Consider the following 288,358-nt stretch of genomic DNA (forward strand, 5'->3'; position numbering starts at 1 on the left):
TTAAGGCCTTCAGATCTTAAATACAAATTGTAACATTTAATATATATATAACACAAACTGTAAAATCTCATTATTTGTTTCCACATTACTCCCTATAACAACAAAGGATGATTAGAAATATCAATGTGCTATTTCACACATTGCAGGTCTTGTGTATGTATATAAGTATAGGTTTGTTTTTTTGAGAATCAAACAGAGAAAAAGAGGATAGATAGATGAGATGAAAGAAATTACGTTTATTAACTTGTGGGTTTTTTATCCATAATTGCCCATTCTTATTCCCAAAATAATCCACAAGCACGGTGTACATCAAATGCAGTGATGAATAAACAAAATTCCTCAGGAGTGTCCTGGTTTGAGCCAGGATGAAGCCAATTTTATTTTTACTGATTTTTTTTTTTTTCCTTCAGTAGTATCTCTTTTAACTAGCAGCAAGTCTTCCAGCTAGTGGACTGATAACACTGGAATGTATATGTTACTGCTGAGACACCAAGGTCACTTTGTTGAACCTGTTGAATCTGTGGCCTCAGATGCTAAAGGAGCAGAAGAGTTGTACCTGCAGCCCTCCTGTAGGGAGGAGTGGACTAGACAGACAGCAACATTGGCCAAAGTATTCCAGTCCAGGACATTTCAGAACTGCTCACAGCTCAGGAGATGCCCTGGGAGTTGCTGGTGGGGGAGGGAGGCAATAGGGATTTTGCACATTCCTGAACACATGTATCTATGATTGTACATATTTTCTTCTATCATTAGTATTTAATTGCAGCTGTCTAGTTTAGTTTTCAAACCGGCAAGTCTCTCTCCTTCATTCTCTCTCTCTTTTCCCTTCCTGGGTGGGAGAGGGAGGGGATTGAGAGCATTGTTGTCTCTGGTTTAGTTGCTGATCCTGAGTCAAGCCATGACAAATAGCAAGCATAAAGCTGCAGTGACTGAACCCCACTCATAATTTTGTTCCCAATGAAAAGATATGCTATACATGCAAAATGATGTGTATCATTACTCCAGGCAAGAATAAAAGTATACCACAAGCATCATCCATCCACCCATCCCAGTGCACCTTCTATCTAGCCTGATAGCTAAACCAGTCAACTAAATGCTTTTTCACAGGGATTCAAATGTTTTCAGGAAAATGAGGGAACTGAATGTGAATCTCCCACAGCCTCAGTGATCATATTGACCACAGGGCTGCTGTACAAAGAAACAATTCTGGCTGTTTCAGTTCTGATAGATGAGATTACCTCTTTGCCTTTCACAAGTAAAAGTTGACAAGTGGAAGTTCCCAAGATTCAGATGTTAGGGAAATGTCAAAACATTTTTCGGTGTGTGCATATTGAATTGTGTCATCCTTTGAGATAAAGCTAAAATCCTGTTCAGCACACCAAGATCTCATTCATATGTCTTCTTAGCCTATGAAAAATCTATATATTTGCCTAGTCATTAGTAAGGGGAAAAATAATCTTTCTTGACTGTGCAGGTGAATATTTTAGAAGCATTTTGTTAGCTTTCTGTTGTACCTAAGTAATTCTTCAACTAAGTGAGGCTGCTTGATTTTGACCAGCCAGGTTTTGGGATCTGTACAAGAAGCACAGGACAAGATTTTGTTTGTTTGGACCTTATGATTCAAGCAGAGCTGCAAAGGCTAGTCCAGTTCCTCCTTAATGATGCTGTGAGAGGTCACACTTTTCCTTTTTAACCTTGATTATTTAGACCTAGATCACAAAAATTCATTTATCAAGCCTTTTTTAGAAAATTTGTGCTTCTTACAAGCAGAAAAAACATTTCATTTGAAGAACAGATGTCTTTTTATGTTACAGTTTAGGGTTTTTTTACTACTTGTAGTCTTCAGTTGGTCTATATTTATAGTGTTTCATCTGGAAAATGTAGAATTAGAAAGGAAAAATAGCTTTCAAGGGTATGTGGTGCAATGCTTATTAAAAAAAAAAAAATGATAGTAATCTCAATAGTGTGTTGTGATTCTGTGGGTTTCAGTCACAAGAAGAGCATTTAAACATCCCTTAGAACACTGAGCTGCTCCCATGTATGCTTCCCTGACATATTTATCTTGGTTTTTTTCCTCTAGTAGAAATAGCACCCAATCTCAAGTCAAATTTAATGACAAAATGTCATACATGAAGCTGTAAAAACTTAGCCAAAGGGACCTTTTTTCCTTGAAAAATGTCACAAATGAAAGACTGTAGCCTCAAATCTGATTCTGCATTCACACCACCTGTCTCATTGTACTGACAAAAAGTTTCCTGGCTAACAGAAACACCATGAAACTTTTCTGTGTGTGCTTTGGGAATAAAAGACTGATAAAGACAGCTAGAAAGAGTAATATTATCAACATTTTATTCAGGACACCAAGGAATAGTTTCTGAACCCCTTGCTGTTTTGTTTGTTGGAGACAAATATACTAAGGTACAAAATGTTACCTGCTACAAACCCTTGGCTGCAGATCTCCCCAGGCATCAGAGAACTTGTGCTGAAAAGTGCAAACCTGAAGCTTTGCTGTTTGCCACTAGACAGCACAGTGCTGTAAATTACAGTCTCACTGTTTCCTTTCTCTGCACTGACCACATACCTCAAAGAAGAAATCTGAAAAAGATTTGGAAGGTTTGGTTTGAAGAGATATACCCTAAGAAATAGTCTGTACAAGGAAACATTAAGTCCCCCAAAATTCAGAAGCAGTAAATGAACACATTAGAAGTGAGGGCTGTTTGAAGTGAACATCTGATAGGTTCATAAAAGCTGCACCTCTACAGGAGGAGCTTCACCAGCCAAGACTCCAGAGAGAACAGAACAGAAGACCCTGAGAGCTTCAGCAATCGTTGAAAAACAATTCAGGGAAGAAAGAAAATAAGGACACGCTGGTGTCATAAAGGCTAACAAAATTACAAGATGTAGGTTGCAGGAAGGTAATAGTCTCATGTAGACAGAGATAATTTTATCTGAGTACATTACATATCGGTTTTACAGGAAAAGTGAGATAAATCATGGAACATCTGCTATTCTATCTGTTCACTGCATTTATATTGTAACTGCAGTTTGTACATCTGTTTTTTGGGGTTTTTTGCTTTGTTTGGGCCACTCACGCCTTAGCCTTGTGTCATATTTTCAGTTCCTACTGCTCTGTTGTTATGACTTCATAATTGCATGTGCTGAGACAGAATAACATCTCCCAGTCTTTGTGTCCTTACCAATACTACTTCTTTCTCAATACTAGTATTTCATTGGGCTTTCTGGTTTTCCATACTTCTGTCTCTTCAGAAAATATAGTATGAACATTTTTCTAGATTTGATATTATTTCTGTTCTACTATATATTTTACTCTTGAGGAAAATAGAAAATGGTCTGAACTTAACAGCTTCACAAAATCAACTGAAAATTTTAAAAAAGTAATAATAAAAATTCTACATCCTTCCTTCAAGAACAGTTTTCAAAGGCATATCTGTCAGTTGAGGTTTTTTTAAAGAGACATCATAAGGTCTACAGATACAACTCATGAGATTGGTAGCCAAAATATTATGATTTACTCTTTGCAAAAGTCCATTAAAGTCAAATCAGGAAACAATTTAGTACTACCTTTCAGTGGTCCTCAATGGCATTTTTCCACTGATCTTTAGGAAGGCATTCATCTCACTTAAATGTAGTTATCTTAAGTTAATTGTTAAGCATTTGTACAACCAAGAAGGAAAGGTGGGGAAAAAAAAGGCAAACATTTTAAGTAGAATTGTTCTTATCCTTAATTTTTTTTTTTTTTTAAGTGTTATGAATCACCCTCTGATGACTCTTTTCTCTTTTTATTCTTTGTGAACTAGCTGTGGACAATTTTCATTTCCTACTGATCTTTGATACTATCAGCCAGCCAGAAAGAAGAATTGCTCAGAGAAAAACAGAAACAGGGACTTTCTGATAGCCTACTTTGCTATGAATACTGATAAGTTGTAATGGGTAGGCTATGACACAGCATGGCCATGCAAGTCAGAGAGCATGCATGGCTGAGCAGAGCTTTCTCAGTCATAGTGAAATGCAACACGGTGGTGTTGGTAGGTTTGCTGTTTGGGTGTGGATAGATCTCTAAAGATTACTTTAAAATTAATTCTAATTATCTGTCCAGTGCTGAAATATCTCAAGAGAGCTAAGAGAGAGTGACATACAGGTGTTAACTGCACAGAGTTGCAGCGCAATAGCAGTATAATCTGTGTTACATTCATTTTCCCTTTCTCAACAAATGAGAAGACAGGAAAATGGGAAAACAGGGGAAATAAACAAGTTTGCTTTTGAAGATTAAAATGAACTTTAATGCTTCACAGTGTGATAACAAAAAATATCACTAACAACTTACCCCTATAGTACATGTGTATCTTGATTCACTAAGACACATTAAATTGCAAAGTTCTATTTTATCAGATCTTGATTTGGGTAACAAAACAGTATTATTTGTGTAGCTTGTTGCTCTTTGTGTTCCACTGCTCGTTGCTTCCTCTGTTATTTAGAACTCAAGCAGTAAAGCTAAAAATGATGTATTTGCAAAAATTGAATCTCTGAGTCACTCAAGATACCAAAGAAAATTAAATGAAAATTGGAAAAGCTAGAATTTTTTTCACATGAGTGAATAGTTTTTTACAGAATAAATACAAGGCTGTTTGAGTGGAAAAAGCACTGATTGCCAAAAGACAGGAGAAAAGCTGTTCTATTTTACATATAAATGAAACAGTGCAAGTTTGAAAAAAAAAACACCCTGTATTTAAGTCACAGAGACAGATTGAAGTCTGGTTTAAAAAATACAAACAAAACCAACAAAAAACTCAAAAGCAAGTTTTGATCTAATTAACCTGTCTCCTGTTCAGTTTGTTACAGTGAAGGATTCAGTAAGAAGACAATTTACTGTGGTTTCAATTCATCCTTCTCTGAAATCAATGGAAAGATTCCCAGATTCACTTGTTTTTGTCCAAGGCCAAGGCTTTCTTTTACTAAGGCCTTATTCAAACTCTGCTAGAGAGCAAGAATCTGCTTTACATTGCAGCTTTATAGATCACATTTTCTAAAATACTGAGTTGGTCTAAAACAGAAAGAGGAAAAATTATTCTAAATGCCATCTCATATGTGTTTTACCTGTGATATACATTTCAGTCATACCAGAATGTTTTGGTTTTTTCCTTTGACATTGATTGAGATCTTATCTCTACACTGTTTTAAAGGTTTCATGCTTTGAGCCCCCAACCTTATCAAACATCTATAGCTGATCAGTTACAACACGCTGCCATTTTCCCGAGACCAGTGCATTTGTCTCAGAGTTCCTTTGCTAAAGTTACATGTTTCTTTTGATCCATAACAGTAATGTTAGGAACATTCAAGTATGTGATTGTATTTGTGCAGAGCTGGTTGGGAAACTCATGCAGAGCTATGTGCTCCTCTTTTACATTCTTTGCTCTTTTTGTGTTGAGGATGATGTCCTGCTGAGGTTTTGTGATTATCGTTATGCGATTAGTATGCTGTAATACTGCAGGGATTTTAAAAGTTAGCAATGAAGTAACTGGTTTAGAAAGAAGAATTAAGGAGGTGGTCCATTTTCCCCAGGCAGAGCAGTTCTTCCTGTGTCTTTTTTTTTTTGTCTTTTTTTTTTTTTTTTCCCCGACTTTCATCATGCCACATCCTTTTACATCATGTTTTGCTGAATTATGCTAACATATATCAAGTCATATCATATAAAATGCAGACTAATGTGACAAGACATGGAATTGTAGGATGAAATTTGTCAGAGTTCTGAATTATTTTTTTACTTTTACTTTTTGTCTGCTTCCCCAAAACAAAGACTGGTTGGAACCATCTTACAATAGTCTGGGTCTGATATACATTTAAACTTTTGGTGAAAATTGCAAAGTTGCCTTTGTCAACTCTTGTGAGCTTCCCTGTTAGAATTTTATTCCTTCTCAGGTGCTGAGAAACTTCTAAGATATTTACATTTCAATCAAAACTACAAATTGAAGATTTAATCTCCCCATTTTAAAGCTGCACTGCAGTAATAGTTTGCTCATTTTGCCTCTTAGAGCTGTCTTCCAGAACTTGTATTTTGATTCAATAGTCAGTGAAATTAATCCAGAGCCTGATTTCAGAGATTCAGAGCACACTCAACATCTCCAAATGGCATTTCCTGTTGCTAATAAGGCGTCTGCCTTTTGTAGAACCACTTTTGTTTGTTTCATCTGCACTTTGTTTTGGAAGTATCTTTGGCTTTAACCAGTTAATGATTTGATAGAGGTTCTGCTGTATGAGATTCATTCATGTTTTCATAACTGGCACAGAGAATATTTGCATTTTAGTGAGCCTATAGCCATCAGTATGAGTGTATAGTGGAAGGGATCATTTAATCTACTTTTAACAGGGTAGTGTACAGCAATGTAGGGCCTTAAGTTCATGCAATGACAGAAAGCCACCAAATTTGAAAGCCCTTTGTTTGGACTTTCCATCTTGAAAATAAAACTGTACAACACCATGTAACTTATTGTAGCCAGCTAGGTAAACCTAACTGGTTTGTCACAAGTCACAAGTGGATTTTGTTCAGGGATACTAAAATAATGGAATCATAGAATAGTTTGGGTTGGTTACAAGCAATAGGACAAGAGGAAATGGGCTAAAGTTGTTAGAAAAAAATTCTTCACAGCCTATTTCAGTGTTTCATTACCCTTTCAGTGAAGAAGTTTCCTCTAATATCTAATCTCCCCTGGTGCAACTTGAGACCACTTCCTCTTGTCCGGTTGCTTGTTACTAGGGAGAAGAGACCAACCCCCACCTCTCTACAACCTCCTTTCAGGTAGTTGTAGAGACTAGTAAAGTCTCTACTAGACTAAACAACCCCAATCCCTTCAGACTCTCCTCATAAGGCACAGAAAAAATTCTGTGTCTGTCTGAAGTGGTTTGATAGACTCTAGAAATGGATAGAAAAAAGGGAGGCTGGGTGAGGGGATAAAGATGACTACCTCAGTTTAGGTTAAGCACTGAGGTTACAAAGCTTGAAGGAATGCAATTTTTCAGTTCACTTGTTCCCCATTATTCAAAGGTCTCCAAACTCTGCAATCTCTGGTTCATACTCCAGTGAAACCGTGTTAAACTAAAAAATGCACGGGCCAGAACTGAAGACAGGAGTTTAAGAAAAGGTTTATGAAAGAGCTTAAAAGCACCCTGTGTTTTCAGACATTGGCTTGGGCTGCACTGCTCTCCAGTAGTTTTAGTCTGTAATCTGCAGTGACATATTACGTGTTCCCATGGAAGTGAGACTGTGAAAATACTATGTTGAAATGCATCATGTACATTCCTATGCTTCTAAAGCCTAGCCATTAGAAACACATAAATTAAGTTTCTTCCTTGTATTTACCAGACATCAAGGTAGAACCACACAATAAAGTGATGTTAAGAAAACTCAGGGATGTTAATGTAAATCAACAGGTGCCACAACTTTAGACATTGATATTGCCCATTGATATTGTTGGGGTTTGTTTATTATTTTATTGTTTTATTTTTATATTTCTGTATTCCACTCTCATGCAGCAGTGGTAAGGCTGCTTCATAGTCATTCAACTTGCTACATATCAGCCTGTAAATTTGAACAACAGGACTAGTGATGCTGTTGGAAGTAATTAAATAAGTTCTTTCTGTGAAAGGAAATATTTTCTATACAGATTTAATTAAATGCCTGCTTTGAACTGGGATTTCCTGCTTTGAACTGGGATTTGCAAGGGCTATGTAAAAGGCTTGAGAAGCCTTCATCTTAGCACTGTTATGTTTGCTAGGCTTGTAGGTGACTTGCCCCTGAGCGTGTGTGTAGCTTTAAGTGTACAAGTGTAATTTAGGAGGGAAAGAATTTTAAAATGTGAGTGCTTATCAACCGGGCTGGCAGAGCTCCTCCATTAGCACATCTGGTAGAGCTGCTGCTTTGAGATGTGATGTGGAGATGGATGAGCTCCAGAGTAACCACACTTCCCACAGGCTGCAGGAGCCAGCAGGACTGCCTGCCAAGCCCACTAGGTTCATTAAGCTCAGTAGAACCCTGCAGGAAAAATCAATTTTTAAAATAGCTTTTGAAGGCTCCCTGGGTTTAAAATTTCTGGATACTTTTCCATCTCACCATGCAGAGATATCTTTGCTTCTAAAGCACAATTTAAGTAAACTGACTAAAGAGAGAAAAAAAATTTTTTTGGGTCTTTTGGATGCAAGTGTCGTGGTTCTTTGTCTCTCTTTTTCCTGCCTGGTTTACCATTAATATCGTGGTTTGGGCCCATGACGACAACAAAGAACCGGCCCCGTGGCTGATCAGTCAGCTCCCTCCACGCACACACACTCTGGGATGAGGAGGACAAAGCTCATGGGTTCAGACAAAGGACAAGGAGGGTTCTTCACCGATTAAGGTCCTGGGCAAAACAGACTCAACTTGGGGAAAAAATAATAATTTAGTTTCACATTAATCAAACACACACAGGACACAGACAACACAAAGAGCAGTGCTTACCTATGTTACCCCACCCCTCCCTTCTTCCCGGGCCCAAATTACTTTGTTCCCAGTTTCTCTCCCACCTTCCCCCCAGTCACAGGCTGGTGGTTCTTGCCACTCCTTCCTCCTCAGGAAGGATTCCTTACAATCCTTCCCTGCTTCCCCAAGGGGTCCCTCCCATGGGAGAGAGTCCTCCACGAACCTCTCCTTCATGAGTCCTTCCCATGAGGTCCAGAGCTGCTCCAGCCTGGGTTTCCCACAGAGTCACTGGCTCCTTTGGGAACAGCCAAACCCGCGGGTGCTGGGGTCTTCCAAAGCTGCACAATCAAGAGTCCACAGGCAGCAAATCCTCTGGCCACAAAATCCAAGTCCAGTGGCCAAGTTCACCCATCTGGTGCCTTCAGGGAATGTTCCACCACATTCCTCCATGAGTGCAGGGGGACAGCTGCCATCTCGCCATGGGTTGCAGGGAAACTTCTGCTAAGGCACCTTCTTCCCCTTCTTCCTCACCAACCACCAGTACCGCTCTGCTTCTCTAGTACAGTTCTTTTCCCCCAAGTGCTTCTCTGTTCAGGTGTTATCATAGAATCATAGAACTATTCAGGTTGGAAAAGACCCTTTGGATCACCGAGTCCAACCATCATCCCTAATCTATAAAGTTCTCCCCTAAACCCTAAACCGTATCTACCAACACCTCATCCAAATGACCCTTAAACACATCCAGGTATGGTGACTCAACCACCTCCCTGGGCAGCCTATTCCAGTGTCTAACCACTCTCTCTGTGAAGAAATTTGTCCTAATGTGCAATCTATACCTACCCTGTTGCAGCTTGAAACCATTCCCTCTTGTTCTGTCACTGATTACCAACACTGGGCCAATACTGGTCTCTCTACAACCTCCCTTCAGGTAGTTGTGGAGACCAGTAAGATCTCCCATATCTTACTTGGCTTTGTTTTACTTTTCTTGTAGAAGAAATAGATGACATGCATTAAACCCTCCAATTAAGTAATGGAAAAGTCAAATTGAGATGACTTACTATACAGCTGTTGTATTAAATCACAATTTCTGGTAATCCTGAGGGGATTAATTAAAAAAAAAGTCCTGTATGGCAATACTAAACGTTGTCACCAGATAGAAAACCTTGGGTTTATTGGCCTCAAGAGAAGCAAAAAGAGTCGTTGACCAGAAGTACCAGATGCAGAGTTAAGAAAATGAGACATATCTTACTAGCAGCCCTTTACAGAAACCGTAAATTTCCATAAACTGTGAGTGAGGAGCCTGGGTCCCTTACAGTTAATTCAGTTTTCAGACAGAGAAAGAAGGGGGAAGAAAAGGACAAAAAAAAGCAAAAAAAAAAAAAAAAAAAAAGGCAAAAAAAAAAAAAGGCAACAAAAAAAAAAGCAGAATGAGCTACTTTTAGGCACGTAAAACTCCATTGAAAACCTTAAATTATAAAGAAACAAATAAGTAAAAGAGCAAGTCAACAAGTCACTCATGGAAAATGTGACTCTCACAGCTTAAAGCACTACTGGAAGATGCTGTGATGTTACAATGATGACAGTGGCACAAGAAACTGTATAGCACAGAACAGGATGGATGTTCAAAGCCATGCAAGGGAAATGAGTCACATGATGCCCATTAGCGTCACTGAGAATCTTTCAGTGAAAACCCTATGCATTTTTGAAAGTGTACTTTTAAATGTTTAATGCAACACTTACAAGCAAAATTTAGCACAGGCTCAGGGAATCTATGCTAATTCTCTTTATCTTCACTGTCCTTATTGTGCTTTTAATTGTAAGACTTAAGGCTCCAGTTCCAGGCCAGACCTTTTGTCTCATCATGCTTGTTTAAGTCTGATGGATTTGTCTGAGCTTTGGATACTTTAATATAGCATGCATGGATTGAAAGACAGAACAAATGTGTGCTAGCAGAGATATAATTTAAGCTTCTGCTTAAATATCATTTCTTTAAGAACTGTTCCTGCCTTACGAAAGAGCTTGACAGCTGTCAGGTCAGACTGAGAGTGCAAGAAGCAAAATCAAAGCTATCTTCTGGCTCTTCCTTTTTCCACAGGTTTTGTCTGAGTAAATGCTTCTAACCAGATACACATGTAGTACATATAAGAACCCATTCTTTCAGCACAAATTTTTAGCCAATCTGAGTGAAAATCCTCATTTTTACGCTGTAAGTAAAACCCCACTTAGCTCAGTGTGATGTGTGGGATAATGTCATCTTAGCTAAGTGTATACAGCACAAGCACAAAGCTCTCTGCAAGATGATGTTTATGTTTGGGAGACATAAACCCCACTGGAATTAACTGGGCTTCTTAAGGATGACTTGATTTACTGCCATTCTGCAACTTGCATGATCAGGGTCAATTTATAGGTAAAAGATACAAGATAAGATACTTTTCTCTTTATTGACAAGAAAGCAAGTGTTTAAGCAGACTGGTAGGACTAGCAGGTATGTCTCTATCAAGGCTTGAATTGTTTGCCCTACCTGGAAATAAAAAAGGAGGAAAAAATAAACACAAACATCAGAAAGAAATGACAACAGCCATGACAGCAAGGGCTGTCTCACAGGTTTCGAACATGGGGATGATCCAAGAAGAGAAGAGATCAGAAAGGACTTACCACCAAATAGTCAAACACAACATTGACTCACCTGTAAAAGCCAAGGAAGATAAAAGACTGAAGGACTGAGGTCCTGTTAAAGGAACGTATAATTATGATTTATTGTGCGGGATTCCTTGGGGCCACCAGCAATATGACCGGGATAAGGTATTGGTGACAAGCTGTTCACTGTATGCCAAGGCAGAGAGAGGCAAGCAGAAATACTTCTGCTAGTGGAACTGTAGAGGAAATTTGGGTATTTATGGTCCATTGTGAATCAGCTCCAGTGGGAGCTAGTAATGAACAGCTGGATATTAGAGAATATTTCTATCAGATTCCTGGGCTTTGCGCAAAAGATTAGAGGGATTAAAATCTCTACTTAAATATTCAATAAAAAAACAGTTACTTTGCACCAGCCAGGGAGGAATGCCAGAAAGAAAGAAAGAAAATAAAAAGGTGTATTCAAGTCAGGCAGAAAGGGTAAATATCAAACACAATCGTTACTATAAGCTGAACAAATTGTTGTGACAATAAGTAGAAAGTTTATTGATGACCAGAAAAGTTTCCTTAGCCTTTAAAGGTGTAAAAGTAGTCTTAAAATCTTGAAAGATTAAGGATAACAAAAAAAGAGGCCCTATAATCATTGTGATCCCAGACTACATCTCACAGGAAGTTGGAAAGAGACAGACTTAAGAATTAATAGAATATCTTCAATTTATTGAGCAAAAAAACCCACCCGTTTTCTACCTGCCCAGTTATAAGCAGAAGAATTAAGGAAAACAGGAAATAGTCTTATTCTAGGGATGCAACTGATAACAGAAAGGAACTGAAACAGACAGGCAAGTGGATCTCAGAATCTGAACTAACACCAGACACCATATAAATTCCTATGCTGTGTCCATCCCTAAAAGATAAGTGGATGCCTGACATTGTGAAAAAAAATGAAGTGAAGGCTGCAAGAAGCTCCACTAAGTGTCCGACTGAACAGGAGTTTTCACATGCCAGAAGAGTGTGTGTAATATGAAGAAAGGGTTGATAACAGTATGATTAGTACATAGAAATTTTTCATAGTATCAGTGGAAAGCCTTGCAGCAGAAAATGAATGGACTACTCTGGATTTCAGAGGACTAGGCTGAATGCTTGAGGGATTGGGAGCTCAGGTGATCTTTTCCTCACTTCCTTCAATGGCAGGAAAAGCTGAAAGGACTAGGAAAACACATCTGATTAATGACTGGCTTAGAGGCTGGTGCCATCGGATGAACTTTGGGTTTTTCGATCATGGAGATGTTTACAGGGCACCAGATATGTTAGCGAATAATGGCATAGAGCTATCAACAAGGGGGAAAAGGATTCTTGGCCAGGAGTTGGCAGGACTCATTGAGAGAGCTTTAAACTAGACTTGAAGGGGGTAGGGGACAAAAATCCTGAATGGCTTGATGTACAGGACACCGAGCCTGCTGGCATTGAATGGGAAAACCCTGTCCTGCAGGGGAAAAAGGGTACTAGGGCAAGAGTTAGCAGGGCTCATTCACAGAGCTTTAAACTAGATTCAAAGTGGGAGGGGGTTGTAGCTGGGTTTGAGACAGTGGGGCATTGTTCTAGTGTTAATGAAGACCAGAAGGCCTCCCACCTCCCAAGGCTGCCACCAGTGTGCTCAGCTCCGTCCCTGAAATGCCTGTCCACCAATGCATGCAGCATGGGGAATAAACAGGAGGAGTTAGAGGTCTGTGTGTGCTCTAAGGGTTATGATCTGGTGGCAATTACAGAGACATGGTGGGACAGCTCACATGACTGGAATGTGGTCATGGATGGCTATGTCCTTTTTAGGAAAGACAGGTCAGTGTTTTAGAGTTGCTCTTTATGTGGAAGAGCAGCTAGAATGTAATGTACTGAGTTCTGTCCAGGGGCCGATGAGGAGCAGGTGGAAAGTCTTTGGGTATGAATTAAGGGGCAGGGTGGCATGTGTGATACAGCTGTGGGGGTCTATTACAGACCTCCTGATCAGAACAAGGGGGTTGATGAGGCTTTCTGCAGGCAGCTAAAAGCAGCCTCGCAACTACAGGCCTTGGTCCTCATGAGGGAATTTAACTACCCAGATATTTGCTGGAAGGCCTACACAGCCAGCCATTCACAGTCTAGGAGGTTTCTCCAGTGCATTGTTGATAACTTCTTGATTCAAATGGTGAACAAACCAACTAGGAGAGGAGCCTGCTGGATCTTGTACTCACTAACAAGGAGGGTCTGGTTGAAGTGGTGACGGTCAATGGCAGCCTTGGCTGCAGTGATCATGAGATGGTGGAGTGCAGGATCCTGTGTGGGAGGAACAGAATACCTAGCAGGACCACAACCTTGGACTTCCATAGGGCCAACTTTGGCCTCTTCAAACAATTGTTAAGGGAAGTCTTATGGGAAAGTGTACTAGGTGGTAAAGGGGCTCAAGATAGTTGGTCAGTATTCAAGAACCACTTCTTGCAAGCTCAGGATCAGAGCATCCCAATGGATAGGAAATCAAGTAAGGGAGCCAGGAGACCAGCATGGTTAAACAAGGAACTGCTGGGCAAACTCAAGAGGAAAAAGAGAACCTATGGATCATGGAAGGAGGGGCTGGCCACTTGGGAGGAATATAGGATTGTTGTCAGAGGATGTAGGGAGGCAATTAGGAAAGCTAAAGCCTCCTTGGAACTTAATCTTTCAAGTGAAGTCAAAGACAATAGAAAGGGCTTCTTCAAATATATTGCAGATAGAACTAACACCAGAGGAAATATAGGCCCACTGCTGAATGAGGTGGGTGCCCTGGTGACAGAGGATATAAAGAAGGCAGAGGTACTGATGCCTTCTTTGCCTCTTTCTTTACTGCTGCAGACTCTCCCCAGGAGCCTCAGATCCCTATAACCCCAGAAGAAGTCAGGATGAAGGAAGAGTTTGCTTTGGTAGATGAGGATTGGGTTAGGGATCAGTTAAGCCATCTGGACATCCATAAATCAATGGGTCCGGATGGAATACACTTGAAGGTGCTGAGAGAGCTGGTGGAGGTCATTGCTAGGCCACTCTCCATTATCTTTGGTAAGTCGTGGCCAACAGGAGAGGTGCCTGAGGACTGGAGGATAGCAAATGTCACTCCAGTCTACAAGAAGGGCAAGAAGGAGGACCCGGGTAACTATAGACTGGTCAGCCTCACCTCCATCCCTGGAAAGGTGATGGAACAACTTGTTCTTGGCACTATCTCTAGGCATATCAAGGATGAGGGGTCCATTAAGAGCAGTCAACATGGTTTTACCAAGGGAAAGTAATGTTTGACCAACCTTATAGCCTTCTATGAGGAAGTAACTAGGTGGGTAGATGATGGTAGAAAGGTAGATGTGGTTTATCAGTAAAGCATTTGACACTGTCTCCCACAGCCTCCTCGTAGATAAACTGAGAAAGTGTGGTCTTGGTGATCAGGTGGTGAGATGAATCATGAACTGGTTGAAAAGAAGTCAGAGAATTGTGGTCAATGGGACAGAATCTTGTTGGAGGTCTGTGACTAGTGGAGTCCCTCAGGGGTCAGTACTGGGACTGGTATTATTCAGTATTTTCATCGACAACCTGGATGAGGGAACAGAGTGTGGCCTCAGCAAGTCTGCTGATGACACCAAGCTGGGAGGAGTGGCTGACACACCAGAAGGCTGTGCTGCTGTCCTGGTTTGAGCCAGGATGAAGCCAGTTTTTCTTTTGCTGATTCTTTTTTTCATTTCAGTGGGCTTTCTTCAACTAGCAACTGCATGTTCTGCTAGGTTGATAAGACACTGGAATGTTTTTGTAATTGCTGGGCCCTCAAGGTCGTGCCTTTGCTCTGCCAGCTCAGACACTGCGGCGGGATTTGTGGCCCCCCCGTGGGAGGCTGGGTTAGATGAACAGCAAAACTGGCCAGAGATATTCCATTCCATATATCTACGTAGGCTCGGGGGAAGGTCAGAGATGACAGAAGAAAACTTCCTTCCTGCCTGCTTCGCTCTCTCGCCGCTTCGCTTTGCCTCTCTGTCTGCCTTCTTTCTTCTCTCTTTTTCTCTTTCTTTCGTTCGTGGCCGGCGTCTGGGAAAACACCATCTGCCCATCATCGTCGACCCATCGACCTCAAGCCCTCCTGACCCTCGTAACTCTCTGCCTTTCTCCAGGAGCAGCTTCGGGATTCCTCGGAATTGTCTCGTCTGAGGGAAGTGCTGTGGGAGTTGCTGGGGGTGGGGGGAGGCGAGAGGCTTCTACCACACCTTTGTATAATCACTATATATATATATACACACTCTTATATCATGTATTAGTATTATAAATAAAGTTGCACGGTTCAGTTTTCAATCTAGCCAAGTCTCTCTCTCTTTTTTCTCTCTCTTCTTCCCTACCTGGGTGGGAGGGGGAGGGGATCGAGAGCATTGTTGTCAAACTGAGTTAAACGTTGACAGCTGCCATTCAGCGAGACCTGAACAGGCTGGAGAGTTGGGAAGGGAGAAACTTGATGAAATTCAACACGGACAAGTGTAGAGTCTTGCATCTGGGGAAGAACAACCCCGTGTACCAGAACAGGTTGGGGGCTGACCTGCTGGAGAGCAGTGTAGGAGAAAGGGAGCTGGGGGTCCTGGTGGACAGGAGGATGACCATGAGCCAGCAATGTGCTCTTGTGGCCAAGAAAGCCAATGGCATCCTGCGGTGCAGTAGAAAGGGTGTGGTTGGTAGGTCAAGAGAGGTTCTCATCTTCCTCTATTCTGCCTTGGTGAGGCTGCATCTGGAATATTGTGTCCAGTTCTGGGCCCCTCAGTTAAGGAAGGACAGGGAACTGCTTGAAAGAGTCCAGCACAGAGCCACAAAGATGATTAAGGGAGTGGAACATCTCCCTTATGAGGAAAAGCTGAGGGAGCTGGAGAGACAGCCTCATCAAAGTTTACAAATATGTTAAGGGCGAGTGTCAGGACGATGGAGCCAAGCTTTTTTCAGTGACATCCAGTGATAGGACAAGGGACAACGGGTGCAAACTGGAACATAGGAAGTTCCATGTAAATATCAGAAAAAACTTCTTTACTGTGAGAGTGACAGAGCTCTGGAACAGGCTGCCCAGAGAGGTTGTGGAGTCCCTTTCTCTGGAGACATTCAAAACCCGCCTGGACGCATTCCTGTGTGATGTACTCTAGGTGACCCTGCTCTGGCAGGGGGGTTGGACTGGATGATCTTTTGAGGTTTCTTCCAGCCCCTAAGATTCTGTGATTCATCTGGGTTGTTTCTAAGCACCTCAGCTATTACATTACTTCTGATGTGACAATATCTTCCATTTAACACATTAGCTATCAAATTCAGATTAAAATTCATAATTTAGTACTGTGCAGTTTATATTTTTAAAAATGTCTATCCAGGATGGCCCTTAAGATGTGTTGGCAAGCACCTTCTGAAAAGAAAAAATTGTGGAAAATTGCTTTCTAAAAAGTGTGTATGTATATTTGTAAATATGCATAATTATTCAAGTTGTATAGAAGAAGTGCTGCATTTGCAGTCAGCTCAGAGTGTAAATTGGGTAGAGTGTATGATGTTTACAACCAGCAAAATCTGAAGAAGCAAGGCACATTATGTCATAATACTGAATTTAAAACTATCATATGAAATGAATGTTTAAACATATGCTATTTCAGCACATATGTTCCTAAGATGATTTTTGTTTCATATTTTTTCAGTATTAAACCCTTTGATGGAGGAGTTACAATGAAAAAAAATTTCCAATGACTCAATGAATAGAAATTTATTAAAATTATAATATAATATAAAATGTGGATATGAATGTGATTTTTGTTGTCAAAATCATCCACCCAGTGTCTTTAGGCTAGGGTCAATACATTTTTCTGACAATTTGCAATGCTGAATTAGTGTTCCAACAAGAGGGAATAACTATGAATGTGTTAACATTTAATATAGCTCTGAGCATGTCCATTGTGAGACTAGATGCTTCCATAAGCCTCAGCAAACTCAAACAATTTACTTTCTCTGTTTATGTAGTCAACAGAGAGCTATATTCCCTTCCCTCCTGCCAAACTTGACTACTAATTGCTTTCTGAACATTTACACATTGTCAGAAGTTGTATCAGACCAAAGATAGAGCAATTATTTTCTGCAGGTTATTTTCAAGGAAACCTTACAGAGAAATGTCATCCATTAAAGCAGCATGGAAATTTTTCTTAGCGCCACAGGGACTGCTGAAAAAACACCTGAAGTGCACACAGTGGTGTTTCTCCACGTCAGGCCCAGAAACACTCAAGGCTTTGGATAATATTGAAGATGAAAGAAAGAAAGAAGAAAAATAAAAAGCTTTTGGCACATTTAGCATGCACAATCGAGAGATACAGTGACCACAGAAATTGCTATTTGCATAGATTCTTTCACAGATCTATTATAAAAGTATTTGCCGTCTCCTGAATGAGCTGAGAAAACGGTGCTAAGTTGCAGTAATGCCATGTGATATGTGACACTGAAATTACATTAAAAAGCCATTTACTCTTTTAACTCCCTAATTCATTGTGAGCCCATAATCCATCCTTAATCCATTCTGAGCTCAATAAAATGAGTACCAGAGCTTGAACACAAGAGCATCAGTAGGCATCTATGAGTCAGGCATCTTGAGCCTACAGAAGTGACTGCAGTCCTGCACTGGGAGCAGCCGTGGGGAGAGTTCATAGCAGACTTTGAGACATATTGTCTAGAAAAAAAAAACTAAGCCCACTGAGTTGAATGAAAACACACCTTCATAACCGTTCTTTAAGAAAAAAAAAAAACATTTACCCACATAAAAAAGTATATATACAAATAACTCTCCTGTTCCAGGGAACATAGGAAAATTCTCTCTATAGAAAAACCCTGACTTAGTCTAAAAGTAGAAGTGGTCATTTTGAACTGAGCATGATTTATTTTATGTTATTCATTTATTTATCAGATAAAAATCAAATTGCTACTGACATCTAAAAAGAAGACCTGGCACTTGCTTCGATTGTTTTCTAAGAATCTCTGCATATGTGGTATCCAGCATGCATTTACATTTGAGTCACAACTGTAAAATAAAAGACCATTCGTGTGCATTTTGTGCATGTATTTTCAAAGGCAATTTCAGTGTCTTATGTGGAAAAGAAGTCCTGCTTTTTCATTGGTTTCTTACATTATGAGCAGAGCAATATATATAAAAAAGAGATGTGATTCATAACTCCCTGGTGATTGATATTCAAAAACCAGCACCGTTTATGAGATGATGACTCTAAGTTTCAATACCTTTCTGACCACAGGAAAATGGCCTTTATCATTTTTATAACTGTGTACTACATCCTTACCATTAATAATTCGCAGAGAGGGATTTTTCACTCAAATGTATTTATTCTCATTTTAAAGGAAGATGAGTGTTGACAATTTCAGACAGTGAAATGAAGCTTAAAATATTTTATAAATTGATCACAAACATTCATTTTGCTTTATTTACAGAATTCAGTGAAAGGAAAGTGAATTCATCAGAAAGGAAATGGATGACCTTTCCTAGTGATAATGTTTTCCATAGATGAAAATATCATTCATCTTCACTTACATGGTAATTGAAAAAATTAAGGGTTCAAGTACAGATGGTCTTGGAAAAGGGGAGCTCAAGATATGAATGAAGAGCATTTATGTATGGAATTACAATGAATGGAAAACAACAGAATGGGACTTTATGTTTTGCATTTACATACTGAATACATGAAGGTAATAAGTGAAGGAAAATATTTAAAATATTCAATAATGCCTTTTTCAGTCAGTTTACAAACTGATTTAGAAGTCAGGCTGCAAGTTTCATAGGTGTGAAACACATATATGTCCAATGTTCTTGATAAAATGCCAATCAAAAAAACAACCATAACCAAAACCCAAAATGTGGCAGAAACTGGGGTTACTGTAAGTGGAATGAAATCTTTTATTGAATCATCAAGTATCAACAGTCCTGGTAAACTGGGGAGCTACCAGCTGATTGGAAATCAGCCAGTGTAACCTCTCTATATAAGAGGGGACAGAAGGATAATTTGGGAAATTACAAGCCTCTTAGTTTGACTTCAGTACCAGGGAAGCTGATGGAACAGATCATCCTGAGGACTGTTATGTGGTACATGCAGAACAACCAGGTGATCAGGCCCAGGCAACATGGGTTCATGAAGGGCAGGTTCTGTCTGACTAACCTCATCTTCGTCTGTGACTGGGTGACCTGCTTATTGGACAAGGGAAGACCTGTGGATGTTTGACTTTAGTAAAGCCTTTGACAAGGTTTCCCACAGCATTCTCCTAGAGAAGCTGGCTGCTTGTGATTTCGATGTGCACACGCCTTGCTGGATAAAAAACTAGTTAGATGGCTGGGTTCAAATAGTTGTATTGAATGGAACTAAATCCAGTTGGCGACTGGCTCCCCAGGGTCAGTGCTGGGGTCACTCCTGTTTAACATCTGTATTGATGACTTGGATGAGGGGATAGAGTACACCCTCAGTAAGTGGGTGTGACTGTCGATCTGCCTGAGGGCAGGAAGGCTCTGCAGAGGGATCTGGACAAGCTTGACCAATGAGCCAAGGTGAATAGCATAAATTTCAATAAGGCCAAATGTTGGGTCCTGCACTTTGGCCACAATAACCCCCGGCAGACTTGGGGAGGAGTGTCTGGAGAGCTGCCCAGCAGAGAGACACCTGGGGGATTTGATTGACAGATGGCTGAACATGAGCCAGCAGTGTGCCCAGGTGGCCAAGAAGGCCAACACCATCCTGGCCTGCATCAGAAATAGTGACCAGTAGGACCAAGGAGGTGATCCTACCCCCTACCTGGTCTTGGTGAGGCCACACCTCAAGAACTGTGTGCAGTTTTGGGCACCACAGTATAGGAAGGACATTGAGGTTCTGGAGAGGAGGGCAACTAGGCTGATTAGGGGTGTGGAGAAAAGGTTTTATGAGGAGAGGCTGAGGGAGCTGGGGCTGTTCAGCCTGGAGAAGAGGAGGCTGAGGGGGAGACCTCATTGCCGTCTACAACTGCCTGAAAGGAGGTTGTAGTGAGGCAGGTGTTGGCCTCTTCTCTCTAGTGACTAGTGATAGGACAAGAGGAAATGGGATCAAGTTGCACCAGGGGAGGTTCAGATTGGAGATTCAGGAAAATTTCTTCACAGAAAAAGTGGTGAGGCATTGGAACAGGCTGCCCAGGGAGATGGTGGAGGCACTGTCCCTGGAAGGTGTTAAAAAAACTAGTAAACATGGTGTTTTGGGAGATGGTTCAGTGCTCAAGGGGGTGTAGGGCCAATGGTTAGACTTGATGATCTTGAAGGTCTTTTCCAACCTTGACGATTCTATGATTCTAAATTACTTGGCAGCACAAATCAACTTTACTGGTGGTTCCACTCTCTTTCCTTTGGGGATTACCTGTAGCCTGCATAAATAAAGAGCATGCACAAATTAGTACTGCCCTGGAAAGTCTTGGCCAAGAGTTGCAGACAAAAAAGATCATTTTTTTCAGTTCATAAGGATGAAGTATCATAACCTATCTCTGGAAGAAAATCAAGAGGTTTGGTGGTGATGCTGGCAAGTGGCCTAGTACTCTGCATCTTTCTTCTTGCCCTTGGAAAGGTCATCAAGCTTAGCATTGTAGTGACCTTTAACCAGCCACAACTTCACCCTGAAAGCTTTGGGGTGGACTGTCTTATGTACAAATCACTTTAAACTTAAAAAGCTGGTAGGGTATTAAGATAATTTTGACCCTGAATGGGAGTTAGATAACTATCAATGGTTTTGTTTCCAAAGCCTGTCAGTAGACTTTCTTGAAGCATTCCCTTTCCCTAGATGCTATTGAAGCTACAGTGGGATAAATAAAGGTGTAAGAGACAAGAGTTGGTTCATTTCATTATAGATTATAGTGCAGTCCTGCAAGATAATGAAAATGTTATTGTTTCATCAAGAACAACCAAATATATGTGATTTAAGGGATGGGGACTGTTGGGGAAAAGCAGCTTTTTATAATATTAAGCTCATGAGAGGTTTTTTTCTTGTAAAAGTCATTTCTTCATTAAAACTCTAATTGAAAAGGGACATGCTGTGCAACAAGTTCAGTGTTTTATATATGCCATGGAAATCCCACTACGTGTCTAAAAATGAAATTCATATTAATCACTGACGTCCTAATCCTCCTGATATAAGATCTATATTCAGGGATATGTTCTCTTCTGAAACACCAAAATCAACTCTGAAAATGAGATTTTAGATTAGCTCTTTAGATAGTCTTCTCATAGGCTCATCCATATGAAATTTGCTATGTGCTTTCACAGCATCTGGGGATAAAGAGCTTCTCACAGTGCTCGCATTTGTCATACATGGTTAGAAAGCTAAGGTACCATTCATACACTTCACTTTGTAGTTCTTCTGAAAACATCAATCACAATCTGTCACTCTTCCCTCCAGTGATTGGACAAGCCACTGTTCTGAACACAGCATAAACCTCAAGGTCAGTTTTCCCTAATTATTTTGGTCTACTCTAGAAACTTCATAAAAAGTTGATGGAAAGGCTTGTGAAAAACGCAGGCTTTTAGAAAGAGACATTTTACTATCTGACATCTTTGTTTCCCACACATTGCTCTTTATTTGTTCTTTTGACTATGTTTTACAGAGAGCTGTGGATACCAGTAATAAATCTGCATTAAAATTCCATCAAAACTGCCATGTATATATGTTTCACTATAAGTAGTAAAGTTACCAGAGCCTACTTTATTTTCTCTTTCACTCTACATTACTTTGAAAGGAATTTTTGATTCAGAATTTCTCCTAATATTTCACAGTGACAATACAGGTAATAATGTGTAACACATGAAAGGGTATTTCACTAAGTAATCTGTGATGCTGGGGGAACATTTCAAATATATGCAAGAGCCAGTCAAAACAAGGGATTTGGTTTCTTTTCCAAGGAACAAGTTGGGCTTGCAAAATACAAATTTTTCAATCCATAAAAAGGTATGAGGCATACTGTATTGGAAAGAAAACTCCTAACTTTAAAACTTCTTAAAGTCATGTCAAAATAATTCTATCCAAGCTTTAAAAAGCAAAAATAGATTTAACATCAATTGGCACTTTGTTATTTCCGTAGTAAGTAAATACTTCTGCACTCTTTGCAGGCAGAGCAGAAATATGGATAATATAATGCAAATGTACTTCCAAGATGTTTTAACACCTTCAATATTGCATTTCTAAAATCTGTATTGTCTTAATCACTTTCTCGGCAGGCTTGCAGAAAGTACAAAGCTCCATGATTTCTGCAATTGTAAAAAAATAATTAAATACCAAATCAAACTGTGCACTGTATGGATCCTATCTTGTTTGTAGTTTAAAGGATCCACTTGAATAAATTTCAACCTCCCTTTGGCAGGTCTTATAAACCAACTCGCTCATACACCTTCTTAGAAACTTAGTAGCATGTTGCTCTACAGATGTTCAAGGTAAACTGCCAACACGCGAGAACAAACAGATTTTTCTTCATTAAATATAATAGAGATTATGTACAAGTGTAGACCATTTGCATCCCTCCAGAGACAGAAATGAGAAGAAATTCACCTACTGCATAAGATTGAGGTTAATCTAGTAAATTACAAATACTTGTTATTTTTCAGCGGCCTTGATTTTATTACAAAATTAAAATTTATTTCTATGAGGTCTTTACCTGAATGGGATGAATTTTTGAACCAGATCTAGGTAGGTAGATAGAACTAGAACCTCACATGCTTTGCACTGCCGAGAAACCCCAAAACCAAGCAACGAAAAAAACCCTTACCCTTTGTTTTTATTTTCTTTTTTTTTCCTTTTCCTTTACTGAAAATGATAAACACAGTCCCCCTCTCCTGCATAATTTCTCAGAAACTATGACCTTACTGACCATAATCTCCAGACTGAGTAATTGTGTTAAACTGCCCAAATTCCCAAAGACCATAAAACATACAGGCAAAAACAGTATCAGGTTCCCTCCAGTGACCCTAACAGTCTCAGAGATCTTTTGGTCTTTTCCTCAGTCCTTTCAGAGGCCCATTCTTGTCATCCTTCCAACTCTCTTTTTGTTGTGCCATGGAAGACAGACCAGAGGTGTGTAGCTTGAGGGATCATTCCTCTCTGTATTTCACTTTGGAAACCAGTTTTGAAAGTCAGCCCTAACCCCCAGCTGCTTAGTTCACTTCTTCTGCCATGAGTTTTCCTCTACAGACACCCTAGCCAAGAAAGGTGATTTTCTATCGGCTGTAGCTTATTTTTTTCCCATGATGGCCCCATCGCATAGGAAAATTCCCAAGATAACATCCCTTTGTTTGTCATCCCTAGGATATATATGACACAAGCTCTAAATGGCTGATTCTATATACCCACGTACAGATAGATTCAGTTTCCTCTGAGAAGGACTGGTGAAAGAGGATCAAAAAGGTACAGTCAGAGTTTAAATTTGTGTATGCTAAAAGCAACCATTTAAAATTTTAAAGTTCCTTGCAAAGAGACCAGAAATTTCCAGGAGATACATTTGTATGCATAATAGGTAGTACTCACTAAACTGTCTCATTCATATTCCTACCACCAAGGAAATTTTTCCTTTGTGTTTGCACAGTCATATATTATTATTCCTGGGTGGGTTTTCTAAAATGAGAACTGGAAAACACGCAGTACAAAAATGAAATGAACTCTTGATCTCCAGAGTGAACTCAGAGGACCATGGTGGACATTTAAGGTCAAAACTCTCATACCAGCAAAAAGCCGTCTTTTGACCCATGCTGGTTGATTTAAAGAACAATGCAGCAATTTCAATGTATCCTAGGCCACAATAACCCAAGGTAACAGATCATTAAACAGTGAATTTCCTCCCCTCCACACAGCCAAGATAATGTATCTCCAGTTTTTGAGAATGTATACTCTTTCAAGATTCCTCCTTTCTTTACCTCACTTAGCAGCTCCACTGTGGGGGGTCACAGGTTATGAGAGCAGAGGAATATAAGCATAGCAAAGAACAAAGGAACTGAGTTAAACAGAAGCACAGACCTTGATCAAGGGACAAGCAGTCCATCTGTATTTGCAGACCACAGCCTGGGGTAGATATTTTTCTTTTGGAATGACACGTGCATGTGTTTGAAATAACTCTTTTGAAAGCTGTTTCCCCTGAACTAATCTCAATTGGAAAAGGGCATTGTTCAGCCTGCTGCAGCTCAAAACACATCAACAAAATCCCTCTTGATTCAGGATGATCACTGCCTTTGACATTTCTTGGCCTAAGATTGCTATATTTCAGATTTTTTCTACTGAAGGATCTTCATACAATAAACTCATTCAAGCGCATACTTAAGTATTCACACACTCTTAAACGATAATGGGGAAGCTTAAAATTAAGTTCTAAAGGTCACATTTTAAAAGGAATCAATATGAGTTAGGCATCTTACCTTATTAAGCATTATTTGAAAATTACATCTGCGCATTTTGGCAGCTAATTTTTTATCCGTAAGGATCTAGACCTAATTACTTTCCTGCTCATGAATGACCTCAAAAAGTCTAGTGGTTAATTGTTTTGCTGATTTAGGGCATGAACATTGTGACCTCTGCATGATACTGAAACATTCTGGCAAAGTTAAGAACACTTCTGTGGATTTATGATGTTTAAAATGTAAATGTCAATTTTATTACAAGGGTCTGGGGCCTGAAAGGAGGTAAATAGCTCCTTAAATTGCAGTAGAAATGCATTGATTTTCATGAGTTGAAAGTCTGACTCAGATCTTTTAAAGCTGAATTAATTATCAATGTATTTGCTAGATGTGAGAATGTCACACAACTGGCAATACAACTGCAGCACATCTCGACATTTAGCTTTTGCCAGAAGTGTTACTGTTAGAAAATACGCATGCATGGTAGACCTGCTTCTTTGCTGACTGGCTTACGTGAAATAAGATATTCTGAAGGGAGGGGGAAGAACAGAAGGGAAATCAGCAATCATAGTTTCACAAGGAAAGGAAGCAATTGATTTAAAATATCCTCCAATCAAACATTTTTACAATGTTATTAATTATTATAAATTGGAGGAATGGAATATGAATTTGATTCCTTTTAATCTAGCTGTTACACTTCCCACACAAGAAACATTGTGTGACAGCTTTGCACTGACATGGAAATGTACAGAAGTCCCCAGACTTCTGTCTGCAGCTCTGAATTGTCAGAAGTGTTTTGTTTTTAAGGTGTGACTCTGTCCTCTCTTCACACTTGCCCTCTTGGGAAGAAACAGTCTGGGTTTCCATGGTGCTAATACACCTGCACAGCTTGCGTGGGACCTCATTCTTCAAACAGATGAGCATGTGAGGAGCTGAGGGGATCCAGTAACTTATGCAGTAGTCAGGAGGCCTTTAAAAAATAAAAGAAAATGTGTTATTCTACCTGGTGTAAATCAATGTACATCCCTGGGAATCTATGAAGTACACACTCGCTGGGCTAAGAGCCTTTCTGGAGAGAAAAAAAAAATATATATAAAAAATGCAGGTCTTAGTTATATATCACCTGGTCCTCAGCAAATTTAGTAGAAGATCATACGAATAGAATAGGACTCTCAGGAGTAGCCCCTCCTGGCAGAGACCTGGCCTAATGATGTAGAACCAGTCCTCAAAAATCACCTCCTGTTCTTAGACAGGCCCTGAGAAACACCTACAGAACCCTGTCTTCTGCTGCAATTCTCCATCTAGACTGGTTCAAACCCAGACATCTCCATCCTAGAAGGGACAATGAGTTCATAGGTGATACCCTTTGGCGCTATGCCCCTTCACAGAAACTAGGAATTTGCAAGTGTAAATGATGCTGACAATTGATTCTTACCTGCCTCAGAAAGTCATACATGAGCACTCAGAATAGTTACTTTTAAAAGACCTGTCAAGCTTTGGAGTGAGTTCTCTAACCTTCTATAAGAAAAGAAAAATTTAAAGGAGCAAAATAACTTATTTTTCTCTTCCTGTTAAACAGCAGTGACTATAACACAATTAAACACTTCTCTAGTGGGTTCCAGATTTTAATTGTGAGAAGACGTGTGACAACTAACAACAATAAAAGAACACTTGTACATTAATACATTTATGGACAAACAATAACACAGAAGCCTTAAATGTAGCAGTAATTTAGCCAAATATGCTGAAGAAAGGCTTTACACATCAAACGGAATTATCTAAGTGTGCAAGATCCTCTCCACAGACAGTACAAAAGAAACAAAAAAAAATCCCTGATAGCATACTCTGGCTCAGGTAATAGAAATGTCATCAGGCACATGAGCCTTGTTGGGAAGATACAAAATTAACCACAAGAAATCATTAGATAAAGCATATTGAAATTCTCAGTAATTTCTACCTTCTGGTTATAAACTTCTTATAGCTTTGTCACCTCTCCAGCTCCTTTGGAATGAAAATTACTCAAATACTCAGCTTTTTTTTTTTAAAAAATACTGTCACAAAAATCTTCAAAGCATGACTTATAAATCAGAAGTCAAATGAAGCTTCTCCAAACGTATTGCTACACAGAGAAAGCCCTTGAGACTTCCATAAGCTCCCTTTTCCAACCAGGTTGGAAAGAAGAGATCATTTATTCATGATTTTTACAGGGTTTGTAGCTAGTAGTGCTGCTAAAGCCAGCAAAGCAGTGAAGGAAATAGTGTCCAGCGTTGCAGGCCTTTAACAGAGGTACTTGTACCTCCTCCTGATCTTTGCTTAGAAAGATCATATAAGTGAGAGTAGCAGGAAAAATATTTGGGCAGCTGAGCCATTCTCCATGCTGGACTAATCCCATGGCTCACTCTCAGCCCTTAAGTGCACAGCCATTCATCATGAATTACAGCAGCCATCCTGGCAGCCTCAAGGCTACTTACACCCAGAGCAGAGAAACAGATCTGGAGCAGGTCAAGTCTGATGAAAGGAACAGTGTGCTGAGCTTTAAAGCTTGAGCTCATTCTTGTGTTGTTCAACCTGGCTAGAGTTCCCTGCATATCGATATATTTTAATATAAATTCAAGGATTTAAAGCACTGCTGGAAAAGTAAATAGAAGTGATAAATTAAAATAATGGGTGGAGAGAGGTATTTTCTCCCCCATTACTAGCATATGGGTCTACTTGATCTGAAGAGAAGGTGTTCTGCCTCAGAAAGCTGCTCTGCCTTAAGCCAGAAGGTCTCATGGTACTTATCCAAACACTTTCAAGTGCAGTCTCTAGTAACATCCATTTGAACTGAAGAAAGAACACTGTATCTTTCCTTTCCAGCTGCATAAAAAAAAAAATCCTTTATCCTAGCTTATTAGCACAATTATTTTTTTTTATTATAAACTGCAAGAGTAAAAAAACTCAAGAAAATTCAGGTATGGAGGAGGTAAGGACTTTGTTATTGCTTGTTTCCTGTTAGCTGTTTTGCATGTGAACATTGTTGCTCCCTGATTCACATCAAGGATATATGTTAAGAAATGTGCAATTTAATATTTTGTCTTCAACATTGTTCCTTCTTAAATCAACCCAGGATCCTTATGTGTGGTGAAAATTATGTTTTCTTTATGTCATTCTCACTAGTACTGGTAAAGATCCAGACACAAAGGCTACACAAAAATATATATAGTCTGGATTTCTGACGTGTTTACTGCCCTTTCCTGGTTTTTTCTTTTCAACTATCTGGCAGAAAAATGGGGAGATAACCTGAAGTCTTTAGTAAATTTTGGCTTAGTCTTCAAAGTACTCTCCTAACACTAAGTAGTTAGCTACTATATTTCTTTGAATTAATCTTTAAGGCCCAAAAGGTTAAATAGATCAAAGTTTTTATATCTCTGAAATTTTTTATATGCTTAAGAAAAGTTGTAAGACTAAATATTAATTAATTATTACTCTGTAGAACTTTTTACTGTTAAAATAACTAAATATTGCCATAGCAATAGCATTATAATAGCAGTGATCCAGTGGCAATAACACTACGGTAACAGAAAGGAGAAAAGTCATCTTGTGGTTCCGCTGGCATTATGGATCAAATGAGTTTCATGACACTGCTTTATGATGTAAAAAAAAGCCACAGAAAAATGTCTTCAGCGTATCAGAAGACAACTTAATACTGATAATTTTTCACTGATATTTTGTTTTATTTTGGGGGGTTTTGTTGTTGTTTTTGCTTGCTCAGGTTTTTGTTGTTGTTTGTTTTGGGGTTTATGTTGACCAACAGGCCCATTAAAACTCTTTGCCTCAAATTCTGGCCCAATTCAAGTTAAAAGGAATGTTAACACTGGCTTCCAAGAGGCCAGGATTTTACATGAAAGAATATTGATAAAAGCATTCTGATCTGAATGCTAAATATGTTTATGGTTATTCTAGTCATTAACATTTTAACGTTGTTTTTCCTAGCAAAGTATTAGTTAATTACTACCCTGACAAGTATTTTGATGATCAGATAATAGTGATATGTCTGGTTACAACTGATGCAGTAAGACATTGTTAGTCTCCGTGTGAAAGGCTGGGCTTTATGTTGGGTTTTTTTCCCCATTTCCCTTTCTCAGTGTGCAGCCAGGTGACAGAACATACTTAGCTGGTGAAAGTGTGCCTTTTACTGGGTTGTCTAAGCAGCATTGCTATTAGCATAATGGGGCTGATGCAGTGCTTTGGAATAAAAATGAGCTATGTTTCATTTTTGAAAGCATGCAAGAAAAGTACTAATAATGCCCTACAGAAACACCTAATGTGATTTTTATGAATCACACCTACCAACTTACTGTGAGTTTGTGCCAGATGGATTTCTGATTAGGTTTCAGCTAAATTAGGAGCCTCTCTACACTATGAAATGTCCATTTAAATCCTGATGAAAAATACATGGGATGATCAAGTGCCAGGTGATACCAACAACACTTGTAATTTGTTGAGCATTTCAGAAGTCTCAGGAGCAAGACCTTTACAGCAAGTAGATCTCTTTTGCTCAAGGAATTTTGCTCTACCTTTCTGTTTTACAAGCTTCCCTGCTGGTTGTACAGGTAATCACTGATAAGTTCCTAAAATGTTCCCTTAGAGTTGTATGCTGTCCTCCTGACAGAAAAATAAAATCTCTTCAGTCAAAGGACTCAGTATAGAGTTGCAGATGGATAGATAAGCAGCACTGTGCTTATTCCAAGACATATTGGTGACGTATGACAAAATCAAATATACCATCCTTTTCAGGTTACTGGAGTCCTTTCAAAGCACATGGTCGCAACCAGCTTTACAGCATTTAAAGATTACTGCATGCTCACAGGTTTTACACACTGTGTTTTCAAGAGCATTTACAAGTTTTCAATTATAGCCAATTTAGCAGCTTTTATGTATTATTCCCTCACACCATAAAAAATAACTTCCATTTTTAACTCTGGCTAATTTCTTTTCTAGTCTGATATTTCACATGCACTCCTATTTTAATCTTGTTACTCTGATACTTTCTAAATTACTATTAAATCCCAATATGCAATTCATATACTTCTAAGTAAATTACTTGCTTCAAAAATACAAATTTCCCTTGGTGTTTCAGCACAGAAGCATCTCAAATATATAAAGATGACAAAGAACTCCAGTGCCAAAATTACCAGACTACAGGTGATATGCACAGTATTAAAAGCATAGCATTTGTAGTTAAATTTTATTTTGAATAGAGTAATAAAAAGTGGCTGGCATCATCAAGCCAGAGAGTTATTGTGAGCACGAAGTGAGTTTTCAAACTTTGCAGCAGAGGATAGCCACAATTCCATTAAAGTAGGGAACTGAGTTAAAGATGTTTCCATTACTACTGCACTGATACAACAAAATGAAATACGGAGCTATTTTCACACATCTCTGCCATGATGAATGACAATATAAACAGATGTACCCAGAAAAACACGAAATATTTGAGTTTTATACTAGATAGAACTTATGGGAAAACTCGTATTCTTTTAGACCAAAAGTTTAAACAATAAGAAATGAGGAAATAAATATTCATCAATGTGTTCTTAGTAGACTCCAAGGAATGGCAAACTGAAGTTGAAGATGTACATTGTTCTACAAAGACTCAGAATACAGATACAGAAGTCTGGCAGAAATTGCTGTCATTTACTTACCTACATCATGAGTTGGTGGCTTTACTTAACCATTTTGCTTTCCAGTTGGAATTGGTTCAATATACAAAATAATGCCCTACTTAGATATTACAGTTGTTCAAGGAAATATTTATTCAGATTAATGTTGATTGGTCTAAGAACAGGAAAAATTGTCCAAAACCTTGAGTTAATTTCATGTTAAAACTGCAAAAAAATAAAGCTTTCTGAGAAAAATTAACATTTAAAGAAAGAGGCTTCTCCTCAGGCATTAGCATAGCCATATTACAAAAAACATTATATGTTTAGATTGCATTTACGCCATTAAAAAAATCAAATACAATTTGAATTTAATTGGAAACATAAGGAAGAAAGCCCGTCACATTACTATTCATTGATTCATTGATTGCAATGCTTGAAGAAACCATTGCAATCATTTGTACTAGTACCACAGGACACAGAGCTGTGCTCAATAATTTCTGCCTCAAGTTCGCCGTTTGTAATAGAGTATTATAGGTATTATTCTCCATAAATCTATGCTATTCTATGTCTTCTAAAAGGACCTAAATGGATCTCTTCTGATGAAGCTATTTTCCAAATTATTAATGTGATCCTATTATTGTAATTCATCTAGCATTCAGATGCCTGGGCTGAACTCATGGCTTGACTGTGCTTGACACAGTGCAAGCATGCTACAAAAAAACAATCTCTTTTTCAAAGAGAAGATTAGCATCAAGTGGCGGACAAAATAGAAGCATAAGAATTGCCTGAAAGTCAGAGGCAGAACTGAAAATAGGGTTTTCTGCTCTTTGGTCCTGGCTGCAGAATTACACTTCCACGAAGAAGAGTCACCTTTTCTTAAATGTTACCCAGATATTTGGTTTTTTTTCAATTTATTGACCCTTCAGTGCTTTTTCTATGCACTAAATGTTTTTTAATGTTAGGTTTCCCTCTCCCCAGAATTAAGCTGTTGTTACTCTGTTTTAAAAAAGAACAACAAAGCCACCAAAATCTGCACATTATGGGTAGTCTTGGCAATCAGAAAGGACAGATTGGGTACATGTTAACCTTGGAGACACATTTACTGAAGGGCCAACCTCTGCTGATAATATTGTTCACTGAGCTCTGTATCACCGATGACAGAGAAGTGCAGTGTGACAGCTTTTGCCTCCATCGGATTTGTGGCTGCATCAGGACCTGGACATTGTTGACAAATAAGCTATGCTGGTTCTCTTCCAACTCCCGGTGTCATCACTGTGACTAGTCCATACTATCTTTCCATTAGATGTTCAAAAACTTGCAAATCATACCTCCACTTCATGTTATCAGTCACACTGAGCCAGTCTGTAACAGTTCTCTCAACATTAAACAGTTCAGCCTAATGTGTATTTTTATAACAACAACAAAAAAATCATTAATAAGTCATTATATACCCTGTGCAAAAAAGAAAGGCAAAGAAGAATAATCATATTTGTTTCAATTATTCATATTTCCATGACATGAAAAGATTGTGCACTGCTGAGACATAAAAAGGCCTGACAAAAGGCAGCCTAGTGCACAGGCAGCAGGTTTCTAGTATGGAAGGTACATCCAAGTCTCCCTCTTGGACAGTTCTTGCTGGTGTATCTATATAACAACTGCCACTATGTGCAGTACATGTATGTCTGTGTTGCTCCTCCTGGAGCCGTGTGTTTGGGGACACATAAGAACTCAAAATCAGCAACTCTACACACATCCTTGGGGGTAGGAGGGCAGAAAATGGGCTTTCATTGTAACCCAGCTGACACTAAATGACCATTTATATATATATATATAATATATATATATTTTAATACTTTTTTTTTTTTAAAGAGATTTGTAGTTCTGCAGACTGAGGTGGGTTTTTTATGGTTGGTTAATTTTTTTTTTGTTTGGCTTGGTTTTGTTCTTTGTTTGTTTTTAATTTTATTTGGTTTGCTCCTGTTGAAAACATTGATCACATATTTTTGCAAAAAAGAACCCAAAAAGATGGGCACTGTAGCTTGTCGCACTGGAATAAAGGTGAAAAAAATTAGCCTAAAATTGCAGCAGAAGTTTGTATCGTGACATTTCTAAGAGGCAGCACGTTAAGAGGCTATTGCAATGCACTGAAATAATTATTTTTTATGAAGACTTGAATTAATAATCACAAATGAATACAGAATGAACTTTTTAAAGTTTCAGATTCTTAAATATGTCACCATGGCAGAATAAAACTCAGCAATATGTCACAATGAACTAGGAGAACATAAGATAAATATATTATTACCTAGAATAAGATTCAATGGATAATTAAGGCATATATAAATTGATTTTAGAAGCCTAGAGACTAGTAAGTAATTAAAAGAATTTGCAGTAATTGTGTATTTTGTCAAAACCAGACCGCAAAAAACACTATGAAAAATTCAGGGCAAATCAATCATGTGGTTCAGAATTAAGGAGTCTCGAGGTGTAGGAGTACTTAGTGCAGTATATTTGTATGTGTATATCTATACTCACACATATCTCTGTGCATGTGTGTGGGCATGTTTTATAGACGAGTGAAGTCAGTTTTCTTCTCAGTACACACGCCATGTGTGCAGTGAGTGGTCAATTCAAACACAAGAATTTTCATTTCTCAGTAGTACTTACCAAAAATATGGTAATTTCTTCAGCTTCTAATATAGTGAAATTCTGAGCCTGGAACTTCCATAATACCTAAATTCAGATGGAAAATGTATGTTCAGTTTTGGGGTAAAGTTAAGGCTGTTGTATTTAGTGGGCCCAAGACTTAATAACCTGTTTTCTGGTCTATCTCAGGCTGGTATTTTATAGTAATTAATATCTGAGTTGATTGAATTGAAAAGAAATTCTACTTGAACACATAATTAATGTGGAATATTATACACATACATTTTTCATAATAATAAACCAATAATTTAATTTATTATTATTTTGTAAAGTGTAGCATGTATTAGTAGAGGAGCTAAACAGATTTTCAGTACTTCAGATGGAAAAAAGTATGACTATTAGCAAGAGATTTCAGAACTTTCCCATTACTTCCTGTTATAATCCAGTTAAACAAAGTCAAAATCATACTGCATCTAATGGGAGACACCTCTCTCAAAGGGGGAAGAAAGTCTTTGCCCAGGAGATTGGTGGCTGATTGACTGGGCTTTAAACTAGATGTGAAGGGGGAGGGAGATAAAAATATCAAGATTGTTTGTGGCAAGTGGCAGGAAGACACAACAGGGTTGGAAGGATGGGGTGATAGTGAGGTTCTTAAACCTGTTGCCCTGAAGCATGCTGTGGATACTGTAGCACAGGCAGTCATACAGAGATGAGCCAGGGTCTCCTGAGGTAATAGCAGACAGCAGGGCAACAGCTGTGAAATACCTTGGGGGAATAAAGGAGTGTTCCTCAAAGTTGACACAGTTGGCAGCCCAGGTGGAGTGCCTCTACACCAATGCATGCAGTGTGTGCAACAAACAGGAGGAGTTGGAAGCTACCATGTTACAGGAAAGCTACAAGCTGTTCAGAAGGGACGGGAGAGGAAGGAAGGGTGGAGGTGTCGCTCTCTATGTAAAGAAGTGGATAGAGTGTGAAGAGTTGCCCCTAAAGAATAGCCATGAGAGGTTGAAAGCTTATGAGTAGGAGTAAGGGATCAGGATAACAAAGGGAGTTGTTACAGGCCACCCAATCAAGTGGAGCGTATCGATGAAGCCTTCTTACTCCAGCTCAAGAAGACATCACGATCACAGGATCTCATCCTGCTGGGGGATTTCAACCACCCCAACATCTGCTGGAAAAGTAGAATGGCAAGCTGTAGGCAAGTTCAATGACAACTTCTTATGACAAGAAATTGACAGCCCTACCTGAGGGAATGTGTTATTGGACCTGATGGCCATAAATGCAAATGAGCTCATCAGGGATGTCAAAGGTGAAGGCAGCCTGGGCTTCAGTGATCATGCACTAGTGCAGTTCACTATCCAAAGGAGTATGAGGCATATGAAAAGCGTAGTCATGACTCTACATTTTATGATAGTGAGCTTCCAGCTCTTCAAGGAGTAAGTAAGTAGGACCCCGTGGGAAACGACTCTCAGGGACAAGGGAGCAGAACAGAGCTGGCAGATCTTTAAGGATGCTTTCAATCCCCAGGTGTAGGAAATCTGGCAAGGAAGTCAAGAGACCAGCATGGCTGAGTCAAGACCTGCTGGTCAAACTAAAAAGAAAGACGGAACTACACAGGCAGCAGAAGAGGGGACATGTACCATGGGAAGAGTATAGGGACATTGCCTGGTTGTGTAGGGATGAGGTCAGGAAGGCCAAGGTGCAGCTGGAACTGAAATTGGCAAGGGATGTAAAGGAGAAACATGGAAGGGCTTCTGCAGGTACATAAACCAGAAAAGGAAGGTTGAAGAAAGTGTACACCCCTGGTGAGCAACAGTGGTGAGCTATTAACAACAGATGAGGAGAAGGCTGAGATTCTCAACAACTTTTTGCCTCAGTCTTCACTGGCAACTCCCTCTTCTCATGGCTCTCAAGTTGATGGCCCACAGGATGGAGACCAGGGACCTCCCACTGTAAGTGAAGACAAGGTTTGTGACCATCTGAGGAACCTGATGAGATGCATCCCAGAGTCCTAAAGGAATTGGCTGATGTGATTGCCAAACCACTCTCCCTGATATTTGTAAAGTCATGGCAGTCAGGTGAAGTCCCTGGTGACTGGAAGAAAGGAAACATTACATTTTTTAAAAGGATAGAAAGGAGGACCCTGGGAACTACCAACCTGTCAGCCTCACCTCTGTACCTGGGAAGATAATGCAACAGATCCTCCTAGAAGACATGCTAAGGCACAGGGAGGACAGGGAGGTGATTCAGGACAGCCAGTACAGCTTTATGAGGGGCTCTGAGCAATCTGTTCTGCTGTGAGATGCCTCTGCTTATTGTAGGGGGGTTGGACTAGATGACCTTTAGAGGTCCCTTCCAACTCAAGACATTCTATGATTCTGTGAAACAATCAAACTGGCCTTTACAGCAACTGACCATGAACAGCATATGTTCCATAACTCTTTAGAGTATTGATGGTTTTTACTTTTGATTTTCCTTCCAATTAAATGTAGGAAACATACATTCATTCCATTTCTGTTTTTTGTCTCCACCTCCCCATGACACAATGAATGTAATGAAAACTTGTGTGGTCCCCTTGCTTTCCTCTAGGGAAAGTGAATGTGTATTGATCAGTGACAGCAGCTGCAGAGGAAATGCACTGGGTGTAAATCAATTTAAGTCAATAAAGCTAGGGCAATCTATAACAGTTCAAAAGCATTACTGTATTTTTTTAAATTATTTCAAAGAAATTGGAATTTATTTATCCAAAACTGGATAAATAATAATTACAGTGTGCTCAAAATACAATTAATGGCAAAATTTGACTTGCAAATTAACTTAATTGATGGCTTTATTTTATATTGTGGTGTTTTGGTATATACTAGCTTCTTTCCTGTTTATGCAGGCTACAAGAGAACCTCTGAATGTAATGACTCAAGAGTACATATATATATATATGTTTTTCCTAATTAATCTATTTTATATAGAAAATGCAATTTTATGCAATTTAGCATATTTAAAATGTTCTCTAGAACACAGTCTAATTTTCCTGATATGACAAAATAGAGAGGAATATGAAAATAATATTAAGGGAAAGTTTGAGGATATAATCTGAAAATTATGTTAACATCATATCCCCCATTAATATAAAGACAAAAACATTGCTTTCTACTGAAATGCTACTTTTAAAATTAATTATTAATGTAGTACCAAATAAAATGGGGATTTTCCCCTTTCCTTTTTCTAGCTTTAGAGACTGGAGCCTCTTCCAGGTAATCACAACTACTTTAGCAATGATGGTCTTTATTCTCTATCGCTATGAATCAATAACACTTTTCATAATGAGCAGTGCATTTCAGATCAGTTGTTCATTAGAAAACTGATGAAAGTACATGTTACTGAGAAAGTGAGAACATAATAAAATATTTGTCAAATGTAAAAACCTACAAATTCTCTTCCAGGCAAGCATGTAAAGGATTTTCAGAATGTCAGAAGTCTTAGCTGTAGGCAAAACAAGTAGCTTGTTCTGTTTTAATGGCAGTGGTATACACTGCCTAGGCAATCAATTATAATTGACATTTTGTTAGGAGCATCCATATATTAGAAGATGAGCACTTTCCATTGTCAGTTGTTAATCCATTTTATCTGTAAATCTAACTCAGAGATTGTATTTCTCTTCTAATTTCCTTTTAGGTGCAAACAGCTGACTACAATTAGAATAAAGTAGCAATTCTAATTGTCGTTTATCCATTTTTAATGCAGTAGAGTTACTTGGTTCACTTTCATGTCAGTGCCGTGCTCTCAGTTGTGTGATGAAAGTGTAGGCTTTTACAAGTATATTAAAACTTTCAAAATTTGACTAAGTAATGACACAAGGCAGATTCTATAAAATGACAAAAAATCAAGGTTTTTCACCTGTGCTTCAGATCAGTAACGTCAGCTGGAACAAGCCATACAAATATTCTGACTTAAATGTCAATGAAGTAATTCTGGCCATTGCTTTGACTTTCTATTAGGTATTTTGTTGCCTGCATTTAGACATTCAAGTTTGAAAATGTTGTCTTTAACCTCAAGCTATCGTAAATTCACATCAACTGAGTTTGGCTCCACAGAAGTAAATAGGAATGGCTCTGTTGACATGAGGACAATAAGAGCAGTTCATGTATAAGACAGAGTTCATAATAGTTTTTTGGGGTTTTTTGCTTCAGTTTCTCTAATTAAGAATAATACTAGCATAGGGAGAGTAACACTGTTGCTGCCCTTAAAAACAAGATATAAGCTGATAGAGAAAACTGAAAGCATAACAGACTTGTTAATAATACAACTTTGGCGCTTCGAATCTCGATTGTGGTTTTAATGAACTTAATAAAGCTCTGCCTTAAAACAAACAACAGATTTTCTCCACATCATTTTGGTGAGTATCCTAATGGAATGCAGTTCCAGCATGTTACACCATCTTTGTTAGCTGGTTTCTTCAAGATTGCAGAAAATTGTTTTATCTATTTGTTCACCATAGAATAGCCTCTTCTCCCTCACTGGTGTCAATCTTCATTATGCCTGCTCAGATTTCATTTTGCTCCTTTCTTTTCCTCCCGTGAGATCAGTTATCCTTCTTTTATTATTATCATAACCATTTTCTGAAACTCTTTTGAGTTTCCTTTTCTTGAATATAGGTCTTCAAGATCTTAAAAATATAGATCTTCAAATTGCCAATGATGTCTTAGCAGATCTTTGCACAAGGCAGGATGCTGGTGGCATTAGAAATATGAAGAGAGTGGATCACAGGACTCCAATTGTCTGTTTCACTTTGGATTGTATGGATGCTTTTGCTTCACCATATGAAATTAAGCACTTCAACCATAGAAAAAAAAAATTTCAGGAGGAAAACAAAAATAAAAGTATTTGTTGATGCAGAAATAGTCCAGTAAATTATTTTCATTGACTAAAATTATATTTTTGAGGAAAAATAAATAGTATTTTTAGGCTGTTCTATTCAGAACTATCACACACGCTACACCATTACCTCTTCAAGTCACAGAATAGCACTTTTCATTAAGCTCCCTCTAAAAACTGCAAATCCTTTTCAATGATGGATTTCTCATAATAACCAGCCAAAAAATAGAGCTTAAAAAGAAAAAACAAAACAAAACACCAAACACAACAGGTTTTCTACAAGTCACCATTTCTGTCATCAAAATCCAGAAACAATTGAGTCCCACAGATTGATGCTGTATTATAGCTGGAAGGTGAGTATACTTCAGTGAACAAAGCCAAAGAAAGGAACTCTTTCTCGTACCAGTTTGTTAGTTGCCCTTCTGTTCCATGAAGAGGCAGAACTACCCCAGAAAGCTGCAGAACTGCAAAGTCCCTGGTGTAGTTTGATATGAGATAGAGCCTAAACCATTTGCCCATGAGGAAGTTGCTTTGGTCATTTAAAACTGAAAACAAATTAAAAAGAGGAAGACAGTAATAACACAAACTCTTCCTAGTAATAAACAAGTTTAATGCAACATAGAGAGATAAACTCCACATGCCTACCTTTGACTCTTGTTAAATCTTTTGAACAGATTGTGGTCAATGCATTGTAATAGCTAAATCGCAAAGACTGAGAAGGCATAGGTCAAGTAGTGAAATCCTTCAGGAAAGTCTGCAATTTCTTGCATTGCCTGCCAGACATTTCACTTGAAACAACTGAAAGTTTTATTTGAAATTCATCTTACTTACAAACATTGTTATGTGCAAGTAAGAGAGTTGTGAAAGACTTGGAAAAATCTTTTTTTCCCCAGATCTAACATATCCAGTATACTTATTTCTATTCTTCTCAAGATAAACTGTCAGCCAGCTCACTCATATATATTTGGTCTGTGTAAAATGAGGCACCATGATGTGCATTTGACTGTTGAAACATAAAGCTGTGTGTCATCAGCACACTAAAATCCTTTCAACCCACTGGCAGTAACACTCCTAGTTGCGTTATATACCTCCCTGAAGAAGATGTCTGGTGGATCAGATTCTCAGCATGCACCAGAAACACACCCGTGAGGACAGAACACTGTTTGGTGTTGCTTTCTCCATCTTCTAGAAAACAGTGAGCCTGGATTTGAGATGGAAGTCTGTGTAGAATGAAGGTGTTTGGAGGTATTAAGTAAAAAATGCTGCATGATGAAAATATTCAATGTGTTTATTTTTAGTCCTGGACACTTAGGTTGTGACTAGAGTAGTAAATTAAACATGCTTGGAATTGTTTCCTGGCACTGAAGCCATCTGGCATGGGATGGCTTCTGTCTGTGCTATTAAATTCTCTTTTCCTCACCATAACTGCCTTTTAAACCTACTCTCATTTCTCAGCCATGCTCAGGATCTGTCTGCAGAGTGTTAGCTGTCCCAGGACAGCACCGTGCATGAGATTTTTCCAACAGTATAGACAATCAAGTTCCAAAGTCCCAGAACTGTTCACTTTCTTAGCACATTAACACATTAATTTGATTTTACTGCTTATGATTAGTCTAAAGGGTCAATTTCTCTGTTTTGTTCCTTCTCTGCATAGGAGCTGAGAACAGGAGTTAACTTTTTGTTTGTTTGTTTTCAGGTCAGGAAGCATATTTGGTTTGTTTTTCCAGGTTTTTGTTAAACTGACTAAGGTATGGTGACAGAAATTTAGGGACTTAACCTCCTTCCTTCAGACTCAAGTGAAAAGAAGGACACAAATAACTCATTGGTCAGACCAGAAGTTAATATAGCTCAGAATTCTCCCTCTGATAGTGACTAATAGCAACTAATAGCTGATACCTATGGAACAGTATGAGAAGAAATAGTGATGACTATTTGTGATACACATTGTCATATTCTGCTATTAAAAAGTCAGATACGGTGTGGGGAGTAAAAAGGTTGTTCCCTGAAAAGTACAATGAAGAAAACTTTTTGTTGTTTTTTTTTAATTAATGTTGTACAATATGCCCCTATTTGCAATATCTCAACCTATGGAAGACCTAAGAACCTCTCATACAGAAGCAATATATATTTCACAGATGCCCCAAAACATTCTCCTGTGATGTTCTTTGTCTCTCTCTACGCTATGTGTTTATAAGCTGATCAGTACATGTCAGAAAGCCTTTCAGTGACACAGTCTGTCTTCTGTTAATGAATATACTAATTTTGTCTTTTCAGTATTGATTTTTACTAAAATTCTAATTTTCTTGACACCTCTGATAAATTATGTTGTGATTTAACCCTAAATTCAAAAGGTCCTTGAAGGAGATTGACTGGCAGAGGAACAGATGGTCTGTAAATCAGACAAAAATGATCATATTAAAGTTAATTAAACAGTACCAGAAAGTTAAATATTTAAATATAGCCATCATCCTTTCACTTTGTACACAAATATCTAGAAGTATTGTTTTATAGGTGCTTCTGTTTACATACAGTCCACTAGGTTTACTATGTCAAATGAGGATTCTTCATCGATTTAAAAATATATGTGACTTCAAGACAGCAATCACTTTAACACAAACCTAAAATAGAAAGAAGACACAGCTATTATTTTCACTGTGCCTGACAGATTGAAAGCTGGGTTAGTAGGATGCCATGCTTGGTATTTGGGAGAGGCAGTAACAGGGTCACATATGTCCTGTCAAGTGAATTTTCTTGTGGTTGAAATGGATATTTCAAGCAATCTCAGTATATGAAAGCAACTGTCATCCCCCTGATATCCACTCCAATATTGCTGAAGAAAATGGGAATACTCCTACCAGCTTTAAAACCCTCTGAGATTTGGTGTATTTTCAAAGCTGTTGTTTTTCATCAAGTAACAAAGTTATAGGATCAAGCAAGCTCTTACCTCTACTCAGGAATTATCCCTCAAGTCCTGCTCCCTCAGTGGGTTTCCTGGTCACAACCTGACCAGTGTGGGAATGAGACCACAGTGGAAACCCTCCTTCCACATACCTCTGTTGGAAGAAAATGCAAATGTAGAGGATAGGAGGATGCTGTGGTGTGCTCAAACAAGTCTGGATGACCAGAGGATAAAGACTAGTAGATACACAGCAGAAAACAGAGAAGTGCTGCCAGCTGCTGTAGATACACCCTGGGCACACACACCTTATTTACTCTTTGAAACACATTCTTAACTGTTGCACTGAGAAAGACTCCAAACAATCAACTCATTAAAAATACCATTTACATTACCTGTTTCTGGACTTTCAAAGCAATTCTACATCAGTATGCAGCTAATACATTAAAGCATCTAATTTTAACACACCACACCAAAGCTGACCCATTAAAATGCATATCCAATCAACAGCTGCACTTACTCTTTTATTTCTAAAACAAACATAAACAAAATACCTGATGCACAATCAGCAAATTTAAGCCTAATGAGCTATTATATTTTTTCGCAGCTAATAAAACAATCTTACAGTATCTATTGGTTTACCATACAAAAATGTGGAATCTTTGACTCTACTATTGACTTAGTAGCAGTTAATTTCGAGGCACATTTCTCAGGCCTAATTTTTCCCTACTTGCATTTCTGCAGAGCTAAACACCTTCATTTAGTCAACACAATGGATTTTTAGGTGTGGGGGATTACACTAAGAAAATAAACTATTCATGCTCACATGGAAAAGCACTACAAAATGCAGCCAACTTTATATTCCTTCAGAGAAATATGTTTTGTATGTAATCACAAAAGGTAAGGCTTCATAAGACAAGGCATTACAAGCATAAACACATGAGCCTGAAAACACTTAGTAGGAATGCTTTGCACACTACAAATATTTTACATTAGCTGCACAATGATTTTTTTTTTTCCATTCTAACAAACTTACTTCAATAGACTGCATAGTTTCCACCTCATTTACTTAACCACTCAACTGAAGTGAATAAGAAAAATAATTTAAAGGCCAGTAAACTTTGGAAATATGTTTTATTTAATTTATTGTTGTTTTAAATAGGAAGAAATTAAAGAAGCAGCATTTGTCCTGGCTTGATTTCTATTCACCATTACAGCATATATACAGGTACAGGCAGAACTTTTCATGTCAGAGATTTTGTCATGAGGACAGTAGATTTTTCACTCAGAATCAGGTACCACTACTTTACTGTCCAGTGTGTCCTGAGAAGTGGATGCAGTAAATTCTACTCGTGTGACCTTTTCAGTATTCTGTGTTTTGACTGAGTGTCCATTCTAGTCACAGGTTGCTGAGGTTACAAACAGAAAAAGATAGGAATGGCAAGTGAACCAAATTACAGAATACTAAAAAGGTCAGAGTAGTACCTTTTATATTACCTTTCACAGAACAGATGAGGCAGAAAAAGTTACACTTCTGTCTCACGACAAAACTTGTAATGATTTGGTAAACAGCACCACTGACAAATTAACGTTTGCGCCAAATAGTTGCATTATAAAGAAATAGCTATCATGTCCAATGTTCACGTCTGAAACTGTGATCCTGTTAAACTTAAAAATTAAGTTTCTTGGAAGTTTTTATAATAGCATAATTAATTTCCAAATAACAGCATAATTAATTTACAAACAAAATTTGATTAAATTACTCTGAAATAAATTACAGAATTATGTTAAGCTAAAACCATTAAATTGCCATTTCTGTACTCATTATTTTTTCCAAAATTATTTTATCTGCATTGCAGTCATATGAACTATTTTTCATAAAATATTGCTCCTTTTTTGGTTGGAATTCTCAGGTGGCCAATGGTTCCCCTTAGAATTTAAAAAAATCATTGTGAAACCTAAACATTTCTAGTGTACTGTTAATGTCTATCAGTACATGTAATTAGGCTTTAGTACCCAGTTGGTGAGTCCATAATCTGACTTGCACTCCTCTACTTCAACGTAATTTTGGAACCATTTTCCAAAATATTTCTATCATCTAATATTATTTTAAAAAAATAAAAAATAAAAAATTTGGGTAACTTTTTTTTTATTATTTTTACAATACCTAATATCATAGAAGCAAAACCCATCTTCCCAAATTTTTTTGTTTCCAGGACAAAATTATAACCATTTAATCAAGTAGAGTAGCTGCTCACACTAAATTCTTCATAATCTAATAAAAATGTTGACCAAAAAGCTGTGGAACAAGTCTGTTGTGACTGATAACAAACAAATTTTCAGCAGCACAGATCTAGTAATCATGTTGAAAGCAGACTTTTCACTCAGAGCATATAGTTCATAGTAAGGCAGAACATTCTCTTTGTATTTGGTACAATTTTTTCTCTATTATTCAAAGACCTTCCAGGTCATTCTATCTAATTCTTCAGAAAAGCTAGATACATATCTCTGACCCATCATCTTATTTCCTATAGCTGCATTCTTGTTGGCATTTGATACTACGAAGGGGATAATGGTTTCCTAAGAGATAACGGATCTAATTTAGGCCAGTTTTCTCCTAGCTTGTGTTTAATATATTTCCTATTCACCATCTAGTCTCTTGGAAGAAGCTTTTAAGTTAGGTATGAAAAAAACCCCCACAAAGCCAAACAAAAACCAACAAAAACATGGCCTCACTGTGACATGCCTTTGAAGCACTGATTGTAAAGGTTTTAACAGATTTGATACCCAGGTGATAACTTCTCATTGCATTCATGATTTGCATTCAAAGAGTGTAACTAAAAAAGAAAAGTCTCTTTCCAGGAAAATGAATTGTTCTTACATGTTCTCAAGAGTTTACTCATCCACTGCTACCTAAGCTAGTGTAATTCTACAATTAACTAAACAATCAATAAGGGTAGCTTAAAAAGTAGTTCTCCATATTCAGGAGTTCACTGCTTGGCACAGTAAATAAATGTAGGTCAACAGAAAAAATTTCCTCTTGTTTTGGTTATTACTTGTTTCCACCACTGCTTTTCAACCAGTTAGTTTTAGCACTCAGGAGGTTTAGAAAAAAAGTAATCAGGAAGATGCCAAGAGGTTGAGAATAATATTATGACAAAGAAAAATCTCCCACCACAACTCCCCACACAGCCTCATCTTTCAAGGTCAAATATTCTCTGCCATAAATAAATTATAAAGACTTCTCATCAATCCTGGTTTTGTCTATAGTTTTCCTTTATAAGTAAGAATGTCAGGAATATTTTATTTTCTTTTACATTTCAAACTGAGAAGATATCACTTTACACTTAAGCATCAGCTCATCTACAGTCCTACACTTTCATGAGGTTGCCCTGGGCAAGCCCACGGGGTGAGATGATCCTGGAAGAAGTTTCAGCCCTCTGAAGGTTAAACTTATATGAAAATATTGTCCACTCTTTCTCAGTAATGCCCACCAATGTTTTGGCTATCTCTAACAATGCTGTTTATTTTTCCCTTTTTTCACCCTTCCTATGCATTCCCCGGCTAAGGCTGAGACATCTCACATATAGTAGAGATATTTAATTTCTTCATGAGTGATAATAACACTTTTTTTTTCTCCTGTTGGATTGAGACCAGAGCAGGGCCACAAAGATGATCTGAGGGCTGGAGCACCTCTGCTGCGAAGACAAGACTGAGAGAGTTGGGGTTGTTCAGCCTGGAGAAAAGAAGGCTCCAGGGAGACCTTACAGCAGCCTTCCAGTACCTGAAAGGTACAGGAAAGGTACCGGAAAACTGAGGAGGGACTTTTTACAAGGACATGTAGTGATAGGACAAGAGGGAATTGTTTTAAAGTGAAAGAGGGTAGATTTAATTTAGATATTAAGATGAAATTCTTTAGCGTGAGAGTGGTGAGACACTGGCACAGGTTGCTCAAGGAAGTTGTGAACGCCCCCTTCCTGGAAGTGTTCAAGGCCAGATTGGATGCAACTTTCAGCAGCCTTGTCTAGTGGAAGGTGTCCCTGACCACGGTAGGGTGGCTGGAACTAGATGATCTTTAAGGTCCCTTCCAACCCCAAACCATTCTGTGATTCAGGCATGAGAAATGTATCTTTCCTAGTTCTTTGGTTCATGTTACTCTAATAAAGAAATATCAATAATTTGTTTCACAATATTTTTTCAGTCTGTTTACTAATCAGTCTGTATTAGTATATAACTGCATATAGGGATATTTTTTTAAGAAGAGAAATAAAAATAAATTTTTGTGTTCAAGAGTTTCCATGTTCTGTAATTTATAAACCTGTCCCATAGCAACTGACATCAGATTTATCACAGTCAAATGAATCAGAGCTACATGTAACAAATGTTCTTTCCATCTTACTCTGAATTTTCAAAGAAATAAGTGAAATAATGTACATATAAGGGCATATCCCTAACATATGAACACAAACATCCAAAGTGAATAATTGGATAGTTGCATGTGCAGCTCATAAAGTACTATGTGAAACTCCATAAACTGGAAGTTCACTTGCACTTTTGTTTGGAAATCTAATCACATACCTTGACTAATATTTATTTAAATATCACTGTGTTTTCTGTTTCTGAAGATGATAAAGATCAATTTAACCTTCATTAGCCGATTTAAAGACGGTTAGAGAAAAAAAGAGCTTTAAAAATAATAAAAAAAACAACTTCAGACTTTTTGTATGTATGTATGTATGTATGTATGTATGTATGTATGTATGTGTGTATGTATGTATGTATGTATGTGGGTGTATTTGATATCTGTGCACTAAAACACATATCTTGAAAAGCAATTTATAGGATGGCAATTCGACTCTCCCACCGACCAGGAGATGCATCACTACTGGAAACATGTGATCACAGGTAAATCAAAGTTCATAACCTGCACAAATAGAAGCTAAAAATAGTATTAGGTATACCAATTTTGTTTTGCACCCTCCTCACACAGTTAGCTTTTCACCTTTGCTTTGTTTTTTACCTTCATCAGTGAAAACTACACTTTCTGCAGTAAATCTGCTTGGTTATCTGTTTTCCCATGGGGTGTGTGAGATATTAATATAACTAGAGCTGGCAATATGTAAACATTCTCTCTCAATTTTTGATATGTAAAGAGCAGGTGGTACTGCTCTCTGTGTTTTATTCAGAAATTTCCTTGTTTCTGAGTAAAAGATTACAGCATTTGAATTCCTTCCGATCTGGCAATATAGCTACAGCATTATTTGGCATGATAGGGCTGCCAGAAAACTGGCACCAGCCTGAACAGTAGAAGAGGGCCTGCAATGTCAGCCAATTCCCCAAAATAGTCTTAGGGATCTAGCATAGAAGTGTCTTCTATAGGCCAGTGATGAGCAAAGGTATTTCTTAGAAACCATGTTTTGCACAACTAGGATCCCGTGTTGACATTAGTGGCAAGTATTGGTGATGTGGGAAGCATGAGGAGTCCATCCCAGCACAAGCTCACAGATTATCTGACATCTTCATTCCCATTTACCCATCCTGGTGCAGAATATATATGCGGTGACTGAGCAGGGAAATTAGTTCACTTCTCTGCCTGCCAGGGCAGATAACAGTGGGAGTACCACATTTGATGCAGCCCTGCAGAGCACAATATGATGTGGAAGAGTATGGTCCTGGTGGGAGATTTCTGCTTTCTACAATATTTATGTGCCTCTGCCAGATATGTGCTTAAAGCTGCCATCTGATATGGGTGACACAACTGGTACGTCGGTTACTGTTCCACATCATCTGTGTTGCAGATGATCTTGCCTGTTTTTTTGCTCACCTGCCCTCTTATGCACTACTGACTGTGCTTTACTCACTTGCCTTGTCTTTCAGACCCCTATTCAGAAAGGCACTTCTACGTGAGCTTAAGGAAGACACTACTCAAGAAAAAAATGCTTAACACAACACTAAAGCACTGTGAATGAACTGAGCAGCCTTTCTTGAAATGGGTTTTTAGTTCATGCGGACTCTCAGTCAGGCTGGGATTTCCCAGAGGAGATCAGGACCTGTCTTCAACACAGGTTCAGTAAAAATTGGACACTCAGTTTTCATGGCTTCCTTTAAAATGTGCCTTCAAGTAAGGACTTTGTAGAGCATCCCATGCAACAGCAACCCAATCTCAAAATGGAGGTCAGCAGAGTCCAACACTGGGGGAATAAAGAAACCCCATAAATAATATTTGAAAACATGTGTAGTTTTAGAGTGGAAAACCAGAAACAAGTAATCTAAATGTTGACTGTAGCTGACTTTTCAAACACCACAGTCCAGCAGTTTTAACATTCATAAAACAAAGCTGATCTGGGGAGATGATATTTTCTCTGGATTATCATGCAATCCTCTTGAAGTCAAATCGCCTTTCAGGTAAAATGTCACTGGAAGTAATTTCTTTATAGTAAGAATTAAAACTCCCCCCCAAAATTTCTGATTTTAGACAAATCAGTTTTAATAAAATTAAACTACTGTTGAGGTCACAGCAAGTAGATACCTATGGTGACATGGAAGCAAGGGGAAGTAGATTAATATGATCTAAACCCTCTGATGTGATAATCAGAATGTGCAAGGAAACTAAAGTTAGAAATCTACACCTGGATCTTCTTGTTCACATTTCATGTATACTTGAAACTCCCATTGAGTTCAGTTGGAATTTGCACACTGCAGATATCTCCAGATTCACCACTGCACATCAAATGCTACTTTTCTACATAGCAATTCCCTATTTCCAGCAGATTTATCCACCCTGATATAAGCCTAATCTCCAGACATACATCATGATTTTACATAGCCAACATCCCAAATCACTGTCAGTAGAAGAGCAAATGCTACTGTGGCTCTTTGTTCTGTAGGATGACATGTCTTGACTAACATGCAGTCTTTGGCAAACAAATACCAGTCTTCTAGCTCTGGAGAAGCAGAAATATAGAGATCTGGTATTGCAGGTTGAGGACCTGAAGGTGCCAATGAAATCACATGAAACTCCTGCAGAGATGCAAAGCAATGTGCTCAGAAAACAGAGCATGCTCTTCTCCATTTACCCAGTATCAAAGCAGGTAGGCCATTCTTACCCATATTAGGGTACTTCTCCCTCTCCAACCCTGCAATAAACCCTGGAGAGACATAAGACTGACTCCTATTAAAGATTACATATGGAAAAACAAGGCATTCATTTGCCACAAGAATACAAACCAATATTGTTTTTAGTTGAAGGATTTAATAACATGTTTTTTCTAATATGACTTGTTCGTACGGGAGGAATGCCTGAGATTTAGACTATGACATCCATGCTGCCCTGTTATGCTATCCTTGTATACAAGACTCTTGTTAAAATCCATTGAAGCTGGACATTGAGAATATGTTATAATTTTCTTTTATTTCTCTCAATGTCCAGCTTCAATGGATTTTAACAAGAGTCTTGTATCCTTACTGATTTCAGAGGACATTTAAAGGTATGTTGTGCAGTTTATATGTATATTTAAAAGCCCCACAGGCATTTCTTAAAATATGCAGTAAAAGGGGGACAAAAGAACGAGAAGATACAGCTTTTCAAGATTTCTCTTTTATACGTTCACATAAGTTTGTAGTTTAAGAAAAGCATAGCAAGTTCTTCTGTGTCTGACAATTTAGCATTCTCAGGTTAATCTGATTTTCTGCAAATGAAAAGTACTCGTGTACAAACTAAAGTTTTGTCTGCTATTTTCTCTTTACTTTTAACATTCGGTATTTCATTTCCATTAGCATTCTCTCTCTTGCTTGTGACCATTGTCTGTAACAGGATGAATTATAGACTGTCATTACTATTGGGTAAGAACAGTGCATCACTGTGCAGTTGCAATGCTAGGTTATGGTCTTTCCTGCCCACTTCAAGCCTTTCTGTGCATTTTCCTCTTTTTATATCACTAGGAATATTTTTCCCCAACACAATTTTTTTCCATGCTGGCCACCTTTATGAGAAGAGTGTGAGGTAAAGAGACATTCCCTCATTCCTGGGCACTCACTAGTAAATATTTGGAAATTAGCAGCTGGGCAGGACCAGTCGGTCTCCGTATGGCAGTTTTCCCACACATTCACATAAGGAAGCATAAAAGAAAACCTCTCTAGCTTCTACTTTGTCTATGCTTGTAACCCAGTCTTTACTTTTTCTCTCTTTTGTTTTTGTAATCTTTCTCTTTTTTAAAATGTATGTCCTTCCCTATTTTCACTGCATTTCACTTTTTATATTTTAAGGCCTACTTCCCCACTTTTTTCCTACATCTTTTCACTTTTTTTTGTTCTTGCTACCAATTAGTTTTAGTTCATAATCTCTTTTATTTCATGTAACATTTCTTTTGAAGCATTATTTTTACATTTTGATGAGAAGCTCTTTTCATACGTTTCAATGATCTTGTAAAATAGTGCATTGGAGCTTTACAGTGTTTATGCCATGGTTTCCAATTTAAATTTGCCCTTTCTACAACCTAACAAAAATAACTTATTTATGAATTTTCCTTTTTAATTAATTACTTCCTAAGTTTAATCTCAATATGAAACACTGGCATAAACTATTCTGATTTCCTGACTTCCTTTTTGACATGGATGGTGGAATTTCAAAAAAGTACCTCCAGATTGTATCTGGTTTCCTATAGCAGCTGCTACTTTTTTCCCCACAAAGATCAAACTCTCACTCCTTTGATTTTTAATAGAGCTTTAGGGTGCTAGCCAGTCTGAGAGCTTGTTCTCTTCACAGCTGTACCAAAAATGGATTAAGCGGTTTTGGTTTGTTTGTGGTTTGTTTTTTTGGTGCTTGTTTTTTGTTTGTTTTTTTGTTTTTTACAAACCCCAGAACACAGTAATTTGTTTGCAGTTGTATAAAGGTAGATCATTAATAACTCCTCCTATTTACTTCCCATTTTCAGGAAAACATCCACTGAAGTGCAGGAAATCCATGATTCTACAGAATCTAATTTTAAAAGCAGAAAACCCAAGAAAACCCATTTGCCTACAGCCACAGTGATTGTAGGTTCTCTTTTGTGTTAAATTAATTGTGTTTTTCTTGCATGAAATCTAGGTTACATGGAGACCAAAAGCCAGTTCAAGTATTGGTTATCTAATAAAAAATAGTTTATTATTGTTTGCATACACTAATGTAAAAGGCAAAATTTGTACTTTAAAACATAGTATTGTGAAATAGAAAGGGATTAATTCACCCCCCATCTTTTCCACACATATTGTTTAGGAATTGTTTAAATTTATGTCCCATTGGTATATTTTGTTTCTGTAAAAGCTGACAGGAAAAGCTTAGTCATAAGGGCCCAAGAACTCAGCTTTAGCTCTGTTAAAAACAGGGAGCTTGCACCAAGGAAGAATTTGGTCCTTGAAATTAGTAAGACCTACACTCACATATCAAAGACAGACCCCCTTAAGCATACTGCTAAGGCAGACGTGTGCTCAACTATAATGGCATTATAAAACTAAGCTGTAAAAACAGTCACTCCACTGATTAACATGAATTATTAGGTTGGTGGGGTAAATCACATCTTATGCTTAATTCACTGGTAAATTGCATTAGAGGTGTACAGTGTGGGAGCAGAAAATGCACACTGAGTAAAAAGCCTTTTTCTATCAGTTAATTTCCTGGAATACTGAAAACAGTTCTTTGAAATTTGCTAGTGTGTGAAATCCTCATATCTACATGGTACTAAGGCCTGTTACAAAAAGGCCACTTCATTATCACATCACAAAAAAACCTACAGCGGAAGAAAACCATCATCCTCTCACCTTTCATACAACCACTCCATTTGTTTAGACATACTCAACGCCAACACTTCTGAGTCAATGTCTGGAAATGTTTCCAAATGAATGACCACCAATTTTGCACAAAAGGGCTCTGTGGGAGCAGCCATGCTGGAACAAAACAAAGTATTTTGAACAGTGTTCAGAAATCTGTCAAGCCAACATGTTCAGTCTATTAAAAATCAGTTGTTTCTTTTCACCTTCTCCCTGACACCTTTTTTTCCCCCCATTCCCTTATTTTATCTTCTCTCACTGATAAGTTCTGACTACCCGGGCAAGGGTTCAGAAAACAAAGCTGAGGACCCCACCATGTCTGCTGCTGGAGTTAAATAAATGCCTATTCCAGCTCTAAATGGCTTTCAATTCCACTGCTGCTGAAATTCCATGTTATCTAATTGGTATTTTATCAGGCGTTGTTCTAAAAATAGCAAGAAGGGAGTTATGTACAGGGCAGAGTAGGTCCTAAAATTTAACTTTTAAACCCCACAGCTTAAAAGTATGACTAGGAAGACAAGAGAGATAACTCTGTAATCCTAGTGATCACCAGCATACACATGGAGAAGTTAAGGGTGCCATTAAAATTCCAGGCTCCTTATATGTCTTAATTTTTATTTCTTTGCTTGCCATTGCTCCAACTCTGTTTTTTTCTGCTTCTTGCAGTAGGTATCAGGACCAGAAGACACAGCATGTGATACTTCAACTTCTGCTTGGTAAATGTAATGCTCTGTGCAGGACAATGACTAAAACGGAAAAATATTTTCTAACTTGTCACATGCAATCACCCACATTCATACATTGATTTTGGGTTTTCTTCTATGGACTGTGGCAACAGGTGTTAACGTGGTTGTCCTGGTTTGAGCCAGGATGAAGGCAATTTTCCTTTTACTAATTTTTTTTTCCTTCAGTGAGCTTTCTTTTAACTAGCAACACTCTGTTCTTCTAAAGCTGATAAGACAGTGGAATGTTTTTCTAACTGCTGGGTCTTCAAGGTCGCACCTTCACTCTGTCAGCTCAGACACTACGGGGAGATCTATGACCCCCCCCGTAGGAGACTGAGCAAAATTGGCCAGAGATATTCCATTCAATATATCTACGTAAGCTCAGAGGAAGGTCAGAGATCACAGAAGACAACTTCCTTCCTTCTTCTATTTCCCTTCTCTTCCACCCATGGCCGGCATCCGGGCAGGACTCCACCCATCCAGCACCGTCGACCCCCAGGCTCGAGCTCTCCTGACCCTCATCACTCTCCGCTTTCTCCAGCAGCAGCTCCGGAATTTCTTGGAACTGTTCCAGCTCAGGGGAGTGTGGTGGGAGTTGCTGGGGCTCTTGCACATACCTGAACATATCTGTATAGAATTGTATATATTTTCTTATATCATTAGTGTCTTAATTAAAGCTGTGTAGTTTAGTTTTCAATCCAGCCAAGTCTCTCTCTTTTTCTCTCTCTCCTTCCCTACCTGGGCAGGAGGGGGAGGGGATCGAGAGCATTGTTGTTGGACCTGAGTCAAACGGTGACAGTGGTATAAATGAACACATCAATTTTCTCACACCTGTGATGACAAGTGTTAGGCACATTGACTTGCATTCGACATGCTACCTGACCTCTACCTGTCACTCTCTGTTACATCAAGTTACTGGACTTTCATGTCAAGGTTTCTAGATGCTATTATAATGTAACATACGGCATATTTAATGAGAAAGACTAAATATCTATTATGTTTAGCTTTATCTTAAAACAATATTACAAATTCTGTCTTTCACTAGCACTTCAAAGTCCTTTCTTTCAAGGGCAAGAAGAGTGTAAGCATCTAACTGGCTTACTTGAAATATAATTTGCATAAAATCCATTTTGAAGAAAAGACCCAATTAATACTGTTGAAACATCAATCTTATAACTAGAATACTAGCTAAGTCAGCAGACAGTGCTTAAATTAACTATTTTGGACTTAACACACTGACTTTTAAGCATACTAGCACAACTTCAGCAGGGATTTATAACAGTCCTTCCTGTTGCCTGATACATCCTCACTGCAGAAACTCAATCAACTTGATCAGTGATGTTTAATGGAATTAAAAATAATATTAAGAATAAATTGTATTTAATTACCTTGGGTTTGTCGGGTTTTTCCCCCAGTGCTTTCTTCACTGACCTGTTCCTGCCAGTTGGAGTGTCTTCAGAGAGGTTTCTGTGTATCCCTTGTAAACCTTCTAACAAAGATAGGAGATGGTTCACAACTTCAGCTTGTTGAGCTCGGTGGCCAAATAGTTCAGAACTTCTTTGTATTTCCCAAAAGTTAAAGCACAGCAGCACTAAGAGGTTAATTAAAGAAGAGCAAAATGACAGCTGAGAAACTAGAATACTGACATTGAAAACTTATTAGGGCATTATAATAAGCTGTAATCTCAGTTGCATAGTCTGTGTTTCAAAAGAAATTACTAATGTATCAAAAACACAGCAGGTTAGAAGGAGAGCTAGCACAGATAAGGGAGTGTTCATTCTCTCTTGGGGCTTAAAAACAGGGAACATTAAAGCATTAAGTATGTTTCCCTTCCTCTCCTTCAGGAAATGTTGGGTAATTTTTTTTTTTTTTTTTTTCATTCATAACAAATTTTCTTTTGAAAAGGTGCTCCTTTTGTCTGTGAACCGCTGTCTCAAGTGATGCCAGTAACAACTCCTGCTATGCACTTATCACACACAGAATCACACACAGAATCACATGCAGAATCATCCTGGTTGGAAAACACCCTGAATATCACCAAGTCCAGCTATAACCTAAATCCATCAACCATAACCTAATCTACCCATTCTGTGTTTAAACCATGTTTCTAAGCACCAGATCTGTATTTGTTTTAAACACTTCCAGGGATGGTGACTCCACCACCTCCTTGGGCAGCCTGTTCCACTGTCCAACCACTCTTTTGGTAAATAAATTCTTTCTAATATCCAGTCTAAACTTCCCCTGGTGCAACTTCAGGCCATTTCCTCTCGTCCTGTCATTATTCACTTGAGAGAAGAGGCCAACTCCCACCTCCCTACAACCTCCTTTCTGGTAGTTGTAGAGACCAATGAGGTCTCCCCTCAGCCTCCTTTTCTTCAAACTAAACAATCCCAGTTCTCTCAGCCTCTCCTCATAGGATCAGAAGTGTTGAACTGCTTAGTGGGCACTTGGAGTCCACTTTGCTGTGGGTCATATGCAACTACATGGAAAAGAGCACTGTGCATTTAATGTATTCAGAAGATAATTTTGTGGCATAATTTTTTGCTGTTAATTATGAAAGCTGGAAAACAATTGCAATAGGCAGAAACACTTAAGCAAACAATTACAATCTGTGTTTGATGATGTGTTAATCCAGCTGTGTAACTTAGTAACTCAGGTACAAATAGCAGCGTTCCATTTTATTAGCAGAAAGTTTTTTCAATGAGTAGCTATCAGAGATTTACATAGTTGTGGGCATCCACATGTAGCTGTACAATTTTATGGTTATACTTCTACTGCTGCCTAAAGTAGTTAATTTAAACTAGTTTCAGGTATGTCTGTATTTGAATAGGTAAAATTTGGTCATGGTCATAGAAAAGCATACCATGCACCAACTTTGATGCCTCCCAGTTGCTAGCATGTGTATTTCCTCATACTACTTTGTGAAGCAGAAAAATATGCTTCCTGTATAACTGGCTCAGAGAAGCTTGCCCACATGGGTAACGTATTGAAGAAAAAAGTGTGAAAGCAGGTTTGCTGATTAGAAACCTTAAACACTGTTGTTTCTCCTCTCCATCTTCTACATTTTGAGAGTCTATGCCATATTTTTAGATGGATTACTAAATATGCACATATACTATTTGTGTACTTGTTTTTCTTACACTTTTTTTAATGCTTCTGATGGTTCTTGGGCCTACTGGCCCACCTCAGTCACATTTGAAAGTGTTGTCAAAGTCGTAGTGACAGTAAGTTTCTGCAGGTTTTTCGAAATGCAAAGTAAGGTAGACAAGAGACAACGGTTACAGCAACTCATTGGTTCAGCAACAGTAGTTGGGCCAATCAGATGCAGGAATCTGCTTTGTCCACTTCTGGAGGACAGACTCATTCTTAAAAAAGTCTGCAAAGAGTAGGCATCAGGACTGTGTAATTTAGTGGCTGTCTTGGGAGTAAATAATGAAGGTGTACTCAAGAATAAATGCCAGCCAGTAAATACTGTTGAGTTTTTGAAAGATACTGATCTCAGCATGGCTTCCATGCATGAAGCAGCCCTGTTGATCCACTAAAATACAACTGCATTACACTATCTTCTGCACATCTTTGAAAATCATGTTACTCTGTACTCTGCTTTCTACAGTTCTAACATCATTTTGAGAGTGGAATGACAGGGCTTCCGAAGTTTCTAAGACACTAACTATGGTTTGTTTTAGTTAGATCCTACGGTTGGGAGCCCCACAGTACAATCAGAGGTTGTGCCTATACTGTGTCAAATACTGTGGTCTACATTCAGATGCCTCCATACTTCTGTTTGGGATAAAGTTATCAAAGAGCATAGGACACAGTGAGCAAATAGCAACTCCAGTTCTCCACTACTGGGGCAATTATCCTGTCAACTAAGGAAAGCCTGCCAAAGAAACTGCAATGCCAGTAAAATTACCTAGGAAAACATTTGTTCCCAGAATCTGGATTAATGTCTTCGTATCCCAAATAATTATCTTTCTTCTGTTTTTGTTTCTTTGTTTCTTTGTTTACCCGGTTTACTTTTCTGATTCTCTAAAACCAATGTACTGTTTGGAAGAAAAAAAATAATAGTAATATAAAATAGAGTTCTATTCATGGTCTCCCACTGAGCCTGTCACCTTGGTCGCCTAACATCTCCTTGAACTACATCAAGTAATTGGACTGGTAGTCTTATTTCTATGTCTCTCCTTTGAGACTCTTTTAAATGTTAGGTAGGTGATTTACTTTTCCTCTGCTGAATCTGTTGTTTGTAGCTAGCTTCTTCCGTCTCTTGTTTAGAGGTTTGTGCCTTCTGCTTAGTTTTGCATCTAAATTTCACTTCTAATTTATTTTTCTATAGCTCTAGCTCCCCAGCACTGCCTGAGGACATGAAAAGATGATAAAGTGCCATTAGTGTATTAATGTACAATAATACTGAGCTTACGGTATCAAAGTAATCCTCATTGATTGGTGTCTCAGAAGACATGAGACAGAGAATAACAAAATTAAGCAGTACAGCTCTCCTCCAGCAGAAGCTTTAGCCATCATTACACTGCCAGAGAACACCCCAGCAGCTGCATTCTGGAGACTGAGGGACATCAGTAACCTCCTTATTGATAGAAAAGTTACTTTTTTATTTGCCTATGCCTGCATAAGTGTTCCCCAGGATGACAGTCCAGAGTTTTTTTATATGTTACCTTAAAATAATGTATTGCTTATGGCTAGAGTTTGTATTTTTTAAAAAAAATTCTCATGTATTTATTAATTTATATATTTTTTTAATCTAGATATTACTTAAGTTTTCTCTTTGTCCTCCCTTTTTGTCCTTCTTTCAGCCTACAAGAAATGCTGTTAATTACAGTTGCAATAAAGTATCAAGCAGATGTGCAATTTCTTGGTCATCTATAGATATTTAACACAGACACAAAACTAATCAGAAAACTCCAAACCAAACAAAAACTAAGTCCCAGTCTTTCCCTTCCTGGATAGGGCTTGTAATTGAAAGAAATGTTTACATGTTGAAATAAACGCAACTTATAAATTTTTATAGGCAAAGGAGGCAACAGAGCCTATACAATTTTAGAGAAAGGAGACAACAACTTAAGTATCTAAGAGCAGAACCATGTCAAAAACAAGTCTCTAAAGAAAATAGTAAACAACAATTTGTACGTAATTTCAAGAAGCAGTGGGACCAGCGGTGCCACAGGGTTCAGGGAGCTAGGAACCAGACGTGGCAACACAGCTAGGATGGCAGTGCCTTCACCAAAGCAGGAAGCAGCCCTACTTCACACCCCAGCAAGAAAAGCAGAGAAGGTCCAGTGATGGCCAGCCACAGCCCAGTGATTGCCAAGTCCATAGGGATGAGGCAGGTCTGAGGTTGAGCCAGAGTCAAGTCAGAAGGTAAAGCACAACTAGGTGCATGACAAGCATAAGTGCAACACAGCTCTGGCATGGACCAAGGGAAGGACTTGCATATAAATGCAGCTCCCAAGCAAAGGGGGAGTGATGAGGACCAGGAAGGCTTCTCCCAGCCCACCTTGCAGAGATCTATCACATCTGCCTGATCCCACAAAAACTATACCCTGTCATAGCTGCTACAACAGATCTCTCCCCACTCACAGTTTTAATTTTGGTTAATGAATTGATTGACTGTCAATTATATTTTTATACATACATATATATATATATATATACTAATTACATACTAGTATAGACTGTATTATATCATACAATGAAGGCTTTTAACTCAAAATATAATATTAAGTTAAATGCATTTGTGAACATAGCCAGACTTATAATCTTGTCAACAGGAAAAGGATTTGTCTGCAAACCAGACATTACTTGAAACTGTGTTGAGTGGTATTAAAATAAAACTTTTAACTTATCTTTTTTTATTATTATTATTTTATTATTACTTGTCTATTTGATAGTCAGTCCATTAAGAGATCCTTTCAAAAGGATCCCTAAAAGGAAGATCAGGACGATGAGAGATAGCTCTACTCTATTCACTTAAATCTCTTAGCAACCTTGCCCTATACATTCTTTTAAGAATCAGCAGCATCTTTAGGATCCTTTTTTTGCCCTGTTTCTCACAGCCCATCTTAAAGCATTGTCTGTGCTTCAGTAGCCTGAAACCCTTTTTTTTGTTGTTTTTCGAATCTACTGGAAAGAAACCAGTTGTAACAAAGGTCTTTCCTTTCTCCTTTCATTCTCTCATAATTTCAACTGGCTTCTAGAACTTTACATAGTTATCACTAGGTTTTGTAGGCCAGATCACAATTATTTGTGTGTGATACCTCACTGTCTGAAGATGACTGCCTGCTCCATCCTAATTATATGTCATCTGATGAGTTCTCTCTAGACTTTTCTCCATGACAACTGAGCAGTACTTCAAAAATTTGAAAAAAGCCCTGCTGTGATAAAGGAGAAGGGAATACAGCTTACTGCTTTTATACCTTTGCCTAGCTCTATTTGGCAGTGCTCTTAGAGCTGACATCTGTTATCTTAGGTCATTTCATAACCTTGATGTCCTGATTATTTCTGGGACAGAACTATTATTTTATTGCTCTGCACCCAGTGCTGTCAAGAGATGTACGCATCTGCCTTGTGCCTGAATTGGTGGCAGATGATTCATCTTTTGTCCTCTGTGGGTTTCATCTTTTATCTCCAGCCATTCCAAATTATTTGTGATCATGACTAAAGGGAAGAGAGGTGATTCAGAACTGATAGGTAGCTGGGTTTCCCCATGAAGGAGCTACTCTTACTTCAGTCTGATTCTCTCTCTTCATACTGAGCTTGAGATGTAACTATCTAACAAACAAAAGCATTTATTGGTTAGGCAGCACACAACTGAGAAGTAAATAAACCAACTCCACAATTAATAGCTTAATTAACTAATAAACACATTACTATTGCCAAGTTAGAGTTATTAATTTTGTATACTATAACACAAATTTTTAAATCTAAGAATTATTATTAAACTTATGTATTACAGCTACTACTAATTACATACTAATCAGCCTTCTCTCCCACATCTCATGGCATTGGTTTCCAAGTCTATCAATCTTTACTCCACCCTCCACTTCAAGTTGCTTGGGCACACGCCTGATGGAGTGGGTGATCCAAGTTGTTTTCCCTGTGATGTCCCAGTGGTCTTGGGTCCATAACTCTGCTCCCAGCCACAGAGGTGCACAATCATACTGGCTACATATTCAAGCTCCTTTGTTCTTTTCGTTATTTTAAATCTTGATTTCCATTTGTTCTTTCCCATTTCCATTTCCATTTATCTTGTTTCCCATTCCCATTTGGTATGTGAATTATTAAAGGTGCTTGATCCATACAAAGTGATGGGCCTGAATACCATTCACCCAAGGGTGTTAAGAGAATGGGCTGATGTCATTGCTAGGCAATAACCTTCAAGAAGTTGTGGAGTTTGGGGAAGTCCTAGAAGAGTGGATGAAGGCTAATGTCATCCCCATCTACAAGAATTATAGAATCATAAAATGTTAGTGTTTAGAAGGGACTTCTAGAGATCATTAAGTCCAACCCCCCTTCTGGAGCAGTATCACCTAGGGCAAGCCACATAGGAATGCATTCAGGCAGGTTTTGAAAGCCTCCAAGTATCCAGAGAAGTAGACTTCACAGCCTCTCTGGGCAGCCTATTCTAGTGCTCCATCACCCTCACAGTAAAATTCCTCCTCAAGTTGAGGTGTAACTTTCTATGTCCTAGCTTATACCCATAGTTCCTTCTTCTATTACTGGGCACTGCCAAAAAGAGACTGGCCCCTTCCTCTTGACACCCACCCCTCAGATATTTATAGACATTAATAAGATCCCATCTCAGCATTCTCCTCTCAAGACTAAACAGCTTTAGTTCTCTCAGCTTTGCTTCATAGGAGAGATGTTCAAGACCCTTAATCATCCTTGTTGCTCTCTGCTGGACTATCTCCAGTAGATCCCTGTCTCTCTTGAACTGGGGAACCCAAAACTGGACATGGGTGTGTCTCACCAGGGCAGAGTAGAGGGGGAGGAGAACCTCCCTTGATCTTCTGGACACACTTTTCTAAATGCACCCCTTCACAATGCACCTTCAATTTCTGGACTCACCTTTTTGCCTCCTTCACACTTCCATGTCTATGTTCAAACTCCTCTCAGACAACAATCTTCCAGCTGCTTTTCCTCATTAGATCAAATTCTGCTACACCTGTACTTGAAAGTGGTGCTTCTGATGTTGTTTCTCAAGCAGTGCTTGTCTTGCATGGTGTCACTAACATAATTACCTAGATATGAGTGGCCTTACAAGACTCCACACAACAAATTTCCCCTACAGGTACCTTCTTGCTGGTAAAAGATTGTTTACTTTCTCTACCCTCTAAGGAAAATGATTTGACTTTAGCCTCTATTTCTTTACCTAGTTCCAACTGAGAACCAGATTATTTTCTTTTGTGCAGATAGTCTTCATAGCTAAGAAATAGGGCAGGATGTTTTTCACACTTCTTTTTTGTTCACACAGCATCCTTTCCCCTGGATTGCTTTCATGAATCGTCTGGTTCCCTGCAGAGGCCTTAGCTAGCTATGATGCCTGGTGATCCACAAAGACCTCTTGCTCACAGCAGTGCTGAGCCACTGGCCCAGATTTCCAGTAACCACAGCAGTTCACACAAAGATCATCCTGAAAGGTTCTGGTTTGCCAGCCTAACCATCACAAGCTCAGGAATATTGTCTCAGTGTCCTCCTCATATACCGACCTTTAGTACCTGTTCAAATATTTGTGATTCTGTGAAATAGCTGCACATCTGAGATCTACCAAGTGCCCCTAATTCCCTTCAGAAGAGCCATTGTCATCTCTGGGATTTCAACATCTGCCCTTTGCTGCTGCACAACAACTTTGATCTGTTTCTGTGATAGAAGTCAGAACTTCTCAGCCATGGTATGGAGGGGAAGTGGCTAATAGGATCAAATTGCTTTCATTTTTTTATCAGTCAGCTGGTGTCAGAAGTCTCAAGAGCAGTTTTATCTGAAAGCTTCTTTGTTCCTTCACTAATCTCAGCCTTTGTTTGCTGCTGTTGGAAGAGTGCCAGTTTAAAACAGTCCACCTTTACCAGTGTCTCCTAAGATTTGTATTTACATTTTCCTTCTCATTCACATTGTCCTTTTGTTTTCTTCACACTTTCACACTTTCTTCCATGCATTTTCATCCTCAGGAGGTGGGTTCCACTGCAGCTGCTCCTGAACTGCTGCCATGATGAATAATGCAGCTTTGCTAGCCCACAAAAAAAGTCAGTTAATGAATTTACTTCCAGAGAACCTCACTGCATGAAAAAAAGATATGACATGAGAGACCTAAAAATGGTTATAACAAGTTCACAGATAATTTGTATTAATGTTTTGGCACTGAAGTATTTGATTCTTTTCGGATACCTCCCATCGTTTTCTGATGATATTTTATAGAAGGAAAATGTAAGCACACTCACATAACTACCAGAAAACTGACAGAGACAAGCCAAAGAGATTTTTGGAGAGTCTAAGCCCTGGAAACAGAAGATGCCATTACAAAATCTGTTAAATAACATCCCATATAAATTGTACTGAACCATGAACAGCTTTAATAGTCTAAAATGCTCCCATTTCGTGGCATGGGCTGGAGCTATCAGCTTGCTTCCCTGAAAATAATGTGGAGCCTTCTCAGGTCACAGAAGAACAAAAGCAGTCCCTATATTCTTATAAGTATGCATATTGCTTTGTTTATCTTTAGTAGCTGGTTACCAAACCATTAGCTGAGATCTATTCAGGGCAAAACTACTATGTCTGCTGGTATAAAATAACTAAAATAAATTACAGGTTTTATACAAATTTCCTTGTCTTAAACACCTCAGGGAACTACGTAATGCCCCAGTAGCATCTGTGGTCACAAACATCCTTCACATCCATCTTTCAAAATGGGTTTCACTGGAGTTAGGAGCAAGGGGGAAGCTGTTTTGAGGACTTACTGATTCTTCTTAGTTGACCTAGTTCCTACTTTTTTCACACAATTATATCACATAAAAATCTTTTAACTTATTTAAAAACAATTAGATTTTCTCTCCTTACTAATTCTATGGAGAGGTGGATTTTGTTTGTCACTACTTGTTGAGGCATGAAATGTCTTCTGATTTTTTGTTCCAAGCCTACTCAACTCAGAATGCTACTCCATGCAAAACAGCATTTTGTCAACTTGGCATGGAGATGCTGATAAATATCTGTGTGACCCAAATTATTTTTGATGTGGAGTGCCTGTGCTCCTTCATACAAAAAAATAGCATTGATGTTCAGCTCTAGCAGTCTTACTATAAGCAATTCTCACGTTGTTGCCACAGGAATTTTGGCTGCACAGGGAGGTGGGATAATAAATGTCATCAGAATTCAACCTGCATAACAATAGTCAAGTTTTAAAATGTGTTCTAACAGAAAGTGATGTTAATATTCTGTAACTATAACAGTAGACAGTATCAGATCTCACATAAGGCAGTATATTGTTAAAAAATACAAAGGAAAAAAAAGTAACAAAACAATAAATTACTGTATATGCTGTATCATTATACTTTTCCATAAGTTTTCACAAACTTGAACAATTATCAGTTTCCATCCTAAGATATATGGTGTGTGAATCAATAACTTACATGAAATCTTCCCTGATCTGTAATATTGTTTGATGACCATAGATATCTTAATGAAAATCAGCACGCCATTTTACACCAGATGCTCAGACATGGATGCATGTTGAACTGGAAACAACAGGTCTACTCGGCCAATGACACCTTGTCATGTCCCCAGTGTAGCAGAAACAAGTAATACTTGTTTTTCAAATTGAGGTATGAGAGTTCATTCAAAGCTACATACAGGACAAAGTTACATACAGGACACACAGTGAATTTGGTGGAAATATTCCAAGGGGGAAAAAAAAAAAAAAAAAAAAAAAAAGGCATAGAAACTGCCAGAAGTTTACATTCTTACTTCTGTGAAGGAAACAGAGGAATATGAGAAGGACGAAAAAGCTTATTTTTCCAGTATGACTTCTTTCTGAGTGTTTACACAAATCCAAATAGAAGTCACTTTTTCCTAGGGGGCTGATTTACTGTGTGATCACTAATTCTCTCTGCTGATTTACAGGACAGAACGTGTCAATCCAATCAGCAAGTCACTTTTGTGTGTGTGTGTTGTACAAGCCATCTGTGAAGTGCTGCCTGTACCACCAGATTTAAAAAGCAGAGCAGCTTCAGGAGTTTTTATCTCTGCATGACTGCTGGCTAGGGATTTGAACAGAAAACTGCAAGAGGAAATTGGTTTGGACAAGAAAAGCTTCTGTACATAATTCTTATTAATTTGAAGATGAAATGCGGTCTCTTAGAAACTAAAAAAAAAAAAAAGATACTGTGTGATGACTTACTCAATATGGTTATTGCTATAGTATTCAACCCCATTTTCTAAGGATTAAAATTGACTGTCCAGCACTGCTTATTTACTGGGAATGGAATTACTGGAATTGCTTCCCTTCAAGACAGGACATGTAAAGAACAATAGGAATCAGAGAAGAGTTAAGCTCTTGGGTTCCAAATACGCAGAAGAGATGCATGGCAACTTCAAGGGTGGAAGGATGACTTCTTTTTTAATTTTGTTGAGTTTTTAGTTTGCCTATGCATGGGGTTTTGGTCAGGAAAGCTAAACTTGATACTGAAGGAAAGAAAGTACAAGGTGTTGATGTTTGTGTTTAGTATGGGATTTGATTTGAGCATAAATACCTGTTAAAATAACCAAATTAAAATTTGTACTTTGGGGCAGTGTTCAAAGATCTTGTCCTCTTCCTTTTCTTAGTTAATAAACCACAGTACTTATTTGCTTTCATATCTCAATGAAAACAGGTTTCTGAACTCAAGGTTGAAAAAACCCTCAATGCCAATTTCTGAGACAGAAGAAAGCAAAACAAAAAAAAAAGCTTTATATGTCATAGGCTTTGGGACAACATCTCTGTACTGTTTATGTATATTTGCTTTTGATTTTTTTGGCCAAGCCCATAAATAGCTTCTGCAGGTGTCTAGATGAGAATAGTTTCAAAGCAGTAGCAGAAACTTTATAATTTAATGCTCCAAATGGTATTCTCCTAAGGGTGAAAATCCTCTTTCTCCTTCTGTTATTTTTCTTTCTCTTCCTCATTAATTTAAAGCATTTTTATGAGTATCAAAACTTATCATGATATTCATATGTGCTTCCTTTCCTTGTTCATGAAGATACTAGTTTTGGAATAAAATATTGCCTTCTATTTAGTATTCTGTTCATCTTGGTATCTGACGGGTGATTCGCTGTCTCCAACTGCAATTAACTACTAGTCAAATCAAAGATAATAAACAGAGAATTGAAGCATAGCTGTAGGGGAAATATAAAAATCCAGTAAGAATCCCTTTTTTTGGATCTGACAGATACCTTTAAATGTGCATGGCTTCACAACCAGAAAAGCCATACAATCTAGTCCTATTTAGTACAAAAAGGTAATTATCTTTACAGTAGTTTCTGAAGCTTTTGTAAAAAAAAACCCAACAACTTTGAGAACAGTAATTTAGATGAAATTACTTACAAAATGAAAGAAGAAAAATAAATGTTTTCTTAAGATGTCGTTTAAGAGATATATAAACCTGAAAGGTGCAGAAATAGCTAAATAGTCTCATCCATCTGGCAAGTGCATTACAGGTTGCCTGAAACTTGGCACATGGCTGGGTGCAGCTTCTCAAGATAAATGATATGGGGCTTTTTAATTGTATTCTGTTTACTATGTTGTCCACAAAACTTCTGCATTTAAAGTACAGTTCTACCCAGTCAGAGGAAATTGCTCAGGGAAATTATTAAATAACTGTACAGCTACCTGCAGTTAAGTATACAGACCTATTGATCCTGAATATAAGGTGATAAGTCATATGACATGATAAGAATACAACCTGACAACAGATAGAAGAAGAAATTTTGGATACATATTATATTTAAAACCTGATTATTGATTTTAAAATTATTTTTATCTAACGTATCTAGAGTGACTGTGTGAGTCAGTTACTATGGCTGTATTAGCAATACTTTACATTTTGCCTGTTAAATATTTTGATTTTTTTTCATAATAAATCTGTTTGATGGTGACCTAAAATCTCATGAGTGATAGTAAGCACATTTGAAGATGACTAAAAATATTCAGAAGAAAAAAGAAATCAATAGTTCCTGTAAAGAAACACATCATAAACTGACAAAAGCTGTTTAATTAGGAAAATGACATGAAAATACCATGCAAATTAAGAAAAAAACCCACAAAAAACCAAACAAAAACAAACAAACAAACAAAACCTTCTCATATAAAGCACATTAACAATTAAAACTCAGTTACTTATAAAGGCTAGACTCTTAAAAATTGAGATGTACAAGGAGATACCATCTTTTCACTATAGCTACATTTGCTTAGAATACAAGCGTAAACTGAGTAAAACAAAAAAGAATCACTGTGTCTTAGAAAGACATGTAATTTAGCCCTCAAGTGCTGTAATACAAGTAACAGTAGTAAGCCACAGTCTGTTTCTTGTTTGTAGGTTTGCTTTTGGACAAAGACAAATAATATGGGGAAAGACTCATAACTCTATAATCCTCTCCGAGTATTCCTATATCAAGTACCTTTTGAACTATGTTTCCTCTGTTATTTCCAGGAGGTTGATAGACCATTTTACTACATAAGGCAGTCCAAGTAGTATTGAAAAGTTTCAGTCAGATTTTAAACTTTTCTCTAGGAAATATTTTATTAAATTATTGATCATACAAAGGTTCAGAGTATTAAAAATGCTTCAAAATTTTCCTTACTTCTATTACTTGGAAAGAACAGATAAATCTTCAAAGCTTTCTTTTTTTTTAAACTCTATGTCTCCCTACAATAATGCTAGGACTAGACTTACTTATGCATACAGGCTTTTACCTAAATCAGCATGGCCTTGGTCAGAGCTTTGTCTGCTCTCATGCATGCAGAGGCAAAATATCAAAACTTGGGAGAAGATTCAGGAAAATGCACTATGCATAAGAAGATGCTCCTTTTACCACCAAATCCAAAACATGAATCATAAAATTATAGAATGACTGGGTTGCAAGGGACCATAAAGATCATCTAGATCCAGCCCCCTAAGCTCAGCAATATGTTTCCAGTTACTTTCATCCACAGCAACTCAAATACACAGTTATATTAACACATACTGACTGTGACAGAAAGTATGTATCAGCCTTTTTATATATCCATATATTTATATATCCACAAGGAAAAATTCTCTCAGAACAGCCCATGATTTTGTACCAGCTATCTCAAGTCTGATTAAGCCATATAGTAAAACTAAGGCTTTACCATTCAAAATAATTATCTCTGTTTCTCAGAGTAGTATAAGCTTTAAAATAGACTATCATTAGTAGGATAAGCTGCAGAGGTAAAATAGAAAAAGGATATTGAGTACTGATTAGAATTGTAAGAAACACACTACGAGTCAGGGAAAGCACCAGCCAGTACTGGCAAGTCTTACTGGCCACTGAGACCTCCAGGCCTGTGGGTGTTGCCAGTTTGTCTCTCAGCAGCTCCTGTGTACAATTGTGTCTGGTGCTTCCTTTGACTTTCTTATCTCCCTCCTCTCAGGTTGGACCACTTGTGATTTTGAGACAGTAAAATCTTATCTCACAGTATATAAAAAAAAAAATGCAGACACAGGTTCAGAGAAGCTTAATGGCAATAATGTCTTATTTGGATAGGAAGGATTCCCCAGACTTCATGAATTCATAAATATCTTCTATCCACTTACCTGCATATGATTTGTGCCTCCTAACCTACTGTGGCCACAAGCTACAGTACCTGTTCAAGATGGTCAGCTTACTTCCCATACAACAGCCTTTCCTTTTAACTGTGCAGTCTTGTCCAAGAGTATGTGCCAAAAATCCAAATCACTCCTTTATGATGGAAAGGCTGGAAGACAAAATTCCTCCAGTCTCATCTTCCTGTTAACAGTGCTCTGTACCATTTTTATTACCCCAGTTACAACTTTGTCTCTTCCAGATGCCTCCTTTCTCCTCCATCTAGCCTTTAGCGTGTGTGAATGCAGATCTCCTAAGGTTCAGAGAGCTGGGTGTGGCAGTAGACCCACACAGGATGCAGTCCCAAGCCAAGCAAGAAGAGCAGAGCATGTCTGGTGACAGTACACAGAGTCAGCCAGCACTGCTCAGGCTCAGGCTCAGAGTCCGGATAAAGGGTATACATGGCCACATACAGGCACAGCTGCAAAGTAGCTGTGATAAGAGCAGCCCCTGAGAAAAGAGGTACAAGCCCCCACAGTGGTTTTGCACAGATGTTCTGACTAACAACTCTTTGCTTCAAGGCTCAACTGCTGCACAATCAGAGCTGGCCTGGAGCACAGGCCACAAAACCCCGGGCATCCAGTGCATCTTAGTTAGGCAGAGGTGTTGACGGGAGCTGACACTGGGTTCATGTTCATCCCCTGCAGAGACAGCTGAAGCAAAGGGAACAGACTTACAACTGGCTTAAATCTGTGGAAGACTCTTTCCTCCTCATGTGACTGATTAACAAAGGTTGGACAAAATTGATCTTTCTGCTGCCCCTTCCAAGAACAGCTACTAAAGGTAGTGACCTTATTTAACATGGTGATAAGATCTGCATATGTTTTATGACTTGTATGTTGGGATATCATCACAATTGTAACAAAAATTCTCTAACAAAGCCTTGACATTCAGGAGAAAATAACTTTCTGTGAACTCCATCAAAAATTACTTTTGCCAGTATGGATGGGAACCATTCCTGAATTAGCAATTCTAACAGAAGAATTACAGCAAAAGTAGCTGCTAAACTTGGAAGAAATCACCTTCCATTTTTCTTCAGGTCTTTTAATTAGCCAGAGACATTTCTTCATCCAAGGGATGAGAAGGGAACTCCATGAAAGTTTGTTCTCTGCAATTAGCTTTTGTGGTCCTACAGCACATTTTTTTTATTACGAAGCACATAGGCCACCTGCTAGGGTCAATGGTTGGCCAGCTGTCCAACTGAAAGAGAGAAAGCTGCCCGTACTTCCACTTTCCAAATGATTTTGATCAGGAAGAAAGCCTGGGACCTATACACTTTCTGATTGAAAAATCTGTCACTGAATGAAATTAATTTTCACATGTTTGAAAAAGGACTTCTCAACAATTTCCTTGGAGCACCCGAAAATCTTCAGATTCAGCAGAGGACGATACCCAACAAGTGACTTTGGAATAGCTTCTTGGCAAGATGCCGTCAGGAGAAGGCTGACTTTTGGAGAAGGTTTTGCTTGTATAAGGATAAAAAAAACTAAGAGAGGAATATTCCTACATAAAGTTGATATTGCCACCTCACAATTAATCTTGCTAATAGAATTGAGAATAAGGTTGCTACTACAGGTATTAAGAAAACACTATGAAAAAGATGTGTTAATTGGCAAGCCCAATTTATTCTTTGTATAAAAATGAAGATATTTATGTGTGAAAAAGGTTAGTAGCTTATTTCATTTTCAGTATTTTTTTTCCAGATATTGCATTTTCTACTCCAAAGAAAAAATCAGGAAAAAAGTTGTTTCTAAATAAACAAAAATAAGAAATTATATAGTTGCATCCTGTTGTTTCACGTTAATGATATCAAAACATATTCTTTCAGGTAACAAGACTATTATTATTTTGCAAATAAAATAAAATATCTGTTCCAAAATATCAAACAAAATATTGTATCTGTCACAAAATACTTTCTATATTTTTAGTTGCAGTTTGCATAAACCAGCAAATTTTCACAAAAAGCTCTCTTTAAGCTAAATATTCTTTGTCAATAAATGATCCACTGGAAAATTTCTGACAAAGAGTAATGAAAGTAAATTAAATGTGAGTAATATTTTGCAACAGCCTCAAAAGTCTTACTGAGAATTTATTTAATTTTTTAAAAAATTGTGAAGCCCATCTCCAATGGATTGTACAGACCGAAGAAACAAGAACAACAAAAAAAGTTACTTGTTCTATCAAAATCATCATCATTTCTTTATCCTTCCTAAATTATTCAGGAAACAGAATAGGCATTAAATTTGTAAATGAATTTACCATATAACACAATGTATAATGCTTAACATATAATATAAACACTTTTTCAGCTTCCTTACGTATAGAACTTTCCCCCTTCCTTCATATATTTCTCTGTAGACAATTATGAGGTCTTTTGTACTATAATATTTAACAGCTTAAAAACCTCAAATGCATTAAAATCAGGAAACTCAAGAAATGCCAATGTTTTCTGATTTTTCTTCCAAATTGTATGTCCTTTGGATAAATTTTTATTTGTTGATGTTTACACATATATGTGTGCAAGGGTATCTGGAAGACATACACTTTACTCAACAACATCAAAAGCAACAATTAATAACAGTAATAGTAATAAAATGTTCAGACAGTCCAAATAAAGGAAAGCTTTCATCATACCCTTCACATAACTGAAACTACCTATTTTTAAAATGTGTCTCTTTCTAATGCTGCCCTATCTGAAAGTCCAATTTTCCAGACAGCCAGCACGCATAAAGATTTTCAAAGTGGAGTTAGCTGTCTCCTAGCAGTCGCAGTCTTGGTGTTTAGTTCAGACACTTCAGATCAAGCAGGCAAGCCCAAGCTCGCTGTAGACTAACTCACAAGCACTCTGGCTGCTATCACGTCTGTGCTGCAGGTCAGAGATGAGAGCAGGCTAAGCTCTGTGTTGCTATGGTTACATTGATAGCAATATCCAACCTAGTTAGCTTAAAGCTAGCATATGTCTCCTACTATGAGATGGAGCCTCTGTGACTGGCCTGAAGCCACACCTCAATACTCAACACTGTAAGTATTCAACTTCGCAGAGCCTTTGTGATGTGATTCAAATGATCATTCAGATCAATTATCCCATGTGTCCTTTTAGGAGTGCTGTTCCCTGCCTTCATCAGAGCAATGTGCATGTATATAGTAGGCTGAATATATTCACAGTGTTTTCCCAGCAGATAGTAAGAGAAAAGAAGGTTCTTTATGGCTCTTCCTGTGCTGTGGTTGGCCATCTTGAGCCTTGGCTATGCCATCCGGTATCCTGATTTCAGATATAGTAATGAAACTGCACCATGCTTTCCACTGCTCTCCACACATAGGAAGAGTTGAGGATGTTGGCTGCCATTTTCCAGCCAGATGAATAAAAAGTTACTTAGTAGTAGGGAAAGAGCCCAGGGCAATAACCTGTTTCTCTCCTTTCCTTCTCAAAGGGAAAACTAAGTTTTGTGTAGTATTTCATTTACCTCTGCTCCACTATTGCAACTGCTTGGAAAAGTTGTTTCATACACAGCTCTTAACTTATATTTTTAAAAGTCTTACGAAGGGTGAAAATTTGAAAAGACACTCACTGATTTCTGTGCAGAAAATTGAAATCACCTGAGGGGTTCAAACACAAAAATCTTTGGGCCAAGCCCCACACATGTTAAGCCTCATGCTAAGATTGCTACATGCGATTAACAAACTATTACAGATGTTTTGAGTGCACTAAAATATTTTTTTAAAAAACACCTTCTTATATTAAGACCACAAAGCCATGGTTGACAAACTGGTAAAAGGAATAATTAAGTATTATTCAGCCATTAGTAGCAGTGTGAGAAATAACACAAAACCAAAACCAAACAACAACAGCAACGACAAAGAAAAACAAATCCAGGCACAAATGCATATGCTTTTTTAGCCTGTCCAAGATCTGCAAACTTAAACAAGCGATGTGTGGGTTTGGGTTTGTTTTGTTTTCCTTGATTATTAAAAATAGCTTTTAGTTATCATTATAGTCACAGATGCACAGCAATGCTATAAGAGTTGAGATCTTGTTTGGATAAGTCCAATTAAGCAGAAGATTAAAAAAAAAAATAAAAGAAAGATGAAATATGAAGGGGAAGGGAATAGATACACAGAGGAGGAATCAGTGTCTTTCATTATCACTGTGTTCAGGATTTGACTTTAGCTTCCAGATAGCAACCGAACTGCAGAAATAGTTGCTTTGCCTCAAAAAAAATTATTATCTCAAAACAAAAAAGGGCCTGTTATTTAAGATATCCAACTACCAGACTGAGCATGTCCCCTAGAAGAAGAGAGATACACATTTAAGTTTTTACTTTACCTGATCTAGGCAAAAGTCTTGATTTTACCAACTTTGCATCTTAGATAAGTCCTTCGTATTTTAAAATTAATATAAGTTTTCTATGAGTGTCTCCTGTCAGAGCCTTTCTTTTTTAATAAATGAATACTTAGTAACATACTGAATCTTGAACTCTCATATCCTAATTAAGTGGTTCACAGTATCTGTCTGCTACTTGTCCACTAAGCTACACTATCTGTCTCTTCCTTCTGACTCAAAAACTTCTTAGAAAAATGACAGAAAATTGTAAAGTGTAAAAATCTGATTCTGCAGACTTCTAATCAGATTACTCCCTGGGAATGTAAAATATCTGGTTTCAAAGGCAGAATGGACTATTAAACTGGGTTTCCTATTTCTAAGGTTTGTATCTTTCACAACATTGACCATTCTGGAGATCACAAAACATTTTTTCTGCCATTTTAACAAAACAAACCTGACAGATCTTTCTTTCTGAACTTAGAAACCAATTTTCATAAAATATTCTGATTTCAATGAATTTTTTCCAACTACAATAAGTCAGTGAACTTTTCAACTAGTTTTAGTGACACTTGATTTACTGCTTTGGCCAAGACACATTTTATGATTAGTTATGCAATCTCATAGTTGCTGCAATCTATTCCTGCAAATATGTGATAAAAGAAATTAAGTTAGTTACTTTTAATCCAACTTCAGAACCTCCAGCACTTCCTTTTATTAATCAAGGTATGTTCCTATAACTTCAGATGTTGTTTTCCCTACCCTAATTTCTAGGACGTCCCAGTTGAAGAAGAAGATGAAATTTTTTAATAATACGGAGTTTGAAGAGCAGAATTAATTGTTAGATTGAAAGAGTGTGTAGACTCTTAATTGGGCTAAAGATCTTTTGTGAGTGTTGAAAAAAGCAGATATGAGAAAGCAGAATGAATGAATGGGTGTTTGATAGGCATGAGTGAGCAATATATTAAGTTAAAAAGGGAAGCTTCATAGTAAAGGAGAGACTCACCATGCTTTATTTATATGGTATTAGAAGTAGAATACATTGCCAAACAGTTATAAAACAGGTCCAGTAAAGTATCACTTTCCTCTTTGAGATGCAGTGATAACTTAGATATGCACTCCATAATGTATCTCCAAAATGGTGGCACTACGAGGGAGGTCCTGCAAAACTGAGGGAAGAATCATAGGCTCACAGAATCATAGAATATCAGGTTGGGAGGGACCTCAAGGGCCATCTGGTCCAGCCTTTTTTGGCAAAGGCACAGACTAAATAAGATGGCTCAGCACCCTGTCCAGCTGAATCTTAAGTGTCCAGTGTTGGGGAATCACTACTTCCCGTGAGAGATTATTTTGAAGTGTGACTGTTCTCATAGTTTAAACATTTCCTCTTGTGTCCAATTGGAATCTCCTCAGGATTAACTTGTATGCGTTACTCCTTGTCTTTTCCATGTCACCTCTTCTGAAAGGGGAGTCTCCATTTCCTCTGTAGCCATACTTCAAGTACTTAAACATGGTGATAATGTCTCCCCGAAGCCTTCTTTTCTCAAAACTGAACAAACCCAGTTCTCTCAGCCTTTCCTTTTACGGCAAGCTTTCCAATCCTTTTATCGTCTCTGTGGCCCTTTTCTGTAGCCTCTTCAGCTTGCCCACATGTATTTTGCATAGTAGGATCAAACAGTATTCCAGGTGTGGCCTTACAAGTGATAAATAGATTGGGATGACCTCTTTGCCTCTGCTGGTGCTCTTTTTTTTTACTTTTTTTTTTCTTTTTGATTGCATCAATATTGACTCTTTAATATCAGGCTACAAGTTAAAGGCATTATCAGAAAAGTAATTTAAGAATTATGTGCTTTATAAATCTTGTGACCATAGGGCTATAAAAAAATAAGTGTGACTACAGGTCTTAAGCTTTAACGTGAGTTGAGTTGAATTGAGTTTAGGGGACAAGGAGGCTGGACTGTGTTGGGTTGTAAGGATTTCTGTTGGATAATGTGACAACATTATGGGAGACCTGGTCAGCAGCTCAGTGTGCACAAGGAATGGCTTAGGTAAATATATTTCAAAGTATATTTCAGTATAAAGGTAATACTTGTGTGAAGCTCTTGGTTTGCTCTTTCCAGAATGGGTAGTTGAGTATGCTTGTTGGTACTTTTATCTCAAGCAACAAGAAAAAATACTTTTAGAAAAACCAAGTACTTTTGATTTATTTAAAAGTAAATTTTTAATTAATGTGTCATAAAGCTGCAAAAATAAGAGAGTTAAAGGTTGATTTCTGCTGAGAATGTTGAAAGATGTTGACAGTTGTAACTGCAATAATGACTGCTGTGACTGTTCTGATCTGAGGGAGCAACTCTTTACTTTGGGGAGACAAACATGGTGTTTCACGTGGATAATAGCAGGCATCTCTGATCTGAATGAGGAGTGAACTATTTTTTTCATTAATTGTATTGGACTCTTCCTCTTTTTATCTTTGAGAGGGGACTGAATGCATGTTCTAACTAAAAAGACCACCAAAAGATGGAACACTTTTCAGAAGGAAATCTGAAACCAGGATTGCCACATTAGAGAAGCAGTGTTATCTGAAGTTGGAATCCAGTGGGGAATCAATGGACATCTGAAGCAACAATTCCAGAATATTTCACTAAGAACCTGTTGCTCACTCTTCAAGAGTTCTAACACAGTTACTTGTACTCCCAAGATAGACCTTGCAAAACTTGAGGCCATCTCTGAGATTATGTCACTTTCTGTGTTGTTTGCAAATTTAGGAATGGATTTGCTATTTACAGGGAAAATAACACCTATAGTAAATCTATGGAAGGTACTGAAGATATGGGAAAAACTGTTATGACTAAATTTTATGGAACAGTTTCAATAGTTTTTAATAGGCTACTCAGAAATCCAGTTTCTGAAAAACTGCTGCTGATTAAATGAGTAAAAAAAATCCTATTTAATTTGTTTTTTGGGAGCATTGAAACTCCTCATAGCAGCAGGCCAAGTGAAAGAAGACAAGAATATTAAGGAAACTCATTAGAAACAGAAAGGAAAATTTTTGATAGAAACAGACAGAATTAGGCAATGTGGGAATTCAAGCCTGGATTTTTTTGTATGACAACTAAGTACCCATTGCTTTTTAAATCTCAAAAGCTACTGGGCTTCTTCCACATCAAAACTAAACACCCCAGGGTCAATATTTCCCTTTCTACACTTTTATTTTCTGGCCAATGTTAATGACTAGCATTCCCAATAGTGGTGTTTTGAGGATATATTATGGATATTTATGATGAAATTATTGTTCCTAATTTATTTTCTGTTCTCTTAAACAAACATTTGTCCTATGTGGAGATATCTTACTTCAAATGTTCAAAATAACTTGATAATTAAGAAAGGAAAAATTATTTTAAATACTTTTTAAAAGATTATTTGAAAAACCATATGATAGTTTTGGATAAAGTTTTGAAATAACAATTAATATAATTAGTTCTGTAACCAGAATTAATGTTACAATACTTATGAGAAGTTGCACAACTTCTAAGAACATGCATTTTTGCTTTACCCTAAGGAAAAGAGCTCATTCACTCCCTACAAAAAAAAAACAAACATGCCATCCATCCACTGTAAAATTGTCTTTTCATCAGTCTTTTGGATTCAGAAGAAATATTTATCAGCATTAGCTGATCACAGAAGACAGTTCATATCTATTATGTCGGTTTCACTATTTTTGAAAGATCAAAGGGCTTATTCTTTTTTTCAGCTTGGACTAACTGACGTTATAATTCAGTATAAGGGGAACATTATTCTTGTTTTCTAGAACCTAAAACTTATCTGGAACTTTCCTTGTATAATTTTGTGAACTGCTTCAGTTCAACACTTTCTAGTACTTAGATAGTTTTCTCAGTTTAGCTTTACTACTAGCATTGAAAAGTATGACAAGTTATCTGTCCAGTTTATGAGTACATCTTTAATGCCAAAATCATACCAGCAGAGGTTTTTTAAGTGTTTCAATTCTATTTCTTTTTATATAGTCCTCTTTTGAAATGCACTTGAACATGACTTAGATACAAAAAAAGCTTTGGAAAATGCAAATTGGAGACATCAGTGTTAAAATCCTCTTGGTACTGGTATCAGAAGGTGATGAAAGGCTGCTTATAGGAACAGCAGGTATATGCTCTCTGTATGTTGTCACTCATTACCTCACATGGGCAGCAGAGCTGAAATGTAATGCTAGCAAAACGAGCACTGCAAGGGAGGCTGTACTGTACTGGCAGAGTTATACTACACTTACTTATGGGGTTAGAGAGATGGCAGTGATTACTGGAAGCTTTAAGCTGGGGGGAAAATTGGCAAGTTCTTTTGAATCTATGAGATTAAGTTTGTCTCAATAAACACACAAATACATTGATCTATTTTTTATCTCAAAAACCACAAAGGAGTGAATAAAAAGTAATAAAAGATCCTGAATTACATCTACAACAGTGACTGGAAGGAGCTGTCGAAGGGTCATGGGAACATGTTGATCCCTTGATGAATGTTTCTCAATCTTTATTTTTACCAATAAAATAAAAAGTATGCTTACATGCTGAAGCTGCTGTTCCTTTGCCCTGGTTTGAGCCAGGATGAAGCCAATTTTCTTTTTACTGATTTTTTTTTTCTTCAGTAAGCTCTCTTTAAATTAGCAGCAAGTTTTCCAGCTAGTGGACTGGTAATGCTGGAATGTTTATGTTACAGCCGAGACATCAAGGACACTTTGCTCTGCTTAGAATAGCAAAGGAGCAGAAGAGTTGTATCTGCAACCCTCCTACAGGGAGGAGCAGACTAGATGGAGAGAAAACTTGGCTAGAGATATTCCACACATATATATACACATAAAACTGGGTATAAAGTCAAGGATCATGGAAGTCAAGCCCCTTCCTTCCTGTTTCTTCTTCCCTTCTCTTCTGTTCATGACTGGAGCCCAGGGAGGACTCCATCTATCCATCAGCATTGATCCCTAGGCCCATGTGTTCCTGACCTTCTTAACTGTCCCCTCAGCTCCTCTCTGATCTGCTGCCAGCTCTGGCAGAGTAGTCCGGGACATTTTGGATCTGCTCACACCTAAGGAGAGTGCTGTGGGAGTTGCTGGATGTAGGGGGGGAGTTATAAGGGTTTTGCACATTTCTGCACATACTTTATATTTGTACATATTTTCTTTGATCATTAGTATTTAATTAAAGATGTTTAGTTTTCGATCCAGAAAGTCTCTCTTCTATTTTTATCTTTTCCCTACCTGGGTGAGAGGGGGAGGGGATCGAGAGTATTGTTGTTGCTGGTCTAATCGCCAACCCTGAGCCAAACCATGATGGCCTTGCTACCTGACTGTTGTGATACACATATGTAGCATCATAAACAAGTATGTTTTCCAGAAAAAAAAATCACTCCACTGAAGGTAGTAATAGCCCAGCACTCAAACCGAAAATCTGCGGGATATTTCAAACTGTATGGTTTCAGAAGATTGCGTGACACCATCTAGCTGTTCTAAGAAGAAAAATGTTGTGACCTCCTAAATCAGACTGTACCTCCAGATTTCAGAGAATGCTAGGATTACTAAATAAGACTGTAAAGTGAAGTCCTCTGAAATCTGAACTATATTTTGTGTTCATTTATTATATATGATACTTGGTTTTTAAACCTGGTAAGGATTTAAGAGACAAGCACAGAGAAGCCTCTGACTGGATGGTTTGCCACAAACCAAAGAACAGGTAAACTTGATATAAATATGATATTTTATTTTTTAATGAAACATTGTTTATGCCAGTATTCAAATAATACAAATGTTCCAGAATCCTTAATCTCCTTGGTTGGTGTCATGTTTCTTGCCTACATGCAAATATTTAAAAGGAATCTCATAGGTCTTTGAAAATGTCAGAGAAGAACATCAGCTTCAGATTTATGTAAGAACTGAGTTTTGTCTTGTACTTTTCCAGACCCACTTTCCAGTTCCTGGAAGGTAGAGTCCAGAGTATTCATTTGGGCAAATTAACCTCAAATACCATTGATTTTTATTGTCTGATGTTTCTCATTAAACATTGATATTTTACTTGACACCAAAAATTATTTGAGAAGTCTTGGTTTTAAAAGTTCCTATCTGTGCACTTTTTTCTGCAAACTAGAGAATTCATGACGCTCAGATACTTCTGGCTGGAAGCTGGCAACCTAGGAGCTCAGTTTTGGTGAAACCAGCATTCTTCATTAATAATTTAAATTACACTACTGAGGTATATTGATATTTCCAGTTATTTTCAAGGTCTTGGGAATTTTTTTCTCCTGAAATGAATTTTTATGAGGGAATGTGAAAGGATATATCACAGTGGATTTTTTTTAATTCTGAGTTGTATTTAAAGACAAACTGAAAGAAAAAAAAAACACCACAAAACCTGCATGACTTTGGCTAGAAGTAATGTCATACCTCATTGAAAATTACAGATGCAAATAGGGTTCCAACCTGATGTCTCCAAATACATAAGAGAAGAAAGGTTTCCATATAGTTAAAGAAATTATGAACCTATTTTCTCATATTGTTGGATCTATTACTATTGAAGACAAAAATGTAATAAGGTATGAGTGATTATTAGAATGGTAAATGCTGTATCCTATAATAACCTATGTAGTATGAAGTTTATGGCCCAATGCTTACTGACTCAAATACTGGATTTCTTTTTGCCTTATACATGACTATTGTTTTCAATTAGTTCATCCATCTGAGTTCTTTTTACTCTTTAAAATACATTATAATGCACTTCCCCTCTCAGATTAGGATTGTATGCTTTATATAATATGAATAGCAAAAATTTTCTTCAGTGTTGTGATGAGTAAACACTGACTTGTTTCCTTGCTCTAACTTTTAACCACATTTCATTTCTCTTCAAATAAAAAGGACTGGTATTTACCTATCTGGAATACAGAGGTTGTTTATGCCATGTGAGAAGCATGTGATGTTGTAGGAGAAAACAAATATATGTGGAGGTGCAATGGATTGGGTAATATTACATCCACGTTCCTTCTAATTAATTAATATAATTAACCCTTCTTATTGAGTATTTTCAGGAAAATAACTTTAATATTGCAGACATATTTTTTAGGACTAAAACTTGTACTAAAAGGAGATTACACACAGCTACAGAATAGAAATACATCATTCATGTAACAGACTGATGAAAAATATCTTAATTCAAAGATGACAAATCAAGTAGAGATGAAGAATTCTTATTCCTAACTGTCCTAAAACATTTTAAATATTGCACTCACTTGAGAATTTTCTGGAAATGTTCAAGAATAATTACTAACAGATGAGGAAGTCAGTTCCAATGAGACGTTAATGCATATGTTTACTGGATTAGGCTTCCATTTGACTGTGAGGAGAATCCTATTTCAGCCCTTCATGTCAGTGTGATATCATGATTTCTCTCATGCTTTCCAGTTCATACTACAGCTATGTAAATTCTCACAATTTATGTCTTGTTTAAAGAATTTCTTTTTATGGTCTTGGCCAGAAAAACAGAACGGCACTTGAGTTTATTGAATTCCTTCAAATAATAAAATTAATTATTTTTAATTAAAAATTGTTTTTTACCCCACGAGTAGGAACACACTACTGCCAAAGCTAATTAAATCAACAGTTTGAGATAAACAGTAAATGGATCAGGAAACAAATTCAACTCTCATGGGGTATTTTTCATTTAAAAAGACATTACTAACATTTCTAAATTATATGATAAATAATCCCTATATTTGAAAATGTAGGAAACTCCCTAGACTGGGATATGTTTGAAGATTTAATTAAAGTACAGAATTAAAATAATAATACAGAATTACTTATGTAATAATTGCCAGTATTTAGCAATTGGCTGGATACTTAATGGCCCAGCTGAAATGGTTGTATTTTATTTTTTTTTAATGTATTGATAAATCAGTTAGTTATTTGTGGTTAGTAACCAATTTTCATGCATTTTGAATGCAGAACACATTCCATTAACTATAAAAATTCATTAAAATCCCTGCTCAGCAGATGGCATAATATAAGAAATGTTTAAAGTACTCCATAATTAAAGCTCCTAACCTGTAATAGACTGACTGTATGTTTGACAGTTTGCTACATACATTCAAACTTAGAGCTCTGCAAAATGTTGTATAAATAACAAATTCATATTCATCATCTTGGATTTAGAGTAATTCAGACAGAAAGGATCATGACTGTTAACAAATTTATATTCTGATTCTTGAATTTAATGTCTTCTTCCTGTTGTTCTGAAGGGCAAGGGTCATAGTACATATTTGGTGTCTATTAAAGCAAAATAATTAAATAATAGCAATAACAACAACAACAACAATAATAATAATAATGATAATAATAATATACATAATCTGTAAGAGTAAAGAAGTATTACACATATAGGCAAAGTGGGGAAAAATTACTTCTTTTTGGTGCACTTTCTTTTGGGGTTCTCTTCTAGGATGCTTTTTGGTCAAATGCTTTTTCAGTGTTGTAGGAGTAAGTGGTAACCCAGCTCCCTGAGAACTTGACAAAAGACATGAAATGAGTAGCATCTGCTAGTCAAAGAGTCATCCACATTGACACTTAGAAAACTGCTGGAACCTGGTGGAGTGATCCCAGAATTCAGAGAAATTGGCTAGATTTCCCAGTCCTTAGGTAAGAAAAAGAAGAGAAGATTTCATTTCCAGACTCGAAGTAAGAGCTACGGCAAGAACTGCAACTTGGAAGGATAATCTGCATTTCAACAGGTTTAGGAAGTACAATTCTCTTTGTAAACAATACCAACTCCTTTGGCTTAGATAGTCCAGAGAGCCCATTGACAAGATGACGTCTGTTCTCAGCTGACTCTGTTTCTAGGTCAGTGTCCATGGAAAGCCTCCCTGCTGAAATACAAACACTCAACATCCCCCATTTCCTGTTTGTGCAGACAGGCAGAGTAAAGTTGTATGCAGATCAGACCAAGGGTCTAGAACTTTCTCTGTGTCTCAGACCCTCCTGAATGGTTCTCAGCAAGTCTGACAAAGTGAGCCCAGTAACACTGTTGTGGCCAAGGTGTCCACTTTCCTGTAGTCTATCTAATATTTAAGGCTAGATGCTACCACTATTACTATTATCTAGTAGATACTGCTCCTTAAGAACACCCTCAGACTTGGCAGTGCACTTAAGTAGGTACTTCAGAGAACTTCTCCATGGAGTTGGGGTCTTACTGGATAGTGTAATAACTGAAATGTTATTGGAAAACTTTGTGGTACCAAATCCAGTTTACTTTTATTTTAAAAGTAGAAGAATTTATTCTTATTCCTGATTTTTTTTCCTCTTTCTCTCTCTTAAGAGCAATGGTCTGCAAAATGATCACTTTGCTACTTAATGTGTTAATTGTTGAAAAGTAGCAGTAGAAAACCATACAGCTTCCTCCAGAAGAATCACAGAATCATAGAATGCCAGGTTGGAAGGGCCTTCAAGGATCATCTGGTCCAATCTTTCTAGGTAGTACTATAGTTTACATGAGATAGCACCCTGTCAAGCTGAGACTTAAAACTGCCCACTGTGGGGCAATCTACCACTTCCATTGGGAGACTATTCCAATATTTTATTTTCCTCATGGTGAAAACTTTTCCTTTTGCATCCAATCAGAATCTCCCAGGGAGCAACTTGTGCCCATTACCCCTTGTCTTTCCCATGTGACTCCTTATAAATAGTGAATCTCCATCTTCTTGGTAGCCACCCTTTAAGTACTGAAACATGGCTATAAGATCTTCCCGAAGTCTTCTTTTCTCAAGAAGAAGGCTTTCTCTAAAATGACATCACACTTATGCTGATAAATCAGCTTTTTTCCTCACCTTATCTTTTGTGGACTCTTTCATTAGTTGACCAATAGTGCCTCATGATAACTGGAGACAGTTTTGGAACTTTTACTAGTACTCCTGAATCAGCGTTATTCAATGTCAACATTTTAGGTCATCTAGTTTAAAGAGCTGAACAGGTAAAAGTGACCAAAAACTCAGACCTATTATACTGAAATTTGAGGGTTACAGATATTTAATGGGTGACATCAACATTTAACCCCATCATGTTGAAAGCTGCTAGTTCAAAAAAGTCCTGCATTTGTCTACTGTGCCATTGGAACTTCCTGGATCATGGAGTTTCTTTAGGTCATGGGTAAGCCAAGGAAAGATGATCAGTCTAAAATTGAAACATAACATTTAATAAATATTTATCCCTCTGTGTATCTCTCTGAAGTAAATAAGATCTTTACACAAAATACTGTAATGTAGAGACTAAGAAAGTATTAGTTTCATTGGTTCAGCTAGTTTAGCAGCTGGGCAATAACCAAGGAATAGTATAGCTGCACTGTCCAGATAACATTTCTTTTTAATAATTATTGTCACATATTTCTTCTTCTGCACATTTTTTCTGCATTATGCATTTTGATACAAAGTTTCCATGAAGCTTTCCTTTTTAAACATTTCTTTATTTTGGCAAGAGATTGAAAATAACTATTTGAAAAAAAATTGCTATGTATTTTTATTCTAAAATAACACATTTTATTTAAAGCTACTGATTATGAATGCTTATGTATATTAAGTAATTATTGAATAAATCATTGGGAAAAAAAATCCTCTGGGCATTATTAAATACAAGGGTGACACTTCTGAAAGAAATCCCTGAACATTAGTTTGCTGTGGTTGGGGAAAGAAGACTACTTATCTTTTCTTTGTTATTTCCATGTGCCTACAAAGCAACTTGGTCTCTTTTTCACATTAGTTTTACATTAGTTTGCCATTTTTTTTGGTACAGTTTTGTTTTGCCTCGGGTTTTTTTGTGTACAAAACTTGTAAGGAAATCCACATTCACTTTACTTTGGAAAGCTGACGTGCAAGGTTTTAAAGTTGAATAAATGAAACTAAATTCACTGGGAATCTGCTGATTTTAACAAAGTTTTCACAAAAATTGAGTGTCTTCAATAAGACGAAAGGAAATAAAGCACAGAGAATATAAATTATGTTTTAAAGTTAGAAGAGGAAGTTAACGGAATTTGGAAATTACAAAATGAGGTTGACTTCTAATGTATGTTCATTTTTTCTCTGAATGTAAAATATTAATTCAGTTCAAGGGAGATAAGACTTAGGGCTGTTCCATTTTAAAATTTCAAGCAGATTATTGATCCCACTCAGTTTCCTTTTAAAAATCCATTAAGTTGATTGTCACATAGTCACAGTTGCCAAAATATCCTTTTATGTGAATGTTTGGAAGAATCTTTCTCCCGTCTTTGAACTGCTATAGAATTGGATTAGTATGATAACAATACATTTGTGCAGTGATTCAGCAAACATTTTGGCAAGAGAATTGTCTCTTCCTTTTTCAGTCCATATATCAACAACCATGAGATAATCGTGTGTCTTGGCAGCATGGAGCACTCAGCCTCTTTGGTCACAAAACCCTCCCTTGCTTGTCAGTGAAAATCGGCAAATAGACATGGCATTCAGCCCTTTCTAAACAAGACAGAGAAGTGTGATCTACTCTTGAAAATGTTTAAAAATTTAGGCTAAGGATTCTTAGCTTGAGAGCCACAAACAGTTCCCAGCAGTTCAAAGCCTTGCTTCCTTCATCTTCTTGTTAAATGAGAAGAGGGTCACAATTAGGTGCTGTAAGGATACAAAAGTGGATAATTAGGGTCCAGAATAAGGACTCAATAATTTTCTAGGAAGGTTCTAAAACTAGCATCCAAAAATGCAGACAGTTATCTAAAATATTATAAGTTTTCTCTTTATTAGGGCACTAGTATTTATTCCAAAAAAGCATTCCTTTATGTCTCACAACCTGATGTTGTTCTCATTAGATTTGTGTTTTGATCGAAGTGTGAGAAGTTCATAACTCTGTAATCATAGCCCTGACTGTTTAGAGGCATACTAAAACAGAAATAATAACTGTTTTAAAATGTTGTTACAGTTAGTGTATGCAGCACAGTCTTTAAACTGACATTATTAACAAAAATAAACCTTTACATGTGATGAAGTATCTATCAGAAATATTTTTTATGGAAGAATTACCAAAACTGTTTGCTAATAACTTTCTGTTAGTGACTATGCATTAGTGGTTGGATCCTCAAAATAAATAAAATTAACAGTGACAAGGAAATTAAAACTGTAAGAGAAGAATATGTGATATTTGTTTCGGGCTCTTACTTAAGTGTTAGTTTTATCTTTTTACAGTGATAACTATTGCCCCCTTCTGATGAGAGTTAGAAATAGCCCTCGTTTTCGGTGTGTGGTAGTTCTCAACCCTGGTTTTAAAAAAAAAAAAAAGTGTTTAGACTTCTCCCTCTTTGTTCTGCATATGAAAAGACTGAGACAATTTTCATCAAAATATAGACCAGACCACTGTATTCAGAAGTATTGCACAGGAAGTGCAGGCTTTCACTGCTACAGATATCTTTATCCCCCTTCTAATGTCCTGCAATTAGTTACAAGACTTCTGTAGGGTATCCAGACATTTTAATTTTTGCTGTTAACAAGAAAGTGTAGCCTTCTCATAAGCTTGCAATTAGCAACAGATCATCCTAATGCAGAAACATCTATGATATAAATATTAACCAAGTGTAATGTTAAACAAATCTAATTTTAAGGAAAGCATAAATTCAATCTTGAGATTGTCAGTGACATCAGAGTATTGTTTTGTTTATCCCATTGACCAGTTCTCTTGGTTTGGTCTGTGCAGGGGTATATTTTGGCAATTGCAGCATGATGAAATTGAGTTATTTTAGTTGTTTATTCATAGACAACTATTAAGACTATTATTAGATAATGTTATATGAAGGGCATAGATAATGTTATATGAATTTGAAGTATTTCTTATCCTATTTTCTTTGAGACAGGAGAATTTAGATGAAATCTCTATAGTTATCACGATGCCTTTAGACTTTTTATTTCTGTTTCTTTTCCTCAAAGTGAATGAGATAAAATATTAGTATATGGTTATACCTGCAAATGGTTTTCGGCAGATTTGCTAAGCTATTGCCTGCTATTTCTGAACTCATACCACTCTCCTGTTAGGTATTTTCCCTTTTTGTTTTTGTTTTTGGGTTTGTTTTGTTTTGTTGTTTTTAATGAATTTAATAACTATGAAAAAAAGCAAACTAATTGAAATTATTCCCCACAACATTACCTAAATTTACAGAATGCAATTAGCTATGGCGTGCACATCAACACATAATTCTGTGGAACACTTATCTTGGGTAGAATTACTGCCATTACTAGTTATAAAAACATAATCTGCAAGAAGTAACTAATAAGAATAAAATGCACAAAAATCTTGCATTAAAAATTACAAGGAATGCTGCATAACAGAAGCAGCGATAGGAAAAAAGCGGAATTACCCTTTAAAAATGTTGATTGTTACTTCTGTTTGTTTTCTATGTCATGAGCTGATATGTATTTGATTGAATACAAAGTCTGCTTATCAAAAGCTCTTAGAACTTTAAAATTCCGCCTCTCTCAGTGGAACAAATTATTTGCTGGAGTTTCCTATAATTCAATATATTAATCTAATGTTCAAATAAAACTTCAGATCTCTGCTACCCTGTGTGAAACGTGCTACTGTTAAGGTCCAGAATCTTACATTATTTTCACAGGTGATTTTTAATACAGTCTAAAGTACTCAGCTGCAGAGTAGAAAACATATATCTAACCCTATCTTTGCCATTTGTCTGCTGTGTGAGCCTGAGATAGCCACCTCTCCTCTTAGTGTTACTGGTTTCACTGAAAAGCCCAGGAAAATTACCAGACTTCACAAATAAAGAGACTGAGATTTGTTTTTCAAAGTATGTCTCTTTTGCCATAGGCATAACTGACCAGCACAAGCCATGCCTCCAGAATGGCTCTTCTTGTCCATGGTAGTTTTCCTCTGCTCCCTGCCTTTACACAAACTTTATCTTATCACTTTAACTTATGATCTCTGTGGACTAAATGGTCATCTAATTTTACAAAGCATGTATAAAATAGAAACTCATCAGGATCTAAGAAGAACTCTTGTTGACTCCTGTTCACCCGCATTTCATACAAAGTTGCCAATCCATAATTTTGTTTCAGTAATTTCATTCTCATTCACTTATGAATTTGTTGCACTTTACATGGAATTTTATTCAGAAAATTTCAGAGGAAAAGTTCACCCATTTTGAAAACAATAGAAGCTGAGACTGTTGTGCTGCCAGTATTAAAGCCAGTCACTGGTTTTTAAAGGTTTCCACCCAAGGAAGTTTTCTCAAGTTTTTTGTAGAGTTCTGGGTTCTCCATTCCTCAGAAATACTCTGTACCTTGTTGAGCTCCATCTACTTGTTTGATGTTTGCTCTTTTCACCAAAGCAAAATATTCCTGCAACATTACTATTTACAAAATACTTTTAGAAAGAAGTATAGCATTGTCATTTAAAATGTACCCAGATTCTCTATAGATGTCATTTAAGAGTTGAGATAGCTTTTTCATGTTATTTTTCACAGATTGCCATGACTTGTGAGACTGAATTTGTAGGTACAGAATGGGGTACACTGGCATCAGATTTTTCTAACACTGGCAAATGCAAATAAAACTCACTAAAGCTAGGAATTGCCTGTCTGACAAGGTGGGAGAACTACGGAGTAGGAGAATGAAAATCAGACCTTTTGCATGACTTGCAAAAACAAAAGCAATAAATTCCCTTTAAAAAAAAATGACAGTTGTGTGTCCTCCTTCTACATATTTAAATAGAATAATACACCTTCTATGATCTAAATAGGCTGAAGATCAATTTCAGTGGATTAATTAAAAAAAAAAAAAAAAGACAATGCTGTGATGAATGACCAGTGACATCTTTAAAAAACAAATACTCATATTCTGAGCAAGATTTCAGAAATGTAAGCAGTAGCGGGTGCCACACATGAAAAAGAGGTAAAATAAATATTAAGAAAAAAAGAAGATGCTTTTCTAGTATCCTCTGTCAACCTGCTGTGCTAAACAGAATGAATATTGTGTGAAAGCTGTGCGTTCATGCAGTTAAATACAGTGCCATAACAGCAATGTAAAGGGAAGCAGTATGGTTGTGTCTTGATCCCAGTACTTCTATGTTTTGAGTGGTCAAATGTTATGTTCTACAATAGGCAGCACTGAAACACTAGAATTACTTTGGGTAGTGCTACTTTCAGTATTTTATTGTGCAGACATTTAATCTATTTATTATTAGTTTCATATTTGTAATTTTGTAATTGTAATTTGTAAATAAGAAAATGTTCTTCTGGTCAGTCATGTATTGACTGTCTTAAACTTTATGTTTGTATAAAAAGAAAACCAAAACCAACAGCTTTTTCTGATATTTTACTGGTAAGACTAAGGTGAGAATCAAGACCCACTGTGTAAAATCTTATTTTATAAATTCATTTAAAATACTATACCTTTAACCCTGCAAATTCCCATGAGACACCTAACATTTACATAAAGGAATAGGAATTGAGGGAGATGTTTCAAGAGTCTTATTTATCAGATGTACTTCAAAGTTTTCCCTTTGACTTGTACTTTGATCATAACAAGAGGCAGGTACAATATGCAAACCGTGTTGTTTGGATATTTATATCTGTTTAAACTTAGAGCAGTCTTTATAACTGCAGGGTGTCCTGCTAAATTTTCTGATATTAAGATGCTTTGGTCTGTTTTACTGTGGTAAGAGTCCTGAAACCTCACTAAAAATTATTTTTACTGACAATGAACAAGTTGCAGCAGTCTAAGCAAAAGCGAACTATTGTAGCCTGCAAATGCCAGTGAATACTTCTAAGGACACAGATTATCTTCTGGGAAATCTGAGTAATTCAAATGAAAGATTAAATTGTGATGTGGGTTTAGTAAGGTGTTATATATTTAAGAAAAAATGAGAAGAAATATATTAACATATCTATGAGACTATCAGAAACTAAGATACAGTTCATAGAAGGAAATATTGTTATGTAGGATGGAGGCTAGGACTAAATATATATAAAACCATTTTCTAAATTGTGTTTTCAACTTTTTGTTATTGTTATCATTGTTGTTGAAAGCTTCTCTTTATTCACTTTATTTTTCTTTATGGTTTTATTTTATTATTACTTATTTTGTAATTTCTTAGTTTTGTATGACTACCAGCAGTACATCTACTGGATCCTATGGTTGTTTTGTGATGATTTGGGCCTAACCTGACAACAAAGATACAGTGATATGGCCACTCACTCAACTTCCCCCTACCACACACACACTGTGGGATGGGGGAGGACAAAGGCCAACTAGAAGCTCATGACTTGAGATGAAAGGCAGGGAGGGTTCTTCACTGATTAAGGTCCTGGGCAAAACAGACTCAGCTTGGGGAAAAAATAATAATGCAATTTCACACTAATCAAACACACCCAGGACACAGACAACACAAAGGGCAGGGCTTGCATATGTTACACCACCCCTCCCTTCTTCCTGAGCCCAAATCACTTTGTTCCTGGTTTCTCTCCTTCCTTCCCCCCAGCAGCACAGGGGGACAGGGGATGGGGTTTAGAGTCAGTTCACAGGCTGGTGGTTCTTGCTGTTCCTTCCTTCTCAAGAAGAAAGATTCCTTACAGTCCTTCCCTGCTTCCCCATGGGTTCCTTCCTGTGGGATAGAGTCCTCCATGAAACTCTCCTTCATGAGTCCTTCCCACGAGGTCTGGAGCTGCTCCAGCCTGGGCTTCCCACAGAATCACAGGCTGCTTTGGGAACAGTCACCTCCCATGGTGCTGGGGTCTTCCACAGCTGCATAATCCAAGTCCAGTGGCCAAGTTCACCCCTCCTGATGCCTTCAGGGAATCTTCCACCTTCCTCCATGAATGTGTGGAGACAGCCTGCCATCTCACCATAAGTTTTAGGGAAATTTCTGCTTGGGCAACTTCTCCCCCTTCTCTCTCACAAACAGTGGGCACTGCTCTGCCTCTCCAGCTCAGCTCTTCTTCCTACTGCTCACTCTGCTCAGGTCTCATTTAAGTTCTTTCATATATTAATGACAGAGGTGCATCTTTGTCCCTCTAATGGCTGGGTTTTGGAGCAGGGGAAGCTTCTTAGCTTCTTACCAGATCCACTCCTGGTGCTCTTCCCCCTCTACCAAAAAATCTACCAAACCAAACCAGCACATCTTCAACCTAGTGCTTTTACATTTTTGTTTGGTTCGGGGGTTTGGTTTTGGTTTGTTTATTTCTCAAATGAGGTCAACAGCAGTTCATTTTTGTGCCACAGAAGAATAAACAGGTTTACTATCAAACTGCCATTGGTGGCAGAATATCAGTCTTTGACCTCACTTGTTTTGGCATTGATTGCTAAAGGAACAGGAAATGTCATCAGTTTGTTCTATTGAAGCTTTCAAATGGAAAACTTTAAATTGAAGATTAGTTTTCCAAAATCTGAACGTTGTTATAACAGAGTCTGTATTCCAAGATCCTTGATACTCAAGGTCTGAGTCATAGATCTTTGGAACTACAAATCTTTACCTCATTGCAGTTTTCCATTTGAAGGATTGTGGGTGTTTATCCATTTTTTCCTGCCACGAAAACAGTGAGTACCACCTCTTTAAGACCTCAGTCCACTCCTCTGAGGTTACTTGTAGACTGTGTGTGTAGAGTCTCTAGTTATAGGTATATAATCTGCTTGTTTTGTTTGGTGGGCAAGAGTAAGAAGTTATTGATATAAACAACCTCTGTTTACCCTTAGCTCTTCGTTGCTTACAGTTCTGAAAGAAGAGCAATGCATGGAGGTAAAACACTACGGTACAGAGGAACAGTCAATCTACCCTTTTAAATAAACTTACTTCTGCCAATACATAGACTCAGGGAGTTAGAAGAGGCCTTGAGGTCATCCAATCCATTCCTTTGCTTCAGGTTGGTATCTCGTACTCCAAGGCGTTATTCCAAGGAGATGCCTTCTTTAACTTGTTCTTGAAGACCTCCTGGTGACAGAGTGCACAAACACCTCTAGCATTGCTTCTAACTTTTACAGTGTTCCTCCAATTTCTAACCTGAAGATCCACATGGACTTCTCCCCTTCACCTGAAACACAAGGAATAGATTGTCTTTAAAATTTTTCATTTTGTGAGAAGTAAATATTTAAAATAATATTTATTGTCTGAGAATGTTTAAGGCAATACTTACAGCAAATTCCCACTGCTTACAAAGGCTTTCCTTAAAGAAAGCCTTACTTTCATGTTTTCTTTTATATGTTTCTTCCATGAAGCAACAAAAAGAGGGAACTGCAACTAAATGCTTTGTAATTGTAACTGTGATGCAATGTAGATGAGGAGTTCAGTCCCCTGTCTACTGAGCATTTTGAGACTCCAACAACATATTGAGCTGAAAAGTGCCTTGGTTTTTCTTTTGTTGATCTCTTTGCTGCAGGTTTCATCAAGAAAGTTAGAAAGTTGCTTATGAAAATACTTTGTATCTTGAGTAAGGAATCAGCAGCTAATGGCATATTTATTATACTCAACTAAACAAATGGCTTCCTGGAGCCAGTAGTGAGACAACTGCCTCTTGTCATGTTAAGTTTTCAAAGACTGTATTTTCCAGACTCTCTTAGTGTTTCCCTTACAGTACTGCTAATGTGACCAGATCATGATTGCACATAATTACTGGTTGAATTAAACTAATTTTTAAATTTATTTACTTGTTACTGATTCTTTGAAGAAAATGATGGATGAACTCACTATAACAAAATTTGTATGTACAGAGACTTTACAGCTATGGTCAGTTTTGCTTTTCCTGTTGAGCATCTGGAGAGACTTTCAGAGGACAGAGCAAAAGAGTAGACTGTATGATACTTACCTGTGCCTCGGTGTCTAAATAGGTGAGCTTTTAAATAGCTATGTTCCTTACAGACTATTGAGCTATGCATTTTCACCAAAGAAGAGGAAAGTAAAAAGATTAGACCACACTAAATTCCTTTCTGCTGAGCAGCAGATGCAGCTAGTCAGAGAAGGAGGTGATGTGCCTTTCATGCGCTTCAAAGGTGACAATGAAACAGTACTGCACCCAGATCACCAACTAGGTGATGGTACAAAAACTCCATAATTACACTTTGCATCCAAAACTGAAAACACACAAAATAATCTTGGATTAATTGACAGATTTGAGCAGGTAGGTTTTTGTGAAATTTCTGATCTCCAAAATGAAATGCCCCCACAGCTGCATTTCTGAGGGGGTGTGGTTTCCTTAGTTAACTAGAACTGTAAATCAAATTATGTTCAATCTATAGAGTGTTTAAGGAAAACTCTAATTTGACTTATGCTTTTTAGGATTTTCCCAGGTTTGAGTGTCTTGTACAAATATATTCAGTGGGTGATTCTCAGCTCTTTGCAATACCAACCTTTTAAATACTCCAAGAAGATTAATACGCTTATAGAAGCAAAAGCAATTTGAGCATATTTCAAGGTGCCAGAACCCTCATATGACAGTTAAACCGTATTTCATAGAGCAAGAGTAGATTATTATCAGTTATCCAGGCTCAGTAAAAGAAAGCTTCCTTTAGAGAAGCAGTAGCCTGTTAAGTTATACATGCAAGTAGGCCAGCTTACTGTACTTCTGGTCCACTCTTTTTGTTTCCTCATGTAATAGGTTTTTGCTTGCCTGATAGCCAGTCCTTTATTATATTTCACTCAAGTCAAATTTTCATTGCCTTCAGTGAACTCACAGGACAAAGACTTCAGATTTCACATTAAAACCTTAGACCCAAAAAGTAATTGCATGGGACTGATTCTTACTTAAGCTTTCTGAACAAACCCTGTTGAGAGTTTAAGACCTTGATTTATATTGTTTTTTTAACACAGAAATTATTTTTTGTTACTTCTAGAGGATTGTATTTCTTTTTCTTCAGTAAGCATTTAAAATATATTTATAATTTAACATATTTCTGTTGCACACTTAATTTATGACACAAAGTGATGCTTTTATTCTTCACTAAATTAAAAAAACAACAAACAACAAAACAAAAAAACCCACAACAGTTTTCTTCAGTAATGAAATCATTGTAAAATGCTTCTATATAAACCTGACAATAACTTGTTCGCACCACAGATCTGCTTAATTGCTTCTGCATTTATAATAGACACAACAGATGATTAATGCTTGGTGCACTGAGCACCAATCTTTGGAAATTACTTAAATAACTTTTGTTTAATACCTTAGGCCATAATTATAAAGGTTTATGTAACTTACAAATGATGCAAATCATGTTTTCTGCAAATATTTAACAAAACAGCAGCAGAACAAACCGTGGTTCTGAACAACTATAAACTGCTCTTCATTTATTTGGGGCATTCCATAACTATAGCAAATTATGGTTGTTAGCTGTAGATAAACACATTACTAAAATACCCTTTAATGTCTTCAGAAGAAAAAAAAATGAAAATTCTACAGTTATTAAATTACTGATGAAATAAAACCAGAGAAAATATATTTCTTTAAAAACTTAGAACAGAAGAGATGCCCCCAGCACCTGTAAATTTTTATTTCTAAATTTCTATTTTTAACAAGTTAATTATTTGTTTATAGGCATAGAAAAATTATGGATCCACATTGACACCTTGCGGATATGTTGGTCAAATGCAGTGAGCAAGTTTCCATACTCTTTCATCTCAGAATGTATTAGTCTTAATGGCTGACCCATAATTAAGTACTGGGCACTGTTTCTGTTTGAAACTCTTGAAGAAGTCATATATATTTTAAAGAGGTTGTATCTAGCAGTGAAGTCTATAGATGTATCAAACTGGTCTGCTTGATAGGCAAGAGTAAAAAAATAAATGTGAGCTGACAGTTATAAAACCTCAGTCTTGACAAAGCTCATTAACATCTATTTTTTTTAATCACCAAAATTCCATAAGTACTTCCATGTACTTCCTAAGTACACGTTTGGAGACCTTAGCTATCCCGCCCTTACGGCACTTCTTACTTCATTTAATCTTCTCCATGCATTTCTTTGATTTAGCTTTCCTGGATAGTACAGGAAAAAAAACAACCAACCAACCAAAACAAAAAAAACACACACACAAAACCCTAACCAACCAAAGAGCCCTGAAGTTCATACATACTTTTTTTTTTTTTCCTGCTGTATAAGACAGTGACCATAGAACAGGCATGTCCTTCAAATTGCAAACATTGCTGTCAAATAATGCTTTAGTTAGCCTAAGATATGACCGAAAAACCTTCACAAGAAAATAAGGAGTTGGAGTCCATTGATTCCTGTTGACAAATGATGGCTTATTCGTCACTAGAGGCAATGTGGGCAGCATTAGACATGGCAACCCCATCTGCAACTACATTTGGCACCATGCACAAGGCTTAATGGAATACAGCAGCAGATACAGATAATGCTGTACTTTCTCCCTCTTGAAGGTACACTCTGTTCAGTGGGATAACCAGTTAAGTCATGAACTAATAGAGATTTGAGGAAAGTAGGTCAGAGTTAATCAAGAGAAAACAGGGAACTATGAACATGCCTAAACATTCTGCATTTCATCTACTCCCACTCACTTTCCATTTATACTGCTGGAATACTGAAGAGGCTTATCTCTATATAAATAGTTTAGAATGGAAAAATACTATTTTTTTTCCCACATTATAAAGAGTGACTATAGATAAGGTTACATTACAGCATTTTTTTTTCATGTTGTATTCTGAAATTCCTCTGCCAAGTAACTTTTTGGTCTACAAAATGAAGAATCCATCACAACATGAAGAGTTGTGCCACATGTATCCAAATGGCTTATAGATCCCTTGCAGAGTATAAGGAATTAACTATTGAGAGCTCAGTCAAAGAGAATGTTTTCTGTGGATAAGGACAAGCTAAAGGCAGCTACTTTGCTTTGGTTAATAACGATATGAAGCAGCCTGCTGAAGAGCTATAGAAGCTGAGATGAAGATCTCCATTATGTATTCATTTTCCTCTTCTCTTCTCTTCCTCTTTTTTCCCACTCTAGTTTTCATTTTTTCTGTTTGTTTGTTTGTTTGTTTGTTTTGTTGGTTTGGGTTTTTTTAAGTTGTTTGTTTGGGGTTTTTTTGTTGCTGATGTTTAGCTATCAAAACTATTCAAACCAAAAGGTAAATAAATACAAGCAGTATGATAACTGTAGCCAGGCATAATGTACACAATTTTGATACTCAGGTTTAACAAACCCATCCAACAAACTTGTACTGTGTGACATTATTTTGCAAAACAGAAGTTAAATCCTAATATGGGACTCTGGTTGTCTAGTGTGTACTGAGGCAGACTCAGCTGAGCTGAGTACTGTTGCTAGATGGAAGAAGTCCTGCAATGCACAACTTCAGTCCTCCACAACATCCTTCTCTCTAAATTGGAGATATATGGATTTGATGGACTGTCCAGTGGTTAAGTAATTGTCTGGGTGGTCTCATTCAGTGAGTAGTGGTCAATGGCTCATTGTCCAGATGGAGATCAGCAATTAGTGGTGTCCCTCAGGGGTCTGTATTGGCACCAGTACGGTTTAATATCTTCATGAATGACATAGACAGTAGGATCTAGTACACTCAGCAAATTTCCAGATGACACCAAGCTGAGTGGTACAGTTGACACACCTGAAGGACAGGATGTCATTCAGAGGAACCTGGACAAGCTCAAGAAGTGGGCCCATGTGAACCTCATGAGGTTCAAGTGCAGGACCCTCTAGCTGGGTCAAGGCAATCTGCCATAACTGTACAGGTTGGGGGAATGAAGGGATTGAGAGCAGTCCTGCAGAGAAGGACTTGTGGGTACTGGTAGATGAAAAGCTGAACATAAGCTGTAATGTGAATTTCCAGACTAAAAAGACAACTCTATCCTTGGCTGAACAAGAAGCAGTGTGACCAGCAGGTCATGATTCCACTCCTCTATTCCTTCTGGTAAAACCCCACCTGGAGTATTGCATCCAACTCTGGAGTCCTCAGTACAAAAAAGACATGGAGCTGTTTGAGCTAGTCCAGAGGAAGGCCACAAAAATAATCAGAGGGATGGAACACATCTCCTATGAAGAAAGGCTGAAAGAGTTGGGGTTTTTCAGCCCGGAGAAGAGAAGGCTCTGGAGAGAATTAATTGCAGCCTTTTGTACTTAAAGAGGTTTTTAAGAAGGATGGAGACAGACAGTTTTAGTAGGGCCTGTAGAGATACAGCAAGGGGTAATGGTTTAAAACTAGGAGAGAATAGATTCAATCTAGATGAAAAGAAAAATTTTTTTACATTGAGGTTGGTGAAACACTGCAGCAGGTTGCCCAGATTGGTACTTGATGCCCCATCCCTGCAAAGTCAGGTTGGACAGGGCTCTGAGCAATTATGTCCCTGATCACTGCAGGGGGGTTGACAAGATTACCTTTCGGATCCCTTCAAACCCCGACTATTCTATGAACTCTTCCAGTTGCCCTTAGGAGCCGCTCTTACTGCTTTTACTGCCAGTCTTTTGTTTCAAATAAAATGATAGATAAATTAGCTTAAGCCATATTAGTCTATCTAATCCCTAGAATAAATTGGTTTTCATAAGCAGAAAAAAACTTGCTAAGTTCGTATGAACTTATTCTCCCTTCCTATCAGCAGACAAGTTATGATCCTTTCAGCTAAATGAGATGAGTCATATTCTCATAGATAGTTCATCTTAAATGATTGCACCATGAGACGAACTTCGTCCCTTGGCCTTTACACTTGCTTGGTATTACTTGGTATGTTATAGTTGCCTTTCTAAGAATTTGACAGCTGATCCATCTCTTAGTTGTTTGGGTTTTTTTCTTTTTTTTTTTTTCCTTTTCTTTTTTTTCCCCAAAAATAGCTGCCTTCTGGGAGACATGAAACAGAGGCGATCAGTGTTACTGATCATAGGATTCTTTCTACATACAATCTAGCAGATTCTAACTGAATGGAAAACAAGGTGATGTACATTCGTGGAACTGCTTACATAAATCATGCAAAATCATGAGTTCAGTACTAGGGTTATTTTTATTAAACCAAGATTTAGAAACAGTTCATCAGGGTTCTGCCACTTTTTATGGCCTCCTTGAAAAGCATAGCTTTTATGCATTCTCCATAAATTTCTAAAAAGCATTGCTACAACCAAGAATATTCTATATTGTAAATCTCAAGCATCAGTGTTGCTTGGTGCAGCATTATCCTCTGGTCATTATTGAATTAAGATCTATTTCTAATTTGCTTGCAATGCAACTGGATAGTAAAATTAACACTGAAGTCTTGAGTACTGATGGTGGGGACTGAGTTAACACCCATTGGCTTTCATATCTAGTCTAACCCTGTGCTGCATAGATTCTGTTCTGGTGCAGTAAGACAGGCTAGCCTTTGACTTGCATGCTTTTGTGGGGGTGGAGGGGAATGATTGTTCTGCAAAACCAAGATGACCACCATAGGGGACAAAAGTGTATCAGAAGGGTCTCAGTTGTTTGGGTTTTGGTTTATTTTTTAACAAAATAAAGATAATCCTTTATTAAGTAGCTTATTCCTTTATTCAAATACGAGATAAATAACAACTTGATCTGAGTATCTGAATATATGTATAATTTGTGAAATAGGTTTGATATATGTGCATAATATATAAAAATGCTAAACTACAACAGGTATTAACTTGGTATATCACTTAGGCAATAGAACTTTTCTCATGTTGGCAGTATAGATGCAGCTATATATCAACTTGAACAATGAAATCAATATTTATGTGGTAATGCTGGTATCAACCTTTATTAATGCACTTCAGTAAATTAAAATGCATATTGTCCTAGGTCTACCAAGTGTTAAGCAGAAGACACTGCTCAGCATGTTCTCAAACAACTCAAATCTTTACCCCTAAAATCTTTCCATAGATTAGAAGAAACTGTAGTGTCGTAAAGCTGTAAAGATTGCATATATAGGATGCATTGTTCAAAAAACAACCAGACACAACCTTCATAAATAACTTATCAAATAGTTTATGTATTTGCCAGCAAAGATTTTTTAATTAGAATTTTTCAATTAACATGGTAGTTATAACACTAGATTAATCAATATTTATTCACTTAAGAACTGGGGACTCTGTGTATTGAGGACTGCAAGTGCAGAATGTATAGCTGAGCTGAGACTGAAACCTGAAAATGTATCTTTCATAGAAGGAAAAAGATGTGTGGAGAATATACTATTTTCAAATTTGTGTGTGATATTTTTCCATACATGTCTGGCAGTCAAAGCTTTTATTGGCAACCATTGGGAAAATCTTAATAAAAGACTGACGCAGACTTTGTTTTGTTTCATTTTAGGGTTTCTCTTAAGAGGCACCAGGTTTTGTCAGCTTGTTATCTCTTACTGAGAGACTGGAAAGTCTGAAGAAAGGGGACATCCTTGAAGAGATGCTGTGACTTCTGCTCACTTTCATTCTCAGTTTTTCACAAATCAAAAACCCAGGATCCAGGAAGAGAGCACCTTTTGAGAACAGTTTCCCCGTAATGACTTCAGCTGGCAAACCTGTCTGAACTGAAATGTGTTTTTCTAAAAAAAAAACAACAAAACAAACAAACAAACAACCCACAGAAAAAAACAGGAATACAACAGGAATACTCTATTACATGGAGACAAAAGAATGTTTATCTCCCAGTAGCATTTCATCAAGCAAACAGCCAGAGACTGTATCTTCATCCTCCAAGACTTAGACGCCCTTGATTTTTATTATTCACATTATGCTGCTTGCAAACCTGTGGACTATATAGAATTGTCTGTGTACTGCAACCAGGCAGTTTTCAATGTACATTTTACCAGCCATTCAGTGCTTTGCCAGCACTTTATAATTACTTCTGTTGCCTTTAAATCTCACTACAAATAATAATGGTTTTGGGTTTTGTTTGTTTGTTTGTTTGTTTTTTGTAAATCTGTCTTCAGAAACAGAGTATCAGAGTTCATTTAGTATTAAAGTATCAATAAGATTTGACATAGGCAGCAGAAGACAGAAGGACAAACACTTAAAAAGGAGAAAAAAAAAATGATCAACTTAGTAAGGGGAAAAGAGTTCTTTGTGGTCATTTAAGCGGTAATGTATCTCGTGGCCAACTCTATTTCAATGAAATAAACATGCAGTGAAGAACAGTATTCTGGAAGATAAAACCATCTCCAGGTGTCAGTGACAGAAGCATTTTAAGATCAGTCAGATTGCCCAGACAAGTTGTGGATGGCCCATCCCTGGAGGTGTTCAAGGCCAGACTAGATGGGGCTTTAAGCAACCTGATCTCTACTCATGCAGGGGGTTGTAACTAGATGATATTTAAGGTCCCTTTCAACCAAAACCATTCTATGATTCAGCCATCTCAAAATAAAAATGTATATTTTACATTATTTCTGAATAGTAACAAATCAGCTGTGAATTCATCACTTCATCCATCAATACAGTATTTTTAGAAAGATGCTTAAATACATTTAAGAAGCTACTCACAATCTATTTTTATTTCTCACCTCACAAATATTAAATTGCCAAGTGTATGTCTGGAGATTACCCTTTTTTTTTTTGAAGACACAGTCCTAAAATTTGTTACTTTGTAGAAAAAGTTATCAGTGAAAGAGCTAAAGAGAAACAGCTCATTTTGAAACAACATTAAAAAATAATTTTCTTTAGGTTTCATCTACCACCAGTGGCTCCCACTATGTTAATCTCTTTCCAATACCAAAGTGAGATTAAGCACTTTATTTTAGCAGTTCATATCACTGTGAGTCAGTATCCAACTCTAATTTAATTTAATTATATGGATCCTCTTTGTAATTTCTCTTGGGAGTCTGTGAAAAGATTACAATGTATTGCTCCAACACCATTTAGGTAGATCTGTGGGAATCCATAACAAATGTGGTCATCATAATTCATTTTTTTCTAGTTAAAATAGCATTATTTCAGTTGCTTTACATCTTTTCTTGCATTTTATTCTATATATATGTTTAACTGAACTCAAATGTATCAAATCAACTGAAATAATTAAATTGCTTTCCTATTTGTAATTGCATGGAAGTCTGATGATAGTTTTTTAATAATATGTCATTTTTCACTTAAAGAAATATTGACATCAGGTATATATGGTCCAAATGCCTGGGCCTTCCTTTTTTTCCTTTTCAAAAATGGTTGTTATGTTTCACCTTTTTCTAATTAGTGGGAACTTCACCAGACTGCCATCACTTTTCAAACAGGATGGAAAGTAGCTTTGCAGCTTCATCCACCACTTCCCTCAGAAGTTGCAGATGGATCTCATCAGATCCCATGTACTTGTGTACTTTAGATGATCTTGCACCTGCTGTTTTCCTCCAGTGCATGGATCTTTCTTCTCCCAGTCCCTGCCTTTGCCTTTTTCAGCCATGGTGTGGTCAGAGCACTTGCAGGTGAAGACTGTGTCAAAAAAGTCATTGCTTAGCCCAACCTTCTACATATTCTGGGTAACCAGGTCTCCCTCTCTCCTAGCCTTCTTTTCATCACTGGTGTCTCTGAAGAAGCTTTTCATGTTACCCCTGATGTCCTGCCTTTGAGAGGCAGAACCTGGAAAAGCCAGTAGTTCATTTATTCTGAACGGCTTTTAAACTCGACAGTAGTCCCTAACTTTATCTCTAGCTGTAACTACATCTACCTTTTCCACATTCAGACCTTGTGGAGGGCATAACTACATGAAGCCACAAGTTAAGTGGATACTCTTTGGCAAGCCAAAATCTCTTACTATTTCTTTATTTTAACAATAAGTCCAACTTTAAGGTAAAAAATTTCTGCAGGATGATTTTTGATGTAAATATTTCCACAATACAGGTAGAAGTGAAAGTGACACATTTTGAGCAAAACAAAGAATCTACTTTAACATGAGATTATTTACTATACTGCAACATATTACAACAATAAATAAGCAACACAATATTTCTTGGAAGTTTCCCTGTGGATTAATAGTTTAATTTCAGGAAAGGATTTTGAAACATTGATGGCCTTTCTTCACAGACCTGTCAGCAGCAGTGCCTACAGTATACAGAAACAGCAGTCTTCAAGCTGAAATGGGAGTAATCCTGATCCCCTCAAAACAGGAGACAGCCCTCTTCCAGCAGTTCCTACATGGCAGTTTGTAGGATGTTTGCTGTTAGAAGAGTAAAACTGTAGATTAAAAAGAAAATTACAGCATATCTGGCATAGATTGGATAGAAGGTTAAATCTATGTTTAATAGGTTTTATATGGTGTCATTCTGTATTTGTTTAAAGCAGTGATTCTAAATCTGCAAGGTGCAGTAGCCAAGAAATTCAGGGCATTATCTGTGGCTCACAGAAGTGACTGTTCTATCTATGTCAATTTGATAGTGAAAGAAGATTTTTTTGGTGTTGATAACCAGGTAGCTTCTGAAGCCAGAAGCAAGTGATGAGCAAGAACAACTCCTGCAATACCGCTAGGGAAACAAATGTGTAGTCATGACATAAAAACTCCTGTGATTTAGGGATTCAACTTTTTAATTAGCATCAATATACAAGTTTAGCTATTATATTGTGTTATAAAGCTGCATGCTATCTTCTCTGTACATGAAAACAGAGTGAGGTTATTGAAAGAGAAAAAAAATATCATTTCTCTGGGTTCTATACTGCAATTCATTGTCCAGTCAAGTACTCCACTTTATTTCTTCCCTACCTTTTCCTTTACTTGGTGCTCCTCTGTATAGGTACAAACACACTTTTCAGGGGTTAAACTGGAGCAGATGAACACGGTTTTCCCATGCAGCTTGAACAGAGATTTAGGCATGTTGTAAATAATCGGTGAATAGATGATCCAATACTGTAACCAAGGTTTTAATTCATGTGTCTTGTTTCTAGAGTGTCATTCATAAAGTTTAATGACAATAAGAGTTTCAATACATGGTAAAATTACAGAAACACTTTCTTAAAAAATGTTCACAGTAGAAGCTGTGGAATTTTACAGACTGAACCTCTAAAAATATCAATAAAATCTTTATAATATTACCTCTACAATGCTCAACAAAATGATTCCAAGTCAGCAAACACTTGTGTTTTCTCCTCTTGAACCAGATACAATAACCCAATCTGCTGGTATTGTAAGAGTCTCAAAAGCTGTTCCCCTCCCAGTCTCCATTAAAAAAAGATAAGAGTACTGAGTACTGTTCAGCAGTACACTTCTTAATTCCTTGTTCAGAGCTTCTCAGTACTTCATTCAATGGAAGGACGGGCTTGTCGGATTTCTTGGAGGGAAGGAAGAGGGGGGTTAAATCAGACATGCTTAGGATCAGTGCCTGCAAACTTGAGCAAGGAGTAAAGGACATAGAAAGAGTAAGCCGCATGAATCCCACAGAGCTTCTGTAAATGCTCTTCTCAATGTTGTTGTTGTTTTCAAAATATTACGAGTTTTTGAAGTAAAAACCAAACCAACCAAACAGAAAACAGCCCCGTGACTCTTGCCTCTGTGCCAGAGGCAGCGACATCAAGACAGACAAGGATCCTCAGTTCCCTTATCATGTGTCTGCAAGCAGCCCAGAACAGACCTCTAGGGAAGGGTATATGATCTATATGATCTAGCCTCTAGTGCTACATTCCCAAAATATTCTCTGAACCTCCAGCTACTTGTGTCTTAGGGACTGTGGAGACAAAGGTGGCAGAATATGCTGAGTGAATTGAACAGCTGGCTGAAGGCAGCAGTGGGGTTGCCTAAAACAGGGGAGGTGGCCAAGAAGGGGAGTGCTGCTGGTAAGACCATGCCAACCCAGAAGCTGCCTGAACAAAAACTGTTGCAATATGCTGAATGCTGAAAGGTATCCATCAAATTTATTTCTCACTTTTGACATTTTTAACCTGTTTAGGCAAAGGATGTGGACAGATATAGTTAAAGAGGCAGGATTTTAATCCAGTTGTGGTCACACGTTCTGCACAATAATAAATAACCTTGTGCCTTGTGCCCTGTTGCCTGCAGGACAAAAGGTATTTTGGTGCAATGTGCAGCCTCATGTCTCTCCTGTGGTATTATGGCTGAGCAACCCTCAGTCCAAACAGTTACAGCAACTGCCTTTAATATACCTTTCAGATTTAAAAGTGCATTCAGGGGATGATGTTCTCAACCATACCATAGTTTACACACATTCACTGAATGCCATGGAACTGCACAGGGCTCTTATCTTCCTCCAAATGTAATACTGTGAACTGAATCATAACAGTTTGCATCTGACATATTTTTTTTAATGTACACTGATATTTTGACCAGCATAACTCTGAAAAATATTACATGTCTTAAGAAGTACTTCAACTACTTGCAGTGGATATTCCTGGCTGAAAAGGCATAGAATATAAAAATATTCAGAGACTGGTAGTTCAAATGGCAAATTGTGACCATACTTTATGGAGTAATGTAAAAAAAAAAGCATTCACATTTTATGTTCTCAGCGACTAGCAACATGTACCTCGATAATTAAAAGTATATCTCTGCTCTTACTTAGTACAGGTAGAAAAGACCTTACTGTCTTTTGTTTGTTGTTTCAAGGCATAAACATTATTTTATTTGTATTTTTTTTAGTGGGACACATTCTTTTGTAAGCCCTATCCTTAGGAGCATATAAATTCTGAGATAATTATTTCTTACTGAATGGTTATAAAAGCTTTATAAACCATGTATTGAAAATAAATACAACAACCACATATATTAAATATTTTCCCCTTTTAATAATGCATTAATTATTGAAGAACTCTGGAATTTCTATGAGAACAGCATATTTAATAAGATCACATTATTCCCAGTTGCATGTATCAAGATGAGCTGCTGCTGTTGTCTCACACAATAACCAGTAAGAAATAGTCACCTAAATCAGCTTTTCCAGTATAGTTGCTAAGACAGACATTTCTTGGAAGAAAGTGGATCAAAACATATATCTTCTTAATCTTCACTTAACTGTCTTCTGCTCTCTGAAGACTGAGAACCCTGAGCAAACACATATTCAGGTTTTATTCTTTTTATTGGATATTCCATTCCAGTTGCTATTAACATGAGGGTCTCAAGGGAATAACTACTCAGAAGAAACACATGACTCTTTTTAAGCCACTCCCAAGTTTTAATCTATAATGAACAATTTAAAACATTAGTAATACAAGTAGGAAGCATGGAAATACTTTTCAAAACAGCTACTACAAAAAAAAAAAAAGTTATAAATCACATATCAGGAAGACATCAGGAATTAAAATTAACCCTGCCCTTAAAAATATTCATTGATGAAACTGGCTTCTAAAATAAGATCAGCAAAAAAGAACAAAATATAGAGCCTTGGACTTCTGTGGAACTACTTCTTTGAGTAATATTTGTTTGATATTCTATCACCTTTAAGTGAGGCAATATTCTTGACTAGAGCCGTAAGATGCGGTAGTGTTCTCAGTTTCCTGGACTTTGGAACATTTCAAACTTGTTTACTTGAATAACCTCAACAGATGATCAGACTTGTTTGTCATGCTAAGACTGTTTCTGGATGGCACTTCATGCATCCCTATGCTGTCCACTAAAACTACTGTTGAGCTCAAAGTAACATTTATTTTCTTTGTTCTGTGTTAGATAATGAAAAATAAGGAAAGAAAAAAGCCAAACAAAAAAACCCTCAGGACAAAAATCTGTTGCTCTGTCTCTGAATACATTGGAACAAGTTCAAATCACAGAACCTTTAACACCAAAATTCTTAAAAAGACTTGGCGAAGTCATAAGGAAGACACATATTCATATCAAAACTTTTTGCTTGCAAGAAAAATAAGAAAAGGACATACTCCACTTACTCTGAGGAATCACAGAAAAACTTCAGAAGTCTTTAAATAATAAAGGGTAGGGTCAAAATAATTACTTTAAAGCCACTTCTAAGAGATTATCCCAAGGGTATTGAAGCCAATAAAAAGACCTAGCCTTTCATTTCCTGCACTTAACCCAGAGGATATAAATAGGCGTAAGAAGTTAAACATACTCTTGGAGACAAAATCCCAAAATTTCTGATTTTATCTAGATATTCTTACTGGTATTATCATCCAGGTACCATTTTAAATGAGATTCCTAATATTACTGTTTAAACACCAGTGAACATTTGGAGAAAGGAGATACTACGAGTTTAAGAGTCAGTAAAATATCCCTCATGTCCTGGGAAGGAACGAGTTCATTGCTGTGATAAGAAAACCCCAGCAATAAATATTTATATTTTTTTCTGTAAAAATTGATCAGAATTGAAAATAAAAAACAGAGAAATATTAGTTTAAAGTCAGTCTTAGCCATAAAAAACCCAACAAACAACAACAAAACCAACAAATTAGTGTCACACCAAAATGGAAAGCATGGAAGCCCACCTTCACAATGCATAGATGTAAGATTCTTCATTTTGCCCAAATGAGACTTTGAGTTTAAAATCCAGCAAACCTTACTGTCATCAGAATTACACAACAACAAAAGATAAATGAACAGTAAGGTACAGAGTGGAGTAGAGCATGCTTTTCTAATGAACAGGTAATATCTCTCTGCTTACCTGTTTTCTAGTTAAAAAAATAATGATAAAAAACAAACAAATAAGATTAAAAAATTAGGTCTGTGATATTGGTTGCCAAAAGCATAACACCACTCATACACACAGAAGAATCTGTGGTATTCTTTATGGTGATTATAGTTTCATAATAAAATGTGACTAAAAATTTTCCCTCAGCTTTATCTCAAACAATGAACTACTGCATTTTTTCCTTTGCACTTTTCAGTAAGGGGAAAGGAAATAGTCCAACTTCTTGGAGCAGCTGAAATAGAAACAGCTTCCTCTCTTTACAATTAATATTATTTATCTCAGAAAGTTCTCAGTTTTGACTTGTCCCAGCCTGCAACATCAGCATATTTCATTCAATTGCCAGCTGTGTTCTCAGTGCTGGGAAGAAATAGGTTCACATGAATGTGGAGCCAGTCCAAAGTCCTGACTATAGATAATGTTCCTAATTAGCCATTCCCAGGGGGATGATGTGCAAAGAAGCACCAGTTTATCACTGTTAAAATGCCTCCTGAAGAGTTCCCAGCATCTTTACTGAAGGAATCTATAAAAAATGGCTTCAGAAGAAAATGTAATTACTTTCAAGGATTAAAATTTTAATCAGGAGTATTCAATTAGCAGTTAATGTTGAGATCCACAGTTTAGATTTTTATGCAAATGTGCTATTCTTATATTCAGTCTTGAAGTTAAAGGCAGTTCATAACAAATGCAGTTCTGTCTCTCAGCTCATCAAGTCAGTGATAATTTACTTCGAAGAATACTTTACACTTGCTATATTAGGAAGTGTGGAAATCAGTTCACTTTTGCCCCTTCTACTGTAATTAATCTTTGCATTAGTCATATGAGGCAGCTCACATCATTTTTCCTCATGTGCATCTGGTGGTTTCAAAGAGAACCAAGAGCATAAGATAAATAATAGATACCAGTCAAAACTGAGATTTGCGAGAGCTTGCTCACGCTTACTTCTTTAAGAGCAACACTGGAAAGGAAGATCCAAAACTAAAAATTGCCCAGTTGCTAAGAATCCAGTCTTAACAACTACTGATAAAAATGTCAGAAACCCTCTTTTAAAGTCTTTACCAAAACCTCTATGTGTTCTGAGAACAGGGGCCAGTATAGCTTGCACATAAGTAGATGAAGAGATATTCTATTGGTTATTCCAGAATAATGTAACTTTCCTTGATCAAAATCCTATTTAGCGATATGAAGTAGAATTTTGAATTCATTATTAAAGATAAATTTAATTATCACATATTTTTAATTCAGAAAATATTACATTTACATTTATGTGTTGGACATTTGACAACATATAAAAAATCTCTTAATTTAAAACTCCCTGGAGGGCATGGAAATGTATGAGACTATTTCCTTGCTTCCATAGAGCTCTTAGATTTTCTGGTATGTATCATGCAATATGCTATTTTATCCTTGCAGTGTAGTCAGTACATACTAGAAACTCAGAAAAATAGTTAAATAATTGAATTTATCCTAAAAAAACTGAAGGTAATGACTGTTATAAATGACACAATCTATATTTTGTAGCATCTAAGACAAACAGATTTGTTCAAAGGCTTGAACAAGTGAAAGAATTCCATTGGAATTAAAAACTTTAGATCTGGCCCTTCTTAGCCATCTAAATTATATTTCAGTGTTATGTCTTAATGTTCCCATTTTTATTTGGAAATTAGACATGCATATATAGCCAAAGGCATCTGTCTACACAAGTCAGCTTAAGCTGATTTTTGTCTGTTCAGAATTTGACCTTACAAATCTCATTGTCTATGAGGCCATAACAGATTAATTTACTCCTCTAAAACTAAAACAAACAAGCAAAGAAGACATTTTCCTAACTTGAATCAAATGTTTAGTTAAGCATACAATAAAAAGTTTATAGAGTGACCATCATTTTGATCACTGCCTTTTTGCTAAGAAGCTAAGTGCTCATAAGCACTGAGTAAAGCTGATCATGCATAAGGTTGATCTACTCCTGGGTTACTTTTGTTTTATGTAAATTAGATCCAATACGGCAACCATCAAGGCTTGTCATTGCTTCTGCTTTTTATTTTCTTTCTTGATGTGAATAGTACTGATGGCATATTTTTGTACTGGAATTTTGGAAAGGCAAGGTTATAAATAGTATCTCCTCTGATTTCTCAATTAAGGATCCCATCAAGACCACCTGAAAGTATATCAATGCACATATATAAATGAACACATAATCTGGTTTTTCAACACTAGAAGCTGAATAAAAATAGCACTTAATCTGATTTTCATACCACTTTTGACGTGGCCAATTACTGATCCAAGCTCTGTAGTATGTTGACAGCTCAAAACTGAGGGAAAACACAAGTTACTGTGGTCTTAAAGCATATGAGATTTTTTTTTTTTTTTTTTTTGAGAAAGGAAGATCTTACCTAATTTTTAGGATGCATTTCTTAACCTTCTATTAAAAAACCTCAAAGGAAATGTAGCTGCCTAGTTTCTCAAGTAATTTAAATACTTATGAACAAAACCCATAAAAGACTGCTGTGGAGGAAACATTATTTGCCACAATATAGGCAAATATCTTTTTATGATCATTGATTTCTATAAGGCCAATGCTTGTAGAATAAAAGGTAAAACTATATGACCCCCAGTCCTGCTGAAGCCATGAAGATGTTTGCAGAAACAATTGCAAGAATCAAGGAACACAGTTAAGTTGCAAAAATTATTTTGACACTATGGCATTAAAGTATACAATGATCTTTGCTTAATAGTAGCAATTAACTTGGTAAGAAATAATGAAATGTATTATACTTAATATATATGTGTCTATACATATATATATTACACATACACTCTGTGAATAATTGCATGTGCTATACTGTAACAACAAAATGTGAATATACATTCTAATATCAATATTTTCTACCTATGGAGTCATTATTGTGGTTTATAATTCAATAACATTAAAGTATAGAGAATTATATGTTTCAGATACAGTTTCTGCATTCTGAGGAGTCTGAGCTGTTTCATTGAACACGGGTTCAATATGTAATAAAATTGCATTTAATTCACATGTGTAATAGAATTGCAAATATATTAGTGAAGGCTAATATATTTTAATTTGAACCGACAGTTCATTAAACAATTGAAGTATAGTGCCCCCATTCTACCTTATAGATGATTTTCAGGAGAAAAAAATGTTTCTTTTATATTTCCGCTTAGAGGTAGTGGTCATTTATAATCTTCGTACAAGACAGCAGTAACCCAAATGGTCACTTAGCAGAAGATAAATTTTACATTAAGGGAACATTCTGCTGTTCATTCTTATTTTCCTTACACAAAAAAGAGAAGCAGGGAAAGTAAAATTCAAAAACACCTGAGAATTAGAACAAACAGAGGAATTCAGGGAACTAGGGTTTAAATCCATAATGACTACATTCCAAAGCAGTGCAGAAGACACGATTATTGAAGCTGAACCATAGCAATAAATAATACAGAGACAAGTTTAAACACAGTAACATAATTGCCACAGAACTTGAAGCCTTCTCATCATAATACAACCACCAGAATAAAGAAGACAGTCTTCACTGCAGGTTGCCAATGTTATAAATATATGTTCTGTTAATTATAGGCATATGGGTAGGAAACTAGAGGTATAGAGTCTTTGTTTGGGCACGGCCAGATTAGTTTCCAGATCCTCTGATGTTAACAAGCCAAGAGGCCTCTACTAAGCGTACACCCCAGTGTTTCCATTCCTCAGCACCCATCATTCACTGCATAGTCTTTAAAAGGTCATTATATTGTTCAATCTTTCTGGGAGCTGGTGGGAGACGGGGATGATACACCCAATGTTACATATCCTCCTCACCCAGGTGTCTATAAGGTTATTTTTGGAGACAAATTCCATCATCTGACTCAATTCTTCCTAGGGTGTCATGTTGCTACATGGCTTGACCAGGATAGGTTTGGGCAGTTGCATGAATTACAGGGCATGTTTTCAACCACCTGCTTGTTCCTTCCACCATCATAATCATAAAGTGATTGCCACTGCAGGTCATGGCAGTCATCAAATATAACGGATCTGCCTGACCTACTCGTCCTGATCCTATTCACCATCTTCTACTCCAGAAAGACATTACTTGCTTAATTGTGATGTATGTTTCCCATTCATAGGCAATACATACAATGTGGTCAGGTCCACCCATTGATCAGGAACCCATCTGTCCATTGGATGTATAGATGTGCAGATATAGATGTCCTGGCCCAGCACACAGGGGTCCAGTCATGGGGCTCGGGCTTATGATCAGTACATAGCAGTTTTTCATTGCTGTTTTCTTCCTTCTCACACTTTTCCTCTCCTTCAGTATGAGTTCTCCATGGTCTACACTCCTTCAGGAAAAGAGTGCTCCAGTGGATCTCCCCTATACTACTGTGAATATCTGATATTCCATCTTCCTCCTCCTCTCTGATTGATTCTCTCTGATTTTTTCCCCTCTTTTTTTCCCTTCCTGCTCTCTCTGATCTTTTGTTTTTGAGCACAATGTCATCTGGTATGAAATATCTCTACGGTCAATTTGGGTTAGCTATCCTGGCTATGCTACCTCCCAGCCTTTTGCACCAGGCTACTCATTTGAGAGTAGGAAAGAAAGAAAACCTTTTACAGTGCAGGTACTGTTTAGAAGTAGCCAAAACACTGGTGTGTTAGCAACACTGTTTTAGCCACAGACACAAAGCACAGTACCAAACAAAGAAAGTTAATTCCATACCAGCCAGACTGTGCAATCTCCTCTCCTTGCTCCATAAAATTTGCTTTAAACTCACGTCCTACATTAACTGATATATTTATATATCTTCCGACCTCTCATTAGCATCTTGTTTCGTTCCTGCACTATACTCAAACCTCCTAACTTACTTACCTCACCCACAATTAATTTCAACACAGAATCACAGAATTATTTTAGTTGGAAGGGACCTTAAAGATCATCTAGTTCCAATCCTCCAACATGGGCAGGGACACCACCCACTAGATTCAAATCCCCATCCAACTTAGCCTTGAACACTTCCAGGGAGAGGGCAACCACAACCTCCCTGGGCAACTTGTTCCACTGTCTTGCCACCCTCACACTAAGAATTTCTTCCTAATATCTAACCTAAATCTACCCTTGTTCAGCTTACAATCGTTACCCCTCATTCTATAACTACATGCCCTTATAAAAACTCCCTCCCCTGCTTTCTTGTAGGCCCTCTTCAGGTACTAGAAGTCCTGACTAGAAGTCTCCCCTCCCCCAAGCCTTCTCCAAGCTGAACAAGCCAAACTCTCTCAGCCTGTCTTCATAGGAAAGGTGCTCCAGCCCCCTGATAACCTTCATGACCCTCCTTTGGACTCCTTCCAACAGCTCCATGTCCTTCTTATGCTGGGGACTCCAGAACTGGACACAGTACTCCAGAGTGGAGTATAGGGAGAGAATCATAGATCATACAATCATCTGGTCCAACCTTTCTAGATACTGCTAGAGTTTGTATGAGAGGGCTCAGCATCCTGTCAAGCCAAGGCTTAAAACTGTTCAATGTGAGAGAATATACCACTTCCCTTGGAACACTATTCTAATGTTTGACTGTCCTCATGTTGAAAAATTTATCTCTTGTGTCCAATCAGAATCTCCCCAGGACCAACCTGTGCCCATTACCCTTTGTCTTTTCCGTGTGACTCCTTGTAAATAGGGAGTCTCCATCTTCTTGGTAGCCACCCTTTAAGTACTGGAGCCTTCTTTTCTCAAGGTTAAACAAACTCAGTTTTCCTAGCCTCTCCTCATGTGGAAGGTCCTCCAGCCCTCTGATCGTCCTTGTGGACGATCTGTACCCTCTTCAGCCTGTCTGCATTCTTGTAACAGAGTGGGGAGCAAAACTGAACACAATATTCCAGGTGTGGTCTGACAAGCACTGAGTATAGCAGGATGAAGACTTCTTTATATCTGCTGGTGATGCCCTTTTTGATGTAGCCCAGCATTCTGTTGGCTTTCTTTGCTGCTGCAGCACACTGTTCACTCATGTTGAGCCTGTTATCCACCAAGACCCCCAGGTCCCTTTCCACAGGGCTGTTCTCCAGCTGGGTGGATCCCAGTCTGAACTGCACTCCTGGGTTATGTGTTCCCAGGTGTAAGACCTTACACTTCTATCCGTTTAACTTCATAAGGTTCCTGCTAGCCCACTCCTCCAGTCAGTCTAGGTCATCCTGGAGGGTGACTCTACCTTCTGGAGTGTCAACCTCTCCGCTTTTCTTGGTGTCATCAGCAAACTTCATCAGAGTGCTCTTTGTCCCAATACCTAGCTCACTTATGAAGAAATTAGCACAGGGCCCAGTATTGATCCCTGGGGGAAAAAACCTTTGACCAGGTAGATGAAGTTCACTGATCACCCTGCATCCACTGAGCAGGTTCCTTTATCGTAGAAGGCAATCAGGTTTGTCAAGCGTGATTTGCCCCAGTCACCTCCTTTGACCTGCTGGCCACAATTCTTTGGCTGCAGTTCAGGATATGGTTGACTTTTTGGGGTGCAAGGGTGCATTCCTAGCTCATGTCCAGTTTTTCATTAACCAACATCCGTAAGTCCTTCTCCTTGGGGCTGTTCTCAACCCCTTATCTTTTTTTTTCTTTTTTTTCTTTTTTTCTTTTTTTTTTCCCAATTTCATTTAGAACGGCTTTGTTTGCCAGATACTTTCCATCATTTTGCATTTTTTGTTTATCATACCAACAACTGTGTCATTTGCAAATTTTATCAGCAATATTTACTTTCAAATCATTTTGTTGGCCTTCATTTTGTGTATACAACTTCACTGAGGTTTTTTCATGGATTTATCCTGTGTAAGGGATGTGGCCATTCCTGTGCAGTAATTTTTGTATTATAAGGTACCAGAAGAGTTTCTTGCTGTGAGTGGTATATGTTGAAAAATTGTTTTACTTCACAGAAGACTGCAGTTCATAGAACAATTTACTAACCTGTAGAAAATCCATGTAGCAACTATGTTTTTTCAGTAGTGATACCCGTGGTACTCAGTACATTGCCTTTTGTGCTTTTGTAAACTATATTTCCTATTGTGAAAACAAAAAATGTTGTGGTAAAGCTTGTTCTGAATCTTTAAACTATAGGGAGCACTTTCAGATAAGTTTTTTGGGTTTTTTAAATAGATTTTAAATTAATGAGTTTCAGGTTATAAAAAAACAAACCTGGACTTCTAAATATACTAAAATTATTCATAAGAGTTAGGAAAGGGTAACTTCAGCATCTGTTGAATCTGCTCATGTGTGTTACACATTAAAAAAATATAATAGAACCAGTGATCTTTTATAGTTTAATAGCTAGCAACAGATTATGTTAAATTATTCATAATATGTGATAAGGACACAGTCTTTCTTGGCACAACCAGGCCAAAAAATCAAGGATTAACTACCAGTTATTTATTTAAAACCAGTACTCTGTTTTTAGGGGAGGCATTCTATCATTATTGTAAGGTTATATTTTGCATACCAAATTCTGCCAACTCTTTTTCTATAAAGAAAAACCTCCAGCTATTTGCTTCAAGTCCCTTTAAACTTTCCCTTGTGAAAAATCTTTGTGTGTTTGTTTGGTTTTTTTCTTTCTTTCTATTGTCACTCCAATAGCTTCCTTATCATGTAAGACTCAAGGTGGCCATACTTTGTCATTTAATGGATCTGCAGCTTTTCTAGTGCACATAGTGAGATTTAGCCAAAGAACCTGTGTTCTGTGTGTCATACTTTTGTGGAATGTATCTTGTCCGACTTTGAAGCCTGCCTCTCCCTGAGGTTTTTCTAAAAACATTCATTTTTAAGTAAGTCAACACCAAAAGAAAAGTTTGGAACTTCTGTTTTTTAACTCCTTTTCCAATGTTGTGCCTCTAGAAATCAGTAAGAGCTCAGCTGAGCCTTTAAAGTACTGCTCCATGCTGGGGATAGTGTGAATTTGCAGTACTCCAGCAGGCTCTCTGGGAGGTATTATGCCTCAGGTAAGCACAATACTCTGCACAACTCCTACTGTGTGATGGGAGCACTGCCTCTCCTGCCTTCCCTAATTGCTGCTCTTGGACTCCTTTCCACAGCAAGCTGCTTCTGATGATTATTAAGTGGACACCATGACCCCATTTTATCTGCACCCCTTTTAGGGTTGCTACTGTTACTAGCACTAAACAGTACATTTTTAGGTTTTTTTTTTTATTATTATACATATAGTACATGTCAGAGATTTACAGCATTCTTCTTCTCTAAAAGCCAGTTCCTAAGAGCTTAGCTGATTCATTAGGGCATATATGTATTATTAGAGATTTCGCTCTGGTACTAGAATAATTAGAGCTTACAAAATAAGCATACAGAAGAGCCAAAAGATTTATGCTTTTCCTTTTCCCTGCTCATTGCCTTGTGAAATGCTAGTGATGGGGAAAAGCATTAACTTGAAAGCTTTAAGTTCCTACTTTCTGGATAGGAATCAAGGTAAGTCACTTTTGGACTTTCTCAATACTTCTGATTAAATTTCCTAGTTGATGTTGCAAAAATATGTATTGATTTATTTGAAATTCAACAATAATAAATAGAGGTGTCTGTCCAAGTATTTTATGCACTCTGGTAACCAGTTACCAAAGAGTTAAAAATATAAGATTCAAGATCAAAGACTGTTTTGTTTAAAGCCATCAGAAATAAATCATCTTACAATTCAGAAAATACATAATTCCTTTTCTACCATAAGAATCTATCAGGGAACAGCTGAAAATAAATAAAAAGTGGAAAGTTGGGGGGTTTTGTTTTCTTGTGGATTTTTTTTGTGGGGTTTTTAAAGAGATTTGGGAGTGTTCATTAGCTTTCCTAGCATCTGATATTTATTCACATCCCTTATCATTTCACAGAGTTCTGTGGCATGATGCAATTATGAAGTAGAAACAAGGGACTGAGCTACAAGAAAACTTTACAGAGATAAGATGTGCTTTAAGGACTTTTTTTGTTACGAAGAAGGAAGGGCTTAATACACGTTGGCTCTGTGTATTATTTCAGAGGGCTTAACAACTTGATCAACTTTGACAAGAAAAAGAGCCAGACATCTGTCTGAAAAATTAATAGATAGATAGATAGATAGATAGATAGATAGATAGATAGATAAGCAAACAACTAAGTAAATAAACAGATTTTTTTTCATTTTTTTTTACTATAGAAATATTAAAACAAATCAATATAATAAAATGCCCCTACCAGAAAATTGAAAAATTATTAAATAATTTTCCCTACAGACAATGTAGTTTGGAAAAGGTACTTATTTCCCATGGAAGTTTTCTTTATGGCAATAGATAGATAGATAGATAGATAGATAGATAGATAGATAGATAGATAGATAAATTGAGATCAGTTATGGACAATTACGGACTATCCTGTCCCTTTACCAAAATGATGAAATAGCTTGCTGTGAGAAGGAGCACATGCTGAATGGTGTTGGAGGAAGAAGCTGATCCAGCATTTGTGGAGCTGGTGCCAACACTCAGTGCTTTGCTCTACCATGTGTTCCTTCACAAATGCTGACAGTTGCTTCAAGCCCATGGGGTGCGTTACACCGAGTTTGTGCATGCAAGTGGCTTGTGAATCAAGACGACCCAGGGTGAGAAGGGCCCTTACGGAGTTTTGTAACGGATGCTATTCTCTGTCTTAGCTCATAAATGTCTGGAAACTGACTTTGAACTGTGAAGGGATGTTTGCTTATACAGGAGTGTTATCCTCAGAGGACCTGTTCTTTTTGAGAGCAAAGGATTGTTTTAATAATAGATTCAAGTTCTGCTCAGAAAAGGTATTTTTGAGCAAGTTAACTGACCTTTGAAGTCACAAAGAGATACAGTTTTTTATCCAGATGTTTAATACAGTGTGTGTATTCAGCATAATAGATGTACAGATCGTAATAATTTAAAAAGACAGTAAAATCTACCTTAATTCTTAGATTTGTGAGCAAAGCTGGTCAAAGAGGTTTTCAGAAAAATACATCACTTTTCATTTAGCAAGTCAATCAGCAATAATTCATTACAGTTCCGTTAACACTACAGATGATGTCTTTCTTCTCCCTGGTGACTACTTTGCCCTAATGATCACTTTCTGTAGAAACAGACTGACTTCAAGGAGAACCTGTTAGATCTAGGATAGACCATTTTGGGAGAACAGGGAATGTGGAAGGGAGAACAGAAAGAACAGATGGTATAGACAGTGGCACAGAATGAAACAACTTTGAGTTCAGGTTTCACATTCAGTCTCTTGCCGAAGTTTGTTCTTGAGTGAATCAATATCTATTTATGAATAAACAACAGTAAGGGGAAGAAAAAAAATGATACCTAGACCTGTTCTTTCATTGCAAGAGGCTACCAGAGTGTGTGTCTGGCTTCAAGCTCTTACTTTGCCTTAGAAGAACAGTGGATTAAATCTGCATTTCTCACTCCTCAAACCACTGGGTATTGGCTATTAAGGAATGGACCTCTCAGCCAGTTTTTCAACACTTTAGATCTCCTGGAAATTGAAAAATAGCTGTAGCCTGTGATCTGCTTGTTTTCTGTTTTATCTATTGGTATTACATTCTTAGACCACAAGATATTTATCGTGGGGCTTAACACCTAGTCATTGTAGTGTTAAACTATCTATCAAGTGCATTTAAGGTTCTTCTTTAAAAGTGTCATTGGAATTTCATTCTTAGAGAGAATCAATATAATAAAAAACCCCACAGTTGGTATTCATCAATATATATAGGGCTGATGAAAATAATATAAGGAATTATTGATTCAGTCTACGTGTCATGAAAATGTGTTACCATTTAGAAATTAAGTTTAAAGACAGAAGAAAAATGTAAACAGAAATAGTTTTAATAGATTTTTAATTATTTGGAAGTTCTAGATTTTTTATTATTTGTAGTGTTATGATCCCTTCTAAATCAGTATTTTCAGTCTGCTGTCTGCTTAAGATGACTGTAAAAATACCCTAATGTTCTTCTTTCTTAGAAAAATAATAGTATCTGTGGGTTGCTAATGAAGCTCTTTAAAAGACAGAAGCTATAGAAACACAGCATGTTATTATTATTAAAAAAAGTAAAATACACTTGAATGTATAGGAATACAGAGGTAATTACATATGGAATTGTATGTGTTTTTTTCCTATATGGAGTCTACACAAAAGCAGAAATACTGAGGGACTGACTGAATGAAATAGACCTTATGCATGGGGAAGGAAAACAATGTGTGTAACAATGGGAGTGTAATATTCTATTGAAAGTTTCTAACAAGAATTTCAACATATATTGCAACTGTGGTGTGTGATTAAAGTCCATATAAGACAAATCTGAATAAATTAAACAGATGTGAACTACACTATATAAATTAATCTCAAGCCAGGATATCATGCAGGACAGTTTTGAATGTTTTGAATGAGTCCAGATAGGTGTCATCAGTTGCTCTCCCCTTATCAACTGATGCTGTAACCCCATTGTTAAAATCCACCTAATTTTTCAGGCACTATTTGTCTTTATTGAAGCCATGTTGATTGCCACCAACCTCCTCCACATTTTCCATGTGCCTTAGCAAAGCCTTCAGGAAGATTTGATCATTCTGGACACAGAGATGAGACTAACTGGCCTGTAGTTCCCTAGGTATTCTATTTTTTCCTTTTTTGAAGAAGGACAGGCTTCATAACTGCAAACTATCAGTTATAAGACCTTCAAAGTCTTTATAACTTTAAAGACAGTCTTTATAACTGAATTAAGGTGACTATGTTTACTGTACTCATAGCTTTACTCCTAACCTTTGTAATAGCTTCTGCTCTACATTAATATAAACATGGCTCTGCCTATTCATTCTAACTGATTTTTTGTAGGTGGCCAAACATAGGAAAGCTATCTTACAAAGTCATGCTTATAAAACTTTCATTCTACTTTTAGTTGCCACACCTAAAACTACAGTACATGTTACTTTAGAATGGTGCCAAATTCTGTTGAATATTTCATGGTATTCTAGGATTTTGCATTAGATTTCATACTTAGAAAGCAAATACACAAATAACCTAGAAGTCTAATGCTAAATATATAATGTGGGTAAAAAAATGGACCAAAATGTACTCTTGGCTCAATACCATTATGTTTACTGAGAATAAAACGTTAATAACATAACACATTTTTTATTTTAGTTTAGAATATATTTAAAATTTGTCTGAAGATTAGTCTTACATACACAAAATAAATATTTTTAAATTTTCACAGATGAAGTTATAAGGTTTCCAGCAATCTTTATGATAGTACTTAAAACAGTATTTGAATGCTACCTGAAGTCAGAATCTCCACCTGATCCATAAACAGCAAAAATCTTGTTCAGTGCTGAATATGGTTACAGCTAATTATGATTTATAGTGTTCCCTATGCTAACTTTTTCTGCAATCTGTTCAGGGACAGTATAACATGAGGAAGTAAATGGCATATAGGCCAGTAGGATACATGAGTGAGAAAAGTAGATCTGAGTTTGGAAAAAAACCCAAACAACTTAATGTTAATTAGATTTTAAATTAGTATAGATATGTGGTTTTGCTCTTTTTTCAGTTGTGCTTTAAGCAGTAAGTGAACTTTGAAAAAACATCCGGTGATTGATAAAGAAAATGTAGAAAGTTAGAAGCACATGAAAGCTATCAGGAAGCAAACATGAAGGAAACTACTACAGCAAGTGTTTGCTAATAGCTTTGATGTTAAGAGTATTTGAAAAGAAGAAAGCTACCTCTGTTGAAATTCTTATGTTCACCCTGATTATACCTTTCTATCGGCCAAAAGGAGAGACATAACAAGCTTTAATCAGCTCTGTGAAGTTTACGTTGAAATGAAGTACATGTAAATTACCATCAGCTTAGAAAGCTACAGTTGAAAAACCTTGTTTTCTGCATTGATTTGAAGAATAAACCTGGAAGTATTTTCAAGGAATCCCTATAGCTTTAGCAGTCTCCAGTGGGCACTTGGGCAGGCAGACACCAGAGAAGAAAACACAAACATGACTTGGAACAGCATCAGTTACCAAGCAAAGCCATTTGGAGAGATCACACTTTGCTTAAAGGTGGCAACCTGTCAGGGACTCCCTGTACTCAGATATTAAAAAAAAAAAAGAAATAGAAAAAAGTGTAGTTTGAAGGTGAGGAAACCATGCTTTCTAGTGGATATTCTTATGATCATTTTAGGTGGATGAAAACAGGTTGCATGTCTGAACCAGCAGGACTTTCCATCACAAGCAGGAGTCATCCTGAAAGAGTGAACAGCATTTTCCTTTGGACTTTTACTGTGGTGGATTCAGCTGAACTTAAAAGCTTCAGAAGACTCAGCACAGACTGCTCTGAGACAAGGCTCAGACAGGGAGTTTTACATTTACTTTGACCACTTATTCTAGCTTTTGAGCTTCAATGCATATCTGTAGCTATCCTTAAACTCTCCTACTAATCACAGGCTGCAACTGGAGGAATAACATTTGATTTTTTATGTGTTGGGGTTTTTTTTGTAAGTCTACACCAGTGGCTTAGGAGATGAAAGCAAACTTAAAATAACAAAGTCAAAAAAGTTTCAAAATTGTGAGAAAGAAATATGGTTGCTTTTCTACTTTTGACCACTTGGTTTAAAATAGTTATGGGGAAATGACAGTGTTCTAAATGAAAATGTTATTTTCTGGGATATTTACATAAATTGCAATGAACTGTCTTGTTTGAAACAGACATTTCTATAGCTTCTCCAGCCTGCCAGAAAATGCAGCAGCCTGCCACTTGAATTCCTCTGAGGTGTTCCTGCACTAAATTTTTTAGGCTTAGTTTTGCCAACGACATACATGCCAAATCACCATAAAAGAATCAAGAGGTTTGTCTCTTGTGCTCAAGTACAAGAGTGGGTGCTGCTTCAAGTCCTAATTCTGAACACCCAGAAAAAAATTTCAAAACCTGAAAGTCACTGCAAAAGCTTCATAACTCTATTGGGCTTATATAGCCATGGATGCATAAAAAAAGGCATTAGTAAATATGTATTAGTTTGGCCAACACATAAGGTAACACAGCAAACATATATATCACAGTTTCACTGATGGATCATTTATCCTTTCTGTCCTTTGACATCAGAGTTTAAAAAACAAACCAGAAGGAATGGTTTGATGAGGTTCTCCTACTGGACATGTAACATCTCTATGAATTGTATTGTCAGGAATTAAAGCAAGATAGCAAGCAAGGACTCAGCAAGACAAGTAAGGTCTTACCTGACTGTCACCAAAAAAAAACAAAGCAAAAATCTCTCACTCTTCTAAAATAATTCGAGTTCTATATCTGCTCTAATGAATCTTTCCTAAGGGAAGTGTCTGATTAAAAAAAACCCCACAAACTTAACAGAAATAATGTAATGGAGTAGTGCACACACCAAAACCAGTAAATCTAAGGAGAATGACTTTGAAAAGCATTAAAATAATTGTTTACTGTAATAATCAGTTTTGCATCAATTGAATACCATTACGTTCTGGACTGGTATTGACTGAGGAACTGTAAAGCTTGCTTCAAAAGGAGTTGACTGCAAAAACAAACAAACAAAATAAAACCTAGTCAAGTCAGAAATCATTTACAAGATGTTCTAATTCCAGAGTTTTATTCTCTACAATATGGAATATTAAAGAGCTACAGTGAGCCTTTGAGCATTTTCCAGAAGGAGAAGAAAGAATGCATTAAGGTTTTTAATGTTTTTGCATTTGAGATTTTAAATTGTTTTATTTTCCAGAGGATGTTAATCTATTGTTCTTTACTGTAAATATTAACCTTATTTTTTCTTCTCTCTTTTAATTAATTTATTTTTTTTAGATATATTGCCAAGCTAAGGTGTGTGTGTAAACTTTCAAGTGTTTTGTTAAGTTGCAAAGCCCAGATGGCACTACTAGCTTAATGTTAATATCAGAAAACAAAATTAGAACCTCAGTCTGCAAAATCTCATAGATTAGCTAAAATAAGCATATTCCTTGTTTGATTCAGCATAATGTGCATAGATGTCTTCATCTGAAGCATATCTGCAGGGGTATTTTGACTCTTTCTTATCCATTTATTTTAGAAACATTCTGAGGCTCCTGATGCAATATTTCCTTAAGAAGAAGAAGAGAGAAAATTAAGTGTCTGATGTAATTCTGTAGGTAATACAGGGAGCAAAAACAGTGCCTTTTGAAAATAACAAGGACTGTTTTAATCAGTTAGTGTTGTCTAATGGTTGCAACGCTGCTGTTTCACTTGATTCATATTCTTTATTGCCTTTATATAGTCAAACCCAGAGTTCAGGTTGCTAGCTGTCCAGTAACAAGTCCCAGAAAATGTCTACAAAAATATGTTTTCTCCTATAATCTCCTACATAAACCAAATAAAAACAAAAGCAGTGTCTGTCAAAAAAGACTTCTCTTTATCATGTTTGTTCTAGCTTGACAAACACCTCAGGTATTTATTTCTACAATGCAGCCTCGTGGTTTAGTCGCACATTTGGTTCGAAGGGCTTTCTCAGTGAAGAAATTGGAACACAAACCACTTCTCCCTGTGAGAAAGTCAACCCCAGAGAGAAGAAACTATCTGACCAAAGCCTGCTTCAACTTTAAATCACAACAACAACAAAAGACTGCTTTTCAATGCTGCCTTTTGCTATTCTATTTATTTCTTTTATTCATTCAATAATAAATATATACTTTGGTATTACGTTTTGCCTGTGATACCTGTTCCCAAAACAGGAACTGTAATCCATCTCCTACCTCAAAGATTCTCTGCTTTGAGGTTTATGCTTGGATTAGTCAGTTATGACCACTCGGTGGAAGGCAGTCTTGGTGGAGCAGATGATGCTTTGATTGTGAGACAAATTTCCTCCTTCATTTCTCTTCTCTAATTGATGATGTTTTTCTGAGTTGTATAGGCCTAATCCTCTTTTCTGCCTCATCAATCTTGTATTGATGTAACACATTATTTTGGTGATGCAAGACGGAAGTTATTGCAACTGGAAACTATTTTTAAATTTTTTTATTATTTTTTTTCTCAGATCCTTCTCTTTCTTCTTCCATCAAAAGCTGTTATTTCAATGCCATATATCTGAATCTGTTTAATTGTTTGGTTCAACAAGCAGAGGCAAACAAAAGTGGGGCAGCGGGAGTTGACAGACCTCCATACATGCCCAATACAGCATACGGATCAGCAGAGACTTAGGAAGCTTTCATTATTCCTGTTATCTCTCAGTTTTCACATTATAGGAACACTATATATAAAATACCTGTTTTGAAAGCCTTTTGTCTATTTCAGCTGTGGGATTAAATTCAGGCTGTATCTCCCATATTTGTAACCACTCTGCCGCAGTGTGTGTTTGAAGAGTCCTTTGTGGACTCATCCTGGTTTGACTAGATTGCTGCTGGAAGCTATCAAAGAGCTGTTAAAATCCCCAGCACAGGCTTTACCTTTCCTGTGGGCATCGACCAATGTGACAGTTACTTCACTTCACAGCTGCAGCTGCAGCTTTTCCCTTTAAGCTCCCCAAACTTCTCACCAGCAGGGATGGCAAAGTCTGTCTGTTCTGACCTGTAAAGTTGCTCTCATTTCTTGCTGTCTTTGTGCCCAGGAGAGGATGTAACACTGGTACAGCCTCTGATTAGACGCAGGGCCCCAGAGTGTGGCTGACTCCCGAGCAGAATTGCTGAAGCCAAAAAAACATTTTTATCTAACACATGGACCTGAAATCTAATCAAATTTCAGTAATATCAGCCCGTGACCTTTTCTCTTATTAGTGAATTTATGCACAGCTTAATCCCTCGCTCCCTTATCACTTTGTGTGTGCTGGTGTTGCTTTCAGCATAATTATTGGAAAATTTTCAGTCTTAATTGAGCATGATTGAATTTTGATATTAATCATGTGTACGGTATGTGAGAAGAAAAGCATGCTTGCATTTTTCTTGGGGTGGGAAGGGACTGGGTAAGCAAGCTTTTACGTAGGACATAGAATTCTGATTTTTCATGATCTGGTTATTTTAATGTACATGTAATTTCCATGAACAGGAGTCTGGTGACATAATGCCATGTGGTACAGTACAGGTTTCACTTAAAATCTGTTACATTTATCACAGTAAGGCTCCTGGCAGCATTGGAGTCAAAGCTCAGATAACACTATCATTTATAAACCCTGTATTTTCAGTTGCTTAATGTAGCCATGAAACTTTGCTTTGGGCAGAATCTTGACTAGCAATGTCAAATAGTTAAATTAATTTTTCCATGTGAATATTCTATTCTGTTTTCATTTTCATTACAAATATTTTGAAAGTTGGTGATCTTTTTCTCTTGTAATGAAGTTACCTTTGATTTAAATAAGGATAGCTTCAGATGATGTGTTGTGAAATATCCAAGCTTGGTCAAGTTTTCTTGATATATTTAAACCTCAGGTCTGGATGAAATTCTAAAGTTAAAACTGTCTCTGCCATAATAGAGGTTTAATTATTAAATTTGTAGATTTTAAGTTAAAGCAATAAATCAAATTTCTAATATTAAACTTCCATTTTATCATTGTAAGCTAGAGATCTTACCCAGAAATGTAGGATTTTTTAGAAAAAAAAAAAATACTGGTTGGTTTAATCTTAAATTGTAAAATTAATTTTTAATTTAACTTATAGGATTTCAAACTATGCTTTTATTAAAAATGTACTACTCACTTTTTTATATTTAAGAGTTTGAAGATACTTGGCTGAAGCTCACTCAAAAATCTATTTTCCATTATCTATAAGGATAACATATGAATTTTCATGAGAAAAGCAGATGCTCACATTTAAGCAAGTTGCAGAAGAGACTATGATTACAAGAAAAGTACTATAAAAATCATCTCAGAAATTAAGGATTTGTAAGAACTGCCTATCTACCTGGAAGTACATATATTGGGGTAGTTCACCTTGCAGAAGAGAGAGCTCGAGGGTGACCTTCCAGTGTCTGAAGGGGGCTTGTAGTGAAAGGGGTAATGGACCAAAACTGGAAGAGGGAAGATTTAGGTTAGACATTAGGAGAAAATTCTTTAGTGTGAGGGTGGTGAGACGTAGGCACAGGTTGCCCAGGGAGGCTGTGAATGTCCCCTCCCTGGAAGTGTTCAAGGCCAGGTTGGATGGGGCCTTGAGCAACCTGATTTAGTGGGAGGTGTCCCTGCCAATGCAGGGGGCTTGGAACTATGAGTTCTTTAAGGTCCCTTCAAACTCAATCCATTCTATGATTCTATTATATACTCCTAATGAAAATTAATTTAAGAGCATGTAATATGAAATTTTAAATCTTATTGAAATTATAATTAACAGACTGAAAAGCATGTGGAAAATTCTTTCATAAGATCAAATTAATCATAAAGGTTTGTTTGGATTATAAGGAAAAAAGTAATAACATCAGCAAACATGAAGAAATGTGAAGGGACCATCTTTTCTATTTTTTTTTTTTCCTTTATTTCATCTGAAAAGTCTAGAAACATCCTGCTCAGGACAGCTTTGCACCTAAGGGAGTCACTGATAGACATTCACTGGAGATGAAGAATCTGTCATTAGAACATCATGCAGTAATAATTTATTTTAACCCTTTTTACTCTATTTGGCATTGTGGGATGAGCTGTACTCTGCCAAGGCTAAGATTTCTGCAACTGTACAAACATAGATTTGTCATGCACAAGTGGTACCAGAAGGATGTTCAGGATTTCTGACTCCATAGAGTGAAGGAAGTACAGGACACTAAATAAAATAAAAGATGCACTTATTTCAAGCCCTATGTCTAAAGCTATTCAGCCAGGTGTAATAAATATGTTCAAAACAACTAAAATTATTTTAATAAATGAACAAGAAAAGCTGTCTGTAAAAGGTTGGATTTTTTTACATTAGACAGTTTTGCATACTGCAGCTAGCCATTGGACCAGATTGATATTAAACACTGATAGTGAACATGTTTTTTCTTAGCAGGGTACAATTGAGCATAGAATCATAGAATTGTTGGAGTTGGAAGGGACCTCCAATATTCATCTAGTCAATCCCCCTGCCATGGGCAGGGACACCTCCCACTAGACCAGGTTGCTCAAAGGCTCATCCAACCTGCCCTTGAACACTTCTGGGAAGGGAGCATCCACAGCTCCTCTGAGAAACCTGTTCCAGTGTCTCACCATCCTCACTGTAAAAAATTTCCTTTTATCTACATCCAAAAGTACCCTCTTTCAGTTTAAAACAACTGCTCCTTGACCTGTCACTACAGACTCTGGTAAACAAAAACATCTTTCCATCTTTATTATAAGTCACCTGTATATACTGAAAGGCTGCTACAAGGTCTCCCCTGCATCTCCTCTTCTGCAGGCTGAACAACCCCAAGTCTCTCAACCTTTCTTCTTAGGAGACATGTTCTAACCCTCTGATCACTTTCACGGCTCTCCTCTGAGAGTCTTTCTTGTACTGGGTACCTCAGAACTTATTTTTATCATTGTGCTGTGGAAACCTAGAGAAGGGCAAGTGCTGACCTGGTTTAGCAGCCACAGTATCAATTAGGTTAAACAAAACTGGAAATGGAAACTTGCTGTCCTTCTTTTCAAGGGATCTAGAGAATCCTTTGAGGTCCCAAGATATTGGATCCATTGCTCTGTTAGGATAGAACTGATAACTGGTTTTTGTGTTCTTTTTTGAGCTGAAATTTGTGCAAGACCCATTGAAGAAATTACACTAAAAGAAGGTACCTTGTACCTTCCTAGGCACAGTCCAAATGGATAAAGTGAAAACCCCATGCTACTAGTTCAGAAAAGCAGCAGGTATAATTGTGTGCAGGGCAGTGCAGCGTGTCACTATTAGTACAGTGCTTCACTGCTTTTGGCAGAGCTTGAAGACACCGTAAGAACTCTGCAAGGCATAGACAGCATATATATATAACGCAGTTAGGAACTTTCCATATTTCTCCCCTCTGTACTGAAACCTCAACATCTGTAACAGACATGGAAACTAAAAGAATATAAAGATTTTTGTATTTCAGACTGGACAATTTGATTTCATTATGACAGTTTGTTGGCAATGTTCTTGCTGAGAAAAAAAAAATATAGAAGATATATCAATCCAAAACATTTTTTTCAAAAGCATTTTAGTTACTCTGGCATACTTTGATGTCATAATTTCTGTGACAAGCTGTGCTAGGCTTTCGTAGCAGAAGGAGCAGAAGGTCTGTAGCAACAAGGCTGTCTCTCCTTTTGATTAGTCCAAGTGCTACATTGAAATAACTTTCATGCAAAGTACACACTGAAATGCTGTCATTCGAGCTCAGCTATTTGCAAAACTCACAAATTCTTTAAATGTCACCTTTGGACACAGAAGCCTACCATTAAACAAATTAACAGCTCTTCTATAATCTAGGGTTAAATCACAGAATCACGGAACCGTCATGGTTGGAAAAGATCTTTAAGATCACCAAGTATATCTACTTAATTCCTTGAAAAGAATTTTTTTTTTTTTTAAAGTGTTAGTTAAGAAGATTAATTAATGGGTTAAATCTCTTTGCACATTTTCACTCTAAAAGATAATCTCCTTTTTCTCCTCTAGAGAAATCACTAATCTTAGGGTTTTTTTATGAGCTGTTAGACTATTATGAGTCTGGAGGCAAGTTGAAGCACTAGATGGTGACCTGGCTGGGTAACATGATTCACTTGTTTTACTATTTTAGGCCGTCCCCATTGAGCATGGAAGATTATATATTGCATTTGATCTTCTACAGTAAATTACAAGCTGCCAATAAGTTATTAAGAGATTTGTGAGTTGTTTGGAGAAGCTGGGTTATTTTCTGTCTCTGGTGTTGAGTGGGAATTAAACCACCCTCTGATGGCAAATGTCTCTCTCGTCTATTCTCTCATGTCAGTAAACATGAACCATAAGATTTTATATCCCATTCCTCATTTTCTCATTCCATGAACGTTTTATCAGTAAGTGCAAATGTCCTTAAGGCATATTGTTTCCTTTCTTTGCTTACCTTCAAGTGTTTTAGACTTTTGACTTCAGACAAAGATCTTTACACTAACTCCTCCTCTAGTCCTGCTGCTTAAGTCAAGAAGCTGTAATTGTTCTTTAACAAAGTATGTGCTTTCTTTTTCCCTGCCATCAGCAGCTGCAACAGTTAAACGTCTGATTTTTGCAAAATAATTTTTGGATAGCACTTCAGCTGATTAAGTTTTTTCTGATTAAAGATCCTGAAGAAACCTTTCTGTTCGCTTTATGGTGTTTGAAAAAACAAAGAGTGTTCTTTTCCCTCTCTCAAGGACAGGCAGTCTATCAGTCATGGCACAAATTCATATTGGATTGTGTGTCTGAAATATTCCACCAGACCTAATGTTTTATTCTATGTTCTTTTTCTATTTTCCACTCTCTGCTCTCAAGGCACTCTTGCATTCCCAGAGTAACATCAGCAGAACATAGAATCATAGAATCACAGAATGATGTGAGTTGGAAGGGACCTTAGAGACCATCTAGTTCCGACCCCCCTGCATGGGCAGGAACACCTCCCACTAGATGGGGTTACTCAGAGCCCCATCCAACCTGGCCTTGAACGCTTCCAGGGACCAGGCTTCTACAACTTCCCTGGGCAACCTGTGCCAGTGTCTTAGCACCCTCACAGAGAAGAATTTCTCCCTAACGTCTTACCTAAATTTACCCTCTTACAGCTTTAATCAGTTTTTTAAAGGTTTAAAGCCCTTGTAAAAAGGTCCCTCCCCAGCTTTCCTGTTGGCCCCCCTTCAGGTACTGGAAGGTCTCTATGAGGTCTCCCTGGAGCCTTCTCTTCTCCAGGCTGAACAGACTCAATTCTTTCAGCCTGACTTCATAGGAGAGGTGCTCCAGCCATTGCATCATCTTCATGGCTTTCCTCTGGACTTTCCCCAGGACCTCCATGTCCTTCTTATGTTGGGGCTTCCAGAACTGGACACAGTACTCCAGGTAAGGTCTCACAAGAGCCAAGTAAAAGGGAAGAATCAACTCCTTTGACCTGCTGGCCACGCTTAGATAGATGATATTTAGATAGATAGATAGATAGATAGATAGACAGACAGACAGACAGACAGACTGACTGACTGACTGACTGACTGACTGACAGACTGATAGATATTCCTATATTTTGTGCTTCTTTAGGAGGCTATGTCACAAAAGAAATTTCTGGAAATTAGTACTGTTCAGGAAGAGCCTCATTTAAAGTCCTGGGGATGTTTACAAATTTGTCTTTTGATTTTTTCTATTCTGAAGTTTGCATCAAAAAATATACAGTAATAAACAGAAATGCACAGATAGCAAAAATGTACATTCCAACAGTTTTCTGAGGTATTTGGTATAATTACAGTGATTGAAAGACAATTCTCTGTTTGTCTGCAAGTGCAATTGCCCTGCTTATTTCATTTCCTTGATCTATAGTGTCTATAAAAACAAAACAACAAAGCATAAGTATATTTTTTAGCCTGAATTTTTATGAAATAGCCCTTTAGACGACATGATTTAGAAGCTTAGAAGACTGAAGCAACGCAATATTGTTCTGATGCTTTTAGTAATGAGAAGATATTTTTTTTTCTCTGTATTCTGACCATAAGAAAACAAAGTAGCAGAAAGTCAAGCTGCTTGATAATATGAGTTACCTTTGTAGTATAGTCTCTGCTGGTTTACGGCTGTATCAAACAGTGGGTTATTTCCTCACCAAGTTAAACAGTAGTTTTAAGAAACAATCCAGAACTTTTAATTTCCTAAATACTGCCACTTGAGTTGGTCAGAAATGTTGCTGAGTATCTCCAAAAAGTCTGTGCAACAAAATATTGAAAGAAGTTCTTTCTCTGACCGTGCTGAGTGTAGTACTGCCTCCTTTCATCTTCATATCTCACAGGTAAGAAGTGTGTCTTTAAATATATTGATGAGATCAGAAAAGATACACGAGGTGGTAAAGCTCCCTGGAAGAGGCCATAATCGGACACAAAACCACAAATGGCACTTACTCAAGTCAGCAATGAAAGACGATTATGCCATAACTGAGTACTTAAAAATATTGTTTCTGTCAGGTCTTTCTGCAGATATGAGAATAGATGCCTAAAAGAAAACTTTCAGATAACATTCAGGTTATCCTTCTCTTAAAGGTTCGTTTTCAGAAACTAACATATTAAAGCAAAAGTTCTTGAATAAATACAGAATCTTTGTTTCTCAGGATAGTTAAATGGGGAAATGATCAGAAAGAAAAGAAAAAGAAAAGTGCATAAGGAAGAAAACCATTTTAAAAAAATTATGGTTCTTGGTCATTAAATTAACAACACTATTTAAGTTTCAACATATCCTTTAGAAGAGGTGTTATCTTAGTAGAGTCATGAGCTTTTCCAGCATCATATATAATTCAGGGGTCTGTCTCAAATGTAAAGAGAGTTAACAATTACATTACTTGTGCAGGAATTTATTTTTTTAGTTGATCATGTTATATATGTTCAGGTTGCATGTTACAATAACCTTCCAAAAAAAACCCCAGAAAAACCTCATGGAAAGAGGAAGAATTTGGCTTGTTTATTTTTTCTCTTCCATCTATAATGGTTTTGCCATGTAAGTAGAAATTATTCCATGATGTCACAGGCAGCAAGTTGTGTACTTCATCTTCAGTCACAATATTTGTCAATATTAGCTAAAAGATAACAGACACGTGATATGGGCAAAGAGCAATGCAAATCATCCAAAGTAAATGGTCTTATGCCACCAACCTCACATTTGAATCCAAATTAAAATCTAATTTTAAAGGGGCCTAAATTAAAGAAAGTTTACTTAATTCCTTCAATTTGCAGAACTATTCCATTCCATTAGGCAACTAATTTCTACCTGTCAGAGACTAAATGAAAGTGGTCCCCCTCCGGAGGAAACTTCCTACTTGTAGTAATTAGGTATGAAGAACCTGGGAAGATGCCTGTACTTTGATAGTTGCCTGTACTTAATTCTCAGAGCTCATCAACCCACGGGTAAATGCAATTGAAGTGTCAGCTTCAATATTTTCACATTACAGAAGGCTAAAATGAGGTTACATATTTCATAATTAAGTATAAAAATTACTTTAATTTTTGTTAGACAATCATGAAAGGTTACCTTTGTGAAATCCATGTGTATAAATCCCTTTTGTTGATCTATTATTCTAATAAGCTTTTAGAGACACTATAAAGAGGTCTTGATTATTATTAGAAGATAAGAGCCAGGAGAATGCAAGTAATGAACGACATCAAGGCAATAATACCCAACATGAAAGTAACAGAACTCTGCAGACAAAATAAAATTACTCCACTGGCAATTCCCAGTGGATTGCATCTCCATTTACTTGTTTACTTCTTCCCTAAGAGCAGGTACCAGAATAGATGGGGAGAAAAAATAAAAAGTACAATTTGCTGGGGAAAAAGAAACAAACAAACAAAAAACCAACCTATGTTCATCACAATTTGTGTTTTTTATAGTGTGTTTTTACATAAAGATAACCTATTTCTGGATGAGATGGAGCCTGAATTTACCACCCTTCAGTTTATAGCAGATAGTATTTTATTCTTTTGCAACTTTATATATTTCATTATAAAGGCAAAAAGGGCAAAAACAATTACACTGATTTATTATATTGTTTCAATTTAAATAAAGACAAATGTGAAGTCTGTAATTCAAAAATTCCAAAATGTTATGAACTGACTTGGAGTTGTATTGGTGAATTATAGGGAAGGAACTATTTGGAGTGGATAAAGATTGGCTTTATTTTCTTGTCTTGTCCCTGGAGTATCTTAATTTTCTAACAATGTGAGCATTAAACTGGCTGTGAGTCCCTGTAGGGGTGAACACAAGCTTTGCAAAGTTTAAGTAGGAAAATCTCTACAAACCTGACTTGTTTAAGAAAACAAAAGCAACATCTAACTGTTTCCATATAAGAGGAGCAAAGGTAAGTTTTATATTCCTGTAGAGTTCCTTTTATTAAATTGCATAAGTATCTTGCAAATAAGTTGATATTAGATGAATGCATCACTAAGAATTCCACAGCCTACTTTCAAGAGTGGCATATTTTGAAAACAACAGCCTTCTATTTTCTATTTTCTGCAATGCTTACAGTAATTTCGTTAACACTTCAAAATTTATTGTTTCAGTAGGGGGTTATGATCCCACCACATCAAATTAACATAGGTACAACCCTGCAACATGCAACCAAGGACAGAACAGGCTTATTAGGAATTTATGCCAGCAAGAAATAATTGTTTTGTTCTAAAGGGCAACAAATTCTAAAAGGTTCACCACAGGATAGCAGGAAAAGTGGGGATACCTATTGCACTTTTACCTTACTTCTTGAGTCTCAGATATTGATAGACATGAGTTTAAAAGGCTACAATGGCTGGGCTATAAAAGCAATAATTGTTCTTTTGTAAAACAAATTGGATTGTTATTGCGAATGCTGAAAAAATACAATAAATCCCAATATATTTCATACTTTGTGCAGCTGAATTTTGCATAAAGTGATAGTCTTTTTCTAAGCAATGCCTAAATGTATAGTTTTGTGGATGATCTTTTTTTTAATATGAATATATCTGCATCATGTAATCATGTTAAAAATATCTTTATAACCACTCTTTTCCACCAACAGACTCCCAGTAGGCAGTGAAAAAAATGTTTTAAAAAGCCTCAGATTTCTAGACTGGAAAATATGTTTCTTCAAAAGGAATAGAGATTTTATTTTCTAGGCATGGAATCTGTTCTTTTAGGGAGCTGGGAGAGTGTTCCAAGTGCTTGCTTGGAGACTGAAAAACAACTACTATGGAAAGGGTATATTCACTAGAACAACAAACAAGAAGGGGATAATTTCCAGAAGGGGTTGAAAATATTTCACAGATACTAAAAAAGTCACGTTTAGGGAAATCATTATGTTTTAAGAGGAGATCTCAATCTCCACAAAATTATTTCAGATAGACTCCTCTAAAAATAAATGTAAAATTTTCACATCAAATGGATATTAGTTTGAGTTCGTTTACTCAACTTTTTAATTGTATCAGCACCAATTGTAGGAATATACTCGATTACCTATATTATCTTGAATAATTCTACACTACAAAGTGTTTTTTATGTTTAAATAAAACCTTTTTCCTAATGAAAATATTGCATTTTTCTCTTATGTGAGGAAAACTGTCAGTTATTCATTTTGTCTTGAAAGAAAAACCAATTTCGACACATTAGAAGATGGAGAAAGAACTTAGAAAAATAGCAGAGACCCATCTTTCAAATCTCTTACAGATGACAGATATTAGCAATTTGGAAACACACTTCCATAAAGACAGACTGAAAACTGAGGATATCAATATGCAAAACTACATTACATAGAAATACAAAATAATGAAAACCACAAAAAATCTTAAAACTGATCTGTGTCTTTACTATTTCTCATTTTAAAGGTTTTAGTTTAATGAAGGACTATAAATTTATATTGAACAGCCACAAATTAAAAACATAGGCTTGCAGTTACCTTTTAATTTTATATACATTGAACTTGTGGAACCAGTTATCATTATGTAAACTGAATCAAAGAATTCAATGTAATTTATGCAATGAATGCAGACTTCATAAGGAAATATTTGTTTAGTTATTCTCCATAATTATCTCATACTCAAGAAAAATGAAAAAACATGCTTATTTGTATTTAATTTGTCACAACATTTGTCTTAAGTAGCAACATTAGAAAATAAATATTGGAAAATGATAACAAAAACTCCATTTTTCAAGTCATTTGCCAACCACTAAATTTAGAGGGGGTTTTGTTTCATTTTGGAGTGAGATTTTATGGAGGTTGTTTTCTTCTTCTTAGACTTTGGAAGTTATCTTTTCTTAAATTGATACCACTAGTAGTCTACTTTCTTGTGTCTTCCTAATGATCTCAAGATTCTAATGATCTGGCTGTGGTTAGTTTTGGAAAGCCTGTACAGCAGTAAATCACTAATGATCTATATTCTCATCCTTTCCACTCTGTCACATAATCTGTGTCTGCATCAAAGAGAGGCAAAACACAGAGCAAATCCCCCCATATATCTTTTGTTCTTCCTTATCCTAATGTAAAAATTAATATAAACTCCAGTTAGAACTATGGTGAGGAACAGCCTGTCCTTGTTAACTGATATGGGTAGACCTCCTTGACATTTTCTCCTAAATTCTTTGTTGCACTGGGGAAAAAAATAATTATTAACTAGATTAAGAATCCTTTGCATTATCCATCTGAGAAAAGAGGAAGTTTTGGGTTTTTGTTTTCTTCCTTGGTCCTTCTTCTCCCTTGATTGGTCAGCCACACCAAGAGATGCCCCTTTGAACCTAGCTTGATTGTATCTATACCTGTGTATATTTTGTGTGTAATCATGTGTGTTTTTAATTTAGTACATTTTTTCCTGATATCTCCAATGTAAAAAAACCCCCACAGCTCAATTTTAGTGATCACATAATTCACATCCATGGTTCAAGCTGTCTGTATAAAACTGTATTCCTTTTTTTATTATTTTATTATTTTTTTCATTGTTCCTCATAGTTTTATTGCTTACACAAATAATACATATGTTATTAGTACTGGATCTTGGTTTTGTGGTCTTCTGACTTCTTGTATACTGCAGGGAGAAGCTTCTTTCCAGGTTGTTAAATACAAGGAATGGCTTGCCCTTTTTTTGTGTTGCTTGCTTCTCAGAAATAGGTGTAGAATAAGACTTCAGTTAATCTTTCAGGTGGCTAAAACTCCTAATGAGCCATGCATTGTACTTGTCACTAAAGTTTCCCTTTTTAACAGTTTTGGAAATATTATTAATTAAATCATCAGGAAGGAAATAATCAAATGTCGTGATCAAAATTAATGGCCCTTGCAATTTAAAGCAAAAGTGAGTGAAGGCTAAGATGAGCTAAGGAAATGAACCAACAGCTTCAAAATCTTAACACATTTACAGAGCCCAGTGCTTACTAATATTCTGATCAAAGTTATTATCTTTATTAAAAAGTATCTAAAGAAAGTTGTCTGTGAAGATAATCTATTATTAAGTTACACAATATAAAATAAAATGCCATTGACTTTAATCAATATATTGTTAGTGATCTGAACAGGTCTTTGGAAAGTCACCTTATGTGCACACTGGTTTCTCTACTATTAGAAGGACTTCACCTAAAATTAACGGTCATGATCTCACTGCTTTAACTCTTTCAAAATTTCAAAGGAGTTCTTATATGCAAGAAAAAGAACAGTAAAAGCCATGTGTGATTAAAGCTGATCTACAACAATGAGGAAGGGGAAAGATTTTTTGAAAGCTAGTTGAATACTTGTGGTTAGTCAGAAGTTCCAAAAAGCTATTTTAAACTAGAAAATATCAAGCAAGTGTAAATGTATCCTAGCTATACACAACCGATATTAAAAAGCTAGCATGAGATTGTCTCCAAAATCCGTTAAATTTCAATTAATATTACAGAACACCTAAACATATATAGTTCTTTTGATATTTCAGTCAGAAGTTACACCAAAAATTTTGCAAATTAGTGATTTCCCAGAATAATCTCAGACTACAGTCAAATAAACAGAAATTAAGCTACATGCATGTTTTTATTTCAATGGCTACAGCAACATTTAGAGCACTTTAGAGGACCCTGATAATGACACAATTCTAAAATATGCAACATTTGTTTCAGAATACTTGGGTGCACAATCTGATTTATGTTGGTAAATATTTATTGCAAAAATTATTGCCATAGATAACAAAATTATTTACTTGCTAAGCCTTAGTTAATGAATGCATGCTAAAAGGTCATAAAAGTAGGTATAAATATGATATTTGAAGTCTTAGCTGAAGAAACTTTGTTTGACCAGTAATATGGCATTTAGGCTTCTGTGACAATCACTGTGGACTGGCGATAGCACTTTTATACTCAGCAATGTAATTAGCTTTACTGTAATAAATCCTAACATTCATTTTTTAGATCAAAATAATTTTTTTCTCTGTCTAATAAAAATCTCTCTAATACCAGTCTCATGTGATGTTTTGCTTTTTTATAGGTTAATTGGCCTAGGATTTGGGGAAATCTGTAAGTTTGGCAAATGAACTTGTGATACATGTAAACTCACCTGTTTTTTTAATGTTTTAGTCATTAAATTACTGTAGCAGTAAGATTGCTTCTATAAGAGATACTGCGTTAGCATATGTTAAGTTGATTATGTGTAGATACATGCAAAATAGACTTCTCAACCCTTAAATGGTTAGAGAATTCCTACTAAAATTCAGGAAGTTCTTAGGAGTCCTGCATGTGAGATTGGTGTGAATACTTTAGGTTCTTGTATGGTGTCACTAAAAGGAAGAAGGATGAGAAAAGCTGTGCTACTGAAAAAGCCTCATGTGGTTTAACAAATAGAAGACTTAGAAAATGTCCCATGCAGTGGGGTGTAGGATGATTTATTTATACATCTTCCAGAATAAGCAGTGTGAATGATCTTAGAAACACAGAATCATAAAATATGCTGAGTTGGAAGGGATCCATCAGGATCATCGTGTCCAGCTCCTGTGCCTGTGTAGGGCACCCCTAGAATCACACCATGAGCCTGAGAGCATCATCCAAACACTTCTTGAACTCAGGAAGGATTGCTGCTGTGACCACTTCCCTGGGGAGCTTGTTCCAGTGTTCGACCACCCTCTGGATGAAAAACCTCTTCCTTATATCTAACCTAATCCTCCTCTGGTTCAGCAGTACAATTAAAAAAATTCCAAGACAAAAATAATTGTAATGTCAAATTTACAATAGAACAAAACAAAACTTAAAAAATATAATAAAATTTAAAACCCTTATAACATTTTCCAAGACTGCAAAGAGTTAGAGAAAACAAGAAGCAAAAATCTGCAGATAGCATTTTTAACAGAGACTTCAAATAGTATTTCCAAAGTAGCCACACTGATTAGAGGATGCGTATGAGAAATCATTATTTTATAATGGCTAATATATTTTACACACTAAAAATACAAAACCTGCTTTGTAGTCAGTTTTGAGAGCACCATCAAAACACCAAAAGCCTTCACTTTTTATAGACTTGTCAGGAACATAACAATGTTTCCAATATTTTTGCAATGACAGTGAATACCACTACTATTCTGCACAAGGGAAAGCCTGCTATAAAGAATATTCTGGGAAAAAAAATACTTGTTGTTGCATGTAATATTGAGAAAGACTTGTTTCACTTCAAGTAGAGTGCCATGTTCAGGATCAAAGTGTCAAGTACAGTTTTGCATTTTAATGTTTATGTATATATTCCATTAAGCTAACAAGTAAACACTCAAAATTACTTGCTTTATTTATGTTCTTACAAATATATGATGGTCTTGGAATCACTTCTTGCTAAAAAGTGCCATGTGTTTCATAGACAGCTGTCACTTCAGTAAATCATGCTGATGCCATGAAACTTACTTTTTATTTTTCTAAATCATGTCAAAAGCAAAAATAAAATGTATAAAGGGTAAAATCTACACCTTTGAAAGTGCTTTATATATAAATACAGTGATAAAATAAATAATACCACTAGCATAATCATAATTTTCATGAGTCTTATGATGCATCATAGAATCACAGAGTGTTTTGGATTGGAAGAGACCTTCAAAGTTTATCTAGTCCAACCCATTTGCCATAGGCAGGGACATTATTCACTAGTTCAGGCTGCTTAAAACAAATGCAACCTGGCCTAGAATACTTCCAGGGATGTATCTTCCACAACTTCTCTGGGCAACATCTTCCAGTGTCTCAACACCCTCACAGTAAAGAATTTCTTTCTAATATCTAATTTAAATCTACCCTCTTTCAGTTTAAGACCATTGCTTCTAGACCTATCTCTACAGACCCTGGTAAAAAGCCTCTCTCCATCTTTCGTATAAGTCTCTAAGTATTGAAAGGCCACAATAAGGTCTCCTCAGAGCCTTCTCTTCTCCAGATTCAACAACCCTAAGATTCAACAACCAAGATCCCATGGAATTGTGAATGTTCTTCAGATGGTCTAAAACCTGATCTTCTCTTATGATAGGACAGACTTTGTTCCCCTGTCCCTGCCTTGAGGTTCAAGGACTTTAGAGCTGTGGGATGAATGATTGTCAGTGAAAACTGAGGCAAAAAAAATTCATTAGTATCTCACCCTTCACCATGTCAGCACTGCAGCCCAGGCTACCACCAACCCTGACCTCTCTAATTAGTTCATCTTTATTGATAAGCAACAGGTCCAGTAATGCTTCTCCTCTGATCAGGCTTTCTGTCTCCTGGACTAAGGAATTATCTCTGATGCACACTAAGAATATTCTGGACTGCTTAGAGATTACAGTTCTGCTTTTCCAGCAGAGGTCAGGGTGAATGAAGTCCCTCAGCAGGATCAGAGCTTGTGAGCACAATGCTTCCTGTAGGTGAAGCAAGAGCATTTCATCAACAGGCTCCCTTTGATCAGAAAGCCCATACTAAACAGCAGCCAACAAGTCTTGGCCCCTATTTTTTACCCATAATCTGTCAAGCTGTTTGTCACTTTTTTTCAAAGTCAGATCTGTGCAGCTGTCAATTCTTTTTTACACAGAGAGCAACTCACCTCCCTCGCCTGTCCCTGCTGAACTATTTATAGACATTGGTTGCAATGCTCCAGTTGTGTAATTCACCTCATCATGTTTCAGTGATAATGATTATATTGTAGCTTGCTAAGTACACAGTGGCTTCCAACTCCTGCTTGTAACCTATGCTATATGTACCACTGCAGAGACACTTTCATTTGTCTATCAACCGTGTCATGTTTTCAGAGGATTGAGCCCTAATTCCTTGAGACATTTCACAGGTGTTTCCCTGTTCATTCCTTACTTATTATCAACTCCTAGCTCTTCTCGATTGCTCAAAACCCCATCCCCTTCCCCTCTTAACTCTAGTTGAAAGCTCTCCTTACACATGCAGCCAGGCATTCACCTGTTCAATTTGTCTCCTTTCTGAACCTCCTTCTTCTGACTGGCAGGATGGAGCACACCACCTGTGCTCCAGATCATTTTAACATTGTTCCAGGGGACAGATAGTCTCATTTTATGGCGCTAAGTTGCCTCATTGCAATATTGTTAGACCCTACATAGAACAGCAGGAACAGATGAATCTGTAGTGTTGACCAGGCTTGGCAGCCTTTCAGTAACATAATGAATATGAGTTCCTGGTAGGCAGGCAGCAAACTTTGCTAGAGACATTGTCTGGAGTGCAAATGCATGCATGAGTGCCTCACAGCAAGGAATCTCCAATTACTAACACCATTACGTGCATTTCTGGTGGCCCTGGTTCTAAGACGGGTAGATTGTTGGATTTACTTGTGTCAGTCAGCTCAAGGCTGAATTTAGATTTACATCCCCTTCACAGCCTTAAGACAGGGCTGTCACTCAGCCTGAGATGGTGCAGAACATCATGGATTGATCTCCTGCTCAAGTTCTAGGTTACTGTGCTTCCTGTTAAGCTCCTCTGGTTTAATGTAGGTAACCCTTGATAGCTTAAAGTTATTATTGTATTCTAATGAAATGTTCTTTGTAGAGTACAAAATAGCTCTTCCCTTATTAATACGAATGAAGAAAAGACCCTTTGTAAACTAACACTTAGGATACTAACTTATTACACAAATTCAAAGCATGTTGATATAATCTTGCAATAAAGTCTCCAGGTGCCTACAGCAGGTTCAGAATCTGAGTTGCAATAAATTTTATTTTTTCAGTAAGTTGGTTCTGGGAATCCTGGGATCACTTCTTTTAGTCACTTTCCCTCCATTTAACCTTGTCAGGTACTTTCTGGAAACCAGTATGTCATGATGGCTTTAGAAGTGAGCATGACTATACGATGTTAGAACAAAGAGGAAGCTCCTGGCTGAGACCATGAAGAGCTTATTTACCAATCACTTTCAACTAGCTAATATAAAGCTGTTGAAAAATAAAAAAATTCAGTGAAGAAAAAAAAAAAAATTGCAAAACTGTCTATGAAATAAGTTTTCTATCTTTTTGCAAGATTTAATTCCACATTTTCTAGATGATGACACACAATTTTTACCAAGGTAGGAGCTCAAGACTTTTTTTATGTGTAAGTTGAATTTTAATAGCTCCCACAGGGAGATATTGCGGAAATTGTCACACCATGTTTGATCACTATCTCCATCTAGGTGTGACACTATGAAAGGAAGGAGTCATACCTGCTGCTTAAAAGAAAGATGAATCTTTCCCATTCCATTATACACTATCATGTGTAATTATTATCAGACCTGTTTGCTTAGGAGCCATTCTCTATAGGAACAAGAAGAATTTACACTTTAAACTGTAAGGTTAGATACTGTTTTATATGGGGGTTTTTTTGCTAAGATACAAGCATTGCTAATAGTCATAAAACTATTAGTTCTGTTAAAAAATCTAGTCCTTAATTTTTCCTTCAATGTCCATTTATAGCTGTGAATCTTACAATTTAACAGTAGATTGTGTAGGGAAATAAATACACATCTAGGCCAGGAAACAGAAATTTTTATTTAATAAATAAAAATAAAATGAGGCAGTTTCTTTCTCTTTATTCTCCTTTCAAGTTCTCTAGCTTTAAATTGAAGAAAAGGAGTGTTCCTTTCTAGTTTTATTTAGTAGCAGAGATTGATACTATCCCATATAATTTGTGCTGCAAGGCACAGCAGCCTTAGTAGGACTGACAGTGTTAGGAAACTCATAGAATAATTCTTTTTTTTTTTTTTTTTTTTTTTTTTTTTTTTTTTTTTTTTTTTTTTTCCAGTTCTACATATCCAGAATAAATAGATTTTAAAATATGCAGGAACATATTAACAACAGCAGGATTTTCTTACCCTTGACTCAGATGCAGCTAGGAATGGAGAATGCCTCTCATGTGACTGTTGTCTATCCCCACACTGACCTCTGAATTAATGAATAGTTCACATCAGTAAAGTGAAAAGCAGTTTCTCATAAGATATACAGAAAAATTCATGTTTTAAAAGCAGGAAGGTAACAGTCCCTTTAATATCATAAAAACTCTTGAGGGAAAGCTTTAAGTTGATATTAGAAGTCCAGCAGGATGAAAGCCTTTATTTTTCTGTCCCCAAGTAAAGCTACTCAGTTTACTTACACACAATTATTAATTGTAACATTTGAAATTAAAAAATGTAGCTAATTTGGACATTGCAACTGAAAAAAAAAAAAAAAAAAAAAAAAAAAAAAAAGTAGTGCTCTCTACAGAGTTCTCTGTAGTGGCGACAGAGCTCTGAGACCATCTGTCCTGTAGAACTGTCAAAAAGAAACAACATCTATGCAAAGCATAACCAGAGACTGACTTTATCTAGGGTTTTTTTTTTTCTAACCAGCATGAAACATTGTGCCCCAGTTGCCTTAATTACGCTGCAGTATCTGAACACTAACTTCTCTGCATGTTGCAGAGCTCCTGTGGAGTTCTTTTGTAACTCCTTTCCTTAGAAGTTTAGCAGCTCCAAAGGATCCTGGCGTTATCTCTGCTATGCTGCTAATGGCTGCCCTAGCTCCCACTGGCACCAGTGGCAGGTTGAGTAGCTTGTATTAGAGACCTGATGCAGCTGGTGCTTGCAACTGGAGTTTTTCTGAAGTGAGTCTTACTGCCCTGCATTACCAGGGACATTTTGACACCCCACTCACAGCAGTCAGGTGAAAGCAAAAAAGAAATATGAGGTTTTGCCCGGATTGTGCCTTACATCTGTGGAGATGGAATTTCCTCAGAGAAGCCATTTTATCTGTTTGGAGCCTGATGTGTTGTGGAGGGCTGTCATTTCTGCTTATCCAAACACCATTTTCCCTATAATTTTAATATGTTACATTTATGAAGACTTCAGTAAAGTAAAATGTGAGCAAAGGAGATACATATCATGAGCAGGACAGAGAAGCCACCCTGTAGGTAATCCATATGTCACTGAATTTTGAAGGTACAGTTATTTGCCAGTTAAATAAGTATGAAACACATCTCTCAGAACTTTTGCAAAGAAAGAAATTATTTTTTGATTCAGCTTCTGTTAGCATGTTCTTGAATTTCAAACCAAGAAGATTTTTGTTGTTTGAATTTTTAACAAAGATGGATCAAAACATTCCAGAGTTTTATGAGGGATGGAGATAATTTTTCCACTGGGCTTAGAAGAAATTTAAGGACTGTTTAGCAGTAGTCACCTAGTGCTTCAAGGTCAAGCTGTCTTCAACCCCCACTATGACCAACTTTTATGAAGGCATTTCTGTCAAATGCCAAAAGTTGAATATCCAGCATGAGGAACAAGTGAGATTTGGGTAAAGTGAAATTCCACATCAAACTCCAGGCAGACTGCTCTCCAGGCCCTGGGGAACTGTTGAAGGACGTGACACATTTCTCCCAACACTAACACATCAGAAATGGAAGAAAATACAAAGAAGCTGAAAGACTTTTCTTCTTTGGCAAAGTCCTAGTGCCTGAATACCTTTTTTTGATATGTTTAATGAAAAACAGATTATTATGAAATATAAAATAGCCAGCCACGGTGATTTTTATCACTTGTTGTAAGTCTTTTGAGAGTGTTTTCTCTAAAACCTTTAGCCGTCATAAGAGAAATCATGTGGATGCTAATGACCTGCAAAAACATTTCAAAAATGTAAATGGTGACCACTGAAAAGAATAGTAAACTGAAAGGGTCACCTATTTCATGTGTTAGTAAACAAAGCAACAGGCCTCTCTGCCACAAGTTCGTTGTCTGATGAGCTGTCACTTCAGAGGTTCAAAATGTCTGACAGGTTACATTTATATAAGTTGCACTAAAGCAATTACAAGATTATAAAGGGTTTTTAGCGTTTGAGCTTTCTGAGAAATGGTCTTATAACAACATTTGGTCAGTTTATCTCCTTTTCTGTCAAGTATTCACCTTCAGTGAAAGCTTTGCATGCATTTTAATTTGGCTTAAATTTATGCATAACTAGATTAGCAGTTCCTGGCAATCATTTGTTTTGCTTTTCTGCTTTCACCTATCTCTTCTTTTATTTTTACCACCTGCTGTATTTGCCTTCTGCTCAGAGTGTGCTGTTGACAGTTACTAATAATGCAGATTAAATTTACTTACTGTGACAGACAAAACACTGAGTAAAAGCAAAACAATAGTATCCCACATTGTTTTTCTCAGTTTAAGTAGTGCCTTAAAAGACCAAAATAGATTTGTAAGAGCATTAATTCATTAACAAAACAGGTGTCTTACTGGACTTAAATATAGACACTGTGCAAAGCTGACTATAGTGGTATATTACAAGGTTTTTAACAGGTATGAAGTATAAATTATATCTACAGGTCAGTTTTGATTTCTTGGAGTTAATTAATATTTCCTATTAATAAAAATGTAAATCATAGAATCATTAAGGTTGGAAGGGACCTCAAAGATCATCAAGTTCCAACTCCCCTGCCATGAGCAGGGAACCCTACCAGTAGATCAGGATGCACAAACCCTCATCCAACCTGGCCTTAAAAACCTCCGGGAATGGAGCATCAACAACCTCACTGGGAAACCCGTTCCAGTTCCTCATCACCCTTATAGTGAAAAATTTCTTCCGAATATCTAACCTAAATCTCCCCTCTCTCAGTTTAAAAACATTACCCCTTGTTCTATGACTGCCCTCTCTGATGAAAGCCCCTCCCAAGCTTTCCTGCAGCCCCTTTCAAGTACTGGAAGGCTGCTATAAGGTTTCCCCAGAGCCTTCTCTTCTCCAGGCTGAACAGCCCCAACTCTCTCAGCCTGTCATCATAGCAGAGGTGCTCCAGCCCTCTGATCATCTTGGTGGCCCTTCTCTGGACCCTCTCCAACAGATCAATATCTTTCCTGTGCTGAGGGCTCCAGAACTGTACACAGTACTCCAAGTGGGGTCTCACCAGAGCAGAGCAGAGGGGCAGAATCACCTCCCTGGCCCTGCTGGCCACACTTCTTTTGATGCAGCCCAGGATGCAGTTGCTTTCTGGGCTCCAGCACACACTGGCGGCTCATGTTGAGCTTCTTATCTACTGCCACCCTCGAGTCCTTCTCCTCAGGACTGCTCTCCAGCCATTCTCTCCACAGCCTATATTTGTGCCTGGGGTTGTGCCAACCCAGGTGCAGGACCTTGTATTTGGCCTTGTTGAACTTCATGAGGTTGGCACTGGCCCACCTCTCCAACCTGTCAACGTCCCTCTGGATGGCATCCCTTCCCTCTAGGGTGTCAACCACACCAGACAGCTTGGTATCATCAGCGAACTTGCTAAGGATACTCCTCAATCCCACTGTCCATGTCTCCAACAAAGATATTAAACAGCACTGGCCCCAATACTGACCCCTGAAGGACACCACTCGTCATCTGCCTCCATTTGGACATTGAGCCATTGACCACAACTCTCTGGGTGCAGCAGTCCAGCCAATCTCTTATCCACTGACTGGTCCATCCGTCAAATCCATGCCTTGTCAGTTTGGAGAGCAATATGTCAGGTGGGACATCCACCATCTCTGTAGCCTTGTTGTAGAAGAAAACCAGTTTGGTCAGGCATGGCTTGCCCTTAGTGAAGCTGTGTTGGCTGTCACCAGTCATCTCTTTATTTTCCATGTGCCTTAGCAAGTTTCCAGGGGGATCTGCTCCATGATGTTGCCAGGCACAGAGGAGAGAATGACCAGCCTGTAGTTCCCTGGGTCTTCCTTTTTCCTCCTTTTTAAAAATAGGGGCTATGATCCCTTTTTTCCAATCAGCAGGAACATCACCAGACTGCCATGACCTCTCAAATATGATGGACAGAAGCTTAGCAACTGCATCCACCATCTCTCTCAGGACCTGTGGGTGAATCCCATCAGGTCCCATAGATTTATGCACCTTCAGGTTCTTTAGATGGTCATGAACCTGCTCTACTCCTACAGTGGGGGGTAATTCACTCTCCCAGACCCTGCTTACAGGTGTTGTGGCCTTTGTGGTGAGGCTGAAGTACTTGCCAGAGAAGATTGAAGCAAAGAAGTCATTGAGGACCTCAGCCTTCTCAATATCTTGTGTTGCTCCCTCGCCTGTTTCCTTCAGGAGAGGGCCTACATTCTTCTTGGTTGTCCTTTTCTCCCCAACACACCTATAGAAGCTTTTCTTATTGTTCTTAACATCCCTGGTGAGATTTAATTCTAGCAGGGATTTGGCTTTCCTAACCTGATCCTTAGCTGTTCAGACAACCTCTCTGTAATCCTCTCAGGATACCTGCCCTAGCTTCCAACCCCTGTATGCTTCCTTCTTCAGTTTGAGCTTTTCTAGGAGCTGTTTACTCATCCACGCTGGCCTCTTGGAGTTTCAACTTGACTTCCTCTTAGTTGGGAAGAGCCTCCAGGCTCTTTGGTCTGGAGAAGGTGATCCCTAAATATCAGCCAGCTTTCATGGGTCCCTCTACCCTCCAGGGTGTTATCCCAAAAGACTCTCTTGAGCAGATCCTGAAGAGGCTGAAATCTGCCCTCCTGAAGTTAAGGGTAGTGAGCTTACTGTGTGCCCTCCTTGCTGCCCTAAGGATCTTGAACTCCACCATTTCATGGTCATTACAACCTAGGCTGCCTTCAAGCTTAACATCCCTCGCTAGCCCTTCCTCGTTGTTGAGGACAAGGTCCAGCACAGCACCTCTCCTTGTTGGTTCCTCGATTATTTGGAAAAGGAAGTTATCATCCTTGCACTCTAGGAACCTCCTGGATTGTTTGTGTTTAGCAGAGCTGTTCTTCCAGCAGATGTCAGAATGGTTGAAGTCTCCCATGAGGACCATGGCTTGTGAATGTGAAGCTGCTCCTATCTGTCTGTATAGTGCCCTGTCTGTATTATCCTCCTGCTCAGGCGACCTGTAGCAAACCCCCACTGTGATGTCACCTTGGACTTTTCCTCCCCTTAGTTTTAACCGATAAGCTCTCTGTTGGCTCCTCATCCATCCCCAGGGAGAGCTCCATGCATTCCAGCTGGTCTTTGACATAGAAGGCTACACCCCCACCCCATCTCTGCTGTCTGTCTTTCCTAAATATTCTTACAGAATGAAAATTAGCTTGATTTGGATGTCTTATTAGGCTACATTGCTCTTTTTTTACTGTTTATTTCCCATCTCTCAAATCACTATTTTTACTTCTTGCTCATGATTTAAAACAATCTAAAGAAAACTATTTGCAGCCTTTAGAGTATGGTGATCAAGCCCAGACAGAAGCTGTGTTTATTATACATCTAAGATCTGTGGTTAGATAGTGGCAGAAGTGATGAGTGTTGCAAATGACTGCCCCCTGAGCTAATGTACCATTATCCTACAGTCTGCCCTCCACCCAGCAGCCTGGCAAACCTCCTGTGCAAACTGCAGCAGTCTATCCCTTTTCTGTGTATTTAGCTTGGAAGATGACCCTGTAGAAGAAAAAACAAATCTGTAGAGCTTCATGCTGCATTATAATAGGATTGTTCCATAATTGACATTGGAAAAGATTTGGGTTTTATTTGTCTAAATCAGGGTCAAGATAGAGTAAGAGTATTAGACACGATTTAGACCCCACGTACAAATATAAGGACCCTTTCACAAGGAAATAGGAATCATTTGGAGTACCAGAGAAGAAGATGACCTTCAGAAAGATGAATTTCTTTAAAGAAATAAATGGTATCTTACAGAATATGTATATACTAGTGATTCATAGGTAGTCTACCGCGTAGAATTCCAAATTAGCTAGAAATGTACTGCCTGATGTATTTTTAAGGGGAAAAAAAAAAAAAAAAGTAAAAAAAAAGTTGTATGAATATAAAATTGAAGCTGTTTAAAGATGTTATTTTTCTTCCCAGCTGGGGCTTCTTCCAAAGACTTTCACTAAATCTACAGATTGCAATGCATGATATTCTGTTGTAACCAGGGGAAGCAGATTTTTTCTCACAGTGTCTACATAAGACACCTAATTTGGGAGCTTCAGTTAATTGCCTAGGCTCATTATATATCCAAAGAATAAAAGTAAGCATCTCCAAAGGGCATCTCAGAGCACCTCAATTAGGAGGCATATACCCCAATTTTTGTTACATAGAGAACTAAGGCTTTTATCTTTATGGATCAGGTTTTTTTACCTGTGCACAGAGACTGTAAATCTTTGAGTGACTGGAGTTTTTCAGAAGGCAGTTTTCCAGAAACCTAGTTACTTGTCACCTGCTACAAAGAAAGGTGCAGATTTCTCTCCACTTGTCATTAACACGGAGACCTCAGCCAACACCAACAAGCTCATTTAATGCATGATGTAGCATTGGTGAAAGCACAACAAAGTCATCCAGACTTGGATATAGCAAAATAGGGTTTTCTTGGTTTTGACTGAGGACAATGCCACGTGCATACTGACTTTCTGGAACTATTCAAAGGCAGATTGGATGGGGCTTTGAACAAACTGGTCTAGTGAGAGGTGTCCCTGCCCATGGCAGGTGGGGGTGGAACTAGATGATCATCAAGGTACTTCGCAACCCAAACCATTCTGTGATTCTATGATTACCAGTAGAAAACATGCCACAGTGGTGGGAAGAAGGAAGCTGGCTGCAGTAAAGAGGACTGCAACAGAGTCTAGGTCACACCATCCAAGCTGGAGAAAGCATGAACTGTGAAAAGAAAAATCTCCCCACTGTAGGAGGGAGCAGGTTTGTGACCATCTGAGGGACCTTAAGGTGTACTAGTCCACGGGACCCGACAGGATTCATCCACAGCTCCTGAAAGAATCAGCTGACAAAGTTGCAAAGCCTCTGTCCATCATATTTGAACAATTTCAGCAGTCTGGAGAAATTCCCACTGACTGGGAATAGGGAAACATAACCCCCATTTTCAAAAATGGAAAAAAGGAAGACCACAAGAACTATGATCTAGTCAGTCTCACTCAGCAGTTCCTGCTGAAGGCTCTGCTAAGGCACGTGGAAAACAAAGGGGTGATTGGTGACAGCTGTTTCACAAAGGGCAAATCCTGCCTCACTAATTTGGTGGCCTCTACAATGTGGTCACAAAATCATGTGGACAAAGGAACAGTGACTGATGTCATCTACCTGGACCTGTCTTGGACACCATCCTGCATGACGTCCTGGTATCAAAACTGGAACGGTACAGTTTTGATGTATGGACCACTCATTGGGTAAGAAACTGGCTGGATGGTCACACTCAAAGAGTGGTGAATGATGGCTCAATATCCAGATGGAGACCTGTGATGAGTGCTGTTCCCCAAGGATCAGTACTTGGACTGGTGCTATTTTACATCTTTGTTGGCAACAGGGACAGTGGCATTGAGTGTACCCTCAGCAAGTTTGCCAGTGACACCAAACTGTGTGGTGAGGTCAACATGGGGGGAAGGAATGCCATCCATAAGGAACTTGACAGGTTTGAGACGTGGGCTCTTCCAAACTGCATGAAGTTCAACAAAGCCAAGTCCTGCACCTGGGTTGGGGCAATCGTAAACACAAATACAGTCTGGGTGGACAATGGATCGAAAACAGTCAGGAGGAGAAGGACTTGGGATTGATGGTGGACAAGAAGCTCAGTATGAACCAGCAATCTGCACTTGCTGCCCAGAAAGGCAACTGTGTTCTGGCCTGCATCAAAAGGAACATGGTCAGCTGGTCAAGAGAGCTGACTATCCTGCTTTGCTTAACTCTTGTGAGACTCCACCTGGAGTACTGTGTCCAGTACTGGAAGCCCCAACATAAGAAGGACATGGAGGTCCTGGGGAAAGTCCAGAGGAGGGCCTGAAGATGATGCAATGGCTGGAGCACCTCTCCTATGAAGTCAGGCTGAAAGAATTGAGTCTGTTCAGCCTGGAGAAGAGAAGGCTCCAGGGAGACCTCATAGAGACCTTCCAGTACCTGAAGGGGGGCCAACAGGAAAGCTGGGGAGCGACCTTTTTACAAGGGCTTTAAACCTTTAAAAAACTGATTAAAGCTATAAGAGGGTAAATTTAGGTAAGACGTTAGGGAGAAATTCTTCTCTGTGAGGGTGCTAAGACACTGGCACAGGTTGCCCAGGGAAGTTGTAGAAGCCTGGTCCCTGGAAGCGTTCAAGGCCAGGTTGGATGGGGCTCTGAGTAACCCCATCTAGTGGGAGGTGTTCCTGCCCATGCAGGGGGGTCGGAACTAGATGGTCTCTAAGGTCCCTTCCAACTCACACCATTCTATTATATGATTCTGTGAGATAATATGATAAATCAGTAAGTATTTTGGTTACTGCCATGGACTGCTCAGAGTTTGCAAGGGAGGAGTACTGAGAGCGACTACTGCAGTAGGTTGCTGTGAGTGAGTTCGGAATCTCAGAAGGTGGCATACAACTGACAAAAACAAGTATTGGGAAAAAGCACTCATGGCACAGCTCTGGAAAAGCAACATCCAACAGTCATTAAAACAATTAGAGTTATGGAGTAGTGGGCGTTCCAAAGTTACAAAATTCTACTTTAAAATAAATTGCAGAATTATCATGTTTGCCTCTGGAACAATGTAAGTTGTTTGATATTGGATGATGTGAGTGACTGTGGTCTGGCATATAATTCTAGTTTAGAAACTCACTTCTGTGAGTATCTTGAAGTAGCTACATGTACTCACTGAGGCACTTAAAATAGGAAGGGAGAAAAGGAAGTAAAAAATTAATTAATACATATGAGAAAATATTTTAGGGAATACTGGGCTAGGTCTGGAAAAACAGAGACATCAGGAATGTTAAGAGAAGCACTCAATCTGACATATTTAGTGATGACATACTACATAAATGTCAGAAAGGTTTTCAAAGATAACAGATGTCAGTGACAGAGGTGTAGGGTAGAAATTTGGAAACAAAAGCACAAAGGAGAGAAACAAATGTGCCTCCTGACACAAATAGACCTAGATTCATAGGTTTAAGCAATCAACAGAGCATAGCATTATTGTATATTTTACCGATTAAAAACTCACTTGATTGATACCAGATGCTAAAACTTTCTAGCACTAAGCCACGGTTTATATGGACAGGGCATCCTAGTGTGTAGCATTTTGCTATGGCACCAATACAGGTAAAAAGATTGCAAGCAAACTGAGAGCTCTTCATTTCAGAATGAATGGATACAAGTGCATACTATATCCGTGTCAGAATATGTTCTCATTATCTGTTTTATTTATGCATTCAAAAGAATTTCTGCCTTCTCAATACATAAAGAGATTAACTTTTTGAGAAGCAATACTAAAGCAAAACTCTGCCTCCAAACTTTGCTGCTTACACTGAGAATCACAGCAGAAATTGGACACAAGATAAAACTGGGAGACCAAGGCTTCTGAATTTAATACTTGAGATATTCTGTAAGTTCATATGCATCATGCAGCAGTATATTAATAGGAAATGAATCTATTACATTTAGTGCATCACCTCCACTGCCACCGAGTGTTGTTTCCCTGTAAAACTCCACTAGTCACTTTATCTAGCTTTGGCCACAGTATCCGGGCATACAGCTTTTCTAAGATTTACTGCTTTAATGCAAACTGGTTTGATGTTTATGATTTTATATCTAACTTAGTCACATTTCTTTTAAAGCTAGAGTCAGAAATCTCAGAGACTCTCACTATTTTTTCTCCTAACTTGTTTCAGTATTAACAACAGCTTTTATGATAATGATTTGGTACTTTATGGCATTTCCAAAGAATTCTGTTTAATGTGCAATAGATGAAGACCTGTGCTCATGTTTTGCCACCCTAAGTCTTCAAAGTCTTTTAACATTCTGCAGTTGAAAGCAATATTACAAAATTCATTGTTTTAATTGAAAATGGATTCACAGCAGAAGAACTAGGTAGTCTTTAAAAAGTCAAGACATCAATTTGGACTTCTGGATCTCTGAAGTTAGAGAAAAAAGATGAGAATTAGACGTCAAAGAGACAAGACTGAGTTGTTAGTCTAGCATTTATTAATATTTTTGGAAAGAAGTCCAAACATGAAAGAAATCAGAAAAGAAATGTGCAACAGAGTTAGCTTTTATCTTTTATTTGCTATGAGAAACAGTGCCCAGAAAGAACTTGGAAAGATTCAGGCACAATAATAGTATGCTATTAATAAAATACAACAGCAAGATGAAGGAAAAAAATCAAGATACAAAGAGGAACATGAAAAAAAAAAAAAAAAGAAACAAAGACAGCAAATGTAGCAATGAAACATAATTCATTGCGTAATTCCATTCCTATCCTTTTATTTTTCCCCATCCATCTCCATTTGTTCTTTCTGTGTCGTGTTTTGAGATATGAAGAATGAGATCCTCTTCTGAACACTGACTGGCATGCTGTTATCGACGTACCCTCTGACAAATGTTTTGCAAAAATTGCATTCCACATCATGTATAAATTGTTCTTCAATTGGCTTCATAAAATTGCTATGTTGCAGTTAAAATTTTTCTAGAAACTACTTGTAATGGCAACAGCAGTCCACAGATGAGCACGGAAATACTTTTATTTGAAACTGGGTGATTCATCTTTTGTAGTTCTATGAACAAGTCATTTGTAGTTGGGCTCTAAAAGACTGGTGTCGTTTCTATTTTCCTTAATACTTTTCTAAGTCCCAGGGAAACATATCAAATAGCACCAAATTCCAAACAAAACAAGTTACATTTGCTGTATTAACAGCACTGTGTTGACAGTACTATTCCATTGTTAAAAAAACAATCAAGAACTACCAAAACAAGAAGTCAACTAAACAAATAAAGCCTCCACTTATTAGCACTTGAATTAGAGTTTAGCCTTTTAAACCACATATCAGATTCACCATCCTCAAGAACCTGTCAATCCAGTCTTACCACTCATTAATGAGGCAGAAACACTTCTGTGTAATTGTTAAGAAAGTCGTACAATCACAGAATTGTTTACATTGGAAAAGACCCTTCAATATCACTGAGTCCAACTATAAATGAAACAGTGCCCAGTCCACCACTAATCCCTGTCCAGAAATGCCTGTTCTGGTTTGGTTTGGTGGGTTTTTTGGTAGCGGGGGAAGGGCCACAGGAGTGGCTCTAGTAAGAAGCTGATAAGCTCCCCCTGCTCCAAAACCAACCAAGGAACCATTAGAGGGACAATAGATGCGCCTCAGTGATTAACATAGGAATGAACAGTTATAACACCTGAGCAGAGCAAGACTTGGGGAGAAGAGCTGTGCTGGAGGAGGAGAGCAGTGCTGGTGGTTGGTGAGGAAGAAGGGAAGAAGGTGCCCAAGCAGAAGTTTCCCTGCAACCCATGGCGAGATGGCAGCTGTCCCCTCACACTCCTGGAGGAACGTGGTGGAACATTTCCCTGAAGGCACAAGGAGGGGTGAACTTGGCCAGTGGACTCAGATTATGCAGCTGCGGAAGACCCCAGCGCCAGGGGAGTTGGCTGTTCCTGAAGGAGCCCGTGACTCTGTGGGAAGCCCAGGCTGGAGCAGCTCCGGACCTCGTGGGATGGACTCATGAAGAAGAGGTTCGTGGAGGACTCTCTCCCATGGGAGGGACCCCATGGGGAAGCAGGGAAGTACTGTAAGGAATCCTTCTTCCTGAGAAGGATGGCACAGCAAGAACCACCAGCCTGTGAAGTGACTCTAACCCCCATCCCCTGTCCCCCTGTGCCGCTGGGGGGAAGGAGGGAGTGAAACCAGGAACAAAGTGATTTGGGCCCGGGAAGAAGGGAGGGGTGGGGTAACATATGCAAGCACTGCTCTTTGTGTTGTCTGTGTCCTGTGTGTGTTTGATTAGCGTGAAATTGCATTCTTATTTTTTCCCCAAGTTGAGTCTGTTTTGCCCTGGGCCTTAATCGGTGAAGAACCCTCCTTGTCCTTTGTCTCAACCCATCAGCTTTGTCCTTCTCATCCCAGTGTGTGTGGGGGGGAGGAGAGTTGAGTGCGCAGCCATAGGGCTATTCCTTTGTTGTCATCTTGGGCCCAAACCACGACATTAATGGCAAGCCAGGCAGGAGAGAGACAAGGAGCCATGACAAGGCCACATCTAAATGTCTTTTAAACACCTCCAGGGATAGTCACTCCACCACTTCCCTGAGCAGCCTGTTCCAGTGCTTTACAACCCTTTGAGTGAATAAATTTTTTTCTAATATCCCACCTAACCTCCCCTGGTACAACTTGAGGCCATTTCCTCTTGTTGTACCGCTTGTTATTTGGGAAAAAAGACCAGCTGCCACCTCTCTACAACTTCCTTTCTGGTAGCTGTAGAAAGTAATAAGGTCTCCCCTCAGCTTCCTGTTCTTCAGATCAAACTACCCCAGTTCCCTCAGCTGCTCCTCATAAGACTTGTTCTCCAGACCCTTCACTAGCTTTGTTGTCTCTCTCTGGACTCACTCCAGCACCTCCATGTCCTCTTTGTAGTGAGAGGCCCCAAACTGAGCACAGCACTTGAGGTGCAGCCTCATCAGTGCTGAGTACAGGGGGTTAATCATTTCTGATACAAGCCAGGATGCTATTGGCCTTTTTGGCCACCTGGGCACACTGCTGGCTGGTATTCAGTTGGCTGTCAGTTAACGCCTTGAGATCCTTTTTCTGCCAGGCAACTTTCCAGCCGTTCTTCCCCAGGCCTGTAGTGTTGCATGGGGTTGTTGTGACCCAGTTGCAGGACCTACACTTGGCCTTGTTGAATTGCATACAATTGGCCTTGGCCCATCAATCCAGCCTGTCCAGGTCCTATTGTAGAGCCTTTCTGTCCTCAGGCAGAACAACAGTCCTGCCCAATTTGGTGTCATCTGCAAAGTTTAACTAAGGGTGCACTGAATCCACCCACCCAGATCCTTGATAAAGATATTAAGCAGTGTAGCCAGTTAGTGTTACCCAGTACAGCATCAGTCATGAAGAGAAACAAAAATTAACATTAAAGTTTAAATTATAACTCTCCTTTTTTCAGGAAAACCCAGAGTTTTACTTTCTCAGTACTGTTTTATTTCTTGCTATTTTTGCCATCATTCACACACACACACAGCTCTTTTTGAAAGCTAAAGAGTAATTCTTCTTACATCACTGGAAACTTTTGATTTAAATTAATTTTTAATTCTAATTATCTTAATCTCACTTTATCCCCTCCAAATTTGAGTAACAAGTAGGTTCTTTGCTCTTGTAGAATAGATGCTCTGAGATACTCTTTTAAAAACAGATGTCTTTGATATGGTGGCTGTGGAGAACTGGGCTGAATCTTCCAGAAGGTTCCAATGAGTTTTCTGTTCCCATGTTAGTCTGTGACATCCAGTCCTTTTTTTTTTCTTGATTAGTTGTCGCTGTTGTGCATTTTTTTAATCTCAGAATTTAGAACACTTGGACTTTGCTAAAAACCTAAGGAAAATAATTTAATACCTGCCATTCTATTTCAGTCCTTAGAGGGTACCTCAAGTAAGCTTCCTGTGATAAGAACATAATGAATTTCGTAGTCCATAGGAATTATAATAAGAGCATTAGCTACATACATACAATAGTTCATCCATCATTTGCAGTACTTCAGACATGAACCTAGTAAATATTCTGCTGTTTCTTCCATAAAGATGTTTTAAACAGTGAAAAGGCAAAAAGCTGCTTTGGTTAGGGATTCTAAGTGGGAAGTTCAATGAAAAATATATTTCAACATAAAAGATAATTGCAATCTGCTATAAATTGGCTGTTTTCATACCAAGGAAAGGCTATATTGCATTATGCTGACCATCTCAGGATCATGTAGAAATTTACAAACTTAAATATCACAATATTTATTGCACTTGAGGTGTTTAGCACTGCAAATTTTTGTTGACTACTTTCAAATAGATAGAGAAGAAATACAAAGCCAGAGTTGCCCTTTGCTCTGAATTTCTACCTAAATAAAAATCCATTGAAAATCTATGGCAACTTTCAATCTTAACAGATGTACAAATAGGAAAAGGACACTTTAAAGCTGCTCGGAGACTATGTGGTCACTCAGATACTTGGAAAAAAATATAAATACCTACCTCAGTTTAAAATTAGAAAAATTAGTGACACTGACATAGTAAGTTTGAAGTCAAATAATGAAGCTGTAGCCTGAAACATAACCTTTCCTAAATTAGTATTTGAATAGAACACAGGAATTTTTGGATATTTTTTTTTTCTTTCCTGAAATGTCTTAACATTTTTTGCCTATTGAAACTAACTCCTTAGGAAAGCATGTGTGATAATTCAAAGGAAGTCTCTTATTTATGCTGGTATCTGGAGCTTGGGTTAAAAAAGGGAAAATTAAATGTAGAAATTAGAGGAAACATTAATTAACCTGTATAATTCACTTATATACTCAAAGCATGATAAGATCACACAACACTTATTTTACTTATTTCTTTAGGTTAAAATATTATATATTAATTTCAGATAGTGAAAAATTAAATGGTTTTGAAAAATCATATTATTTGAAAAAAAAATATCATGCAGATCTCTCTCTATGTCCTCTTCTCTATTTTTTAGTACAGTATTACCTAACTGAAAGAGCCCAAGAGGGAATATATATAGAACTAATAGAAGTATAACTACCTGAATGCCACCAGGATAAACAGAAACAAAGGAGGTCATCACTATTTTGTATGTACACAAACATTATATCTTTTACATCATCCGCTCCTTTGAATGGAATTGTGTGGGATGTGAAAATGTTTTACATCAAACATTTGAACTGCAATAGCATGTTTACAAAATTGTGTGAATTTAGGCAGAGACTAGCAATAATTTTAAAGTATTCTGTATGTTTTTTATTATACTTAAATTTTTCTTAAAATAATTTAAACAGATATTTAATTTATGTTAGATGGGATGCTGACTGATTTGTGATTTATGCTTTAAGCAAATTTCTTTTTCTGCTGAGAAACAAATAGTGTCTATATAACATTAGACCATCAGTAATAGTGTCTTGCAATAGTGTCAGCCTGGCACCAAGATTAAACTTTACAAGAAAATATAGGTCTCTGAAAAGTGCCACCTAAAGTCATAAGTGAATTCTGCAACCAACTCCATTTCCTGCAATTTTGAGCCTTAACTTTACATATGAACTCTATCACATTTCAGGTTATTCAAAATCTGCATTCAGATTTGCTTGTTCCATCACTTCCTCTCTAGTGTACTTTTAGAAAAGAAGAGGTGATCATCTTAAAGTGCTGCAATCTAACTTTTGCAGTCTGAGTACCCCATTGTTGGCAACAATGGCAGTTTCAAAGGGGGCTCTCTTCTTTCTTCAGAATCCTTTTGATTATGCTAAAATTGCGAGTGTATAATTTAGCTCTGGCAAATGGTGAAGATAGGCTCTTTAAAAAATGAAAGAGGAAAACACTGATTTTCACAGAAGTGCATTAAGAACTTATGCATACATACCCAGAGCCTGATTTTGGAATATATTGAGTGTTTTCTTCTGTTGTTGAGCATACGCAACTTCTAGTAAAATTCAGCTGTGTCAGCAAAAGGCAAATTTTTACATGTTTTTCTTTAAGAAAGTCTCCCAAACTATAATATAAACATTATAGTGTCATAAACAAGGTTATAAATGTTTTGATTCCACAGCACTCTAAAATGCATAATGCTACAAAATTATCTACACACTACAAAGGTTAAGTAACAGTGTCATTTATTAGGAGATTATGAAGAATATTTTCTTTTGACAACTAAAGAAAAAAAAAAAAGTTCAAGTGAAGCACAGAACCTAAAAGCTTTTGATTACTAAATTTCATGTCAAGAAAATTCCTGTAAAAATCTGTGCTCTAATTTGGAAAGCCTTTTTGGTTACAATAGTAAACAAATCCATTCCAAAACTCTGGAACCATGTTTCTAGATATTCTTTGAAAGTATGACACTTGAATGCTCTGTACAGGAAAGAGACATTGAAAAGGGAGGCTATTTCTTCTCCAGGCCTCTGAGGGCTGCCTCTGAAATTGTGGCTCAGCACAAATGAGTACTTAGGGACATGTACCTTAACATTTTAATAAATGTGTAATTAATTTGCTTACATTATGATAGATTGACATTTCTCATACCAATTTGTATGACACCACTCCGGAGTTAAAAAGGTAACAGCCTTTTGTTTAAGGGGTCAAAATTGACTGGCTTGGTTGCTACTTTTAGAGGGCTGATGAAACTACCAGCTGCAGTTGGTAAAAGAGAAGGGAAATAATGAGTCCATGAACTAGATATGAATCATTGCTATGGGATTTTTGGAATGCTACAGAGTATATAAACCAATAGTAAGGACTTACACAGGGCTTTGCAATGTTGTCTGTATCTCTAAACATCAGCTTCTATGGTTCTGTCTTCAAGTGTTACAAAGGCAAATGACTACTCTTTACTAACAGTGGTTTTCACTAATCAGGTGTGCGATAACAATGAATCACGTTGTTATGACATGATGTGGTGTGTGGTGAGAAGACAAATGTCATAAGGTGTTTACAGTTGTCAGGACAGGTGATACTGAACCTTGAAGAATACATATGCATTCCCCCAAAGTCTAAATCCCAGGGACTGAAATTCATATTACGGTATGTGCTCCTGTGTACAATATTGGCTTATGATGCCCTTGGGTATTATGTGGAACACTTCTGAGTACATGGGTGTTCAGAAATATGGAAAATAAAAGACTCATTGTTCCACCACAAAACCACAACAGTTTCACTGTTACATAAACAAAAGGGTCACCTAAAAACATGTATAATTGAAGAACTAGTCTTTCAAATAAGAGTAGAGCGGGTGGTAGGCAGAATTTCATAGATTTTTAAATTTTTTTTTAATTACATACGGTTTTGATTGTTCTGTGGAAAAACAAAACAACAACAAAAAAAACAGCAAACTCCCCCCAGAAATTTCTGCCAATAGCACTTGAGAAAAAGATCAGAACGTACATACTGTACTTTGTAGGGAAGTGAGAATAATGTCATGCTGATACTGCTAAAAATGTTATTGATACCAAGTTCCATAGCTACTGTCACCTTGAAATACTCAATTAAAAACAAACCTGACAGTTAATTTATAATTATTTGTATCATTACACCAAGGTGCAAACTTTGTTATTTGCAGCATGAAAATTTTTCTGACAGTGGTCCCATTTCTCTTTCTGAAAAGAGCAAAACTATTACAGAAGAAAATTTAGAGCAAAGGTCTTAAAAATGCATCTAGATGCTTATGTGGCAAAAAATTAGGAACATCTTTTAAAGCAATTAAAAACTTTGTTTCAGTAGCTAGAAGCTTCTTTGCAAACTTGTTAAAAGACATTCAGAATTTCTCTTTGTTCCCACCAAGCCTTGAAGGCTTAGAGTCTAATTTAAAATACTGAAGTTTTATTTTCACAGGCTCAGAAACTCCTCAAAGTCTAAGTAATTCATAGGACAATCAAATTCTTTTGTATAGGATGTGACATCATTATTTTCAAGAAAATTTAAAATTATGCCATGAACTGTACTAAGTCATTGGCCTTCACCAACTCTTACAGTAATTATCTGTTCCAGTCAAAGGCTTTTGGAGACATGAATTGGTTATAAATCACTACAAGCATTCTTGGTGCACTTTTTAATTAGCTGATTTGTAGCACTTACTGATTAAAATATAGTTTCTTGTGTTTTTTTTTTCTCCTGTCTGTTTGAAATAAGACAAAGACTTCTTGATGCCTGACAAGTTTTTTTCAATTACTTTTATGTAAAATAGTTTCTCTTTGATGTCACAGTTTAATACATAGTCTCAACAGTGCCAGATGAACACACAGAAGGCCAAAACCAAAAACCAAAGAAGTACAGCTTCAGGACTTCACTACAAATTTTATATGCAACCTTTTTTTTATTTTTTATTCTGAATTACACTGTAGGTCCAAGAGGTTTAAAGTCCTTCTGTGAACATGTTAGTGTATACCAGCTCGAGTTTTCTAAAAATCTGCCTACTTAGTACATTACCAGCTAACATTAACTATCTTGTTAAAAAGGTTTTTATTCATGTGAAAACCAGAGTAAATGTGACACTAATAAAAACTGCATTGTAATACGCCGAATCTTTCAAGTCTGTTGTTTGTAAAGCTAAGCTGTCATTAGGTTATAGCAAGGATGTATGCTTCAAATTGAAGATCTATTATGATGATACATCAAAGGAACTGCCTGATAAATATGATTCTTAGGCGACAACTGCGAAAATCTTGCCAATGTCTTGGGTTATTTTATACTTTTAATAGATAATGATTTTACCTATAACTTAAAGCTACTTAATAGGAACTGTTATTTCAACTTTTGTATTTATCAAATGAAAATAGAATTCATAATGGGAAAGAACTACCTCTTTTTTATTATTTTTACCAGCACATTTTTATATAGGAAGGATGTGTTTAATACTTTGAGATACAATATTTTCCTGAATTCTGTTGATCCAATTTTTAAGGCACCCCTAGGACTACATTGAAAAAACCTTCTGAATATATTAGTGAAGACAAGGGCATCTGAGAATAAGTATACTGCATACAAAAAGGTTTTGTTGCAAACTTTGTAGCCAGTTTTATTTTATATATTTCATATTAATAGTAAACCCATGCTAATGTAGCAGTCACTAGGGAGAGCTTAAGAAACAATAGCAGTAGGAAATGTAAAGTAAATGTAGAGGTTGATTTTCTTTGACAGCTTTAATTCCATTTTCCTGAGACTTTGTAGAAGGAAAATAGAGGAGACTTAGGAAACTGAAAATGTTTTTGTCTTATTCTCCTGTGACTGCATAGAATAGCTGTGGCAATCCCTGATACAGTGTTAAAAAACACAAAGACTCAATGATAGCCTGAAAACTGATGGTATAAATTATTGTATTCTCTCCAGGCAGGGCAGAGAGAAACAGTGCATTCCTGTTCCTCTTCAAAAGTTAGTGGCTTGCTGAGGTAGTGTGCTTTTTTATTATGGTATAAGAAACTCTCAATGCCACTGTTTTCCTCTATCTTTTCATTGCTGTAGTGTAGTATATAGTAGTGTAGTATATATTGCATATATATCTATCAAAGAGGGAATTTATGGCACTGACATGCTTGGGCTGTGACGGAAAACAGTAGCAAGCTCACAAAGGCATTTACCTTCTAGTTCTCTGCAAACAAACGTGCATGCTCTCACATAGTTTACTTATCTGCATATTTTAGAGTAGAAATCATAATTTGGACTAGTTCTAATTGACTGATTGTATTAATATTTACAAATTCATTTTTCTTTTTCCATATCCTCCCTTTGGCCCCCAAAAATGTAAACACCTGCCCACCAAGTGGCAAAGTTTCAACAGGAAGAGCAACACAGACATCCTCCTGAGATACTTTGCCAGCCAGATATAAATATATATAAATTACTTCTGTTCTCATGTAAAGGAAAATGCAAGCTGCCGTTCTCTTGATGTCTCTTTGAAATCCAGAAGTCTCTGGAGAAGTTGAGATACCAAGGAAAGTCTTTGCATGGTTATCTAAGACAATTAATGTCCTGCTCACTCTGTTAAACACCAAGATGGTGTGCTTAAACTTCTGCTGGTACTATGTGAGGAGTGCAGGCATCCAACTCTGGGGTGTTAATTCTGCTCGTGTGTTGTAGATTATGTGTATTCTGTCATCTTTGCTGTTTCCTAATTATATCAGATATTCCGCATAGCCAGAAATGTAAAACTGTTCAGGCATTACTTTGATGGGTATTGTACAAAGCATGTTTTCTCCTATTGAGATAGGATGGGCTTGGGTGTGAATTTCAGCAATTCTTCTGTGGCCTTAATCACTAAGTTTATTTTATTATTAGCAATTAGGAAGGAGAGAAAGAGGGATAATTAAATTTCTTCTAGCTTCAGGCTCTATCAAAGATATGTTAAAAATAAAGCTGCAGTGAGATATCTTAGCAGAACTTCTTAAAGACAGAAAACTAGTTAAACAAAATGGATAAATACTTCCAACTTTTCTTAACAGATAAAACAGACACTAGGAGTACTTTGAATTAATTCAAAAGTGTTTTACATAAAAAATGAAACATAATATGAAGATCTAAGAATATGAAACTGTACTTATCTATGTAAATTGCTTAACAGCTTTCCTCTCACGTAGAAGTCTTAAAAAAAAAATAGAACTACTGATTTCACTGTATTTTCTTTTGTGCCAAATCCATTCCTTTTGTGTCTGTTCCTCATATTGTTCTGACCCACAGTCAATGTGTCGTGGTTTGAGCCAGAATGAAGCTGATTTTCCTTTTACTGATTTGTTTTTCCTTCAGTAAGCTTTCTTTTAACTAGCACCAGTGCACTCCAGCTAAAACTGATAAGAGTGGAATGTTTTTCTAACTGCTGGGTCTTCAAGGTCGCATCTTTACTCTGCCAGCTCAGACACTACAGGGAGATCTATGACCCCCCCGTAGGAGGCTGAGTTAGACAGACAGCAAAATTGGCCAGAGATATTCCATGCCATATAGCTCTGTAAGCTCAGAGGAAGGTCAGAGATCACAGAAGACAACTTCCTTCCTTCTTCCCTTCTCTTCTGTCCATGGCCAGCATCCGGGAAGGACTCCATCCATCCAGCACCGTCAATCCTTAGGCTGGAGCACTCCTGACCCTCATCACTCTCTGCTTTCTCCAGCAGCAGCTCCGGAATTTCTCAGGACTGTTTCCAGCTGAGGGGAGTGTTGTGGGAGTTGCTGGGGGTGGGGGGAGGCGAGAGGCTTTTGCTCATACCTGAACATATTTGTATATAATTGTATAAATTTTCTTACATCATTAGTGTTTAATTAAAGCTGTGTAGTTTAGTTTTCAATCCAGCCAAGTCTCTCTCTTGTTCTCTGTCTCCTTCCTTACCTGGGTGGGAGAGAGAGGGGACCGAGAACATTGTTGCCGGACCTGAGTCAAACGGTAACAACAATTTATTGGTGCCCAACGTGGGGCTCAATTTTAAGCCCAGATTATACATTTTAATTAATTGGGAGTTTTCAAAATTCCATCTCTGATGGGAGGGATCCCTCAGATAGCTATGGACAATAGTTCTGCTGAATTTCCTGAAGGATTGAAAACTGAACAGGTACTTTCTGCAATGAATCTACTGGATCTTTTTCCAAACCTGCAATTGTACATGTGGTGTGCAGCCGAGAGCATTCTGCTCCATGTAGCTGCTCTTGTGATTGTTTTATGGTTTATCGACAGAACTGTAGCCATAATCAATCATATAATCACCAGCCTAGTGATCCTAGGAGTTATGATACTGATCTTTATGGGGGCACTGTATGTGTACAGTTATGGTACAACTCCTAAAGTGAACGGAACGGTCCATGTTGGTAATGCCAGTAGCAGGTTCAATTTCACCCCTCCATTTTCTTTCAAGCTGAGTCTCCCAGCTCTTGATTTGAATAGTATTGTTGCAATAGGGATGCTTCTGCTCAATGTTTATAATGTATTGTGGATATGTAGGGTGAGGTGTTGCTTCACTCACTGGCAATCCCCCACAGGCAATGCTGCTGCTACTGCTGCTGCTGCCACCCGTGATGCTGCCACCACCACTGCTGCTGGTATATATTTTCTTATATCAGTAGTGTTTAACTAAAGCTGTGTAGTTTAGTTTTCAATCCAGCAAAATCTCTCTCTTTTTCTCTCTCTCCTTCCCTACCTGGGTGGGAAGGGGAGGGGATCAAGAGCATTGTTGTCGAACCTGAGTCAAACATTAACACAATGTCAAATAAATCCAGCAGTCACAGCCCAGTTGCTCTGACACTCCATTAAGCTGTAGAGAACATGGCAATGCAGCAGTCACTCATCCGAGTGAATTATCATAGTAATTATGTATGTTGTAATTATTATTAATTAATCACAGCAAAATGCTAATTCAGAAAAACTGTTTTATGGAACGTTTGTTTTTTTTTTCCAGTCTAGGGCTTTTTTGGAGCAGAAGCATCACAGTGTTTCATGGCATTTACCTCTTTTCTTCCTACCATTAAAAAATATCCTCATCAATTTGGATCATGCTTTAACCATAGTCATGCAGACACTCAAGGCCACCTGACTGCACTGCCTGAACCTGAGGGGTTGTGGCTGAAGGACCTGCTGGAGCACAGAGACTGTCATGTCTCCTTTGGATGTGATTGACTAATGCAGCATCATATAATGCTTTAACGATAAACTTTCAGAAAGCACTCCTTTCCTTAAGCAAAACCAATAATTTTTAAAACATTATGTTAATGTTTTTTTGTTGTTGTTTTTTTTTCTTGTTTCAGGAAAGAAAAAATAACAGATAAAGTGGCATCTACTCTATATAAGTATTTTGATGTCAGGAAAAAACAGCATTTAAAAATGTCCATCATTGGCAGATATTGTGCTCTCTTCTGCTTCTCTTCATACTTTTTCCTCAGGAAAAAAAAGATTATCAGTCAGATCTTAGATACATTTTTCACCATACTTGACTTGTATATTTGAAATAGCTCAGGAGGCATTATGATTGCTATCAGATACAAGTAGTACAGTTGACTTCTGAACTCAAAGAATGTTTTGGGTTGGAAGGGACCTTAAAGATCATCTAGTTCCAACCCCCCTCCCTGGGCAGGGACACCTCCCACTAGACCAGGTTGCTCAGAGACCCATCCTTGAACACTTTAAGGAATTGCGCATTCACAGCTTCTCTGGGCAACCTGTTCCACTGTCTCACCACCTCTACACTAAAGAATTTTGTCCTAATATCTAATCTAAATCTACCCTCTTTCAGCTTAAACTGTCCCCTCTTGTCCTATCTCTACTTGCACTTGTAAAACCTCCCCAGCTTTCCTGTAGGTCCCTTCAGGTACTAGAAGGCCACTATAAGGTCTTCCTGGAGCCTTCTTTTCCCCTCGCTGAACAACCCCAACTCTCTAAGCCTGTCTTCATAGGATAGCTGCTCTAGACCTCTGATCATCTTCCCGGACCCCCTCTGGACTCACTAACAGCTTCATGTCCTTCTTATGTTGAGGCCCCAAGAACTGGGCACAGTACTCCAGGTGAGGTCTCATAAGAGCAGAGTAAAGGGGCAGAGTCACCCCTCTGACTAGGTGGCCACGCCTCTCTTGATGCAGCTCAGGACATGGTTGGCTTTCTGAGCTGCAAGCACACATTGCTGGCTCATGTTGACCTTCTCCTCAACCAACACCCCCAAGTCCTTCTCCTCATGCCTATTCTCAATCCATTCTCTACCCAGCCTGCAGTTGTGCTTGGGATGGCCACAACCCATGTGCAGGACCCTGCACTTCACCTTGTTGAACTTAATTTGATTCCTATTGTGTCATTCACACAGCTGAGGGCTGGCACTTTTCATAACTGGTAAATGGCTTTTTTTTTAATTGTGAAAGAATAAACCAAAATAATAATATAGTATTATGCGGTTAGGAAAGGCTAGTACTAGTTTTTCTTTGAACTGTATATCTTTGTATCTGGAAGTTTTTAAGTAGCAACCAGCTTTCTGATGTGTCTTTTATATTATTTCAATAGAAAACCTGTTATTTTAAAAGGACTCTGCCTTGACTAAGCCTTTATATGCATATTTGTATATCCTCTCCAACTGCTAATTGCTTGTCATGTTGGCAGGCTGAAATGTTTTGGTTTTAAGGGGGTAAGTTGGTTTGTTAGCTATTTCATAAAAATAAAAAGGCAGATTTCTTATAATTACATTACAATAAATTAATTAATTTGCACAGTATATGTGTGTTACCAAAGTTGAAGCTCATGCATTAATTGGGGGGGGACGGGACAGGGGGGCTGAACCTTCCTTTTAACCAATTGAAAATGGCATTGAAATTTAATTCTGGTTGTTTCTCATCACACAAGCAACCTATCAGCTGGTCAACCTTTGGTTAAAAATGCTAAGAAGTCCACATTTCAATAAAATGGTGCCTGCAAGCCATGGACCTCAGAAAAGAAACCATTAACTACTAAGTATTTATGTCAGTTATCAACAGAGGAGAAGGGATGAAAGAGGAAGTAAAACTTAGTTGGTCTTTAATGTCTTGTAATAGTGTTTCTTAGTCAAATCTGGTATCCCTAAAGCTTGCAGGAAAGTATTTTAAATGTAAATTTTGAAAATTTAGATTACTTTCTGAAGATGATTGAAAATGACAAAGGAAAATTTTCTTCTGAAGAAAATGTTAACAGAAAATTTTCTAATAATTTTCTCTAGTTGAAAGGGACAATCTTGGTAACATTTGCAATCTACATTTACCTGTTCTATGCACAGAAAAATAAATTTTTTTCTTTCCAATTTTCTTTAGTTCAAACTCTTTCATTTCTTTACTCCCTTTCTTTCTCCTGCCCCTCAATTGAAAAACATGTACATTATGAAATAACTCATTTGAACGCAATTAGGATTATTAATATAAAATTAAACATACTTAAAGTAGTTACACTTAAAATTGGTATTTTAAATAACGGATCACAAAATGTAAAAATGCATTTGTATGCTTTTTCATTTCCTTACTTCTGACAAAAAAATGCCATGTACTAAGAGACAGTATGCTGCAGTACTACATTGGGAATGAAATGTGTGCTAAATAAGACAGTACATGAGTCAGTCAGTTCTCAGTTGCTATTCCAGTTTACGAATCCAAGCTGCTTAGTCAACTCTTCCACTCTCTTTTTGTTAGAACTTTAAACTGAATTGTGGTGTTAAACTTTCTGTAACATTTAATCCTGAGAAATATTAACAATATATAGATTAAAGTAAGAATAGATTGTGTTGCATAGCTGATACAATGCATTATATTTTCTTTATCTTTTTCAAAAATTAATCAGTTCATTCAAGAAAGCAGGCTTATAAATAGGTTTCCTCCACAGATCATGTCTTCTTCGTTCCCATCAAAGCATGCGCTTGCACTTGGGTGATTAGTTTAAGAGTCTAGAATCCTGCTTTACTACAAAGTCTCCGAGCAACTAGTTCAGCAGTTTCAATGATGCTTATGCCACCAGCAGAGATAATGTATCCTTTTCACTTTATTATTTTTAGTCATTTTACCAGATGCTTAGTAATATTGGACATGAAGCAAACTCTAGTTTTACTGGGAGACTTTAAGATATAACACACACTGTACATGAGCTTTATGCAAACTTGGCCTTTGTGACCAATCTACTAATTCTACCTAATTCACTTAATTTAGTTTTCCTTGTAACTAAAATAAGTCAGTGAGATTTCATTTCTTAGGGTGCCCTGATAAGTTGCTTAAGAGAAATCAGGGGAGACTGTTAAGGTTGCAAAAAGCATACAAACATTTTCTATGGATTTATTTTTTGTTACCTCCTAGCTTGGATTTTGTTTCTTCTTGTCTAACTTCCAAAGAGTTTTTTATAGCATTACAAGATTGGGGGAAAAAAACCGAAACAACAGCAGTTTCATTGGAGGTAAGTGGGATAGAGGCAATTCTTGAGATCTAGAATTTATGTTATATGTGATTCAGGTGTTATTGTACCTTCGTGTTGTATTAAAATAGAAAACTCAAGAATAAATAAGGAAGCTAGAGTGGTGCATAGTTTAAAGCAACAGGTATAATTTATCATAGCAGTCAGTGGTCAAAAATAATTTGCTCTTTGAAGACTAACCTATATTCCAAAATACTCAGTTGCAGTCATTCTGTTCAATAATTCTTCTGGTTTAATACTTACTCTGATGAGATTAAAAGAGCTGGAGGGTACATCAAAGTGGAGGATTTAACTAAATGCAGCACTATCATGGGAGTTTGCATATTTTAAACTGATAGCTGAACTTTTATATATATACATAAGTTTTAAAGACAATCTGGAGAAAAGGAAAAACAACTTTGAATCTTAGAATCATAACATGTGAGGTGGGAAGGGCCCTCGAAGATAATTTGTTCCAGCCTTTCAAGGTAGGAACATGGGTTTAGATGTGGTGGTCCAGTACCATGTCAAGCTAAGTCTTAAAAGTGTCCAGTATGGGGAATCCCAACTGTGAAGTTCTAGCATGGAAGAGAGGTATCCAACATCAATTCCAAATTTCCAGATTCAATTTCTCATTAGAGTCAGCCAAGCGATTTGGTTTTATAATATCATAAGTAAAGGGAAGATGTGACCTACATTATCCTGTTTGTCAGTGACCTCGTGTCAAAGAGGGTAGAAAATATTACTTTTTCTTTTCCATGTGATTTTTATGTGATACAACAAAGATTTCATTTTGTTTTCTCTTGCTATCTCACAGACACAAAGCTTCATGAACATTTTAAAATGTATAATGTATTTGCTATTTAAAATGCAGTCATTATGATGACAACATATCACAGATGGCAGATAATAAAAAGGGCAGTTTTGCAAGAATATATACAGACATTACATTTATGCAAACTGACAAATAAATGTAGTAACAAGGTCAGCTTGTATATTCCCTGTTCACATTTGTGAACACTCACATACATAGTAAGTCCCATTACAGTCAGTGAGATAATTCATCTGAATTGTTCTCAGCATCTGGAAAAGGTTAATCACCTGATAGAAATCAGTTTATACATTATTTGACAAAGAGAAAACAAGGATTACAAAGGTGTATAATTTACAGTAAATAATTGCATCAGCCTCACTTTTGAGAAAGTGGTTTTTTATTAAAAATTAAACAGGGTTACTGCTGTGATAAATGCATAATATCAAAGGACAAAAGGGCACTTTTGAAGGGCGATATAAATCCACATATCATAGTGAACCAAATGGTCTGTCAGAGAATAGTATCAATCAAAACAAGTTTGTGATACTGACGGAAAAATGTTCTTGTCATAGGCTACTCAGACTTTTATCAGACTGTGCAAGAAATCTTTAAAATGCTTTTTCCTTTTTTTTCCTGTCCCTGTACTTTGAGTCAGGAAATGTCACCACTGTCTTCCCAGAGTAGTAAATAAAGTAGAGATTATTGTTTGCATTGAAATAACTTTTTCTCAAGACACATAAATATATACATCCTCATTCTGTCAACAATAACGTAATTTCTGAAATTCGCATAAGCACAAGTAATGCAGTATTTTAATATGTTCACATTTCAAACCAATGTTCTGGGTTTTTCCACATTTTTTTCACTTCATTTAATTGCAAAAGAATTCTGTCTGTATGTGTAAGTATATATATGTCATTATTTTATAAAAGATATTTTGAAGTCATGATGATGAGTCAACATCTGAAGTTTATGCTCAGACAGAACTTGACCTTACGTCAGACTCAGAATGGGTCTTACAGATCTGCTGGATTAATTGCTCACTGTTGCTTCTTGTCATCATATTTTGCTCACAGTAAGTCTTGCATTATATTAATTTTTTTTCCACTTATTTTCACTCATACTAAGAAATTTCCATGATACTGACTCCTACTAAAGTTGCCTCTCTTTCTGAAGTTATGGTTTATTAAAACATATTTATTCTGCTGGAACTATTATATTGTTTACCAAAAGTGTAGGGAAAACTTATGGGGTGGGAAATTTTGTATTAAATGCCTTAAAACATCAGAAGAAAGAAAATTACCACAGGACACATATTTAAATTCGGATCTTGTATCTTCAGTTTATCTTCTTCTCCAAAGCTAAAAAATATTATATTGGCAGTTGTTTGCTGTTCTGGACTGCTGGACTTTCAGATGCAGAGCTGTTGCCAATAAGAAGAGCAAATGCCCAGGGAATTCAGCAATCTCTATATAGAAACCATGAGAACTGAGATCTCAGGTCTTTTCATGGAGGCTGTAAACATGCCTGTTCTTCATTATGAACTACAATTAAGCCAAGTTTAAAAAAAATATTGAAGTTGTTTATGAAACAAAAACTCTCACTTTATTTCCTTCACCTCTCTGTCTCACCTACCCCTAAAGAGCATAACTAATTATTGCTGGAGGGTGAGAAAGCAAAAAGAACATGGAAGTTGTTAATGGTTTCTATTTTTACACAGAAATAAATTATATTACCCAGTGGAACTATGTAAGAATCTAAGTGGATAGATATCAGCAGTTATCTTGCACAACTAGAAGGAGGGTGATTATATCCAATGCAAATTATGATATTATTTTAGCTGTTAAATAATATTTTGAAACAGTTATTAATGCACAACAATAATAAAGCGGGAGGGGAAAAAAAATCAAGATCAAGATTTTCCCCAGCTGCCAAGCAACATAAAAGTAGATATTAAGTTTCAAGAAACTACCTTTGTATTCCTGAAAAGCCATTAAAATCTTGACCCAGATGTTCACTAAGATCAGTATAAGTATGTGAGCATATTACAAACAGAGCATTTTGAGAGCTTAGCTCTTTATGGTTATATAAACATCTTCGCTATTGTATACTCTGGAAGGAAGAATCTTGAATCCAAACTCTTTTCAAATTTGAAAGAATCTTCTGAAGACTCTCTAGATCTAGATCTGCTCTTCTTTCTTGCATTTGTTACTTTTGGCACATCTATACTTTGATCCAAAGGTTACACTTCAATGGAAGAAGCAGCTTACAGAGAAAAACACCATCCAGCTTTAGCACTTTGAGCTCAGATTTTGTTACTACTATAGCATAAGGGTCAATTTGGCACCTACATTCAGTAGCATCCTGGGATAATATTCAGGCAGATAAACTGATCTGAGACCAGTGCAGCCTACTGTCACCTGCAAAGCCAGACAGCTGAAAGCAAGTTTGGATATAGCTGCAAAATATGCACTCATGCCTGCACCTGAAGCTACAGACATAGCTAAAAGATGGCAAAATCTTCTGCACAGTCCCTAATAGTGTTAACTATTCCGTGCAAAAATCTCACAGGAATATCTCATTAGTTCTGACTTCAGAGCCAGTGGAGGTAGCTCCTATAGAAAAAGCCACTTAACTAATTTGACAAACTGATAATTAAGAAGATGCTTTGTAACTTGCATTTACAAATGGACAGGCTATATGACTGAGCCTAGTCACCAATAGGGAGATTAATTTTCTGGTGCTAGATTTATCTTGTAAACAAAAAAGGAAAGGCAATATATATTTAGTACCCTGAAAAAAAAAAATGAAAAAAATTTATGAAAGTTATTCAGCTCACTTAGGATGTATTTTCTGTTAAATGGAATTACTTCCTTAGGGTTTGTGGGTTTTTTGCTCCCCATGTGGATTTTGACATGCCATTGCTGATTATAGTGCTTACAGAGAGAGTTCACTTTCAGAATGTGAGTTTCTGAATAATAGTTCCAAACACTGGCATTGGAAACCTGAATCAACTTGGTATCCATCCATGCACAGAGTAAAAATGGGCAGCGGTACCCGTGTCCAGCCAAAACCTTTCAAATTTAAAGTTATGCACTTTGAGTAAGTATCTTAACTTACATCCAGAAGTATTTGGATGCCTGCACCAGAAGAAATCCAAGAAATTACATCTGCATAATAACAGTGGAATATGAGAATCAGATTCCGTGGATTTAGGCTTAGAATAAATTAAATCAGAATTTAGTCCTTGCACAGAACAAACTCTCAGTATGTACTTCCAGTCTTGCCTTTTCTCTAGGAATCTCTGCAGATGGAAAACATCTTTTACTTACATTGCCCCATGCTCCAGAAATTGTCCTCCTACTGAGTTACTTCCTTTCTTTGTATTTCACCTCATAACCCTTCTTTTTCACTTTATCCTGCAACAGAATCCTCCCCCTTTTCAGCACAGCACATCTCCATTCTGTGCTCATTCTGAGCTAAAGAACACTTGCATTTCAGTGCTTCAGTTTCAGTGTGTTTGTTCTCTTACTTTTCTGTATCACCATACAGCGTGTCATTTCCCCTAGTTACCTGTATGAGAGTAACTATAGCAAGTTCTGTAAAATGTTTGCTCTTTATTCTGCCCTTCTTCCTGTAGAACATTCTATCACAGTTTGTATAAAGGCCTTTAAAAAATGGGGAGAAAAAGAGGCAGACTCTGTTCTATTGTCTTCTTCAAAAAGAAAGTTGAGCATATGCTCATACTTGCTTTCTTTGAAAGATGTGATAAGAGCTTATACCTGCCATATGCACATAGTCCTATAAAGCTAATATAGAGGAAGGTCGTAAGTGGCTTTTCATGAGTCCTACACCCCACAGAGCATCAGATCTGTTCACAGTGATATCCCCAGCATTAATAGACTGCAGAGACTTAGTTGGTCACATGATTCCTCTCATGTGGCTTTTATCCACAGTCATGGCAAACACTAAGCCTTTCTTTTTCACCTTTACTGACAATGAAGGATTCAAGAGCATCCTGGAGCATAAGTGCCACACATAATGGAAATGCAATCAGAAACCTCCAAAAAGTTCCTGTCTTTATTATAGCTCATTACGTCTAATATTGTCACTTTTTATTATCATGTGTCTCCCCTCTGGCTACCCTTGCAAGCTGTTTAGACAGAGGAGAAACCCCCTTTTCCAAGATTATTCAATAAAAAGAATGTCTATAGGTTTATGTAAGAACCGAAAATCTCTGGATCCTCAAACTTGACAGTTAGTATGGGTTGACTTGGACTTTCCCCATACGAGTTATTGAAACTGATGTATTAAATCAAATCAATACAATGGATATTACTTCACCATCCAGCAAATTACAGCTAGGATAAAATGATCTGATGTGGAATGAATTCAGGTGGGAGTGAGACAAAATATTCTATATCTGAAGGCAGTAATTCTCCTTGTTAATTGATGGATTGTTAGCATGACTTCAAACAACTTGGCAGCTGGCTGGCAAGCATTATTCAGTGGGTGAACACATATGATGTATTGATATTTAAAAGGATATAATTCATTTACAATCCATATAAACACACTTCTTCCTGATAATTTTTTCTAGCTATTCCTGTGACAATCAAGAGCTAGGCATAGAGGCAATGGAAGAGATTAAAAGGAAAATATTTTCTGCAGTCTTTCTGTTTATTTAGCCTGACAGCATACTGAAAGCAGTAAATTTCACCATTTGCCCTCTAAAGCTCTAGTTGAAGAACTAAGTCTTGCTGGCCTAAAAAAGAAATGCCCCTTTGCAATGTCAATAGTTGCTTTTCTAGCTCTTTCACACAGCAGCAGAGTAGAAGTAATAAAGTGCTAGCCAGAAAACTCCAAAATTGTCAAGCAGATCTAGGAGTAGGAGTCATTATGGGGCTTGTTCTTGTTTTCTTTATATGGTATTTACTACACTTCAAGTTCACAACTGTTTTTTATTCACTGCTCCAAGTCTATCTATAACTTGTGTACAAGCCCATTGGAGTAATGTATGAGTCTTCAGTTTCACAGTCTTTAACTTATTTATCCTTAAAACTACTGTCTACAGAATAGCATTTTACTCATTTTATAATTAATGAAATGCAGCACAAAGAAAGTAAGTTGCTTCCTCACTGTTAGGACGTGTTGCAAAACAGAGAAAGCTGAATCAAAGCTCCTTGGTGCAAAGATATATATAAACCTGAACTAGGTGGTTTCACTGGCATTATAGAAAGCTGTAGGGTTCACAGTTTCACTCTTCTTTGGTTTCAGATCACACAGGCACGTAGTCCAGAGTACATGACTCTGCTAAATTTTTTCATTTGATGCCAAGGAACCCTCTCCTCACTAGATGACTATGTTTTTTAAAGTAACAAGTTCACATTGTACATGGACAATTGCGAGATGCAATGTCCAGTTCTGGGCTCCCCAGTTCAAGAGGGACAAGGATCTACTTGAGAGAGTCCAATGGAGGGCTACAAGGATGATTAAGGGACTGGAACACCCGGGGCTTTTCAGTCTAGAGAGGAGAAGACTCAGGGGGAATCTAACTAATGTCTATAAATACATGAGGGCTGGGCATCAAGAGGACAAGGACAACCTCTTTTCACTTGTGCCCTGTGATAGGATGAGGTGCAATGGGCTCAAACTCGAGCACAGGAAGTTCTGCTTTAACATGAGGAAGAACTTCTTTACTGTGAGGGTTGAAGAGCACTGTAACAGGCTCCCCAGAGAGGTTGTGGAGTCTCCTACAGTGGAGACTTTCAAGACCTGTCTGGATGCCTTTCTAGTGATCTGCCCTAGTTGGTGTTTTGGGGTTTTTTTTGTCCTGCTCTGGAGGGTTGGACTCGATGATCTTTGGAGGTCTCTTCCAACCCCTAATATTCTGTGATTCTGTGATTCTGAGATGCTGACCCTTGCCCAGTGGCAGTATAGGGAATAGGTTTACTCCTTTCAGAAGAAACTAGAGTTGCAATGAGTTAGTGTGTAATGTCAGCTGTCACTCATGCATATGCTTCTGCTGTGCATGGAATCGCAGAATCATAAATTAGTCTGAGAGGGAAGGGACCTTTAAAGGTCATCTAATCCAAACCCCTTGCAGTAAGAAGGAACACCTTCAACTAGATCAAGTTGCTCAGAGCCCTGTCCAACCTAACTTTGAACGTTTCCATGGATGGGACTTCTACCACCACTCTGGGCAACCTGTTCCAGTGGTTAACCACCCTCATTGTAAAAAGTATCTTCCTTATATCTAGTCTAAATCTATCTTCTTTTAGGTTAAAACCATTACCCCTTGCTTTATCACTACAAGTCTTACTAAAAAGTATGTTCCCTTCTTACAGGCCTCCTTTAAATACTGAAAAGCCAGTATAAGGTCTGCTCAGAGCCTTCTCTTCTCAAGACTGAACAATGCCAGCTCTCTCAGCCTTTTTTCATAGGAGAGGTACTCCAGCCCTTTGATCATCAACAGGACCCTCCTCTGGACTTGCTCCAACAGCTCCATGTCCTTCTTATGTTGGAGCCCCCAGAACTGGACGTAGTACACCAGGTAGGGTCTCAAGAGAGCACAGCACAGGGGCAGAATCACCACGCTTGACCTGCTGGCCACACTTCTTTTGATGCAGCCCAGGAAGCAGCTGGCTTTCTGGGCTGTGAATGCGTATTACCAGATTTTAAATTGTGTTCAGATTTTAATGCACCAGTACCAAGTCCTTCTTCTCAGGGTTTCTCTCAACCTCTTCATCACCTGCAGCAGTTCTGTGGGTAAATAGATCGATCATTTCTGAGTGTCTCCCTGGCACCATTTGAGTTCAAATCAGGAGCATGCAGCAGAAGACACTTACCCTAATCTACCCTACTGTGCTTTGATTGACATTATGGCTATGTCTGAACTGAACCAAATTCCCTTAGGAACTGTCTGAAAGGTGTGCATAAACCATCTTCTTTAATTATGCTGCAGCCCCTCACAGCACTATTATAGAGCTAGTCCAAAACAGGACCCCCTGAAGTGTACATCGGATAGCCACTGGTCATCAGCAACCGGTGTTCCTGGCTGCAAATTAACCTCTATAACACTGCACCACTTCTTTAGGTAGAGCCCTCTTTCAAGCACATTTCATTTTATAACATTCATTAATTGAATGAACATTTACTTATATGTAGGGTGGTTGTCTAGTTAGTGTCACTCTTATGCAGATATTCACTACACAGTCTGAATTAGAATGGATCCCCAGTGAGAGCACTTTAAAAAAATCTTGATTATAAATGCATTTGGGACAGAACTAGTAGAATTATAATGGTTCTTCTAATCTGAGCAGTATTGATGGAGAATGACAGTGACCTCTGCCTTTCCACTGCTATAGGTTAATAAAATATATTATAAAGAGGAAAAACCTGATTGTGCTTCCATTAGAGTGGTGAGATTTTTTTTTTTATGCCAACTGTAATGAGGGTATGAATAGCTTCCAAAAGTCCTAACGTACAGCATGTTTGATCAGAGTTCCATGTTTAGGGCATCTCAAAATTTCTCTTGAGCCATTAAGCACGCTACCAGTTTCCCTGGCATAACCAGTGGTGAGGAACTTTAAAAACTTAGAATTAATATGAGATTATTCATGTCCTTAATTTGCAGCTTTCTGATGGAATTTCTCACCCAAATGAAAGTTTCACTCTTTGAGGTGAAATGTTTAAAGATGTCTGCACAACTGCAATAAAAATATTCAAGGTGATGAAAGACCAAGAATATGATGAGGTTATTCTAATTATTGCAGAGCTTGAAGGTACAAACCATCTGGCTGAACTGCTAATTTCATAGCAGCATATTCTCTATGTGCTAACTTTGTCAAAAGCTTTGCAAGTCAGTGTCCATTTATATTCTGAGCCACTGTTTGCAAAGGTCACTCTTTAAAGTGTTCACACAAAGACAGAGAGAGTAGAATAAACTTGGATGTTTGTTCACGCATTAGTTACACATGAAAGATAATTCTGAACTTAACTGAGAGAAAAAATGTAACATCTATTCAACAATCCATTAAGAAACACAGACCTGCAGCTCTTGAAGATGTCTTTAAATATTCCAATGGGGCAGTATTATTTTATCCTGGAATTATTAACACTGTCTTTTTTTAATATGGACAATTACTTTTAAATTATAAATATTTAATTTTAATATCTTATTTCCCTATATAGTTGCTTTCTGGTAGTGGATGAAAATTTTTCAGAGGAACAGTGTTCTGTCATAAATTTCTGATTTGGAATAATGTAACAATTCTGAGAAAACACTGTGATTTCTAGCAATTAATCCCTGACTCCCCAAAGACTGCTGTCTCTACAAACTGCATAGCTCCCCACAGAGACAGACTGAATAGTAGTGTACCCAGGAACTAACTAGAAACTCTTCCAATTCCCTTGAAATAGAGGTTCTTTAAATTTATCTGTATGTAAACACATGGCATTTTTACTTCTCATCTGAAAAATAAAAATCAGATTAAAAGTATTAATATTTTTGTTAGAAAGGAAATTTTCCTTTCTGCAGCAATCTATGCTGATATCAATACAGTGTTACACTATATGGCCGAAGTGGAAAAGATGCTTCAATATTGCCATTTGGGGACTTCAAATTTGGTATATATTTTGAATAGGGTAAGCACAATAACAAATCCAGTGACAGGTGTTTTTTTTACTGTTTCTAGGGAGTTTTATACCCAGTTTATCAAAACTAAGAATGTTGTATGTGTAATTATTTCCCTTTTTTTTCCCTTTCTTATTGAGCTTACCTATTTATCCATTTTCAGGCACTCATGAAGACAAATATTGTAATCTTTGACACAACGTGAATATTCCACACTGAGAACAGTTTCAAATATAAAAAAAAAAAAAAGTTTAAGAAAACCTAGATAAATACAGACATTTACAATTCGTAAACTAATTATTTCAAAGGTATATCATCTGGCACTCTGAATCCTGAAAAGAAAAAAAAAAATCATTCTTTTGTCTGTGTACAAGTAATTCTAAGTTTAAGACTTCTAGCCAGCCAATATCCATATCAGAAAGGCCCATATGTACTGAAATATGGTAAGAAGTATGAAAGAAGTACGAGTGAAAATAAGTTATTTTTTAATACACAAATGCCACATTCTGCAGAACAAACATCTTATATGAAAATTTCACACTTAAGCAAAATTTTAAAAGGTAATTTCAAGCTAAGTGATTCAGTTAACACCAGAATAAGATTTAGGAAGAAATCAATTTAAATATTTTTTTCATCTTTGCTTTAATAGGTTTGTTGTTCATACTTACTGAGGAAGTGTCTGAGATTTGGCATGAAAGATTCCTGACTCATAGAGCTTATAGGTATAAGAAATATAAACAAATGAGATACATAATGAGCAGAAGAAGGGTTGGGCATACAAAGAATGAACAGCAAACACCATCTTGCATGATTAGTACATCTTTATTTGGTGTACTAAACCATAAACAAAATGGAAAGTAAAAGGAAAGGAAATAAGAATGGACAGAAGAACTAGGGAAAGGAACATATATGGAACACATTTAAGGAAAGAAACTGAAAGATAAAATAGGAGAGAAAAAATGCACTTCAAATTCTATTTTTTTAAAAATTATTATTATTATTTTTAAAACTGGCCAAAAGCCAGGTATTTTCTGCCTTTGGGTGTATTCATCTGAGCTGGAATCTTATTTGTGGATTTTCTCAAGTCATCCTTCCTTTTGTCTACATATGAAGCCACAGACCAGAGCTGTAAGAACAGAGCCTAACACTAGTTTCTCTGTAGGTTTTAGCTTGTATCATTCTGCATGGTTGTATAGTGTGCATTATCAATAGCAATTAATTCAAAAAACTTCAGCTGGAAAACTGATGAGAGTTATTACTAACATAGGTAATTAAACAGAGTTAAAAATTAAAATATTGAAAATGTTTTTAGCCATCTTTATTCCCAGCAAAACTGTGATTTTTTTCTACACACAGTCATTTTAACTGGGTATTATTTCAGGGGAGGTTATTTTTGTAAGAGGTAGTTTGAACCATTATTTTTTTTGCATGATTTATGGGATTGCAGGTCAATTGTACTGAGCTTGCAGTATCCTCTACTGATGCAGAGGTTGCTTTTACAATGGAAGTGGTTAAATTCAATGAAAGGACAGCAAGATCTCATGATGGGAAGTGTGAGAAAGGACAATTGCTCTGCCTGTGTCTGTGTGAGGGTAGAATGATGGTTACCTATAAAGAGAACATGATAAACTAGAGTTGAGGTAACAGAACTATATATTTTGCTACACTTCTGATTTAAAGACTATTTTAGCCCTATATTCAAGCAGTCAGATTAATTCTCTTATTCATTTCCTGAAAGCCAAACACAGAATGGAGCCCTAGAGAAAGTTGTTGCCAGAACAGTTTGGGCTCCCTAATGAGCCACCAGGGTTATACCCCTGCCTTCATCCTAGACACAGGAAAATGATAGACTTGTGAATGTTTATAAGCAGACCTCATCAATCTAACCAGATTTGGCTCAGTGTTGGTAAGTCAGAAGAAATTGACACAAAAATAGGCAGCACCGTCGAGTAACTGACACCAAATAAGTGAGAACATGACCAATTTTTCCTCAAGGAAATTTTCTTTAAAAAAAAGCTTAGAACTTACTACTTCTCAAGACAGTTGGCTCTTGAGGTCAGATGCAGTTGACTTGTCCTTTGGTTATGAGTATTCTGATCATCTATTCTGATCATTTTCAGCCACACTAAATCAGCACATTTGGTTTATTGGTTTTTTTTGTTTGTTTTGTTTGCTTTTAATTGCTGTTGTTTGTTTTAGTGGTGTTGATTTGGGGGCATTTTGTTGGCATTTTTTTGGTTTGTTTTTTAGTTTTCCCAAAAATCTGGTTTAGTTCATTAGGCTGAGAATCTATCCAAATGTTTCACTTTGGTAGATGAAAGATTATGGACTTCCAGCAGAAAATTGTATTTTTGCTGTTTGTTTGCCATACATCAGCTTCCCAAAACAACCCAGTTAGTGTGTATAAGATCAGGACTTGTTCAAGCCATCTTGTACAAGATATTCCTTGGACACTTATTAATTACTCAGCCTTTGTGTAACAGTCTAATTTTGCATGGGTTTAGGCTGCCAAAACAGACCCACACTATTGGAAAATAAAGATTAATCTGCAAAGAAAGGAAGAAATAGGATGCATTTAGGTGGTCAATAGGAGAAAACAGAGGACTTCTCTCTTTCACACTCGGAACATAGTTTATACGGAAAGAAAGTTTTCTCTGTGCTTCACAAAGATGACAGATAATCTCCTGGGCAGCAGATCCCAAACATGAAAGAGTGGACCACAGAGACACTGTTCAAATTTTGTGACTGATAGAGAAAACTAAGAGGTCAAAGCAACATAGAGGAACTTACAAGAAGGAGACATTGACATAAAATGTGACAAAAGGCACAGCAATAATTTAAATAAATTTTAGGCAGAATTGTATCAATATACAATTGCTTTTGGTTTTTAAGATAGTGAATACTATTACAAAGATCTACCAGGTAACCAACTGTTTCTTAAAGCTTTTGTCAGAATTTTTGGAAGGTTGTTCTAATAGGAAAATAAAACTGATTATCAGTTCTTTGCAGAAAGTATTTGAGGGAGCCGTGAAACACCAATAAAATTGATTATTTGCTGGGAATGAAGGAGAAGCTGCATGTACATGCTGTATATGACAAGATACATTTGTCAAAAGGAACTTCTTCCAGTAGCTGAACCAACAGACCATAAGCTACACAATGGAGAACAAATATGTTTTCTGACATGCCTAATATGAAACACAAGCAGAATTAATGAGAAAATGTGACAACACTGGCTTCCATGCACACTATGTACCTGTATTCTAGCTGTATCAAAAAGGGCTTGAAAGTGGGACGTAGTGGGACATTTTTACTTTTGGAAATTACTGAAGATACAATCACTTCCGAAAATTGCTGCAGAATTTCAATATAAGCAGAAAAGTAATAATGTTGTAAGATTTATGGCCTTTGTATGAAACCACTGAAGTACAAAAGGAAGGAAAGTTGTTTTGTCATGGACTGTACTTACTTTTATGTTCTATTTCTTTTTTTTTTAAAACTGCAGCTTGATAGAGTTGCTGAAAATATCCTAAAATTGATACAAAATCTATGTGGAAATTCTCATGAAAAAAACATGAGCAAAGTAATTGGCTTAACTTGAGGGCAGCTATAAGATGAGACTGTCAATTCCACTGCCCCTCTAACTGTTATGAAGAAGAAATCTTAAGAAAAGCACAGAGAGAAAATAAAAATAAATGTTATAATTATTAGATGGGAAGAATTGCCATTCTTTCTTGATAGGTGATATTGCCCTGAGTGGACATTGCACAGGAATGCCAGGAAAAAAGGAGCAAAACATAATAATCAAAAGTATGTGAAAGTGGGAAAAAAAAAAAGGTTGCAACTCACTGCAAAGATGTGATGAAATATGCTGAGCTCTTTGAATCCAGTACTGAATGACACAATCACCAGGGATGCTAAGCATTATGAGAGCTGTAACTCTGAAGTGCTGCTCTTGGGGAAAATCTGCCTCATTTGTAGCCAAGAAAGTGCTACCATAACATCTTGTGAGGAGAAAATCAAACTCTTTGACTCAGGCATATTTTTACAGGTATAGGTATGTGAACAGTAAGAGACCAAGTGTCAATAAGTTTCAAGCATTTTTCTGCCCTGGTCTATCATTACTCTCAGACATTGTAAAATCTATGCTATATTTGTGCAGCTCAGCAGTCACATGAAGCTGTTGTGGAATTGAGTTATGCCTAATTGTCACGATCCGGTATTAGGATACACGGCAATTTTTTCATGATCTTGCCAGGACAAAACAAAGATAACACAACATCAGGTGCACAAAGAGGCACCAGGGCTGGCGTGCGGTCTTACGAGAGATGGGGCAGAACCCCTTTGCTTTCTAACACTCCTCACCGCAGTGTGAGGCTGGTGCGGCTGGATTCTGCCTTCCCTCTCCTGGGATAAGCCACACGGGAGCTGCACCCTTTGTTGGGACCTGAGAAAAGGTTTAAAGGTGATCCCAAATGGTGAAATTAGGATGCAAACAAGGTCAGATGGCACACACACAACAAACTTTTATTAGAGTAACACAACAAAGTCCCTAGAGCGAATAGGACAGGGAGGAAAACAGAGACAGAAAAGAAAAGAGAAAGCAGAAATACAGAGGACAGCAAGCGAGAGCATAGTTACCACCACGGTCCAGCGATGTCGTCAGTGGGGAAGTGGTTCCTGGTGGGGAAGTGGTTCCTGGTGGGGAAGTGCTTCCCTGCATCCACAGAGTCTCAGATTTTTATACAGTTCTTGCCCACTGCACTCCCACTTTTCTCCCTGAAAAAGGAAAAAAAATCCTTCTATCTTCTCCATGCTTCTCCAAGATAGGAGAGGGGTAGGTATGGCGCCAGGACTATGTCCTGCAGATAGTCTTTGTTTGGCTAATTGATGAGATCAGCCAAAACAAAAGAGGAGGTTGAGACAACTGGCACCACAGGATTAGTTTGTTGCAGTGGAGTTTCAATCCTAGGAAGCGGCTTGAGATCAGCACTCTGTCTTGTTCTGCTAAGTCAGTGGTTTTCATGAGATATCAAGGCCTGGTTATCACTGGATATTCTGCTTTCAGCGCCAGCTGTAGAACTCCTTTGTCTCCAGTCTCAGCATGTCCCACAATAAACTGCCCAGTTCTCAGCTACACATCGCAGGAGGGGAAACAAAAGGTTGGGCGGGTTGCTGAGACATCTCTTTAGTGCATCAACAAATGTTGCTTAACTCTCAGATCAGACAACAGATATCCCGAGTGCCTAAGTCCATCACTTATCTCTTGGATTGTTCTAGACAAGCACTATACATCCTGAATGCCACACTAATATACAGGTACTAAAAACACCTGCCTTTTCTGAAGGTATTCTTGCAAGCATCTGGAGTAGCTAGCAATGGTAAGGGAGCAGCACTAGGTTTTCAAGCTGGATATAAACATTAAATAATTAATCCTTGTATGACTGTCTTTTCTCTGTTAAGTTAAAAAGTACAATTATTCAATGTGTTTGTATTTGTCAGATCATCTGGTGAATACAGCTCTGCTGATCCAAATACACATGGATAAAGTGAGATTAATTTCTCTGTTCAACCCAAAGCCTAAGGGGTTAAAGCATAAGAGGTCAAAAAAAATATTATTCTTATGATACCTCTCTCAGTCATTCTGTCCTAAGAGACTGTTCTCCTCTGTGTTCCTTACATGAAAACTTTTTATATTTTCATATTTATGAAATGTGTATTACATAAGGATACTGTACTGATATTGGGAAAGGGGTGTGTTTTCTTTTTTTTTTCAGCAGACCTATTTTACAGCTTTCACAGACAATAATATATTTTGCATCAACCATTATTTAAGGTCCACATTTGATGTCACTTTTCAGGCAATAAGTTGCAATAGAAGTTATCTGAGTTTACTAATTATGGTTATTACAGGAAGACAAAGAAGACAGATGTGTGCCCTTTGCCAGTCTTACTCCCCATACCTCTACTTCAGAGTTAAGGAAATGGTAGAAACAAGGAAGATGGTTTTGATTTGCATGGGTACTGTAAGTAAGCCTTTTATCTTTCAGGCTCTGCAATCACAAAGATGAGTCAAAGAGAAGAACAATTAGTATTTTTTTACTATTTCACTAAGAGTGCGTCGTGGTTTGAGCCTAACATGACAACAAAGAACCAACCAGCACTGTGGTCCCTCACTCAACTCACCCCTCCTTACCCCCCCTACACACACACACTGGGATAGGGAAGACAAAGGCCAACTAGAAGCTCATGGGTCAAGACAAGGACAAGGAGGGTTCACTCACCATTTACAGCCATGGGCAAAACAGACTCAACTTGGGGAAAAATAATAATTTAATTTCACACTAATCAAACACACACAGGACACAGACAACATATAGAGCAGTGCTTGTATATGTTACCTCACCCCTCCCTTCTTCCTGGGCCCAGATTACTTTGTTCCTAGTTTCTCTCCCTCCTCCCCCACAGCAACACAGGGGAACAGGGAATGGGGCTTAGGATCAGTTCACAGTCTGGTGGTTCCTGCTGCTCCTTCCTCCTCAGGAAGAAGGATTCCTTACAGTCCTCCCCTGCTTCCCCATGGTGCCCGTCCCATTCGAGTGTGCTCCATGAACCTCTCCTTCACGAGTCCTTTCCATGAGGTGCAGCCCCTCGGGAACGAGCTGCTCCAGTGTCGGCTTCCCACAAGGTCACAGGCTGCTTCAGGAATAGTCACCTCCCCTGGCACAGGGTCATCCATGGCTGCATGATCCAAGTTCGCATTAGGTGCATCTATATTTTGTACAACAAAGGTCTTAATTTCTTGATAAAGTGAAAGTAAACTATTTTATCAACTGAAATACTGGTTTATAATGTGCTTTTAAACACATATTTAATTTCAAAACCTGCTTAAGTCTATTAAGCCTGTGCTTAACTTTTATTAACTTTAAGATAAGCTATTCACGTGGTTATAATTTATTGCAATATTTAGAAGATTTTAGCAAAATCCCATTGAAGTAAGTGAGCACCTCCAATAAATAACTGTCCAAGTACAAACTTTTGATTAAAAATCAAACAAACAAAACAAAACAACAACAACAACAACCAAACAAAACCAACCAACCAAAACCAACAACAACAACAACAAAATCAAGCAGATGATTCAATCTTGTTGCTCCTTAGTTTATGCTAGGCACATAGTTCACTTGTGAACAACATTACCATGAGTCTTCACACTGCTCAAAAAAGCTGTAGGATTTACCATTTTGAGTTATGTGCATTTTGGCAAGTCAGTGTACTTACTCTGTCTGTGGCATTAGATCTTCTCGGGTAACAGATGGAGACAGCAATTTTTGAGCTTTTTATCATTTCAGCTAACATTGTCTGACATAATTTTTTAAACTTGAAGACTGTTTGGAAAAAAAGGTACTCGAGTGCCAGATTTTGGGAACAATAAAAAAGCAATCTGCCTTTAGTAATTATGTGCAATTGTAGCAACACAAGCCTTCTGCTCACTAACAGCAGCAGAATGGTCTCTTATTCACATTTCTGCATCCTTTTGAGAAATCTGGAACAATTTTTAAAATCACTGCAGCATGCACTAAGGAACATCTGTCAGCTGAAACATCAGCACAATCAGTTTGACTACCTGCATTGAAGTTAAAGGGCCAGCAAAATAACACTCTCACTTGAAAGTATTAAAAATACATTAATCTATTCTGAGGCTATGATATTTCAAATTATGCAGACTAATCCTCTACAACACTTGGGAAAGTAATCTTGAAAAAAAAAACCTATATGAAAAGAGAAGTACCTGGAAAACACATCTTGAAGGTGGACAAGTTTCTCGTTCCTTCTATAATTTGTGTTTGTTTTCACTTGCATAAATTAGAGGTTAGGGCCAAATAATACTGATACACGTCTGCACATCACTTTTTATTTGCCAAAGATAATTTCCACTCCAAAGATGGAGTAACAGGGGTGAAGAGCTTCCCCAAACCCTAATCAGAGTGTAACTATCACAAGACAGCTTTTGATGAGCACAAAGATATTGTAGGTCAGGAACTTCTTCAGCGATTATTCTGTGAAGGAAAGCTTGTCATCTGCAAATAGATTTCTTCCACCATATTTTTTAAAAGATAAAATACATTCAAATCGACAGACACTATTATCCTATTAGAAAAACTTTGTAAAAGTACAAAGTTGTTCTCATGTCTGAGCATTGAGATTGTTTAAGCTTTGACAGTTCAATGTGAACTGCATTTGTTATAAAAATTATAGTACTTAAAGATTTTCTAAAAGATATGTTAGCTGACAATTTGAGATGAGAATTCAGTGATAGTCTCCAATCCTGGAGACTCTTGGGTTCCTAATAGATTAAATTGTTACAGGATTTATTTAGACTCAAGGGAAAGGAACTAATAGGTCAAGAGGTTCATTCGAAAAGGAGAGTGACAGAGAAACGTAATTTTTTATCCAGATACATTAAAAGAGGTTTGAGAAGCTACATTTTAAATTAAATCTTAAAAACTTTAAAATTTAAAAATCCCCTCTCCACTGAGAAGAGCCAAAGGAACTTGTAGTTTTGATAATATTCAATATGCTCAGGGTACCACAAAACTATAAACTCCATGGACTCTGTAACTAATAATTTTTGTTCATTGAAAAAATATCCACTCTGATTCAGCTGTTCATTAATCCATTTTATCCAGTGATAGGAAACTAAACTGGTGTAATTACAATTGTAACTGAGCTTTGTATACATAGATGTTGGAAACGAGGGCTGAAATGTGTCTTTATCAAATGCTAAAATATACAAGTACTACATTACAGCTGCACTCACCCTGGATACTACTTGATGTGTTCTTATTTGTTCTTTTATTATCCTGAAAGCAAAGCAAGCAAAACCAGAGTGCAGATTAAGTTACCTGAAGTGAGAAGTGTGTATATGCAGGTAGTCTGCACTTTCATTAGGATCGAAATCGAAATGTGAAATAACTGGTGCCTACTAATGACAACAATTATGACAAGATTATGACAAATTACTGTGGACTGTGGTTATTTTAATTATATTTTGTATTTGTGTGTGTTATTTAAGAGAGTGATTCTCTCACCTGTTGTTCATTCTCATGCTCCTCATTCGTCTTTGCTCTTTGTCCCCATCTTCTTTTTGCAAACCTCTTGTTTTATGAGACAAGAGAGTGCATGTCTCAAATTGCAAAGCATATTGATTTGGGATTGAATAGTAACATTGGTTGGCAAATTATGTTGTCCCAGAGGAATGGCACAGAATTTCTAACAAGAGATTATCAAGGATTTCTGAAAACAAGACACTTGCATATAGATTAAGTGTGGGAATAGATGGGTAAAATCAAAGCGATGGTGAAATACACTTTTTTGAGCTTAACTGCCTCAGTATTTAAATATATGTATTTGACTAAAGCCTGGCCTAAGATTTTTGCCTCTGTTGCTAGTACATAGTAGTGCTAGGGCACAGGAACAACTCTGCAGGTACCCCAGGCAGGTCTGTGGCCACTGCATTCCATGGGTTAAGTTCCAGCAATTTAGTCACTTCAGCCTATCAAAATGTAAGTAAACAGTAATTTAATCCTAGTTTAGAAGGAGCTACATGAAGGAAAACCACCAGTAAAAGTGGTATCCTCAGTCTAGCAACTGATGGGAAAGTGAGACCTGAGAATTGGAAGGGGCAGCTGAATGATAAAATCAAACATTACTTGCTTTCACACTCTAAATGAAAGAAATTCACCAATAACTATGGCAAGCTTTTTACCTGATAATTTCTGAACGGTGAGTGAACACTTAACATGTGCTGCTTAGTTTAAACTAGAATTACCTTAAGGAATCCCTTTGCCTTGTGCTAGACACACAACCAGACAGACCAAGTGGATCCTCTCCAATATAACGCTCCTTAGCCTATATTCCTCTTTAAAGGAAGAGTGACATTGAATAGGCAGGAGCTTCTAGTGAAGAAAATGCTGTAGAGGAGTAAAAACATTTGAGATAACTTACTCTAAAAAGAAGAGGCTAATGGAAAATGTACATGGCTCTTACTGTAACCAAGATGGACTATGTGTTTCTCTATAGGGGTGAGTACAGACAGACCACAGCCTGCTCCTCCTGAAGAGAAGTTGATCAAAGTGAGATTTGTTCTGAAAGTTGTGCTTTACAAGCACAGCTAAGAAGCTTCATTTATAGGCACTATGTAAGTTTTATATCTGGCACTGTTATATGGCTTCCAGGCAAACTTTGTTTCTTATCTGCCTCCTTAAAAGTTATATTATGCCTCTCTGAGAAGATTTATACTTCAAATTATGAGAAAGATGAAGAGAAAGAAAGAGTGAGTTTTCATTGGTTGTGTCTTTGCCCCTAAGAGGATTCACAAGTTTGAATTAGTTCTATGAACTAGCTATCACTTCAGAAATAATCTGTGCTATTCAAAAAACTTCAATCACCATAGTTTTATATCTCATATAAAAACCTCAATTCAGCCATATAGAAAAAGAAAAATCATTTTTTTAAGAGGATTTTCCTTGGTTTTTTTTTTTTTTCCACTACAACTTGGAATAAGCCCCAAACATTTCAAGCCCCTGTAGGAAAAAGCATGCATCGCCAGCACCTACAAACCTAACAGATCATATCAAGAAAGTAATATTCTTGTAGTCCAAGTTCCTAAGTAGCTCTTTGGGCAGTAAAACATTAATTCACAAGAGATTTTGAAACCCAGTAGGATTTACTATAAGCTTCAGTGAAAATGAATACATCTCTGATTTGCTGAAAAAAAAAATGCTGAAAGGAAAAGTGGCACTTGCTTTGTTAAATGACAAAAGACAACAGAAAGGTTTATTGAAGTCAATGGAAAGACTTGAGCAGACTGTCTATAAATGTTTGTAAAATGTGGCTTTAGTATTTATAAATTCCTGCTGCAGGTCTTTGCCTTTAACCATATCCAGGAGGCAAAATATTAACATAGAAATAAATTAGATAAAGACTTTCTTGCGCAAATTCCATTCAAATTACAAGGAACTCTGATTGCCCCGGGAATATATACCCAGTAAGGAAAAAAAATCAAAACCACTCTAATTTGTAAGTTTAAGACTGCAAATCCAAGGAATTGCAGAGTGATTCATTACAAATCAAGATAGGGCCTTCAACTTAAGAACACCTATAATTTATTAAAGGAATCATTAATTTGATTTTTTTCCACATATGTCAGGAGAATATAACAAAGTTTTGAATCTATACTGACACTTTATATACAACAGCTACAGTACAGAGACTCAGGGGCTTTGTTCACCTTGGAATTCGTGTAGAATACTCAAGGCAGAGAAAACGTTACACCTATTCCTGTATCTTTGATTTTTCTTTTTTCAAGAGAGGCTGGAGCTTGGAGTTTGAAGGGAAGGAAGAGACTTGTTGGTTTGTGGCTGTCTTTTTTCTCTCTCTCCCCCACCCCCAGAAAGATTAGTAATTTTATCCAGCAATGAATCACTGAAAGGAGTTGAACTTCACAGTGCACAGCAGTAAATACATTTTTAAAAAATGCACACAGAAATAGTAAAAACTAGCTTCACTATTTTGTGAAGCTCCATGCTACACTAGGAGCATAAGTAAATATAATTATGCTGTCCTTATCTCCATATAACACACAAGTTGAGGGTTTGTCAATATTCTCCTAGGCTCTTTTGAACATTTATCAGTCAGTGTTGGCAGATGCGACAGAATGACTGCTCACTGAATGCCAAAAGTAGCAACACAAAACTGTCATTCTTCAATAGATTATTACTTTGAAATGATATTATTTAAGATAAGCATTCTACATATATTTAAGTCAGACTTTCCGCCATCTCTGAGTTCTCAGAGGATTTTAAATACTTGGATTTAAATTGTATCTGTAAGCAGTACATGTAATATTAATACTTCTGTATAAGTGGCTCTTTGTATTGAAAAGGCATTTGATTACTCCTTAATATATCACAGTCTTATTTATATACTACTGTTTATACAAATGCTTGTTATTATTAAGCTGTAAATAGTTTGAATGGTAAGTCCCACAGAATCAAGAAATGTAATTAGATTCTTGTATTAACATAAAGTTTTTTACATATTTATAAAAAATCCAATTTTATTTTTATTGCACAGAAAAATTGCACCCTGCTGAATGCCTTGAATGTCAAGGTTAGAGGTGAATATTTTCTCCAGGACTTGGAAATGCTTACTTCACAATAACTTACGAGCTGAATGAGGGTGCAGTGGGGAAGAAAAATGCTAACGCTACAGAATTGCAGATGTGCATTTTGAATAGAACAGTTTTCATGCCATTATACATTTGTGGATCTGAAGTGATCTGCTTTTCTGTGTATTTGCCACTGCTGAGAAATAACTCAAGAGCTTTGCTTTAAAGAGAACCCTGAGCTCATTAAAAGGTTTGCTAGTCACCCCACAACAAATGAGATGTAATGATGGTATATATGCAGTGCAGGAAGTATCTGGCTATTAAACCGTGTACTGGTTTTGCTGAATACGAGATAATACTTCTACAGCATATCTTGAAGGTACAATTCCATCAACCAGATAAAAAGAGATTATTTAATTTATAAAATTACTTAGGGAAAATGTCAGAAATGTTTCTTACATACTTTAGTTTTCTTTCTCTTCATTTCTGCTTTGTTGAAACAATGTACTTTAACATTAATAATTGAGATTCTTTTTAAAAAAGAGTTGTGGTTTCATCGTCTGAGGAAAAAAGCTACAAGAGGTGTCTAGGGAGTGGGGGAACTCATCTTTATATACATATGGGAGCAGAATATGGTATACAATGTTCCATATAGCTCATGGCTTTCTTTTGTTTGGTGTACCTCCCATATTTATCTAGTTAAGCAAACCATGATAATATTTCATCTTTCTTTTGTTTAATATTTCACAATTATTTCAGTTGCTTTTTCCATGAGTATTGCTTTTCCTGCATTCTTTAGTCTCATTACTATTTTGTTTGGTTGCAACTGGTATTTTTGCTGTTTCTTAGTTCAGAAAAGGCTACCCTTGTACTCATTCATTATGATGGAACTCTATCAAATTAATACATGAATAAAGAAAATGCAAAGGGATGCATATACCTTCCAAATAAATCCATTAATAATGAGAATTAATACCCCTGGGAATAACTTTATGGCACTCTAGTCTTATTTAATTACTCCATGCAAACTGTAAACTTAAATCTGTTGTCTCACTTAATTAGGCTTTTTCTTTTTAATCCAGCTTGTATGCTATTGGTTATCTCAAGACCTCTTTTGTTAAGATGGCAGAATTTTAATTATTTCTTGATTTACATGTAAAAACTGTATCATTAATGACATTACAAAAAGCAAAAGAGCTTGACTCTTTAAAGTAACAAAGGTTTTGTAGCCCAGTCTTTAAAAATAGTTATCTGACATCCACTTTATTTTATCCTGTTTAGAATCTTTGTGCTTCCTAACTGATGTGCCATTATATACACTAACAATTAAGAGGAAGAACGGGGTTGATTGAAAACACTGATTTTAGATTAAAACAACTAATTCCTCCAACTGTGAACTGAGTTTTCATATTGTTTGTTCTTTATAGTTATTTGGGAATCAGTTGAGTCATTTATGCAAATATCTATGTATCTCCAAGAGTTCAGAGGATCTTAGAATGAATGCCAAACTTCTTATTTCAAGTGGATTATTCATTATTTTCTCACTTAAAACTACTCCTTCTGTCATCATAAAGCATAGGAGCTGTAGTCATGGACTAGTACTTTTCTTAAATAGGCAGACTGTAAAAAATGCACATGGCCTTTACCCAAAGAAACCTCAGTATAAATGCAGAAGACAGGGATGGGGAGCAGAATGAAGTCCCCATAATCCAAGGAAAATGTTTAGTGACCTGCAACACCACTTAAACACACACAGATCTATGGGAACAGATGGGATCCATCCAAGGGTACTGAGGGAGCTGGCAGAAGTGATCACAAAGCCACTTTTCCCTTTTCAGCAGTCCTGGCAAACTGCAGAGGTTCCAGTTGACTGGAGGTTAACAAATGTGATGTCCATCCACAAAAAGGGCTGGAAGCAGTGTCTGGGGAACCAAAGAGCTAAACTACCTGACCTCAGTGCCAAGGAAGAAAATGGAGCAGAGCGTCTTCATTGCCATCATGAGGAACATACAGAACAACCAGTTGATGAGGCCCAGTCAGCAAGGGCTTATGAAAGGTAGGACCTGCTTGATGAACCTGACCTTCTCTGACAAGGAGAGGGAAAGTGGCTTAGGGGTGGACTTAGCAGTTTTAGGTTTACATAGTGACTCAATGATCTTAAGGATCTTTCCCATATAAATGATTCTATGATTCCATCAAAGATGAGCCCCCCAAGGGAAAATATTTTCAACCAAGTGCAATCTGTCACAGTTTAGGATTGTAAAGGTGGTAGCTGGCAATAAGTCAGTACCAAGCTCTAGTGACCAGCTAAACTTTGTGACTCAAAACTTGGACAGAGAAGAAGGCAATTAGAGTTTCATTATGTTCTTTCTTGTTTTCTCTGTGTTATCTAGAGAAGTTATTACTCCATGTTTATTACTATTGCCTAATCTTCGCTAAATTTTCTAAAATAATCCAAAGTAATATAAAAGAAACTTTGCAATACTGTCTCTGACTATGGTCCATGATAGTGCAGAAAGGCAGAAATAACACAGAACTATTTTATGTAGGGCATGCTTGATGTGCATTTATTCTCTGTAGGCTAGGTTAAAGTTAGCATTATGCATTTATTATAATGCATTTTATATGCTACATCAGGAAAGAAAAAGAAAAGTAGTGGCCATGAAGAACAAAATGGTAAGGACGTCACAGATAGAAATTACCCTTTGACCATTCTGCAAGGTAAGTTTTATTGACAGTATGTGCAGTACTCTGAACCAAAAAAAAAAATATTAAAAAATCAGGTTCAGGGATATTTTCTTAAACACTTTTGGCTTAGTTATTACTAATAGTATATAAATACAACATCTTTTTGAGTATCACATTATTAATGACCCAGTCTTGTTTGCATGCAAAATGTCTCATCATTTGGGAACATGTTTTGGATAATCCCTGCCAGGTATTGGATTGCTTACAGAATTTTCACTTCCAGATATTGAAAGATTTTTCATTTGAATTATTTCACAGTGAAAATTTTATTTCCATTAAATCAAACTTTATTTTATTTAATCATCTAGTTTATTAAAATACCATTTTGCGCACCAAAAAAACTTCAAACTAAACTTCTCTTTTGCAGAATTGGTTCAACGTAAATTACTCTGGATCAGCTAAAAGAAAAGGAAAATTAACAATAAACCCTCAAACCCATCCTCCCTACAAGAACAGATATTTCCCTCGAGCCTTTTTATTTCCCTTCTTTCATTGCCTTGTAGAAGATATAATTTAGATGTCCTTTGACTCCTTAAAAGCCAGGTCTTTAAGGACTTGGAAACGCACATGCAGCTAACATACTCATGCTTTTGTTACCTCAGTTGTTTGATGTTAAGTACAACTTTGTCCCATGCTTAATGCTGCTGTGAAGATAATTTTCTGAGTTTTGACACCACCTGCTTTCTTTTTGCTTCTTGCACCTGTCAGTGAATCTGGCATAAGCTTCTTTCTACACTTTCAAAGCCTTTCACAACTATGTCCTTCCCTCTAGTTAAAATCACAGAATCATTAAGGTTGGAAGGGACCTCAAAGATCATCAAGTTCCAACTCCCCTGCCATGATCAGGGAACCCTTTCACTAGACCGGGTTGCACAAAACCTTGTCCAGCCTGGCCTTAAAAACCTCCAGGGATGGGGCATCAACAACCTCACCGGGCAACACATTCCAGTTCCTCATCACCCTTATAGTGAAGAATTTCTTCCGAATATCTAACCTAAATCTCCCCTCTCTCAGTTTAAAAACATTACTCCTTGTCCTGTCACTGCCCTCTCTGATGAAAAGCTCTTCCCCAGCTTTCCTGCAGCCTCTTTCAAGTACTGGAAGGCTGCTATAAGGTTTCCCTGGAGACAGCCCCAACTCTCTCAGCCTGTCATCATAGCAGAGGTGCTCCAGGCCTTTGATCATCTTGGTGGCCCTTCTCTGGACCCTCTCCAACAGGTCAATATCTTTCCTGTGCTGAGGGCACCAGAACTGCACACAGTATTCCAGGTGGGGTCTCACCAGAGCAGAGTAGAGGGGCAGGATCACCACCCTGGCCCTGCTGGCCACACTTCTTTTGATGCAGCCCAGGATGCAGTTGCTCTCTGGGCTCCAGCACACACTGGCGGCTCATGTCGAGCTTCTCATCTACTACCACCCTTGAGTCCTTCTCCTCAGGACTGTTCTCCAGCCATTCTCCCCATAGCCTGTATTTGTTCCTGGGCTTGTGCCAACCCAGGTGCAGGACCTTGCACTTGGCCTTGTTGAACTTCATGAGGTTGGCACTGGCCCACCTCTCCAGCCTGTCAAGGTCTCTCTGGATGGCATCCCTTCCCTCTAGGGTGTCAACCACACCACACAGCTTGGTATAATCACCAAACTTGCTAAGGATACTCCTCAATCCCACTGTCCATGTCTCCAACAAAGATATTAAACAGCACTGGTCCCAGTACTGACCCCTAAGGGACACAACTCATCACCTTCCTCCATTTGGACATTGAGCCATTGACCACAACTCTCTGGGTGCAGCAGTCCAGCCAATCTCTTATCCACTGAGTGGTCCATCTGTCAAATCCATGCCTTGTCAGTTTGGAGAGCAAGATGTCAGGTGGGACGGTGTCAAACACCTTGCACAAATCCAGACAGATGCCATCAGTTGCTCTGCTACCATCCACCATCTCTGTAGCCTTGTTGTAGAAGGCCACCAGATTGGTCAGGCATGACTTGCCCTTAGTGAAGCCATGTTGGCTGTCACCAATCACCTCTTTATTTTCCATGTGCCTTAGCAGACTTTCCAGGAGGATCTGCACCACCTTTCACTCATTATTGGCTCCTACTTCTGCTTATGCCTGCCGCTTGCTCATGTGTTCAAATACTTAAAGAGACTATTTCTCACACTTGAGTCACTGTATGTTGAGATATACAGTGACTAACCCCTTTTCAGCTTTTAAAATCTTTCCCTTCAATGCAAAACCTAATAAAAAGCTTGAAAATAACTCTCCTGCTGATCTGTCAATTAAGCTTCCGAGTAAGCTTAGTGTTCTCTTTGTCCCCCCTGGTCTGCACATAACCCTCCATCTTACATATAATCATAGAATTGTTCTGGTTGTGTCCTGGTTTGAGCCAGGATTAAGCCATTTTTTCTTTTCACTGATTTTTTTTCCTTCAGTAAGCTTTCTTTTAACTAGCAACTGTGTGTTCTGCTAGGCTGATAAGACAGTGGAATGTTTTTTCTAACTACTAAGGTTTCAAGGTTACACCTTCACTCCGCAGGCTCAGACACTATGGGGAGATCCCTGACCCCCCCCGTGGGAGGCTGAGTTAGACAGACAGCAAAATTGGCCAAAGATATTCCATTCCATATATCTACGTAAGCTCAAAGGAAGGTCAGAGATCATAGAAGATAGCTTCCTTCTTTCTTCTCGCCTTCTCTTCTGTCCATGGCCGGCGTCCGGGGAGGACTCTGTTCATCCATCACCGTCGACCCTTAGGCTCGAGCTCTCCTGACCCTCATAACTCTCTGCTTTCTCCAGCAGCAGCTCCGGGATTCCTCGGGACTCTTCCCATTTCAGGGGAGTGCTGTGGGAGTTGCTGGGGGTGGGGGGAGGCGAGAGGCTTTTGCCCATATCTGAATATATCTGTATATAATTGTATATATTTTCTTGTATGATTCATTAGTGTTTTAATTAAAGCTGTGTAGTTTAGTTTTCAATCCAGCCAAGTCTCTCTCTTTTTCTCTCTCTCCTTCCCTACCTGGGTGGGGGGGGGGGAGGATCGAGAGCATTGTTGTCGGACCTGAGTCAAACGGTGACAGGTTGGAAAAAACATATCAGGTCCAAAGGTTAACCCAACACTGCCAAGTCCACCACTAAACTATGCCCTTAAGCATCACTTCTACACATCTTTGAAATGCCTCCAGGAATGGTCACTCCACCACTTCCCTGGGCAGCCTGCTCCAATGCTTTATAACCTTTTTTGGTGAAGATGTTTTTCCTAACATACAATCTAAACTTCCCCCTGGCACAACTTGTGGCCATTTCCTCTCCTCTTATTGCTTGTAACTAGGAAGAAGAGACTGGCCCCCACCACACTACCTCCTCCTTTCAGGTAGTTGTAGAGAGCAATAAGATCTTCCCTCAGCCTCCTTTTCCCCAGGCTAAACAACCCCAGTTCGCTCAACTGCTCCTCATAAGACTTGTTCTCCAGACCCTTCACCAGCTTCATTACCCTTCTCTGGACAGGCTCCAGCACCTCAATGTCCTTCTTGTAGTGAGGGGCTCAAAACTGAACACAGTACTTTATGTGTGGCCTGACCAGTGCTGAGTACAGGGGGACAATCACCTTCTTAGTCCTGCTGGGCTCACTCTTCCTGATACAAGTCAGGATGCCATTGGCCTTTTTGGCCACCCAGGCACACTGCTGGCTCGTATTCAGCCAGTACTTGACCATTATTCCCAGTTCCTTTTCCTCTGGGCAGCTTTCTAGCCACTCTTCCCCACGTCTGCAGCATTGCATGGAGCTGTTGTTACCCAAGTGTGCAGAACCCGACACTTGGCCTTGTTGAATCTCATACAGTTGGCCTCAGCCCATTGATCCAGCCTCTCCAGGTCTCGCTGTAGAGCCATACTACCTTCAGGCAGATCAATTCTTCCACTCAGTTTGGTGTCGTCTGCAAATCTCCTGAGGGTGCACTGGATCCTCTTATCCAGATCATTGATGAAGATATTAAAGAGAAATGGCCTCAACACTGAGCCCTGGGGAACACCATTTGTGACTGGCCACCAGCTGGATTTAACTCCATTCACCACAATTCTTTGGCCCTGGCCATATAGCTAGTTTCCACCCAGCAAAAATTAAAGCTAAAGTAAAGCAAAAAGTAAAGTAAAGCAGCCAATATTTCCTTCAAAATGCTGTGGAAACTGTGTCAAAGGCTTTACTGTAATCAATATAAATAACATCTACTGCCTTTCCTCATGATTCCAAAAATACTTACTATCAGACCACTACAACTTCTGCATGTCTTAAATGCTTTCCAAATCCACTAGGAATTAAAAACTTGTGGCTTTTTTTCAGAGTACTGTCATTGTCTTCTTTCCTTCTAAGTCAGCCTCCTTTGTCTAGCTCACCTATTTTTCTCTTTTTTAAGAAGCATTTTTCAAGGATGGTGTTGCCTTGTCCTTTGTATTTCATGTCTCTGGATATGGTGCGATTGTTCTGTGATGGCAAGTGATATACTTCATGAAAAAAATTGCCCACCTTTTTTTTTCCCTGGCACCGTTTTTTGATGAGGATGCCTTGAGACAAAAGTGTCTTTTCAATCTTCATATATTTTTTTCAAGGCCAATCTACTCATTCTGGTCATAAATGGCCACCTTGCAACCTGCCTGTGATAGGCTCAAAAATAAGTTACCAGAATAGATTACATGCCATAATTAAATTCACAACCTGCATGTACCAGAGAGAAAATAAAGTATACCAGCACAGGACCACAGGTCAGTGAATATAAAAGAACCTGCTCTGTCCCCTTTGTACCCATATAATCTCTAAAAACTTGCTCTAAGAGACTCAATTCTGAAGGAATTGGTACAGGTGCAGGTGAGTGTCTTACAGCCTTTAATTACTGTGGCATCCTGGAGGACTAACGATAATCTATCACATGGATGCCTGTAGAGATCATTGCTTTCCCTTTTCAAAGACTACTTATCTGTGGCATGGTGAAATACATTGTCTAGAATACAGAAATTATTATTTCACTATAAAAATTAAAAAACATTGAACTAAGATGTTCTCTTTTTTTTTTTTCAGTCATGGTTTTACTTATGTTTGTCTATGATAGATTGTTTTGCATAAAGATTGTATTAACATATGCGGAAATATTGACTTAAATATGTTCACGAAGTACTTTCACTGAGGCCTCTCATCTCAATTACATGAGACACTGGTGCATGGGATCTTTCATAAATGAAGTAGGTGAAGCCTCAGGCAACACAGTACCACAGAATTACCCAGTCTGACTATATCCCAAAGCAATGCATGCCCTGCTACATCTTTTGACTAAATTGTGTCATGAATATGCAAAATGTAGTTAAATTGTGGAGAATGAAGAATTATTTACAATTCAAATACCATCACCCAAATGCATATTAAAATTAATGACTTTTGGATAAATGCTAATGAATAGGAAATAATTCTGCTTTTAAAAACTAAGAATATTCATACATCAATAATTGATGTATTTTGCCTTTGAAACTAAGTAGTTTCATTTCTAGTTAGAATAGAAAGAATGCCACACTAGCTATTTGTACTAAATAGTCTTTTATCAGTACTTATATTAATGCTTACAAATATCTTCATGTTATTTTTCTCCTTCTCAGCATGGCCTTATTCAGAATTAGTTTATGCATAATTAGGTTTTGCATACACAGATCAACACCTTGGCACAAACATGACACATGGTTAGGCTGGGCATGGCAACTGTCAAAAATTCATAATCCAGATATCAACTTACAAGGATAAGCATACATGATTCATCATATTTTATTGTCTGGACTCTTTGTTGGGATGGATAAAGTTCTGAATGATGGTAAAAAAAAACCCCAAACCATTAAGGTATGAATTTTTTGAAGTTACTACCTTGATATACACACTTACACTCAACACTAGACTAGCACAAGATGACATCTATCAAATGTGATGCTGGCACACTGAATTATTAACTTGTTAACCATACCTTTCTGCTCTTCATGACAGTTTGTTCTACACAGGTATTTTTTGATGAGTAAACAAACACCGCTGGGCAAAATGGTTAATGGCTATGGTTCAAGACAGACAGATTGACATGGTCTAGCAGAATAAAGGCTTCTGTAGAAAGGCCTAAATAAGAGGGCAATGACTTAAAAAAAAATTAATCACTGAATCACTGAATCATAGAATGTTAGGGGCTGGAAGGGACCTCTGGAGACCATTGAGTCCAACCCCTCATGCCAGAGCAGGACCACCACAGAATCTAGGGCAGTTCACTCAGAAACACATCCACATGGGTCTTGAAAGTCTCCAGAGAAGGAGACTCCACAGCCTCTCTGGGGAGTTTGTTCTCTTGTTCTGTAACCCTTACAGTAAAGAAGTTCTTGCTCATGTTGAGGTGGAACTTCCTGTGCTCTAGCTTACATCCGTTGCCCCTCGTCCTATCACAAGGCATGACTGAAAAGAGATTGGTCCTTCCTTCTTGACACCCACCCTCCAGATATTTGTATACATTAATAAGATCCCCTCTCAGTCTTCTCTTCTCCAGACTAAACAGCCCCAGGTCCCTCAGCCTTTCCTTATAAGAAAGGTATTCCAGTCCCTTAATCATCCTTATAGCCTCTGTTGGACACTCTCAAGTAAATCACTGTCCCTCTTGAACTGGGGATGAGACTCTAGTTATGTGAAAATGTTCATAAATAGCTTGAAATCACCAAGAAGCATTAAAAGACATCTTAGCAAATGTATCATGTTCTGCTTTTAAAATTCCAAGTTTAGGATGCTTTAAATGGTCTTCTTGAATCACTGACACTGAATAGGTTAACAAAAGTGAGAACAGGATTGAAATTAACTAAAAGGGTCCTCCATTTTACTTCCCATTAAAACTGAACTTAAATCTCAGCTTTAGAGAAGGTGTTACTGCCTGCTCAGGCAACTAATGAAAAGTCAGTTTTTTACAGATAATGTAATCTTCAAAATCTCATTACTGCATAATGGTTCAGACAGACTTTTTAAAAAGTCCAGGCATAGAAGGAAGAGTCATTTCAATTAAAACATTGGCAGAAATCAGCCTGTGCACTTGCTCTATTTTGTTTTTCCCCAGGGCTCCCTGCCTCACCAGGCAGCCTGTTCCGAGGAGCTAGAGGAAGGCAGCTCACATGTAAGCTGTCTTCTGAAACAATTGCAGGGAATCAGGCACCTGGGAACAAACTGCAATTTTCTGTTCCTCCTGTGACAATTTTTTTAGAAGTTATTTTCCTTTTTTTAACCTCATGTTTGTGTTGCCTCAGTCCAGTGCTATCAGGGGGCACTGCCCATCTATACTTCAACAACGAATATGAGCAGACTCCACTCTGCCATATATAACTATTCTTTTCCTGCCTATGTATGCAAAAAAATAGCAATTCTACCACCACTATATTGAAAATTAATAAAGTCCTGCCACTGGTAACACTGACTGCATAAACTGAAAGCAAGCTTTCTCGTGGTACCCAAAAGTAAATGACACTTTACAATAACTTCTGATTAATCCTTTTTTCTCAGAGATTTTTTTATATTCAGACTCTTGATCTTGTCATAGGAGCCAAACACTGTTACAGTATAACCAAGTAATTCCTGTATTTCTTGGTGATTTTAGTCCATTGCTAGCATTGAAGCAAAGACCTTCTACCTCACTAGAATTATTAGAAACATGCTTTACACCAAGAATGTTTTTGTAACATGAAAATATTTCTTATTCAAATTCTGATAGTTCAATGAAAAAATCAATAAAAAGCAAATTATGGAGAAATAACAATAATTTATGAAACCACTATCCACCATTTCTGTATTTTTCCTTCAGTTAGACTCACCAGACTGGCCCTCTGTAAGTTGTAATGCACTGTGACTACACCAATGACTGAGTATCAACAGATTAGTATTAAAGTAATTTAAATTAATTATAAAGAATTCCTAATTTATCTTCTGTCATGGTGCCCTTGTAGCCCATTCATATTTTCAGTTGGAAGAAGAACATTTGTGCAATTGTATTGTAATGTTTTCCTTCTACACGTGTCTTAACTAGAATCTAAGGCTGACCTTCTGATGCATGTTTCAGAATGGAAAAATCATTTCTACAGATTTGAGACCAGCTGAATGCAAAAGAATCTAAATAATCTCTGAATCCTATAAATCATTTGCTGATTTAACAGCACAACCCATAGATGAAGCCCAGTGATTGATACATTTCACATCTTCAGTGTCAAAGCAACCCCCCAAGCCCACAAAAAGACTCCACACAACCCCCCAAGCCCCCAAAAAAGCAACCAACCAAAAAGAAAGAAAGAAAAGAAAGAAAGAAAGAAAGAAAGAAAGAAAGAAAGAAAGAAAGAAAGAAAGAAAGAAAGAAAGAAAGAAAGAAAGAAAGAAAGAAAGAAAGAAAGAAAGAAAGAAAGAAAGAAAGAAAGAAAGAAAGAAAGAAGAAAGAAAGAAAGAAAGAAAGAAAGAAAGAAAGAAAGAAAGAAAGAAAGAAGGAAGGAAGGAAGGAAGGAAGGAAGGAAGGAAGGAAGGAAGGAAGAAAGAAAGAAAGAAAGAAAGAAAGAAAGAAAGAAAGAAAGAAAGAAAGAAAGAAAGAAAGAAAGAAAGAAAGAAGAAGAAAGAAAGAAAGAAAGAAAGAAAGAAAGAAAGAAAGAAAGAAAGAAAGAAAGAAAGAAAGAAAGAAAGAAAGAAAGAAGAAAGAAAGAAAGAAAGAAAGAAAGAAAGAAAGAAAGAAAGAAAGAAAGAAAGAAAGAAAGAAAGAAAGAAAGAAAGAAAGAAAGAAAGAAAGAAAGAAAGAAAGAAAGAAAGAAAGAAAGAAAGAAAGAAAGAAAGAAAGAAAGAAAGAAAGACCTTTGAAGGCACATTTTGAAAAAAAAACAACAAAACCAGTCATAGTTTTCAGATAAGTACGTTTTTTTGTTTGTTTCTCATTGCAGCCACTTAAAATGAACATTATTCTTTCAGTTAATTTAGATTGAGCAGTGAAAATAAAAATATACTTTCTATGCAATAAATATACATCTTTATAGTATATATATTTCTATAGATAGATAGATAGATAGATAGATAGATAGATAGATAGATAGATAGATAGATATTCTATATATAGTCATTTTCAATTCTCTTTTGTATGTGTTTGCATAGTGCTGCAGAATTTTGATCATAAATTAAGCAGGGCAACATTGAATCCAAAGTATTCTGTTCATGTTAAAATTAAAAGCATAAAAATACGGTCAGTGGATGTTAGGGCTTATGACCTTCTTAATCCTTTCTTGAAAATGGTTTGGCTTTCCAGCAATTCCTACCAAAAAATGTTTACATGATGAAAACGTTTTTATGGAATTAAAGCAAATCATGGAAATCATGTAAAGGAACTATCCTGTCTTGCCTTTTTACTGAAAGAAAAGGTATCTGATTAAATTTTGTATTTCATGCACCAGAATGGACGCTTTCATAAATCCAGATCTTTGATAAGCTAGAAGCTAACTTGAGATGGTGCAGTCCTTAGAGATAGAAATAAATGAAACACCTCCAAACAGCTGAAAACCAACTTACTCGCTTAGGGGAGTGATAAATTAGGTTTTGAATTTGATTTTGTTAGTGATAGAAGTACTCCAGCAATCTTAAAAAAAATTGCAGGACATAGAGAAAACTCAAGCATTCAGTCGGTCATATCAAAAAGCAACAGGCATAACAGATTGTGAGGTTCAACGATTATGTGACTTAGAAGATTGTGCTGTAGTCAGACTTCCGTGATATAATACATCGATATGTAAGTGGTTACCTTCTAATGCTAATTTCTCTGATCGGTTTAAGTCTGCATTTTGTTATTTTTAGAGTGGAAATATGTTGAATTTGATACTAAATGGATAAAAAGTTGTTCCATCAGTGTGTGTCAGTGTGATTCACGACACTACTGAGAATAAAAAAGGGTCTTAAATAAAGAAGCAATATGGCTATTTTTCATGATGTAATGTGAATGTAATGGAATGAAGCCTTAGTTTCTTTGTGGGTGTTTGGTTTGCTTGTGTTTTTTTTCACTTCTCCTGATAGTTCTAACCTAAACTAACACGCATTCCCTCAAAATACTAGAACAAAGAGAATGGGGAAATTGCTCCATCACACCTTTCAACAGTATCTCATCAAAATGTTGTCTGAGGGAATAGCATATGTAGCAGTGAAATCTACAGGCACCAGTGCAAAGCCAAATTTTTAGGTGAGTAAATGTACATATTCTACCCATATTATCAACACAGCTCCTCTAGTCTTGGAAACAGAGAAGAAAGCATCTCCTAATGGTAGTCTAGGGCCTATCAGAGCTTTATCTTAGGCTTTGCAAGTTTTCAAGCTGACCAGCACTGGGAAGCATAGTTTTCAGTTTTTGTTAGGAATGGAATGGTAATTACTTGCACAAGTAACACTGGTTAAGTGTCAAAAACAGAGCTGCACATTTAGCCATCATTTCGCTACTTTGAAATCATCTGAAAGCAGTAAAAGTGAACACAGTATAGTGGGGTTGTCCTCAGTCTCCTGGCCTTCCTCATAGCATTCAGGGGTCTGAATGCAACAGCAGTTTTTTGGCTGGGTTAGACTAGAAATCATATTTCACTGTATCCTGTTCTCAGATCTCAGAAATGTGTACAGAAAGTTTAGGTTATTGCACCACAGTGAATGACTTCATGGACATTTTTGGAATATGCAAGGGAGTTTTAGTTGCTTAATTGTCCTTTTCCCTTTAAAAATTTACTTCTGCTGTGGCCTTCCATTTTCATTCCATGGTAAGTACTCAATATTCTGAATTACTTTCAGTGTTTTTAATCAAATCCAAGAGGGCAAAGGATCCAGAGGAGTGTGCAGTTATATAAATCAACAGGGATTAACATGAAGCCAAAACTCTATGTACAACTTAACGAATGGGAGGCAGTGCTAATCAGAATTATGTCATGCCAAAGTGCAAAGACTCAGATGCTTTGGGCCCCACATTATTCCCTGTGCAAGTTGCTGAGGTAGCACCATCCAAACACTTAGGCAAGGGGATGCTAACATTTTATGTCCATGTATCTGTTCAGAGGAGAGTACAGGGTAAAAATATAATAAAAATTAGGCATTGAACACATTAGAAGAAAACATTTGCATTTCTACCTCCATGGTAAAGAAAAACTCATTAGTTCAGTTTTTGTTTCATTGCATTTACTTATTGGAGGTACTTTGAGACATGTTAGAGGTTTTGCTTCCCTTCAGCTATGACTATTCTACCGTATTCGAAGGTTTCCAACAATCTTGTCCTTTGAGAACCTCAAAATTAAGAGCAGCATATCCTCTTTACAGAGAAGGTTAGATGACCTCCCAAAGCCCAAGTTAGATAGCAGGGAGTGGATTGCAGCTACAGTCTTCTGACTTGTAGGCTACAGCACTCAAGTGTGTTCCTTCATTCTCTTTTGCCTAGTTCCCTGCAATACACTTTCACTGAATGGGAGCACAGAGCTTTTCATTCATATAACCTCCCCCCAGTTATAATACAAAGTTTTGTTAAGCATACTAACATATCTACCAGTGAAACAGTTCATAACAGCAACTTGCATTCAGGATCTAAAAGTTTAAAAATAATTGTTAATGATAGGTCAGCAACCAGAGATGATAAATGAAAAGAAAGAGGAGGTATATGTTGTGTCAGCTATGGATACAAGCAAGTGAACAACATGATTCATCACTACATTTTTGGAACCTGGATAAATAACTGTTTTTGGAGCAATCCCTTAGGGATCAATTAAAAATGTCCCCCAGATTATCAAGTGTAGCTCTAGTAATGAGCTCCAACTCCTTCAGCCACTGTATGCAGCCTAATGAAGAGGAAAAATGGAAAGAGTAGCTGATGCAAGAGGTTTTATGCTTAAGTCTTCTACATTCAAGTAAAGTAAGAGACAGTATATAAACGAAAGACTAGATTCATCAAAAGGACTAAATGCCTGTTTAGACAACTAATTGCTAGAGAGGGTATTTGGCTGCAGATGCTAGTGGGAGAGACATCTCTCTCTTTGTATGAGTGAGGTACCAGCATTCATTCTGGGGGAAAGGAAGAGAAAGAAAACATGACCGTTAGACACTTTCAGTTTCCTTTTGGTGTTGTTTTCCCAGACTGTTATTAAGTGTGCGGGTGTCTGTGAATGCTGTTCTTCAGCAGCAACCCCTTACCATGGCATTACCCTGCACCTAGGAAAGTGTTTATTTCTATACAAAATAGTTTGTCCCAGAGGATATTAAAGACATATGTTAAAATGTAAATGTGGATTAAAAAGACACCAAGAGTGGAAAGAACTTTGTGAGCTGTTGGCAGAGAAGAGATACGAGGTGCTATGTGAGTACCCAGAAAACCTCAATTAAGAAGCAAAGTATGCAGTCCTTCTGTTAGATGCATGAAGAAGAGCAAAGAATTCACCTAATGAGACTAGAGGAACTATGAGAGATGCAGGAATAGACTGGGAAGTTGTTAAATAATTAAAATCCAGAGGAAGAGAAGACAAAAAAATACATTTGGCATGTAGTATGTAAAAATACACCTACCAGAGTGAGAAATGATTGGATGAAGACAGAATATAGACAGACAATGCCTGAAATCTTGCTCAAAACAGTACAGACTAACAGTGAGAGAAAACCCACACTACAAGGAAGACTTTCTGTAATGTAAAGGATGAAGAGATTATGAGTTAAAAGATGTAAACTGTGTTGTTTCAAAAGGTTTTAATGTTAAAGAGAAATAGAGAGGAAAAATTATTAGAGAAAGCCTGAAATCAAAGGCAGACTTTTTAAGAGGACAGAGAGGACATTTAGGTGTCACAGCAGTAGGTCATATGTGATGTGTGAAACTGCATCTGCAGTCTCATGGCACAAATATATATATACAGGACCTAAATCAGCAAAACACCCAACAGTCTTCTGTCTGCAACTTACTACATGATCAGCTTGGCTTTGTCTGGAGCAGCACTATTTAAACAGAGAATTATTTCAGTCTATAGAGAATTATTTCTATCTATTGTGATGGCTCTGTTACTGTTCTTTTGGATTTTTGCCTGGCATGGTAGATGGGAGGTATACAAACAAACAAAAGCTGAGGACATTTAATATCTTTGCAACTAACCCAGAGCTGTCATCATGGTAAACATAGACACACAGTCATAACTATATTGAGAATTTCAACATGATGTAAATACATCTGCATAAGCAGAGAAGGTCAGGCAGGATTTGTGTTTCAAGAGGTTGATGAACTCTTGAAGGAATATAGTGAAGCTGAGATTTGGTAGGGATCTGTGCAGATGCTGAAAGTAAAAAAGTAGCCAAGGCTGTGGGCATAGAATGAAGATTTGTCAAACTGACTATACTGGAAACTGATATAACCTTTATATATGTGAAACATACATGATTTGAGGACCAGCAGTATAAGCTTCCTTAAAATTACAACCCTGAGATTGAAAAAGAGATTCAGACTCTAAGTCCATTCCCTTTTTTTTTCCTTTTTTTGTATAATCCCAGTAAATACTTGTCTAATTAGTAGATCTGACAACTTTGAAATGTGTAAACTGGATAGCAGACTGATTATATACTTTCATTTTATAGAGGCTCTAAACAATTACAATGATGAGCTTTGTTTGTTGGCTTCAGCCAGACTTGAAATAGTGACCCAGACAGGAGAAGATTAATTTACAAGTTAACATTTTTAACAGTGCAAATCATGGATATTTAGCAGATTTTCTTTTTGACAACTAGAAAACCAACACTTTTGACACTTAATTAGCTCAACTAAGCCACTTATTTTGAATTTTCTGAACTAATGGTTGTTTACTGAAATTATTTTCTTGCAGTAAAACCATGTTTCAAATTTAGTGAGGAAGGAATTTTTCCTCCTTGGTTGCCCCTGCTATCGTAGGAATTAAAATACGCAGTGACAAGGAATGGAAAGAACATTCCTACAAAATAAATAAATTCTTTATGGAAGTTATTATTTCATTATCAAGTCATTAAAAACAATAAATATCTAAATCAGATATCCCAGAGGAGTTTTTCAAAGAGTTTCAAAGTTTGAAAATCAGGAAATGCAATAAATGCTTCAACAATGCTACCAGCTGTAATCAGAAGACTATGTTTATATTTTAAGTCTGCTTAAAATACTGAGTCTCAAGTGATTCACATTTCAGCTCATTTGCCATATGCTACGTTTGCCTTTTTGGGTACATTACATCTGTACCATACTGTTCTCAGACATAAAATGGTAGTTCTTTATCTCAGAGTCATAGTGAGTCTTAATCTATTAATATTTTCTTTAGGATTTCAGTTGGAAGATGCTCAGGGAGGCATTTAACATCCAAAATTTTGTCATTAGTTTTAGGGCAGAGGAAAACAAGGAACCCTTTTATTTAAAAATGTGTGTATCATGGTCATTTACTGAGGGTTGCACAAGCATTTCTTCCCAGGAGAGTTTCCTCCAGAACTTCATGCACTGCACTGCACTGCAGTGATTTTCACTGAACACAAGTGGATCTCTGGCATTGCACCACCATTTCACTTCAGCAATTGAGATTTGGTGAAAACTGGGTTCCAATACTTATTACCAGCATTGCTGATCAGAATGAGCTGGCTAACTTTGCTCTACAGATCAAGTCAGACAAACTCTGATCACCTGCTCTTTCTTTTTCAACAGAAAAGTCAATTCTCTATACTGAAAAAGCATTTTTTACTCTAACAGTCCCTCCAAGGTAAAGGCAACTGGCTAGGCAGCATCCAAAGATGCAGAATCAACTGTCAGTGTTAGTACAAGTCACACTTAGCACAGAGATTTTCAGTCTGGACAAAAAAAACCCAACTTGTTGTTTCTCCCCCTTTTCCCCCTAAAAAACCAACCAACCAAACAAACAAACAAAAACAACAAACAGCCCAAAAAAAAAACCACACACAAAAACAAAACAAAACAAACCCCACCAAAACATAACCAGAACCATCCACTACATCACACCAAGAAGAGATGTGTGATGTATCTGCCCCCAAAAAGGGAAGCTGCCAGCTTTTCTTACGAATCTATTCAAATTTCAGCCTGAGAAAGCTTACACAAAGTTTGATTCAGAATAGGCATTCTAAATATAATTTGTAAAAATAATCAACACTCACTTGTAATATAGGCAGAAGCTTTCACCTCTGCACACCCTTCCATTCACCCAGTGAACGCCAGAATATTACTCAGATTTACAAAATTTCCTGAAATTTGCGGACATTTCAGACATTTCACAGGCAACAGCCATTGTTAAAAACTGTAGAGTCTGGCTCAGACTAGCTGTGCTGTGTGAGAGCAAAGCTTCTGAGTATGAGTCCAACAGAGGCTTTAGGGCATTCAGAGAACTGGGTGGATTTAGGTCTGAGCTTTTAAATGCGAAGAGAGGATCACGCTCTCTACAACTACTTCAATAAATGAAGCACAACTGCAACACCAAATTACAAACTACTTTATCCTAAACAGGCAACACATAGAGAATCAGTGTGAACAATGAGAATAATTGATCTGCTTCATATTAAAAAAATCAACAAAGAAGGGTTTCATGAAACAACAGGCATTCCCAAAAAGCAGGAAATGGACTAAGAAACCTAGGATTTAACACAAAAAGCTGTTGTCATGAAAAATATGATTACCGTTTCCGAAAGAACAGTCATAATAGAGGAATAAACCTCTTCAATCCTCTACTAATTCTCACAGATCTGTGCTCCCTCTGGAAGCAGATATAAAGCCGGCTAACTGAAAGAATATAAAAAAAAAGATCAAAAGCAGAAAAGGTCATATCAAGTTCTAGGGGAAGCTTGAAAGTTGATCTTTTTGTTAACAGAAGAAAAAATCAGCATAATTCTTTCATGGCAGTGATTTAGGAAGAAGCTGTTAAACTCAGTACCTAAAATGCAAAAAGGAGATTCAAAGGTAGGATGTCATTTTCAAAATCAGATTGGAACAAGATTACTTAATTAAAAGAGACAAATTAAAAATAGGAAACAGTACAGCTGGAGCCTGGAAAAAAAATTAAGCAGGGGAAAAATGTGTAGCATATTAGTAAAAGTTGGAAAAAAAAAAGGAAAAAAAAAAAAAAGACTAAAAACTCTCAGTAGATGTTGACATCAAACATGAAGAAATGCGAGGATTTGGAAGATAATTTCTTAAAGATATGTGGGCTATAATTTTAACAGCAAAAATTGCATTAGCTACAGACAGTCAGAAAGAAAAAGCTCATTATCAAAGATTAGCTTTGAAGTATGGGACTATGACAAAGGTACTGTACTGGATGAAAGCCAGCTATATTCAAGGCTTAATAATTCAGTGCTTCTCTCCAAGGTACTCTCTAAAGCTGTATCAGTCAAAACAAAATTCATTTAAATATAAGGTACATATGCAGAGCAAAAGACCATGAAAGCAGTCTGAGTATAGAAAAGCTGGGAAAACTCCTGTCCAACTCACTTAAGCAGAAGCTTTCATTAAATGTTTGCAGAATGTGTGTAACTAAGCTTTTGGGGAGTGTAAGATGACAATATGTAGCCTTTGTTATTTTTTGTTTTATTTTTCCTGAAGGATTAAGAGATGGGGAAGAAATAACAGCTTAACACTGAAATCAAAGAACTATAGTGCATAAGGTTGAAGGTTTCACTGGGTTCAGTAGATCTTATGGGACTCAACTGTAAGGCAATTAGGGTGTAAAGCAATCACAGTTCACCTTATTTTTCATTTTACTGGGAAAAAGCATCTTTATTTCTCCTCTAAGGCTCAATAGTGTGGATGATGATGTCCCAACAGACTGTTCTGGAAAAGTCATGTGGTATTTGGAATCTTGTAGCTGAACTTCAGACTCTCTTGCACTAATAATTTTCCTTTTCCAAAACATCTTAAAAAATCCCAAAAACAACAGACAATAACATTTTTTGCAAGCCCAACTCAATAATTACATTTCTAATGAAGGGCTGTGAATGGTGAGAATTTCTAAATATCAGGCTTTGTCCTAAATAGCAAAATTGATCAACCCAGAATTTTCCATACTGAAACCCTTTCCTGTCTCTTTTGCAATCAGAAAGACACAACTTTCTTTCTCTACCACTCTGTGGTTTGACTATTCTCTACAAACTTCCTGCTTTTACACTTTTTCTCTCTAATTCCATTTGTTTCTCCTCTCTTCTATAGAGTTATCTCAGTGGAAGATCCATTTAGGCATCCTCCTAAGTACACTCTGTTCTGCTGAACACAGCCATTAATGGCAACAGTTTCTTTGTTTTCTATCTTCTCTCCAAAAGCATGTGTAAAATATGACAAGAGTCTCATCAGAAGGGCTGTTTTTTCTGCTCATCAAAGCATTCAGGGGCCTACCAGTGTGATCACAGAAGCACATAAAATGGTTGCACAAATTTAGGAAATTCCATTTTAAAACCCTGTCCCAAAAGATGCAGTTGCATTTGCCTAGGTAAACTGAAGAGACCCCCACAATCCCAGTAACAAGGCATTTATCACCCCTTCTGCTACTTTTATTCCTATAGCGGATATTTAGTGGAGCAGATCTGACACTAGTATAATAGCCATATGCCCACTTCTATTAGCTTTGAAAATCTGTAGCCAAAAATCTGTAGCCAGTGACAGGCTGCTGCAAACTTACATGAACCTGTTAGCTACTCCCAACTACTCCCCATTCACATTATCAAATCTATTTTAGTTAACCAAGAGAGGAGATATTAGATTTTATTTATACTTCTTGACAATTGATGATCCAGGAAACATTTTTGGCATGCTCAAGTAAGACAGTAAAAGCCTTTTTCTGAGCATGTATCTGATGGTCATATTTTCCTAGATGTATGTATATCAAGCATACATCAAACTCTTCCAGGATAAAAGAAAACAGTGAAGAGATAAAACTTCCTTCCTTTGACTGCATGTTAACATGGTCCAGAATCATATTTGCCAGCATGATGGGAAATAAAACTACACAATGAAAGATTTTAACAAAGTCAGCTGAGGTCAAGCTTTGTTCTATGTCAAGAACCTCAATTGTAAAAAGAAACATAGAAGAGAATGAGATTTAAAAACTGTGCTTAAAACAAACAAATAAATAAATGAATAAAGTTTAATAGTTTATATTTTTTTAATAGACTTCCAATTCACTTTTAGCTTTAGGAAGCTGGTGTCTTAACAGGCCCTGGAGTTGGACTTGCACACAGGTAAATACTACATAATCTAATGTAAGCCACTTCTAAGGAGATTTTGATGGCATGTGTTCCAAGTTTGCAAAGATTATTGTTTCATAAATAATTTAAAACTACACAAGAAGTAGTTCATCTGTACAAACTGAAAGTTTCTACCAAATAATTTGTTATTAGGTTCATTACGTTCACTTCAGTTCCTTAAATAGGTGTTTCCCTTTCCTTTTCCCACTTTCAGTAATTATCTCAACACTAGAAGTAGATTACAGATGTCTACACAGACAGCATACGACCAAGTCCTGTGAGATGCCTTTTCAAGTCTTGGGATCAGAGATCTATTGCATTCATTTAATTGAGCTGGAATGTAGGAGCTAGACCCTACCTGGAAATCTGGACCTGAACTCTACATCTTAGACCTTGTGTGCAGTGTGCACACACTGCAACAGGCTGATGGAGGAACCATATCTTACATCAAAGGATGCTTCCTGCTCATGCTGATCAGTAATATCTTGTCTCAGAAAGATTAGGACTACTGGCTTCCATCTTCTGCTGGAATGGAAACAGAGCAGTAATGCCTCTTACTGGCCAGGCACTGACCTTTCAAGCAAGCACTGCTCCTCACTCTTAAATTCTTTGATTTCTGATTTACCACAGACATCCCCTGTTCCCGTCAGTTCTCAGTCGTAACCAGGAAAAAAAGGTCTGTATGCATGATTCAGCCAAGGCCAATGTTTCTACAGCATCAAACTGAAGATAATATAAAAATAGTGCATTGTTCTTTGCAGGTAAAGAAAAGAAGAAGAAAAACAAAAAAAGCAAAGGTAAGCAAACTAAGGCAAATCCACCTGAAGACATCCAATCCTGTTCAGTACCTAAAGAGGGTTTGCTGAAACTGATTTTTACAGATAGAAAGAAGAATGGCTCAGCAGCAGTGTGAGAAGGTGCCTTGCCAGGTCTTTGTTGTCAATTATTAGAGAACAAGCAATATTCCCTCAAGTTCAAAATACAGAGAGTGCTAAGGAATGCCTATAGGTAACCTTGAGCAACTCAGCATAATTGTATGAATGGATGTTGTAGTCTCTGACTACGACAAGTAATCCCTCTGTCTAGTGAGACACTTTCGCTTTTAAAGTATATCCAAGCATTGTTTCCAAAGTTAGTGCTGGCGAAAACAGATTTTTTTGCATCTCATTATTCACTTTACAAAATATTGTTCTGTTTCCATTTAATTCGGGGTTCCAGATTATTTTTGTGGATATTTAATCTGTATTCAGTCGGCCATATCTAAACATACTTTAAATTCTTATTAACAGATTATTCTCAAGAATTTTCTAATGCTGTTGGAATATTTGACAAATATATGCAACAGGCAGACTTGCTTTGATAGCTTAGCCTTTTGGGGAAAATATGTAGTGAACTCCATATATGTAAATCCACTTATGGAAGCAGTATTAGCTGTCACACCTCTCAGAGCTGTCAGATAGCTGATGATGGAAGACAACAGGTAAAAGTCTGAATCACTTTTCTCACCCTCATTAAACATTCTCTTGAGCAGCATGTGGCACTGCAGGTAATGAGTTCCATCTGTGTGTCACCAGTCTCAGCTACAGAGAAGAAGCATTCAGATGTTGGAGGCAAAAACTGACTTCAGAGAAGCCAAAGTTTTCAGCTAAAAATAAACTTCTACTTTTAAAGTTCTGCAGAACTCCCAGATATTTCAATTACCGTTCCATGTTTAGTACTCATAAAAAGCTTTTAGCAAAGATGCTAACAGTTCATCTAGCTAACTGGTGAAACTAAAAGCTGATAATTAACAATCAGCAATAGTTTTCTTCATCTTTTGAAATCTTGAATTTATGAGTTCTGGCATTCAAAAAGTAGCAAGAGCCCTCCGACCGATGACATTTTGCTAGGACAAGTGTTTAGTATTAAAATGAGGAAAGAGATAACAGTCAACCTACCTAACGATGAATTGCAGACACTGTTCAATTCTATAGTAACCCAGACCCTGAACTGGCTAAAATTAGTGCTTCAGCAAAGATAATGCACATAAATATTAGGAACTGCAATTGCAAACTGCACTGTGCATTAACTCTAATGCACTAGACCCATCTGAAAATGAAAGGAAAGGATGAGCACCTCTCGTGTGTCAGCATTTCTGCTATGGCAGAGTAGGCTAAACCTACACATAGCAGCACATAACAGGATCTTGTCTGTTTCAGTCATATTTCACTCTCTTTGTTCAAGCAGAACTCTCATTTACTTGAGATTGAAATTTTCCCTAAGGATTGGAATATTTAATCTGTATCTCAAATGGTAGAATAAAGCATGCTGTTTTCCCTGACATTTCAACAGCTTTCACTGTGCATATTTTGATGGCCTCCAGTATCACCAGGCTGTATTTTTTCTTGTTACTGTTTTCTTAGCAGGATTTTCCCACTGTTAGCTTTTGAACAAGCTTGCATTATAAACTGTACTGAATATGCTGACAAATTTTATTCAAAGCAGCCAAATCTTTCATGTCCAACAAGCTTTGATAATCAAGTAGTCATTTAAACTTTCCGTGTTATGCATATTGGTGCAAAGAAAGTCCATAAATTCAGTTCTCTGATCAATAATGGCTGGAAACAAAATTCCTACAGCTTATTTCAGCAAGGTGATTACTTAGGTAGCTTTGGCATTGGTAAGCCACTGAATATAGAAGTGACTTTCCAATTATTTAAATATATAATCATAGCAACCCTAGATAGAAATTTTAATACCATCCACTTGAAGAGGATAATATCTCACTGCAGACTTTGGTACACATAATATTGTGATACTGCTACAGAGCACTCTGGAATTTCTCATTTTCACAGCCTGAGCAACCTCAGGAATTGTGGGTTTTGCTATCTCTCAGTGTGATAGCAATACTTATAATGTAGCCAATCATGCTTTTTTGCCTACAAAAATATATGTGTATCACCTGCTATGTTCGCATATCTCTAACTGCTAACAAATTAGTTAAACCTAACTTGTATAAACTATGTCTCACTTAGCTACAAATATAATCTATAAACAGTGACTTTATTTACCCTGGTGTAATTGGATGCACATCTTTCTAGGAAAGATATAATTTAAAGTTCTTCAATTACTATGAAACATTATCTTTAAAGTTCTTAACCTGAAAACTATGGTTTTTTTTCCAGAAATATTTGAGTAAGAAACATCTTTTCCTGTATTTCTTCTTTTATCATAGTCACCACATCTCTGCTTATCAGCACTGAAACACATAGCTTAAAAATACATACACGCAGATAACGTTTCCCTCACTATTTGTCCTGTGTTGATAAGAAAAGAAAGCAATTTTACTGGAATTTAGATACGTATTGGAAAGGCCAAAAGTAGCTGATGAAAACAACACCTTGTTAGTATGTAAGAAGACTGTGAAAATGGCACTACCAGGATCACTTCATGAATATGGACAGCCACACCAGGGGCTAAGATTGTCCTTTTTTGCCTTGATGTTCAGTCTGGAGCTTCTTTTTTAAGAAGAATATAGGTCAAATCAGACAGTTACAACCTTTAAAGCCTCACCTTTTGCACATGCTGAAGAGACACCTCACAGAGACTTAGAAATTAGAAATTGTCAAATTATGACAAAATTTGAATAAATTTTTAAGCTTAGAATGATCAACCGTACCCTGCCACTGTCTTATGAATCCCCTGATTTTAGTGGGTTTGGTTTTTGCTAGATTTTTACCTCTTGGATGGAAATTTGTTCCCATCCATGTTCATCTCAGATTTGAATTTTCAACAAGCTAAAGATAAAATGCCTGATCCTTCTCTGAGAGTGAAGCTGAAGAACATCAGGGGTCTTCAGAGTCTACATTATATCTAATATTTTTTCCACAGAGGAGACTGAGTGAAACCATATTCCGGATTAAAAGAGGCTGAAATTTTGCTATGTTCCAGTACAATATAGTATTTTCTGATTTACTGAAAAGGCTTACTCAGGGTACGAATTTGCACTTTGCTTAATAAGCAGTCACTGTAAGTTTGTTACGTTTTGTAAGCTAAAACCTCCCAAGATTCCACAGTGAGAGTGCTAATTAACTACTGATTACGCTTGTTAAGATGCTGCAATTATAGTATACATTTTACTAGTGTTGTCTATCCCTTCTTTTTTTAATATTTTGCTATGTTAAACTCAAAATACTAAATAAAAATATAAGTGCTTATTTTTTATTAGTAGCTCTTTCTATTGTAAAAGAAACTTAATATGCTCCTAAGATTCTCAAAAATATCTCTGTGTATGTGTGTGTCCTGAGACCAGGCTGCTTCTGATTTTTCCATATTTCTAGCTGGATTTAGTTGGATCCTGTAGATATTAGCACAATATAAAAATCTCAGAGCAATAATAATGAAACATGTAGTTTATGCATTAAGAATTATTTTTAAAACCTGTATTGACTAGTCCATGTTAATTTTCATTAACAATGTATTGATGCATATCTTTGCTGAATAATATCTTGCACAAGAAGCTATTCTATTGTGACCTTTATTTTTTCTTTTTTAGACCTCTTCACTAGCATCATTGTCACACCAGGAGTTCATGACATTGATGTAAGTTATGATATATTAACCCAGATTTCTTCGTTCAAAAATCTTTTAAACGATTTATTTTCTATTTTTGTGTCTGATAACATACCTATGTCATATTGACTAATCATACTATTTTCTTAATAAATAGTATAAATTATTAGCTGTCTATTTATTTTAAAATATCAACTCATACTGTACTCAACCCTTCACTCACTAAAAAGACAGGAAATATGGTTAAGTAATAAGAATATAAAAAGTGTTTCAAAAACTCTGAATAAGTTTTCTTTTTTTCCCCATAGACAAAACTCTTATCATCACTTGCAAGTAACATAGATAGTTGGATATTTTTCAGTTAACTGTTGTTAAGATGGTTGGTGGTGTACTTTTTGATGTGAATCAAAGCTCTTAAAAATGTTTAAAAGACATGTTCAGAATAAAACTTATCAAAATAAGAGAATGCTATGTCAGAATAACATTAATCAATAATTATTTATATTAATTTTTTGGCCCTGGTTAAATTATACCAGAATCTTTTAAACTGGGTGATTTTTCTAAACTCCTGTGTAATTCCTTCTCAATTTTCTTTGATAATGATCTGTAAAAAGAGGAAAATATCTAATATATTAAAGAGCGAAGACAATTATATGGTCTGTTGACTAGGCTATCATCCATAGCCTCATGATAATGGTATATGAAATAAATATGGAATATTCATGTTTAATATTTTGTTTTATGCTAGACATATATTATAAATACAAAATATTTATATATATTTTTTATATAAAAGTATAAATACTATAAAAGTATGAATACTTTATCTGTAGTGAATATCCTAATCCCAAAGCTAGTACTTTCTGAATCCTGTGTCAATCATAACATAAAATGAGACACTTGTAATATTAAAAAAATGTAAATTTTTATCTGTGTTGTCATCCTGGTTTGAGCCAGATGAAGCCACTCGTCCATGGACGGAAGAGAAGGGAAGAAGAAGCAGGAAGGAAGTTGTCTTCTGTGATCTCTGACCTTCCTCTGAGCTTACATAGATATATGGAATGGAATATCTTTGGGCAATGTTGCTGTCTGTCTAATTCAGCGTCGTACAGGGGGGGTCATAGATCTCCCGGAGGTGTCTGAGCCAGCAAAGACATGACTTTGGAGTCCCAGCAGTTAGAAAAAACATTCCAGCGCTTGTTATCAGTCTTAGCTGGAACACTTTGCTAGTTAAAAGAAAGCTTCCTGAAGGAAAAAAAAAATCAGTAGAAGGAAAAAAGTGCCTTCATCCTGGCTCAAACAAGTGCCTTCATCCTGGTTCAAACCAGGACATTTGTCCAAGTTTCACAGTGATTTCTAGTCTAAATTAAAAAAAAAAAAAAGTCAGAAAGCTGAAAAACATTCAGAATATGTGAAAAAAATGTATTTAAAAAGAAATTAAGTATGCTTTATGTCAAGCTATGCACATTTAAGAAAAATAGAATCAGAGAATCCTTTTGGACGGAAAATATCTTGAAGATTATCAAGTCCAACTGTCAGTCTAGCCCTCTGCCAAGGCCACCACTAAACCATGTCCCTAAACACCACATCTACACCACTTTGAAATATCTTCACGGATGGTAACTCAACCACTTCCCTGGGCAGGCTGTTCTAGTAACTGACAATCCTTTCGGTAAATAATTTTGTCCTAATATCCAACCTAAACCTCCTCTGGCGCAACTTTAGCCCATTTCCCATTGTACTATCGCTTGTTATTTGTGACAAGAGAGCAGCCCCCATCTCATTAGTAGAGCTGCACACATTACACCAAAAAGAGACCAGATAAAAAATGTTGTTCTCTTGGTTAGGACAGAAATTAACTTTTTTCTTTTCAATTGAGTTTATATAAATTCCTGCAGACAGATTTATTTAAAGATTGATACGCAGTAACTAATATGCTTGAATATGCCTAATTTGTTAGCCTAGGTAGGATATAATTGGACAGGTGCAGTTACCTGACTTGCACATGAAGTCTCCCTAAATATGTGATTTAAATACAGCAATCTGAGACAAGTTAATTAATTCATGTCCGCAGCTAAGTTCTTTATCCTAATATGCACTGTTCCATGTCTTTGATGTGAGACACATTGTACATTTCTGAAAGGAAAACCTGGCCCTTTATTAAACTCGTTAATCAGCACACCATCATAAATCAAATATATACAAATAAACAATCAAGCCTTTTGCCAAGGTGTTCTAGAAATATATATTTCTGGTTGTTAAGCACTTTTATCTTAGGAATAACTTTTTTTTCAAACTGAGTATATACCAACTTTTAAGACATCACAGTTGCTACTGGTAGGAGTAGAAACTAAGGAAAGAAATTAGCATTTATACTCTACAATTTTCTTTACTTCCCAAAAATGTGTGTTATGTTCTGTTGGCCTGAATATTATAAGAATTTAGATACTGAGGCAGTTTCTTTTTTCAGTATCTTCTTCTTACACATCCTTCCTCCCCACATTACCTAATTTCCAGGTTCACACCACATCTGCTTTTTTGAGGGTTGTACAAGCAACTGATTTTTCAGTTCAAAGAAGGAGTGGAAATTATCACAACAAGTGGTAATAATTGCTTGGAAATACACATTCAGATTTCTTCCAGGTGAGAGAGGAACACACCTACACAGTCTTGACTGAATTCTTATTTGAGAGAGCAGAATCTAGAAAATAACTTCACAAAAAGAGAACTTGGGGAGCAACTGCAAATCAGAATCTTTTTGTTTCTTTCCCAAATCAGCAGGAAAAATAAATAATTCACTTATTTCTGCTCCCCTGTCTTTCTTAGGACTTTGTATATTTGTTTCTGTAGAATTTCTGGCCATGTAAGACCATGTACACTCACTTGAGCTGTCTCTCAGTAATACTTAAGTACTGCATTTCAAATCTCAGTATGTGCATTGGCTTAAAAGTTTGAATTCTTAAAAGAATTTTGCACATTATAGTGAAACTTCAAAAATTTAAAATATTATTTGGTTTTTTTATGTTTTGAGTCTGTCCACCTTCTAAAACATCACAAGGACACCAGCACATTTTATATCACCTCTACACCAAATACCACAAAGTTCTAGGAAGCTGGGCCTAGAATACTAATTCAGGCCCACTGCGACAGCCTCATTTGAATCACTCAAGATTTAAAATGCACCTGATCTCAAAGCATGACCTAAAAGCATTTATAAATAGATTTTAAAATACAGTTCACCCATCTCCATCTAGCTAGTGTGACAGAAGATGGAAATGATATTAAAAGCAATAAAGCAGAACATTTATGTCATCAACTTCAATTTTATTCTGAAAGTTTTCCAGATTTTACAAAGCATAAATTCATTTTCCATGTAGAGGTATTTCCTTTTAGTTTGTTTGTTTGTATGTAATATGTCCTTATAATACAAAGAAGTCTTATGGTCTGCCTTTAAGCTATGAATACCATCCGAGATAACTAATTTCAGAATATTTGTGCTCCCTTGCAATGTGGAGAACTGTTTCTGAAGTTCAGAAAGGAATAGGGAATTGTGTGACATGTTTGGCAGTCTACACTAGCAGAATAGTTTATTGGGAGCCTATGTGTCTTATCTGTAAGGCACACTCAGTTTTCATGCCTGTCAACTTCAGAACACATGAGATGTGGAAGAGAAAAATACGTATCTCCTCAACTGCTTTTTTGGGAACCTTAAGCATAGAGTTCAACTAGGTGTGCCATATTTCTGAGATTACCTCTGGTCAACTAAATGCAAGGGCTCTGCCTGTAGCTTCCTCTTCTCTCTTTTTTTTCTCACTCCCTTGTTCTATGAGATGAACACCCACAAAACAGCTCTGATGTAACCCTATAACCATATACTACATACATAACCAAGGAATTGTTGCACAGTTCAATTAGCTGTAAAGATCAACCATGAGGTCCATTTCTTGGTCATGAGTGGTTTGAAATTCTGCAGTATTCAGTATTACATGGTGGTCTGATTAATTTAACTGACACGAAGTTCTCAGTAAATCAATGGGCAGATTTTCCTCCAGTTCACAAACTGCAAAGACAATTCCTTAGTTCACCCTCTGAACCCCCTCCTTGACACTGAAATGACAGTGTCAGCTAAGATCTAATCTACTTTCTTTGAACTACCAAATATAGCCTTTGCATTACAGAACTCTGTGACAAGGTTTAAAAATACACTCCTGAACAAAAGTTGTGCTATCCCCCTGCTTATATCCCCAATTGTGCTGTAATATAATGCATTTTAACAAAATTTGCAAAAATTTTCTATGAGTGCATGTTGGAAAATACAAACAGACTGGCTCTGCCATCTGCTACTTCTGATAAGAGACTCATCTGTCTGTTGAGCAGGTAGTGGAGAGACTGAAAAAAAATAGAAGATAACGAAACACTGAAAACACTCTATATCTCACAGTTACTTGTGGACATGCATCACCTAACTGGGGGTCAAACCAATATTATTAAGTATTTAGAGTGCATTTTGGATTCAATACGTGTTAAATATGAATATATCTAGAACATTACAAAGTAAACCTATAGGTGTAATTTGGCCACTGATCTCAACTCCATCTTTGTTTCAGTGACAAGACTAACAAGAGGAAGTGTAATTGCGAAGGAGGATGTATCTCAACTGTGTCACTCATAACATAATAACAAAATAATCACTCTGTTGGGGGCACACAATTAAAATAGCATAAGGGTTAGCTCCATAATTGCAGTCTGCCCTGAGTAAGGACAGCATGTATCTGCAGTGTCCTGTCTGCAGAAATAGGAATGACTTCTTCCTTCTTCTCTTCCAGTATCAGCAGGGAAGCCCACCGGTTTAGATCTATTTTAGAACCTGATTGTGTTTTTTTTTCCCATTCGAGGCTGATACACAGACCAAGGTATTGAAATCTTGGCTTTTTCATAGAATAAAAGAATCATAAAATAATTGAATGTATTGGGTCAGAAGGGACTTATAAAGGTAATCTAGTGCAACCCCCATACAATAAGCAGGGACATCTCACACTAGATCTGATTGGCCAGAGCCCCATCAAGACTGACCTTGAATGTCTCCAAGGACAAGCCTTTACCACCTCTCTAGGAAACCTGTTCCAGTGATCCACCACCCTCATATTAAGTAACTTTTTCATAATGTTCAACCAAGTCTACCTTTCTCTAGCTTGAAACCATTATCCCTTTTTCTATCATTACATGCCCTAGTGAGCAGGTCTTCCCTAGCCTGCTTATAGGCTCCTTTCAGGTATTGGAAGGTCACTATAAGGTCCCCCTGGAGTCTTCTCTTCTTCAGGCTGAACAACTGTAACTCCCAAAGCCTGTCTTCATAAGAGAGGTGCTCCAGCCCTCTGATCATTTTTGTTGCCCTCCTCTGGACACATCCCAACAGGTTCATGTCCTTCTTTTGCTGGGGGCTCCAGAGCTGGATGCAGTACTCCAGGTGAGGTCTCACCAGGGCAGAGTAGAGAAACAGATTCACCTCCGTCGATCTGTTGGCCCCACTTCTTTTGATGCAGCCCAGGATGTGGGTGGCCTTCTGGGCTGCAATTGCACATTGGTGGCTCATGTCCAGCTTTTTGCTCAATTCTGGCTGGTTGCAACCATTACAGGTATGGTTTCCATCCCATGCACAATCCTACAAACTGCAGATAGCTAAATAAGCTTTTAATGCTCTTGCACCCTTTACTTCCTTCTTTGTTGCCAGACATGCAGTCCTTCCAGAAGCTAATGACATTGATGACATCTGTTGGTTGCTTCGGGATAGCAGACCATGATTAGCTTCTATCTCTCTGTGTAACTCAGGCTGAATGGAGAGGGTAATCTTGAAACAAGTCTTAAAAAGCACCTTAAATGTGCCCTTGTTGGTGATACCTGAAGAGAGCATGTTCATGATAAGGAAAGGAAATTAAAAGGAATAATCTAAAGTAGCTTATGAATATGCTTAGGTTGGTGGTGTTTTGTTCACCATCCTAAGAGGTGATAGGGAGGCAGATGCCCCTCACAGGCATCAGAGAACAATTGAATCATAGAGGTTGGAAGGGACGTCTGAAGATCATTAAGTCCAACCTTCCTGCTGCAGCAGGAACACCTAGAGAAGTTGACACAGGAATGCATCCAGACAGGTTTTGAAAAGTCTCCAGCGAAGGAGACTCCACAACCTCTCTGCGCAGCCTGTTCCAGTGCTCTGTCACCCTCACAGTAAAGAAGTTTTTCCTCATGTTGAGGTGGAACTTCCTATGTTGTAACATGGTTCTTTTTACCCCCATCCTATCACAGGGCACCACTGAAAAGAGATGGGCCCATTCTTGACATCCACCCTTCAGATATGTACAGACATCAATAAGGTCCCTTCTCAGTCTTTTCAAGACTAAACAGCTCCAGGTCTATTAGCCTTTCCTCATATGAGAGATGTTCCAGTCCCTTAATCATCCTGGTAGCCCTCCACTGGACCCTTTCCAGCATATCCCTGTCCTTCTTGAACTGATCATGGGAGTCTGGAAAAAGATCTGTCACTGGGGAAAATGAGAATAAAAGTTAGGAACTGTGATTAGCTCCAGGAGTGGATTCTGAAGGGGAAAGATGAACTGCAGAGGAAAAACTCTGAGTGGGATAGAACTAACATTAACCTTTTGTTTGAAGTGACTGGAACAGAGGAAAAGCCCGCATATGAGACAATGTGCTCTTCAATGGTGTGGGACTCTAGTCAGGATGAAAGACAGAAAGCCTGGGAAAGGGTAGACTTGTGGGAGATCTGAACGAATGTTAGATACTCCCCTGCATGAGGTAAGTAATGCCGAAGGGACTACTCTGAAATGGCAAATAGCAGAAATATCACAAGGAACAACTCTGGGGTAGTGAGAATCATCAAAAGACTACAGTCAAGAAAGCTTATCCTTTACAGCTCTCAATAAAAACCTTCCATCTGCTTTTCACTCTCTCACGTCAGTCCCTGGAAGTCCTCTCCCTCAGTGGAGTAAATCAAGCAGAACCTCTCTCCAGGTTGCATGAAATCTTTATGGTAGCTCTTCTCCTTCCTTTTGTCTGACATATTCTACCATCAACTTTCACAAGATAATTTCTGATGTTCATGTCTTCCACTGACCTGGATGTGCCTTGTTTCTAGGTGTGCCTAGGCTTTACAGTCTTACCTGAACTTTTTATGTACTTTTGTGAAGTTTACACACCCCCTTTGACCTCAACCCCACACATAAATGTGGATAGATTTTCAAATCTGGCATGATAATGCAAAAAAAATTAGTGCTAAACCAGCAAGTATTACTGCTGAAATTTAGTTTGAAACATAAAAACTCCAAATTTTGGGGAGACAAACCACTCCTGATTAAAATCAAATGACATTTTGTGCACAGCACTATATTTTGAAATGTCAGTAGCTATACTCTTCTCTTCCTGAGTTACTTTCAGTGTGTGTTAAAATCCAGCAACAGGATATTAAATAACTGCCTATCTTAATACTTCGGCAGAAGAATGTTAAATCAGCGCAGCAAAGTGATCTTAAAATACTGATAAACAGTGGAAAACTTGTTGTAGGAGCAAAGAAAAGTTATAAAACATTCATGTGTCTTTCCTGTATCCTACTGACTCTCCCATGATTTTGATTAAGAAGAAATCTGATCTACTTATATGTGTTGAACCAGCTAGTCCACTTAAAAGCAATATTGTCTGGTTACTTATTACTCAAGACAAAAGTGTTTTTCACTGTGGGTGAGAAAAAATACCAGTTCAATCCAGGCAAAATTTTTAATGTGTTTTCTTGTCTACACTCTACTTCTATGTTCAATGACTAGAATAATTCACACAGGAATGCCCAAGGACCACCAATCAGCTTTGTCCAAATTGAAAGTTCCTTACAGTATGAGAAATTATTGCAATTCTTAGTGAGTCAGTGATTGTCTTAGTGAAGGATTTCTCACTGCACAAAACCTCATTAATGAATCACCATTAATGAAGTCTGTTGAACACAAAACTTTAATGGATACAGGGAACAAAAATACCTGTTCAGTTTCTGTAGAACTCTAATCCATGTTGAGGCAAGACTCAAAGAAGCACACACTCACAGTACCTATCCTGTTTTTTTATTAAGATACTAATGGCAAAAGCAAGCTCTTGTCAAAGTATGATTTCTTGCACAAGTACTGAAAGCCGGCTTGCTGTCAGTACAGTATACCATTACCATCTACTTTTTGATGGGCCACAAAAAATTAAAGCATTTCCTTTCCTGGATTATTGCCACAACATATGCTGGTCAAAACAGAAGCTTGATAGAAAGCCCCTTTGACAGTAAACATTGATAAATTTGAAGCTTTATGTGAAACTGGAATGAAAATGAATAGACCAATGTTAATTGTTCTTTGGAGTAGAAGTTAAGTATTTAAAACAATCACAAACAGACATATTTTCACATTTTATGAATGTCTTATGTTGCTGCTATGTTCAGGCAAGCTGATGTCCTGTGCACTCTGCGTTATGGGAAATTTCTCAAATTCACTTTTTTTTGGTCCTGTTTATGCATTCACTACAAAGAGAGCAGCTACTTTGCAGCTTTCAGTCTTCCTTTTCATTGTTCATCCCTTAAGAAGTGGATGTACAAAAGTAATATCTACTATGGTGCTTTTAACTGAGCCTGCCAAACTTTCTGTTTTTACCACAAATAGATTGTCCTTGAAGTAGTAGTTGGAGTTACCCCAACCAGTGGATCTTTCAAATAGCATTCTTTTGATATGGGTGGTACAATTCATACCCTGTAAATAATTGTGTCAGTCTCTCTGCTGGCACAGGAACCATTGACATGTCAGTTTTTCTTGGCTCTTGTCTTTTAAAGTCTTTGTAAAAATTGTGAGGAGTTAGACAAGCATGTCAATACTTATGTAGTCAGAAGCTATGGACACATCTGTAGTAATCATTACTGCTCTTCGCTATTGGCCTTGGAAATCATCTGTGACCTCTCTTCTTAGCACTATCTTCCAATATTATGAATTGAGGCTTATAATAATCTGAAGACAACATATTAATTATCCCTAACGCTTCTTTTTCTGCAAGTTATCTTTACCTTACAAGATCATGCATGTGACTTCAAAGAGTGTTATAAACCCTATGTTGTACACACACAATCAGTGAACAGTAAACTACAGTTTCTACAGCTATAGTAAGTGGTCATTATGTGTAGAGACACTAGAATAGTTTTGTTCTTGTTTAAATGTGCTTAATTATTCAAAGCATATGCAGAATATTTGTTTACATATTTCCTTTGAGCACATGGAAAGCCCTCCCGGCAAAGTTAAACACCTTTACATGCACACAAAATTTCCTATTTCGATTGACAGAGCTTTATTAAATTATTTATAATTACCTTCCTCATTGCTTTTTGTTATGACTGTCTGAAATAGAGAGTCACAAAGGCAATTCTAACTGTGCACTGCATTAATATGAATAAATATTCCAGGTGGCCAAGATTATACAACTTGCATATATTTTTCCCCTGTAGTGTTTACTTCGCAAAATCATGAATCACACAATGTCTGGCAATACAGTAAGCAATTCAGAACATTTCCGTTTCACATTCTCTTGCAATTTCTTTTTCTATTACAACCTGAAAAGTAGGAACCATAAAGAAGAGAAGGATACAATGGGAAAAAAAAATATAAATACATGCCACAAAACAAGAACTATTTTTCTATTTATTACTTTCAAAAAGTACTCCATTGGGGTGCCTGGAGTTTTGCAAAATGAATGTGTCTCTTAATAAAAAGTAATTTTAAACTGTATTGCAAATTACCTAAAGTCATATACTGTATTTTGTAGAATTTAAAAAAATCTACTATGTGATGTTTTAAGAAATACATTTAGTATATATGGGGTGAGATCATGGTGTCATTGAATTAAAGACACATGCTAAATTTCAGATCAGTTGTGTCTAAACCCTTAGTTTTTTCTTGCATTAATCTTCTCTTATATGTGTTCCATTTAAAGTACTAGTTGACCCAGAGGGAAACTGTTGTCCTGATCCAGTTGTTAGACCTCAATATGAGAGGGGTTATCTGAGTTGCAATGGATATACACAGGAACAATGTAATTGGAGAAAAGCATCCCTTCACGGTACCAAGTTTACCTGTTAGTCTGATGGCTGAGGTGCTTGCCAGGGACTGGCAAATATTGTCATTTTAAACATTTATGTGACCACTTGGTAAAGAATCATCATCCTCAGAATTCTTTTGTTTGGTCACATTTTATTGCACATGCCAAAGAAAAAAAAAATGTTCTATACATCTTGCATGAGCAGAATTCAGTATTTTGTTTGGGTGAGAGAACTTACACATTTTAATTTGGGATTTATCTAGCTCAATGTTTTTATTAATTTTTTTTCTTAATTTCTGTCACTGAATTGAAAAATTAATTACTCAGAAAATAAGTCAATGAGATCTTGTAACTAACACACTAGTGCTTGTGGGATATAATATCTGTTTTAAAGCCTAGCGGCTGGAAAAACTCTGTTTTAACCAAAGGAAAAACTCTGGTCTCACTGGTAAAATCACAATCCCACTAGCTCCTAGAGGCTGATTGATCCCAACATTGGCATCCTCCTCCTTACAAAAATTTACTCTCAGATGAGTAGTAACTGTATACTTTACATAGTCTATTCACTTTTATGTTCTATGTGCCTGTATGTGTACATATGCTTCAAAGGGCCACTGTAACGGGAAATGAATTCAAATCAGGCATATAACACCAAAACAGACCTGGAGTACTAATGAAAATCAAATGTCCCAACAGCATAATTACAGTCAGTGTACAGATTTCAGGATTTTCATAATGCAATTTTTATGATTGCTGAACGAATATCACTGTAGTCTGAGAGAAAAAAAAATAAGATTTAAGCTAGACAATTTTTTGTCCAATCAGCCTGTGAAATAATGCACAAAGAGGTTATTTACATGATGCACTCTAGAAAGCAATTTAGGTGTGCATTTGTGGATGACAGTTAAAAATCTTTGTTCCTGTACAGTCAATGGAGAAAGGCAGAATCTGGTGAGGAGGTGATTCAGAGTTCAGAAGGTAAAAGCCTGAATATCACACAAAGCCTGCAAAGAGCATACCTACACATTGGACAGATGACAACGACATTATGGTCAGATGTGAGTAAAATGAAAGAGCTTACCTTTCGTTTCATTCTGCCTTTGTGAGATCCCACCTGAAATGCTGTGTCCAGCTATGGAGCCCCTAAGACAGGAAGGACATGGAACTGTTGGAATGAGTCCAGAGGAGGGCCACAAATGCAATCAGAGGCCTGGAGCACCTCACCCATGAAGACAGTCTGAGAGAGTTGGGGATTTTCAGCCTGGAGAAGAGAAAGCTCCAGGGAGACCTTACAATGGCCTTCCAGTACCTGAAGGGGGCTATGGGAATACTGGGGAGGGAGTTTTTACAAGGCCATGTAGTGATAGGATGAGGGGGCATGGTTTCAAATTGAAAGAGGGTAGATTTAGTCTGGATATCAGGAATAAATTATTTACTATGAGGGTGGTGAGACACTGGCACAGGTTGCTATGGATGACCCAAGCCTGGAAGTGTTCAGGGCCAGGTTGGATGGGGCTTTGAGCAACCTGGTTTATTGGAAGGTGTCCCTTCCTCCTGTTCATGCAGGAGGGTTGGAACTAGATAATCTTTAGGTCCCTTTCAACCCAAAACATTTTATGATTCTATGATTGTGGTCCTGGGACACCAGTAAAAATACATAGGTTATGAATCCAAAGCTCTTGTGACAACAGTTGCACACTGGAGTAAGCACTGGAAAATAAAGCAAACATTAGATAATGTCTGTAACAGTGCAGACAAAGCCACATAATCTCAGCTAATCACTTGACTGGTGTTCAATGTCATTTCACATAAAATAAGCAATGGTGAAAATGAAACACTGACATTGTGAATGCTTGATTAAATTTGGAGCCTATTAGACTGGCATGGTTTAAGGTATGAGTACAGGTGGTAAATCATCTCACTCTTGGGTCAAGTCAGAGAAAAGATACGATTAGAAAGACAAACATACTGCAGTCAAGATGATTCAGAGAGTGGAAAATTAAATACCTATTAGCAAAATTCTGACAGGCATTAAGAATAATGTATTAAATAACTGCTGATTTGGATTAAAAGCATTCAGTGCAAATCTGTTGAGACAACGTGGAATTTGTAGTTGTTTCCCTCAGTTTCTCTATTTAGAATTTTGTCTATAAATTAGTGAATTCATTCACCTATATTTTCTAACAGTAATCATCTTCCATACCTGTATATTCAGACTGTGCTCCTGTTTCTTCCTCCACAGCATTTCAGTGTGCTTTACTCTTTCTTTATATTCTATCCTACATATGTTTTCATTGCTGTGGGATCTGGGTTTTTTTCAAATACTGCATTATGTATTAGTTAATATGCTTTGCCAGAGCACAGAAGAAATTTAGTCAAGTGCAAATTATCAGGCTTGCAAAAGTATTGGGATGAAATTTAGTGCTCTGTGTTGTACAGATTGAATAGTTCGTAGGTCCAATTTAGCCTTAAGCTCTGTGCTTTTATCTGAAGTGGCAAATGCAAGGACATGGTGATGCTCAAAGACTGATGTAGGAGTATTTGACACACACCAGGTCTTCCTTATCCCCAGTTAAGATACATGTTTTTCTCAGTAAGAAATAAACAATACCACAGAGACTTTAATGAGGTTCTTAGTCTAAATAATTAAGGAATTAGGGCTCTGGGTGACACTTTTGTTCCTAAGGTAATATTCAACCTGTGAAACTCTGACTGCACTAACTCCTGACTAGCTGTGTCTCAAAAAAGCATTGAGAAACCTCATCCTTCAGATCAAGTCAGAAGGTCTGACCATTCTGAAGGATAAGAACTATACCACTCATTGTATTCCAGAGCGATAATTTATAGTCAAAATAATTTATAATTTTTCAGATCTCTAGAACCTTGCTAACTAATAACTTAAATAGTAAAATCAATAGTTGTGAAATTGTTAATTTTATAAGAACATCTAGGGTCAGCAGAAAGTAGGTGAGTTTGTTTATTGGATCCTTAGAGTTGATGGCACAAACTTCAGTGGTTACTGTCAGTTAAGCTTTCCAGAGACTGATAGTTTTGTACTGATTTTTTACTTATACTGAAATCTTGCAGGATTTGTACTGCATTCCTGAAGCCATGCCACTCTATCCTATTCTTACATTTATCCTGTTTGGCTTTCTAACTAGCCTTGGTTTGCAAATAAATAATCTTTCAACACACTTTTCCATTTGCAAGAGAAGTCAAACAAGAGTGCCCAGGTTTAACCAGAGGCCATAACAAACCCTAGTAAAATTGTAAACAGCATCAACAATATTATCCAGATAAATTATGTTTTCACAAATGAACTCGAAATAAGATTTAGCATTAACTGTAGAACTACAAGCCAGATGTTTCTATTTAGATCTTAAAGTTGGGTTTGTGTACTACTCTCAATGTAGTATGATGCAAATAGGATGTCTAACTCAGCTGGACGAGTCTGTATATTTAGCTTCCCAATTTGCTTTGCTTTTCTAAAAGACATACAGTGAGCTTTAACGACCCTTCCAATGTAAAGCAACTGCTCTCCATGTCAAACAAAAGCCCTTATTAGTATGAGGTAATGTGTCAGCTACTAATAAGGTTCTAGTAGGCTAGCAAACTAATTAATATTCATAAATAAATTTGAACCAGACAATGCACAGATTCTCCAAAGAATGTGCTATAGTCTTAATCCAGAGAGTGTTGTAGTAATTAACAGATAAAAGAGGAGGTTCATTAAATGAATATGCAGTGTCATTAAACCAGAGCTGTGCATTGATCACTGCTAACTTAAGGATTCTTCCTTAGCTAGGATATTTTGACACCCCATTTATCACTAGTCCTATTTTTAGATTTTTAATTAGCAGATCACCAGCCCTCACCTCATTAACTTAGCTTCTGCAAAAACATTATTTCTAGAGATAATAGCTAGGTTAGAATAATCACCACTCCCAATTTCTTTAGCTGCAAGGAAGGATGGGACTTCAGATTCTATGACACGAAACTATATTTCATACCAGGCAAATCTGACCTTGACTCAACAGCATGTGTCTTATTTTCCAAACAATTTCTCTTAATCTCTATTCCTAAATAGCCTCAATATATGCACCTTTTCAATGACAACTGAAACATTTTCCTAATTTATCTTAAATGCTTATTTCTAGCCCTCTGTTTGCAAAACTGTTTTGGGATACAGTTCAGCAGAAAATTGTACCTTGATGTGTATTTAACACAGCTTGCTGTATATTTGTATGGATAGGTTTTTAAATGATTTGCCTTTATAGTCTTTTTATGAGAGAAAACAACATTTCCAGAAGTTAAAATGAACCAAATAAAGATATATTTACACTTAGGTTTGTTAAGTATAAAGGCCTAAGGGACTAATAACAAGCAGACAATTGACAAATCAATGAAGTACGTCATGTGCAAATGTTTCCTTATAATTTAAGTGCTTATTTTACTACTTATAGCACTGGAAGATATGTTTCACCACTGTTGACAGAGTATACATCATGCCATGCTGATTCAAGACTATATCTCTGCAATATGTATGCTATATTTTCAACATACTGCTTAAGGTTTTCTTGTTGCAAGATCCACAATTAAATCATCTTCATATGGTCTTTTTGCTCTAATATACGTAACAACAGTGAAAACATTAGGTTATCCTCAATTAATGGCAAATGAATTAAGTATTTGCACCCCTGACTGTCGTATCCAATTATAATTCCTAACAAATGGAATAATTTATTAGTCTCTTCAAGCACAGAGGTTTGCATCTTGCCAGCAGTCTAAGTAATCTACATTAGAGCTTTCAACACATTTCAAATGCTGTCATCTCTGCCTTGTGAAACAGTTTATGGCATCCTAAGACTTACTTTCATTACATGCACTGATTTTGCAATCAATGCTATGTCAGAAGTTCAGAACACAGCCCAAGAAGGTCATAGTTCTGCCACTGAAAATAGTCTGGGGAAAGGTCACCTGTTTATTTTGCATTTTATTATGTTTATAGCTATGCTCTGATATGTAGCCATGTGCAATATCATTAAGTTCTAATGCTAGCTTTGTAATGAAAACAATTCATTTTGAAATTTAAGATCAAATTTTCTCATTTGCAACTTGATTTTTAAAAATTAAGAGCACTAGACTTTGTCAAGATGACTACATGAAGTCTTAAGCTTATTATTACATTATTAAATTAATACAATGGATGACAAAATGAATTTGTGGAAAAACGCCATTTGCTATAATTATACTGGAGTTTTTTAATTTAGTCAATTACACACATATTTGGAAATATTCATTAAGACTCTTTTCCACTTCACGATACAAAACCAGAGGATGTGGTATCCCACTGCACAAAGTTCACAGCAAGAAAACAAAATTTTTCAAGAACAATGGAAATTCTGGTATCTTCATGACAAGTTAAGGGGCTTAATTCCAGTGGCAGACTTGATTAATTATAGCAGCTTTTAATGTATCTGGAATATCTAGATGGAACTTGAGATAAGCAGAGAGGTTTTCAAAAAACTCATACTGTTTTTTCAGTACTTAGGTTTTTGTTCACCTGGACTATATGAATATGATGTAATGATGAGAAATTGTCTTTATAAGAGAGTAACTTTCCATAAGTCATTAAATTTTCAGACTCTAAAAAAAATAAATACTGCTCTTCAGACAACAAAAAATTCAAAACATATCAGTTTGCACCTCATTTTCATTTATGCATATACCAGCTGCTTTGTAACTCTCTTTGGATCCCAAAACGCAGAGGCAGGGTATTTCCAAAATCCTTTGATTAAGGACACTTGTTGATCCAGAGCACATGGTTATTCACTAGTAAAGTCAGGTTATGCAAGAACAAATTTCCTTTAAAATTATATAGTACATCTGTGAAGAATTTTCCCAGAAAATGGCACTTGAGATTAATTTCCTGAGAAAATGTCCAAGTTTCCTGGTCCTTGCCCTGTGTTCTTCTAATGTAACCAATCCTTTTTTTTTTTTATGCAGTAAGCTAACTTCTAATCAACAGAGGATGTGAGATCCTTGTTCCAGTCTCAAGGGAGTAAGACAAACTGTAATTGTCCTTGGTGTGTGTTAGTATCCTTTTGCTTTAAAAAGGGTGAGTCCTGCTCCATCCACTACTCCCAAGGATATTGTGTCTATCTCGTGTCTCCCAGTCTGTACCCTGAGTGGGTAAAGGCATCACAACTTCTCCTTGAGGTAGACACCTGCATCCCAGGAGAAAAGCAGGCAGAGGTGGACCACCAGAAGGATGTCCCCACACACACACCAGCTAACTACGCACATGCTTTCAGACATTCTGTGGCAGCACATTTGGACATTGGCCCTGAAAGGACAATGTTATAGCAAATGTATTTTAATGTCAATATAAATAAATAAAAGTGCTCTCAAAATAAGCCATTCCTATATCTTACAATATCTATAGCAACACAGTGATCCTGGCCTCTGTATGGCAACATCTAACTCCAACAGAATAGCACCTAATATCTATGGTAACACAGCAGAAGGACCTCAGTTTAACAACAGAACTCAAAGTGCCAGTGCCACTCAGCAGTTATTCAGAAAAGCTAATGAGGCAATACATTATAGGGGCAGAAGAGACTGTATATATAAATAACATTATGTTGTCTTTCCATAAATCAGTAGGTGCTGTAGTCTCATCTTGGCTACAGTACTGGTCACCTTGTCTCAGAAAACGTATTGTGGAGGCTGAGACAGATCTCAGTGGAGTGATGAATCATCAAGGGCATCTCAGAGATTAAGAGACTGAGAAGATCAGGACTGTTTACTTTGAAAATAAGTAGAGAGGATATGATCAAACTATCTGAAGTACCTCAAGGAGCGTTTGAAAGACAGAGCACAGTGATTGAAAATTACTCTTTTCTATGTCCCAGGGAACAAGACAAGAGTCTGCTCAATTAAATTAAAATGAGGGGGAATTAAAACTGACTCTTAAGGACCTGAGGGCACTAACAGGCCCTTGTGGCTCTGCCCAGCCTCCCAGGTACCTTCCACCACCCTTTCCAAGGCCCAGGACCCCATTCCAGCTGAGCCCAAAGCCATCAGTCCCTGCCTCAGTGATATCCACAGCAACCATGTCACTGGATTGTTTGTTTCTTCTGGGCTGACCCAGATCTACTGTTCATAGCTGCTACAACCCTGCCCTGGCCTGTTCAGCCCCACTGTGGGCCAGCACCCCATCCAGCTGCAGATACCCTCAGCTCCCAGTCCCATCCAGGGCTGTCAAGAGGGCACCCTGACAGTCATGTGAAGCCACCTTGAGCTGGGGGCCAAGCTCATGGGGCCTGGCCCCATGAAGCCCCCCTATAGCCACCAAGCCCGTAAGAGGTGGTCAGCACATAGAGGTAGAATCTAGCTCTGCTGGCTGCCTGCATGTCCCTCATGCCCAGCAGAGCCCCGGCTTGTGCTCCTGAGGGGTTGCCTCACCTTGTGTCCACAGGTTTCAGGGTAGACCTACCGTACTCACTGAGGAGCATCATTATCCCATGTGTGGGCCTGTTCACCACAATGGTTTGGCTCATCCTCCCCCAGAAGTTACCTCCAGCCCCACAGATTGCTCAACAATTTTTACAGCACACTTTCCAACTCCAAAGGCCTTCCAACCATGTCATTACTGAGCAGGGGGCTCAGTTCAGACTCAGATACTGGAGGGGGGAGCTCATGACCCTTCCTCCAGGACCAGCCTGCCTCTCCTTCCCCTGGCCTGCATGGTGCCTGTCCTTGGCTCCCAGCTCCCCTTCTCACAGGAAGCAGCCCTGCTCTTGCTGCTCCCTGGCAACTCATAAAAAGAAATACCTAGTGCCAAAACATATAATCAATTTGCAGAACTCTCTGCCAAAAGAAAATCTTGAAGTGAAGAATTTAACAGGTCTCAGAAAAAAAGAAAGGCATTATTCTGGGTGTCTGCACTTAATTAATTTAACAAAACATTAATTTTTATGGAAGAAGTATTAGACCTTCAGACTTTAATAACTCCCACAGAGGTAGATGAGTTCTCTTGGAGGGAGGAGGTTGTCTTAAAGGTTGCTAGAAGAACCTCGTCTGAAGTTTCCAGCACTGACAACTAGATCATAGAAGGTAACAACTAGTAGATGTGTCAGTTCCTGAGTTCACAACTACAGAACCAGAAAGTGAAAAACAATGAAATAATTCACCTTCAAGTAGTCCAAGGTACCCACGTGCCTCATATTTTCAATAAATGAGCTACTTGCAGTGCACTGTAGTTTTGTAAGGGTATAGATTTCTGCTGGAAATTCCTCTTGGATTTTTTTATCTAGGGCCAAGGACTCTTCAGTCCAATTGCTGGGGCTGCATAGCTGGAAATATGTCATAGCAATGTGAACTGAAGCTGAAGAAGTTCTTAACCCTCCTAGGCCTGCTTCCTCCCTCCACCATTCTTTACCTAGATTATCCTGTAAAGTTTGGTTCAGAAATTATCACATATTTTTAAACCTCATGTTACACTATTAAGTTCAGATCTTCATGACTTGCAGACTAGAGATGTTGGAAATCCTTTAGCAAAACCCAAGCTTTTATTTGAAAAATCTAGCTTAGCCACTGGAAATCACTACAAGATCACATGCTTCGCTTGACATGTCAATTGACATGACTGCACTTGATTCTGGATATCCAAGTTACCTTGGTTAGATGATCTCAGGTATCCCTACACTGTACTGTTTATCCAGATGAACTCTAGAGGTCCCTCAACACTTCTGTGATTCCATGATACTTTAAACAATAGTTCTTTAATCCTTCACAGATCAATGACTTTTCTACTTGGTCTTTGTTTTGAAAGGCATCAATCTCTTCCTTTGCAGAATACAGTGTAGGCATTATTTTTACTCCATCTCTGTCTAAGTCACTACTCAAATGGGACCTTTCTATTCTTAAAAAGCAGGCCTAGAAGACAGTGTTTTAGAAAGTTTCCAAAGCTAGCAAAAGTTTGTGTTTCCTTTATTAAATTTTGTCCTGTAGGACCTGGGAATTCCTGCAGGACCTTCATAAATTGCTGGGATACTTTATGTTTGCACTTTTAGATTTCAGTCACTTGATATGCTGTGCCCAGTTAAGACAAAGCTCCACTTTTCATTTGTCACCTTTTGGCTTTCTTTCATGTATTTGACTTCAGTGGTTAAAGTCAAATTTACAGTGTAAGTTATTCCAGTTGTGAATTGCATTGTTTTCCTTCTTATGATGATGGACTAGCTATTAAATTAAAAGGAAGTAATTTATTACTGATGTATAGCTTGAAAAAGTTTGGATTTTTGGTCCTGTAACAAAGGTTACTTGATTATCTTGTCAGATCTCAATCAAGATTAATTTGTATGGCTTTTTCAGGTACTTTTCCCTTTTACTTGATCCCATAAAATATTAAGACATCAGAATGAAGATCTCCATAGGTTTATGTGTAATGTTCATTACACAAAAATTAAGTCGACCAGAGTAGAGAAACATATGGTCCTTTAGTTGCCAGAGAAACACAAACATTTCTGAAATGAGAAGTAACTAACATTGGTGTAATGAGGAGAAGGAATGAGATCTATTTGTATTCCTGTTGAAAATAATATTAGAGGCCCAAGGAGAGATAAGAATCACAGTGAGATTCCTTGAGTGGTCTCAGAAACATTTGGCTTCATAACCTTAGCTTGTTTTACCAGGAAAAAGATGTCTGTGTTGAACTTAGCCTAACACGTGGAAATTAAAGGGGGAAAAAGTATTTTCTGAAGGAGGATCTTATGGGATATTTCACCAGAGAGGGCAGCGATAGGATGAGGGGTAATGGTTTTAAACTGAAAGAGAGGAAATTGAGGTTAGACATCAGGAAGAAATTCTTCACCATGAGGATGGTAAGGTGCTGGAATATGTTGCCCAGGGAGGTTGTGGAAGCCCCCTCCCTGGAGGTGTTTAAGGCCAGGTTGGATGATGCCTTGTGCAACCTGGTCTAGTGTGAGGTGTCCCTGCTCATAGCAGGGAGGTTGGAACCTGATGATCTTTAAGGTCCCTTCCAACCTTAACCATTCTATGATTCTATTATTCTATCATATTCAGTATTTCCCAAATCAGAATCATAACTAATAGGCTCTGTCAGATTAGCTTTGCTTTTGCTCATATATAGCAGAATTCTATACTAGTTATTGATAAAACCTACACAAACGCCTATTAAATGAAAGTGAGAAAAAGTGCTGAAAGTCAGGCTAAAATCTTGACAATTTTGCTGCAGCATTTTTCTCCAAGTAACTCTCTTGCACTGAAAGTTCACAGAAAATAATCACAATAAATGTAAGAATTTAAATGGACTTTAAATGAACAAATAACAATAATCCCAATTTTCATCAAAAGGTCAGTACAATCAAGACTGGATTTTTTTTCATGACCATGATGAAAAGAAAAATCCTGTCAGTCTCCCTAAATATAGAGCAGGACTCAGTGACTCTGAATGACTAAATCTTGATTAATTTCTCCATAAAGATACTAGAAAGGACTCTACTGGAGAACATCAGACCATGGCTTAGGTAGCCCCAGATGTGAACAGGATTAAATTGCATTTAACATCCTCCTTGCTTTGCTTCATTCTCTCTTTTACTCTCAGTATTCCATATTAACAAGGATACCTAATACTCTGTAGCATAAACGTTCCACCAATACAATGGAACTTGTGAGATAAAAGGACATGATATAGGCAAGCTATGCAGGGTCTTCTATAAGAAGATGTTTTGTATATGTTCCAACAATAGAGATTCTGGATTTGAGTGACAAGAAGCCCTTCTGTAAAAAGTATCTACTGATTGAAGACTTCTCTTTGTTTGCATTCATTTTTATCTGAGCACAATGCATTCAGGAGGGGAAAAAAAAATTTAAAAAATTATTCTGTGAAAAAAAACCAAACAAACCAAAAACACTACAAAGAAGGGGAAAAAAAGAGAAAAAAGAAAAACAACACAGAGGTGTGGGTGTATTTTTTAGGAATATTTCTGTGTGATTGTTCTGATTTCATGCATTTGTTTTTCAGCTGCACTCAAATAGCCTGTCTGCAAGCTGCTTCAGAGAGCAGGAAGGCTTTTCCCCTACTCATGTTTGATTTCTCATGCCGGTGGGACTATCAAAACATTACAGATACGAGAAGAGGCCAAGAATAAGTATGATGAAGGATACTACCATGGCAAGAAAAAGCACAATTACACTTCAAAGAACAGTATGTTCTTCAGGGATTGTTTTAGACAATATAGAGAAATCAGGAAGAGATTGATCAAATGTATGATTTTTTTTTAATTTGAATTATTTCTTTGGAATGTTTTTATTGTCTCAATTTCAAATGGAGATCTTAGTTATTCAAGACTTTTAATGTTACAAAAGCAATTTATTACAGAACAAAGATATTTTCTTTAATTGCCTTCCTACACTGCAAAACTATCAAATGGACCAAAAGTAAATCTGCAGCTTCTCAAGTGAAAAATGAGACCATAGCTCTTAGGTTTAGTAATGCTGCACTCCACAGTCTTATTAAAGAGAGTAACTTCTTATGGTGTTAAAAGTTAGTCAGCAGGTGCCAGTTTGTATTAAATATAGTCCTGCTAAAAATCTTATTTTATGAGGAACTGGGTATGTTTTTAGAGATGTACCTAAAGAAGTGTGGCATTTCAAGTTAATTATTTAATCGTAAAACACTACAACCACAAATACTAAATTCTTTAAAAATAGTAATTATAAAGTGAGCATTGTAAGTAACAACATATGGCATCATTGTGAGTACAAGGCTAAATCAATTCCTGAGGCTCCAATGCCATTCAAAAACCTCTCAGAGTTTATGACTGCAGCTGAGTTTTTGAGTGAAATACAGCCTTGTGTTTACTCCAGGGCTATCTATTATGCTTCATGTTATTCAAATATATTCTAGTGTTGATCCTCATGCTTTGCCTCTGAATTGTTTTCTCCCAATCACTTACCCAAGCTTGTAACTTTCTCCCTTAATATAACAGTCCTCAAATTTTTCATGAGAAAGAACACATCTGAACAGAGACATTGCCTTATTGATGCCACAAATCACACATTTCACCAATTCAGAGCCTTTCAGCATTCATGGCTGGAGTAAAGGGAGCAATTTTATGTGGAAAGGAAGATTTAGGGACATTTAATAGAGTTTTTTGGCTGGGTAAGAGAAACAAATTCTGGGTGGCCAGCTGGCTTTCCACAGATCAACACTGATTCATGAAGTCTAAATAATGCTATTATACTGCAATGACCTTCTTGAAATGGATCTCAGCATAAAGCTTCTGGAAAGGAGGCTCATCAGTCTAGCAGAGCCAGCACAAAATGTTCCTGATATGGAGGCCTCCTACAGGCACTCAAGAGTTCATACTACCCCAACAGAGTTGTGATACAAATCTAAGCCTTAACTGAGTAGTAGTAAAAGAGAAGATGTAATGTATATATTGAAGCACTGTCTAACAAGGTGGTAAGAACTGGAATACTATGTCTGAAAGTTTTTGAGTGTCTTCTGAGAACTGTGTCAAGGATGAACATGAGTTTGCTAAGGCAGTATCTGTCCTGCTTCATATTTCCTGCAGAAACATTATAAGAGGTTTACCATAAACCCAGCAGAAGGAATCTGAATTCTTTCTACAAAATTGAAGGGCCTTTGGTCATGAAAAAAATTAATAGAGTGAAAACTGACCTCAGCAGCAACAAGCATTATATTTCTATCCTACCAAAATGTAATTGTTTATTATGAAGCACCACAAGTTTGTTGATAGCAATAAGAAATAAATGCAAGTTCTTATCCTAAGTAACTTTAAAAAAAAGGTGATAGATGAAGAGTGAAAAGCTTTTTTTACTGTCTTCTGAAAGATAATTTAGCAGCCTATGTTCCACTGAAATAATTCAGTAGGGCTTCCATTAATATATAGATTTTTGATGAATGAAACTTCTTACTGCCATTTCCCAGCTTTGTCACTCATTTTAGCTTCTGCCTATTTTGGCAAAATAAGCATTCCTGGGAACATTCCCAGAAATTAACATCATCTGGTATTGAAGGCTAGCCCATCTAGGCTAATTCCTCAGACTACAAAAAATTACCTAGGAGAAAGGACAGATCACTTGAATACTTTATCTCCCAAACTATATCTGAAAATTACTTAAGAGAGTGACAATTGGCATGGACCAACTAATCTCTGTTATTGCATCAACACACTAGCAAAGAAAAATGTTGCAGGTTTGGGGTGAAAAGGGTTTTGCTGGAGGTAATTTGCATCTGCAGAGGCACTTTTCCTCCTTTCCCTCTATGTTCTTTAACAGTAGCACTTATTGTCTTTCCACTGTAAAAGAACAATCCCAACACACACTCACTCCTAGCATTTCAAGTTGTGGTTCTTCTGGCTCTTCCAACATGCTACAGAGAGCTCTTGGTGTATATATGCTCTAACCTGTAAAAAAAACAACCCCAAAAAAACAAAACAAAAAACCCAAACAGAAAAAAACAACCTCCAACCTGTGGGATCTTCTCTGACTGTGTCTGGTTCTGCCCATGCTGTTTACCTTCCAGGAAGGAGAAATTAAATAGGAGGCACATCCCTGTGTCTGTGTTTTCAAAACCTATTACCTACATGAGAGTCCAATTCTTCTCAATCCTTACTCTCTACATGACTTTGGGTCCACTATTCTCAGTAACCCTTAGTAGCATTTGTTGGATTTGGGACATTTCTGAAGTGTGGCAATAGAGGTCATTCCCTTCATACTGTCCTGTTATCTCCACTCTATAACTATGGCCCACATATTTGTCATTTGATAGCTCATATACTCACATGGACTCTTCTCTACTTTCACCTTTCCCACTTTCTCGGAGTTTGTACTGTAGTCCACAGATTATTGCCTTAGTGATTCATCCCAGGTTCTGATGTATTGTTACACTAAAACTATATAAACTGCAGCATTTGGTCTCATTGATCCTTCTAGACATTGCCACATACCATGACCTGCCAATTAAACAATCTTCATTTTATGAATAGCATTTTAACAGTCAAAGCTGTGCTCTTAGAAATCATGTAAGCTGTGTTGCTAGAGATCTCAGGCTGTAAGGAATTTTTTTTCAGTACCTCAGCAAAGTTTGGCAGAGCAGCCAGCCTTGGAAACTAAACATAGCAGGCATAATCTTTACACTACTAAAGATGATAGCCTGCATTAGGAAAAAGGTGATCATCACCTAAAATCCAAAAAAATTTTTTTCTATATGCCTGAAAAATCTATGTAATTTACCACAACACAAAAGGAGAGTCTGTGCTTACTAATCTGGATCTATGAAATAAGTCCTAATAAACAGATGTATCCTGTTAAGAAAGATGGAAAATTTCTCAAACATGTCAGGATTGAAGGAGGCATATGTTTTCCAGGTCCCTGACTATAATGCTATACTATTGAAAGATTACTCTGGAATACTGATAGTTTACAGGTAGTGCGCAAGCATCAATAGTACTATTAGGGTGATGAAAACTTCTTAAAAAGGCTTTTGACTAAGTTTTTTTCCAAGACCAATGGTCAGAAACTTTGTGGAATTACTTTTCTTCTCTTCTAACTTGCAGTGAATGGTAAGATTGCTTCCAGTACATTGTCCTATTTCTACAGCTGGTTGTGAACTGCTGTCCTATAATGAACTAAAAATATGAGTTCATTTCTGCAGTGTATTATGAATGTGTTACTGTCACAGCATGTAATTACAATCATTCACAGTGTGAACATGAGGTCTGAATAGTAAACTGTCCTGAAAACAGTCTTCTGTGAATTTATGAATTTCAAAACTCACCTCTCATAATGATTAATACTGTATCACCATTTAACTCTCAGGTCATTCAGCAGAACAGCCACCATACCTCTGAAGCCACAGAAGGGAAAAAGCACTTAACTGCACAATGAAAACAAGATCTTAAGACAACGTAAATAATGGGTATTACCCCTATATAGAATGAAGACGCAAACAATAAATACAAGAAATAATCAAAAGATCTTCTACTGCTGATGCTAAGAGGAAAATTTTAAAATGGGATTGTCAGGGTAAAAAAAAAAAAAAAAAAAAAAAAAAAAAAAAGTTGTTATGTAGGCATTTAGTACCATTTGTACTGGGTGGAACAATTTTCCACAGACAGGGAGGAAACATCTACAGAGGAAGAAAAGAATAAATACTGCATTAGTAAGACATTTTTGTACCAGTAGTTGGAAGATTTGTACTTTGCAGCACTGAGTGTTCAAGTTTTAAAGACAAATCTATTCCTATTAATCTGTATTATCAATGCCTACCTCATAGTGAAAGATATCTCCAGTGAACTTTGAGGCAGGATTTTTTTTTATTTTTTTCTTGAGCTACTTTGCTGCAATAATGGTTCTATATAGAAGACATTCAATAAAGTCACTTTCTTGAATTCTAAACTACACCTTTGATATATAAAAGAAGAATTTATAATTGGGTATTACTATGTCTTATCCAATTTTCAGTGTTGAATTATTTTTCTGAGAAAAATGTGATTTTTCAAAAGTGTTGCTTTTTTCCCTTCCTAATCCCTCTTGCAAAATACAGCTTCTTTTTGTTCAGTAACTTACAGAGAATGAAACATGATAATGCAGAATGAGAAAAGCCTGCTCTGGCAGGGGTGTTGGACTAGATGATTTTTCGAGGTCCCTTCCAACCCAATCCAACAGATTCTGTGATTCTATGAAAGCCACTTTGTATGAAAGCATTTCATAGATTTTTTTTATTTATTTTTTTTTAGTGGCTCCAGACCACAAAAAATCTTTGCCACAGCACAGTCTCACTTGGACCATGGAGGATGCAATCTCCAGAACTCCCATGGCATTTTCCTGCTACTTGTTCTCAGCATTAGGTTGAAGCAATATGAAGGTTTTGTCTCAGTTTGCATTGGAGTCAGTTTTACATGAATTTTCTATTTGTTCCTACGTAAGCACAGAAGTTTAGGAAGTAACATAACTTCCTTCTGGAATACCTGAACTACATGAAACTTCATCAGCTGGCAGGTTAGCTTAGTATAACATGATGTGAGAGTCCATTTATTTATAAAACATTATAAAAGAAAGAGTGAAGTGATAAAGCAGTCCTGATTTGTTCTAATCCCTTAATGAACTTCTAGATCAAAAACAAAGTCAATGTTCTTTAAGTTCATAAGCTATGTAGACAGTGACAGATTCTACTGCCAGTTGCTATTCACTTTGAGCAGTAACTTTTATCTTTGAGAATACTACTGATGCCAGAATAGTATTTGAGACGCTTAAGGATAACAGAATCCTGTATTAATGCAACACTGTTCCAGATTCAATCTGATTGCTTCTGTTAGTCACTGTGCATGTAATATTTATGTGTCTTGTGTAAGAAATAGTAAGCAACTGTAAGGCATGAAAATCTGATTTCAGTTACACTGTATTGGTAGGATAATCTGTAAAGTTTGCAACTGAACAACTTGTTTCCCTAAGGGCCTGACCAAGCCTAGCCAGCTTTATTCAAAAAACAGCCTCCTTTTTTATTCTAAAGTGAGCAAGGCCCTGAGCATGTCTGGCAGGCAGAGCATCATAAGAGAGGAGGAGAATGAAAAAGGCCAGACTGCTCTGGGTAGCTGAAACCAGGAAGATCTACCTAGAAGCAGTCTCTAGAGAGAAGGGCTATAAGCAGCAAATTACACCTTTGTTATCACCACTGAATCTGTAAAATTCCTAACACCTTGTTATTGTCCTTATTTATAAATTACTGCTGTAGAAAAGGAAACTGGATGGGGGAAAGGGAGAAAGAAAAAAAAAAAAAAAAAAAGATAAATCTTTAACAGTCCCATTTAAATGCTTAGTTGTTGGGGTTTTTTAATTACATTTGTTGCCTGTAAAAGAAAGAAACTAGCTTAGTCTTTTCAGGCAAGACTTAAGAAGTGGTATTTAATAGTTACTTAGATCTTCCTAAGCAATAATCAATAAAGATTTGCAGCTTATGGAACTGTACCTGTCTAAAATGTCTTTATATCTAAGAGAAACCTTTCAAGTCCGGCTGCCTAAGCCTGGATATCTTCATGTAACAAAAAGGTATGGGAAGGAATGATCAGCAAGTAAAACAGTCAAATAAGAAAGTGAGTTTATTCCCTTTTCCATAAAGACCTTGACACACAGTATGTCACACTTAATTGTATTAATTGTATTGTCTGCATAGTGCTGTACTGAGCATTTTAAGCAGAAAGCAATTCTTATAGAACACAGCAGGCGCAGAAACTGGACACAAATGCAGATACATAGTTTTGCATTTCTAATCCCAGACATGCAAGTTTTAGTTTCAAGTACTTGTTGAATCATGTATCTAACAAAAATATGGTATAATGAATGAAATTCATATTTAGAGAGCAATGAGGGGGAAAAAACAAACAACAAAATAAACCAAAATTACAAAACCAAACAAACTAACACCAAACAAACCCAGCTGTTATCTGACTAAATACAACAATTTTATTGTGAAAGAAATAAACCACACAGGTATGATTTGTACTGGTTCTGAGTTTTGAAAGTTTGTGGGTTTTTTGTTTGACCTACTTGCCTAGACTCTCTCTGTAGTGAATGCAGCATTTTCTTAATCACTTTCAACATTATTTAGTTGCTGTCTGAAGCTGTATGGCTCTCTCCAACAACTATAGAGGGAATCTAAACAATTCCTTTTAAAAAGGTATTTCAGTTACATTAAATTAACTTCTCCTGTGTAACTTTCTTGTTCTTTTGGCAAAGTCCAGAGTGATCCACATAGTGCTGATGTGCATGGCTATTTGAAGATGTGGACAGATTATGCAATATCAATGTTTTAAACACTTGGTTGCAATTGCTGCCTGTTGTTGGCATGGAGAGTAACAATATGGCCAAAGCAAAAAGGTGGTGGCATTATATCAGTGCCTGTACGGTTTCTGGATTCAACTTGTGTTGCTGCAAAGAATTGTTAAAATAAGCATAAGACAGCATAGTAGAAAACTACTATTCTGCTTCCCTCCACAAAAAGGAGACAGACAGACACAGACAGACAGGCTGAGAAAGAGTAAAACACATTAAGTAATTTAGAAAGTTAGAATACTTAAAAATAATAGACTGTTTAGATTTTAATCCTAAGAGATGGAGAAACGAAGTTAAGGAAAATTTCTAACACTTCACTACTGCATGGCTTAACTACCTTTTTGTGTTTCTAATATTAAAAGTCAGACAGCTGCTAAAAGACAGCTCATGAGATCCCAACAGATGTGATTTAGACACATCAATTATATTCATTTTAATGGAATTTGGTTTTTTAGTGCTCAGCAATTTGCTTTTTGTGTTTAATAGATTCATGGATTTAATGAGCAGTCAGGGCAGACAAAATATACTCAAATTTAAAGAATATAAATAAAAGAGGGGATAGTTGTAATTTAGAAATGGTTTTAATAAATTCTGTTATTATTATGCAAATATTTAATTAGAAAAACACTTTCAAATTTGCTTGTAAACAAGTTAAAGATGGTGAAAAAAACAAATTATAATAACATCTGCAAAAATTATCTGAAAAATGTAGTTAATATTGTGAAATCTAACCTGGCATTGTACTGTGAAATATGAAATAGTAACAGAAGCTTTGACATTAAACTGGACAGTAAATTAGTATGATAATATATAATGCCTGGTTTTTTATTCATTGTGAAACAACATTTGTTCTCCAAAATGCTGCTTGAAAACTTCTCAGAGTGATTTTTGTTGTTTGTTTTGTTGTATTGTGGTTTTGTTGTTGTTGTTAGGGGTTTTTTGTTTGCTTGTTTTGGGTTTTGTGTTTGTTTGTTTATTTGTTTGGGTTTTTTTACCTATAATCAGGAGGGAACAATTTATGTAAATAATTTTAAAAGTTTTACCGGGATAGTCTGGACAAGGATAAAGAATGATGTGATGACTGTTCAAAACCATGAGAAGAGCTAGTTAACATCATATAAAGACAAGTAACATTTAGAAAGGGATGAAGCTAAGAAGTGTAGGTCAGATGTATTTATAACCTTCTTAGCTCAGAGAAAGCTTGGTATTATTTGAATGTCAAATACAAGCAGTAATAGTACCAAAAAGAAACTATGTCTGAGAATGTGGCAGCTAGAAACCTGCCATATTATAACATAAATCTAATAAAATCCATACATACATAGCCATTTATCTTGCAGGGTTTTTGCTGGTTTTCTCATTTCTTTTTCTTTTCTGAAATAAAGGAATATTGTTTCACTCAGTTGAGTGAACTCCTATGGGAATTTAATGGAATAAGTATAGCTTCAGTTACTGATATTATATGGTACTAGTAGACCATAATCCTATTATCAGGTCAGCAGAAGATTTTCTCTTTTCCCCTTCCTGAGTGAATACTAGAAACTAACTACTGCAATAAATCATCTTTCTCAGCTTTTCAAAACAAATACATATGAGGTCAAATGTGTCTTAATAAATGTCATTAAAAAGCAGTAGCTTACTCATGAGATAGGATAATGGTACATCTTACCAGCTTCAGTCTAACTTAATTTGCTTTGTCTTTATAAAAAAATAAGCATTTGGTTAAGATCTCAAGAGTTTTTTAAATAAAGATTCACATTTTGTTTGCTTTTTTCTTAGTAATCCTCAACACTTACTAACCAATTTAAACTAGCAATATGGCACATACTGGGACACATTCAAAGGCAGAAGACAGGTAACTTTTATTTTTGACATAGGAGGAGGAGACACACAGAAACTATAACCAGTGTTCACTGTGCATAAAATAAGCCCTCACAGCCTTTGCTGTGGGGAGGGACATCAATTAGACAGAACAGCACATTTCTGACTCAACAATATTTATTTCACCTGTTTTGTCTCTATGGCTTCAAAATGTCCTCACATAACATGAGTGGCTCTAATCTGCAATTAGGAGCATGAAATTGTAAGAGAGCATTCCAGTCACCTAACTGAAGCCATCTAGATTTAGAACAAGCTGGTTAGCCTAGGTTAGACTAGCCCAGAGTCCCTCTTTCTCCTGAGATACCTGTAGAATCTCTAAGGATTACTCAGGGAACATATACATCTCTTTTACATGAGCTAAGCCCAATTTTTGGCATCTAAATTTAGACAAATGTAATCTAACCTGAGCAATTTTATTTAAATATATATGTATAAATGTATACATGTATATTTATAAATTATATTATTACTTATATTTAAATATATTAAGTATATATAAGTATATGAATACATTTATATTGATAAAAATGGGAACTGAGGATTCAAGGATATCATCAAATACGTAAGTATTCTGCTATCAGTCTATATTTCTATGTGGTTAAATATTCAAATAAAAAACCATTAACTTTCCAGTTTACAGTTGTGTTTGGTATTAGTTGAAATAGAATAGCTAGCTACTTAAGGAAGGGCTTTGACAAGGTTTGACAATTCTGTATGGGTTTTTCAAATGTAGCCTTAACCTTTGCCTTACTGAAAAGTTAAATGTACAGACTGTTTTTGCTGATTGTATCTGCCCTTTATCCTTATAGTTCATACACGAGAGGAATTCCAAGCAGATCTTGCTAAAACACACTTATTTTGCTTATGCTACTTTACCTTGGAATAGGGAAAAAAACACTTGCAGAAACAATTTTAAAAATTATTTCTAGGAATCAGATTAATGTAAATATATACACAGTCTGCAAGGTTTAAGGCTTTTAAATATTGTCTCTTTAGCTTATTAGGTAATATTTCCTTCTGCAGCAAATAAGTATACAAGTGTTTTACATGAAACAGCAAGTTACATAGTTTGGATTTAAAATTAAATTATTTAAAAAAAAACCCAAACATGAAAACAAATACATTTAAAAAAAGAAGAATCCACTAAGCACACTGAAAGATACTGTCTTTTCCTGCATAGAAAGCAACATCTGTTTCATTTCAATGTGATAGATTAAATGACCTCTATGAGCCAGGTTAATTTGATGCAACTGAATTGATAGTCATCATAGAGCCCTCAATGTTCAAATACACAATTGCTGGTTAGCAATTTAATATACCCATCAGAAAACTGAATCTAAAATATGAATTGAAATCTTACAAACACTTGTCATCTCTAAAAGAGTAGCTCATATCTAAGCTCTCCTTAAGTACTGAGTAAATATTTTTTTTCTGGTGGAGGGCATTAGAATGCTTTTAAATATAAAACCATGTCATCATGGAGTACAATATGTTATCAAAGTAGTTCTCCCAAACATTAACCCAGGTTCTATACACATATCTTTTCTTCTATTAACACAATTTCTGCATGTGCATAGCTTGTATTCTTGTTGAAGAATTTACCCTTAAGAATTTTATCCTCCTGATTATATTCCTAGTTGATGATAACATAATCATGTGAGCTATATCTAAATCATGCAGTGAATAAATGCCAGCATTTAAAGAGTGCACTCTGCAGTACAGAGTACAAAACATGCCTGAGGCCTGCTTCTCAGAAATAATATATAAAAGAATGTGATCATAAAAAGTATGTGTGCAGCAACCAGTATCTAGTGACAATAATTATTCCTAAATGTTTCAAGATATTTCAATATTTTTGCTTTCATTGTTCACATGTATTTATATAGAGGAAAGCCTTTTTCAGTGTTTGAATACAGAATGCCAGTTTGCTTTGAAAGACAAAAATTTGACTGATTAGAAAATTAAATTGTCACCAAGCAATTTTTTTTTAAGTGCTTGCTGGTTAAGTAATAGCTAAAACTACATCTATTGGGCACTGTAGAGTGGGTGGGAAGGAAGACAAGAGAAACCATAAGAAAGTAGTACCCTTAGGCAGGAGGCATGTTGCTGGGTATTGATCTCATTTGCGCGGTCTGCCATTAAATATCCCTCAGGAAGTGAACCTGAATGCAATGTAATCGAGTCCAAATGGCTTCTATTAATGCAAACTATAAAGATTAATGACTCCTCTGTGAAGACAATCCCATATAAAACCATGGCCCTACATTGACTCCAAAGAGAGGGAGAAAAGGCAGTCATATGATGTCACAAACTAAAAAGTCAGCAACGCAAGTCCTGTTTACTTTTTTTTATGTCATAAATATTGAGCACTCATAACATCTGCATACCATTCTAGAGCTAGGAAGTCATTAAACATGGGTTAGAAAGAAATCTGCAGAAAATTCAGGTTGTGTTGTTTGGAAAGGCAAACATCTTGAAAATGGCCAAAGTTGCTTGAGTCAAATTTCCATACATTTCCATTATTATAAATAATATTTTCCTTATATGCCTGCAGTGGATCATGTACCCACAGTATTAGACTAGTACTTGGCTATCATTTGCAATTTGGATGAAATTTTGTAGCAGTTCACCTGAACCTGGCACTGATAACTTGATCTCTAGGAAGCTCTAACAACTGAGTATGGATATTTCATTGATTTTTGCATGACGGGGGAACTGGAAGAATTTTGTGGTTTTTTTTCCTTTGGAAACAGCAAAATTGCATGTAATTTAGAGCATTTAAACATGTTTCTAAATGCTAGGGGAAAACACTGAGTATATAGACCCCTCATATTATAAACATATGATACAATTTAAATATATTTAAAATAAAACATTGTTTGAAAGGATTCCTTATGTTCCTAAAATTTGCCAATCTGGATTAGCAAATGTTCTTTAACCCTAATTACTGCTAAGGAAAATGTCAAGCAATATGATACATTCATTTATCTCATTATGCTTGATGCTTAAAAATGCTACTACATTCTGAGAATAGATCAATAATAAGAGTCAATATTGATATGTTTGTATTTTACACTAAAGGGTTTGTACTTTGAAGTTCTTTCTGATTCAAAACCCTTTACATGTCATTTAGTTTAGTTGCCTAAAAGATCCGATTGCAAAAGATGGAACCCAAGCCATGAAGAACAGCTGCCTAGTGATTCTCCCTGAACTTATGTTTATTATTTTATACTCAAAACCTATTTATATAATACATAAAAGAAAGGAAAAAAAAATATTATTTTACCTTTAAACAGTACGTAAGGCTTTCAGCAAAAGCTGGTGATACTGTTTGGGCTTTAGTCTATCTGCCTTTGTGAACACAGAGCAATTCTACAAAACCATGATCTTTGCCCTGCACTTCTTACCAACCTAAATTTATATGGACTAAGAAGTAACCATACAGTTTTTCAGTTGAGTATCAAAGCAACTTGGTTCCAAGGACCATTTAAAAGCCTGTTTTCCAAGAATTAGATCTTTCTGACACTTTTTCCCCTATGATCTATTCCTCATGTCTCTGTGATTTTTTGGCCTTTCCTTCATTTTTTTCCTATTACTTTCCAGCCTTTTCTCCTTCTCTTCTTCTTTCCTTTGCAGGGCTTCCATGCAGTCATACCAAACCCATCTCTAATGCTTGTATCAGCACAATCATAGTTCACATATGTCTGTTTCACTGTCCTTTTTTTCAATCCTTTCTCATTCATATTTAATTTATTTATTCTAGTGTTTCTCTTAATGTGTACATTTTGTCCTCCAGTGCCTGCAGAGCAAACAGATACTGAAGTATCTATAACAGCATACATATTTTGCTACAACACTCACAAACAGGGTTTTTTAACTATGTTGAAGAATGAAACTGACAATCAGCTTTATTCCAAATTAATCAGAGACCTGTGTTGCTCTACACCTTTTTCTGTCCATTTATAAGACAGGTGCATAATTCTCTGGTGTGTGCTGGGAAGAAGAACTGAGATGAATCACCATCTTTTTATTTAAGTGTTATACGTAAGCCTTTATTTTTAGATACATAGAAGTTTTATGACACTTCCCTATGTATACACATTCTTTACAGGTTTTGTTTGTATAAATTAATGAATTTTATTATCCGAGATCAGAAATAGCTTTAGTAAAAAAATATATATTGGAGTCTTGATAAACGAAATTGGTTTTTAGAAGGAGAGAGGGCTTTGATGAAAAAGGAGTGAGAAACATTTCTAAGCACAGGAAGAGACAGAAAAAATAGCAATGCAAGAAGCTCAAAAGGCAGAACATCAGAGAGAGGCAGGAAAAGAGCAAGTGAATGGGGGGAAGGAGGGAGAAAAAGATCAGAAACAGAAATATGAACAGCAATTTGTAGTAAAGGAAATAAAGTAAAGCCTAGCTAATAAACGCAAGACAGAGAAGAAATCATGGTACAGTGGTTTTGGCAGGGCAGTGATAGAGTTATATGAGCACATCAACAACAGGGGTGACATTTAGTACACGCAGCAGAATATTTACCTAAATTTCCCTGTTCATCCTGGACCACGAAGACAGACTTTTCCCATATTTTTATTTACTCTACATGTCTATGAGACCAGCTGTGGAGCTTATACCATCAGTATTTCAAGTGCTGCCATATTATTTCTAGATACATATGTACATATAACTAGAGATTCAGATTAGAGTTGTTTAATAAAGAAGTTTTAACCACAGAATTTTTAAACGGTACATATTTTTATCATTTATATATAAAAAATGTCACTTTCCTCCGATGCTAATGTACACTTCTAGAGTTAATGCTGAACATTTACAGCACCAAAACCCTTGATGTATGTCACACAAACATACTGACACACCCAGAAGATCAAGTAGTAACTTCCAGAGTCAAAATTCAAGTCAAAGCCAGTGTGAAATGACCACCCCAAGTAATTCTAAAAAGGATATGCAGTGAAATTCCCCAACATTTGTATGTATATATAACTTTACACAAAAATGTGAAAACACAAATGGATTCTAGATTCATCTTGTTGAGATTCCGGCCATAAAGCTGATATAAAAAGGAAGTGGTTGTGTCTGAATGGAATTAATTTAATTTCATTTGATTTTCATACTATGGTGAAAATGTTGCAAAAAAATGCCTATCACAAACTGGACTAGTACAGACACCCTTACACTCCTGATATTTTTTCTGCCATGACTTTGTTGTTTATAGAGATTCAGATTTCGCCTTAGATCAGCAAAGACAGCAATTTTTTTTTCAAGTACCGCAGATCCATTACCAAACTGAAATAAGTGAAGGGGCTGACAGAATCCAAACGTATCTTCATCCCTCATTGTCTGAAACTGCATCTCTTTTCACCAGCTGTAATGCCCAGAGTGTCAAAAATTCTTTCAAAGAGTAGCAACGTATCTGAAAAACTGTTACTAGACAAATCACAGAATCACAAAATCCCTCTGGTTGGAAAAGACCTTTAGGATCATTGAGTTCAACTATCAACTTAACTCTACCAAGTGCAATGCTTAAACCATGTCCCTAAGCACCACATATATATGTCTCTTAAACACCTCCAGAGACGGTGATTCAACCACCTCCCTAGGCATCTTCCCTAGTCCTGCTGACCACACTAGTTCTGATACCAGCCAGGATGCTGTTGGCCTTCTTAGCCACCTGAGCACACTGTTTACTGGCTCATGTTCAGCTGGCTGTCAATCAACACCCCCAGGTCCTTTTCCTCTGGGCAGCTTTCCAGCCATTCTTCTCTGAACAAGCCTGTAGCAGTGCATGGGGTTGTTGCCCAAGTGTAGGACCCAGCATTTGGCCTTGTTAAAACTCATACGATTGGCCACGGCCCATTGACCCAGCCTTACCAGGTCCTGAAAGAGAACCTTCCGACCCACAGGCAGATTAACATTCCAACCCAAATTTAATGAGGGTGCACTAAATCCCCTCATCCAGATTATTGATGAAGATACTAAGTAGAACTGGCCCCAACAATAAGGCCTGGGGAACACCATTTGTGACCATCTGCCATTAACTTAATTCACCACAACTCCTGGGGCCTGGCCAACCAGCCAGTTTTTTATCCAGCAAAGAGTACACCAGTCTAAACCATATTTAGACAGGTTGTCCAGAAGAATTATATAGGAAACAGTGTAGAAAGGTATAATAAGGTCCAGATAAACAACATCCACAGCTGATCCCTCATCCACTAAACAGCTTCTCTCTGAACCTTGTGACACTGGAACTTCCAGACCCTTTCCTGCTCAGAGAATCGTGGCTGCCTCCTCCTCAGGAGCAGGGGTGCTGGGTGGAGTTCATTGGTGGACTCTGGGCCAGCTGCAGTGGGGCAGGCAGGGCCAAGGTGTCACCATGTATCCTGTGCTGTACCAGGCTTGGAATGCCAGGGCACCTCCATTCCTGCCCAAAGCAGGAGACCATGTGCCCATCAGCACTCACCCATTCTCTTCCAACTCCTCCCATCTCACCAGGCACAGGCGCTGGCCACTCTTATGGCCACCTGCCATGGCACTGGCCACCAGCTCTGATGTATGACATGGTCCTGGAAGGTCTGTTCCTCAAAGGGATCATCCTCAAGCTCCCAGGAAGCCCAGAAGAAGTCAGGGAGCGCTCAGCCCTGCACAGGGAGGGAGGGATCCCCCACTGGCACCCAGGGGGGGCAGGAGGGGCTGGGTCAGAGCATTGAGGAGGGGGAAGAAGGGAAAGGGGAGGTCACTGACTGACCTGTCAGGAATTTTTATCCTGAGCCAGAACATCTCTCTCTGGAATTGATTTGTGTCCTCGGAGATAGGGTAGCAGAAGAGGCGCAGGCCTAAGTTCCGATCATTTAACCTGGCAGAGTTGTCAACAGAAGAGGCGCAGGCCTGAGTTCAGCACCTGTGTCTAGAACAGAGTGAACATCAGCACCCACAGCAGCAGTGGAGGATTCTGTTCTCCTCCCCAGAGCTGTGCGATGGGGTGACAACCAGGGGTGACCACGGCAGGGCTGGGGGCCATACCATCTAGCTGGATGCAGGCGCGGTGGAAGCAGGTGCTGCCACAGGCAGGACACACCAGGGTCCATAGCAAGGCCACTACGCCACCGCCTCACAGCAGATGAGGCAGGGGATCCAGTGCTGCTGCAACACCTGCAGCTGCTGCATAGGCCGGCCCTTCACGCAGAAAGACCTGCAGGCCACGGGAGAAAGTTCAGCCCCAGACCTCCTCTGCCCCAGCACCATCCCCAGTCCCATGGGGGTGGCTGTACTCCAGCTCTCCTAAGTATTGGGAGACGCATGAACTGAAAGGTTCGGGGGCAATGCCGGCTACAGCTCCACCTGGCCCTCCCCTGCTGGCCTGGGCAGGTGCCCGAGGCACCCGACTGCCGACAGAAGCAGCACCTCCTGGGGACAGCACTGACGTGGATGGTGTCAGTGCTACGTGGCCTGGAGAGCCTGGTAAGCCCAGCACAGCCCCTACACGTTTCAGTGGCTGCCTGGCTGGCGAAACCAGACCACTTATAAAGCCAGCTATCCTTTCCAGATCCCCCATTTCCACAGATATGGACCTTTTCAGAGGAAGTGGAAGCGGCTCAGGCCTGAGTTCAGTACCTGCATCGTGGCAGAGCAGGCAGTGGAAGAGGCACAGGCCTAAGTTCAGTGCCTATGTCCTGGCAGAGAGGGGAGCAGAACAGGTGCAGGCCTGAGATCAGCAGCTGTGTCAGGGACAGAGCAGCCAGCAGCACTCGCAGCAGCAGTGGGGGATTCTGCTCAGCCCCCCGGAGCTGGGCAACGGGGTGACGACCAGGGGTGGACATGGCAGGGCTGGGGGCGATGCTGCCTTCCTGGATGCAGGGGCAGGGGAACCAGGCGCTGGCATACGCAGGACACACCAGGGTGCCATAGCAAGTGTCTACCCGCTGGCACAGCCTGCACACTATAGGGGACAGAGGTATCGTCACTCCCAGCACCACACTGGGCTGCCACTGGGGCTATCACCAGCAGCACAATGGGGCAATGACAAGAGCACCTTCCCACAGTGTGGGGGCCTCTACTTGCACAGGCAGGCACTGGCCAAAATCCCCTCTGTGATGTGCCCAGTGGGATGCTCTGTGCTCACCTTCCTCCTCTGTGTCCTGACACCACCTTTTGAACTGGGGAGGGTCACAGGGGTGGAAAGTCAAGTACTAATAGGCCACACAAATCCCTTGTGCTCGGCGTGAGGGAGCACCAAACCCTCTCGTCTCCCCTCAGTCCGCAGCCCCTACTTGTCTCCCCTCAGTCCGCAGCCCCTACGGGACATGCTGCTACAAGAAGACGTTCATCTGGCAGAAAATCCCTGCCTGTCTCATTGGGCGGTACCAGGAGCCCTGCCTTCCCATTGCTTCCAGAAGGCTGTGCAGTGAGTACCCCCAGTCTCTATCCAGCCTTCCTTCCAGGAGCCCGTTCCTCACCCCTTCCCACCCACCTTCCCTGCCAGTTGTTGTGCATTTGGGGATGTCCCAAAATAAACCACCTGCAAGGGATGCCCTGGGTGGGGGTGCCCTGCCCTGGCTTTTCACACGCAACATGTTTTGGTGGCTGTGGTGCTGGTGACACCAGGCCACGGATTCATTTAAGCCAGGAGAGAATATTTTATGCTCAATGTAGACCACAAAGTTAAGTTTATTTTTAAAGGATTGTAAGGTTAAAAATTGATAAAGAAAAAAAAATCGTTTTAATAATGGCGTTTGTGAAAGATCTGATTTACCCTGCCTGTATGTGCTTTGTTGTGGTGATTATTTCTAGTTTTATGTCCTATTTACCAACTAAGTTGTTTTCTCATTTTGTTCAAGCACTAGTTGCTGCTGGGAGTGTTGTCCCAAAAGTGGGATCCATTACCCAGTGTGCAAGAAGCCAATCCATTCACAGTTTCAAGATACTTGCTTTAATATCCAGTTCTGCACAGAAAAGTGATGAGGGTAGTATTCCACAAAGCAAGCTCAGTTTTCCAAAACACAAGTGCTACTTTTATACAAAAATGCATGAGACAACATTATTCTATCACTGGGACACACAACTGGTCAGCCAATCCCACACTTCCATTTAAAGTGGCAATGCTCAAGAATTTCACTACATCTGCTCAAAGAATAAGGGGCTTGTTGTCAGTAGGGGTGCCTCTAGCCTGTGGGTGTGAGATCTAGTATAGGGATGGTCATGAATAGATTAATGCAGTGATTTCAACTACTCCATCTGGTTTTCCCCAGTGCTCAAGGCTGTAACCAAGATAAGCTGTGCAGAGTACTGCCCTCCATCTTTCATCTTTCTCGCAGGTGTCTTGCAGGCCTGTCTCAAGGCCGGGCTGTTGACTACCTGGGGAGTCTTTTTCTCTAACTGGAATCTGGCTTTGTCCAATTCCCACTGTTACCTCAGCCCTGCTTTTGTTCTGGGTGTCCCTTATGTTTTCTTTTTTTCCCCCAAATGTGATTTTTCCCCAATTTTTAGTTACTTCAACTAATAATCTGCATCAGGAGGAACTGGGCTGAGGATTGGCTGGGGCAGTTCACGGGCCGCTTTATGACTTTTGGCGTTACGAAAAATGATTCTGCCCCTGTCTCTGGCGAATTCAACGTGCCAGACTCTGGAAGCCCCGGCAACGGCTGTTACTTTTCGATGGTATTACTGCTGTGTCTGAACGTCTGCCAGGGGAGGTTCGTAGTTTAAAAGCGGCGCGGGAAGAACCGCTGCTGTAAGCGCCCCCGCGAGCCGCAGCTGCCTCGTGCCGGCAGCGCGGGAAAACTGCTGCCGGCAGCGCGGGAAAACTGCCGCCGGCAGCGCGGCTCCTACTGATCCCGATCCTGCTGCTGCTGCTGCCGCCGCCGGTCCTCCCGCCGCCCGGCGCTGCTTCGGTGCCGGCGGGAACCGCGGCAGCGAGTGACTCCGCCCCCTCTCATTCCCAACCACGCCGTATCGCTCCGGTAACGGTGAGGGGTGAGGACTCGGAGACTGGGAGGGGCGGGCGCTGGTCAAAGTGAGAGAGTCAGCCTGAGGCAGGAGCAACACATAATAGCGATTCGGACCCTGAGATAATTGTTAAATCCACATCCATGAAAAGAGTTATGGGACATAAGGATTATACTGCCAAGGAGGATGAGGCACTGATTTCATGGCTGTTGCAGTGTTAACGATCTGGGAGCTGATGGGATAGATCTGGAGGGCAGAGAGGCTCAGCAACTGGGATCGTTAGCCAGAGATGCAGGCACTGATAAGATTATTGAGAGGAAAACTAGTACTCGCAATCTCTGGCACCGGCTTTTCATGGCTGTAAAAAGTCGATATCCCCACAGGGAGGACACTGAATGCGGCCCCAACAGGTTGGAACACGGCTGAAAGAGGTATTCCTTATTTGAGAGAGCTGGCAATCCAGGAGGTCATCTATGGTAATGGAGACACACCCGAAAGCCCTTAATGAGCTGCCATGCAGTAAGCCTGTGTTAAAGAAGCTCTCACAGAGTGCTCTTCCTGTATATTCCACCATTTGGGGAGGAAGAGTCTTAGCGGGAAATGGCAAAACACCCCCAGCTGTCGATGAATTTGCTAGCCAGCTAAGGCAGTATGCAGACAGTATCTCTAACCCCCTCAATGCTCATGTCTCAGCTGTGGAGAAAACAGCTGAGGAGTGGAAAAACCTTATGAGAAGCTGGGTGATAGGGTATGAGTAATTTCCCCTGATCCCTGTGTAAATTGCTCCCATACAAATTCGATCCCTATATGCCCCTTCCATATAGTAAGGAATAGAGTGAACCTTGCCATGGAATGCTATTAAGTCGCATTTTTTGAAATCTATGTTGAAATCACCTTAGATGAGACTGTGGGGTCTGGTCCTGCTGCACTGCCCACACTGGCTGCACTTGCCAGTGCTTCCAGCAGCAGGATCTAAGGGACAGACGGGACGGTTCTTCCCCAGCCATGCTCTGCCCCGGCCCCATGGGGGGCAGAGGAGAGGGCTCTAATCTGTTGAGGGCAGCTGGGTGTCAGGGATGTCCTTTGGAGAATACTGGCCTCTTCTTCCTCAGCCGAAGTGCCAGGAGCCTTGAAGTGGAAGTTTCTGGTGTAACCACAGCTCCGGCCCAGGCCAGTGACTGAGGTGCCTGGCCACCACACTCCCCTGTGACTAAAGACAATCTGTTGAGGAAGAAAACCAGCCTTGCTGAATAAAGAGATCTGGCTTCTACTAAGGGCAAAAAGAAGAAAATGTGGCCTTTGAAAAAAGGGACAGATCACTCAGGATGACTACATGTGAGACTATGCAGGGAGCCAATCAGAAGGGCCAAAGCCCAACTTTAAATCAACCTCACTGCAGCTGTCAAAGACAACAAGAAACACTTCTAGATTAACAACAAAAGGAAGGTGCATCTCATTACAGTCAGTGGAACTAGCCTTTCCTGTTCCTTTTTCTGCTGGCTTTGAACGTGTTGTATGACTGGTAGAGGACAAAACTAATTCCAAAACTTATTATTTGGCAAGTAGGAGGGCTTTGCATTTGCTTTGTAATGGTCTCCTATGTACATGTGTTTCACAAGGTACAACTAGTCTCCTTGAGTACAAAACAGATGGCTGAAACTTAATAAAAGTGATACTACTGGGAATACAAGAACAACTTGCACCGAGACTAACTTTACACTCAATTATAGGCCCCAGCTGAGCAGTTACCAAAGCAATGTGAACTCAGACTGCAGCCAGATTGGCCTCTAATCCCTGTGAAGAGATAATGTTATTAAACCAGATTTTTTTTTCCCCACCTCTTCCATATATGCCTACTTGAAAGTCTCCATTACTTCCTTTGACATATTTCCCAGTGCTGTTAACTTCTGTGTTGCAGGGCTTTTTGGCAAAGCATGCTAGAATCTTTAGTTTTGCTAGAGACTCATCTCTTTTGGGGGAATTGTCACAGAAAATACATCATAGCAATCTTCTAGATTTGCTCAAGCCAGTCATTAGTTACTAGCTTCAGTTTAAGGGTTTCAGTGTACAGTCATGAATCCCTTGCATCTAGGGACCAAAGAATTTAATCTCTTGCACTGCCATTTAAGAACATCACTGCTCCTAGATAGAAGGATTTTCCCACTTATTCAGGGAGAAAAGTGGGGGTGCAGTGGGCAAGAACTGTATAAAAATCTGGGACACTATGGATGCAGGGAAGCATTTCCCCACCGACGACATCGCTGCACCGTGGTGGTAACTATGCTCTCGCTTGCTGTCCTCTGTATTTCTGCTTTCTCCTTTCTTTTCTGTCTCTGTTTTCCTCCCTGTCCTATTCGCTCTAGGGACTTTGTTGTGTTACTCTAATAAAAGTTTGTTGTGCGTATGCCATCTGACCTTGTTTGCGTCCTAATTTCACCATTTGGGATCACCTTTAAACCTTTTCTCAGGTCCCAACAAAGGGTGCAGCTCCCATGTGGCTTATCCCAGGAGAGGGAAGGCAGAATCCAGCTGCACCAGCCTCACACTGCGGTGAGGAGTGTTAGAAAGCAAAGGGGTTCTGCCCCATCTCTCGTAAGACCGCACGCCAGCCCTGGTGCCTCTTTGTGCACCTGATGTTGTGTTATCTTTGTTTTGTCCTGGCAAGATCATGAAAAAATTGCCGTATATCTGAATATCGGATCGTGACAGGCATGGTAAAGATCCTAGGTTGAAGTCTACCCAGAAACCAAAGACAGGACAGAGGATTAAAATTCAGGCTGTCAAACTACAAGAAAATAATGAGTGACCATAGGTCTGAAGACTTCTGGGTCTTTGCGGTGTATCAGCACATGGGCGCCACAGTTGCTAGCACTTTCTAAAATGCATTGTATTATACTCAGTTGTTCAACAGATGATGTCCAGTCACCTAAGCCATCTGTTCCTTTTGGATCCATCTTTCAGTTTATATTTATTAAATAAAAATGCACTTTCCTTTTTTTATATACTAGGGTTTTTTCCTGCCACTTGGCAACTCATTGTTTTAAAACTGCTCCTTTGGCAGATTTTGCTACCAAATGGATTTCAGCTGAACTGCTCTTAGGAGGAGGAGCTCTACTGCACAAACCAGAAAAGCATGCTTTTTTGAGTGTGTGTCACAACAGGAACCACTGCCCAAAGGATCCTTTTCCACTCATAGAAGATTTTGTGTGGTACTATTTTTTGAGCTGGTGTAATTGGGATGTGGGTGTATTTTGAATCCAGTCCTCCAAAGACTTAACTCCTTGTGTGAGTAGAACTCACACAAAGGAAAAGTGTAATAGTGCTATACTGTTTATACCATGGACAGAAAAACCTGTATCATGGATGGTATAATAAAGTCAGACCTAAATAGATGTTTGGAGTATCATTTTTGGCGAATGCTGTCTTTGGCAATGAGGTTGGATGGTGCTATTATTAAGACTGCATCAGTTTTTTTCATTTAACCTAAGCTTGGCATATATGTTAAAAATAAGCAAGATGTTAATGAAATGCATGAAAATTACGATTTGTGCAGTAGATAAGTAGCATTTTAAGTGAAAAAAACCTTTTAAATTGTTAATGAAAATTCAATAAAAAATATTTCAACTATTATATACTGAATAGTAACACAGAAAGATTCTGTGTTAAAAACAAATCAGCTTTTTATTAAGTGGACTGTTGAAAAATGTATTTCATCTCTAAGTACCTGCTACCACCTCTAAACTGGTCCTTCTGCATGAGGATATTTCCTCCAGATACCGTATCTGTGTATCAGTGCATAGCCTTTGATGAGGTATTTCTTAGAAAATCTACATTAAAAACATCAATTTTTAAGATCATTTAAATTTACATACAGATAAGACCAATTGCAAAAGATGTTTCGGAAGCCAAAATTTTGCATTTACTGTTGATGACGTGTTATAACATTTTTTTCAATCATCTAATCCTCAAGTAAGTATTGATTATAAAACTTTCCTAGACACAAAGATTCTGAAATGGAAAAAAATAATTTTACTATAAATCTTAAAGAAACCTGCTTCAAAGAACACATATAAACAGTAATGTAGGATTTAAATATTATTTTGTATGGTTAAACATATTCTAGCATTTTTGTAGATGTTGGTAAACTCAATTATGAGTGTTAAACCTTTTTTTTTATGTTATTCAGTTCACCTTTACCATACATGTAAGATATTTGAACATTTAAACCACTGACCTTTACAAATGAATGCAGTAAGTAAAAAAAAGAAAGCTAAACTGAAGCTTTTTTTTTCTGTTCACAGTTTTGTTTAGTTCACACTATATTTAGGTTTTGTTACATAGGCAACACAAAAAGTAACTTTAAAAACAATACAAACATTTTTAATAGATGGAAACTGAAATAAAACATTACTCCCTGTTTTTTCTCCCAGTATATGGGTTATTTTCTGCTCTCTTTTCACTAAAGAATAAGAACAAAATCCCTGTATCCAGGCAGCAGTAAACTTGTAAGGTCTGCCTGTAGTTACTTTAAAGCTTAGTTCACTGTACACCTTATGGTAAGTATAATATTTGAAAAATTGTCAGCCCTAAGAATATCCTGCAACAAGATTAACGTCACATTTAGACATTGTGAAAAGTTATACTGCTAATCCCATGCAAAAGCGTTTTTGGTGCTGTTGCTTTATGATCTAAGATGAGAAGAACACAAATCGAAATAGTTTCAGTCAATAATAGCTAGTAGATGTAGATCTTCAATGATGTTTCTAAGCAGTTACTTTAGTTCCCTGTTTCACAGTTCTTGGTTATCAAGAGATGGAAGGTGATAAAACAGGCATAAATTATGCACAACTTCTAAGCTTTCTACCTTCCCATTAAAGATTTCAAGAATTTACTCAGCTCTGATTCCTGGCTGCCTATAGCCTATCATTTCCTAATCCAAACCATGTCTATGCTGCAGGAGAGTAGAACATGTTCAAAGCGGTTTCCTCAACAGTTTCTTCTGCTCCTGTCCTTGCTGTCTGGGATTAAAGGCGTCTGTAGGAACAAAAGCAGCAGCACGGGACTCCAAGGCAAAGCGGGGTCCCCTCCAAAAGCAGTAACTGCTGAACTTCCGTGAGGCCCAGGGATCATTTGCCAAAAAGAAAACAAAACAACCAGATGTTACATGTAGTGGAGTGATGATTTCATGATAAAGTTTCAAAATGTTGGATGTCTCGGGGGGCAGGGCTGGTGGTGGCTGGTGGGCCTGCAGCCCGGGAGCGCAGCTGGGGGGGAAGGGTGGTCGGGAGAGGGTGTCTGCGTCTGTGGCGGGGTGACCTCGCAGCCCGTGGCAGGAGGAGAAGGTGGCCCCTGTCTGCTGCAGACCAAGGCGGTGCGGAGAGGGAGGTCTGTGTCTCTTTGTGGTGGTGTGGCCCGGCAGCCCGGGCAGGGAGCCGGGGCAGAGCAGGCACGGTGTGAGGGTCCCCCCCCCCTGCACAGGAGGCAGCACAGAGGGCAGGCGGGACCCACTGACCGCAGCCGCCCATCCCTGTGCCTGCCCCGCCGGCGGAAAGGAGGCAACAGGCCTCGGGAGCAAAACGGAGGTGGGAGGAAGGGGTGAGGACGGGGGATGTTTGACGATCGGCTTCCATGGCGCCCCTGGTAGCCTCCTCTCGTTGAGTTGGTGACCGACTCAGTGGCTTTTTCCCCCCAGGTCGGTTGTATCGTGCCCGTGCCCACCGGTGGCAGCTGCGCCCGCTCTATGCCTGCCCCCGTGTATCCTCTTGCCCCCGAGCCCTGGGCTCCGTGCTGTCCTCCCGCCCCACCCAGGGGGGAGGAGGGGGCGAGCAGCCGCCTGGGGCTCCGGTCGGGCCTTTTGTGATCTTGTGTCCTGGAGCAGGGAGTCCAGGCAAGTGGGTACCGCCCAGTCCTAGTGGCAACAGCGATTTGGGATCACTCGGCAGTCCCGTCACCGTGCCTGGAACTCGGTTTGCCGAACGCACCTCAGACTCCTAATAATGTGTTAAAGCACTACACTCGAGTCCCTCCACTTACTGTAAACTGTTAACCAAGTCTGAGAATAGGAGTGGCCTCAGCCACACCTGGGCTGGCTTCTGAGAAGGACTTAGAAAGCCAGGGGGTCTACTCTGAACCTCGTGACTCATTCTCCCTCCTCACTGCTGTGCAGCTCACACCAACCCATTCCTGACTCAAGTCTCCCTTATCCCTGTATGAATGACTTCCCCTGATCCCTCTGTAAATCGCTTCCATCCAATTCCAACCCCTACCTTTTCTTTCTGCCTAGCGACGAATAGAGCGAACTTTGCCATAGAATGCTATTAAGTCGCACTTTAGTAAATCTACATTAAAGTCACCCTTTTTTGCTATCTTTGTGGGCAGCTCTTTAACTGACCTTAAAACCTTCCGCTCTCATTCAGAACAGCCACCCAAATCCCTTGTGCCCGGCGTGAGGGAGCACCAAACCCTCTCGTGTCCCCTCAGTCCGCAGCCCCTACAGGACATGCTGCTACAAGACGTTCGTCTGGCAGGAAATCCCTGCCTGCCTCACTGGGCGGCACCAGGAGCCCTGCTTTCCCATTGCTTCCGGAAGGCTGTGCAGTGAGTACCCCCAGTCTCTATCCAGCCTTCCTCCCGCAGCAGCTTGCTCCTCACCCTTTCCTGCCCACCCTCCCTGCCAGTTGTTGTGCCTTTGTGGATCTCCTGAAATGAGCCACCTGCAAGGGGTGTCCTGGGTGGGGGTGCCTTGGGTGGGGGTGCCCTGCCCTGGCTTTTTACAGGTACCTTCCTCCTCATTACCTTATCCCAAACAGCCCTAAAATGCCCCATTTCAGTTGCTAGCCATAAAAATGGCAAGGCAGGCAAGGTTTCTGAGATGGCTAAAAATCAGCACTTCTGGGGAATGTGAGGGGAAGGATGCTGCAGGCATCCCCAGACTGGCGGCATAACTCCAAGGTGTGCCTGGATCCCACATCCCCTCAGCTAACACATACCCTCTCTCTCCCCCAGTGTGGAGCTGCTGAAGGTCTGTGTGGACCAGGAGCTGGGCTGGTTCCAGCAGTACTGACAACAGGAGCCAGGTGCTGGGTGAGGCATCCTGCACTGGAGAGCTGAATGCTGCATCATCTGCAGTGGGGACCACGGCAATGGCCAGGGAGATGAGGAGGAGAAGCACATCTGGTACACTGGTGTGTGCTACCTTGGTGCTGTAGCTATTTTCTACATGTATATATATACACATGCACAAAGGGAGAATATACATCTGTGTATAATCCATATAATGTATATGGATTATATGGACTGTATATCTATATTCATAATATATTTATATACCTACGCATATTTTATATATGTATGTATGTTGAGATAGATGGAAATTTATATACTTGATTTTCAATTGCAGAATCTGTTTTTCTCCTATTTTATTATTTGTATATCCGAGTGTTTACTTCCTTGTTTTTCTTTTCCTGTGACCTCCATATTTGCGTAATTTTCTGCCATCTATGTTATGACAACTGCTCTTCTCTTTGCTCAGCTGCTTTAGTATTCAGCATTTACATCACTGGAACTTTTTCCAGTTGGGATTCAAATGGTACTGTTGGCCTCTGTAATAGAAACTGCAGCCAATGTAAACAGATATGGTTAAATGATGGCACCCAGAAAAGCACTCATATTATTACAGTGCTTTGCCTCTCATGCAAGCTGCTCACTAAACAATGTTGTTTCTGGCCTTAAATAGAACTTCTGGGGAACTGACCAAGTAAAAACAAATGCCCATCTAAACCTTTTAAGTGATTTTTAAGGTTCATATAGATATGCAAACATAAAGTGAAATGGACTAATAATGTGTGAAAGTGAAGTAATAAGGGATTTTTTCTATTTGGAACATTCTGGATATTACAGTGCAAAGCTCCTTTTCTTCATGTCTGCTATCCAGAACCTGTTGTTGAGAAGAACTGTTCTGTGAGTTTTACAAAGTCTGGTGTTCTTCTCGATAATATCTCTAACTATTTCATTTGACCAAATTCTTCTTCAAATTTTGTGAAGAACGACTGAGGCATCATATCATAGGCACAATGATTTTTATAGCCTCTACTGTATCCACTACATTTCCCTATCCAGGAGACCATTATTGCTTCACTGTTTCTGAGTTCTGTTTTCATTGCACAAAGTGGAATCCACTTTCTAAAAACTTCTGTTTTTCACAAACTAGAGCCTTAACTAACTGCACAAAAACTATTAGTAAACCAGGATAATGTTTTTATTATTAAAGGATTATTAATCACTTACACGTTCTTTTCCCCTCAGACTGTAAAAGTCCATTTTAATTATTTCATGGGAAGACATTATAAATTAAGCTGATGCAACTATATGTCTGTGCCTCAGATGACTTTTCTGATTGTTAGTAGTGATGAAAAAAAAAAAAGCTCAAAAATGATACTTGGTTCCTATAAGGTTCCTCTGTAGGTAAACAGTTAGCTTTAATTGGTTGGTGAAGCCTGCTGAGAAAAAATACTAAATCAGTAAAGCTTTCACTTGTGCCATGTCCCATTTTAGTCAGTGTTACACACTCTGGGTTACAGCTATGAACTACATAATTTCATATATGCCACTTATCCTTCATGGACTCCCTGTCTCAGAGTTTGTGTCTTTGGAACACAGCCAGCAAAAAAAGAAAAAAGACAAAATTGACCTCACAAAATCACAGGGATCTAGCTGGAGTTGGGATGAAAAAATACTTTTCATCTTGGTGTTTTGGAACAACGATTTAAGAAATAGAATGAGTTCATAGAAAGAGATCTTCCTTTACTGTAGTAAGGGATGATTAGCTGAACTAGTAAGACAGCAAATCAGTATTTACTCAGAAGTCTACTGCATTCTTGAAAGGGCATGCCAAGAAACATATTCAGATAAATTCTTTGTAACATGGAACATTTTATGATCTGTCCATCAAGCAAAGTTTGAGCAGTAGAGGACAACATGATGTGTACTTTCCTTCCATCGTATTTCAGGATGCAAAGGGAATTGAAAGTCGTGGTTCGTTATTCATTTGGCCAGCTGTAGATCTCCACACATGACCTACCTGGATGTCACGAACCATAATTAGTGGAGAGACACATGTTATGTCTGGAATAGATTAATCCATTCTAAGTGTGATCTAAATAAGTCAGAATAACCCTGATGTAAATGTTGTCCTCGTCTAACTATATGGGGAGTCCAGGGTAGCTAGCTTGAACACAAACATCCATTGAAGCCATTTAAGTTTAAAAGACACATAAAATGAGGTTACGTGAATCCCAGCTGTGAAGCCCAATGAAAGTGACAGTGTTTTTTAGACATAGGTTTACCCACTGCATAAGTATTCTTGCAGTACATCTCTCTGTTTATAGGTCTTGCATTTACTGATATTTGAGGGTTTTCTTCTTCCTTGTTTTCTCATGTATGTTAATGGAAGTTCATTGACATACTTGCTTAGTGAAATGTTAGACCTGTAAGCCCTTTCCGAAAATAGCCAGAAAATAGGCATCTAGACAGTCTCCAAAGCTGGACAACTACCTTCAAATTTCAGGACAGATTCTCCAGAACAGACAGAAATTTTTCAGCAAATTAATCCCTCAGAAGCTGGAGAAAAGGTGGCAGCAGAGATGACCATGACATTTATCAGGTCTCCTGTCAGTTGATACTGGCATGATGTCATTTACTTTTTTGGAAATTATTGGATTTCTTTGGCTACACTAACAGAGCAGGGTGGTTTTTCCTGCTTTCATCTACCCTTTCTCTCCTCCTGCCCAATTACTCTTTCCTGCTAGTAGAGACGCTGTTGGAACTGAACCACATCCTTTGTGTAGTTCCTGTCTTGCTGTCCCGTCTTTTTATTTTTTTTAGCAATTAGTGAAGTAATAAATTCCACACATTCTCCTTGCCTAACTGTAAATGCCTAAAAACTAGGTATTTAGGGTGCCCTGTTTTTTCAAGCTCCTTTGAACACCAATTAAAAGAAACAGAGGTGTTCACAGAGCAGTTCATTCCATTCTGAGTTAGGTAAGGAAAGTCATCAGGGTATTGCAAGAAACAAGTAATGCAGTAGCACAACCTAAAGTTCAGAGGCAGAGTATAATCTGAGTGACATCATCTACAGACAATAAAGTGTCCATTTTCCTCTGGAATAAAAGTACACTCCCAGGTATGTCCAACAATCCCACAGTGTGGCTATATGAGGTATTAGCACTAAAGATACTGGGTTTTAAACTATTAATCCTGTCCTAAACATCTAGTGGTTTAAATGGAAACCAACTTGAAGTCCCTGTTTCAAAATCACTCTCTGAAATAATTTTGAAGGACATCTGTCTCCATTTGTTTGTAAGGTTTGTTATTAAAGAACAAGCCACATCTTCTGTTGTTCTAGCTCACCGTTCAGTATCAAATAAACTTCTGCAGTTTCATAAAGATGCAGAAACTGTAGCAATTGTTCAGTATTCTCATGACCTGAAAGGTCATTGCTTAATCTCTGATGTTTTTGCTGTTGATTACAGTGTACAGCACTATCACCATACAGAGAAGAAGGCTCTGCAAGCATGTAAATGAAGTAATTTCTCACTTCAGTGCACTTCTTTCCTTCCAAGTGAGTGGTTCAAAGCCAGAACTTTAAAAAGAAAATAATCACCTAGGGCTATGAAGAGCAGGCATGTGCTTAATTCTGTTATTTATGACACACTATCAATCACTGATTCCTCTCTAAAATTTAATTTTAATAATGTCCCTCATCTTTATATATTACCCATCTATCTTAAATAATTGTTTTGTGTGAATCCTCTTACACAGTATACACATGGAAGTGCCTGCAGAGTTGTATTTGTTTATCTCAGAGTGAAGAAAATCTATTTTCAGTTCAGATAATCGGGTGTTTGTGTTTTCTCATCTCTTAGAGTTTGTCAATATGCTGGGGAGGTTACTAACAGTTATCTGGGGGGCTAACTTTTTTATAGAAAAATCTCAATCAAATGGTTGGAGGCTGCATTTAAGACATCTGTGCAACAGTGTCAACAGGGGACTAGTAATAATAATTTGGTGACAGAAAATCTATAAAACACATTAAGCCAGTTTCAGTTCCACCTTTTTTTTTTTCCTAAGTCTTGTTATATTCACAATTGGAGTCATGGAGACAAGATCAAAACTCAGAAATAAAACTTACCTTAGAGCTTTGCTGACAAGAACTTACAGACAAAAGGTTTAAGCTTCAGCATCCAAACAAAGCTTTACTAGTTCTGTAAACACTATTGATTTCCCCCAGATTCCTGAGAAATATTTAATCCAAGCTCTATTTGTCCTATGAAAATGAAGTGTCGTAGTTGATCCATATTTTTACTTTACAATATTGAGGTCCATAGGTTAATACACTAAGCAAACTGCAAACTGAGGTTTTTATTCACTTTGTAGGCTACAGGAAAGACAGGTATTCGTTTTTTTCCGTCACATGGCCTTGCAGCAACACTTTTCCTGCACAGAATCTAAATATGTGGTTCTGCATTGCAGCAATATTCAATATCCTGCTTAAGTTGCATTGTCTTTCTGAGATAAAAAATTAGATTGTGATATGAGCACTTCCATTTCACTGCCTAACTTCAGGATTCCACAGGGAAAAAAAAGTCACCATCAGTTTCTTAAAGTTTTTTTCAGGTGTCATTTTAGTAGGGTATAAAAAAACGCTCCTTTCCAAAGAGAAATATTAATTATTTAAAGGTACATTTCAAAATTAATAAATAAATAATAATTTGTGATTTCAAATCAATGAATGTTATGAAACAATCCTTTTTTTAGCTTAAAGTGGGATGCACATTAGCTCACTTCTAGCCAAGCTTCATTATAAGCTATTAATGGTTTAATTTGCATTTTCATCAAGAAGAAGATAAACAGCCACTGCATAGATCTCTCTCTAGACAATGAGGTATTTAATTAAATATAGTTTATGATTTTGTACAGTATATTTTCAGAGTTTTGATGGGAAACAAGAGTAATTCCATAGTAGCTGTGCAACTGCTACTGGCTGTATTTACCTGAATCGCCTCTTACTGACTGTTTTAGTCAGCTGTATTAGCACATGCATGTGCACACCATTAAACTTCTTAGGACTCACCAAGATGTTTAACAAGAAATATTTATTATTTTCTGTGATGATTTATGTAGCTGGTTAATACATTTTTTGATTCATACTCCTGATTATAGGACCTGGTTATGGGGTCTGCAAGGGTCATATAGCTAATCTGGTACCTATGTGTATACAACATTCTTGACTATAGGAACCCATGACAGAAAGAGATTAAACTGAATTAAAAATACATTATTCAAAGCTGGGCATTATTTATTCATCCAAAAGTAGATATTGTGCAAAGTAATGGATTAAAAAAAACCATAAAGGACCATATCTGTCTTTCTCCCCAGCAGCCTTATCCTGTTTCCAGACTTGCCTTTCCAGAGGTGGCTGAGGGAAATGAAGTGTTCTTTTCCAATCCAGCTGTCACATATTGTTGCCCCGTGTCAGTATTTCCTGATTCACTGTCTTTATCCCCTCCCACCCACTCTTTTCAAGACAGCATCCTTAACGGACAGGTATTTTCTGAGACTAAATGTGAGTTGAGAAACACGTGGTTTGCTAGATTTTGCATTGCCAGGCAGTCAGCAGTTAATAGCTTTTCTCAAAAAAACTTTCATTCTCTTGTATGAAAACACTTCCATTTTGCTTCTATTTTTCCCCCCCTCTTGTTCTATGATTTTTCACCAGGCATTTAGGCAAGATAATATGTGATAGGTAAACTGAGGTTCATTGTTTTAGTTTTAAGTTAATAGACATACCAGTCTATTTTCTCCAAATGAGTTTGACAGTTGACAGTTAAGTTCATATAATCATATAGGAAGTATGAAAGGATAGTGAAAAAGCTTCTACAAGTGTGATGAGTCAGTATTTCCAGTCATGTGAAATTTGTAATGGTCTGCAACTCAGCAAAAGTACCTTATATTGTCTTTCAGGCTCACAAAGGACTTGTCCATTTCCCTCAAAATTATTTTCTTGATTTCCAGCCAACACAAACTACCACAGATGAAGGTTCCTCTCGTACTCAGGGGAGGCAGCAAATAGTCATAGCTCAAAATTATGTGCTTTTAAAATACAAACATACTAAGACAAACCTGAGAAGGTATTCAGAAGGGATGTAATGAATACAAAAACTATCAACAGTCATTATGAAAACTTCTGTATTTTTTGCCTGAGAGGTGTGGCTGGAATGGGGTCTGTAAAATGCCTTTTAGAAGTGAGACAGAACAGAATACAATGGATTTCAGGATCCATCCCTGAAGGAATTAAGTTATTTGAGATGAGACATAACTATGAGATATGAAAAACTAACGTGGTGTGTGTCATTCAGCATCCGATTCCAGAAGCAGATCTTAAATGTAAGCGAGGCCAACACTATTCAGTTTGGTGATCTGAAAAACTGGGAGAAAGAACTGAAAATCAGTCATCCTTTTGATAGCCAGGGGAAGGTATGTGAAGAATGCAAAAGAGGTGCAATATGGGAAGTTGCTTGTATATTAAACCAGTGAGCAGCAGTGGCACTGCCTTTTTGAGCAAGGTGCAAATGAGAAACCAAACCTACCAGGTTCACAGTGCGCTGACCTTGGCTGAACACCAGGTGCCCACCAAAGCTGCTCTATCACTCCCCTACTCAGTTTGACAGGGGAGAGAACAGAATATATAACAAAAGGAGCTTGGGTCGCAATCAGGACGGGGAGAGATCGTGCAGCAATCACCTTCGCAGGCAAAACAGACTCCACTTGGGGAAATCAGTTTAATTTATTGCCAATCAAATCAGAGAAGGGTAATAAGAAATAAAACCTAATCTTAAAACACCTTCTCCCCTCCCTTCTTCCCAGAGGCACTACCACCATCTCGGATGGGCTTGGCCTTGGCCAGTAGCAAGTCCATTTGGAGCCAGCTGGCATGGGCTCTGTCAGACATCGGGGGAAGCTTTTAGCACCTTCTCACACAAGCCACACCTGTAGCCCCCCACTACCAAAACCTTGCCACACAAACCCAATACACAAGTGTCCTGGGAGGAGAAAATTAAAACAATTTAGTTTTGTTTCCACAAGGAATATATCATTGCTAGAGTTACCTCATGTAAAAGCACAACCTGAAAGTAATCTTTTGTGTTGTGTCTGACATATGACTTCACATGGAAATGAACCCTCAGAAATTAACATTCTTTACTTGCTCCAAATTAGCAAGCAGGGTCGCAAAAGAACATCAGACTTTCCAATGTAGTCACCCTCTATCCAAAAGCAAGGCTTCTGTTTTTCTATGCATATTGAGAAAAATATTGCCTGAATATGCCTATAATAACAACAACCAAAACATCAGCAGTGTGGTTCAAGTCTTCCTCTGCTTGCTGACTGAATTCCCTAAATTTCTGTCTGTCAATATGTTGTGAAGGTATGTGTCTTCCCAGTTCCAGGTTTGGTGATCAATTTATCTGACATTTTTTGGGAACTATAAATGAGAATTTATCTCTTGGTGGAGATTGCAACCCACTCACTGCAGGAGGATAGGACTAGATGACCTTTAAAGGTCCCTTACAACCAAAACCATTCTATGAATCTATGATTGCAATCCATTAATGAAAGAGTCATATTCAGTGATAGTCTTCAGGTTTCATTCTTCAGTTATACATCAAATTCAGCTTCATAATTTCTGTTGCTCCTTTATAGCCTTCATTTCTATTAGATTCCTGGTCCTGTCTGCATTTTTGATCTGTTCTTCCAGCAACTGCCTTCATAGACAGGGTTTTTTTAAATGCAGATTCAGATCTGATTCAGTCTGATTTATTATAACTCTTCACATGCTCAGATCTTTTATAACACAGGAAGCTTCAAGTTACAAATTTTACACTTTACAAATACTCTGCTTAAGGACATCTTTGGGTTTGGATGCTGCTGATTTAAGGTATATCTTCAATCCTGATTTTTTTTTATTATTATTTATAAGCTTAATTTTAAATCAGACATCTAACATTTCAATAGTAACAGTCTTCTTAAGCATTTAAGGCAAACAATACACATTCCATTAAAAAATCATAAAGCAAGTTACAAGATCTTTTCTTCCTCTGCACCCCTTGGCTAACAGCAATTTCTAGGAAATTCTGCCAGCATTGCTTTTTCTGGTTTTGTTTGTTTGGGTTTTTCATATGAAAAAAAAAAAAAAAGGCACATGGTGTGCTAGCATGTAAATCCAAAGCTTTAGAGCTCTTGAAAGGGGCACCAGTGCAGGCTTCTTGTATGTACCTGTTGATGTTTCAATTAGCAATATCTGCAAACTGTGGCTGTAGAGTGCAACCATCTCTGGTGGAGAATTATGTAAATTGATGTCTTCTAGATATATGTAACTTCCTAAAGGATAATTTCTGTATACAGAAATGTTCAGGGAGTTTCCAGTCTACCTCTTTCATTTTTGTCCTGTAAATAGATAAAGTAGTTACATGAGTATGAGAAGAAGGGGCTGCTTTTTATAGAATATGGGAAAATTTTAGAAGATCGATAGGATCCTGATGCAGGTGTTGACTTATTGCATGATATGCATATTAATATTTTTTCTTTTTTATTTGAAAGCTAATTATTATTTTAAAGCTACATTGCTCAGTATAAGGATAAGATAGTGTATATAGATATATAGATATATAGAGATATAGAGATATAGATGTAAAAGAAAGTATAAGAATAAAGACAACATGTTAAAAACTATTAAATAAGACAGTAAGTAACAAAAACCAGGTATGTTCCACCTCCAAATAGTCACTCTCTTAGATGAGGAAGTGTTATTTTCTACAGGCAGCAGATAAGGACAGAAGAAAAAGGAAAAGCATTTTGAAAACAAAATTGTCTTCCAGGAGCATAAATCTAAGAGGCTTCTGAAAGCTTGTGGTAGCTTATCTACCACCATCACTAGTGTCTATATGGCTCTTCCATGTAGACACAAGCAGTATAATAGGAATTGAAAAATCACACGTGAGTCTTGAGGTTTATGAATAGAGATAGAAGAACTCAGGTAAAGCTTTTGTCAGTCATCTTACTGAAGGGTCAAGAGACAAGTGTATTTCCAAGGTAACTGTTATTTAATAGACTTCAGCTCTCTTGATAATAGGATGACCTGTTGTGAATGTCAAGTTAAGGATGGTTTGCACCTTAGGAAGAAAGGACTGTGTCCTTGCTCAGTGAGTTGTCAACAAAGTGGGAAGACATTAAACTAATTGTGGTAGGAGAATGCAACAGTAAAAAAATATTTTCTTGACATAGGCTTCATAATAGGTTTTATACTCCACAGTGTTAAAAAACTGCTAAAGGTTGAGCTCGTTATTTTCAGGGCTGGCATACAAAATAAAGCCAAAATATTTCAGGAAAACTACTTTAGTAAACTCAGAATTCCTAAATAAAATATCATGGAAAATTTGCCCATATTGTTGGAGCCTGATAGTTCAGAAAGAATAAGGACACTGTATCTTTAAAGAGGAAAATGTAAAAACTTGATGCTACAAGAGAATGATTTGACAAATGCTCATTGTCCACAAACACAGGAAAGAGGCTTGAAGTTTGCCTAAAAACAACACAGGTAAGTCTGAAAATTCAGTAATAGAAGGTCAGGAAAGAAAAAGCTGGTCCACTTTTAAGTGGAGAAGAAGGTACTGACAAATCATCCTGGAAAGGCAGTCGTGCTTAAGATCTTCATGACACTGTTAAGAAGTCTTGCTGTCATCAGACACTTATCACAGCCAGAATCAATGACAGGTTTCTGCGTGCTACAGAAGCAGGTTGGAAAACACTTGCATTAGATACATATTTTCTAATCTGTTGAAGCTGCTGAGCTGAATTTCATCACAAAGTACTCAAAGAAGCATTTAATGAATTACAGACAGTTTCAGCTGCAGATTTAGCATAAGGGAAAATGCTAATTGTTGCCATCTTAAAGCCTATGAAAGGACTGTCCAGGTGTGTTGTAAAGTAACTCTCAGTAGAGGTGGGAAAAAACATCTGTTAGGAATAATATAGGTACAGCTGATCCTGCCTTCAGCCAAGAATGAACTAGATGAGGTATTTGCAGGCTCTGTGACTTTATAGAGTGTTCTTATGAATTGATATAGAAAACAGAAAGCAAGCTACAATCGAAATAAAATTTAAAAGGCACAAAAGAGGCAAGAAAAGTTATCTAAGTTATGACTAGAAAATAAAACAAAAAGTAACTGAAAGGATCAAAGCAAACAAATACCTGCTTCTTCTGATTAATTTGTGTCTTCCTTATTTTGCCTTATCTTGTCACATCAACAGATGTCTCTTTGTGCTGTTGCAATACCTGTATAAGCTGTGAGTGCACAACCCTTTGCTCTTGTTTCCCTACTGCTTTTATCCAAAGTACTTTAACACAGGAATTGGGTCTTCTTAAATCACATTCTGATTTCTTCTAGTCTCTGAAATGCATCCTTAAATACAAGCAAGCCATTATACTTTAGTATCTTTCTCAACAAAAAAAAAACAACAAAAAAGCTGTTGATTTGAACTTTGACATCTCCTATGATGGCTCACCTAATTTCATTTGTTTAATGTTGTTCTGGAGTGAGCCAGTATGATAATAATTCAGCATGAGATGAAAGGCTTTTTATTATCTTCTCTCAGGGTTAGTCAATAAGCTATTTGAAGCACTATATATGCAGCCATAGGAAAAAGAGGTAGGTTCTATGACTGGTAAAATAAATTTTCTCTGTGCAAAATCTAAGACTCACTTTTTATGTTTGCACAGACCCATTTCAAATCCAGGAAAGCAATCAAGTCATTGGAGTGCTTGTCAAATAATAAAGACTTATTGCTAAATACCCCAAGATACCTTGTCTTATCAAAAGTCTTGAGAGTTATTATCAATATTAATATTATCAATATTAATTGAAAGACTTTAGATTTGTTCAATATCTTTATCATTTGTAAAGTTGCGCACAGTTCAGATTTTTCTTAACTGCAAGATCATTATGGCTCCAATCTCTTGAACTCAGACTTCTTTGTGCAACAGCCTTTATATTTTTAATGTCCTGATATCAATGCCCCTGCCATCTCCCAAACTTTGAATGATCACCTGAAGGTTCATTGCTCTAACCCCTGAATTGTGAATCAGGAAGCAACTGTTACAGGAATATATTCATAAATTGTGCATACAAAGAAGGTAAAAGAATAAAAGTTAAGTCTTAATTATTTTGTGAATCATAGAATCATCCTGGTTGGAAAGGACCTTGAAGATCATCAAGTCCAACCATAACCTAAATCCCTCTACCATAACCTAATCTACCTGTTCAGTGCTTAAATTATATCCCTAAGCAGTACATCTATATGTCTTTTAAACACTTCCAGAGACAGTGACTCCACCACCTCCCTGGGCAGCCTGTTCCACTGTCCAACCACTCCTTCAGTAAATAAATTGTTTCTAATATCTAGTCTAAACTTTCCCTGGTACAACTTCTGTTTCCAGTCTTCAGAGCATCTTACCTATTTTCAAAATAGTTCCTCCATTTGTTTTCAAATTTCAGCAGGAGATTATAATTTATATTTTGTTCTGGTATATGTAGGCAAAATAATACAGATTTGTAAGTAAACCACTACATGAATTTGCCTAGTGAGTTTAGCTGCAGTACAAATCAAGATATAAAAAATGCATATACCTCACAAAACTTGATTTGAAAAGTCTTCTCACAAGCTTTTTTTATTTTTTTTTATTCTGAGTTACTCATACAGCTGTCAGACCTTGTAATGTTACTAAGCAGTACAAACAAAAGAGAGCTATAATTATGTTTGCCCCAAATAACAGTAAAAGATCAATATCACATCATGTTTGACTGTTATAATATTTAGCACCAGAGCTATTGCTCAAAGAGGAAGAAAGGTGTTATCTTCAGCCTTATCTTTGTCCTCCTTCCTGCAAGTTAGAAGGTAAAAAACAAGTTTCTAAGAATAGAAATGTTTAATTAAGTGAAAGAAAAATCTTGTAAACAGCAAAATCTTCAACTCACAAAACGGGGAAAGTATATCCAGCATTTTGCTTCATCAAACTTATGAAAGCCATCATCAGGGGGTTAGATTAAAACAGATGCAGCTTTTACATTAGAAAGTGCTTATACCAAAACTACTGTTGTAATAAGGGAGAATTTGTCAAAATACGTCATCTCTATGGTTGTGTTCAGTTACTGTAGTGGTATTTTACCTACTTTCATGTCGTACTCATCACCATTTAGAAACCACTTCCACCTCTTTTTTTGCCCCTTTTCATAGAATCATAGAATCATAGAATCCTAGGGGTTGGAAGGGACCTCGAAAGATCATCTAGTCCAACCCCCCTGCCAGAGCAGGGTCACCTAGAGTACATCACACAGGAAGGTGTCCAGGCGGGTTTTGAATGTCTCCAGAGAAGGAGACTCCAAAACCTCTCTGGGCAGCCTGTTCCAGTGCTCTGTCACTCTCACAGTAAAAAAATTTTTTCTGATATTGACCTTAAACCTCCTATGCTCCAATTTGTATCCATTACTCCTTGTCCTATCACTGGTCATCACTGAAAAAAGCTTTTGGAATTTTTTTTAAAAAGCATTTTAAAAGCATTTTGGAATGTGTCACAAAGTTATTTTGTTTTTTAAGACATTTCACTCTCTTTCAGTCTGTGGGCTACAAAAAAATTCACAGTACAGACAAAGACCCTTGTCAGGTGTGCTTTATGCCTTCTTAAACAGGCTTGATTTTTTGCAAGCTCTTGCACAGCTACCAATCATTGAATAGCTCACAAACTATATGTGGAAAATCACCATACAGCTGAACAGATTAAAATCAATTCTTTGAGAAGCTGCAGGTTGAACCCTTTATGTTCTTCGTGTATTTCTGCCAGTATTTTCCTTTTCTGTCACATATTAATAGGACTGAGTGCAACGATTATCTGTGTAGCAACAATTATCTATAGCTCTCTTTCTGCCAAGTCTGGTAAGAAGGAACTGGCTACCTGATCTTACTGACACGGATTGTTTCTGTGTCAGGGAAGTTCCCTGCTGGAGAACTGAGGTTAACTCCCTTTGCAGTTCGTAAATTATACAAAGGAGCGATGGGCAACATATGATGGAGTGATTCTAAAGCAACCATAGCCAAACCACATCATATAATCATGCAATGACATTATTATTATATCTTCATTACTGTCTTTGATTACTCTACAGCCTGGCCTTGTCTTTTGCTTGTTCCATTTCCAGTGAAGCACTGTGGTGAAGGAGAGGCAACACATTTGTGGAGTAATATAAAATGTGTGGGTCATGGGACAGAAGTCACAGAGACAAGGGCAAGTGTTTCTGCCTTCTGTGGGGATGGGGAAGAGAGGAATGGGCTCATTGAGCCCCAGAGCTGCCTCAGACTACCTCCTCCAAAACAAGGAAGCTTCCATTCCAGTTGCTGTTGTCTTAGGATTTTAATAAAAGTTTGCAGTATTGTTTTACTGTGTTCACCTAAAGGTGGCCAAGTTGAGAACACTCTGTCCAAGGTTAGGGTCCCAATATTCTATTACAGTCTCTGCAGTCAGCTAGGGCAGTAATAGGAAAAAGAATCATTCCCACTTCTGCTTCCCAAAATGGGAACTGGGCAATGGCAAGTGACTACTTGCCCAGCACTTGAAAGCATGGGAAATCTTTATGCTCTTGTAACACTTCAGTGTATTTTTTAACAGCAAAGATTCTTATTTGTCAGCCATCAGGGCAAAAAAAGAAAAAAAAAAAAAGTTCAGAAAAGTAGAGGTTTTATCTTGAAGTATTGAGCATGCTTCCTTCATGTTGCAGTAGTGGGCTGAGCCTTCAAAACATGACTAAGGATATGAGCATACAGTTCATCCCGTGCTTATCAAGCAAGGACAATTAAATTAAGCACTGACTGAAGGAAGTTATATTCTGAGTTCCTGCAAAAGCCTTCCCCTATTGCTTGAGTTTATGCCTTCTGATTCCTTTTGTAGTCAGTTTTCAGATTGCTTTCTAATATTCATCTAAAATTGTATATTGTTGGTTTATTAAATATTTATAATAAGCTGGCTTATATTCTCAGTTTTATAATGCTATATAGTATTAGATTGTTTCTCAAACAGACAAGAAAATGAAAAATACCTCTTACATGTACAACTCCCATGAATCCTATACTTGCCTGTTTTTAAATTCTTAACCTCCTTTTATGATTTTATTCTGTTTACTTCTTGCTTTTTTCTCTTCTTTTGTCTTCTTAAATCTGTCTCTTATATGTCAGTCTCATGACTCTTTCTTCCTATTTGAAGTCAAAACCAGCAGGATTCCTCTTTCCTCATCCTACTAATTCCTGTTTTTGACCTTGCGTATAATTCAAAATATACTGAGCCTTTCATGCACAGTTATGAGACCCAGTCTGGGTTAGTCAATACACAGCTAGATCCCAGATGCTGCAAACAGTAATATGAGCAATATCCTAGGTCATGCATCTTCACAGTGTGCTACTGAATCAAGTTTCTGTGATGCTGACATGAGATCAGTTAACAGAGCTAATAAACCCTATGTTCTGTAGCAGCTATGGTGTTTTTCTCATTGTCCTGAAATATGGTCTGTTGTATAGTCCTGGTCCCTCCCCATATGCACATATATGCATACACACTTAGACACCTAAAGAAATTCAGAAGTTGGGTACATGCTGCTGTTATGTCCTCTTGACCTTGGCATATAGCCCTAAGAGTAACATGGACATAGCAATTTGGGAAGTGAGGGACATCACCAACTGAGTCTGAGGGACTGTGACCATTGAATGAAGGAATTCAAAGGATTAAACAGGTGGCCCCAGATGTGTCTCCAGGACTGCTGCCTTCTGGGGCTGAGGCTTTTTACTCAGGGCACAGGGGTCCTCTCCTGAGCTTGAGCCTGTAGACTTTCTTTCTGAGTGGAGATCAGTCCTTTCAGCACACCAAACAGGAACAGCATTGACCATCTTTTTTCTGTGAACAGATCATCTATGAGAGGCTGGTTTTAAAACCCACATCACTGACGAGGTAGTGCCCTTACTTGAGGCTATAAAACAGAGTGGATAGGGTAGTTCTTTCTACCACAACCACTGAAGTGGGGGCATTCAAGAGAAAGAAAATATTTCAGTGAAAAAAGGTAAATATTAATAATTATATATGTCCAATAGTGAGGTCCTTACATGCAAAGAAGCAGATGGGAGTTTCAGCCCTAGTTCTTAGCACATTCTTCATTTGTATGTAGAGACCCCTGATGATAACACACAGAAACAACCCTGAAGTAAGAATCCGAGCACTGGCCTCCCAGCGGAGATGAAGACTCTTATCTTTCCATGCCCTCTCTCTCTGATCTTGGAATAATTTGAGTCCTGGTGCCATCACCTCAAGGCAGGAGTCTTGGTTTTCACTGGGATAGAGTTAATTTTTCTTCTTGGTAGGTATAAAGTTTTCCACTATCTACTTCTTCAAACATTGTCCTTAGGATGCCCTTCTAGCAAATGAGATACGAGTTTCAAATCCTTCAGGCAGAAGGAGGGCACAGGTCTGTCTTGCCTTTAGTAATGGAATAACCATTTTTCTAAGCAGCCACAAGTACTTTTTTTTTACCATCAGTGTGTCATCCATCCATATGTTTTCTAGGAACACCTAGAAATATCCTAGAACATGCACCAGATAAAATGTAATCAGAAATTGAGGCAGAAAAAATGCCCAATTCTTTGATTCCATGTGGAATTAAGTGGCAGAAGGTGGCAAGCTGCTGAACATGACATACTTCTTCTGCAAATGCACAACAACAGAAACCTTGAAAATACAAACTTGAGCTGTGAGCTAAATGCAACCAAGCAGCAGGTAGATTACCGTTCATAATTTTAATCCTAAATCGCACCTGAGTGTTTCTGTAGACAGCCTAGCCTTTCAATGTAGCTCTCTGGAACTCAATATATTAAATATACATGCTTCTTGGAAGAAGTAGAATGGGTTAAATGCATTCTAAAGGAATAGTTTCAGAAGATTAAAATTGGCACTTTCCACAAGAATGCATGCATTCCTTCAGAGCCATTGACAGAAAGCAGCAGGCAGCAGGGCTATCCTGCTTGTTGTCCTGGCAAGCAGGTGGCTTGTTTGGCTGACCAGCTCCCAGCCTGTCCCACTGGGCAGCCAGAGAGACAACCAGCATGTTAGCTTGCCAGCTTTTTTAGCTGCCTAACTGGCAGATGGACTTGCAAGCTGCCTGGCTGGCTGCCTGCCTATCCCTCCTTTGCCTGCTGGCTGATGTACCTGCTGCCCAGATCCCCAGTTGCCTGGCAGGCTGCCCAGTTTGCCTGATCATGGCTGAGGTTATGAGCCCAAAATAGTTTGTTTTGCAAAGCAGGAGACTGCAGTGTTGGTGTTTTGTTCTCATCCAATCTGGAATGTCCCATGAAGCAGAAATTCCCATCCCAGCAAGCTTTAGTGATCAGTTTACAACATTTATCCATGTATTCTGTGCCGGCAATTACGAGTTTTTAAGACTGAAGAAACACCTCACTATAACTGTTTGCATAACATTCTCCTGACTCCTTTTAACTCCTCAGACTGTTTTTTACAGATTTGCTCCAGCAGAGTCATAAAAGATTTTTAGACAGACTTATAATGTCATATTAATCACTGGCTCTATTTTCACTGAATTAAGCTACAACCCAAGCCGTAAAGTACTAATAATAAAACCTAAATATGAACTCATGAAAAATCATAATGATGACAGTCTTGGATATGTGACCAACATCTGTGCCAAGTGGATTGCACTTTTTCTTACTTATAAAAAATAAAGAAAAAAAAAACAAACTTGTAAAGATAGCGGGAGTCTACCTTTTCTCAGAATGCCATACCTTTAATAGCTCCAATTTCAGTTTAATCACACTGTCTTAAGGATTTCACTCTGCTTAAATAATGAAAAAAGGTGTTATAAAAATTGCATGAAATCAGCTTGCCCTGGGACAGGTTCTGTTGGATGCAATTACATATGCTTCAACAACTGGAGCAATGTGTTTTGTGAAAGGCTTTTAAGGTGACAGAAGTTAATTGGGTAGGTTTGAAGGTAAAAAGAAAATAGAGGGCAATGACCAACACCCTGAGAACAACAAGCTGTTTGATTTTTTAAAACTCAAGAGAGTAAAGATGTTATTAAATTATAAATGGACAAAAAACATTGGTAAATAGGGGATGTACTGTATCGTGAAGGGGAAATAAAAGGAAACTCTCACTTGGGTGGGAAGTATTGCACTCCAAGAAAGCCTGTCAGATATAAAGTTCTTTATGATATTCCTACATCTAAAATACTACAGTTGCCTATAAAGCATGCTGTGATATTTCCCTGGTGACACTGGTCTACAAGGTATTACATTAAGAAATATCACTTCTTTTTTTCTGCAATACTGGCAATGACAGTACATCAGAATTGAAGTGCAAGGCTATGGAAACATTCAGATTTCTTCTTTTTTTTTTTTCTTTTTTTTTTTTTATGCTGGAATACACAAAGCTTTTTGAAAAGACCCTCTGGTTAGCATTTCTTTAATGAACAGTGAACTTGCTTTCCCAAGCTGTATCAGATTGTCACAAAGAAGACAAAAGGACTGTGTGGTCTGCCTGTAAGTGGTTTATTTAAATTAAAAAATAAATAAAGACTCAATAAATGCTCTTATCAGCTTATACTGTGCATGTGCTATAGCCACTCTTTATAATATAGAATACTTAGTGCATAATAAGTCCTGTTCTAGTTCCTGATTAATACATATTCATTTCCTATTGACTTTCAGATATTTTTATATCAGTTCTCCTATTCTGCAGGAGTCACTAGAAGCACAGTAGGGTTTTTTATTAAACATGATTTCTTGAGTTACAGCCCTTGTTCAAGGATATTGCTACCAGTACGTTAATTGCCACTAATAAATTAATTATATTGCATTGAAATACTTAATAAAATAGAGGCACACTCAAGGAGTGAAGGATTATTGTTGAATTTTAATGTTAGATTAAAATATATCAACTTTACTGCTTATTCTTTCCTGTTCTATGGCCACTTGATTTTGATTAGCTGGAAGCATGCTGAAGAGTCTCCTACAGTCTGCTTAAAAAGACAGCAACATTTCACATGAAAGAATGCAAAGAATATGCCATTCACCCACAAATCTACCTGACAGGCATTAGCAAATCTTTAATTTTGTTTCTTATGAAAGGTTCTTAATTCTTAGCTGTTCTCCCCAGAGAGCTCTGACTTCTCCATGACTTTTTTTTTTTCAAGTCTAGCTTATTCTTTTTTCTAGTTTTAATTTTATCCTGTTTCCTTTTTACCATTGTTACTGTAAATAAATATAACAATCTGATTTCTTTATTAGTGTACCCAGTGTGTGTCAGTCTGGTCCCTAGTGAAAAATAAAAGAGCTTCTGGTAAAGAATCATAGAATCACAGAATGTTAGGGGTTGGAAGGGACCTCTGGAAATCATTGAGTCCAACCCCCCTGCCAGAGCAGGACCACCACAGAATCTAAGGCAGGTCACTCAAACACAACCAGATCAGCCTTGAAAATCTCCAGAGAAGGAGACTTCATAGCCTCTCTGGGGAGCCTGTTCCAGTGCTGTATAACCCTCAGAGTAAATAAGTTTTTCCTCATGTTGAGGAAATCTGCTCAAATTTGAATCCATTGCCCCTCGTCCTATCACAGGGCACCACTGAAAAGAGATTGGACCCTCCTTCCTGACACCCACCCTTCAGGTATTTATATACATTAATAAAATCCCCTCTCAGACTTCTCATTTCCACACTAAACAGGTCTCTCAGCTTTTCCTCATAAGGCAGGTGTTCCAGTCCCTTCATCACCCTCATAACCACTGTTACCCTCTCTCAAGTAAATCCCTGTCCCTGTTGAACTGGGGAGACCAGAACTGAACACAATACTCCATGTGTGGCTTCACTAGGACAGAGTAGAGGGGGAGGAAAACCTCCCTTGACCTGCTGGATGTACAGGGTTAAGATGTTATCACTCAGCCTGAACTGCCAGGCTCTGGAAAGGAAGTCTCTGCTACAATACTGAATTTTGGTTCTTAAATTCTTCTTTTGTCCTCTTTTAGGAATATAAAGTAGCTTAAAGATGATGCTCCAAATAACTTAATAACTGAATGAATCATCCAAAGACATGCTCCTTCCAGTCCTTGCATAGCTTGACCCTGAAATTCTTTCCATGTGGCTGAGTGCTCAGTGATTTTATTTGCTGGTTTAAATTGCAGTTCCTCTCCCACCCTAATTTCAGCAAAACGAGGGATTTATGCTCAAACCAGTTAGTTTTGATGCACAGCTGTATATTATCAAAGTCAATAAAATACTAAAAAGTTGAACCAAGCTGCTATACCCAGTGTTTGAAGTTGAAGTGGCAAGAAAAGGCATTTTATATTTCTGCTAGGGCTTGCAGTCAAGCAGCTAGAATGAATTCTAAAGAATAAAGGTCCCAATCTTACAGAAGCTAGTTTATTTTTGTTAGGATGAATAGCTCTGTGGAGTTCTGCTGCCCACAGATTCAGTTTTGTAAAGCTCTTAGGCAAATGCTTTATCCCCAGACTCAACCTAGATGTAAACAGCATCCTGGAAAACATCCTCTCCAAGGTATATGAAAAATACAAGCACTTACCTGTTCTGTACCTCTGGAAACTACCTTATAGCTTCACAAAGTACACATGCATTTTTTATGTTTTGCCCTCATCTTTAGGAATGTTCACACCTAAAATGGAGACCGCTTTACAGTTTCAACTATAACAAAGTGATAGGGAAGAAAACTTGATTATACCAATGATATACTGGCCATACCAAGAGATCTTGCTTGCATACCAAGATTTCTGTCTCAGTAAATGGATCCATGGCTGCAATTGCTGACACACTTTTTCAGTAATTGTGTATGTTCTTAAATAGAATCACAGAATCATGTGATTGTTTTGGTTTAAGACCTGGAGCTTCTAACAGGAGGTGCCATGAATTTCATGTCACTTCACTGGTTTGCTTCTCTGATGTTTTGTTGATTTTTTCCTTCCTTCCCTAATGGAATAAAATTTTCCATGAACTTTTGGCTCTCATAATGATTTGGTGGTTCACTCAGTCCACTCTGCTTGCAGACTTTCCATTGCACTATATGAAGCAGTGTGGGAATAGAAAAGGAAAGTCATTAAACAATGAGAAGAAAAAAAAAGTTGCAAGTTCCCACAAATCTATTTTGTCAATCCTTGATGCTTATTGTGACAGCTCAGTTAGTCATCAGCTTTCTATGTTGGTCTGATACTGTGCAAATATGCAGGGAAACAATGATATTTTCTCTCTCCACTGACTGAAAAGCAAAAGAAAAAACACCCCCCCTGGGTAAAATGTCCCTAATAAACACAGTGTTGACATTAAAATATGACAGGATGACAGGCACAATGGTAAAGAAAACTTGAATCACTCACTGCATGAGACACAATGAAGGTAATGTATGACTAATCCAGAGAAGGTTATGCTAGATAAACCAGCTTAATTCATCTTTGTCAGTTTATGTGTAATGTGCATATTGATTCAGTTCTACCTTCTTAAAGGTTGGTATTTGAATCCATTGAAAATCTGCTAGATCAATTGGGTCCAGTACAGGGATGGGATTATCAGTAGTTGATCTAATATGAAAATGCTCTCTTCACTTATGAAGCCCATTCAGTGTGACTTAATGCTTCTTACAGAACTTTTTAATTAATATTTTAATCTGAAAATTTGAAAAATAATTATCTCATATTTACTATGTTTTAACCTCATTTTTTGTTGTTGTTGTTTTGAAATGTATCTGTAAAGCTGTAAGCATTTAGCTTAGTACCCTTTTATTTTAAAATAGAGAAAATAATGCAGGTAGAAAGATCATGAGCAAGCCATCTCCAAAAGATGCCTTTATTAACATTTTTTTGCAACATGCTCTGCCAATTTCACTTCAGTGTACTGACACTGAGGATCAGATGCTTTACATACTGAAATATGCAGCACACAGAAAAAATAAAAATGCAGATAATGTGGCTAGCTTCCCTGAGTAACCAGAACCCACTTCTGAAAGCCCATATTAGTTTAATCTGTCCTGCTAGCAAAATACAGGGTGCAATCATGCCAACATGGCTATTGTTTCTCCACAAGCCTATGTGGAAATACATTATTGTCCAGTTAGCTAGTAAAGAATTATCACAGTATGTTTTTGGTTCTATGTGTAGCTGAGAAATCCAGCTATAAATAAATAAAATATCTCCTAATTCAGACAAAATTATTTTAGTTGCAGTTAGTGAAAAGTAGGATTTTTTAAAAAGCAGCATAAGAAAAGGCAAGGAAACAAGAAACAAGTAGCTATGCAGAGAAGTCATATATATGGTTAATTTATTTGTAATACTTCTGGTGGGCACTGAAATCTTATGGGAACATGATCTCCCTTCTTTTTAAAAGAGGAATGTGATTAAGTGTCATATTTTCACTGAGAATGGGAAAATTTCTTCAGCAAATAATTTAGTTACTTCACTTGAGCATCTACAAAGCACTAGAGGCATTCCAAAGCCATTAAGCTGTTCTTGTTCTCTATTTTGCTCTGTATCAATTAGTACTGAAGTAACTGGAACAGCTTTGACAGAGAAGATTGACCGAGTATCACCTGATGGTTTGCTATCCTGAACTGTGGATATATTTTTTGCATATTCCTGCTGATGTACGGCAAGAGACGATTCAAAGTTCAGTATCCCTGTGTCAAAGAAACAAAAATCCACTTTTGTCCTTGATAAGTAAGAAAACTCTGATGTGTACTAATGATTTTCAAATATCAAGTGTCTTACTCCAAACATCTTCAAAGCATTTATCATATGCAAAAAGCTGCTCTTTTTGTTTCTACTTTGAGGCAGAACCTCAAAAAAATTAAGGGAATTTTAGAAAAACATCCTTTGAGAATTTTAGCTCTGCAACATTTTCCTTCACTTTAAACAAACTACCATCTTGTTATACCTCTTTACACCTACCTATATCTCACCTGCTATAAACCAAAATTAAACCAGTCAGGAGTTACTTATTGTCTGTCTCATGGTAATGCAGGTAAGCCCTAAAGTCTGTACTCTGTCACCAATTTAGTTTAACCTTTCTCTCCTCCCATTGTTTGATTCTAGCCTGGTGATAAATGCCCACTAAGATGCCCACTAAAGCTCACCCTAAGATGGATTTTATCTGTATTACAGATTAAACAAAACACAACATATAACACTTCCTGTTTAGTGGAGTCATGTTTTCCTCCTCTCTTCTTCCTTTCTTAGTGAAACCCATGCTCAGAAAGTAGTAAACAGTCTGCTAAATAGCTTTGATTAAATCTTTCAGAACCTCTTTCCTAGCTTCTCTTGTAACAAAAGATCTTTCCAGTTCAGAGTGTAATAGAAAATTTGCATTTTTGGTGTATGTTCCTTTAGTATGAGCACGATTAAGAAATCAATAGTATATGACTGGAAGCCATCCCCTGAAGTGTTCACTCTAAGAAGAAACTTCATCCCAGCCCTGGGAAACTCTTCTGGAGGAACTTTCAGGTGAAACCAACACCATTAGTTTTCACAGGATCAGCATTTTATAACAAAACCCTTTTTCACAGCTGTCACTAGTGAGAATAAATGTAGAGTGAGTTTTTAAGTTGGTGCAGGTAAGAATGAGTAATAGGTTGACACACAGCAAGTGAAGCTATCCCAGCTCTAAACAAAAAAAAACAAAACACAAAAAACAAAAACAAAACAAACAAACAAAAATTCTGAAAATTTTACGAAGCCCTTAAAGTGTTACAAACCTACTCCATAGCACATTTGCCAAGAGATAAGCTGATCACTCTCTTCGATGTGTCTTTTCCAGTTCTCAGAAAGCTTTTTTACTTCCCTGGTGCAGACTGCTCCAGGCCTCACCTCTTGCTTCTGTGTCCACAGCTTCCAATGCTATGGTTATGGAAGCCGTATCAGCCCCCAAGAAAGAAATGAAGGGCTAAATCTCACAAGGTCTGTGCAGCAAACTCTCTACAGCCTGTCGGATTTCCATGACTTGGCTTCATTAGGAGGGTTAGCTTTTGTGTGGCAGCAGGGAGGACAGTGTCAGGGTGCTCTAGCCCCTCTGCAGGCAGCACTGTTGTGGAGTGGGAGCTGCCGGTGCTCCCTGTCACAAGGGAAGAGGGGATGTGCTGCTGCATTCAGTCTCCAGCACTATTCATTATAGCAGTAAGGATTGTTTTCACTGGTGCCATCTCCTGTATTTGCATTGAGTCATTCATCTTCAATACAGTGTAGATAACCTTCTCAACTAGTGAAGGTAGGTGGAAATCTGTGAGTGTTTTGCCATATGAATGATTGAAATTCATTTAATTATGCTGTTTAAAACAATCTCCTTGGTGCAAGCACCCTTGCAATCAGCACAATAGAGAGTTTCCTCTGAAATTAATATCCTTAAATGCAGGATATAAAAATCAGTGACAAGCAACTATTAATGTGGAACCTATTATATAACTAAGCCTCAGTGCCAGCCCTGCTGCACCAGATAAATCAGGCAATTCTTATGAGAAAAGATAAAGTTTATGAAACACAGAGTGCTTCGTCTTGGGCTATATTGATCTTCAGTGGCATCAGATTGTTGTCTCTAATGTTTCCAGTTTTCAGGCTGGAGCCTGAGAGTATGTCAGAAGTTGCTGTTTGGTTACAATCAATTCACTGCTTCTATGTTTTTTCTAGGACCAAACTTTTAAACTGTAATCTGAAGTAGAGTCACATTTTGATGGTTAAGTAGAATCCTGTGTGATGGGGCTAGAGTACTAATAGACGTCTGTCCATATCCACATCAGCCTACAAAATTGTTTGAGGATGCCAGTTCTTTTGTAGATAATATTGGCCTTTCACTTTTACTTTTTTATTTCTATGTGTGCCTGAAATTAACAATTACATACCAAAGAGCTGTTTCTTTCTTGTTTGTAGAAAGGCAAAAAGAGAGTGTAATTAAGAGTCAGTAACCTGAATAATCTTCCTTTTAAACAGGAGCAGCTTACAACAGTGAACTCACTTTCCCAGTATGGACTGCAGGCAAGTGATAATCAAGTGTTGTGCTACTTACAAAGACAGTTAAACTATGTTTCCATGCAAGGCTTAGTCAGTTTAAGAGACCATTGTCATGCAATCAGAGGTCTTCCTTTCCCCGTGTGTATTTTTCCTCCCTTTTGTAGTTCCACCCCTCCTTTTCACAGGCTCCGGCATTCATTAGAGCTTTCCTGAATCTGATTCAATTCACAAAGAAGAAGAAAAAAAAAAAAAAAAAATATATATTTTAAATGTATTATCCTTTTGCAAGGTTTGAGGATTGGATTAGCTCACAGTGGCATCCAAATCGGTGCAAAGCATGGAGCAGCTGCATGTGATCAGGAGTGGGAAGGAGAAAGGGAAAGAGAAAGGGAAGGAAGGAAGGAAGGAAGGAAGGAAGGAAGGAAGGAAGGAAGGAAGGAAGGAAGGAAGGAAGGAAAAGATGGGGTGGCATTACCATATAGTGGCTGGGGTGAGCAGAGGGATCTACTCACACTGCCACAGGGAACCTTCTTAAAGCCCTGCTGAGGCCATGTGAGGCACTCCAACTGGAAATTGAATATAATTTCTTACCTAAAGCTCTATTTTCTTACCTAAACCAATAAAAAGGAAGAAAAAGCTAGGCTAGGTGAGAGGGTAAAATATTATTATAAAAGGAACATCTTTGGGGTTTGGGGGGATTTGGTTATAGAATTTGGTTTGCATTTTTTTCACATATGAAGACTGTTAATGATTACGGACAAAAAAAAATACTGTACTTTTCTATTATGTTTTATTTTAAGGGGTTCAGAGAATCTACACAGATTCTTCAGGAATTTTCAGAGACATCTGCTAAAGTTAGCCGTTACGGTAACTTACAACAGTCATGTTAAATCATGGCTTTATTTGAGAATTAATAGGTCAACCTGGTAATGATCTCAGAAAATGAAAATCCATTGGTTCAAACTCCTCAGTAGAGCAGTTCTAAACAAGTGAACAGAATTAGACAGTATAATTTGGGTCCACTGATTCAAAATTCACTGAATAATACAGAGAATGTGATCCAATGTGCCAGAGCAGTATAGAACACACTGTCATACGATGTCACCAAATATAACTTAATGCAGTTGGGTTTCACGTCAGATTGCATCCCTGACAGATTCAATTTCCCAGCAGTTAATTAACAGGTAACTGCCATATTGAGAAGACTTTGAAGAAGTTTAAATATTTTACCTAATGTTCTCCTACCGGAAAAAAATCACATTGGTAAGACAACAGAATTTTTGTTTATCTTAAAAGACCTTGTCCAAAATAAGAAAAATAAATTAATGTATGTTTTAGTTATAGTGGGTTTATATTTAAATGTTGTACAAATATGTATTTGTTTTGTGGAAATGTAGCTCCTGTGTCTTAGCACATGTTGCAAAATCCATTGTTTATTCAGACTCATTTAGTGCCTTACTGGCAATATCAGACCTAAATTAGGTTGTTTTCTGTGCTTTAATTTTGCTCAGTGTGTGAAGTAGCTGAGTAATAGTTTGCTGGCATTGAATTTCCATAGAATTATGAAAAACACAGAAGTGTGCTCAAGCAGCTTTTGTACAGCATATGCTGCTTTATTTCTTCTTTTTTTGTGCCAGGAGCTTACCATATTAACACCACTATGTGAATGCATGTTTTTAGTACCAGCTAATGGAAACATATTTTCCTTTAAGGTAAAAGAGCCCTTCCTTTCTGTTCAATTTTCTAGTGAAACTCTAGGAAGTGGAGGGGGCCAAGGGAGGAGTTTCTTAGTTCTGCTTGTTCTGCCAGGAAAACAGTATGAGTTGCTGTTGAAGTGCCTGTCAGCACCAGTACTCAAGCCTAGGCCAAACATTGGACAATCCTTTGGTGAATCCTGAGAAAATATTACCATCTCCTATATGTCTAAGTCTCATAAGAACACACCTCTTCACAAAGCCTGTGAGACGTAGGTTGAACCCAGCTTACTAGGAAGCTACTGAACTGTCTCATCTTTGGCACCTGGGTACCACATAATGATCGTAATAGGCCTTAGGTAGCTGAAGTAGGTCCTGGATCAAATAGCACTAAGATCAGGATAAAGAAGAAAAAAGAGCCAGGGAGCACTCTATTGACCTCCCTGACTTCCCTCATACACTTGAGTATTGATGCAACTCTGGAAGATGAAAAAGTAGGGAATACTATCCTTCTTATTCCTACCTTTTTTGTCTAATCTGGCTTACAAAAAAAGTAATGTTTAAAAGCATATTTTTAAGAGTGTTGACATCAAGATGTATTAGTTTGAATTAATTAAATGTCTGAATCTGAGGTAGAGTATTTACAGAATATAAAACAGTCGTGTGGGCAGCCTCAAAAATATAGTGGCAGTATTTCACTCAATTCTCTTCAAAAGATGCTCACATGAGGATTCAGTGCACTTTAACTGATACACTTTAAATTCAGATCTGAAATTAATTTAACTACCAGGTAGAAAAGGCCTTAATTGACCATAAAAACCTTTAAATCAATGTCATTGTTCTGAAATAGTTGTGATATTACACAAAAAGGTGACAATGGGCCTGAGAAGCATGGATAGCACTGTTTAAAGAATTTTCTGTTCCACAGAAATGAGATAATTGCCCACAGCATATCCAGGATTCGCTGGATCATGCAGTGCATTTCGGAATCCAGGCATCCACAAACACCTGCTGCTATGGACAGGTAGTGATCCCTCACTACTACATTTTCATGCTCTTTTGTGAAAGGTGTATGGTTGAGCCTCCCATCTTGGCTTGTCTTATGTTGTTTCTCTGTAAACCTCTCAGTGCTACTTCACTGGACCTCCACAGATCCTCCTGTGGTGTTTAGCCGTGTAACATTCATAGCTACTTCAGTCTTCCTCTCGTAGTCTCTGGACCACCACTGTTGCCCCAGTTTTTGCTGCTGCTCAGATGCATCTCTATGTACTCAGGCCTTCAAACACTTACTTGACAGAAGAGTATTTAATATACTATATAAAGTGTTGAGATAAATGGCAAATGACAGATAAAATGTTGAAAATAACATGCTACTTCAACACTTTATGCTTCATCAGCTTTTTATTTCAACACTTCACACTCCAAGTGTGAAAATGATAGTTTATCAAGGGCATTTATCTTTGAGTAATGTTAGTATGCAGGGTTGTGATATAAAACATTCACATTACTTGTGGTTACACATGCTGAGATTTCAATGCACAATTGGAAAAATTTGCCAAACCTTTTTTATTTGCACAGTGTTGTTGTTTTTTTTTTTCCAGGAGTGCAATTTGAATATTTGTAGGGTCAGTCAGCAACCAGTGGTCCTTCCTTCCCAAAAAAGCAGTACCTGACTTCAGTAGTCTTGGTGACTGCTAAATATGAGACTGTTTTGTAGAAAAAGACTGAAAGTTAGAAAGGATGAAGAAGGAACTAGAGTCAGTGATTTGAAGTATAAGAGCTAAACTAGTTATTTTCAGCAAACTATTTAGTCAATGCCAAACTTTTTAATGTTATTGTTAATGGGTAGAATTATTATTGCAATAGCAGCAGACAGGGCTCTGGGCTCAGTCATCCCAGGCATCAAGAGTGAGGAAGATTCAATAAAATGCAGTAGAAGCATGCAAATTTTAATATTTTGTTTAACCAGATTGTCATTTATTTATCTTAACTTATAAATATCAGAACAGTGTCCATGACACTGTCCATGTACAAACTGTGTTTGCTATTTCTATACACTAATCACTATTAGTCCTGTGTACAGAGCCATCTGAGTCATCTATTATTGCAGTTCCCCCACACTCATAAGTACTATTTCTACCTGGCAGTGAAGATGCAATAATCTGATAGGAATCAATAGTGTTACTGAGCAAGCCTTCACTTGCTCACAATGAAGTTTATTCAGAAATTTTAGATAAAAGTTATTTGTTCCTCCCAACACAATTACATTTGTCCCTCTCTTTCAGTGCCTAGTAAGGAAAAACTTTGATCACAGCCTTGATCTGAGTGCAGCAAGACAGGGGATGTGGTAGAGGTGGCCTGAGGAAATAAAGAACATGAGTGTTGTGAGTTTCCTTTGGGACAGTCTTGGTATGCCTAAGAAAACAACTAAATGAAAACTGATTTTTCTAAAGGTTGGTGTTTGATTTAAGCTTTACATTTATTCAATCATAATGCTAGTAATTTCTTTTGCATAGCTGAACTAATTTGCGAGCTTTTCAAACATTTAACCTTTCTATTTGCACCAATGTGCTTTCTTTTAGATGCAAAATCCTTTTTTTTACACTGCTGTGTTCCTTAGTATTGAACAGTAGTGTATTCCAGGAAAAATATTTTCAAGGTGTGTTATCAATTTTTTGTTAACATTGTTAACATTGTTAACAATTTTTTGCAACCCAACCATCTTCCTACAAGTTACTGATATAAACATGTAACACAAATGAGCTTATCTGCATGGGGTCATTCATGTTCCCACAGTGCTGTGTAGACACCCACCTTCTACTGAGTTCTGTGCAACATCTGTCACCATAAACAAAGCTTTACAAATTACTGTGAGCAGTGGGAGCTCATATATATATCCATGGGGAAAGAAAGTAAAGGAGATTGGAATATTATTTTCAGAATACATCAAATTGTAAGCTTCAGAGTAAAAATAGATTACAGAGTGTAGGGTAAGTAAGTTTTTATGGAAAAACTCTACATTACAAATAGGAGCAGGACAGTTGAAAATGCCCAGGGAATGGGATGAATAGTCCCTCTGAGGTTGATTTTTAGCTGGCCTCCAAGAAGACTTTCAATATACACTGTTTTATCAGGTGTATGCTACTGAAACAAAACACTTCAAACTGAAAGCTGCTTTCAAGACTTTTGGAGAGATAGAATTTGAAACAAAAAAGAAAAATAATCAAAGTAGTACATATTTGCAAATTATTTTGGCCAAAATCTGAGCACAGAATTTCACCCAGTTCTATAAACAGGTACTTTAGTACACTGCAGCAAAGGTAAATATGTATTTTTAAAACCTAAGGTGTTCTCCAACTTGTAAATGTGGAACCATATGGGTAATCACTTCATACAACAGCTTGTGATATGTTTTTTTCCCTTAAAAGGTAAAAAATGCAAACTTTCTGATGCTAAAGCTTTAATTTGGGATTCTGCGGTTCTGCAATCACCTTGAGCAGAGCAAGTAGCTGCAGTCTCTAGATTGCTTTTAATTGCCTATCAGCTATTATGGAAGAAAGATATGCAGTAACTCTGACTTTGGTCTTGGCAGAGGAAAAAAAAATACTATCAGTTTAAAAAAAAGTGTATATAATATATATTGTACTGAGCATGGCTAGGATAGAGTAAATTTTCTTCATAGCAACACATATGGGACTGAGTTTTAGATTTTTGATCAGTACAATAGTGGTAACACCCTAAAGCTCTAGCTTTTGCTGATCAGTGCTTGCACAGTGACAAGCCCTTCTTTGTTTCTCTCCTTGCTCCCCCAAGTGAATAGATTAGGAGACTGTGCAATAGTCTGTGTGGGGAGACAACTGGGCAGATTACCTGAACTAATTAAAGAGATATTTCCTGCCATCTAGCATCATGCTCAGCAATGAAAGGGAAAATAAGGGGGCTTAGGAGGGTTAACCATGTTTTGCTCAGGAAATGGCTGGGCATCACTCTACTTATGGGAGGTGGTGAGTGCTTGACTTTTCATCACTTGTTTTACTCTGTTTTCTTCTCTCTTCTTCCACTTAACCTTCACTTATTTTATTATTGTTGTTAATTATTATTACTTGCTGATGTGGTTGTTTTTATCTTCACCCTCAAGTTTTCTTTTCCTCAAACTTTTATTTTCCCTTTCATCTTCACCCACCAGTGGTGTGAGGGGAGAGTGTGCAGTTGGCTGTGTGGTGTTTAGCTGCCCACTGGGGTTAACCTACAACGTTTATGCATACATAAATCTACAGATTTTTCATAAAGGTTGAGCATATTTTCTCAGAGTCCTGAGCTCCAGCAGATATCCTCAGAATTAAGTTTCCTCCTACAACCCTCATTAAAAAAATACAGCTTTTTATTCTGCAGCAGATTAGTGAAATTATCCATGCAAAAAAAAAAAGCCTTTTCCCCTACCTGCTCCCAAAAGAAATTGGCATTGGCACAAAGGCAGGGGTCCATAACTGCAATAAAGTAACAGTGGTCTGGAATAAGGTGAAATGTGTGTGTTTTAAGAAAATTTCATTGCAAATCAAAACTTCTAATTATGCTCTACACACCCTTAGTATTTCTTTCCTGTGCAGCAGCACATAGGCATTTGAGAAGGATCAACCCCTCCTTTTGTCAAGCTCTCTACAAATACATGTCCCCAATATTATTTTAGCCTGATCAGACACTACAGTCCAAAACTTGGAGAGGAAGGCAAAGAGCAGGGAAGAAAGCTGGCTCAGGTCATAGAGGTTAAGTGACTAATAGAGCTGGGATAAAAGTTCAATTAGCCTCATGACATCTTCTCCATTCAACTACCCTGATCTACTAGGAAACCTTCCCTTTCTTTAACTTCCAGAGGACATTTTTACTGGTATTCAGCATCCCAGAAGACTGAAGGTCAAGGAACTTCTTCAAATTAGGAAACAGGGTATGAAAGACAAAGAACGTTATGTCCTTGTCAGAAATCTCAGACCCTTACTCCTGCATTTTAGGTTTATTATGTGTGGGGTTTTTTAATTACTATTGCATATCTCTGATACATATATGTTATATTTATCAGAAATCTAGAAAATAAAGTGATTAAATGATGTTTTTCTTATCATTATTTTATGGGATTTCTTTCCTTTTGAGTAAATCAATGAAGAAAAGCAGGATTTAAAACATTTCAAAATATTTTATAGGTGTAGTTATGGTTGTTGCATAAAAAGTTTGCAATTAACTATTCTGTGAAGACAATGTTTTAAAAAAACTTGCTGTTAACAGCATAGACTATGTAGATTATTCATTGCCCATCTAAAACAAAAAAAGGTGGCAGACTGCTGATAGAAACAGTGATGGCTTCTGTTTGTAAACTAAAAAATGCTTCACTTCAGAAGGCTTCTAGTCTTTTTAAATTTGTGCAGTGACAAAAGAATATAAAAAGTTTGCAATGAATACATGTCATCACCAAAAGAATTTAGGAACTTTGAAATAAATATCAGGCTTCTCTTACTCTTAAGCTCCATATCTGGCAGACCATTTTTCTTCTCAGAAAAACACACATAGTGACAGGGAATGAAAGTCACATGTACATGACATGCCAAAAAACTTTGCATCCAAAATAATTTATCTGATGTCTTGTAATCTGGCTTTTGTCCTTTCTGTTTAGAAATGCTTTCATAGGGCAGAACTAGAAAAATGGATATTAAGAAGTTGCACACAAATAATGCTGGGCAGTCAGAGCACACCCTTAATGAAGCCATACATCATGGTTAAATGATTCTGAATAAACCATCTGGAAAAAATACACCTGTTTATTTATAGATAATCTACAAAAAAGGAATAAAAATGTGTAAAAAAGTTCCAGAGATTGCCTGACCAAGTTAGGTTTTGGCACAGATAAACCAGTATGTTTAAAACAAGCTTACATGTTGAATAATAGAAGTCTGAAGGTTGTTCTGCAATACTATAGTTAAGGGAGTATGTCAGCTAATGAGTTATACACATGCAGATTTGAAATAAAAAGAATTGGTTGTAAGAGACTTAACTTGCCTTGATCTTTGCAGTTGTTCCCCATTAATGTCCTTGAGAATGGCACAGGTGTATCAAGATGTGTATAGACTCTACTTAGCTGGCTGGCAAAGTTCTCCCTACGTAGTGGATTTGAGTTTAACTTAGTTATGCTGTAGGGTAAGTATTACACATTTTCAAAAATGTATATAGCAAGTTTCAAAGTAATATTTTGTAATTTTAACTAATATATGAGTTTGAAAGGAGGAAAAGAGTTCATTTCAAGCCCTGCAAGTGTGTTTCTTTCTGATAAGTGAGTGAGAAGACTGAAATATCATTAGATGCTGCCAGTACAAAGTGG

This window comes from Apus apus, chromosome 2 (assembly GCF_020740795.1).
Source record: "Apus apus isolate bApuApu2 chromosome 2, bApuApu2.pri.cur, whole genome shotgun sequence".
Classification (NCBI taxonomy): domain Eukaryota; kingdom Metazoa; phylum Chordata; class Aves; order Apodiformes; family Apodidae; genus Apus; species Apus apus.